This window comes from Ahaetulla prasina, chromosome 1 (genome assembly GCF_028640845.1).
Source record: "Ahaetulla prasina isolate Xishuangbanna chromosome 1, ASM2864084v1, whole genome shotgun sequence".
NCBI lineage: Eukaryota > Metazoa > Chordata > Lepidosauria > Squamata > Colubridae > Ahaetulla > Ahaetulla prasina.
Window position 1 is genome coordinate 292,202,351 of NC_080539.1, and position 250,894 is coordinate 292,453,244.

Below are 250,894 nucleotides of genomic sequence, written 5' to 3' on the forward strand. Positions count from 1 at the left end.
ATGATCTGGATGATGGATGGTTGGATGTTTTGGGTGATGGAGGGTTGAATGTTGGGCGATTGATTGTAGGTTTTTTTTATGCAGTCAGCGCGGTAGTCGATGTATAGGTTAGATTCGCCTTGGTCTTGGAGTTTTTTGAGTTCTGTGCAGAGTTCATGGGAGCGGATCCATGTAGTAAGGATAGGTCAGGCCATGATCAAAGTTTGCTGTAGTTGGAGTTGGATCTGGCAATTTAATTTATAGTATAAATGAACTTTCATTTGCTGGCCTCATTTTTGCAAATGACTCTACAGAATCGTGGGGCCACTGAGCCATCTCTGTTTTTGTATTGAGGTCCATCTCTGGAGACTTCGATGATTTCATAAGGGGACATGGTTGTGTATTATAGCTGCTAATGATGTTACAAACCTTTGTGATATCAGGTTCATTTGTGTCATCCAATCCAAATAAGATAGCATTTTGATGTTTTTGTTCTCGCTCAGTGGTATCTTTGAGGAGCATAGATATGTTGTTTGGTTGGTTGGCAGATATTTGTGATTTTGGTTGTGGTTGTACTCTGTACTAGTCATCAACCTTTGATTTTTTGCTGAGCACATAGGCATACATATAGACACAATACTAAGGCCTGATGGCAAGCATTCTCTTTGGGGTCTCCCTTCCTATGAAACAGCTCCCTACCCCAAACCAAGATAGCCTATATTCTCATGGCCTTATGGAAGCTGATAAAAACTTGGCTCTTCCTGAAGGGCTTTGGGAATTGACTCAAGAGGAATTACCCAAGTCAATATTATTTTAATGATGTATAGTAATGCTGAATGATATTGCTTTGCTTTGAGACATGACAGCCTTCCATTGATAGCAAGTAAAGTATTATTTGTAATGTCAAAATCCACATAGAGAAAAGAGTCTGGCAAGTATTCAAAATGAGACATCTTCAGGAATACTGGTGACCAGAACACCATGTGGGGACTTCAGCTGTAATTGAATCAGGCCGTGACTAAAGAGTTGACATGCAAGGTCTCTTCCATGAGGTTATGATTCATAAGTTGATCTGTTCTTTATTTAATTGATTGATTGATTTCTATGTTGCCCATGTCACTAATACAGTGACTCTGGGCAGTTTACAGAACAACAACAACAACAACAGCAACCAATAGCATGACAAAGTAGCAACAATGATGCATTGGAAGATATGCAAGAAATACCATTTGTCTGCATGTAAGAACTAGTGGGACAATAAAATAAACAAGTAATAGAAAATGAAGAAGCTGAAATGCTCTGGGACTTTAGAATTCAGGCAGACAGGTACCTGCCACATATCACCCCACATGTAACAATTGCTGATAAGAAAGACAAAAAAGTGTGTATAATTTTTTTTTAAATTTACATTTATATCCCGCCCTTCTCCGAAGACTCAGGGCGGCTTACATTGTGTAAGGCAATAGTCTCATTCTATTTGTATATTTATATACAAAGTCAACTTATTGCCCCCCCAACAATCTGGCTCCTCATTTTACCTACCTTATAAAGGATGGAAGGCTGAGTCAACCTTGGGCCTGGTGGGACTCGAGCCTGCTTTGCAGGCAGCTGTGTTTAATAACAGGCTATCTTACAGCCTGAGCCACACCGCGGCTAATGGATGTGGCAGTACCTAAAGGCAGCAGAATAAGAGAGAATAACGAAATACAAAGACCTTCAAATAGAAATAGAATGACTGCTGCAAAAGACAGCAAAGGTAGTACCAACAGATACCTTGGGTGCAATCCTAAAACAACTGGAGCACCGTTGAACACCATCAGTATTGACAAAATTCACCATCAGTCAATGCAAAAGGCAGCTTGACTCGGAACAGTTTATCTCCTGCAATGTTACCTTTAACACCATCAAACATCAGCATCTACCTATCCCAAGTCAATGGGAAGGACTCAATAGATGGACAAAAATGCCAAATCGAGTCTGAACATCTGTCTGATGGTGCAATGAACCACAATAATAATAGGCCCAGACATTTGAACTACAAATGAACTACATCTTCCACAAAACACTATGAACTTATAGTTCAGTTACTAAAATTATAGCCATTGGTTTAAGTAGCTTTAAGTAAAGAGTCATTACATTCAGAGAAAAGTGGTCTATTTGTGAAACTTCCATGCTCAACTGCAGCAGATCTTTGAGAAGCAGATGCCAGGAATAAGAAATAGTTCTTATTTTAATGCTTTGCTTATGAGTTTTGAGTGGCATCTTACCACAATTAGAAATTGAAAACTGAACTATGTGCATCATTGGTCTCATTTGGCAGAACAGTTAATTGGGTCTTACTTTCCTTCCCATTGATTCAACCCTTATCAGCAAAATACCAGTAGGATCTAACTGGAGCCTATTTCATTTCTAAAGTGCCATTATACTGTCATTCTCAAGTGCAATTGCTTGGTCTGGAACCACAAGTATTTACCTATTACAAATGTTTATATACCATCTATTAGTACAAATACTTGTATGCCACCTACTTACATGATCCTAGTAAATGTATGCTCCACAGAATCATACTGTAAGGTTTAGTTCATAACTGCAGAAGTCGTCATCAGATGTTGAAAAGTTCCCTTTTACATTGGTATTTATGGTGTGAGCATATACATCATAATAGCCTTATTATGCCATGCTGATCTAGGAGACAAAAGGGAGGCTATGCTATTAGTTCATGTGGTGATTTTTTTTTAAAGAATGGAAGTGCATGTGAATCTCCATAGGTGAACAGGAGTGCAGATTTGTTTGTTTGGACAATATAATTTTTAATGTGATCCAGTGGATCTAGTTTGACTTTCTTCTTTATGGTAAAGTTTGGTTAATGCAAATTTTGTTACCTCTCCATTCATTCCACTATAATTTCAGGTTTCTCTCTCATTCTCAATCTCTTTTTCTCTCTCTTCCTCTTTTACATTTAGCAGATACATGCACAAAGAGCCCCAAAGGGTATTTAAAAAATATCACCACATCATTTTGGCTTGAGGTCAAGCCAATAAGGAGGGGTTACAGACGTATTCTACAGCTTTTAAACCACTTCTAGTGGGACAAGTAAAAATAATGCTAAATTAGAACACATGCAATACAAAGAGATTCCAGTAATTGAAATAGCTTTTGTAAAAGTAGATTGGGGAAAAATGGGATGACAGAGGAACGATCTCAGACAGGAAAATGGGTTAGCAAGCAGACTAGTCAAACATGAGTGAATAAGACATTACAGTAGATACTGAAACTGTGATTGAGCCTCTTCACATGTTGTGAGATTTCATCATGTCTTCTGATGTTCATGAAGTACTCTGCTAGTCTTCTGCCTGTCTTATACATTCTGGCTCTTAACAGTCCTTGCCTTGCATGTGATTGATGATTCAACCACAGTTTCAACTGGGATACTATTAGCATTTTATACCAAGCCAAATCCAAAAATACTAGGATGTGGAGATGAATAACTGAGTATTATCTACTTTTTGATGATACTTCACTCCAAACCAGAAGATGATTTTCCCCAGAGACGTCAGGTAGAACAAGATACTGAAAAGGTCTGAACCCTGAAGAGCATCATAACATGTACCTATCAATTTGAGCTCTCTTTCCCAACACTCACCTTCTCAACCCACCACTCAGGCAGGACTGGAATCACAGTAACACTTTGTCTCCAACCCCCTTTGTCTCCAAACTGTCCAGAAAGGTATGATGATTGATGGTATTGAAGGTTGCTGAAAGATCTAAGAGGATAAGAATGATCATGCCACTTCCATCTAAGATTTATCATAGATCACCCATGAGGGTGGCCAATGTGCTTTTCATGTCATGCCCAAGTCTGAATCCAGATTCCTATAGGTCCAGATATAAGTCTCATCGTGTTAGAATTATACTAGGATGCTACCTCAAGCAAGGATTATGTTCCCTTAAACTTCACATAGTGAATTTGCATGAAGTGAGGCACTAAACCAGTGGAAAAGAAGGAGATTGAAGAAGAAGTACTATGTGAAATTTTGAAATCCGAAAGCATTGAAATCTGCTCACAAATTTCTGAATTAATATTACCTGTTGTTTTCCTTTATCTCCATATACAGTACAGTCAAGCTAGAAAAAGCCATATTCATTTTAGAATGTTTATCATACACAAAGGTGACTAATATGAGAAATTGTCAGGAAAGACAAGAAAATTTCTTAAAAGTTATTTTTCACAGCCTATATTTATGGATTTATACCCACAGAGTGCAATAAGACTCACAATCTTAAATGGTTTCAAGTCATTCAGTAGCAGGCATCAGTCACTACTATGACTTCCAAGTTCACTTTGGACAAAACTCTGATCCCACCTTTAACCTTCTCTTTTTATTAAACATTATTGAGAAAATGATAGGGCTGCAATGGTAAAAGTTCTGAGGAACACAAATTTGCAAAGGCTTCTGAGGCTCTCCCTATTACCTCTATAGGAATGCGGAATGAAAGGTCGGCAGTTCAGCAGTTCGAATCCCTAGTGCCGCGTAACGGGGTTACTTGTCCCAGCTTCTGCCAACCTAGCAGTTCGAAAGCACGTAAAAAATGCAAATAGAAAAACAGGGACCACCTTTGGTGGGAAGGTAACAGCGATCCATGCGCCTCTGGCATTTAGTCACACCAGCCACATGACCATGGAGATGTCTCTGAACAGCGCTGGCTCTTCAGCTTTGAAACGGAGATGAGCACCACCCCCTAGAGCAGGATTCTCCAACCTTGGCAACTTTCAGACTTGTGAACTTCAATTCCCAGAGTTCCTGGCTTTGCTGGCTAAGAAATTCTGGGAGTTGAAGTCCACAAGCCTGAAAGTTGCCAAGGTTGGAGACCCCTTCCCTAGAGTTGGGAACGACTAGCACATATGTGCGAGAGGGACCTTTACCTTTTATTCCCTCTATACATTTCAACTGTACACAAATTTATTTCAAATGTTTCTTCACCATCTATTTTCCCCCCTTTATTTTTGATGCTGTGAGTTACTGAGTCAAATGTTATTATTTATTAAGTTTAGGATTAGTATATATTAGTATATCTAAGTTGCAAAAGTATAGATGACCACTAAGTGGCAGTAAAGAGATACGGAAACCTCCAGGTCTCCTTTTGGGCTAGTCACAGCCAGTCCTAAAAACCCATGCAAAACCTATCTAAAGATGGGATTTAATTCAAAGAACTGTCAACGTATCTTCATACTGCACTATCTTTGCTTATAATTGCCCATTGCCCCATTTTGAATTGCAGATGTAACAGATGTTTTGTTGTCACATCTATGGATTCATTTATAGGTGTATTCTTGAAATAGGATTGAGTTGGCCTTTGTCTTGTGGTTAGAAAGAGGGGATCCAAATGACATGGAATTTTTAATGTGGCAACTGTATGTGTTGAGGCTATTCTGGGAAGTCCGAAGTCACTCAGGCTCAGCTTCTTCTACCCTAAAATCAAGTTTGCTTCCAGAAATCACAATGACAAAGTTGTCTGTTGGATTCTTCACAAAATTAGCATTCACTTTGTATTCAGTCTATTCAATGAATGCCCCCTACTAATAGCATTGCCAGTCGGAGCAGTCCACTTTGAGTCCAGTAGTGGAAACTTCACAGGACAGTGAAAAACTAGAGACTTCCTCTTGCTACCTCTTCTTATTTCATCCTATAAGAGTTAATTTCCCTCAAGAGATAAGAAGAACAGAAATCCTAATCCCTTTCTAGACCGGGATGCCTTATGCACGGTCACTCATGCCCTCGTCACTTCTCGCCTGGACTACTGCAATGCTATCTACATGGGGCTCCCCTTGAGGTGCACCCGGAGACTTCAGTTAGTTCAGAATGCAGCCGCGCGGGTGATAGAGGGAGCCACTCGTGGCTCCCATATAACACCGATCCTGCGCAGGCTGCACTGGCTACCTGTGGTTTTCCGAGTGCACTTCAAGGTGTTGGTCACCACCTTTAAAGCACTCCATGGCATAGGACCGGGATATCTTCGGGACCGCCTTCTGTTACCACATGCCTCCCACCGACCGGTACGCTCTCATAGAGAGGGCCTCCTCAGGGTGCCGTCAGCCAGACAGTGCAGGCTGGCGACCCCCAGGGGGAGAGCCTTCTCTGTGGGGGCACCTACCCTCTGGAATGAGCTTCCCCCAGGACTTCGACAACTTCCAGATCTCCGGACCTTTCGCCGCGAGCTTAAAACATATCTATTCTTTCGAGCAGGACTGGCTTAATAGGGTTTTAAATATGGATTTTATTGGGGTTTATTTTATATTTCGTATTGTATTTTAAATTTAGGCTATTGGAATAAGTTTTTTAAATATTATTTTTATTGAATGTATTGTTTTTATTTTATCTGCCTGTTCACCGCCCTGAGTCCTTCGGGAGAAGGGCGGTATACAAATTAAATTATTATTATTATTATTATTCAACCGGGGAGGGGGGAATTTTAATATGGTAGGCTTGTCTTGGGGTGAAATGCCGGCTGATCTGGTAGCGATGGTGGCAAGTGGTTCAGAGAACCAGTAGCAAAAATCCCTGCCCCCCCCATGCCCCCCCGGTTGCCCACTGGCCCGCTTGCCCGCTTGCCGCTTCTTTTAAAAAATGCTTTTAAAAAGTTAAAAAAAGGCTCTGACGATCACAGCTGAGCTGCCTGATCATCAGAGCCGTTGTTTTTTTTACTTTTAAAAACATTTTTTACAACCTATTTGGCTGAATAGGTTGTTTAAAAAATGCTTTTAAAAGTTTTTAAAAAAAGATCGCGCGCCACAGCTGATCACCCCCCCTCGCGCTGTTCTACTTACCTCATGCCTCCTTTTGTTGTGTACTGCATGCGTACACACCTTGCATTTGGTGCATGGTGCGCACTGCGCAAGCGCACACGCAGCACACATGCACAGCCAGTGAACCGGTATTAAACAGGTTCAGATTTCACCATTGGCTTGTCTCCTGTAGTGAGTGTAATAAGTAGTCAAGATCTTTCTTCCTGAAGATAAATTAAAAATTCCATGCATTGAAGGTAGATAGATTAGATAGGTCTTGGAGATAAGTTATCCTTAGGTTTTGGTACTTAGGTACCTTACCTTTTCTGAATGGGATAGAATTCATCTTGCAGGAACATATTCTTGAAGACTCACCTTTCTCTCCCGGTTCAACTGGCCAAAAGCACCTACTACCAGGTTTCACCAGTACAGCAGCCCTCAGGTTCTGCAACTCCTTCTCCTACAATGATACCAGTTATACTTGTCAACCTTTAAGTTGACCAAGTGATGCTGTCAAAGTTCTGTCACAGTATCTGGAAGTTATTGGGATCTTGCTTAGATCATCCTTAGTAAAATCAAATGGCTGTGGGTGTATGGGCCATTTATTGCCAGGGAGCTTCCATCTGTAGCCCTGGATGGGATTTACCTGAACAAAATTGATATGCAATTTGATGGCACACTTGGATTCACAGTTGCTGTTTGAAGACCAGATGCTAGCCAAAGAGCAAATGATAGTCTATAGTCATGAGAGTCTTTCCACAGATTCACCTTGTGCACCAATTGTAACTATTCTTGAAACAGGAAATCCTTCTCACAGTCACTCATACCTTTTACAGTACAGCTGGATTAATGCAATGTGCTTTACATGGGACTATTAAGAAGCTACAACTGGTTCAAAATGTTGCAATAGTTATATTTAAAAGCAGGGGTGAAATCCATTTTTTTATTACCGGTTCTATGGGCGTGGCTTGGTGGGCGTGATGTGGCTTGGTGGGTGTGGCTTGGTGGGAATGGCAGGGGAAGGATACTGCAAAATCTCCATTCCCACCCCACTCTGGGGCAGCCAGAGGTGGTATTTGTCGGTTCTCTGAACTACTCAAAATTTCCACTACCGGTTCTCCAAACTGCTCAAAATTTACGCTACCAGTTCTCTGTCAGAACCTGCTGGATATCATCCTTTTAAAAGGCTTAACATTTTCCCTTGTCTAGTTGTGACCAATTCATGGGGTGCAGTGCTCATCTCCGATTCTCAGCTGAGCGAGACTACTGTCAACTCTCAAAATGACTCTAGCTAGCTGGAGCCATATTTTTCTTGCTTCATTTCTTAGTTGTCATGCTTATGGGGGAGGGGAGGGGGACTTATGGAATGTAGAATGTTTTCTTCCAATGTGGCAGATAGAACAACAATAAGGCTCCTGAGAACCAAGGCCAAATCAACGTGCCCTAGCAATGGCAGGAGGGAGTGCTGAGTGGTTCACCACCTGCTTGGTTGGCTAATGTGACCTGTGACACAGGGGTATGGGCAGTATCTATTCTTTAATTATACCAAAGTGTGGGAATTATTCAGTGTTGGTTTCACATTTGACCGTGCCGATATGATATACCCAATAAACAGGATTTTTCAGGAGGCCATGGCCTCGGAATCTTGAATTGATTGGGAGCATTACTCGGAACTATGACATCTACATTGTCTAAAAGATATTTCTGCATCATGTGGCCAGCATGAAAATGCAGAATGCTGTAACTTTGCACCAAAATACCTATTTATCTACTCACCTTTGCATGCTTTCAAACTGCTAGGTTGGCAGGAGCCAGGGTAAGTAATGGGAGTTCACCCGATCAGCCAGCATTTAGTCTCAAACCCAGGCTTTTCAGTTGGCAAGCCCAGATTTTAACCAATGAGCCATCATGCTACTCCTTCGTAAACAGTATACTCATATAACCATAACTTTGTTAGGTGCCATGATTACAGTAGGAGTTCTGATACAATTCAAGGTGCTAGTGATCATCCCTTCATAGCACAGGCCCTAGATATTTATGACACGCTCACTGCCTATAAAATCTGACCAAGCTGGTAGATTCTGAGCTCGTCAATTAAAGAATGCTCCTTTGGGATCAAGGAGTCATATTTTGTTATGGAATATTATTTCTGCTGAGATTCATATACCATAGCTCTGGCCTAGGTGGCCTTCAGGAAAGAGCTTAAGATTTGATTGTTCCAGCAGGTTTTGAGTTATATGTGGGCTCATTGCACCAGAAATGGTGTAAAACATTTGATTTGCTCTTCCCAGCAAATGGTTGGTAAAAAAAATTTAATTGTGTTACCCCTCCATAAGTGGCTCAGTTATGGATGAGCACGTAACCATAAAATGAATTAAATAAATAAATAAATAATAAATGAACAAACAATATATATATTTTAAATATCATTTTTATTTGATTTTTTAAAGCATTTATGGTAACTAAATTTGTGCAGGAAAAAAACCCAACATTTTAAATATAAAATGTTGTAAGATGTAAAAGACCAGGATTGGGGTTACCTAATTTGAAATTAGCTTGCTGTTTAGTTTGGATGAAAGAGTGGATTTGCGGAGAAACAATAGGCAAATGGAGTTAGAAGGATGTGAATTGAGATTTGGATGGCATAGATATTTATGGTATGATAAAACTAAGGTTAGCGTAAATTTAAAAAAATATTTTGTTCAACATGCCATATTAAGAATATGGATATAAATTCAAGCTTGTGTCTGAAAATATCGTAGTGGCTGTCAGCACAAGAAGTATTTTATAGAAAGAAATAATAAGTAAACACAAATGGCTAACTTATTGTGACATACAAAAACAGAATTTTGCAAAAACAATGCAAAATAAAATCAAGAGAAGATCTGCCAACAGAAGAATATTCTTGTGAATTGTTTTCTTATGTGTAATTATTAGAAAGGTTTAATAGATAAAATAAGTCTTGGTTTTCAGCATTACAAGAGTGAGTTTTAAATAAAACTGTGTATAAATGATGAACATGTTATTGATAAAATGTATAAATGTGTATTGAAATTCAAAAGAAATGAATGAGTGATAAAATGGGCTAACAATCTGATTACAATAAGTAAATGAATCAAGTGAGTGAATTTGTGATTAAAAGGATTGAACTTTACATTATGTTATAATCTTAAAGAGAATTTTTTTAAATAAAATGATGTATCTTTGGTATATGTCATCAGATAAATAAAGCTGCAAACCAAAGTAGGAAGCCAATTTAATTTAGCATGTATGGCTGAACTTGGACCTCTTTCAGCCTTATTTTATAGGATTGTTGAAGACTGGACAGTAAATGATATCCATGCAGGGATGAAATCTAAAAAAATTCCTACCGGTTCTGTGGGTGTGGCTTAACTGGTAGGCATGGCTTGGTGGTCAGGTGACTGAATGGGCATGGCCAATAATAATAAATAATAAAAATAATAAAGTATACAAAACTTGGGAGCACACCAGTCTACCTTCTTTAAAAATAGAGGCACCGGTCTACCAATTGCCTTTTTTTGAGAGGCACCGGTCTACCTTCTTTAAAAAAGAGGCACCTGTCTACTAGCCGCCTACAGCGCTATCAGCTGTAATGCGGCCTTTGAAGCAGCAGTCATTTAAGGCCGTTTGCAGCTATATCACCACCAAGAGCTTCAGGGACAGAGAAGAGGAACAGTGAGGCGTGGGCAGTGGGGAGGGGCAGGGATTTTTGCTACTGGTTCTCCGAACTATCCGCCCCCATCGCTACCGGATCACGTAATCTGGTCCAAACCGGGAGAAATATACCCATGGTCAATATTCTGAGCTTAGTTGCAGAAAAGTGGAATACTAGTTAATGTAAAAACAAAGACTAACAACAATCAAACACAATGTGGGAAGGGGGCGGGAAGGTCCTGATAGTCTCTCATTGTTTCTCTCTGTCCAATAAGCATGGAGAATGGCATGTGGTTGGGATATGATGAGCAGTATAATTTCTCTTCATATATTTATTTTGTTTAGGCATTACAAAATAGGTGCATAAGAGCCACTTAGGCCTAGGAGTAGAGACTGGGTTCCAGTCCCTCCATAAAGCCAATTGGGTGACCTTGGGCCAGTCTCCTTGTCTCAGCTCCAGGAAGGAGGCAATGGCAAACCTTTTGTGAAAAAAAAAAAACCTTGCCAAGAAACCTATTCAGGAAGTTTCTGAGAATCAGACATGATAGAATGGAAGAAAAATAAAAACAGGTGCCTAAAAGGGATATTATGATCAAAAGCCATAAAGGCCTATAATTAAGCACTAAGTCTCAGAGGTAATAATACATCAGTATAAGAATTGTTCTAGATCTGGAAGTTAAAAAAGTAGATCTAGGAACTTTAAATTTGAAAGTAAATTTAAATATTAATTTCATCTTCAATTGGAATTAATTCAGAAGTGTGTGGAATTAGGGAAAGAGCACTTCTATATATTAAATATCTTCTTTATTGTACTTTTACACAACAGATAGCTCTACTGTAACATCTACTGTATTCTGTCTATATATTGGAAAAATAAATACATTGCAATTCTTTCATTTCAAATTTTAAAGCTGCAGATTTCACACACACACACAAAATGGATTTGAAAATATTCCACTTAAAAAAAATATTTTTTCTGTAACCCAGATTTATAGATCCAGAATCACAATAGAATTTGAAAACTTCCCTCAAAGAATAACTGATGGAAAGCTAGACAAAAAGCTTTTATATAAAGTCCTTGTGCTTCTATAACAGCCATTTGGCAAGAAAAAACATAAACATATAGCTAAATGTCAGGGCTAATGTGAATATAAACTCAAAGAAAAAATATTCATTTGAAGAACATATCTAGTAAATGAATGAATTAGATTTAGAAATATATGTAATATAGTCAAAGTGATAAATTTTCTATAATATTGAATAATAGGATTTGTATTCAGAGTATATGCTGATCACTCTGTGTGTGTGTGTGTGTGTGTGTGTGTGTGTGTGTGTGTGTGTATTAGATTCACATTTGAGAAGATGCTTGTTTCAGAGGTGGGTTTCAGCAGGTTCTGACCAGTCCTGGAAAACCGGTAGTGGAAATTTTTAGTAGTTCGGTGAACCGATAGTAAAAATTCTGACTGGCCTCGCCCCCATCTATTCTTTGCCTCCAAAGTCCCAGCTGATCAGGAGGAAATGGGGATTTTGCAGTAACCTTCTCCTGGATTGGGTTGGGAATGGAGATTTTACAGTATCCTTCCCCTGCCACGCCCACCAAGCCACGCCCACCAAGCCACACCCACACCAAGCCATTCTATGCCACGCCCACTAAGCCATATCCACAGAACCGGTAGTAAAAAAATTTGAAACCCACCACTGGCTTGTTTTGATTACTTGGGTTTCTTTTCATATTTTGGTAACCTATAGCTACAACATCTCATTATCCATTAATTTAGAAATTAGAAACAGTGGACAAAGGCAGCCATGGGATATACCTTTAATTTACCTGCTGCAGCTCTAAATGTTTGAAAGCCTTGAGGAGTGCAAAAAATGAGAGTACTTTCAAAGCTAAGAAGGTATTACAATTATTTGATTAGACTTCTAAATTCCTAACCGGAACTCTGCCAGGCTAATCTATTGTTATGGAATGTCATTCTGAGCTATGCAAAATGAATTTTATTACAGTATGACAAACTGTATTAATGACATGGCGACCTTACTACCACGACAATCTGAAATAAGACAATTCAGAAAGACTGGCTGTTTCGCACGTATACCTAGTTAGGTCAAATTCACATATCCATCAATTGCAAGAACCTAAGAAGTGCCTTGGATCGTATCAAAGATCCACATAGTGCAGCATTCTGTATCACACAGTGGTCTTCCAAAGGATTCTGGGAATTGAAAAACACAACACATGCACAAAAGTTCTCTTCTGCTCTGGAACCCTGCAACTGGCAATATTTCAGGCCTTTTGCCTATGACTCAAGAGGCAGTGTATGCAACCATCAAAATTAATAGCCACTCGTAGATACGTCCTACCAAATTTCTATAACAGTCTTGTAAAACAATATGAAGGGTCTTCCCCAACTTGGCAGCATCAAATTCCATTATTTAGCTCTATGTACAATTTATCAATCTGAAATCTCTCTGTTTTCATCTTTAGTGGATCATTTTGAAGTTTAACAGGACAAAATGGGAGGGAGGATGAAGAAGAGCAATGGGGGAACACATTACTTTATCTGGATTTTCATTCCAATGTTTTGTATACTTTACCTCTATTGTGACGTCTAATATTTTTTTTTACCCTATGCTCAACCTATTTATTTTATCTGGTCACAATTTTTCCCATAGGAGAAATATTCTAGCACCCTATTAATTTATCCTATTTGGGAAAGTTATTTTTCGTTATCCATCCCTGCTGACAAGTGTTCCAGTTTTATATTTATCTTTGATCTTTTTGAGGATGCCTGTTAAACCTTTGTTAATAAGAGTTGCTTGGACTGAAATTCTTCTAGGTTTAGTTCAAAGTTTCTAGACATTAACAGACTGATAGCACAATCCATAGTCCTATTTGCTTGTTTCTTTTTTCAATATTTAGTTACATTATCTCTGGCATATATGCATATAAACATGCGTGAATGACTGTGAGACATAGCCATTTTAGTAAGAGCAATTGTTGTCATTCATTCAATCCTAGGGAGAGGCAGATATTTCTCTCTCTGGGCACATTGAGAATATATTTGCTGAACAAAATTCCACATTGGTGACAGGAAAGGCATCTGGCCATTAAAACACTCTGCTTGTTGTGACCTAGGACCAAATAGTTATTACCAGACACAATCAGTCCTAAACAAATGTATTTTATTAGAACAGCTGAGAATTACTTCATTCTCATCTTAGTCCCAATTAATTCCAAAATAAATCCTTCAGAAAAAGTCCTTCAGCCTTATCACAAAACTTTTTCCTCTTTGGCACCCTGCCAAAGGCTTTTCTTGGCAAAGCCCCATGAAATTCAGAAACAAAAGACAACGGCTAGAAACAAATGTAGCAACATTGCTTTCCTACAAAGAGCCCAAGAGCCGTTGCTGCTCTTTTAAGCCTTATGGGAGGGGCCAATCATCTCCTGGTTTTACTCCTAAGTCATCCTTTTTGCTTTAGCTGCTCTTGCCTTCTGGCAGCTCTTAGCATAGGTGCACTAAGAACAGGCTCCTCCTGTTCCTCTGCCTCTCGCTGTCTTCCTCTGGAGGCTCCAGAGTCTATGCATCGCTCCCAGATGGCCCTGGCCCCATCTCTGCCTCTGACGCAGAGCCGTCATCTGGGCCTTCCCCAGAATCCAAGACTGGCACATGGTCCTCCCCAGCCTCTTCACTGTCCAATTCCTCTGCTAGCTCTGTGGACTGCTGGCAGACCACAACACTGCTAGCTCCTTTCAGTTGCCCGGACTCCACCCTGCAAGGGATTATGGGGTTGTTAAAAGAAGATGATGATGAATAGTTGCAGTTCATTGAGCTAAATTATGTCAAATTATGACATAAACCCTAATGTAACAACATTCTCTATATCTCTCCAGGTGGGTGGTTGTGTATGAAATACCCTTTTCAAGGGCAACCAGTGGTGGGTTGCTACTGGTTTGCACCAGATTGGGTAAACCGGTAACAGCGGTGGTGGGAGGCTTCTGTGCATGTGCAGAAAGGCCCTGGGCACACGCATGAGCCAACTGGTAGCAACGGGATTTGGAACCCGACCCTGATGGCAACTCTCTAAATGAAGAATGTCATCCTTAGAAATCTTTGTGTTGTCTGATTTAATATCTTTTTGAAGCAGGCAAAAACTTCTTAATATTTCAAGTTTCTAATTTACATGGTAGTTTAGTACTATTTTAGTTTTCTGAATGCTTATTTTTCTGCTTTTGCATTTTATAATGTTGTAGCATGGTGCTGCGTTTTCGGCATTTTCTGCTAAATGGAACCCCCACCCTTACCCTTTACAGTGTTAAACTGGTGTAGGAGAGCTTATTGCAATATATACCAATAATATAGCACATGATGATGAGTTTTCAGCCAAGTATAGAACGGGTGGGTAAACCATTAGTGATTCATTATCAGATGTCACGTTTTGTAGGAATTGTCAGGTTTAAAAGTGTTTGCAGTCCTTTTACAGTTTGATCATGTATTTCACCAAATAATTCTGCCCAGTAATCTGTATTTCCCCTTTTAACTAATTGTGTTCCCTACTGTAAAGTTGTAATTGAATTCTCCAATCATCTATTGAGATTTCAATTTCAATGCTGCTGTATCCCTGATTCTTACCTTACCTTGCTGGATCATACATTGAAAAGACAACCTCAGAGCTTAAAAACGGTTACATTAATACATGTCCATCCCGCTGTTCTCTTTTAGTGTATAGTAGACAATATTTTGCTAAGCAAAAAAAGCAGTTGCTGATGGATTTTAGACTCCATTGCCTATTTGACTTTGATCAATTGAAGTTTTCACATAATGCTTTCTTGTGAAATAAAAGTCATTTTAATTATCAGCCTTGCTTGTACCTGTATCAGATCTGGCCCATGGGGCTGCCCTGGAAACTGCAAAGGGCTGGCCCGCAGTGCCTCTACAGTGAAAATCAGCAAAAACAGGGTCCTCCGGAGCTCCATTTTTGCTGGCAGAGAGTTGCAGGAGGCCGTCCCAGCTGAAGACGGAGTTTGGGAGCCCGTTTTTGCTGGCAGAGCACTCGGGCCACAACAGGCACCCCTGACATGAGTGACATCAAGCTGTCTATGCCCACCCTGGCCCCCGAGGTCAAACACAACTCTGATGCGGCCCTCAATGAAATTGAGTTTGACACCCCTGAGCTTTTCCTACTATAGCATTTCCTACTGATAATGGCGTATTTTCCTACTAGTGGGGAATTACAATGGGGTGTTACAAACAACCACTCCCTAGTTTTATCCCAAATAGTTTCATGCTATTCCATGCAAGAGAGGCTCTCTAATCCTGAGACTATCTTGCACATCAATATAATCTTGCCTACATGCTATTGCCATCAACCGAGGAGCATGTGCCCTATTCTGAGAAATGAAATAGAATTCAGGATTGTATACAAAAGTGCTGGAGTGGATGTACAGTTATTTATTTATTTGCTTATTTATTTATGAGGTTTATCTACTGCCTCAATCTAGTTGGATTATACCTGCATACAAATATTGTGAATACAAAGTTCTATAATAAAAAATAATACAATCAGCACACAATAGCAACACTAAAACTAGTATTGATGCCAATCATTTCACAGTCAATCCCCAGAGGCCTTCCAAAAAAGCCAAACTTTTACTAGTGTCTAGGAAAAAAATAAAATTTTTGAGAGAAATGTCTATGAGGAATGGTCTATTTGAGAGAACTGCCTATGGGGGCAGAGGTAATATTACAAGAGAAGTTCTATCACAAAACTCAGTTCTAATAATGACGAGGGGTTTGGAGGTTTTTTTTGCAAGTAACCAAGAAAAGAAAAAAAACAGTTTGTCAGGTTGTTTTCTTAGTACCTGACATTATTGATAAGGTCTATAGCAGGGGTGAAATCTGACAGGTTCTGGAGAGTCGGTAGCAGAAATTTTGAGTAGTTCGGAGAACCGGCAAATGCTACCTCTGGCTAGTCCCAGAGTGGGGTGGGAATGGAGATTTTTCAATATCCTTCCCCCAGGAGTGGGGAGGGAATGGGGATTTTGCAGTATCCTTCCCCTGCCACGCCTATCAAGCCACAACCACCAAGCCACATCACGCCCACCAGGCCACGCCCACCTAACCAGTAGTAAAAAAAAATAATTTCATCACTGCTTTATAGGTATTTATACCTTTATAGGTATCCACAGAATATGTTCCTCAATGAGTCTTTGACCATTCTTGAACATATTAATATTAAAAGCTATCTGTCAAAACAAGATCTATTGGTGAACATTTACTATAAGCACACGAATATATTGTGAGCAATCCTTTAGAGAAGAAGAGATTACAAGATGGAACCTATTTTAATGCCCATTACATGTTAAGAGATGTAACATCCATCTGATAACTAAGTCCATTCAGCCCAAAGAGGGTGTCTTCTTTCAACATCATTCATTAATGACTTTATAGAACATAGAGGACAAAAACTCATGTCAACTCAGCAGAATGTCACTCAAATGCTTTCTGATAATTCTTTTTATATCAAGAACTCCAGATTCTTCTGGGAAGACTGGAAACAAATAGTCTAGCATACTTTAAGAGTTTTATCTGGGCATAAAAGAGGCATTTATAATTAATTTGGTTTGTATATTTATACTATATATTCTCTATAAGCTTTAGAATGCTTAATCAAAGTGCACATTCAAAATAATTCTGTGGGGAAAATATAAAATATTGCACTTGGGACACAACAATTTGTCACCTATGACACTGTGTGGTTTGAAACAAACTATTGAGGATCCCCAAGGAGACAAGATATCAGTACATAAGATTCTTTTCCACATATTTTTCATATAATATTTTATATATAAGTGTGAACATGTGTGTGTATGTAACAGTTATCTGTATACTCATGCTAGCCCAATATAAAGTAGCTAAATGGGGTAATTACCAAGTAGCAGGTTAGTTTCTTGCTAGAATGTTTAGAACTTCTGTTTGTTTCCCAATATTGTTCTGGGATACCATCTTTCCCATCTGATGCAGTTCACTTTAAATACATGATTTATTTCAGAATCAAAGACTATTATAAATTATCTCCCAATCAAACATAGAAAAGAAATAATTGTTGGAACAGTTTTGTGGCAGTGAAGGCAAGTAAAGAAATATTTCAGAAGGTTTTTTTCAATAGGGCTTTCATCAAAAAGATGTGGTATTGCAAAGAAAAAGAGACAAATTCTATATTTGTCTATAGATATACTCAGAGCATTATCTTATCTTATTTTACTGAACGAACTTTTGATTTGGCCAAAATCTTGGGACAGATGAGTAATACCATGGATAACATTGAGCAGAATAGGGTTGTTTGCCTCCAGAATATAGAGAATAGGTAAAGAAAAGAAAAGATGGATGTGAAAAGTACTCCTTAACAATTCTGCCTTCATTCAGGAAGCCCATAACAATTTTCAGTAGATTGCTAATATCTTCTTTCTGGGAGGTTGTTACTGCTGTATTATTACATGCATTTTTAGAGGCAACAACTATAGACCTCATTTTAGTCTATTTTCAGACCTGATTTTAACATAGAAAACTGGGACAAGTATCCTGATGAATAACAAATGTGGGGGGAAAAAACAGGGAAACTATTCTGCTGAAACTCTTGGTACCCTTCAGTAGCATTGGCCATAATTTTCAGTGGTGTTGATGGTATGGTGTTGCTCAAGATTCTATCTTACCTCACATTCTTAAACAAAGTTCTTGAGTAAAGTAATGTGGAAAAGATGCAGAGTAATCAAAGTGGTGCTAACACCCACTTTTCCTTTTTATAAGACTACTTGTGGCCCTAGGAAGAGAGGAGAATTACAACTAATAGGAGCAGTAATAAAACATAGTAGTTGGTGGAAGGTTTGCTTGTCAGTAGAGGTGATAAATGGAATTATTAGGCCATGTAATGATTATTCATACTGCTTGTTTTTCATCCTGTAATAGTGGTTACTTAAATCTTCTCAAATCTTCTTGCAAACTGATGTCACATAAACCATTTTTAAGTTCTAAGGAGAGTGATAATTGTACACAAATAGTTCTATGATAAAGAAATGGTTCATGAAGTCAGGTCAAATTCTTCCATTTTAATGGCTCATACACAAATACCTTTGTATTTATTATTCTCCTTGAAGTGTCTTGAGATAGATTATTAAGAATAAATTAATAAGGGCATAACAAAATGAATGAATTGGATTTTTTTAAAAAAAATATCAAATCTTCAACAGAAAACTCCAAGGACCAATCTGCTTTCTCAAATGTTCTAACCAATTACTTGTAATTTTGTAATGATTGTTCTGATAAACAATCCTCAAATCAGATAAGGCAAAATGTGTTCAACTCAGTTCACTTGCCTTAGAATAACTATTAGTGAGTAAAGTTTGAACACATCCAAATATTCAACTTCAGCTACTTTGTGGAATATAATCAGTTTCTCATTGAAGTTAATTTTTCCCCCCACTTACTTACTTTCTTTCTTTCTTTCATTTCATTTCATTTCATTTCAATTTATTTATTTATTTATTTATTTATTTATTTATTCGTTCGTATATTTGTTTGTTTGTGTATTTATTTATTTATTTCATCAAGCATGTATTTTATGACAGATTCAGCTGTAAACATAATTATAAATACATGAAAAGGATATGAATAAAAGAAAACTTTAGGACAGGGACGGTAGACACGCTGGTGCGCTTATGCACATTCTTACAGCCATTCTCTTCTGCTTTTGTTGTTTGTGGTATATTAAAGGTATAAGAAAGCAAGATACTCCTGAAGAATTTCAGAAATGATACAAATGATGAGATACACTTTGGTCTAAATTGTGGCGTAAAGAATCATTCCTGCAATGGAAAGAAAGGCATTGAATTAGAGGGTTACATTTGTTGAAAGTAAGGTTTTCTACCATTCTTAGCATATTTTTTATGTTCCTGCTTTATCACAAATTCATTGGATAAGAAAGAAAAAAGAATTCAAAGGCAAAACATAAACCAAGACGGAAAAGTATAGAAGGAAAAAAAAAGGGAGAACAAAAACGAAAAAGAAAAAACAGGTATTCATATGGCAAAATTTTTAATAGCACTGTCATGACTAAACCAGCTGAAGATCAAATTTTTTCAAGTTCACAACAGCTTTCCCAAGAATAGGGGCTAAAGAACAGACTTCATGTGTGAGGCTAAATTGACATTATGCTTTTTTTCATCAAGTGGTACTGTTTCCCAATCCCTTTAAATTAATATTTAATATTAATTACATGTTTCAGAATGCTACATGATGGGTCTCCTGTTCACATTCTGCATTATCGGGTATTATATTGTCATGGAACAAAACTGTATGACTAAATATGATGGAAAGAGATCTTGACGCTGGATTGCCATTTCCTGCAGCAGCTGTGACTCAAGGATTGCTTGATTTTGCCACTTGAAAGCCTTATGAGCTATGATGTCTCATAGGTGAATATTATAGATGGACAGTCAGAAGGGAAAGTATTGGAGGGTCCATTGTTTCTGGCATTCGTTAATGCAGTCAACTTAGTTATTATATTTGAATTGCGAGCACACGAGGAATTAAAAGACAACAACAAGCTAACAAGGTATTATAGTATTGCTATAATATCTTTTAGAAAATAATCTTAAAGTTATGTCTATAACAGAAGAAGAAACAGTAGCCCTTGCCTTTAAAAGTACATTAATTATCTTTGTTAGAAATACATTCTAAAAAGGCATCGTTTTAAAGAATATTTAATGAAAATACTATTTCTGTGATTGTTTAATATAACGTTTTTAAGCACAGTATTTGAAAAATGTACCTGCAAATGTAATGTCAGGAATCTGTGTTATTTCTAATAGATAATAAATTTAAGAAGGGAAGCTCCTCCAGTATTTGGCCACCTTATAACAAATATTGCAATGGGTATTTGCTACAAAGCCTACCTGTCAATGACCTACCTGTCCTACCTGTCATTGACTACTTCAGCTTCAACCACAACAATACACGAGCACACAATAGATACAAACTTAAAGTGAACCGCTCCAAACTCAATTGCAGAAAATATGACTTCAGTAACAGAGTGGTCAATGCCTGGAATACACTACCTGACTCTGTGGTTTCATCCCCAAACCCCCAAAATTTTAACCTTAGGCTGGCTACTGTTGACCTCACCCCATTCCTAAGAGGTCTGTAAGGGGCATTCATAAGAACACCAGCGTGCCTACCATCCCTGTACTAATGTTCCCTTTAATTGTATTCATTTTATGTATTCAATTCATGCTTATACTTCTATATATTACCTAATACGTACTCGGCAAATAAATAAATAAATAAATAAATAAATAAATAAGCCAATCCAAAGGAGGAGTAGAATAGAAACAACAAATGGACACTGGATATATAGCATATTCTTCTTATGGACTTGTGAATGGTGGCAATGCATGACTAGAGGAGAAAGCTATTTTTAAATGGAATAAATATTCTAGCTGATATGAGTTTTAAATTTGGAAAATGAGTGTCACAAGTGGGAACGCAGACTAATGACTCCTTAAAAAGTTAAGTTCTAAAATTTGACTCTGAATTATTGTAGCTTTCAACAAAGGTGTCTTACCTGTTAATTTTAATTTTTAAATATTCCTATAAACCTGAGATCAAAAGGAACAAAAAGTTGTCAAATGGGGGGGAAAATTCATGGAGAAATGGTTTAAAGTATGGTTATGACAGTGAGGTCATTATACCGCATGTACAAAGATGGAAGAATACAGAAATAGCAACAATGGAAGAGTGGGCTGTGAAGATGGTAGAACTTACAGAAATGGCTAAATTGACCTGTTGATTTGGGAAGGAACAACAACTTTTTAAAAAAGACTGGAACCCTTATGGATATTTTGCTGAAAATTGATGAAAATGAACAGGTGATTTCTGTATCTACCAACTAAAAAGAGCTGTATTTGGCAAGAAGGGAACTACGTTGTGTAACTGTGAAGGAGGAAGTGGTATCAAGTATGCACACAGCTGCTGTAAAGGAGATCAGAAGTCATTAAGTACTTTAAGTATCTCTTTGGCTTTTTTATTTGCTTTTGATTGTTTTCAACACTTTTAAAATCATTTTTCTTTCTTAGTTTTCTTCTATGTCATTTCGTGTTTATCATTATCTTTGTAAAAAAAGTATTTAATAAAATTGTATATGTGTGTGTGTGTGTTTGGGGTTATTATATAACTACAAAAGGTATACAAGCATATTCCTGTCAAGAGTGGCATTCCTCAAGGCAGCGTCCTTGGACCAACACTCTTTATACTATACATTAATGATCTTTGTGACCACATCTCAAGTAATTGTGTTCTCTTTGCTGATGATGTCAAACTATTTAACACCACAGACAATACTTCTATCATTCAAAACGACCTTGATCATCTATTCGCTTGGTCTAAAAATTGGCAGCTCCAAATTTCAACCAGCAAATGCTCAGTCTTACATATAGGAAAAAAGAACCCAAAAACTAAGTACATACTAGATGGACATTACCTTACAGACGACCCCCATCCCGTTAAAGACCTTGGAGTTTTCATGTCAAATGATCTAAGTGCCAAAGCCCACTGCAACTACATAGCAAAAAAAGCTCTAAGAGTTGTAAACCTAATTTTGCATAGCTTCTTTTCCAAAAACACCACACTACTAACCAGAGCATATAAAACATTTGCTAGACCAATTCTAGAATACAGCTCACCTGTTTGGAACCCTCACCACATCTCTGACATCAATACAATTGAATGTGTCCAGAAATATTTTACAAGAAGAGTTCTCCATTCCTCTGAAAACAACAAAATACCTTATCCCACCAGACTTGAAACCCTAGGCTTTGAAAACTTGGAACTCCGTCGCCTTCGACAAGACCTAAGTTTAACTCACAGAATCATCTATTGTAATATCCTTCCTGTCAAAGACTACTTCAGCTTTAATTGCAATAATACAAGGGCAACCAATAGATTTAAACTTAATGTCAACCGCTTTAATCTAGATTGCAGAAAATATGACTTCTGTAACAGAATCATCAGTGCTTGGAATACTTTATCTGACTCTGTGGTCTCTTCCCATAATCCTAAAAGCTTTAACCAAAAACTTTCTACTATTGACCTCACCCCATTCCTAAGAGGACCATAAGGGGCGTGCATAAGCACACAAACGTGCCTACCGTTCCTGTCCTATTGTTTTTCTTTTCTTCTTCCTATATATATATATGCTCATACCTCCTAACATTTACTCATATATATGTTTATATGCTATATAATCTTTTTGTATGATGGTGTGACAAAATAAATAAATAAATAAAAATAAATATGCCCTTTTTTAAAAATTCACCTACTTAAGTGTAAATGTCCCAAAGGTGCTTTTTGAAGAGGCAACTGGACTTTCTGGTTTTTCTTTGAAGATGTTTCACGTCACATCCATGAAGACGCTTCTTCAGCTCTTTTTTGAAACGTCTTCAAAGAAAAACCCAAAAAGTCAATTTGCTTCTTGAAAAAGCACCTTTGGGACAACCATGACTTGGATGACTGAAAATCTCCAAAGACATTTTAGTGTGAATGATTTTAAACATACATAGTTTGGGCAGAGTTCTATTTCTCTTTGGGGTAGTACTAAATAAATCAGATTCCTTATAATAAATTCAAATAAATATATTCCCCTTTATTCTCATGTTACATTATTTTACTAGTTAATAATTCATAATTCATAATAAATCAGTGTGCAGTGGCAGCCAAAAAAGTCAATGCAATCCTAAATTGCATTAACAGAGGGATTCAATCAAGATCACATGAGGTACTAATACTAGTCTATAAAGCCTTAGTAAGACCACACCTAGAATACTGCATCCAGTCTTGGTCACCACACTGTAAAAATGATGTTGAGACTCTAGGAAGAGTGCAAAGATCAGCAAAGATGATTAAGGGACCGGAGGCTAAAACATATTAAGAAAGGTTGCAGGAACTGGGCATGGCTAGTCTAGTGAAGAGAAGGACCAGGGTTCCAAAATTTGAGGGGCTGCCACAAATAGGTCAACCTATTTTCCAAAGCACCTGAAGGCCAGATAAGGAATAATGGATGAAAACTGATCAAGGAGAAATTCAACCTAAAAATAAAGATAAATTTTCTGACAGTGAGAACCATCAACCAATGGAACACCTTGCCTTCAGAAGTTGCGGGTGCTTCATTGCTGGAAGTTTTCAAGAACAGACTGGATAGCCAAATGGTATAGGTTTCCTACTGAGCAGGGGATTGGACTAGATCAGGGGTCTCCAACCTTGGCAACTTTAAGACTTGTGGACTTCAACTCCCAGAGTTCCTCAGCCAGCTTTGCTGGCTGAGGGACTCTGGGAGTTGAAGTCCACAAGTCTTAAAGTTGCCAAGGTTGGAGACCCCTGGACTAGATGTCCTACAAGGTCCCTTCTAATGCTCTTATTCTATTGTATTCCATTCCAATCCATTCCATTCCGTTCCATTCTGTTACTTAATATAGCCTGAATAGTTATTTAAAGTTATGAGTTATATTACCTTGATTTCAGTAATAATCCAGTAATTTCATGTTTAGATAAACATTTAATCACAGTATAATTTTTAGGTGATAAGGCATAGTACAATTTTTGTGTGATGAACAAAGTGGGCTTGTCTTTCTCAAACAGTAGCCCTTTGCATGATGAGACTAGGCTATTTTTTTAATTGGCACAATTTCTAAATGCAGGTAGAATTAATTAATTTTAAATCTTGTTTTATATATATATATGAAAGTGTTCCAGAACTGTTTTGAGCCCTCGCACCTAATTTGTGAATTATGGAAATATTTCTTACTATTTTTGTATAAATAACCAAGATGTTTTTGTTTAGAAGAGTGGAGCATATATTTTCTTTCATTTGGATTAATCTGGGAAAATGAAAGATAAAGCATTTTTAAGTAAAACTTTATGTTGAATAGGCAGTATTAATGTTAAACTGTTACCTTTTAACAAATTCATTAGGTTCTCATTTCTGCTCTTAAATCTGTGCTATCCAAATTTGAGAAACTCTTTTTAACTAATATTCTGATTTGTTCAAATGAGCTATAATCAAATCATGATTTATATTTCCATTTTGTTTTCAAATCAAACTTTCAAACAATCAGAATTCTGCCAGTTCAGATGTGAGTTGTGTTCATAGAAGCAGAAGCAGCTGTGTTGATGTTAACTTTATATCTTATATCTCTAACTGAGATTCAGAAATTAACAAGCATCACAGCAAATACTGAGTAGAGATAGCAAATAGTTCAAATAGACACAAACCTGCTTTTTGTCTTAGACTATACAAACTAGGAAAATAGACAATTTTCTTGAAAACAAGAGCAAATCATATGAACTGTATCCTAACCCAGATTAAGCAATTTATGTGATAGAGAATAAACTTTGCAACTCTTTAATTGATAATGTGCTATCAGGTCATTGTCAACTTTTAGGAATCATTTAGATAGATTTTCTCCATGAATGTACTATCTACTGCATTTACTTTCTGTATTATTACTATATATAAAACCCACATACTGAAATTATTTGGAGAAAATGAAAGGTGAATATAAACTGTTGGTAATTCAGTTTGAATTCTGTAGATATCTGCTTAGATGAGCAAAGAATATATTTGTATATTAATAAATTCTATTATTAATTCCTAATTAGAGAACCATTTAATCAGACTTAATATATTTTGCATTTATATCTTATCTTTTTTTCTGAGATCTGAAAGGTCTGAGCTAATCTTATGCCCACAATAATTGTGTCATAGTTTGAGCTAAGTAAACTGGGCAAAATTTATCCAATGGCTTTGTAGACAGATGAGAATGTGAACTAATTTCCAGAATTAAGTCCTACATTTTAACCACTGCATTTTACTAGCTTTCTGATTTGGATCAACCCTGCTTTTTTAGTCAGTTGAATTATTGCTATCCAAGAATATCTGAACATATGCAAGATGCATAGCATTTGGTTTTCCAATTTACATAAAATTCTTTGTTGAATATTTAACAAATGCAGTACTTTGCAGAAGCTGAGATATTTAAGCTCAGATTTGAAAAAAAACAATAACCCAGAAGTTACAAAACTCTTGATTATAGGTTTATGTTTCTCCATCCAAAAAGTTTTCTCTGTGCTACAAGCCCTTACTGTGCATTCATGTTAATACCCGATCTATTCCCAGAAGTGGCTGAGGGATTAGAATGTGACTGGAATGTAAAACAAAAGGAAAACTTTAAAATCAATGTGGGTGGGAAGTAGATAACAGTTTTATCATTGCAATCACAAATAGTACTGCTCCATCTTTCAGGCTCTGGGAAATTTTGGGTTTGGTAATTTAATAATAAAACAGATTATGGGCAGTTTAAAAATGGTTAAAAACATTTAAAGCTAGAGGACAGATCCTGCTGCAGAGAGGTTCTCTTCCAGGCTCTGATAGTATCATTGTTTAATTGATGGAACCCAGACCCAGCCAATCCTGCTCGATCAAATTAACCGGTCAAATATGATGGTCCCTTAAGCAATCAACCCATATGCCATGTAGGGCTTCATAGGTAGTGACCAACACCCTGAATCCTACATAGAAGCAAACTTGGCAACCTGAGCAGCTTGCAAAACAGAGTCTTTACATGGGCATAGTGAAGCATGCCCATTACTGCCTATGCCACTGTATTCTGGATCAACTGAAGATTCCTGTAGTCTTCAAGGGCAGTCTCATGTAAAGCGAATTGCAGAAGTCAAGTCAATTTCTTCCCCATTGGAACAAGTTTTCAAATTGCTTTCTATTAATATATGCAATGTTTATACTGTTTGAAACAATTATTTTAAATTTCCAAATTTAAATGATTTTCTGATCAACTCCATAATCTAATAATAATTATCAAATGTAATTCATCTTAGTGCAAATAAACCACATTTTTCTTCTTCTTCTTAGATAGAAAGTCAGTGCTTTGGGGAATGTAATTTTTGGAATCAAATTTTATTTTCAGCTTGTTGCATCCATATGTTAATTATTCCAAGAGAGCTTCCTACAGATATAGATTAATGTGTTTTGTAACAAATGACTCCAAAAGTATTAGTAACTTTTCTTCTAAATAAAGATCACAGAGGAGCTTTAAAAAAATTATACAGCAGAAGCCTGATTATTTTTATTCCATTCTCTCTCTCTTTTTTGTGTAACAACAACTAAATTCTTCTGTGGAATAAAGTATACAAGGATTTTAGCATGGAAATTGTCAAGCGCCAAGGAAATCAGGAGATTCAGGCAATTCAGATGAATATAAAGATTTATTGTAAGCTTAAGCTCTCTACGAGAATCTGATCTCCTAACGGTCAATGGAAATTAGCAGGCGTTAAGAAAGGCATTCAAGATGGGTTGGACTTAGATCTCTTGTGGGCATGCAGGGACTCATGACTGATGATGTATTTGACCCCTCCCTCAGGCTCAGCCTTGCCATCTCCTACAGAAATTCCATGGCAAAAATATGGCATTGACTAAAAGCACTACATGGAGTAGGAGAGATATGTTTGCTTCCTAGAATGGTCAGAAATTCCAAGTTGGTAGATTTTGTCATTATATATACATTAAAATCAAACACAGACCAAGGAAGGAAGTGTGTGTGTGTATGTGTGTGTGGAGGGAGGGAGGGGAGAGTGAGAGAACAGATGTTATGATTCTAAAATAGCATTAAAGCAACAAAGTCATTCTGTGTAATTAAATATTTACGTAACACCTTAACTCTATCCCCTATATCAATGTTTCTCAATTCTGTAACTCCCAGAATTCCTCAGTCAACAAGCTAGCTAGGGAATTCTGGGAATTGAAGTCTAGAAATCTTAAAAGCTATCAAGGCTAAGAAACACATATTATGATTGTGTACTTAGCTTGTTGTAACGCTTTATGAATATGTTGGAAACAATTTAAGAATTTATGAAAATCTCTTATGAAAATTTAGGGTTCGTAATGGTGGTAAAGTTGAAGCATTTCATGCCTTCTTACTTGAGAATAAATTGTACTGAAATAAGTGAGACTTATTTCTAAGACACATGTAGCCTCCTGAACTACCTAAATGTATAAATATATCTTTAAAAATTCTCATTGCTGTATAATAAGTATATTTAATAAGACCATGCTCAATATTATCAAACAAATGTTAAACAAATGAGACCCCCACCATCACAAGTAAATGTCATCTATTTGTACAGTATCTAGTCTTCTAACCTTAAAATCCTTTTTCTTTTTCTTTTTTACTATAAATCCTTTACATAATTATTCTTCCAATTCATAGGTTTGGGGGGGGGAAAGAAGTTTTTGACTTCTTCTCTGAAAGCAGAAGAAGCAGAAGGCAAGTTTAACTGCTCAGGGATTGCATTTCATAGTTAGGAATAAAACTCTTTCTCAAAGCTGTTATCTTTGTACTATTGTTTTTTTTTATTTTTTTTATTTTTTTACTTTAAAACCATGGTTCTCTGTCCCAGGATTGTGGGGGGTTTTTTTAAACTTTAGTACAGGGGTGTCCAAACTTGGTCCCTTTAAGACTTTTGGACTTCAACTCCCAGAGTCCCTCAGCCAGCAAAGCTGGCTGAGGAACTCTGGGAGTTGAAGTCCAAAAGTCTTAAAGGGACCAAGTTTGGACACCCCTGCTTTAGTAGTAATTATAGAAAGAGAGTCTTAGCACTGTGACTCTGCTTGATCATCACAAGGCCAATTAGTGACCCTGAGCAAATCAGCTTTAGCTCAAAAACAATAACATTAAACAATTCGAGAGGTACTTTGGAACTCCTTTTTCGTAGCCCCTTTCCTAAAGCAATGAATGGGAATGCTTTGGCTGTTGATGTAAGGTTTACTTATAAGAAGCCCTTTTGCTTTCAGTGACAGGATGTTTTTTATTGTTATGTAATAGCTGCAACTCTAATTTGACACTGAAATGTTTTCTCTAACATCAGAACTATAATCACTAAATATAGCTCCCTTCAAAAAGAGCCAAATACCTTAGCTGCATGTGTTAATGACCTAGAGCAAGCAAATATGAATTTTTGGAATAGATTTTACATCTTGGGAGGAGATAACATCTAGTGTTGAAATGTTATGGTGCAAACTAGCCATAACGGCTATTACCCAGACTGGCTGTATTAGCCTAGTACAGATGAGAGTCTATAGCCTAAGTCTATTTTAATGCTAAACTGTAACAACAGTAAAAGCTAGGAAATGTCTTTTCCTTACTATTAGAAAAGAATATAGTTTATAGGAAAATGTTTAGTGAATTTTTGTGAATTTGGTTCTTGCACTGAGAAGTCATGATTGAAATCATGTGTTTCTTGGTTAAAGAAGCAATCTTGATCTGTTTTCTGGTTTTAAAAAAATGATAGATGCCAAAGATTTGAGATGTGCCTCATCTAGATATAAAAACAACTCCCTTCTAAAAATTCAGGACATATCAACCGATTATTAAGTTTAGAATAAAAATATCAAGAACTTTAAATATTAAACCTTCAAGTTTAATGAGACATTTGAACTGGGAATTTTCTATGAACATGGAACAGAAAAAAAAGAAAGAAAAGAAAATGTAATATAATATAAAATGAAGAAAACCTCATTTTCTCCATTATATTCACATAATGCCTAATTTTAAAATCTCCCTATACATTGACTTTTTTTTTTTTGTTTACATTTATACCCCGCCCTTCTCCGAAGACTCAGGGCGGCTTACAGTGTATAAGGCAATAGTCTCATTCTATTTGTATATTTTTACAAAGTCAACTTATTGCCCCCCCAACAATCTGGGTCCTCATTTTACCTACCTTATAAAGGATGGAAGGCTGAGTCAACCTTGGGCCGGGCTCGAACCTGCAGTAATTGCAGGCTACTGTGTTCTTAATAACAGGCTTTACCAGCGTGAGCTAAACCGGCCCCTAAGACTTAGATCTTCCCCCATTTTTAAAAGACCCTAATATGTTGTTTTGTGAAAACAAGAAAGTTTTCCTATTTTAAAAAATATTTTTATTTTGCAATACTTTGACCTTTTCTATTTTCAGGTCTTTTAGATCCTTTTTCTTATTTTTTTTGTAATTAGAAATGTAGAGGGTATTTCAAATAGGTCTGCACCATTTAAGCGTATAAAGACAATACTACTTTACTACTTTATCTTCTTTTCAATAAACCCTACAATAGGATTGGCTTTTTTCACTATTTGCTTAATGTTTAACCAATGTTTTTATTATCTAGCAAAATCAAAATTTGGAGACAATTTACCATAGTCTGGTTCAATTTTTCTTCTGAATCCTTTGATTGGTTGGTTCTGAATTTGACTGGTTGGTTCTTTTAAATACTTTGATATCTTCTGCAAACCTGACCACATAGTATATTGTACCGTTCATAAAGACATAAAGAGAAAGAAAATAAGAAGGAAGGAAAATTTAAAAGAGAAGAAAAAGCAACAAAATACATATGTTCATAATAACTGGTTTTAAACAAAAGGTTAAACATTGAGCACATGAAATCATATTGACCTGTGTTTTCATTATGTTGATAAACAATCAGTTCATCAGCCAAGTGAGGACAGGTCTCAGCATTTCAAGAATGTAAACCTGGTGTGGGTTTTCTTTTCATTATGAAAGAGTAATTCAAATACAATTCAAAATTACATTTACACCTTTAAATCCCATTATTCTGATTTCCCAAAACCAAATAAGTGTTAAAGCAAACTGTGACAAAGGTGAGACATACCCATGTCTCCTGCACAATTTCAAGGATTGATAGACGATCTTTTAAAACATTCTAAATTGTCTAATAAATATTTTTAAAATGAATTAATTTAATATTAAGACCATAAGGGCATACTTAACATTTTTATGACCATTAATAATTGATTTATTAATATTGAGTATTCCAACTGTTTATTCTATGTAACTGATATTCCTTCAGCAAATAACCAATATCTCATTTACGAATAATCTCTAATTATCTATAAAAATATCAGATTTAAAATAATTCAAAACACATTTCAATGTTTTTAGTGGTTCAGAAATTTTAGAAGTTAATGCTTAAGCACCAAAATGCAAAACATCATTTAATTTGATAAGCTGTCATTTTCTGTTTTAGACAATCCAAATTCCTATTGTAGATACTTTTAACCCAAGTATTTTTAAAAAGTGATTGGCAATAATTTTATCTAAGGTAATAATATCCTGATTAGTCTATGAATTCCAAAATAAATAAACCAAATCAACTAATCTTCCCTTCTTATACTGGTCTAATCCCAAAGTGTGAATCTATTGTTTGTGTAAGGATCAAAATTGTATTTCCATCCCAACATCTTCTAAATATGCCAAAAAACATTTCATGCTAAAAACAATTAACAATTATGACTAAGAGGACTACCGCAACCCTACAATGACAAAGTGACCATATAATAGCTTTTTAATCATAGCCATCATGGTTTAATCACTTGGATTCCATAGAGAAAAAGAAATTAAAATATATGCCCAGTGGTAAAGCATAAAGAGAGTAAAGTTAAAATTCTTTATTGTAACTGTAATTTAAATAAAGAAGACAAGAGTTTGCTCTTTCTTCCTCCCATGTCGCAAAAAAATCATTCTTACTTTATCAATTTACTTTGAGTCTCTTACACGTATCAACTTAGGAATTTTTCTAAATACTTATATTACACATATATTCATATATTAACTTTGAAATAATATTAATTTTTCCAACATTTAGCTTTCTCAGTAAACTGTCTACGATTTTTAACCATCTAAAGCAGCATTACTTTGAGACAAACCATTTGAAATATTTGCATTTACAACTATTTTTTTTTCTAAGAATACCTTCGCCAAAGTATCTCAAGTATTCAAATACCCAAGTAAAGCTCCATTTTTTTACAGATTTCCATCAACACATCAAAACTCTCAGAAGAACTGTATATGAAACTTGCTCAAACTGAATTGCCTCAAATTGTTCTTCTATATCAATAGATTTTAATATAGAACATTATAAATTATTTAACATCAGCATATATGAAAAAAAGTTTGGTTACTCCAGCTGTTTTTACATCCAGAATATCCTTTCCATGGCTAGAAAGATAGCCCAGTTTTTCCCATGTCAAATGAAATATAAGACAAGATAACATAACACTATAAGACAAGATAAGATAACACTGATGACAAATGCCATGAGATATCTTGATACATCATAATTCCATTCTAATAAAGGAAATGAGAATACAACATTGTAATCCAATTAATAAAAAGGTAAAAAATTCATATTAGGACCACCCGACCCAGAAAAGTTGAATTGCATCATATCAATGGTCTTATCTGCATTCATTAAAATCATCAGTGCTGACTACCATTACAAATAAGTAGTCTGACATTATATGTCACCCTTTTATAAAACTAGATTGCACAAAGTAAATAATATAAGGTAATCTAAATTGTATACTACTTTCCAGGGTTACTGTTAAAATTTGTGTATTCACAGTTAGGAAATTGAGTGATCATTTGCACAATCTGTAAATTTTTTACTAGCCTTTAAGATTACAGTTCCATTAAAGGAAACTGTAAAATATTCATTAAAAAATTTATGTTAGAAATTTCAAATAGGACTGAAAAAAAGATCAGTGTATGACTTCTACTTCTCAATAGGATAGGCATCACTTATAATAGTAACAATTACTTCTTGGGAAAGTAAACATCTAGATCAGGGGTGTCAAACTCAATTTCACTGAGGGCCACATCAGGATAGTGTTTGACCTTGGGAGGCCTGGGTGGGTGTGGCCAGCTCAACAACACTCGTGTCAGAGGTGCCTATGGTGGCCCGAGCACTCTGCCAGCAAAAACGGGCTACCAAGCTCCATTTATGGCTGCTATAGCTTCCTGCAACCCACTGCCAGTAAAAACGGAGCTCAGGAGGGCTGCATGTGGTCCTCCCGAGCTCCATTTTCACTAGCAGTGGGTTGCAGGAGGCTATGGCAGCCGAAAAGAGAGCTTGGGAGTCCATTTTCGCTGGCAGAAGCATCGCAGGCCAGTCCTTCACTGTTTCTGGGGTGGTCCCATGGGCCAGATCTAAGTACCCCGGGGGCCACATCTGGCCCCCAGGTCTTGAGTTTGACACCTCTGATCTAGATAGATAAACAGCTTGTTCATATATAATCTGTGGAAAAGCCGCATTATTTAAAAATGATTAATGTCTTCCTTAGTAACTTTGAATTCACTATTGTAAAGTCACACAAAATCAGAGTAATTAATATACTCTTTACTCTTCTATAGCATAAACATTACTTTGTTGACTATTGCCGATCACCTTCCTGCTCATCTGTGTTTCCACATTAGTTCTGACTTTCCATCACTACGAAAGCTCCCTACATACCAGATTTCTGCTTTTTGTTTTTTGGTTAGTTACCAATTTAAATTAGTCATAAAAATAATAGTAGTCATGTTAGTCATGGGAAAGAAATCCCAAAGCTGTGAGAGTATTTCTTGACTTAGGCCTATAGTTTTTAAGGTTTGTTTGCAATGCTCACTCAAGAGACATTATTAAAAAGGCTTTTATGAAAGCTGAGTATAAGTCTACCAAATTATCTGTATGTACATAAATCTTGGAAAAAATATTTTGAGATGCAGGTCTTTTCTTTGCAGAAATCTTCCTTATTGTCCTCAATACTTTTTGGCCTTCTAGATTCTTAAATAATTCTAAATCTACTGATAATGATGAATCCTGACTCCTGCTACGAAATTGGAATTGGAATCTAACCTAGCTGGCTTATGAGCCTCTGTATTTTCTTTTTTTAAAACCACTATGTAATTCAGAAATTTCTAATCTGTGTACTTTCTCCTCAAAAGTTTTGCAAAGGCACAGAATTTGAGTTCTTAAATAAATACATCTTAGAGGAATGTCATTCAAACCCAATTCCAATGGACTTTTAATTTGTTGGTATACCCTAACGCAGGGGTGTCCAAACTTGGTCCCTTTAAGACTTGTGGACTTCAACTCCCAGAGTTCCTCAGCCAGCTTTGCTGGCTGAGGGACTCTGGGAGTTGAAGTCCACAAGTCTTAAAGGGACCAAGTTTGGACACCCCTGCCCTAACGCTTTTAATTTTATTCTATTTCATTCAGTAGTATTGCTGATTTAACACTATAAATTTATCTTTATTCAATATAAATATGTATTTACTTATTTGTTCACACCTTCATTATTTTAAAAATAACTCCAGGTGGCAAACATATCCAACACCTTCCTCCTCTTATTTTCCTCACAACAACAACTGTGTGAGGTATGTTGGGCTGAGAGAGAGTGAAGGTTACCCAGCTGCTTTCTTGGCGAAGATGGGACTAGAACTCAATCTCCCACTTCGTAACTGGTACAATAACCACTAGAACAAACTCCCTCTAGGTTCCAAAAAATGTATTCAGTGTCTGTGCAATCTTCCTTCTATATTATTTTAATTTTTCTGCCAAGTTACAATTTTCCACCTCCATTTTGAACTAACAAACTAAATACTTACAGTGAGTATTCATTATTTTTAGCACAATGTTTGAATCATCACGGCCACTGCTGATGTTCATTTAGTTACTATATTTTGCACATTTTATTTCTTTCATAAGCATCAATTTTATTTTTAAAAAATTGAAAATTGATTAACCCACTTACTCGGCTTGTTAATTATAATTTTCTTATTTTCTTGCATTTACTGCATTGCTAGCTCTGTTTCTTTCTTTACTGTTTTTTCCAAAGGGTCATATGCTTGGCAGAGATATTGGCTTGAAAGAAAACTGAGAAGGCCTAACCAATTACCAAGTGAAGGAAAGTTTATTAATGTCTCAAGTGTCAGTTTTATATCCTAGGTTCCAAGTGTAAATCAGTTGATTCCAGTGACTTAGTTCAGATCAGAAGTGGGTTTCAGCAGGTTCTGACCAGTTCTAGAGAACCGGTAGTGGAAATTTTGAGTAGTTCAGAGAACCAGTAGTAAAAATTCTGACTGGCTCCGCCCCCATCTTCCTGCTGAGTCCCAGCTGATTAAGAGGAAATGGGGATTTTGCAGTAACCTTCCCCTGGATTGGGGAGGCAATCGAGATTTTACAATATCCTCCTCCTGAAGTGGGGTGGAAATGGAGATTTTACAGTATCCTTCCCATGCCATGCCATGCCCACCAAACCACACCCACAGAACGGGTAGTAAAAAACTTTGAAACCCACCACTGGTTCAGATTGTAACCTTAGTAAGGAACAACAGTAGCTCCCAAAAAGGTCATTACTCTAAAGGAGCATTTCCTTTCACTGGCATGTCCTGCTGTGGCCGTCTGTCTTGTGGACTAGGAAACTAAGTCCTGATCTGGATTTGAGATATCAGTTCCTTCCTCACCTGCTGCTGGACCCATTAGTCTCCAGAGCTTCTTCAGTCGCTTCTTATTCTCTGAGGGTGGAAGAAACACTGTGACGTGTTTCTTCCAAGTTATAGACGATGACATCCTCCTGGGAAGGGATCTTCTATATTAGGCTCTATAATGGGCCATGCACCAGTGCTGTAGCTGCACAATACATTCACAAATAATAACATTCATTTTTGTAAAAAAAAAACCAACTTAATATGAATTTAGCCACTTGAAATGAAAATAGTAAAAAAAACCTATTATTACAAGGTAGGATGTTTATTTTTTTGCTTTTTTCTACTTACCTGACTTCTTTATCTAATGATGACTATAACATTTTGGTCTAACATTAATCTAATAATTTATTCAGTGTATAAAAAGATCTGGTTTTGTTATCGGAAGCTTTGTGGAACAGTTTGCTCCTTTTATATTTTCTAAATCATTGTACTTGTTGTTCATTTGTTGTTCATATATCCTTGAATATATGCCCTTTTTTTTAGTTTATACCTAGAGATAATTGTGGACTTTCGATTCTGTCCAGTCTACCAATTTTCTGATAAGTGTGCCATCTTGTTCTTATTTCTTATAGAAATAGGCACTCCAGTTTTAATGTCAAGATTGGAACTCTTTAGCTTTATCATATAAAATACTTGAATATTATTAAGGAAGCAGTTTGACTTTTAAGTATATGCTATAGTTTTATTGTAAGATCGCAAGGCAACTGATTAATAAGAGTTTGTTAGGAACACATATAAGAAAACAAATTGCTTTTCAGATCAGAGTACAACTCAGAATCTAATAGATTTTTAAAATCTATTCATATCAATGTGGTTTGGTTGTCTGCAGATGTACTTCAGTAATGTTAATGTCATTTACAATCTAGAAGATTCTTTTCTTCTTTTGCTTCCTTGTACCGTATGTACCTTTAAAGGCTATTACTTGATCTGCTCCTTCTATAATTGATGTTCTGCTGTTTGGAAATTTTATCTATTTTGTTATCCATAATAGGCAACTTACTCTGTAATAAACTCTGAGATAGGAAATGCACCACTTTCTTTTAAGTTTTGCAAGATTTTGCAAGAGTTGTTTTGAAGCAAGAGGGATGGCAAGCAAATCAAATAACTAAATAAATAATCTTACTCTTGGTTGTTTTTTCCCCCTGCTCCATATGCACACTAATGGTTCTTTGCCAGTCAGAAAAGGATTTATGTAAGCTGGCTAACAGGTAACCAGCATCTGTCTATGAGTTACCATGAGTTACTCAGTGTTTTCACTAATGCAACTAACTCCATAAAAGTCACCTCAGGCACTAATTATATTTAAAAAAAAAAAACTCTTAAGAATATTTCTTGCAGAACTCAGATTCACACTGATTCTATGTTTAGTTTCTAAAAATGGTATAATATCTGTTACATCATGATTGTTCCATTATGTAGTTCAAAATGCTTTCCTTACCAAATATTAGATTAAACTTTGTCTTTTGGGACAAATGAAAATTAAGCCAGGAAAATATGGTCAAATTCACTGTTATGGCTTATTTGAGTTGCTTTGTTCTTTCAGCTTCTGCCTTTGCCTTTTTAAGTTTTTCCAACTAAGTAAATCTTCAACTATCTGATTCTAAGTGCCATTACAAATAAGATTCCCCATTGCTACGGAATAATCAAATTACATCTGATTGTGAATATTATCTGAAGTTGCTCCCAATAACTTAACTGAGGATTCAACAGATGATTTCTAGAAGGTACTTTAAGAAAACATGCTTTCCACACTCTGTCCATGTAGAATGGTTTGGAACAATATGTATCCCATTTTCTGTTTTATTGCCTTTTGTTTTCAGATATTCAGTCTAATGAATGGATTGATTTCAAACTGATCTCTTAAGGTTAAGCCAATTGATATCACCTTAGTATTCAGAAAATTGTTAGTTGTTGTTGTTTTTACTTCTCTGAATAGCAGTCAAGCTTCTTGGCAACAAGACGTTTTGTCCTGTCAGCTTTTAAGGTCTAATGTTTTTCATTTCCCCAGTTTAATGAATAAATCAGGATTTATCTAATATGAGTAATTTTTTCTTGTATTCATGTAATCTATATACTTTTTATAACCTATAACAACCCGGAGAAATCCCAGGGCTTTGAGCTAAATTGAGAAATATGGCAAAATAAGGAAGTGGTAAATTACTTGCATATTGTTGTCCAAGAAAACTGCATGGTTGCACAAAGCTCAAATCAAAGCAATTTTTACTTCATGCCAAATAATAAATAGTTGTATTGGTTATACAGTACCAGATCCTGGAATCAATTGGCTAAATTATAAATATTTTAATAAAATAAATAGCCCCACCTTATTTCATCTTTTTATGTAAATCCATATATATGTAAATCCATATAAGAAAAGAATATTGATGCATCAATAAAGGCAAAAGTTATTTAATATATTTATGTTTTGTTACTTTTCTTCTGCAGTTATCTTTTGTACTTTCTCCTGTCCTTTGAGGGAAAGTATCTCTTCTGAAAAGAAGATATCCACTTTAGGTATGTATTTAAATAAGGTACGTATGCATACAATATATATATTTATATGCTGTATTGCAACTGTTCTTTTAGTGAATGTGCCTGTCATAGAAAAAAAATAACCTTATAATTTCATTCAGAAAAACTAAAATAGAAAAACAAGAAAATGGGTAGATACTTAAGTTTGTGTTTGTGGAAGTGGTATACTGAGTTAATGGTGCTTTTTGGCCAGTGATACCCAAACTGTCATATGTAAGAAACAGAAGTGTGCCTAGAAAAAAAGATTTATTTTCTGTTTTCCAATGTTGTTGGTATGTTATAAGAATCCCAAAGTCCAGGGGGCAACTGGACTTTCTTGTTTTTTTCCTTTTGAAGACATTTTGCACCTTGGATGAGAAACTTCTTGGATAAGAAGTGAAACAGAAAAGAAAAAACGAGAAAGCCCAGTTGACTCCTCAGAAAGCACCTTTGGGACAACTATGACCTGGATGACTGAGAATCTCTGCAGACTTATGTTATAAGAAGCATCACTTTCTCTTGTTTCTGTCCATATATGTGCAATTGCATCACTATAAAAAATAAAGATCAGTCTGTCCTACGGTTAACTGAAAAGTAGGAATTTCAAAAGCATTAATTATGTTCAAATAGCATATCTTGTACATATCTTAATAAGTATAGTCTCAACATATTTGACTCTATTTTTGTCTATATGGCTTTAAAACCACCTTTCAACCTTATGTAGAAAGAGAGTAGTAACCAAATATCATTCTGGCAATCCCTAAGCACAAAGGACTAGTCTGACAACTTTTTAAATATTACAGTATAGTAAATATTATGTTATTATTAGTAGTAACAGTGGTGGTATTGTTGAATTTTTAATCTGCCTTCAGATTATACTTGTCTGAATCTGGTAAATATTCTCCATATACCAGACATTTGTGTGTGTGTGTGTGTGTGTGTGTGTATTCACCATCATAATTAAGATATATTATGTATGAAAATGCAGTAGGCATTGTTTATATCTAATGTGATATAACATAAGACAGATACTTTTGCATGTTAAAAAAGAATTTGTAGGTTTATTAGACCTTCATTATTTTCTTGAATGTGTGCGTGTTTTCTTCACTGAATATATCCAAAGCAGTTTACATATAAAAATTATAAAAAAAAATTCAGTAAGGAAACATGTCATCTGAAGCCTCTATAACTAATTTCCTATTTGTAATAGCATTAGTGAACTTAAAGAGTTAGGAACTTGACCTATTAAATCTACACTAGAAGTGTTTATAACTATGACACACACCAACACACCATTATTTTAACATATGTTTTGCTAGATCACTTTTCTACAAATGGATCATTTAGTTTAGCAATCACTGATAAGCTTGTGTTCAACTCACTGAGTTAATTCTGGAAATATAATTACATAATTTCAGGTTGTGACTATACTATACAGTATATTATTAAATCTAATATACAGTATATTATAATAAATCTATTTTAGATAAAACTGCAGTAACATAAACAGTCAGCCAGAGGAAGTTACATTTGATAATATCCAGTCGTAAATTTGTCAAAATTGCTGTTTCTAAGTATAATCAGAAGGGGGCGGCAGCAATCCCATTTGTGCCAGTGAGAAGTTTTTTATTGTGTTTTTTTGGTGTAATTTGTTTTGTAAGATAAGTGTTTTTTTTTATGAAACTGAGTAATGGGGGGGAGGGAGAACTAAATAATGTGGTTGAGTCTATGATTCTGAGTCAAAATAGACTGGTCATCTTTATTGTTATATTGAAGCGCTATTGCTTTGAATGTTACATTTGTTATGTCCAATCATTGGATTGATACAACTCAATTTTCAATTTTGACACAGTATAAAACACTGAGTTTACGGCTGGCTCCTATATGCATGCAAGCTCTTGATAGTTGATGACTCACTACCGAACATATAAACTGACTGCTGAAAAGGAACAGATTTGAGATGGTTTGTCATTTGCCATCGGTTGCCTTTTTTTTTCCTTACATAACTATTTGTGATTATATCTAAGAACATATATTTGCCAACCTCTGGAGGAATGTTGAAAATTAAAGTGGATGATCTAATATTCTCTAATCGTGCATAGCTGGAGGCATTTTTAAAAAAGGGACTCTGGTATTAGGCTCTGCAAAATGTAAGTGGCCATTCAGGAGCTGTGCAACTCTCTCTTGCAGTTTGAGCATCTTATACTCACTTTGTGGGTGTGACTCTCAATGACACTGGACAGTGATTGCCTCCAGCTGTCTCTGTGGCCATTCTAAGTTACTTGGCTTACAATTCTAATCACAACATCAAGGAATAAGCTTTTTTTTCTCCATGGGAGGTTTTCTTTTGCAGAAACAAGTCCTGCTTCTAGTTATTAAATAGGATACTGCAAAATTATCTTCCTAAAACCTTTCCTTGAAGAATTTAAACTGTCAAAAATCACAACAGACATAACCCTCATCTGTTAATTTAGCAGTATGTTTTTGTAAGTTTGTTTTTTTAAGTGTCAGTGTTGCTATATAAAATCTTTGGAGAAGCTTTCATGGCAGTTTGCTGTTGAGAACTATGGGTGGATTCAAATCTTGTTTGTCATTTTCTCCATTCATAATGGCATTAGGAATCATCCGATAATGATAATAGTTAAGTTATAGTAAGTATATTGGAAGGAAAGATAGCAGAATGTGTATGCTAGCGCAAGTCACAAATTATCCTAGTAATATTAGAAAACAGTGTTATGTAATAGGAATATACATTCTTACAGAGGATTTCTATCTTAGGACCCTGAGCCAATTTGGAACTAGCGCTGCGCTTCTGTGAACCCACAAGCTAGACTATGTTTGAGAGTTGAGCTAATGTCTGACACAACTGCATGACATTTGAAATTGCAGTAAAATCAGATTTTGTATTAACACTGGAGGTTTGTGAGACTTGTGGCCAGTTTAAAGATATCTTGTCACCATCTCTGGCCCCTCTTCAGTTCCCTTTTATATGACTGATTCTTTAAAAAAGTTTTATACCACTGTGGGAAGCTACCCCTCTCCTAGAAGAATGAAATATTTTGAGAAATATTTAAAAAGGCAGGATAAAATATTTCCCCTAAAAGAGTAATAAAAATCTTAAGGGAGAAACTCAGAGCCCAGCTCCCTGCCTCCAGCAGTTATTTTGTGCCCATGAAGAAAGACTGGGTTATCTACAAAACAAAACACCTTCAACTCCAGGATGATTGGATTAAGACATGACCCTTCAGGACATAATAGGATTAACCCACTACCATCTAGCGGCAGAGCTCATTACATTGCATAATCTCCTAAGGACATTGCATCATCCTCCAAACTTCAGCCAAACTCAGCTCAGACAATCTATGACCCCCTACATAACCCCTACAACAGTTAATAGAATACATGCTTTTCCACAGGAACAGGAAGCTCAAATGCAAATCCCACAAAAAGGTATAAAAACACCTCATTCTCAACTCCATGTGGTCAGCTATCTAGAACCAAGTGCTTGGTGGTTCTGCTTCATCAATAAATGGACCCTCTTTCCAATCAGCCTCCAGACTCCATTTTGTCTCCAGTGTCTTTCTCCTGGCTTGGAACTGAACCAGATGGATATTTCTTCCAGTACTGCCAAACTCAAAAGCAGTTCCTAGTAGTTTACATCATAATGATGTTGCAAGGGTTTGGATGTTGGGGCAATAGTAAACAATTTATTTCTCTTTTATTTGGATAAAGAGATTTTTTTGCCCTAAAGGACCTGGGGTCAAGCCTGTAATTTTTGTGAAGTTTGTAGTTCAAGAACACCATGCACGATCTTCAAATAGTTTTTGAAGGACTGAGACAAAGTAGTGGTGAGATAGAAGTGTTCAGAGGGTGAGGGTTCTTTTCTCTCCAATTTCTTGATTTACCACCATATAAAAAACCCTAAGAAAATACTTTATCGCAACACACACCTTCTCTAAATAATAGGCTATTGCTCCAGAATTGCACCATCTCGACCCTTGCAAGGTGAGGTTGCCAAGTAAATGTGTCTTTGCTATTCAGTCCTTTCTCTCAGTCTGTTAACACTCAGTTTACACCCATCTTCCCACACTTGTCTTAGCATTTGCTTTTGCAACCTCAAAAGGCTGGCTGGGTGAAGTTGTTTCTGGATATCAGCACCAGGCTAAATTAACAGATAGCTGCAATAGCTATTATCTCTGTGATAAGGGGCACATTACGCAAAAGCAAGATAAGTAAATTACATCATGGCTTTATAAAATGTTTAAACATCAAGAGATCTTGGAGCAGCAATACTGTCAGGTAGTCTACAAAATAACTTAAAGGCCAAAAGTAAAGGACTGAAGAATCACCTTCAGTTGGGTTCTTCCAACCTATTTAGAAGATCTTTTAAAAAATGAGCCTGAGATATATCACTTATTGATTTTAAATGGGGGGAATTTATTTAAAGGAGGCAAAGGTTGCTTTTGCTCTTTACTTGTTTGCCATTTAATCATGGCAACCTGTTTAGAGAAATGATTCAGAAAAGTCCTCCCTGAATGTTCTGCCTCAGAGTGGTATCAGGTGCACAAACAAAAGGTAGCCAGTCAAAGATTCTATTCCTAAGCAAGGTGAAGAAAAACTTCTGTCTCTGGTAACAAGAATTGGAGGTTTTGGCCAGTGTTATTCCATCTATTTTAAAGAAGAGTCCCTTAAAGCAAGAGAGCTCTAGATTTGCTTAATAGAATTTGATGATCATTCTGTACTGTCTGGAAAAAAAACCTGTACCTGATTAAAATAACCGAAGTGAAGCTTGTGTGTATGTGTGTGAGAGAGAGGGAGGGAGGGAGAGAGAGAGATCCAGTTACCAAAGCACCAGAATGGAAAAATCAATTTCTGTTTTAAATCTGAATGTAATTTCTCTTCCATTACCATCCTGGCCCACTCTATCTTCAATAGTCTAATTGAGGACTAATTTATATTTAATAAATTTGAACCGGTGTCTAAAATCTTCAGTTCTTGATATCAACATAATGGTCTATATAGCATCAGTTTTAATAAATTTAGCAGCAATATTGGCTTAATTATAGTCTGAGCATCAATACCATAGCACAAGTGTTGTTATTCTAGAGTTGTAAATTAAGTTCCTCTGAACTGAAAGAATAGGACTTTTTTCAAGTAAATGGTTAGAATTAGAACTCATTGATTGACTTTCAGAAATCCATAGTGTATTAAAACTTAAATGTCTTATAGAAACATGAGCCTTGTAGACTTACAAAATTATTTACTATTTTAATCAAATTGATTCTAATCATTCAGGCAAGTACTTCTACATCAGCAGCAACGTCTGCTTTTCTGACTTCACTCCTGATTTTTCTAAGATGATGAATGTATTTTTCAGTGCTAATGCTGGTATCACGCATAACATATTCTAAGCTACTTGTAAGCACTGCATGAAAAAATCTAGTTTAAGAATTTTAAATTCTTGAGGGGGAAAAAAATCACATCTTTGGGAAGCAATCAAAGCTACGACATCATCTTCTGTGTGTTTAAGCAGGATAAAACCCAATTATGGACAATTGCAGAACAACCAGAATTGCTTAAGTGATGAAACATGTCATGCTGCAAATATTGGACTGACTTACCTATGTGGGAAATTAGGATTCAAATACTGTGTGTATTATCAAGTTTGCATAATTTGATTTTGCAATCACTACAGAAATTTATATACTCATGGCCCAGATGTTTAAGTTTCACAGTTAATAGAGGCCTAATGTAAAGCTTCATTGTGAATTTTTAACATTTTCTATATTGTACTAGATTTCTATATATAGTATATGCTAATGGTTTTTTTTTTGTTTTTTTTAATTTTACATTTATATCCCGCCCTTCTCCAAAGACTCAGGGCGGCTTACAGTGTGTAAGGCAATAGTCTCATTCTATTTGTATATTTACAAAGTCAACTTATTGCCCCCCCAACAATCTGGGTCCTCATTTTACCTACCTTATAAAGGATGTTCACCATGTTTCCATGTTGTTTAGATTATTCCTTTCGCAGGAATATTTAAATATAGATATATACTTTGTCAGTTTTTATGCTGCAAATATGTGATGTAGTTCCAGAAGTATATGTATAGCCACAGCACCTAAGTGAAAAATATATGAATGATATTAAGCTGTTTTTCTTAATGATGTTTTTTAATATTACATTTTCAAAATGCTAATCAAATTGTTAGTCAATTCACACTTAACATATAACCTTAGATTTAAATTGTCCAGTAAAAACCTCAAAATAAAAATGTTGTGGAACAATTTAGAGTTTTTATTTTATACTGTTTCTTGAAATTTTAGAATTAGGATTAATAGCAAACGCAAAATACTGTGAGGAATACCGTACATCAAAATCAACTTTTGGAAGGGGCATTAATAAAGGAACTCACTTATCTATCCCTTTTCAAGCAAGCTTTTCTTCTGTTTTCCAGATTACAGAAAAACAAAACTAGATTAAAGATTAGGAGAGATGAACTGATATATTCTAGCTGCTTTGACAAAAGAAATACTTATTTCAGGGTCTTATAAAAAGTTTATTTATTTATAAATAAAATTTTATGCATAAAACTGATACAATTTGTTGTGTTTTTTTCTCATTTTTACAGAGAATCTACATGGGAAATACAAAGTATACCATATCAAAATATTAAAATAAGACTTACATCAAGGAAAGCGTAAGAAATCATATATTGTTCAACAGCTAAAATGTTATTGTTGGAGATATAGAAGATGAACAATTCTCACTCATAGTGTAAATAAGTCATTTAAGTGAGTTTATCTGGGTACTATCAAGTGTACTTAAATTTGATTGGATGGTGGAAAATGAAGAGTGGGGCACTTAGTAAAGTTCATGAAGGGCAACAAGCAGTGGTGGGATTCAGCCAGTTCGCACCACTTCAGGAGAACCGGTTGTTAACTTTCTGAGCAGTTTGGTGAACTGGTTGTTGGAAGAAATCATTAAGGCACAGAACCGGTTGTTAAATTATTTGAATCCCACCACTGGCAACAAGTAACAACTGCCAACACAAACAGGAGGAATGGATGCACTTTTTGTGATTGTCAACCAATGGCAATAGGAATTTAAGAAGCAAATTGGTAAATAGCATTACTAAATTCACACAAATGGTACACCTGTGTGATCTATAATCATCTGACAGAGGATGGCGACTGGTAACAACATATTTCAATCTTCAGCTTCATTTCCACTGAATAAAAAGATGGTACAAGAATGTAGGACACAATCCAATTTATTTACTTTATTCATTTGTAAAATTTATTGGCCGTCCATTTTATCACAGGGTAACTCAATTCCCACTAAGCCCGACAGCAATTTCTTGTTGCCTTATAACTTTATACACAATTATAATACTGGAATATTCAAATGTGCATTGTTTAATCCTGTCTGCTAAACAAATAATTCCCTCAACACTGTCCAACTATTTACTAAATCTGCACTACTATTAATCTTCTCATCGTTCCCATCACCAATCTCTTTCCACTTATGACTGTATGATTGTAACTTTGTTGCTGGTAATCCTTATGATTTATATTGATATATTTACCATCATTTGTGTTGTAAATGTTGTACCTTGATGAACGTATCTTTTCTTTTATGTACACTGAGAGCATATGCACCAAGACAAATTCCTTGTGTGTCCAATCACACTTGGCCAATAAAAAATTCTATTCTATTCTAGAAGTCAATGTAGTATATTATCCTAAATATAATTACGTTGAGCATAATAGGCTGTGATCACACTTTTGTTTTCTTCCTAGAATTTTCCTACAAGTGCAGGGTTTGCTTTTTTTCAGATCAACTGAGTGTTGATCATTGGCTGTAACCTGAATTGACCAACTGTCTTGTCACCCAAACCTGTGGGCTAAGAGAGGGTGACTGGCCAACAGCTACCTAGCCAAGTTTCATGTCTGAGATGGGACTAGAACTCATGGTTTCTAGCCTGGTGCTTTATCCACTAGACTAGACCAAACTATTTCTCGGGCTGTTATCACACTATTATATCTAGTTATCTTATAATTATATAATATATTATAATATTAAATTGTATAATATATAATTATAATAGCTTTAATTGTAAGATAGCTTTATAATTCTGAATTCAGTTTTGATTTTCTTCAGTCTGAATCTTACTCAGGTTCCATGGTTTTTAATAATGCAAGAATATCACTTTTACAATTAAAAAAAAATAGAGAAAACAAACCAGAAAGAAATAACAATCTCTATATTTTTAAAAAATATTTAGATAGCATAAAAAAGTAAAAGGTCTCTATCAGCTTCATTTCAGAAATTGAAATTCTGCTTCACCTTCAGATCTAACTCACAAACCAGCTGCACTGGAACAGTATGACTGGGAAGACTTGAGGACACAAGCATATTATTTCAATTGATTGACAAAAATAATGTCTATGTGTACAAGTAATCCTCAATTTACAACATTTCATTTAGTAACCGTTCAAAATTACACCACCATTGAAAAAAAATGACTTATGACTGTTTTTCACACTGACAATCATTGTGGCATGTGATCAAAATTCAGAGGCTTAGCAACTGGCTCATATTTATGACAGCTGCAATGTCCCAGAGTCAGGTGATCACATTTTGTGATCTTAAATGGGGAAACCAGATTCACTTAACAACCGGGCAACTAACTTAATACATGCAGTGATTCACTTAACAACTGTGGACAAGAAAGATCATAAAATAGCGCAAAATTCACTTAACACAAGTCTCACTTAACAACAGAAATTTGGGGTTCAATTGTGGTCATAAGTTGAAGATTACCTATATTTATCCATGTAGTATGGCTGCAATATTATTATTTATCCTTCTTATCTTCTTTACCCACCCTCCCTTATTGGTATTATTATGATTATCATTATTCTGTGGCTTTGCATGTACACTGAGAGCTTCTGCACCAGAGACAAACACCTTGTGTGTCTAATCACGTGTGGCCAATAAAGTGTTCGATTCAATTTTTTAAAAAAAAAAAAAAGTATGCTAGCATTAAATTGCCTGCTTGATAGCTAAACCCTATCCTATTTGAGAAACAAAGTTGGTAAAGGATGATGTCTTTGTAACCTTAATGCAGGAATAATTTCAGGAAAGCAACTGGTGGATTCCTCCAATTTTTCCCCTAACAAGCATCATTCGACAATAGGAAAAGCTACCAACAGCTTTTCAGAACCTGTGAATATCAGGAGACTTTCATCCTACTTGTCTGTGATCTGTCATTTGGGATAATGGACACTTAGATGACATGGACTGAAGTAACTAATAATGCCAAACTCTGTCCTTGACTGATGTTAAGAGTCCTAGAATGAGCAAATTCCACCAAAGTAATAAAAAGTAAAAACTCTACCAAAAAAATAAAAAGTAAAAGCAAAGCCATGCATAGCTTCTTGTTGGTAGCAGCAGTGAGGAACTTATTAGTAAGATCAGCAACACAAATTGTCTAAAAAGATGTTGAGAAGTTGAGTGCAGAGAAGAGCAACAAAAATGATTAGGGGTCGCAAGGATAAAACATATACAGAATGGTTGCAGGAACTGGATTTGTCTAGTCTTATGAAAAGAAGGAATGGGCTGACATGATAGCAGTGTTCCAATATCTCAGGGGCTGCCACAAAGAGAGGGAGTCAAGCTATTCTCCAAAGCATCTGAGGGTAGAACAAGAAGCAATTGATGGAAACTAATGAAGGAGAAAAGCAGCTTAGTACTAAGGAGAAATTTCCTGACACTAGAACAATCAGTGGAACAACTTGCCTCCAGAAGTTGTGAATGCTCCAACACTAGAAGTTTTTAAGATGTTGGATAACCTTTTGTCTGAAGTGGTGTAGGGCTTCCTGCTTAAGCAAGGGGTTGGACTAGAAGACCTCCAAGGTCCCTTCCAACTCTGTTATTCTATTCTAACCCTCCTCTGTTTACTGATTTGAATCAACTGTCTCTGTACCACAGATCTACTCCTGTTTTTTAAAGCATAGGTCTAGTGCTTATCCATATAAGAAGTCTGCACAGTACCTGACATGTTTCAAAAAGTGTTAAAGTGTTACTCTTGCATTTCATAAGCAGATGCCTCTATGGAAGCCAGATGTTCACCCACTTCCGATAGCCATGACAAAATGGAACAGTGCCCAGCAACAAGAAGTGAAAGGTTAACACAATTAATAGGGGCTGGGTAGATCCAAACACTTGATACATCAGCAGTTATTATCATTGATGAAGCCTACTAGATCATATACATGGCAAAATTTCTATTGGGAGAAGAAAAAAAACCCTCCAACTTAAAACTAGACTGATCAAAAATAATCTTAAACTGCCTCAGCTCTGGGCTGGAATGAAATGAAGGCAACATCACTAGAATATGTCGTATAAAAATAGTGACCAGGGTATAGTTGGGTGCAAATAGAGAGCTGTGAAAAGGAACTCTAGAAAAGAAACCAAGACTTTCAGACATTATGTCTGTTTCTTTTAATGCCTCATTTCAATTTTAGGACAAGGTTATTTCAAAACACTTTGCTCTTCCAGACAAAATGGCCTTGTTTCTACGCTGTATATTCAAGTAGCAGCTGGACGATTAGTTGAATTGACATCAATACTGTTGACAGAACAGCCTTACCTTAAGTAGCAGGTTATATTAAGGGTCTCAGGAAAAACCACATGGTATACCTAATTCTACCTTCCCACAGAGGAACCAGCTGGAGAGGAACAATCTAAGAAGACATCAGCACTGCTCCTAAGCCATCTGAGGTAACCCTTGCGTTATCTAATAATATGGGTGATTCCAAAATAATCAATTTTAAGCAGATTAAAAATCAAGAGGAACTATAGCTATAATTCTGAAGTACAAAGTTAATTTGATGAGAAAATAAATTGAAAGAAGACAGATACCGTTTTTAAAGCTTTATGTAACAAATATATGTTATTGTAACAAGACTAGAAAGATTGCATTTTTAACTTAGTATTTATGTATAGAGCTATCAAGAAATCTATTTCTTGACGTTATTGAAAGAGAATCTAGCAATCATATAGCAGCCATTCTTGAGAAGCAAATTCTCTGAATTTGAAAAAACAACAACAATGCACTAGCATTTGGAACATATAAGAGTAATTTGCCCCAAAATAAACTTATGGAAACCTTTTTTTTTTTTAATGCACATAATGAACTTCTAAGATGATCTGAGTGGAATTGAAATTCAATAACATTCTCTTAAAAGCAAGTCACTCTGGACCTTGATTGCTTTATATATAAAATGTATAGTTTATTATACGATACAAAAAAGAGAACTAACCTCAGAGTTAACAGATACTTTCCATTTAATAGTATCACAGTACATAACCATGCAAAGGTACATTCTGTTTATTTTTTTAAACTAAAAATAGAATTAAACTGAAATGAAGGCATTTAAGGAGAAAATCATGTGCAAACTTTCCTGAGGAGAAGCTACTTCCTTTGGATAGTCATGAAAGAGATGGCAATATAAAATACCCCAAAGCAAATATCTAATTTATATAAATCAAAGGACCATTAGTAAGGTTTAACTCCTGCATCTAATTATTTGGCAGGATTCAGTGGGGATTGCATCCTGGTACACATAAACAGGATTGCATTCAAATGGACTTACTTCTGAACAGATATGGATTAAATTTCCTGGGAAGATTGCAATTTATCTGCAGGTCTTTCTGAGACTGAGACTGAGACTGAATTAAATGCACTTCAGAGCAAGCATACAGAGAAATATAGCAATAACAATAGCATTTAGACTTATATACTGCTTCATATTGCTTTACAGTCTTCTCTAAGTAGTTTACAGAATCAGCATATTGCCCCCAACAATCTGGATTCTCATTTTACTGACCTCAGAAGTATGGGAGGTTGAGTTAACCTTGAGCTGATCAGAATCAAACTCCTGGAGTGAGCAGTGAGTTAGCATGCAGTATTGTATTCTAACCACTGCGCCACCATGGCTCTGTTAATATCTTGTTAAATAGCTTTTGTTCTGAATAACATTGTAAATATTTCTAAATATAGTATTTTCTGGCATGGGAATTAATTGTCCAAATTCCATACAGTTAAAGCTGTATGAACAATGAATTTTTTTTCTTAAAAAATTACCTAAATAATAACAACTTTTAAAGGATGGGGAAGCTTACCTTTAACAGAATGGTTCTTGTTTTAACATTTTTTATCTTCAGAAATTCCATACTAGTTATTATAATGCTTATGCAGTAATTTGTCTTTAAAGAGATCAAAAATATTTTTTTCCAAAACACCACAAATGTAAGAATATTACGATTACCTGGAAAGAAGTGAAAGGACAATCCACACATTGTTCCTTAAATAATCTTAAAATGTAATCAATTTTTATATCAATTTGCTTAATTTCTTTCTTCTAGTATGCATTTGATAAAAGGATTTAACTAAAGATTACTATGAAAATTTAAATTGCAAAGCACAAAAATATAAAAACATTTTGAAATAGTATTTGATTTTTTTTTCATTAAATATCATTAGCATTTTATATTACATTTGAAGGACTTTAAAGAAAAAACTAAAACCAATATATGACTTGAATAGGAATATCTTTTGTTTCATGTACTGGAATGAAGCAAAAAATTTTTTTTCTGTTTTCAAGTATTTCCTGGGTTTTAAATTCTTTTTTATGTAACTTTTCAGATTTATTTATTTTTTGATAGCAAGAAAATGCAGTATATCCACACCATGTTACAGTCTAAAGAACAAATAAACCTGGTTGTTAAACAGATCTGTATAGATTTTAGATCTCTCTCTCTCTGTCTCTCTGTCTCTGTCTCTCTCTCTCTGTCTCTCTCTCTCTCTCTCTATCATCTATCATCTATATAATATGTATATGATTAGAAAAACATTTTCCTACTGCAGATAATTTAAACTATAACTTTACCTGTCATCCATTTAAAAGTTGGTTTACATAATAGGTAGGTAGGTAGGTAGGTAGGTAGATGGATGGATGGATGGATGGATGGATGGATGGATGGATGGATGATGGATGAGAATTCTTATCATTGAAATCAAAAGCACAAGCCTAAAAACATATAAACTCCATTTTCTTGTCTATTTCTTCCAACATTGTAAATCTCAAAATATAGAGAAATGTTATTTTAATAAATTCATTTGAATCTACAGTGTTACAGCAGCATCAATAATCTATTATTGCATTTTAGCTGAGCCTTAATTATAATTAAAGTCATGTTAAAATAATTGTCTTTCCATGTAAGAAGTACTGCTAGGTACAGAACTATATGCTGGTAGTTCAAAAGCTAGTGCTCCCTTAATTTTACTTATGATGGAAACATTTGTTAATATATCTAAGAAGAACTGCCTGTGTCTTTTCCAAATTAAAGACCTTACAGTTTTCCAAATTAAATGGAGCAGTATAAAAACAGGACAATACTAGTATTTTAGATAGAGATCAAAATTATTAATCAAAGTGTAATCTTCATATTGCATGCTTGCAAATTTTACAAAAGGAATGCATTATCTATTTAAATTGAGTGCAGTAATTAAAATTAAACATACTGAAAGTATTTGTTCAAATGACTGATCATTTCACTAAATATGAAGTATATGGCTTTGAATTAACCAAACTCTTACTTCAGATTATATGATATATCAGATGGTGATATCATCAGATCCTGATTATGGAAATAACATTGTTTATGTTGTAAGGAAAAAAAGAATAAATTTAAGAATATATTTCCCCCCGTTTTTTATGAAATCTACTTCTTTTGCATCCATAAACTAGGATTCTAAGAATAACAGTGAGTTCTTTTTTCTTTCATATCACTTTATATTGAAGTTTGCTTCTGAGAATTCCATTCATTTCAGTAATGATTGCTTGTGGTTCAAAAAAGTATATCCAAAAATAGTAAATTTTTCAAAACCAATAAATTCTAATGCAGAGGAAATAATTTTAATTGGAATCAAATGAATTTACATGTGAGTAATGTATTTATACCAATAAACTGGTATAAAGAAATCTAACACCATGGACTGCATTAGGACCATTATTACCTCTAGCTTGCTGGAAATTTCAGATAGACCATTTTTTAAAAAAAATTAGTGGCATCTTAATAGTAGAACTATCAAAATAATAAAGAATCTCCTATCAATTAAATATTCCACTTGGGAAAATACTAAAAAATTGTCTGGAATCACTGAACTAATTCACATCATATGCCTTCTAATACTTCACATACAATATCAAAGCAATTGCTTTGCATATTTTTGCTCTGATTTATAAACCAGGATTTATGGCTTGGCACATCTTCTGATCCCATCCAAAATGCAGTACAGTTTGCTTCCATGAACTAAATGTTAAAGATACAGGAGGGTCTGCAGTGTACGGTGTTAATGGAACTCAATTTCCTAAACAACATATCATGGTTTAAGGATATTGGATTCATGAGATAATTTGTACTTAATGTTAAACTACTGTTTACTTAATGTCTATGGAGATTCTCAGTAATCCAGCACTTTTGGGACTACTGTGGCTTTATTCATGCACTGTGGTTAATCACATATAAGCAAATTATATTATTGTTCAGATAATGTGTGAATCCAATCAATAATTTCACTGAATGTGATTAGTTTAGTTTCTTATCATATGAAGTGGGACCAACTATACCAGTATATGAGAATCAGGCCCCTACAGTGTATTGATCAATTTATGATTGGAATATATAGTTTAGTATTATATGTTATGCCAGATTCTTTTACAAACTTTGGCAGTAGTAACTCTACCAAAAACAATTTAATTAGTTTTTTAGGTATCACATTTAAGACACTGACATAAAATGGAAGAACTGATCTAAAATTAAATTTAATATTATAGCCCAGTAGATGGTTTAGTTATATATACATTCAGGTTTCCTTAATTTTGGCTTAGAATTATGGCTCCAAAAACCTAGTCTATTATATTTATTCAATAACCAAGGTTAAATAAACTATTATTTTATTTGTAGTGAATATTTCAATGAAGGATCAGTTTGCCGATAGTTAAGGCACTGGACTAGAAACCAGAAAACTCTGAAATCTAGTCCTGCCTCATTGTTTAATTCTTCACTTATTCAGAAAAGGGATGTCTTGCCTTTCTAATGCTAGTCTATCCTTCAGAGATGTTCAGAGTTTAAATTCAAAATAAAATATTGTGCCAATATAAGAAGATAGATGTTTTATTATCTTTCATATCTATGGAACATGTCTTACCAGCACTCTGTGATTCTCAGGCTAACTGGATGGTAAATGTATGGATGACATTTAGATAGCAGAAAAATGTTTATACACACACACACATACACCACATACACACATACATACATACATACATATATACATACTTACATTGGCATATATATAAATTCCATCTAAGGATGTTTTGTTAGACTATTTTTATATATGATAATTCATGCAAGACCATTATATGTGCAAAAATGACAAGACTGAAAAATCCACAACAGAGAATGATTGGTGAAGAAGATAGAAATAATGGAAGTGGCAAAATTAACTTGTTTGATTAGAGAATGATCAACAGCTACATTTATTTGTGACTGGAAAATCTTTATGGACTTTTTGCTAAAAAAAAGAGAGAGAAAAAGAAGCTTGTAATTATGAGTTAGAAGATGGGACGAGAAAATTATGATGTAACTTTAGAGAGAGAGGGAAAAATATAAATGTATGTGTTAACTACTGTCAAGAAGATCAGATACTTTATAATCTTTATTTTCTTTCCCTTTCCCTTTCTTTTTCTTTGTTTTAGTATTTTCTATTTTTCTTGGGGTTTTTTTTATAGTTTTTACTTTGTTAAAAATTTTCTCAATAAAAATTATATTTTAAAAAATCATTTTATCATCATCACTATGAAAGATGTAGTATTTTTCCAGTTAAGATTAAGAAGTGTTCTTGGAAGCCTGTGGTTCCTTAAGGACAAATATTAGTGCTTTAATTCCACCAAGCATTAATAGAGCAAGTCTGCTTTCTTCAGGTGATCTTGGAGCTTGGCCTACAAGCCTGTTTCTGGAGATTTGCACGCAAAAGCTTGTTGGAAAACAAAAAACTTGGGAAAGGATGGTGTTGTTTGATATCCCAGTAGATCTCATCACTTTCTGTTTTTATTTATTTATTAAATTTATATGTCCTCCCCCAAAGTGATTCCTTTTTAGCTTTTTTTTTGTCTGATATTGATTAAGGTATTGAGGAACTTTTGATGCAGTGAATTTAAAATCCCAAAGATGCTTTTTTTCCCCAAGAGGTAACCAGACTTTCTGTTTTTACTTCGAAGATGTTTCACTTCTCATCCAAGAAGCTTCTTCAAAGCTGAAGAGGTTTCTTGGATGAGAAGTGAAACGTCTTCAAAGAAAAACAAGAAAATCCAGTTGCTTCTTGAAAAAAAGCACCTTTGGGATAACCATGACCTGGATGACTGAGAAGCTCCATGGGCAGTGAATTCAAAACTTTGGCTACTATAACTGTGGAATAGCTGATCTGAGACTTTCTCCTAACTCCCATTGCCAAGAAAACTTCTGGCACTAGCTTTGCACTCTTGGAATTAATTGTGGAAAGAGATTTCTCTGGAATCCTGATTCTCTGTGGCCATTGATCTAAGAGTTAGAGCTACTCCTCACTGCATCTTTATTTAGTGACATAAATAGGATTTTTGAAACTAGAACTATTGAGTTTGTTTGCTTTTTTCCCAAATTTTAAAAATAAAACTAAAACAAGCTGAAGCATAAAAATGGTATGGGGAAAACAAACCTGAGGCTCCTAAAAATGTCAAAAGTTTATTTAAATCTGGTAATTATCTATGGCATGTTTTGCCTTTGTGACATGTCACTAGTCTAAAATCATGCCTTTTAAACTTCTGGGCTTCTTATATAATGCATGCACACTGCATGAGAGAGGAACAATATGACCAAAATAGCAATCCTCATTCTGATTTTATTAATTAAGCTCACAATTGTGATTGATTTTGTGCAAGAGGAAGTTTAAATACCGTACATTTTTAAAATGGGTTTCAAAAGATAACCTAACTCACCTTAATTCTAGTATTTTAGAATAGAATTTATTGGCCAAGTGTGATTGGATACACAAGGAATTTGTTTTGGTGCATATGCTCTCAGTCTACATAGACTGAAAAAAAAAGTTAGAAAAAAGGGAATTAGAAATAACCAAATTTGATACATGCTCAAAGCAAGTCTGTTTTAAATAGAGTCAGATAAGTATTAAGATAAAATTTGGGTTCTAGAAATTCATCACACACAATGTTGTGTGGTAACTGGTTTTATTAAGACAAGAATATTTGCATGTGTATAAATGAAGATTTTTTTTTAATAACAGCAATAAAAAGCAAGCATAAGTGTAATTATTAATTTTTAGGAATACACTGAAAGCAATTTAAAAGTAAACAATTAAGACATCCAAAGCTGCTATGGAGCAACAGTAGCAAAAATATATGGTTTAGAAGTAGAATATTCCAACCTTTCTACCTTAAATATCAAACTCCCTGGCAAATAACATTTAAATGTAAATCTGATTTTCAATATCTTCTGTAATATTAGAAAATTAAGAAAATATTTCTCAAGCTCAGGTCAGGTGGGAAAATTTAAACCAGCATAGCTGGCTGCAAAATTCTGGGAGTTGAAGTCCACAAGTCTTAAAGCTGCCAAGTCTGAAGACCTCTGATTTAAACTGTACCTTAGAACTTCAGGCTTTTTGTTAATTATATTTACTCTAAATTGTGAAACTCTGAGCTTCCTCTCTTTTGGGAAAAGTTATAGGAACCCTCAAATTAGTTCTACTATACTGTTGCAACCTATAATAGGTTTGTATGGAGATTTTAAGAAGCCAACATGATCTGGGGAAAATATTTGAGACAGTATTACATTTAATAAATTTTTAAAATTAAAGAGAAATGGGCTTTGTCTCAGGAAAATACAGCTGAACTTCTACAGTAAGGGTAAATATAAAACAACAGTTATATCAACATACTTTTATCAGGATTCAAAAAGGCTATTTCAAATCTGATTTAGTTCTTGTACTGAAATCCCAAATTTTCCCTTTTAAAAAGAGAAAGGTACTGATTATTTATTTTAAATTGAATTTTAAATGGCCCTATATAGGCCTTTATCCTTGGAATAGTGTACATCTATTGCCTAAGTAATATGATATTAAATGGAAAAGAAAAGAAAAAAAAAGAATTATGAAAATAGTAGATATATAGTGATATTGAAAAAATGCCCTTATGGTGAAAAATCAGACTGAATTATTTGAAACTTTTTGCAAGTAGATTCTATAGTAGTATTCATGCAGCATTATTTAAAATGTTATGAGCTGTTTTTGGAAATGAATGAGCATTTCTTCAAAAGGACAATTAGCAACAGGATATTCCACTGGTTTTTTTTTTAAGGAAAAAAAATGATTTTTTCGGCTTTGTAAAAAAATATCCTGTAGACTTTTTATTTCCAAATATGTTTCAGTGATACCCTTTTTAAAAAAAAAAATAGAGAAAATTAAAATCTGCATAATTTAAACAAAAGGTTGTATTGGTTGTGTTGATGAACACCATCTTTCCATGGCCTTGCATAGATGCATAGATACATAGATTCAACAGTCATTGAACTTTTTTAAAAAAAAAAATATTCTTCAAATATCTTCTAAATAGCACTCTGATGGTTTCATTTCCCTCCCTTCCTGGAAATATAATTTTCAAACCTTTTGAAGTCCTGATCATATTTTTAAACATACATAGGTTTCCTGTATTATATCTGATTATCTGGAAAATTTATTGTTACATCTCTTTCAATTTACAGAAGATATTCGAGACAGTATTTCACAGTATGTGATGGAAAAAAATGTAGACAGATTACAGGTAAACTCTGTATTGCTATTATTTAAATATTTCTTGATTTGAAAAAAAAATAGTTGTACGATAATTCTTTAATTTTAAATTCACTGCTTTTATGATATTAAGCTATGCAAATCTGTTTCATTTTTTGTAAAATGTTTCAGCATTTTTCAAACCAGTTAAGGATGATAAAATTGTTATATATGCATCACAAGTAAGTGAAACAATCTAATGTAAGTTAAAAAGAGCTTAGCACCCTGAAACTGTGTTTATGTAAGTCAAATTTATTTCAGAATACAAACATTTAAGTGGAATGTAGCTTTAGATTGTAGAAAAACGAATTATAAACATAATTCTTAACAATAAAGATGTGTTACAATTTTTCAATAGATTACTTCGAGCAGCAACACTATCTACCAGTCGTGTTTCCTATGTAACTTTTAATGACATGGATATATGCAATGTCTCTTTTGCAATTTTTATTAATTTCTATCGGATCTGTGTGTAGAAAATTCCTAGCAAGTTGAATAGTTTTAAAACAAATTCATTGAAAATTGGTTATGATGTAATGATTTCAATTTGCTGTGTTTGATGACAGTACTATTCCATAAAAGCAAATTTTACAATACAGAATTTAGCTTATATAAAAAATTATTGTATTATAAATTTAGCATTCCCAACTTGTTTAATATAACAGATTATTTTGTGCCATATTTAACAGTCTGGGATAAGTAGTTGAGAGTAGAATGCTTTGTTGCACCTGAGTACCGTAGCTGATTATATACTATAGGTTATTTATTCTATTCTGATAATAAAATATTCTGACTACTAGCATTTGAAGTTTATGGATAGTTATATTAGGAAAATAAATCTCAAATAGAAGGCCATATTGTTCCAATACAAAAAAACAGAAAACAAGGCATTTTTAAAAAGATAATGCACGATTTAAAAATAGTTCCTGTAAAATACATTCTAAAATATATTAGAAAGAGTAATTAGTGGTCTCCGTTACATTATTGAAGAAACAAAAAGAATTCTAGCTGAAAATATTGTTGTGAAATCCTATCAATATACCTTACCAAATTTTTCACTCTTCTTTTTCACTTCCATTTTTAAACTATCTTGACAATGAAATTACTTGTACTTTTAAAGTGCATATTATGTTTCTTTCCCCTTTTACATGCAAAAATCATATGAAGTCTTTGCTCTCTTATATGTGAAACTTTGGAAAAAATATAATAGGAGTGTACAGCTGTGTTAAAGCCTTTAATTTTAAACTATTATATTAGTAAGAATAAAATTAACTAAATACTAATATCAAGATATTTTAGTGTTTTTTTAAAAACTCATACTCGTACATGAGAAGTCCATCCATATATTGGACAGATGTATGTCCCAAGAGAGAGAGATATTTTATGGATATATATTGAATATGGTATAACTAAGTCTCTGATGTTTCTGATTTATTTACAGTTCTTGTGTTCTGTGGTCCTGTTCATCACTTCAACCCATATATTAAAATGAAAAAATGTATATTACTCTGTTTAAAAGTAAAAAAACAGAAACAAAAAATGTGCTATACATCTCTAGTTTTTGAAAGGGCTTTTTAAAAAAACAGAGATACTGAAATCTTTCCTGTATATAACCAAAGAACTACTGCCCAAAAAATTATGGTAAATAAATGTACCGCTGTTATTTGACCAAAAACTTGCATTGGCTTTGGAGATTATATTACATATTAACAGTGTGATAAAAAAAGAAATTTGGATTTTTGGGGGATTATGTATTAGTTTGGAAAAAAACACTGCTTTAAAACTGAAAGCATAATAGAAATGTTTTATTTTTCTTAGATGCATGGCAGCACTTTGTGAAAGAAAGAAAGAAGGAAGGAAGGAAGGAAGAAAGGAAGGAAGGAAGGAAGGAAGGAAAGAAAGAAAAAGAAAGAAAGAAAGAGAAAGAAAGAAAGAGAAAGAAAGAAAGAAAAAACTATTCTGCTTTGCTTTGCTTTCATGGACTAAAATAAATGATAAATAGAAGAAAAAGCTACATTGACAGTAAGTAAATATGTTTCAACTTCTAGTACAAAATTAAGTATTGCGTGAAACAGATTGATTTGAAATGTTTGGATTTGTTTTAGAAAGCATTGACCAATCACTTCTTATGTAACTATGATATTAGGCAACTAAAAGTCAAGAAAAACTCTAGACCTATAATAGTGAATATTGCAGCACAAACTATAATAACTGGAATGGCTCTTTTGAAGGTCAATGATATTTTATTGATAATAAAAATAAGAAATATATTTTTCAAAAAAGTAAATGCCCTTTATAGTTACAATTGTTAAGGCCACTCTATAAAGATCTGCTTCATGACCTATTTCATTTCTTTTAAAATACATAGTTTCAGGTTGCACTTTTTGTTGTTTATAAAACTAATTTGTTGGCTTATCTAATACAAAAGTCTGAAAAACAGTAGAAACCCTACAAATATTTGGAATATATAATTCTCTGTTGTACAGAGAAATAATTTCTTTGAGATTATTTTTTTAAAATCTTTATTTTTGCTATATTGGAGGATAAAATATTCTGAATCTGAAAAAGAAAGTTGGCTACTTTAAAAATTGCTATTGTGATCAGCAATTAAGAACTATAAATTCCTTCTATTTCTCCAAGGTGCACAGAAGGATTATGTATAAAAAGTTTCTGATATTTGCAGGAAAAAAATAAGAAAAATACAAACCATTCAGATTAAACTGTTGATGATTGCAGTTCTATTTATTATTTGCTAATATTTATTGCTAATATTATTATTTGTGAGCAATGATATACCTATATTCTTTGCTTAAAATTCTCAGGGATTTCTTTGGAAGTCCTGTTCGGGGGGGGGGAGGAGTGAGAGATGCATGCGCGCGTCTTGGATTCCGGCAGGTGAATGATTTTAAGGTATCTTCCCGTGCCAGCTGCTGGCACTGAGAGGAAAGGACAAAGTACAGTAGATAAAATGGACCGTGGAGTTTGGTGGCAGAAAGTTAGCTGCGGGTAATAAAAGGGTTAACCAGGACGGAGAGCAGGTGCAATATGGGAGTTGTAGGCTGTCAGGATGCTGGGAGATGTCGTAAAATCCTCTCGCTTCCTCTTGCAATGGCTGCCTGCTGACGGGACTGAGAGCGTTATTCTCTCTTAATAAAAGCTCGTTTTTCACAAATCCCAGGGCAGCAAAGTGTGCACAACTAAAATGATACAGGTCTCAGGACAGGTCGCAATTAATTAAGTAGCAAAGTGGGTTGGAAGAAAGACAGACATTTATTTTTGTTTCGTTTACCAGGTTTTCATCCTTGTGGGTATTTCTTCTTCTTCTTCGTGTTGGCTTTGCGCGTTATTTATCGGCGTATAAATATATCGATTAGTCGCGTTCCCCTTTTTCCTTTCCAGTCTGCGCTGCTTGGAATTTCGCGATTGGAGCGAATCAATTGAGTGGGATTATTAATGTGTCTTCTGTATCTTTCCAATGTGGCCTCATTGCGGTGTTTTTGGATGCTGCATTGTACTAATTTGGATTTACAATTTGTTGGTATTTGTTAGTAAATGGGCATTCTCTGTACCGTAGCAATCTTTGAAGCCTGGCTTAGATTTAGAAAAGACATGATCGGCCATACAGCATTAGATAAGATATGAACGACGAATGCTTAAGAGTGGTTAGTTTCACTTGAGATACGAAGCCTCAGAACCTAGAAAAAGCTAGGAAGAAATATTTTCCTTCAGGAGGCTTTTTCCCCTGAAAAACTGGATCTTTTTTAGGTTGTTCTTCTTATTTTACATCATTTGTGAAATGTTTAAGAGGTAAAGAAAATTAGCCTAAATTTAAAAATGCTCAAATCAAAAATTAAATGTAAAAGCGTAGATTCTTAGTCAGTGCAGGAATACCTATTTTCAAATAAAAAATACTAAAATTTAAAATGATTTTTTAAAAAGAAACAAGTACTAGAAGCTGTTTATAGGGTTAATAGTTTAAATTTAGAAAATAAAATTGGCTAGACGAATCTCTTAAAACGGGTGTCAAACTCACATCGTCACGATGTCGTCATGTGACGTATCAAGACTTTTTCCCTTCCGCTAATCCGGACATGGGCATGGCCAGTGCACGACACATCTGGCCCACGGACCTGGAGTTTGACAGCCCTGCCTTAAGATATACCAGTTGGAGCTTACAAAGGCCTTCCTGGTTACATCTGTATAAAGTAGGGAAATGGCTTTGTATCAGAAGAATTAAAACTAATACAACTGTTTCAATTTCCCTGCAAATTTCCAATTTTTTGAAATTCAAGTCCTTTTATTTCAGATGAAGTTCAAAGCATCAAAGTGTGGTTCATGGATGCCTAGGGTGCCTCCTCAAACCCTCTCATGCTCTGCAAGATCAAAATTATTTTCTAGGTTCTTGAAAAATAACACAATATAAAAATGCCATCAAATAATTATGAGAAGCAGTATGGCGGCAAATATGTCAATTTTAATTTTGCACATGGTAAATATCAGTAACTATAACCCATACAAACAAAAACTCTTTGGGGTTCCTACATAATTTTTAAAGGGGGGGAGGCGTTGTGAGAGACAAATGTTTAAGATATTGCTCTAAGTTATTGACACCTGTTGTGATACAAGTAGCTGTCTAAAAAACAGGAGTTTCCCTCTTTTATATTTCCAGTTGTTCCAGTAAGGCCAGTATATCAAATTAGTGGATGTAGAAAGAAAGCAGAATCTGAATTGCAAATAGTCCATCCTGATGGAAGGCATTTAAAATTACATATAACACAATAGCACTAAATTAAGACTTAACTTGAATTCAGGACATACTTACTGACTCGGGACATTTTACTAAGGCATGATGGTCGCTCTAGTGAAGGATATAGGAAGCATTAGCTAGAGCAATTATAAAAGCTAAAAGGCCAAAATATTCAGATAAAAAGCAACTTCACTGGCCTTCCAAAGAAGAAACCTAAATATTTGGCAATGATCATATTCTTAATGTAGGGCCTAAAAATGCTTTCTGTAACTTTTAAGAAGAAAAAAATAGGATAAAGCTATTTTAATCGGAACACGATAAAATAAAGCGGCACCGGATGAGTTTCTTTTGGAAAGATATTCCATACACTTAAAAACCTTCACTAAAAAAAAAAAAGAATTTTATGAGGTTGTTGCCACGTGTCTCCCCTCTGCTGGCAGACATCATTATGTTTGCTTAAATTTATAACAACAGGCAAACCTCCAACTACTAAATGCCAAGTCATAAGTACAGATAGTCCTCGTGATCATGTGATTTACATTTGGATGCTTGAAAATGTTCTTATTTATGACAGTTGCAGTTTCCCAGGGTTATGTGATCCCCTTTTGCAACCTTCTGACAAGCAAAGTGAATGGAGAAGCCAGATTCACTTAACAACCATGTTACTAATTTAACAAGTGCAGTGGTTCACTTAACAACCGTGGTAAGAAAAGTCGTAAAATGGGGCCAAGCTCACTTAACAGATTTCTCAATTAGCACAGCATAAATTTTGGGCTCAATTGTGGTCGTAAATTGAGGACTACCTGTAGATTCATACCTGTGTTTCTGGTATCCCTGCAGTAGGTAAATGCCATGCATAGTTTGCAGTTAAAAAAAAGAATCCTCATTTTTTACAAGAGACAATAATTGTCCTCATATAAGTGCCAGTTCCTACAATTTGAGAAATCACTCAGCTTTATTTCTAACAAGGAGAGAAAGGTCAACGCAAGCATAATTCACTCAGGTTGAGAGTCTGGTATTATTTTCTATTAGCATAAAACCATCCTAAACTCACATCAGCGTGGATATTTTCTCCTTTTCTACAAAGATGTCCGACGCCAGCTGCAGGGATTGAAGCTGTTGCTTTGCTTCCTAAGGAAGCCAATTTGTTCAGTGAAATCATATGCGCTCATTGCCGAATAAAACTCTCTTTCTTCTCATTTGTCTACATCACAGCTGTCCTGTTCGTCCTTTTCCATTCCCCTAGTTGGCAGACTTAAAAATCATAAAGCCATATGGTATCTCAGGACTTAGTCTTGTTTTCTGGCACTAGTTAATTCATTGATGCTTTCAAGTGGTGAAAAATCTTTCTAAGGTGATTAGCAGCTTTACATATTCCTGATGAAAGAAAGATAAAGTTGAGTGCCATCATGATACGCTCTAAATCCTTTGCAAATCAATATCATCTAGTTATTGAAAGAAAGGAAGAGTCAGATAAATTGTTGTAGAACATACAGTACAATATCCAAAAGTATATCTTTACTGCTACTTAATGAAACTGGTTCCTCATAATACGAATAATATATACACTGTAATGATCTAAGCTCTTAAATCACAGAAATTTTTCCAGGGATATCTTGCTCAAGAAATTATGGAGTATTGGTACATTTTCTTTTGTGCGAGATATTCACTTCAAGTAACTCTGCATTATTTTCAGTTATTACATGCAAATTTTTTAATGATTGGCTGTTTCCAAGAAATAATCTCCCAAATTGGTTTAATATACTAGATTATCATCAGTAAGGATGGGCCAAATGTTTTAGCCTGAGAAATGGTTGTTCAAAATCTTCTGCTGAAAGAAAAAATGTGTATTTCAATATGTATTGTTCCAGTTCAAGTTGGATCAAATACTTGTCCTAAGAAATGAAACAAAATTTGACTGTTTCAAGCAGCCTTCTTCCAAATACACTTAGATTAGGCTGTTGTTTAGGGATTTTAACTAAATTTTTGGGGTGGTTTTTTGCTAACTTTTTCTAGTTTAACCAATTAACTAATAAAGCAACAGAGGCCTGCTGGTTTGGAGGTTTTCAATGACAAAAGCAGAATTGTGCATTATGATACAAGTACTAGCATTTTGCTATGTGTGGATAATAGCATGTTTCTCCAAAAATAAGACTCTGTCTTATATTTTTTTGAACTCTGAAATAAGCGCTTGGCCTTATTGCCATGCACTCAAAAGCCCAATTGGGTTTATTATCAGGGGATGTCTTATTTGGGGGGAAACAGGGTATGATAATGTAAGTTTAATAAAAGTGAAACTTTCATCACCCCGCTTCCTTCTTCCTGAGCTGCACTAAACCCAGTTTAGACTGGGTGAAAAATTTTGAGAAGTTTAAATACAAGGCAGGCAGGAGACCACTCACAGTTGCATATGATGAAGATGGAAGGGTTCATGTGGGCAGATGAGTATTTACTTATTTAATTTATTTATCACATTTTAAAACTGCCCATTTCTCTCACAGAGGGAGGTGATATGTGTGTTGTGTTCTTTTTTTGCTTGCAGCTAATGCAGAAATGTATGGATGTAAGTACATCTGTCTTTCACCAACAAGCATTCTAATGCTGCTGAGTTGTCCAAATGTCTATTTCCCTAGTACATTGTTAGTAATCCTCATTTAGTGACGGCCTTGTTTAGTGACTGTCTGCAATAATGAAAAAGTAACTTTGCTAACCATCCTCATATTCACAGTTTTTGCAGGCCTGTAAATCGAAAGAAAGCTGAAGTAAGATCATAAGCACAGTAACAGTTTTGCTTAATACCCAAGTTGCCAGTCCCAGGTTTTTTGGGTTTTTTTGCATTTATATCCCGCCCTGCTCCGAAGACTCAGGGCGGCTTACACTATGTCAAGCAACAGTCTTCATCCATTTGTATATTATATACAAAGTCAATTTATTGCCCCCAACAATCTGGGTCCTCATTTTACCTATCTTATAAAGGATGGAAGGCTGAGTCAACCTTGGGCCTGGTGGGACTTGAACCTGCAGTAAATGCAGGCAGCTGCTGTTAATAACAGGCATTAGCCTGTTGAGCCACTAGAGGCCTCTGTTGTGCTTGCTGAACAAGGACTATCTTGTTAAACTTTGATTTGCACATACACTTTGTACATGCTGTTGTGGCCTATTGATATCAAGCTTCAGGATGCATTTAAAAATACAAAGAAGTTATGTTGTTGTGAAGATGTGTTCTATTATGTCATGATTTGGTAGGGCAGCAGAAATCTGGACACGACTAAGCAGCGTAAAGAGTTTGTGTCTTCTATCTCTTTGAAGCTGCCTGGTGGTCCTCTGGATTTTTGCAGACTAAATGTGGTAGCATCTGAGTGATATTCATATAGTCTTATGGTCTTTTTTATTGTTTCAGCCAGCAGCCTTCTGTATATGCATAGCAAAGGAACAAAGAACAGCAGAGTTGCTTTCTCCTGGGCTTCTGGACTTTTTTCTACAAGGATTAAAGAAGGAAAAGGATACCAACTCTGCTTGACCTTGTTAAGTAGTAAGTGATGAGTCAGTAGACACAGAAAAATTGGTCAAAGAAACTTTTTAAAAGTTAAATCTTACAAAGGATGTATGTGGAGATTCTCAGTCATATAGGTCATGGTTGTTTCAAAGGTGCTTTTTCAAAAGGCAACTGGACTGTTTTTTTCCTTGAGGAAGAAGAAAACGTTTTGCTTCTCATCCAAGTAGTTGCATCAATTTTGGCAGGATGATGGTGATGGTGGTTGGAAGGGTCATATTTCTTAGCAGGCATCTTGGTCTTAGCACTCTCCCTGAGAGCTCTTGGGGTTTATTGATGCTCTCAGGGTCACTTGTATCAGAATGCAAATGGGGTGGAATCTTTTTGGGACTGCTGAAAACAGGACAGGTGGTGTCTTATTCCTTCTCCTCTGTTGAGAGATGGCTGCTCAATGTTAACATAAATGGCCTCTTTTACTCCTCTTTCAAACCAATGGTCCTCTCTATCCAGAATGTGGACTTTGCTGTCCTCAAAAGAGTAACCGTTGTCTTTCACACACAGATGAACTGCTGAATCTTGTCCTAATGGGTTTGGTCTCCTATGTAGTCCCATGTGTTTGTGAAGTGGTTGTCTTGTCTCACCAATGTACAGATCTCATTGCATTGTTCAATTTGTAACTGGATGTTGTATGGGGTAGACTAGCTTGTGCCTTAGCGTATTCTTGGGTTTAAGGTGTGCACGTATGCTGTGTTGGTTGAGAAACAAGCTTTTCAGATATTCCTGCAATGTATGGAATGACAACATTGCTTTGTTTGTTGTCCTTTTTCTTTGTCTGTTGTGGAGGAGCTCCTGCTGGTTCTTTTTCTGTATTTGATGAATGCCCAGTTGGGATAGCCACAAGTTCTGAGGGTTTCCGTGATGTGTTTTAGTTCTTTTTCTTTTCACTCTTAACTGTTGGCAAACTTTCCGCCCTGTGGTGTAGGGTTCTGATCAATTCCATTTGGTGCTCCAGTGGGTGGTGAGAATCAAAATGTAGATACTGATCCCTGTGTGGGGGTTAACATTAACATTTGAAATTAAGGTTGAAATTTATAGAAAATCCCCACAAAGAGATCAATATTTACATAAAAGACAAAAGTCAGTCCTATGAAGACAGCAAAGTCCACATTCTGGCTAGAAAGGACCGCTGGTTTGAAAGAGGGGTAAAAGAGGCCATTTATGTTACCATTGAGCAGCCCTCTCTCAACAGAGAGGGAGGGATAAGACGCCACCTATCTACAACACAGTCCTTTCAGAAGTTCCAAGAAGATTCCACCCTCCATTTGCACTCTGATACAGATGATCTGAGAGCACAGATAAACCCCCAAGTGGCCTCAAGAGCTCTCAGGGCAGGGATGAAATGCTCCCGGTTCGGACTGGATCGGCCGATCTGGAAGTGATGGCAGCAGGTGGTTTGAAGAATCGGTAGCAAAAATTCCTGCCGCCCCCACCCATGCCCAGCTGAGCCACACAATAGTCACAGCCTTTTTTTTTACTTTTAAAAGCATATTTTTACAACCTATTCAGCCAAATAGGTTGTAAAAATGCTTTTAAAAGTAAAAAAAAAAGGTCTAACAATCCCAGCTGAGTTGCCTGATTGTCAGAGGCCTTTTTTTTTACTTTTAAAATATTTTTTTTACAACCTATTCGGCCAAATAGGTTGTAAAAAAAATGCTTTTAAAAGTAAAAAAAAAGATTGCGTGCCACAGCTGATCACCCCCCTGCGCGCTGTTCTACTTACCCCATGCCTCCTTTTGGCATGCACTGCACGCATGTACACCTCGCATTTGGTGCATGGTGCGTATGGGGCATGCACACGCAGCGCACATGCACAGCCAGCGAACCGGTAGTAAACCGGTTCAGATTTCACCACTGTCTCAGGGAGAGTACTAATGACCAGATGATTGCAAAGAAATATAATTCTTCCATTCACACAAACATCCTAATCCCCTCCATAGCCCCCACCATCCAACCAGAATTGATGAAGCTTCTTAGATGAGAAGGAAAAAAAACACAGTCCAGTTGTCTTTTGAAAAAGCATCTTTGAGGCTTATAAAGATATGTGCTAATTGAAAAGAATACCAAACAGATTGTCTATTTTCTTTTTCTGTAACTGAATGCGCCAGAGGTTTATTAAAATTGAAAAGACTTCTATCAGTATTCTTTATTGAGAAAAGGATTCAGTTTTTATAATAATTCTATTATTTATAATTCTACCTTATACCAAGTCTTTAAGAGATGAAATCAGTTGAATTCCAGTGGTTTCCAATGGTTGTTAAAAGGTTTTTTTAAAACGTTAAAGATTTGGCTGAATTTTCTGCAGTTCATGTGATAGATAGCATTCAATATCCCAACTAACTTTGTGGCTTTTGAGTAAGAAAGGAACCAGCAGATGGTCCCGAGATAATACTGTTTCTATTAGCCAGATCTCCTGAAATAATTCCCCTTTCAACAGTACATTCCAAACCATTTCAGGTTTTAGTCTATCAATTTTTCTGCAAGCTTTGCTTCCCTATCTTTGGACATGAAGATTGAAAAACGTCCAAAAAAAACGAGTTCCTGAAGAAAGAGGCCTAGGTGAGAGAAGCTCGCATTCTTGTCAATTCACAATTAAATTACTGGAATGCATTCTATATAGGATTTCCCAGAAGTTGCAGTTGATATAAAAAGCAACAATCTGCTTTTTGGCTGGTAGGAGCTACTATTTGTGTATAGTGTAGTTGCTGTCAGCTCTCCCTGATTAATGTCCCAAAGGTGCTTTTTCAAGAGGCAGCTGAACTTTCTGGTTTTTCTTTGAAGACGTTTCAAAAAAGAGATGAAGAAGCTTCTTGGTTGAGAAGTGAAACGTCTTGAAAGAAAAACCAGAAAGTCCAGTTGCCTCTTGAAAAAGCACCTTTGGGATAGCCATGACCTGGATGACTGAGAATCTCCATTGACTCCCTGGTTACTGATGGTCTTCTAGATACAGTTCAAAATACAGATTTCAACCAACAGAACCTTGTGTGACGATGCAGAAGCATTTACAGAACTGGACTGTCTGCTTTAAGTAGTAACTGGGGTATAAATTCTGTTTCAAAATACAGTATATATAATCTTCTATTTAAACCAAAGTAACAAATGCGAACATGTACTAAAGAAAAGACAAGAATTAGAAAAGGAACATGGGAGATTTGGAGGGTCATGGATCTCAGTTATGATCCCAGTCGTATCAAACAGTCTTCCTCTGGAAATCCAGCAGTACCCTGTCTTCTGACCTTCAGGAAACCAATTACTGAAAAGAACTGTTAATGTTTTAAAGTGTCAAAGTGGAATGCTAAACTTAGCCCATCTGCCCATTTGCAAAAATTCCATCAATCAGGTACAAAAGGCCAAATTGTTTGGATCCAAACATATACTACGCCAATACATTATGACATCCAGTTCTTGGAAAGAACTTGCTGTGAATGAAGGTCCACACCAGCTAAAGAACTGTCAGCTGTGAATTTATTTGTTGTGTAGGTCAGAGGTCTCCAACCTTGGTTCCTTTAAGACTTGTGGACTTCAACTCCCAGAGTTCCTCAGCCAGCTTTGCTGGTGTAGGTAATGCAACGATACCTTTAACAACATCAAACAGCGACATCTGCCTTTCTCAGGTCCTTGGGATGGACTCAATAGGTAGATCAAAATACCAAATCCAGTCTAAACATTCAGCTGACTGCGCAGTAAACTATAATAACCATATTAATTAGATATTTTTAGGGAATTATGTTGTTTTATTTTTGTTGCATATTACTATGAGTCATTTAGGACAGGGGTCCAAGCCGCCAAGCTGCAGACTGGTACCAGTCCGTGGTCTATTAGGAACTGACCTTGAAAATGGCAAGTGAGTGAGCAAAGCTTCATCTGCACTTGCGCAGGATCTAGGTTGCGCACAAAACCCCACCCCATCCCAGTCTGTGGAAGAATTGTCTCCCACAAAACAGGTCCCTAGTGCCAGAAAGGTTGGATCACGGAGTTAGGAAGTATGATAGTTAAAGATACATATTCATTTCAGATTTCATTTGAATCAGAGTTAGACTTTAATTCTGCCACCTCATCCTCTTCGCAATTAATCTGGTGGAATGTGCATTTTCTTTGAAAAAGGCTGAATAAATGAATAACAATTCTTTTCTTTATTACATTTCTTGATATGTATCAGCTGCTGTATATTTTGAAGATGCACAATTAAGCCTTTTTTCTTATCCATCCTTTGCCAGATTAAGTTTATTCTCTACAGTTCTATATGTTATCTATATGTTACTTTAGTGGCTTATCTTTCTTTAACTTACATGTGTCCTTTTATTATTTCAAGCTCTTATGCAAACAGGTTTGGGCCTCTGCTTGTATGTTCTTCCAACATAGCAAAACAGGACCAGTTTTGGTAGAAAGGACCAGGGGAAGAAGCCATAAACTAGAACCAAGTTTGAAAAATGAACCAGATTTGGCTGAGGGAGAAAAAATATCCTCCAATATATCTATTTGGGAGAGGACATTGGAAAAGGATTAAGAGTACTTGTGACTACATGGGCACAGAATCATCTTAAGGCAGAAGAAAGTTTTGAAACACCAAAGAATTAGCCTACCTCTGCAATATTTCTAGGAGACAAAGCGTATTAAACAACAGGTATCATGGATAGTGCACAGTACATCCTGAAAGCAAAAGAACTAATGAATGTCAAGGAAAGCTATGACCTCATAAATTTACAATCTCATAAACTCAATACAGAAATTGGACAATCAATTCAAGATAATCTTCACCAATCTAACCCGAACAGACAAATAACAAAAGAAGAAAGTTGCATATGAAAAGCTATGGACCAGACTTTCTGACTTCTATATAAAGCCTTAAAATTATACATATCTAACATAACTGCATCCCTGTAAGAACCCAACATACAATTTGGTCAACAAATTCAGACATCCCAAAGATGGGACCAAATATTCCATTAATTGACCTTTACGGCGCCTCATGAAAAGTGAAGAATTAATAACTGAAGAAGATGAAATCATTTGATGCCATTGTGTTCTTCATATCCAGCGACTCAAAACAGGCGGAAGAATCTATTGCACCACTCCTATATAGCACACCAACCCCTAACAAGTAATACAAATATTGAAATTCCAAGATTTATTGAACTTATAGGCATGTGCCTTCTCACATGCTTGCAGTTTGACATATAGAATAGAATAGAATAGAATAGAATAGAATAGAATAGAATAGAATAGAATAGAATAGAATTTTATTGGCCAAGTGTGATTGGACACACAAGGAATTTGTCTTGGTGCATATGCTGTCAGTGTACATAAAAGAAAAGATACGTTCATCAAGGTACAACATTTACAACACAATTGATGGTCAATATATCAATATAAATCATAAGGATTGCCAGCAACAAGTTATAGTCATACAGTCATAAGTGGAAAGAGATTGGTGATGGGAACTATGAAACAATTAATAGTAGTGCAGATTCAGTAAATAGTCTGACAGTGTTGAGGGAATTATTTGTTTAGCAGAGTGATGGCCTTCGGGAAAAAACTGTTCTTGTGTCTAGTTGTTCTGGTGTGCAGTGCTCTATAGCGTCGTTTTGAGGGTAGGAGTTGAAACAGTTTATGTCCAGGATGCGAGGGATCTGCAAATATTTTCACGGCCCTCTTCTTGATTCGTGCAGTATACAGGTCCTCAATGGAAGGCAGGTTGGTAGCAATTATTTTTTCTGCAGTTCTAATTATCCTCTGAAGTCTGTGTTTTTCTTGTTGGGTTGCAGAACCGAACCAGACAGTTATAGAGGTGCAAATGACAGACTCAATAATTCCTCTGTAGAATTGGATCAGCAGCTCCTTGGGCAGTTTGAGCTTACTGAGTTGGCGCAGAAAGAACATTGTATATAAGTATACAAACATGGTGAACCATCAGTGGAATCAACCATCTCCAGATTCTTAGTAGAAATAGTGATACAATGTCTAGAAGTAGCAATATTCTTATGCATATCATTGATTTATTATATGGACATTTTGTCATAATCAAGAAAGAACAATTAAACAATACACACAAGACAATCCATTAACATCTTTGATAGAATCAAATTCACAACCATAAAATAGAACAATAACAAACTACCCTTCCTGGAAGTTACCATCAGCAAAGAAAACAATGACAAATTTCCAATCCAGATGCATAAAGCAACACATGCTAATCAAGTATTCAGCTACAACAACAATCAAATGGCACACAGTAAAAACCATATTCAGACAAGCAAAATTGCTAATATTAACTACCCAGGACTACAAAAAATATAAAAAGATTATATAACTTTCCAATGGAGTGGGATCTTCACAATCAACTATTAGCCCTGCAAGGTAGATCAAACCATAAAATCACTTTCATAGGATGTCTACAGTTTTTATTGAGATTGACTATAGTAACAAAAACTTACAAGTCTGATTTTGCTGTACTGCCCTTCTTATAGTTCAGAGAATTAGAAAGTTATTTGTTTCAAATGTTATCTATATGAAATGTTTTAGCCTTTTGTGCCTTAGGAATAAAGTCTGTATATCATTATCTTCTTTATTCTCTACACAACCATAGCAGAACCATCATAATCCACAAAAAAAAAAACCTTCCATACATCAAAATATTTTAAAAACTACCAATGGGTTGGTCAACCCCTCGGTATTACCCATAAAGCAACAAATTCCATCCAAAGATCTTAAGATCCTTTGAGCAAATCCAAAGACCAAGTAATCAAAAAAGGCAAAAAGGACTCCTTTACAATGTACGATATAAAGACAGCAAAAATAAATATGTATGAGAAACATGTCAAAGATTGACAGAACGCATTCATGGAAAGACACTTTATAATGTTAGTTAGTGCCACTTTATAATGCCTTGGTAAGGCCACACTTGGAATACTGCATTCAGTTTTGGTCACCGCGATGTAAAAAAGATGCTGAGACTCTAGAAAGATTGCAGAGAAGAGCAACAACTAAGGGACTGGAGGCTAAAACATATGAAGAACGGTTGCAGGAACTGGGTATGTCTAGTTTAATGAAAAGAAGGACTAGGGGAGACATGATAGCTGTGTTCCAATATCTCAGGGGTTGCCACAAAGAAGAGGGAGTCGGGCTGTTCTCTAAAGCACCTGAGGATAGAACAAGAAGCAATGGGTGGAAACTAATCAAGGAGAGAAGCAACTTAGAACTAAGGAGGAACTTCCTGACAGTTAGAACAATCGATAAGTGGAACATACAGGCCAGCTTAAAAGAATAAAGGAAAGATGCCAAGAGATGTCAACCCATTTCATATTAAATCCTTATATTCTGGCATTATGTCTGAGTCAGAATGTTGCAGAAGGTGCAGAGTGCTCAGTAGTATCTAGATATATAGATATTTATTAATTAGTCTTAAGAACATATAAAAAAATAAAACAAAAATAAAACATAGGATTCTAATTAAAACAGATAAAAAAATACAGTAATAAAGTACATATTGTTGTGGCTCCAGCCACCACCACCCCGGGGCTGGCCCCCTGCCAGAGAGTGACTCAGAGAGTGAGGGGGAAGGGCTGTCAGGGTTCCCCTCCACAGGGCCGGCCTCTCTGGCTCAGCTCCAGGAGCCAGAGGCAGGCCAGGTGGAGGAAGTAACGAGGCTTCTGTCTCCTGTATCTCCCCCCGCCCAGGCAATGCTCCCAGACCCAGCTGTGGACAATCAGTCCTGGTTAGATCCCAGGTTTCATAGACAAGAGAGGCAGGAACAACAGAAGCAGGGGTGGGGCAGGCCTAGAAAATGCTGAGTCACGGAGCCACACCCCAGAGGGTATAAAAGCAGGAGGGGCTGTTATACTACTTCGTGACGAACAAATCAACTGACTGGAGAAAACTTGAGCTGAACTATTTGACTGAGCATTTGGCTTGGAGTGCTGTTTGTTCCTGACTTCCTGGTTGACACGCCAGCATCGAGAAAGATAAAAGAAAACCTTGGCAGATGCTCGCTGGTTTACTGCCAGAGCTGATAGCTGCCGTGGACTAAATTGCCGGCTAATTGAGTCATTTCATGTGCCTCCCGGACTGAGATGGGGGGACAGAACACATATGTAATAAATATAAAGAATCAGCAAACAGATAAATACAGGATATCCCAATCTATTTGATATAACAGGTTCTTATTCAACAGTCTTAATTATAAACTTAATGATTCTGTTCTCAATGTATACAGAGCCCAGGAAGAAATAGGATAATCTATGATTAAGTCTGTGGTGGCACAGTGCGCCATGGTGGTACAGTGGTTAAAATGCAGTACTGCTGGTTACTTCTGCTGGCTGCCAGCAGTCTGGCAGTTTGATTCTCACCAACTTAATCCTTCCATCCTTCCGAGGTCAGTAAAATGAGGACTCAGATTGTTGGGGGCAACATGCTGACACTTAGAGAGGTTTGTAAAGCACTGTGAAGTGGTATATAAGTCTAAGTGCTATTGCTATGATTCGGATCCTAGAGTGCTGCTCTTTCAAGTAGGGATTTTAATTATCTAAACCTAAGGCGGACAATCAAACCAAATATGAACAACGTCTTTGAGGGCTGGGGCACTACATGTACACATCTTCTAAGACAGGGGTGTCCAAACTTGGTCCCTTTAAGACTTGTGGACTTCAACTCCCAGAGTCCCTCAGCCAGCAAAGCTGGCTGAGGAACTCTGGGAGTTGAAGTCCACAAGTCTTAAAGGGACCAAGTTTGGACACCCCTGTTCTAAGATATGGCAGGTGGTGGAAGCTCACATATTTAGTCATGGAATCCAACAATTCAAATATTGCTCCAGAATAGGCCCTTCTCCTCACTTCAGTGGTAGGTCCCTTATAGGCTTTGTCTTCAATAGCCTACCTTTTTGTCTCTTAATTTTTGTGGACAGTTATGTTACATTTTTAATTCTTTCTCTAGTTGTTTTATGCCAATTTCTTTTCCTTTCTATTTTCAGTCTCTCAAATAGTCGGTATAGTTTTTAAAAATTAATTTTACTGTCTACTTGCTCTAGATTGTTTAAGGATCTTAATATTCTTGACTGTTTAAAATCAATTTCCCATTCTTACTAGTCCAATTAAGCACCATAGTGTTGATGCTAAACTTAGAATTTGTATCACTCGGTTTAGAGCCTAGTCTTTCTGTTGTAAATGAAGGTTTATCTCCTGGGATTGCTTCTTAGCTAGAATCATTTTAGGGCTGCTTCTGTTGTTACATTCAATCAGATAAGTCCCAATTAAGGGAATATCACTATTCCAGTTCTTGGTCACATTGTTAATGTTGGCCTCTTAGCTTTTCAATATGTTACAAATTAGAAATAAATTGGATTCTAGTAGTTGTTGATTAGTGGGAAGTAGTAGTACTAAATCATTCTCAGTGGAATTGGTTCAGTTGTTATTGGCTTCCAGGACATTATCTGATGAAATTTTTGGCGTATTATCAAAAGTATGAGAAAGTTATGACAAGTTCACCAAAGTTCAGGACCAGAAAGTTCAACCAAGCTTAGAGGCTAAAGTACACCCAGTTGTCTTTGGTTCTGTGAAATAGCAACACAGAGGCCTATTGTCCATTCTTTTGGTATGGTAGTTCCAAACATCTCATTATATGAGGCTAAAATTGGGCTAGAAAAGAAGTGTATTATAAGTGGCTGGCTCAGGCATTTACCATGGAAGGAGACTATAGACAATGTACACAAATCTGAAAATCATCTTCTTTAATGCTGTTCCTTTGGTTATACAAAGTAGAAAGCAATAATAATGCATTTACTTTCATTTACTAAAACATATTTTCCTGGATTACTTATTGAAAGTGTTAAGTGTTTATGGTATTTCCCTTGTGTCAGACATCAAGTGCGTAAGTATTGTACTTGCATGATGATGTGATCACATATTTGCTGTGATTGCATCCTTTGTGTGATTGCATACTTCCTGTGATTCCATCATTGCATTTTGAGATCACTGCAATTTGTTACAGATGCCACGTCTTGGCTTCTTTCTAGTGTTTTTAAAGTACCCTTCTCTCTTTAATTAATTGCAATTTTTGAAATCATTAGGCTTACTGCACAATCTTTTTTAAAATATATATATACATAACACTGCAACATGACCTTTTAAAGCCTTTTAAATAAATAAATAAATAAATCTCATTTTTTTCATGGTTTTAAAAGGAAAATACTATCAAACTTCCTGGCTGAAACTCAATCTAACAAAGTCCACCCATGTGCTCAACTATACATGGCTACATAAGAATCTTTACTGTATTAAAAAAAAAACCACACGTTTTGAACAGATGATTGCCTTCTGACAACGTATACTTCTTTCATATAACCACTTGTGATGTCTTCCTTTGGCAGCTCCCCAGATTCCTCCTCTGATATCAGCTCAGGGGAAGATGAGCCCATACCTGGCACATCAGAAACTGAGTTGATTGATTGTCTCTGAACAGCCATTCAGAAGAGATTTGGAGGAGGCTTTAGCTGGAGGAAGCTTGCAATGGCAGACGCCCGGTGAAGAGAAGGAAGAAATGCCTTCTGCACCTGATCCAAAAACACATAGGATAGAGAAAAGGCAGGAGCAGCGGAGATCACCTTGATTACTAGAAAAGAGAAAGCCCCGCCTGTCTTGATAAGCTGCACTGGAAAGATTGCTATTTATCACAGCAGACAGAGGGAGGTGTTGCTGGGAACGCGTTTGTTTTCTAGCTCTGTGTTTTTGGTCGTCATGTTTCATGCTTCACTCTGGATTGACACTGTGTTTGGAATTGATTCATACCTTGGAGACTCTGAACTTTTCTTGCTTTGTGAGCTCTCTTGTGTGTGGATTTAAGTTTGTTTGGTGGAATTATTTTGTTTGAGCAACTTTCAATGACTTTGTGGATTATTGGACAATTGCTCTGTGGACTAATCTTGGCCTGATTGTGGCTGGATTTAATTGGGACAGTTCTGAGTTTTGGTGAAGGGAATTACTGAGGAATATTAATAAACTCACTAAATCACAGTTATGTGTGTAAGTGAGAATGAGCGGAGCAGTACACCACTGCATTTTAAATATGACAGTTGTTTTCCTAGCTTTCCACATCTTAATAGACATCTCACTCTGTATTTCTCATGCTTGATGTTAAGATAGCAATTAACTGTTCACATAGTCAGCATTCTTGTCCCCAAAAATCCTAACTACCAACGTAATTCCCATGCATAATAATGCAGACAACTAATTTGTTTGCTGTTTCCTCAGCACAACATAAATCCTTGCTTCATCCTTAAGCAGCTGAACTCCTGCTTGCAAGAAAACAGAGGAAAATGAAGTTGGTGGTGAAATCTGTCAAACCTGCTGCTCAATTTAAAAAAAAAATACATCTATGGGTGAACTGCAAATATATATATGAAGGAAGTGCAAAAATATATATATGAGGGAGATGTACTTATTTATAGTATGTTTTGTACAAGAGAAAAGCCATGGTGGTAATAGTGATTAGAATGCAGTATTGCAGGCTAACTCTGTCCACAGCCACGGATTCAATCCTGACTGGTATGAAGGTTGATTCAGCCTTTCTAGACTGACTTTGCCTCAGAAAATTTATCTTGAGACTGTCCAAAGGGGAGAAAGATTTGAATTTCTTTCTAAATTCTGATTGGACATAGAAACCATAATGCAATTACAGCTAGCATATACGCAAGAGGGGTCTAATACAATCACAATAAAAAAGGGCAAGTTTATTAAAAATCAGGGGGTTGCTTAAAAAGACTGAAAGGGAGAGAACCAAATCTCGTCTTAATGCCAGAGGGTTATTTAAAATCACAATAACCAAGGTTCAGTTAGAAGGTATTCCGCAATGTAAGAAGGGGTCAAGCTGTTTGGTTCTCTATTAGTATCCATTAAAGTATAAAATCAAAGGTTTTCTTAAGAAAATGGAAAGCTTGCATTAAGAAAAAATGTGGTAATGTAAGACAAAACAGAAAATGCATAAGATATAAATAATGTGTGTGTGTATGTATATAATGAATTATGGTACAAACACAATCTATTTTCAATAATGAACACAATAGAAAAGCAAGTCAACAAGCACCACATGTGGTGTGATGGCTCCTGGTCATCAGTTGATAAACAGTCTAGAGGGTTAGCTGGTTCTGCTAGACCAGGGATATCAAGGTCTGGGTGTTAAATCTGGCTCACAGGGTGCTTAGATCTGGCCCGCAAGGGAAACAGCGAAGGACTGGCCCACGGTGCCTCTGCCATCAAAAATGGAGCTTGGGAGAGGCGCATGAACTCTGTTTTCATTGGCAGAGGGCTGTAGGAGGCCGTAGTCACCAAAAATGGAGCTATGGAGTCCATTTTCTCTGGCAGAGCACTTGAGCCACCATAGGTGTCCCTGACATGAGTGACATTAAATTGGCCACACTCACCTGCCACTTCGACCCCCACCCCCCAGGGTCAAACATAACCCTGATGCAGGTTTATGAAATCAAGTTTGACACCCCTTGCTAGACAGTCAGGAAGGCTGCTTAAAGTGACTACAAGAGCCAGCAATGTTAAAGAAATAGTCAGTTGAAAAAAACCAAAAAATCATGAATGCTATTTTAAGTTAAACCCTAAAATGAGATGAATTCAAAACAAAATGTTTAGTATTTGGAAAAAATAAGTACCCAGACTTATTTATGATATAAATGAAATCAATGGATCAATAATGATTTATCTGTAGATCAAAAGCTGTTAGTGATGTTGAATTAAAAACAAACAAACCAGAAAAACTAGCAGAATACTAATAGTATTGATAAAAATATGAATGAAACTGGAGATCATTGCATGAACAGAATATTTGAAGAGCAACATCAGATATTACCAAGAGTGACAACAAAAGGTGATTGAAGACAACAGGTGATTGAAGACATAAAAACATTGAACAAAAATGATGAATGCCAGCTTTTTGGCAAATAGATAGAAATAAAAAAATAAACATATAGTAACTCAAAATCATAAGAAATAATTGAAAAGAACTATTAAAATATGTTAAGTTGGCAGCAGACGATATTTTAACAAACACATTGGCTAAAACCAATCAATTAATTTATACTACAGCAGCATTGGTAACATCATAATAGGGATTTAAAGCAAAAGCTAATTTGACTGGCAAGAAAGATCAATAAGTTATGACTGATACCAGTGACTTGAAAATATTAAAGCAAAATATATTTTTAAAAATAATATGAAAATAATATGAAAAAGACAGTGTAGCAGTTAAAGGTACCAGGCTAGAAACTGGGAGACTGAGTTCTAGTCCTTCTATCAGTACAAAACCAACTGAGTAACTTGGGGCCAGTAATACTATCAGCTCCTAGGAAGCAGGCAATGGTAAACCACTTCAAAAATTTGCCAAGAAAACTGTAGGGACTAATCCAGGTGATCACTAGAAGTCATAACTGATTCAAAGGCAGAAAAACAAAATTTTACAGAAAATACATTACCTTGATATTAAGACAAGTAAGGAAGAACAACTAAAAGAGTCGTGGCTTGCTTCAAAGCAAATTAATCAATACAAAGGTAAGATAATAGAGCCGTGGTGGCACAGTGGTTAGAATGCAGTACTGCAGGCTACTTCTGCTAACTGCTAGCTGCAAGCAGTTCAGCAGTTTGAATCTCACCGACTCAAGGTTGACTCAGGCTTCCATCCTTCCAAGGTAGGCAAAATGAGGACCCAGATTGTTGGGGGCAATATGTTGGCACTGCATAGAGAGGTCTGTAAAGCACTGTGAAGCGGTATATATGTCTAAGTGCTATTGCTGTTGCTCTAAATCAATTTTGACATAATCAGCAGATTCAAACAAACTAACTTTTGTTTGCATTACTGGGAAATACCGCAAATATATCGCTTGCCCTAAAAAAGATGACCTATTAGAATTTTGGAAGGCAAAAGTACATAATAAAGATGCAAAATTGATAAAATATTTCAAAAATTGGTTAGTCAAATGGACAATATGATCATAATATCAGAAATGATTAAAAATAAGGAAAGAAAAGTACCAAAGTGTACCAGCAAAAGGCACACAAAATGGATTTTGACTCAAATATCTGATGACTCCTTATGAAAGACTAGAAACTTGCTTTAATGAATTATTATAAATTTGAAAAACTAAAGAATAGATAACATACTTAGATCATTCAGGGCTGACAGGTCTATTAAGCAATATTCTCTCCTGATTAGCTCCAAATACTAACTGAGAAACCAATGAATTAATAAGTGCCCTGCACAGATCACACAGGACTATTCTTATGTTTCCAATCCAAGAAGATATTACAATATTCATCCATTTTTGCCATATTATTAAAATTTAATGTTTTATCATCAATCTCATATTAATTATAATTTTAACATGGTATTAAAAATTAAAAATGCCAAGTTCCTTTCTTAACAGGCAAGTATTATCAGTAGCTCTATTACTAAAGACAGGTGATTGCTACACAGGTGGCTGGGAAAGAATTTTATTTACTCACCTATTAAAGTATTACAGAATATGCTACTACTTAAAAGATGAAAGATATGAGTAATAGGCGTATGCAAATTACATCTTGCAACCAATATGTTAAAGGGTAATGGCAGATATAATGACTCTGCAACTTTGCTGTTGCATGATATCAAACATGTTGGAAACTCTTTCCAAATTTACAACTTTTTAGGAGGAGAAATGCTAGGTCAAAAAAAAAAGGAAAAAAGGAAAAAAAGTGATTATGAAAGCAGAGAAGACCAAAACTTCTATCGTTCCTTCAGGCCAAATCAGGAAATAGACACTGCTAGAACTACTGGTCTTCTGCTTTATTGCTGGAGATATGATTCTAGGCTCATCCTATGAATCCTATGGATTTTTCAAAGCTTTTATATTTCCCTTTGCCCCCTCTTATACTCTACAGAAATGGTTATCAACCTTTTCTTCCCCACAGACCCCCTTTAAATACCTTTTGTGGCCACGGACCATGGCTACAGACCACCAAGACTTAAGATTTAAATAATAACTTTTCAAGCCTTTGCAAACCCTCTATAATGACATTGTGCCCCGCCCAGGAGTCCGCCAACCAGAGGCCGAGAACCACTGTCCTACAGAATTAAGGTGGGGTAATCTTGAATCTCTTTTTCCCTCCTTTCTCAGGGTTGAGAGATTCTTTTTGTCTTATAGTTCTTTATTTCATTTATTAATCAAATTTCTATGTCTGTTCTGACCTAGGCTTTCCAAGAGCATGAAGCAGACTTCTTGTCCTGACAAAAAACCCTTTTTATTAAGTTACTATGAATTCTTCTCATTCACATCCAGCAAAGTCTTTCAAGGGAGAATTTACAGTCACAGACCTTATCTGGCTTGGAGAGCTGTCAGGCCAATATCTTCAAAACTTGACAAGGAGTTGCCAACCAATTAAGCCAACTAATTGTCTCCTGCAAGCTTTACTCCCCTTTCGCTCCTCTTTTATTCCCTCTGGGAGGGGCCATTCATCGTCCACCTGTGGCCTTACTCCCAAGTCGACCCTTGTTCTTTAACTGTTCCCTTTGTCTGGCAACTCTGTGCATGTGCACATTGGGAACAGCTCCAGCTGTTTGTCTGCCTCACTGATGTCTGACTCCAAAGGCAATTGGCATACGGTCTTGTCCCACTCTCTGTCTCTGATGCAGAGCCCTCATCAGAGCCTTCTCCAGACTCCAGGACTGGCCAATGTTCTTCCCCAACCTCCTCACTGTCCGAAACTGCTGCCAGCTCTGCTGGCCGCTGGCGGGCCACAACAATGTCACTCCCATCTTTCCAAAGAAATTCACAAAACAAATCCCAATGCATTAAAAATGAAATACAAAATCCAAGTTGAGGCCCCTATAAAAATATCATTTCTACCCTACAACCTACATATTCAGCCAGATCTCCGTTGAATTAACATCTTAGCCCTAGTGCCTGAGGAATAGCTAGTTCTTCACAGGTTTCTGTAAGACTAATAGAGTGAGACTGTTTGCATTTCTGGAAATAATTTGTTTCACAGGGCAGTGCTGTTACAGAAAGGGGCCACCGGATTATATGACTTCATTGAGAGAACCTAAAACATGCTTAGTCTGCGATATCTGATGGGGACAGAGAGAACTCATCAAGGATAGGTAGTCTTACAATACCACATAGGGCTTTAAAAGTGACAGCCAGAACTTTGATTTGCAACCAGACGCCTACTGAGAACCAGTGCAGCAGTGTTACACAGGCATACTGTTGTACACTGAAAATTGCATACATTTAAGTCACTGTATTCTGGATCCACTGAAATTTATTAATGTTCTTCATGGGCAACCCTACATATTAGCATGTTACAATAGTCCAAGCAGGAAGTGATAACAATGTGAACTAGGATGATCTAGGAACATTGATGATCTAGAAATGGGAAGAACTAATGCATGAGATATACTATTTGAAAAAGTTCTCCAGGCCACAGCTGCCACCAGCCACTTGAGCATGAGATTCAAGTCCAGGAGAACCCCCAGATTGAGTATGGAGTGGAACCGCATGCAGACTGAATAATGGAAGTTCAGTAGATGCAGGGGATCTTAAAACCCACAGCCATTCACTCTTTTCAGGGTCGAGCTGAAACCGGTTTTTCCACATGAAGACTTGTACAACCTCCATGCATTGGCGGAGCACCTTTTACCTTTGCCAACTCTACTTCTGTTCTCCTCTACACCCCCTCCTTTCAGAACCAGTTTCTTTTCCTATGGGTGAAGCTGTCTCAGGCATGTTGTTGTGGGAAATGAGGACGGATTAATCCCGCCCCTTTGCTTGTTAGTTTCTTAAGGTTAAAGCCAAATCTTGTCCCTCCCAATGCATGTCAACTAGTATTGGAGAGGGTATTGTGGTGGGCAGCACTGAATCTTCTTTGTCCTGTGGTTCCCTATCTGTTGATAATAGTGGTAGGTGAGAAGGACAGGGTTTTTGCCCATGGAGATTCTCAATCGTCCATGGAGATTCTCAATCATCCAAGCCAGCGTTGTCCCCAATGGTGCTTTTCAAAAAGGCAACTGGACTTTCTTAGTTTTTTCTTGAAAATGTTTTGCTTCTCATCCAAGAAATCTTTTTAGTTCTGCAGATGTTCTGCTAACTATCCAGCAATGGATTATACCTTCAGTGAGGAGCATAGACACTCAAAACTCCAAGTCAACCTGGAGCAAATTTCTGCTAGCTGGTCTGGCATAAACAATTTGCACTAAATAATGAAAGTCAAAAACTGAACTTGGGCTACTCAATCTTATCTGGCAAGCTTCCATGAGAGCAAAGTAATATTCATAGACTGTAGGCTGTTGAGTGCTCCTGGCTTAGGCAAGCCTCATCTCAAATGTGGTGTTAATTACATCTTGGCATTGTACAGATTTGTTATTATATATAGCTTAGTATTGATGTTGTAACAATAATTTCAGCAAGCTGTTTTATGAGTACTTTGATGGTGAAGTTTTCATAATTGACATCAGGCCTTTCAGGAAAGTCAGGTCAGGAAAGATGCTACAAGGATTACTAAAATTTCACTTTATTGCTCTAGATAGGTTTTCAAGATTCTAATAACAGAATCTTGAAAACCTGCCAGTTTCACAGATTCTTATACAGAATCAAGATGGATTATCTTGAGTCTCTTTCTCACGCTCCCTCCTTTTCTGCAACTGAGAGATCATTATTATTGTCTCTCTTGTCTACTAATGGCTCTTGCGTCATTTTGCCAACTTTACTGATTGCTCTCTATAAGTTCACCCACTTAATAGAAAGCAAAACTTCAAATTTGTAGAAAATAAATTATTTTCCTACACCAATGCCAATTAATTCACTTCTTCCAAATTACTTTTGTCTAAAGTTAGTTTGAATCTAATTAACTTAAATCAGTTAATTAACTTAAATCAGTTAATGTTTTCTTTCTTCTGCATATTCCTCTAGTTTCCCTTTTTCCTCTCTCCCCCATATTTGATGCAATATTTTATCTCATGCATCCCTCTTCATACCATACCATACCATACCATACCATACCATACCATGTCATGTCATGTCATGTCATGTCATCTTGGACTTTTTTTATTCTCCAGGTCAAATTCACTCATCTTTCCCTAACTTTTCTTTTATTCCGTAGTAGAACTATCCTCGGTTTTTTTTATTCTTTCCAATAACACCTGACCAGGGTGTGATTGGAAATAAAAGGCGTGCATAAGAGCACAAGTGTGCCTGCCGTTCCTGTCCTATTGTTTCCCTTTGTTATATCCAATTAATATAGTTATTATATACTCATGCTTATATATATGCTTATGTATTGTTTAGTTATTTCATGCTTATGCTTATATATACTGTGTGACAAAATAAATAAATAAAAATAAATAAATAAATTTAGCCAACATCAATAGTTCAACAAAAAGACATGCTCAGACTAATAAAGTTAAATGGTGGTCACCATAAAATTTGAAGTCTTACTCTTTGAGAAGAATTTCTGAACTTTTAAAGATAATTTTGGCACAATATGGAAACAGCCTTGAGTTTTCAAATAGTATCTTTAATTCCCATCACATTTTAGAAAAATGTCATTTATCAAAAAAATACTGAACATAAACAAAAATGTTTATAATACACATTAAATACACTGTTAACAGTTAATTATATTGCAGTTTACAACTAAAACAACTCCACACATTAACACATTCTACCATATACAAAGTTGTTGAAATGAACCAAAGCAGCCATATATGTAATTTGTAACAGAATACAGTAGGCATATATGTAATTAATTCATAATCATCCAGAAATGAACAAATAGTTTTAAATCTATTAATCAGATTGAGACATCCTATTCTTATCTTGCTAAATAAAAGTATAAATGCAGAAATTGAATACATGCAGTATCATCTGGGTAGATAAGGTATCCATGCATAATACATTGCAAACCCTAGCAACAAATGACTTTTTAAATATAGAAATCTTGATTCACAGATTTCTTTAATCTCACCTTTCCTGTGAAGATTTACTCTTCTACGTTTATTCCTATGGGAGAAAGGAATTCTGGAAATAACAGTCTCAAGCTCATAAACATCCCAATTACTTTCACATTTGTGTTGTTAAATCTTATCAAATTAATATTATACCTTTAAAAACATTTTAAACTACCAATCAAAACCACATTACGTTTATTTGTAAGAAATCAGATAAGCCAAAAAATATGTATTATCTTTTCAACTCTTGATACTCTAGTTTAAAGAAATAGACCTAGAAAGATTCTGAAAAGATTATGGAAATATGTTGATCATTAGATCTGATGTATTTTCGATTTAAGCAGAAAAACTCATATAACCAGTTGCAGGGATGAAACAATTTGGGTGAGCCTCTGCAAAATATATAATTATTCTGTACAGGTACGAACAGGTTCTCTTCCCCCCACCCACCCAGCAACCATACAATTCTCTGAGAAGTTGCTGTCTTTATTAAATACCTTTTATTGCTACATTAATTAGCTTTTCTAAATAAGACTCAGTCATTGATAAAGGCTGAAATGGAATGGTTTCCTGATATTGCCTAAATGTGCAGTCAGGCTGGAGAAAAATGGACTCTGAATACAATTCCATATTCAAAATACACAAATAATGAATGCTAAACAGGAGTTGTACAGATCAGCTTTATGCCATTGGCAGGAATGTGTGGAAACTAGATGTTTTGCTTTCCATAGGTTTTTAAGTATTATACAAAGAGAAAATTTAATGCATGTTTCTTGATTTAGAAAAAGCTCATGCTAAAATTAGTAAGCTTGAATTGAAAATTGATTCCAAATGTGGTAAGAACAGTATTATCAGGAAAATAAGGCATATGTGAAAATAAATGGAATATTTAACAAATGCCTGATCACTGAGCACAAAACAAGATAAGAATGTACAATGTCCTGTTGGATGTTTAATGTTTATGGAATAAATGTATAAGGAATTCTTGTAATAACATTAGAGGTGTTTGGAAAGACTGCAAGTAGTAGATTTGAAAATTAAAATAACAATAAGTTATGTTTGTCAGGAAAAGTGAATTCTTGCAGTTTACACAAATGGCATAAATTTAAAGCAAGTACATGAATTTATGAACCTTAGTATAATATACATGTACTTATTGATTTACAACCACAAAAGAGCCTATGGTTGTGAGTCACAGGGATCATAAGTCAGTGCACCATGTGACCGGTCTTGATTTTATGACTATTTTTGTGATGGTCATAAAGCTAGTCACTGTGATTATTAAGCGCATCACATGGTCATTAAGCAAAGTATATAATTAAGTGAATTATGTTCTCCTCATTTCTACTAATTGCTGTTATTATGAACTCTAGCTCAGGGGTCTCCAACCTTGGTCCCTTTAAGACTTGTGGACTTCAACTCCCAGAGTCCCTCAGCCAGCAAAGCTGGCTGAGGAACTCTGTGAGTTGAAGTCTACAAGTCTTAAAGGGGCCAAGGTTGGAGACACCTGCTCTAGCTGACCAGATTATGGAGGCTGAAGCCAAATACCCCAATTCACTGGCCATTATTTTGGGAGATCTAAACAAAGCAAACTTAAGGAAAGAGCTACCAAAATACTTTCAGCATGTCAATTGTCCCACTAGAGGCAAGAATACTTTAGATCATTGCTACACAACACTAAGGACATGCTTATCTGTCCTTACCATGAGCAGCTGTGAGACACTCTGATCATTGCATGATTCACCTTGTACCTGCTTATAGGCAAAGACTTAAAACCACAAAACCAACAATTAAATCAGTGAAGACCTGGACTGAGGAGGCAAAATTAAACCTACAGGCCTGCCTTGACTGCACTGATTGGAATGTTTTTGAAAGTATCTCTGCAGACTTAGATGAACTCACAGATACTGTAACATCATATGTCAACTTCTGTGAAGACCTAAATGTACCAACCAGGAACTTGCAAATATACTGTAACAACAAACCTTAGTTCACAGCTAAACTTAAGCAGCTACATCGTTCCAAAGAGGAAGCCTACAGAAAAGGTGATAAAATGCTGTACAATCAGGCCAGAAATGTATTAACAAGAGATATCAGAGCAGCAAAAAGAAGTTCTCTGAAAATCTAAAGAATCAGTTCTCAACAAATGAACCAGCAAACGTGGAAAACTCTTAAAAATATCACCGGTTACAGCAAACCTCCTTCCCAGGCTGAAGGAAATCAACAACTGGCAGATGACCTGAACGTGTTTTACTGCAGGTTTGAAAGGAAACTACAGCCACCTATCTCCATAACCCCCATCTCAGACATACTAACAACAGCCAAGCCTCCTACAACTGACCCCATCCCATTGGGTTCACAACCCCTAGTGATCACAGAAAAGGAAGTGCAAGACCTATTTCACAGATAAAAGCCAGGAAAAGCTCCAGGCCCAAACAAGATAACTCCTTCTTAAAAAGACTTTAAAAGTCTGTGCTGACCGATTGGCCCCCATCTTCACCCATATCTTCAATAAATCGCTAGAGATGTGCTATGTTCCTTCTTGCTTCAAACGTTCTACTATCATCCCAGGGCCAAAGAAGCCCACCATCAAGGAACTGAACGACTACAGACTAGTTGCTCTAACATCTGTAGCTATGAAAACCTTTGAAAGGCTGGTGCTGTCTCACTTGACAACCATCATGGATCCACTGTTAGACCCCCTGCAATTTGCATACTGAGCAAATAGATCAACAGAGGATGCCGTTAATATGGTTCTGCACTACATCCTACAACATCTTGAATCTCCAAAGACCTACGCAAGGGTCCTCTTTATAGACTTTAGTTCAGCATTCAACACCATCATTCCAGACATTCTTCTAACTAAGCTAAACTAGCTAGAGGTACCTGAACACACTTGTAAATGGATCATAAGCTTCCTAACAGACAGGAAGCAGCAAGTGAAGCTAAGCAGAATCACATCAGATACCTGTACAATTAGCACAGGGGCCCCATAAGGCTGTGTGCTCTCTCCACTTCTCTTCTCTCTAAATCCTGAGTCTTTCGGGAGAAGGGCGGTATACAAATTAAAACATTATTATTATTATTATTATTATTATTATTATTATTATTATTATTATTATTATTATTATTATTATTATTATTATTATTATTATTATATACCAATGACTGCATCTCAAATGATCCATCTGTTAAATTACTGAAGTTTGCAGATGACACAACAGTAATCAGTCTCATTTGAGGCAATGATGAATCCGCATACAGACTGGAGGTTGAACAACTAGCCTCATGGTGTGACCAGAACAATCTGGAACTGAACACACTCAAAAGCGTAGACATGGTGGTGGACTTTAGGAGAAACCCTTCCATACTTCCACCTCTCACAATACTAGACAACACAGTATCAACAGTAGAGACCTTCAAATTTCTAGGTTCTACTATATCTCACAACCTAAAACGGACACCCAACATCAAAAATGTCATCAAAAAAGCACAACAAAGAATGTTTTTTGTGTGCCAACTCAGAAAGCTCAAACTGCCCAAGGAGTTGCTGATCCAGTTCTACAGAGGAATTATTGAGTCTGTCATTTGCATCTCTGTAACTGTCTGGTTTGGTTCTGCAACCCAACAAGAAAGACACAGACTTCAGAGGATAATTAGAACTGCAGAAAAAATAATTGCTACCAACCTGCCTGCCTTTGAGGACCTGTATACTGCACGAGTCAAAAAGAGGGCTGGCTGTGAAAATATTTACAGATCCCTCGCATCCTGGACATAAACTGTTTCAACTCCTACCCTCAAAACGACGCTATAGAGCACTTGTTGTGGTCTGTCAGCAGACTGTGGTCTGTCAGACAGCGGTGAGGCCAGGGCCATCGGGAAGTGAGGTGCGGCCTCCAAAGCCTGATAATATTGAGGAAAAGGAACTGAAGGAGCCTGTTCCTAATGCACGCATGAGAAGAGCTGTCAAAAGGCAAGAGCAGCTCAAGCAGAGAGGACAACTGGGGAGTAGGGCCAAGAGATGATTGGCCCCTCCCATAAGGTTTAATAACAAACCAGCACCGGTGTTTCAGCTTGCCGGAAAACAACGTTGTAGCTGCATCCTCTGCTTCATCTTTTTGTGACTTCTGGACATTTATCAGGAAGGTCTTTGGCACTTTGCCTAATTGGACTCAGGTTTGTGATAACTGAAGAATTTATGTTTGGGAGGCCTTTGTTTTACTTTGAGTTGAACAACACTGGGAATGAAGTAATTCCTAGCTATATAATAATAATAATAATAATAATAATAATAATAATAATAATAATAATAATAATAATAATAATAATAATTATTATTATTATTATTATTTAATTTGTATACCGCCCTTCTCCCGAAGGACTCAGGGCGGTGAACAGGCAGATAAAATAAAAACGATACATTTCAATAAAAACAATATTTAAAAAACTTATTCCAATAGCCTAAATTTAAAATACAATACAAAATATAAAATAAACCCCAATAAAATCCATATTTAAAACCCTATTAAGCCAGTCCTGCTCGAAAGAATAGATATGTTTTAAGCTCGCGGCGAAAGGTCCGGAGGTCTGGAAGTTGTCGAAGTCCTGGGGGAAGCTCATTCCAGAGGGTAGGTGCCCCCACAGAGAAGGCTCTCCCCCTGGGGGTCGCCAGCCTGCACTGTTTGGCTGACGGCACCCTGAGGAGGCCCTCTCTATGAGAGCGTACCGGCCGGTGGGAGGCATGTGGTAACAGAAGGCGGTCCCGAAGATATCCCGGTCCTATGCCATGGAGTGCTTTAAAGGTGGTAACCAACACCTTGAAGTGCACTCGGAAAACCACAGGTAGCCAGTGCAGCCTGCGCAGGATCGGTGTTATATGGGAGCCACGAGTGGCTCCCTCTATCACCCGCGCAGCTGCATTCTGAACCAACTGAAGTCTCCGGGTGCACCTCAAGGGGAGCCCCATGTAGAGAGCATTGCAGTAGTCCAGGCGAGAATAAAGTTTATTTTATCATGGACTGAGCTTGTTGCTACCTACTTGGGTCTGGGTCACAACAGCACTGTACACCAGAACAAGAACAGTTCTGGTGTACAAGACACAAGAACAGTTTTTTCCGAAACACAAGCACACTGCTAAACAAATAATTCCCTCAACACTGTCAAACTAGTTACTAAATCTGCATTACTATTAATATTCTCTTCCCACTATCACCCATCTCCTCCCACTTATGACTGTATGATGTATTGTTGCTAGTATCCTTAAGATTTATACTGACTGTTTCCCTATGACTATCATTAAGTGTTGTACCTTATGATTCTTGAGGAATGTATCTTTTTTATGTACTCCGAGAGCGTATGCACCAAGACAAATTCCTTGTGTGTCCAATCACACCTGGCCAATAAAGAATTCTATTCTATTCTAAACTCCAGCATAAAGAAAGTATTATGGTTTTCTACTGGAAAATGGAAAAAATATTGCAAATTCTGGTCACCTGACTGCAGGACTCTAGGATCATATGAACCATAGGCAATAATAAATTTGAAGGGTGTAAATAGCTTTTTTGAAGTTGTAACTGAAAAATTTAATAAAATATTTCAATTCTCAGCCTTTGAGCCAGCCTTTTTTTGCAGCAAGACTGGACAACATAGCTCTGCATTCAAAGATTCATTGTTCTAAAAACTGAGCTGCAGAAATGCCTAGATATATATTGTATTTCTGTTGCAAATAGCTTGTTTTTCTGTTCGTTTGTTCCAATTTTATTTTAATACCTTGTTTTCTCTTATATTTAAATTTACAGTTTTACCCATTTCCTCCTTGTTTATATATGGAGACACTGGGTTACTTGGGTATATGTAGTAAGGCGGTCAGGAATGACGGGAGAATGAACGACAGTGGGTGGAAGCAAGACGCCAATAAGATAACAACACTTTGGCTACATAGGGACCGAACGAGGACAAGATTTAAAAAGAACTGAAGGAAGAAAGAGAAAACCGTCCCCACGCTAGTTCCAACTTTTAACGCCACGCAACGAATTCTCTTTCGCAACCGCCGGTTCCTCACAATTACGCTCTCTAACGGCAACGAGGGCGCCACAAGAATGACATCACTCTCCGCCAATAAGAGCCAGAGAAAGCAAGCTCTGCCGGAAGAGGCGTTCGCCACATGGCAGCGCGAAGCGACTTATGGACCATAAGTGCCGGTCTATTCGGGAATTCTTTTTCTTTCTTTCTTTTTTTTTCCGAAAAGAAAGTACCGCGAGATCAAGAGCCATGTGTTCCACGATAGATATCCAATCGCAAACCTACATTGCATTAATTAGCCAATAGCTGCTCTCTGGGGCGGGGCTATTTTGTGGGCGGGTCCGACCCAAGCTTGGACAGCTCAGTATTGCCGGGCCATCATTACTCCAGTAAGCTGTTGGCGCAACGTTGGGAACGCTATGGAGGCGTCTTCTTTTTTATTATTCCCTGCCGGTTTTTACTATTGGGTCGGAGTGTTGGTAGTCGGCTACCACTCTTACAGTCTGATGTCTAACTTGATGCGTGCCTTCCGCGTGTGGCTGCTGGACAACTCGGCTACACTGGAGCCCTACCTGAACACCTGGGCAGGTGAGCCCATTTATTCTTTCCCCGACGCTTCCTGCCCGGTTTCTGGCAAGCGCTGCTGTTGTGTGCCTTTTCATTATGCAAAGCTGCCCCGAGGATCAACTGGCGCCTTTTCATTTCTCTGATCTTATTTTTTTTAATTCGTTTTTATTAATTGTCGTTTTGTTTTTTTTGTTCTTTTGTTTTGCCCTCGAGCCCAGTTTCTCTGAAATTACACCTAAAAGGTTTCCTAGCTCGGGGCCTTTGGCTTTGTCTGCTGCACCTGCGTGATACTTGGGAGTTCCCAATTTAAAGCCAACGCTTCTTGCCCTTTTGACATAAATCGGGAATGGGGCACATTCAAGGTCACTTGGTTGTGCATTAGGTCTTCCACATATTCCTTTTGATTGATTGCTTTTATACACGAGGAGAAAAAACGCTGAATCTCCCCCCCCCTCCCCTTTTTGTTGTATAGTGTCTGCTTTTGGCAGTAATAATACAGGTTATAGATGGAACTATCGATGTAGTGATAAAAACATAATCTTACAATTCTTTACTATGGTATTGATGGAAAGAAATAGAAATCCTGTAATCTTCTGAACAGCACATCAAAGGGCTATGACGCTGACCATCACTTTTCTTTTAATTTCTTTGCTAAAAGGTCTAGTACATTAAGTAAGGTTCTACATTTAGGCAAAAAACCCCAAAATGCACAGGTACCGTATATGTGGTACCTTGCTCAATACTAGTAACTCTGAGAGGGATCTTGGAGTCCTAGTGGAAAACCATTTAGATATGAGCTAGCAGTGTGCAGCAGCTGCTAAAAAAGCCAACACTGTTCTGGGCTGCATAAACAGGGATAGAATCAAGATCATGTGAAGTGTTAATATACCACTTTATAATGCCTTGGTAAGGCCACACTTGGAATATTGCATTCAGTTATGGTCGCCACGATATAAAAAAAATGTTGAGACTCTAGAAAGAGTGCAGAGAAGAGCAACAAAGATAATTAGGGGACTGGAGGCTAAAACATGAACGGTTGCAGGAACTCAGTATGTCTAGTTTAATGAAAAGAAGGACTAGGGGAGACATGATAGCAGTGTTCCAATATCTCAGGGGTTGCTACAAAGAAGAGGGAGTTGGGCTGTTCTCTAAAGCACCTGAGGATAGAACAAGAAGCAATGGGTGGAAACTAATCAAGGAGAGAAGCAACTTAGAACTAAGGAGGAACTTCCTGACAGTTAGAACAATCGATAAGTGGAACAACTTATGCAGAAGTTGTGAATGCTCCAACACTGGAAATTTTTAAGAAAATGTTGGATAGCCATTTGTCTGAAATGGTGTAGGGTTTCCTGCCTGGGCAGGGGGTTGGACTAGAAGACCTCCAAGGTCCCTTCCAACTCTGTTATTATGTTATGTTATGTTAAGTATTTGTATCTAGTTAAGTATCTAGGTAATAAGTATTAATTAAACATTTGGAGTATTTTATAGGTGGTGTGGAATTCTCAGAGCAAAATCCTTCCTGTTTCTACAGCTCTTCAGTCTGAGAAAGTTAAAGCTGTCCTATACTTTAATGTAACTGGCATGCTTTCAAAATGATATAAATGTTTAATTTAAAAGAATAGGTAATATAAACAAAAAGAAATGCTGAATGTTACATTATCATGGACCCGGGTACAAACTGCATTGTGTAACATTTGCACTTTCCCACAGTTGACTTTTTCTTTAAGGAAATTACCTTACTTCCAATTATTCATAGTGTATGAGTTAAGGTGTAACTCATGCTTACACAAAAGTTAAAATTCTTACATGGCATCTGTTTCATCTTTAAAATAATTTTGCTTTAATAAGAGTATGTGTCATGTCATTTGCTCAAGTCAAATTTGGTAAACTGTGTTGCACAAGTTTAATTTTTTAATATAGTGATAATATATTATAGGGAAACACTACTTGACTGTATTTTAAGAGTCTGAAAGAATACTATTATGTTAATGACAGAAAAAGAGAAACATTTAGTTGCTAGTTTGTTCTCTATCTACATCATTTAGTATACTTTCCCCACTGTTTTTCTTTCTCCGCTGGTTTTTACTCTATAATTCTGTGTTAATTCTTCCAGAATATATCAGAAGTCTTGACCAGTTAAATCAAAGTGGTAATCAGATTCAGAATTTGCTTCCAAGGATTAGTCTAAATTACCTTCAGAAACAATCCCTTGTAATAGTTCTCTGATGTTTGATATTGAGAAGTGTATGCTTTTCAGCCATAGAGATTATATCTAAGTAATTATAAGTCTCTCTCCTACTCTCCCTTTTAAGCCTTCAAATATTTATATTAATTGCTCTTTTCTGTATTTTTCTACCTTTCTAGGTATATCTTGTGGTGGAGATAAGTTACAAGAATTTTAGGCAGTATTTCAATTATGGTTGTATATTAAAGTTATATTTCAGTTATATATTTTGCTTTACTTTCAGTTGGTTTTATAAAATGCTTGCCTCTAACTTCTTTTTGTGTTTTGATATTTTTATATGAATCTTATCAAAAATTCAAATTCAAAAACTGTAGATTATATTTAGTTTTTGTGAAGTAGAATTTATTGATATGTGTGCATTTTAAATTTAAATCCTTTATCTTCTATATTCTTAATAATTTTTAAATATCTTTGTAAGGTACTATGAAGACCAGGGTGGTTTCAACAAAATTAGTGTCATTTATTCCTTATCCTTGCTCTAACCAGATCAGTATAACTACTGGTATTAGTTTCCTTTCCCTCTCAAATTCTATAGTATTCACTTTTCTCTTTGTCCATCACTAGACTTCTCTAAATCTGAGCCTTAATATTTTTCTTTCAGCGTTCATGTCCTCTTTTCCATTTCCTTTTTCACTTTGTCTTCCCCTGTCTTAGCAAGACACATTTTGTAGGAACTACTTGCACCATTTCATATCAACTGATCTCTATTGTAGTAGATCTGCAGAACATAAAGATACATTACAGAAAACAAAACAAATAACTCAGTTTTCTCAATAGTGACTCATTATTTCCATTAAAGTATAGTATTCTTTTTTTTTCAATGAAGCTCATGCATGTCTGAGCCTGTTTGCTAAATTCTGCTTAGAAGTTACATAGTACAGAACCAAAGCGAATGAATTAACTTTATTACTTTGGTTATATGTGACACTTTACATGTTTGGCTTCCAATTAAGGGAATTCGAAGTTGGCAGACCATGTAGTTTTTCAGGCAAAGAATATGAATTGTGTTTAGTGCCTTAAGCTGTGTATGTAATCTCATGATTGCCTCTGGTAGCTGAGCACTACAGAATGAAATCAATCACATATCTGAATTAATTTCTGCTGGCTGGTAAATTAAAATATATCCAGGCTGCTTTTTTTAGGCATTTGTCAGCAGTTTGCTGTGCTTTCAGACAGCACTCTTGGTACAAGTGTCCCAATGATGAAATTTCTTCCTTGGACAGCTTAAAGTATTTCTGTCCATTTGTCTGGATGGGAAACAACAGGTTGCAACTTAAATCCTTATAGGGTTTGGGTTCCTAAGATCCAGATTTCAGGGAGTTGGAGCATTTTTATCTTTGATTTTGGATAAGGTGACATTACTGCAACCAGATTATGCAAACCAGGGATTATTCTGAACTCACAGCTCTTACTTAAAGAGCAGGAGGTAGTTATAGGGAGTAGCAGGAGGGGTGAGTTTGAACAACTCAGATATAACAATATCTGTGCTGCACTCATTCCTAGATTGGACCTCCTCATGGTCACTTCATGCCTCAATCATTTCCCAATTAGACTATTGCAAGATGCTGCCCTTGAAAATCATCTACAACAGAGGTCCTCAAACTTTTTAAACAGGGGGCCAATTCACAGTCCCTCAGACTGTTGGGGCGAGGTGGACTGGCTGGCTGGGCGTGGCTAGGTGGTCATGTGGGTGGGTGTAGATAGGTGGTCATGTGACTGTGGGCGTGGCCAATTTAGCAGTCCATTTTGCCTTTGTCCTTAAACTGCACTTGCTGAACCCTAGGGATCTATTTATTTAATTTACAATCTAGCTGCATAGGTAGTTACTGGCACGACTCATCACACCCATGTAACAGCACTATGCCACGAGTTGCACTGGCTTCCAGTAGAGTTTTCGATGCAATTCAAAGTACTGGTTATCACTTTTAAAACCTACATGATAAAGAATCAGGTTATTTGTTGGGCTGCTTTCTCCCAAGGACACCTGACTGCCACACATGCTGTCATATAGAGAGCATGTTTCAGGTTTTCTATTTAAATCTGGGAAGCATGTGTTTTTGGTGACTTGCAGCATCCCTATGATCAAGTGATCAAAATTAAGACGCTTGCCAAGTGTCTCATATTTATGACGGTTGCAGTGTCTCGGGGGTGATGTGATCCCCTTTTGCTCCCTTTTGAGAACAAAGTCAGTGGAGAAGCCATATTCACTGAACAACAATATTACTAACTTAATAACCAATGATTTACTTAACAACTGTGGCAAGGTCATAAAATGGGGCAAAACTCACTTAACAACTGTCTCACTTAGCAACAGAAATTTTGAGCTCAATTGTGGTTGTAAGTTGAGGACTACCTGTATTACTACTCTTATCTCTAAAGAAAATTAAAATGGCAATCCAGTCCTTGTCAGGGCGGTATACAAATTTCTTGAAATAAACATGCTGATGGGGTGAAATTGTATAAAATGGCCATTAAGATCCAGTATTACAGAACTCTTTGAAGCCCCTTTCCTTAAACCTTTTTGGTGACAACTGCAGATCTTTCTTACATGCAAGGAGGCAAGATACAGATTGACCCTAGAGTTTGAAAATTTAGGAAATGAGTGAGAAAAAAAGTTTGCTGTTTGAAAATGTGGGACACTCCCCACCCCAAAAGGCAGGATAAAATATTTCCCCTAAAGTAGAAAATGAAAAAATCTGAAAGGGAGGCAGAAACCAGGCCCAGTTTCCCTGCCCTAGCAGAAATTGAGAAGGTCAGCTTTGAGAAATGTAGATTTGGTAATGCATTCAGGAAGACTGGGTCAAGACAGAAACTCAGATAAGCAACAAACAAAAGGTCAACAAAATTAGCTCAGACAAGCACCTAGGACAGTGATGGCTAACCTTTTAGACACCGATTGCCCAAAAGGCTCACGTGCATGTCCATACTGAAAGGTGTGTGCACGCGCATGGACTTGAGCGCATGCGCAGCAAAGACTGAACATCAGCTGGCCTGCGGGAGGCAGAACATCCCAACACCGGCAGCATGGTAAGAGGTAAGATCTTTTTCTTTTGTGAGCTTCTTTCTTGGCATTTGCAGGGAAACGGAAGTTCACAAAAGAAACGCCACAGAGATCTGACCTGGGGTGACTGCGCATGTGCCAGCAGAGAGGACTCTGTGTGCCACTGGTTCACCATCAGGGATCTAGGATATGCATTTCCCCTTTTGCCTATAGAGCCAGCCACGACCCCATATGAATCGGACAACAGCCAATAGAATATTAAAGGATATGTTCTTGCACAGGAACAGGAAGCTCAAATACAAAGCTCAAAGAAGGTATAAGACCCACCCACTCTCAACTCCATTTTGTCAGCTGCCCAGAATCATATGTGGTTGGTGGTTCTGCTTCATCAATAGAGAACTTTTCTTTCCAATCAGCCTCCATTTTGTTTCCAGTGCCTTTTTCCCAGTTTGGAACTGAACCAGATGGATTTTCCTTCCAACAATTCCTTGGTTCCTGATCTTTGCTGTGTTTTGTTTTCACTTCTTAGTTTTCATGCTTCTATAGAACTGTGTATGCTCAGAGTTTCTTCGCAAGTTGAATGGGCTTGTAAATAAAAAAGAATAGACCAGAATGGGGAGCACATAACAACTGTATAAACTTTAATTTCTGCAATACTGACCTTGTATCTCAGAGGTATTTAACTCTCCCTCCATATCCCCCTTTTGCATGCCAAAATCCAGTGAACTGTAGTGTGTGCACATTCAACCAGAAAACCTATCTCTAGTCATATATACCGAAGTTAATACTCTTTTAGCAGTAAAATTTTTGTATGCTAATCTAGGGTGAACAAAACTCATAGCTGGTGAGCAAAGACTAAATTATTCTTTTATTGTATAGAGGGAGATACACACTGCTGGTTCAAACACTGACAAAGTGTTATTTCCAAATTAATAGCCTTAATTACAGTAACCACTAAAAAGTATTATACTGTAATTTCTCAAAGGGCAATTCTGTTAGACTTCAGCAATAGCTAACCATCACAGCATCTTGGTGCAGCTTACCTTCCTATATAGTTTTTGCCAACTAGACAGTATTTCCTAATTAATAATAAGTAGGCTTTAAAAATATATGATGGAAAGAATCACCAGTGGCTTTATGGGTATAACTTGTGAAGGTGTCTCTAAAAATTGATGGCTATGATGACTTATTTTTTGAATTTTAAATCCCCAAGGAGGTGTTCAGGCAAGTGCTATTGTCTTTTTTTATCAATCCATCCTATTTCACTGTTTAAGATCTTTTAAAAGAATCCTCGAACAATTTAACTAGAAGCAGACTTGTAGACTTGTAGTGATTTTCTAAAACAGTGAAATACAAATGTGATACTTGTGTAATGTAAATTAAGAAATGCATTTGCTAGTTACCTAGCAGTTCCTCTAAATCCCTTAGGCAGTTTTTTAAAAATAAAGAAACATAAAGAATTACTAATGTAATAAAGATAATACTCGCTTAGTGGCAAAATATTTTGTCTTGAATTTAATTATTCCTGTAAACATTTTTGCTTGGTTCAGCAACCTAGTGCACCTGGGCATTGCTCATAATATTCATATATGGCATCTGTGACATTTCTAATTTTTAAAAATATATTGTGAAATTTCAAGGCTTAAGTTCTGAAATATAATATTAATCAAATTTAAAAGTAAGTTTTTTTTCAGTGAACAAAAATATGATACCATTCTGCATCTGAAAAAGGTGTTAATCCTGTTACAGAAAAATGCTTTTAGAGTATATTGCTACCTCTGCTGGCTAATTTGTGAATGACTTTACAATTTCTATTAACCCAGTAGTAGTGTTCTTTAGAAACTGTTGCCTTCTGTGTAGATTTTCAATCAAACAATACAACAGAAAATTGGTATTTTTATAATTTATCTCTAATTAGAAATTGAATAATTCTTTTTAAAAAAATAAGTGTTAATTTGTAGTTTCCCACTTATTTAGTCCCTATTGCCAACTTGGTTTGATATTTTTTTATTTTTGAAATAGTCAATTTTTTTGACAGGCAACTACTCGATATGGAAGAAAATGCAAGGCAGTTATTTGATTTGCAGATATATCTCATGTCTGCTTTGGTGATGTAGACACATAAGCAAAATTTTCCTGATAGAGGCTTGTAAATAAAAAAGAATAGACCAGAATGGGGAGCACATAACAACTGTATAAACTTTAATTTCTGCAATACTGACCTTGTATCTCAGAGGTATTTAACTCTCCCTCCATATCCCCCTTTTGCATGCCAAAATCCAGTGAACTGTAGTGTGTGCACATTCAACCAGAAAACCTATCTCTAGTCATATATACCGAAGTTAATACTCTTTTAGCAGTAAAATTTTTGTATGCTAATCTAGGGTGAACAAAACTCATAGCTGGTGAGCAAAGACTAAATTATTCTTTTATTGTATAGAGGGAGATACACACTGCTGGTTCAAACACTGACAAAGTGTTATTTCCAAATTAATAGCCTTAATTACAGTAACCACTAAAAAGTATTATACTGTAATTTCTCAAAGGGCAATTCTGTTAGACTTCAGCAATAGCTAACCATCACAGCATCTTGGTGCAGCTTACCTTCCTATATAGTTTTTGCCAACTAGACAGTATTTCCTAATTAATAATAAGTAGGCTTTAAAAATATATGATGGAAAGAATCACCAGTGGCTTTATGGGTATAACTTGTGAAGGTGTCTCTAAAAATTGATGGCTATGATGACTTATTTTTTGAATTTTAAATCCCCAAGGAGGTGTTCAGGCAAGTGCTATTGTCTTTTTTTTTTATCAATCCATCCTATTTCACTGTTTAAGATCCTTTAAAAGAATCCTCGAACAATTTAACTAGAAGCAGACTTGTAGACTTGTAGTGATTTTCTAAAACAGTGAAATACAAATGTGATACTTGTGTAATGTAAATTAAGAAATGCATTTGCTAGTTACCTAGCAGTTCCTCTAAATCCCTTAGGCAGTTTTTTAAAAATAAAGAAACATAAAGAATTACTAATGTAATAAAGATAATACTCGCTTAGTGGCAAAATATTTTGTCTTGAATTTAATTATTCCTGTAAACATTTTTGCTTGGTTCAGCAACCTAGTGCACCTGGGCATTGCTCATAATATTCATATATGGCATCTGTGACATTTCTAATTTTTTTAAAAAATATATTGTGAAATTTCAAGGCTTAAGTTCTGAAATATAATATTAATCAAATTTAAAAGTAAGTTTTTTTTCAGTGAACAAAAATATGATACCATTCTGCATCTGAAAAAGGTGTTAATCCTGTTACAGAAAAATGCTTTTAGAGTATATTGCTACCTCTGCTGGCTAATTTGTGAATGACTTTACAATTTCTATTAACCCAGTAGTAGTGTTCTTTAGAAACTGTTGCCTTCTGTGTAGATTTTCAATCAAACAATACAACAGAAAATTGGTATTTTTATAATTTATCTCTAATTAGAAATTGAATAATTCTTTTTAAAAAAATAAGTGTTAATTTGTAGTTTCCCACTTATTTAGTCCCTATTGCCAACTTGGTTTGATATTTTTTTATTTTTGAAATAGTCAATTTTTTTGACAGGCAACTACTCGATATGGAAGAAAATGCAAGGCAGTTATTTGATTTGCAGATATATCTCATGTCTGCTTTGGTGATGTAGACACATAAGCAAAATTTTCCTGATAGAGGCTTGTAAAATGCTCATCTTAAAGAAGAAATGTTTGTTTAAAGTGCTTTCTGCTTTGCATTTTGGTTTAACACACTTGGGATATTGGGTTTAAATTGCACTTTAATTATAGAGCTTTTGGCTGTTTTTCAGCTTAATTAATCAGCAAAATTGTTGGGAAGGTATGTGCTATTTATTAATTTAATCTAGCAATGATTAGAAACTCTTAACTGTTAAAGCAACCAGCAAGCCCCAGAGATGTAGAACTTACTTTGTGTCTGGACAGCTGAGTTTTAAGGAATATCCCACAATCTCAAAATAACCTACTATCTACCTATATATGTTTATATTGCCATATGTGTCTAAGGTCATTATTTTTCTGTTTACTCCTTTTCACGTGTTGTACTTAGATTTCTTAACAAAACAAGATTTTATTGCATTCAATAATGAATGCACAAAAGCGTAGCATAAGGATAGAAATTTTCCACCTCATCTGAACTCAAATGCAGGTCTGTTAAGTCAAGTATTTATTGCATGGGGAATTACTAAATGCATATACTTGATATGTCTGAGAGATCGGATTGTCTGTACTGTAACGCTCTCTACATGGGGCTCCCCTTGAGGTGTACCCGGAGACTTCAGTTAGTTCAGAATGCAGCCGCGCGGGTGATAGAGGGAGCCACTCGTGGCTCCCATATAACACCGATCCTGCGTAGGCTGCACTGGCTACCTGTGGTTTTCTGGGTGCACTTCAAGGTGTTGGTTACCACCTTTAAAGCGCTCCATGGCATAGGACCGGGATATCTTCGGGACCGCCTTCTGTTACCACATGCCTCCCACCGGCCGGTACCCTCACATAGAGAGGGCCTCCTCAGGGTGCCGTCAGCCAAACAGTGCAGGCTGGCGACCCCCAGGGGGAGAGCCTTCTCTGTGGGGGCACCTACCCTCTGGAATGAGCTTCCCCCAGGACTTCGACAACTTCCAGACCTCCGGACCTTTCGCCGCAAGCTTAAAACATATCTATTCTTTCGAGCAGGACTGGCTTAAATAGGGTTTTAATATGGATTTTATTGGGGTTTATTTTATATTTTGTATTGTATTTTAAATTTAGGCTATTGGAATAAGTTTTTTAAATATTGTTTTTATTGAAATGTATCGTTTTTATTTTATTTGCCTGTTCACCGCCCTGAGTCCTTCGGGAGAAGGGCGGTATACAAATTAAATTATTATTATTATTATTATTATTGTCATGTCTTATGCTGCTTTTCTGCTGATACGTTTAAGAAGCAAAAGCTGGAATAATTCAGTAAAGAACACATTGCTTAATGACCATTTGTTCAGTGGCCATTCAAAGGTGGCCCTGAACAAAGGGACTTATGACTGATCCCAAATCACATCTGCCAGCTCCTTCAGAACCCTGGCATGTAAAAACCATTTGGTCCTGGTGATTTGAACTCAGCTGGAGTGCATAGGAATCCTGTTGCCAATTTCTTGCCTAGTTTGACCTGCATTCCTATTCTTTCTTCCACATTGCTGCTTTTGGTAGGGTAGACTTTTTTTTTCTTTTGCATGAAGACAAAGGTAAAGAAGGCATTAGGCAGTTCCGCTTTTACCCTGCTGCCCGTCCCCTTCTCACCATCTTTGCCCATTAGTGGAAAGATCATTTCCTTGACTTTTTTGTGTTCCTTGCAGATTGAAAGGCACTTTTTTTGTTATATTTTTATTTTATTTTAGTTCTCTTGCAAAATGTAAACTAAACACACGCCTAATATATTGTATATTCTTTCAAATTCTGGCAAATGACAGTATACAATCACCTTTTTTCCTCTCACCTTCACTGTTCAAATATGAGACAAGTGTACTGACAAGAAATTACATTGGTATTCTGGTAGTGTAGCCAAGCCAGACAGGTCTGCAGCACACTAGTCTATTTTTAGACTGTTGCTTGCCATTTTTATCCAGTGAAAATACTCATCAGCGTCTAGGTGACAGGCCATCAGTTTCTGTAAATGTGTCAGAGACCATTCCCCCCCACCTCTTTTTTTCACATCTTTCTAGTTTACTTTGCAATGCTCAGCTCGAGGCAGAGGGGCAGATTACTTTAGACTTCAATTCATGCAGTAAACTCCCCAATTCATAGTTCTCTAACGTCATGCATTTCATTCATCATTTTCTATTCACAGCTGCTTACGCATCTCTGCTTATTGTCTATTATGGTTGAATTGTTCTACTGCTCAAACACTGAAGGCATGGGAGGGGCAAATTAATCAATTCAGATGCCTTTGCTAGAATTTGGAATTCAATTTCTTTCCACACATGTATCAACACATCCACAAAATACGCTGAAGTATAATCTGTTTCAATACAATATTGTGTTTTTCTCTCCCCCCCCCCCAAGCATATTTGAATGATAAAATATCAGTATGTGCAACTTACTAGGTTGACAGTTTGCTCTATATGTGAGATTAGATTTACTATTTCTGCTTGGGAATGATATTTCAAGGTAGCCCTGAGCCATGGTTTCTTACTGATCGTAGTAGTGATAAATTAACTTGAATGCAGTACTTAGTGAAATAATCCTCTGTTATTGCTTTGATGTTTCTGTATATAAAACATAGGCTATGATAATCAAATAATGGAATTAATGTCTAAAGCATTACATATTAACAGGAATTCTTAGATATGTTCATATTAAACTTAATTTGAGAACAAATTAATATTATTGAGCTGTGGCATGGCCACATTTCTGTATTGTATATGTGAATAAGTATAGATGGATTCTTGGGTATAGTAGTTACCCAGTCAGATTTTTAATGTGATCCTCTTGAGACTCTCAGATAGCATGAACATTAACTAGCCCAAGTGTTTTCAATTTTTTTCAGGCTGCAGAATCTGTTAGTTCAATTCTGATACTCCCAAGCAAAGGGCAAAGCTCTGGTGATAGAAAATTGGCAATAAAATGAAAACTCTTTTTAATGCAAAATTAATGTTTCCAATGTACAAAAATAAAATATTAATTTTGCAATTTTTTGAGAAGTTAAAGTTTTAATCAAATAAATACTATGGCCATCTGTCTTGTTACATAAAAATGTACAAAATGCCACTGTTTTCACATGGAGTGCTGTACATTTTGTTTTAGAATATTCAGTACTTTTAATTTACAAGGTTGCAATACATGGTTTCCTGATGCTTTCACAATTTTAAGCATTCAGATTACTGTTATGTAATACTTACTGACATTCAGTCCATTTGGTTTATCTTTTTTGCATTCCACGTAAAACTAAAGTTGTTAAAACTTTTTTTTCGTATTTCCATTTCTTACTTGGGCTTGAGCCTAATTTATCAAAATATGTGTCATAAGACGCAACAGCAACACTAACAGCCCTGGAATTTATTTCACTTTTTTATTTCTACTTTTTCAGTACCATCTTCAATTCTCCCAGTTTGTAGCGAATGATCCATATCTGGAAAAATACATTTTATGTCTAATAAAAAAACAAAGTAAAAATAATATGCACATACTGAGAATATATATCTAGAATAAGTGTTGTATTTTTCCCCCATTGCCTGTCTGAAGCCACTTAAACACTCATTTTTCTCCTTCCTTTTCAACACAATCCTCATTTATATTTACTCCAGAAGAAATCACATTCCAAAGGGATTTGAGACATGACTGAATCTGAGCAGCGCAATCCTAAATTTACTAATTTCCACACAACTCAGTGAAGCTCACGGGGATGCCATTTTGATTATTAAGTGGACTTCTTCATGGCATGTGCATGCGCGGACACACGTAAATATTGCCTGCAATATGGGGAGTAAATGGGAAGGGAAGAACTCACCGTGATCCTGCAGAGTTAGAAATGGATGTCAGAGTTTGGGAGCAGGCAAAGACCTGATGTTATGGATGCATTTATGGTGAAGGAAGACAACCGGCCACCTCCTGCATGGAGCAGCACTTGCAAACACTGGTGACTTAACAGCAAGTGAGGAGTTCAGCCGTTCTGAGCTCTTTGGGTAGCTGAAGGTGTCTGGAATAGGCCTGAGCAGTGGTGGGCAGTCCGGAGGTCTTAGACTTCAGTCTTTTTCACTGGTCATAGTGGTTTGGGCTGGTGAAAATTAGGGTTCAGTATCTAGAAGTTTTATTTGTGATTTGGGGCAGAGGTTTTTAAATTTTTCAGGCAGTGGAACTTGTTAGTCTTTTTTTAAAAAAAAAACGTAGAACCCCTGATTAAGAGGGAAAACTCTTGTGAAAGATAAACTTTTTCCCCATTAGTTTTTTATAGAATCCCATCAAATTATCATAGAATCTTAGGGGACTGCAGAACATAGTTTGAAAATTTAGTGATTTCACGGTTACTGTAACTGGTAACCTGAGAATGAAACGAAAACTTTCAAAACAGGGATGGGGAACTTCTGCCCAACTCGGTGTGAATCTAAAATTCCCAGCATTTAATTAATATGGTTATAATTCAATAAATGTCTGCATGCTTGTTTCCCTTTTCTTTGTACGCTGATTGCATTCATGCCATTTTTCCTATAGCAGTATGTTGCACTGGTTGTCTCCATTTCACCAAGTTCTGTAAAGCCTAATATATGAAAGTATGTGTTTTTAAAAAGTAATCCACTTTTCACCTTGGTTTGTTGACTTGTAGCATCAGTGCTGAAATACCAATAGAAGGTGTTACACATCAGATGACTCTGTCATATACGTTTGAATTTAAACCATATTTTTCTTTAATAGTGGCAGAAGAGCTGACAAAGTGCCTGTTCTGCTACTTCCTTATAAAAAAAATTGGTTTAGTTTTTAAAAAATTAAACAGTAAAATGGTTTACTTGACAATTAGCCAATAACAAGATAATAAGAGATTAGCTCAATTATAGCAGATAAGTGCAAGTGATGCAGATTATATACTGAAAACAGTGAGAAAGGTTTGGCAGTAGTACTATCTGAGTCATTTTTATACAAGCCAACCAGTGATTTTACATATTCTGAACTCCCTGGTGATGGACCAAACAATGCCAGTAGTTAGAGTTAAAATGATTAAGAAGCTAAGTCTCTTAGGAGCTGGAAAAGCAGAATAAAAGAGATATATTTTGTCTCCAGAAATATATCTCCAGAGTAAGGAAGTAAAGTACTTTGTCCATTGTGTGCTACATTATGCTTACATTAAGGATAAGGTCACAGGTTCATAAAAACTTTGAAGAACAAGGATATTATCAACATATACATTTATAATGGCATTACTTTGCTTCATAGATATTTATTGTGTCTCTCTCATAGAGATCATTTAGACCAAAAAAAGAGCAGCTCCTTGACTATATGTTGCCCCATCAGAAACTCAAAGAGTGGACACAGCTTGTTTGATTATTATTTTTGGAGGCAAAAATGGTAATTGGCAATAAAGAAATGTACAATAGAAAATAAACTTCATACTGTCAATCGCTCAGGTTCAAAGGGAAGACAATATACGTGCATTTTGCTTTCTTGGAAGTATTATAATACCAGAAGGTAGGCTATAGGATGATCCAACAGAATTTTAATTGCAGGTAGTCCAGTAATGGTGACTATGACCACAATTGAGCTCAAAATTTCCATTGCTAAGCAGGATAGATGTTAAATGAGTTTTTTCCCATTTTACGACCTTTCTTGCCACAGTTGTTAAGTGAATCACTGCAGTTGTTGAGTTAAGTAACATGGTTAAGTGAATATGACTTTAACTTTGCTTGTTAAAAGGTCACAAAAGGTGATCACATGACTCCAGAACATTGCAACCGTCATAAATATATGCCTGTTGTTAAGTGTTTGATTTTGGATCATGTGACCATGGGGATGCTGCAACAGTCATAAGTGTGAAAAATTGTCATAAATTACCTTTTTCAGTGCTGTTGTAACTTTGAACGGTCATTACATAAATGGTTATAAGTCAAGGACTACCTGAATATTATTAGAGCAAGGAAGTGTGGTGTATTTATATTTTTTTCAAGTATCCTACGGGCATATTTCCATATCGAACTAATGCAGTCATTGCATTATAATTATGAAATCAATACACAAATACAGTCTAAACTAAAGGATGTATCTATTAAAACATTAAAATTACACCATGCATATTTGGAAAAATAAAAAGATAGTGTCCAGGCATGAAAATGACGATAATCTCACACCACTGAAGAGTGATCTATAACTTGGATATTGTCATCAAGAAGGCCCTAACTTTAGTAAGGGGGGAAATTAAGGCAGCCTTTCATGTGGACATTCATTTTTATCCTATAAAATAAAAGCTAAGCAACTTATTTGATTTGGCCTGAAAACTTACTGAAAAATACTGCAAAGCAGAAGTAATAACTAGCAGTTCTGAAGCTCATTGCTTGTATAGTTATGAACATGGAACAGGTCTACTTAAAATTGCTTTTAAAATTTCCAATTAAATTAACCAACTAATTTGCGATTTCCCAATCCTCTAGAAAAAGGGTGTCAAACTGGCGGCTCCACAAATGTCACAATACATCATGTGACGTGATCGAGTTTGACACCCATGCTCTAGAACAGTGATGGCTAACCTTTTTGCCGTTGCGTGCCAAAAGAATGGGGACGTGGGGGGATCACATGTGTGCCCCCACCCATAATTCAATGCCCTCCACACCCCATCCCCTGTGCATATATACGCGCTCTCCCCGCTTTTGGCACGTGATGGCTAAAAGATTACCGGTAGGCTGTTTTTCACCCTCCCCAGGTTCCTGAGGCTTTCTTGGAGTCTGGGGAGGGGAAAAAGGCCTCCCCCAACGCTCTGGAGGCCGAAAACGCCATCCCAGAGTATCCGCGCGAGCCCTGTACTTACCTGGCATCCAAAGCGGGCTGTGTGGAGACTCCTGGAAGGGGAGGGGCAACATGGGCGGGGCCATGTGAAAATCAGCTGGCTGGCGCACAGATGCACTGGAGCTGAGGTAGGGCAGCAGATCGCGTGTCCACAGATATGGCTCCATGTGCCACCTGTGGCATGCGTATCATAGGTTCGCCATCACAGCTCTAGAATATCTGTTGTTTTTAGTTTTGGGTCCAAGGTATTTGGGAGTCTTAAGCTTATTTCAGCCTCTATGGTTCATCCAAAACCTGCATCAATATAGCTTCAAGTAGGAATGGGAAGTCAGGGGACAGCTATGACAAGTATTCCCTTATACAGGCATTTTATTTGCACTTCTTGGTTCAGCTTCCTAAATCTTATTTATTATTTTATTTATTTATTTATTTATTCAAATTTGTATACCGCCCTATCTCCCGAAGGACTCAGGGCGGTTCACAGGCACATAAAACATTTATATACAATTAAAATAACTATTAAAAAACTTATTCTAATGCCAAATATTAAAAATATAAATATAAATCTTAAAACCAAATTTAAACCCCTGTAAATTTAAAAATCTATAAATTTAAAATCTAAATTTAAAATCTAAAATCTAAGCCAGTCCTGCACAGATGAATAAATGCGTCTTAAGCTCGCGACGGAAGGTTCGGAGGTCCGGAAGTTGATGGAGTCCTGGGGAGTTCGTTCCAGAGGTGGGAGCCCCACAGAAGGCCCTTCCTGGGCGTCGCCAGGCGACACTGTCTAGCTGACGGCACCCTGAGGAGTCCCTCTCTGTGAGGCTCACAGGTCGGTGAGAGGTATTCGGTAGCAGTAGGCGGTCCCGTAGATAACCCGGCCCTATGCCATGGAGCGCTTTAAAGGTGGTTACCAACACCTTGAAGCGCACCCGGAAGGCCACAGGTAGCCAGTGCAGTCTGCGCAGGATAGGTGTCATACGGGAGCCACGAGGGGCTCCCTCTATAACCCGCGCAGCCGCATTCTGAACTAACTGCAGCCTCCGGATGCCCTTCAAGGGGAGCCCCATGTAGAGAGCATTGCAGTAATCCAGGCGAGGCGTCACGAGGCGTGGTGACCGTGCATAGGGCATCCCGGTCTAGAAAGGGGCGCAACTGGCGCACCAGGCGAACCTGGTAAAAAGCTCTCCTGGAGACGGCTGTCAAATGATCTTCCAAAGACAGCCGTTCATCCAGGAGGACGCCCAAGTTGCGCACCCCCTCCATCGGGGCCAATGACTCGCCCCCAACAGTCAGCCGAGGACTCAGCTGACTGTACCGGGATGCCGGCATCCACAGCCACTCTGTCTTGGAGGGATTGAGCTTGAGCCTGTTTCTCCCCATCCAGACCCGTACGGCCTCCAAGCACCGGGACAACACTTCGATAGCTTCGTTGGGGTGGCCCGGTGTGGAAAAGTACAGCTGGGTGTCATCAGCGTACAGCTGGTACCTCACACCGAAGCCACTGATGATCTCACCCAGCGGCTTCATATAGATGTTGAACAAAAGGGGCGAGAGGATCGACCCCTGCGGCACCCACAAGTGAGGCGCGCGGGCCGACCTCTGCCCCCGTCAACACCGTCTGCGACCGATCGGAGATAGGAGGAGAACCACCGATAAACAGTGCCTCCCACTCCCAATCCCCCCAATCGGCGCAGCAGGATACCATAGTCGATGGTATCAAAAGCCGCTGAGAGGTCTAACAGGACCAGGGCAGAGGAACATCCCTATCCTGGCCCTCCAGAGATCATCCACCAACGCGACCAAAGCCGTCTCAGTGCTGTAACCGGGCGGAAGCCGGACTGGAGCAGGTCTAGATAGACAGTTTCATCCAGGTGTAGAAACTGATATGCCACCATACTCTCTACAACCTTCGCCGCGGCGGGTTGGAGACCGACGATAATTACCTAAAACAGCGGGTCAGGAAGGCTTCTTGAGGAGGGGTCTCACCACCGCCTCTTTCAAGGCGGCCGGGAAGACTCCCTCCACCAAAGAAGCACTTGTAATTGCCTGGAGCCAGCCTCGTGTCACCTCCTGAGTGGCCAGCACCAACCAGGAGGGGCACGGGTCCAGTAAACACGTGGTGGCATTCAACCTACCCAACAACCTGTCCATGTCCTCGGGAGCCACAGGGTCAAACTCATCCCATAAAATGTCACCAAGACCGCCCTCAGCCGTCTCACCCGCGTCACTACAATTCTGGTCCAGACCATCCCGAAGCTGAGCGATTTTATCGTATAGATAACGTTAAACTCCTCAGCACGTCCCTGCAACGGGTCATCCCGCTCCCCTGATGTAAAGGGAGCGAGTCACCCAAACAGGGCGGCTGGGCGTTATCTGCCGATGCAATGAGGGAGGAGGCGTAGCTACGCCTCGCTTCCCTCAATGCCACTAGGTAAGTCCTAGTATAGGACTTCACTAGTGTCCGATCAGCCTCCGAACGGCTAGACCTCCAGGAACTCTCTAGGCGTCTTCTCTGGCGCTTCATCCCTCGCAGCTCCTCGGAGAACCAAGGAGCCGGTTGGGACCTGCGCCGGGTCAGAGGCCGCAAAGGCACGACTCGGTCTAAGGCCCCCGCCGCGGCCTGTTCCCAGGCCGCAACAAGTTCCTCAGCCGAGCCGTGAGCCAGACCCTCAGGGAATGGCCCAAGCTCCGTCCGGAACCCCTCCGGGTCCATCAGGCGCCTGGGACGGAACCAACGCATCGGCTCCGTCTCCCTGCGGTGGGGAGTAGCGGTCAGAAAGTCCAGGCGAAGAAGAGAGTGATCTGACCATGACAAAGGTTCTTACATGCTTGTGTTCTTTTAATATAAAATTCACAATGTCGTGATTCTTTTGCACAAATTTTATGATGTCGTGAGATCTTTGCATAATTTATGTGTGGGAAGCATAATTAACAAAAGAAAGATAAGGTGCAAAATCTGAAGGTGTTCTGTTACACTGTGAATGAAAAAGACATTTTTAAAAATTCACATTTGTGTCATTTTAGTAACATGTTTTTTTGGGGGGGCTTCTCTTGATGTGGTGTATTGGTACTGACATTAGCTTACAGGGTCTGCACATTTACCTTCTTTCTTCTTACTAAAATATGAGTTAGCATATATTAGACACCATTAGCTTTCACTTCTAGGGATTTCAGTAGCTTCTAAATTTGGCACTGCTAAGCTGATGCTCTGTTGCTTGAATCAATCGGGGCTGCTATTTTTAGCAAGAAAGGAGAATTGAAATAGCAATTTGCTTTCCATGTAATAGATCCCAAGAGGAATATTGATGCAAGCTCTCTGTCATTGCATATATTTCCCCTCCCCAAAAGCACCCAGACAAAAGACAGCTGTCAAAGCTTACTGCAGCATTAATATTTAATCAATCAAATGTTTGTGCATTAAGTGTTCAAGGGGCAAAAAGGCATGAGCTGAACCAGTAACTAAGTAACTAAGCAGTTTGTATAATGCAGGTAGAGGGCAAACTTCAAGTGTTCCTGTAATGCGCTTTTTGATTTTGATTTTTTAAACTCAGTAGGCTAAAACCACACCAGTTCAAGTTAATTTTTCAAAATTCATTTATGACTGCAGAGAACCTTGCAATCATATAGGTCAAGTGCCAGCATTAAGTTACATAAAGGCATTTTCCTTGCGTTCAAGTGAAGGACTTCAGTTTAACTTTAATGGTGATTTGTGGAGGAAATATTGGGATATTTGTTGTTGTTATTACTCAATAATGTTGCCCAATCAACCAGATGTTTAGACTGGATTTGGCATTTTTTAGCCATATGTTAAATTTTTCCTAAGGCAGATGTTGTTTAATGGTATTAAAGGTATTGCAGGATGTAAGCTGTTCTGAGTAAAGCTGCCTTTACGAATTGTGATTTTGTCAGTGCTGATGGTGTTCAAGTGATGCTCCAGATGTTTTGGGATTGCACCCAAGGTGCCTATTACTGTTAGTACGATCTTTGCTTCTTCTGCTACAGTTGTTCTCTTTGCGGGTCTTTGTATTTTGTGATTTTCTCCAGTTCTTTCTCTTCTACTTTGCTGTCTCTAGCTACTGCTACATCCGCTATACATTCTTTTTTGTCATTCTTATCAATAATTGTTAGGTCTATGAGGCAGGTGTTTGAATTCTAAAGTCCCAGACATATCTGGCCTTCAGTTGCCATTATTCTGTTTCTTCGTTCAACAGTGATAGTACTGTTTAATGTTCCGAGGTTTTAAAACATATACTGGAGCCTAACTATCAGCAAAGCTGGTTCTGTTCTGGTTTGTCACATGGTCCAAGGCCCAGTTAAAATAGTATAACAGTGCTCTACATTTTAAACCTCCTAAAAAGAAACAGGCTGGGCATTTCAGATTGCTTTTTCTATTGTGAAATAATGATGACTGGTAATTTGTGTTAGGGATATAGAGGAACTTGTTATTTCATGGACTCATTTACATCTGGATATTGTTGATTCATTCACAATAGTCTCGAATTCTAATTTTTAGGGAGATGATAAAATATTTTTTTATTATTTTTAATTACAGGTAATATTTGTAGTTTATTTGCAACCATAATTGGTACCGAAACTGCCAATGCTAAGCAATGCAGTCATTAAGATAGTGGCACCTGCTTTTACTATCATTTTGTTGTGATTATTAAGTGAATTGCTGTAGTCATCGAACAAATCATGCAGGCACCAAGCAACTTTGGCTTCCCCATTGACTTTGCTTGCTAGAAGCCATCTGGGAAGGTTGCAAATCAGTGGTGGGTTTCAATTTTTTTTACTATCGGTTCTGTGGGTGTGGCTTAGTGGGCGTGGCCTGGCTTGGTGGGCGTGACAGGGGAAGGATACTGTAAAATCTCCATTCCCATCCCACTCCAGGAGAAGGATACTGCAAAATCCCCATTTCCTCCCGATCAGCTGGGACTTGGGAGGCAGAGAATAGATGGGGGCGGGGCCAGTCAGAATTTTTACTACCAGTTCTCTGAACTACTCAAAATTTCCACAACCGGTTCTCCAGAACTGATCAGAACCTACTGAAACCCATCTCTGTTGCAAATGACGGTCACATGACACCAGGATGCTGCAATTATCATAAATAAATGCCAGTTTCCAAGTGTCCAAATTTTGGACACAGGGATGCTGCAATGGTCATAATTGCAAGGACTGATCATAAGTCAGTGCTGTCACAACTTCAGCACAGATGTTAAATGAATGGTTGTAAGTCGAGGACAATCCTTCAATGGCGGGGGGAATTAAGGAGTCTCCTTAAAGGCCCCTTTGTAATGAGAATATTAATATCTAGAGTTTATTTATGAGATTCTGTACTTTGGAAAATTTAATTCGCTCTCATAATGCTATTTCTTCTCTGCCCTTTATTTTATAGTTGTCACAGGAGCCACAGATGGAATTGGAAAGGCTTATGCACAAGCGGTAAGTTTTAAGCCTGTATACCTCAAGCTTATTCAGCCCAAATGCTGAGTCTATGTATTTCTTTAGTCCTGATCTGTTTTGGAATTGTTTGCCTTTATAAAAGTAATTCAAGAATAAATGTTTTCTTCATATATATTAAGGAACCACAAAATACATTTAAAAGTTACAAGTAAATTCATTTTGGATTAGAATGGCAAGGATGAATTCCACTGTGCAAAAGAGGGGAGGCTGTGATTATGGTCATCCTCTGATAGTGTCATTAACGTTAGGTTTTGCTGTTGGAAGATGTGTACATTGTGTTTTTCCCTAGGATGATTGGTTATACTCATAATCAAGTTTATTATTTCATACTGTAGAAGTGAAAGTTTCCTTTTAAAATTCCCTTCATGTATTTTTTTTGTTTTGTTTACATTTATACCCCGCCCTTCTCCGAAGACTCAGGGCGGCTTACAATGTATAAGGCAATAGTCTCATTCTATTTGTATATTTTTTTACAAAGTCAACTTATTGCCCGCCCAACAATCTGGGTCCTCATTTTACCTACCTTATAAAGGGTGGAAGGCTGAGTCAACCTTGGGCCGGGCTCGAACCTGCAGTAATTGCAGGCTCTGTGTTCTAATAACAAGCTTCTCTACTGCCTGAGCTATCTTATAGTGAGTCACTATAAGTTATTGTAATACACCAGTTATTTATGCACTATTTATTTCAAGCTCAGAAATTTCTAGAGCAATTGAAGCATTTTGTTTTGAACATGAGAGAATTCATATTGAAAATATTTTGCATGTCCCTGTTGTATATGGTGATACGTGTACATGTTGATATATCCGCGTAATGTGTGAAAAGAAAATTCTTGGAATGCAAGCTATGTATAAGCAGTCCCCTGATTGTAGAAATATTCAGTTCCAGTAATTCTTATGTATTCTATTTGTTCTGTATGTTACATTGTGTTCTGTGTGCATGTGCAAAAAGCCAGCTGTCATTTTGCATTCCTTGTATTTTATTTATTTATTTTATTTATTTATTTATATTTATATACCGCCCTATCTCCCTAAGGACTCAGGGGGGTTCACAGGCAGTTAAAACACATATAAATACAGATTAAAAACAACAATTAAAAAACTTATTCTATAGCCTAATTTTTAAAACAATATAAATAATAAAAACCCCTTAAAACCAATTTTTTAAAATCTAATCCAGTCCCGCGCAGATGAATAGGTGTGTTTTAAGCTCGCGACGAAAGGTTCGGAGGTCCGGAAATTGACGAAGTCCTGGAGGGAGTTCGTTCCAGAGGGTGGGAGCCCCCACAGAGAAGGCCCTTCCCCAGACGGCACTGCCTAGCTGACGGCACCCTGAGGAGTCCCTCCCTGTGAGAGCGCACGGGTCGGGGAGAGGTATTTGGTAGCAGTAGGCGGTCCCGTAAATAGCCCGGCCCTATGCCATGGAGCGCTTTAAAGATTGTCACCAGCACCTTGAAGTATAAATTTAGGTTACATAAGTCAGGTCTTGTATGAACAGGTGACTGACAGTACACAGGAATTTGTACTCATGGATACACATGAAAGATATGAGTACTGTGTTCTGTATTGCCTTTGGCCCACCTCAAATCTTGACAGAATTGAAATGTTTTTAATTTATTAATATCTTGAATCTGCTTTGCATATACCGGTAAATTTTGAAAATGGTATTCTTAATTATTGTATTCACATCTGCTCAGTATTATTTTTCTTGTAATTGATTCTGTTACCATCAAGTTGGTACAAACCGTTAACAATCATATAGATTTCTCCATGACAGTCTTTTTCTAATTTGGTATCTTGACCTGGACCAGGCACATGTGCACACATGCAGAAGTTTGGCTGCAAGACTTCACTTTAAATAGTGCAAATACAGGCAGTGACAGGCCAGTCGTGTGTCCTCACATGCTTAGTTCCAAATTCCTTTGGAAACTTACCTGTGAAGGATTTCCATTAACCAGAGTCCAAAGTAATGGGAACAGTCCAAGGGTTGTGGGTAGGTCATTAGACAGTCCAGATCCTAAAAAACCATATTCCTGGAACCAACGGCTCCAAAGTGCATTGTACAATTCTAAGCATTAAATTGCTAGCATGTGAAATTGTACCAAGTTTGAGCATCTTTTTCATTTTAAGCATCTTTTTTTTTATTGAAAAAGTTTTAACAAACAAAAACATTTTTCTCCCTTTTTCCCCTCCTCCCCCCCGCAAAACCCCCTCCCCCCACCCCCCCACCCCCGGCTTCCCGGGTCAATCACAAGGTATTGTTATACATAAACCAAACAGAATAAAATTTTCCCTTCTAATCCAATTAACCTCATCCAAGTCTTTTCATTTCCTAACCCCCCCATTATATAAAATAATACATCCTAATTATTCAAAGGCAATCTGATATCTCTTAATCTGATATCTGTTTTGTAAATAATCAATCCATTTTTTCCATTCAATTAAATATCTTTCCTGCGTATTGTCTTTCAAAAAGGCTGAGATTTTAGCCATCTCAGCCAAGTTAGTAACTTTCAATATCCATTCTTCTATTGTAGGTAACTCTTTTTTCTTCCAATATTGACCAATCAACAGCCTTGCTGCTGTTATTAAGTTCAAAATCAATTTAATTTTTTTAAACATCTTTAGAGATGTTATTAAAATAATAACATCTTCTTAAAATAATGCTGCTTCTTGACTCTTTTACCAGCTCTCTGAAAAATGTGTTAAATTCCTTTCTCAGATTTTTAATCTTTCTTGGCTTTGGCTTTTCTACTCTTTACTTCATGGCAATTTCAAGAGTTTATTTCAACATCCAGTTTGCTTTCTTCCTGGTCTTCATTTTTGACAGTTTCTTTTTGCATTCATCCCTAAGACATCTTTACATTCATTCCATAATTCCTCTGGTTCTCTTATCAGTGAGTTTCAGGGCTTCAAAGCAATTCCTGATGTCCTCCTTGAAAGTAGTGGGTATATGTTCAAGATTGTATCATGAAAACTGACCAGCTTTCTTCTTTTTCTTTAGCTTAACTTAGAACTTGCGCACACGCATTTTGTAATCTGTTCCACAGTCCGTACCTAGCCATGACTTTGGTGTTATAATATTGCTAAAATATTGCTTAATTTTGCAAGAATGCAGTTGGTTTGATGTCTATATACTCCATCTGATGATGTCCATGTATTGGAGCATCATTTTGGTTGTTTGAAGATAGTGTTAGCTGTGAAGAATTCATTGGAATAGCAGAGACCGGCTAAACTAGTCTTCTGCTTTGGTTTCCTAAACTATATAATCAAACCACATATTCCCCTTTAATATTTCCAACTTTGGTATTTCAATCTTCAGTCACAAGCACCACATCTTCATTGCTTGATGATTTCAAATGGAATTTGCTCATAAAACTCAACCTCTTCTCCTGCTTTGTGGTCGGAGCATATAAGTGAATGATTGTCATATTAAAGGGTTTTTCACCAAATCTGATCAATATTATTTGGTCATTGATGTGCATCATAGCCAAGTTCTGTTATTACTATACTCTTACAAACGATAAAAACAACATTGTTTCTTCTTTATTTTTATTTTTGCATAGTAAACAGTGTGAACGTCTGAATGAAATGTGCAATCTGGATCCATCATAATTCACTGATGTCTTAGATATCAATTTGTAGTTTTTTCATCTTTCACTGTATGGAACGTATTCATATTCATGCTTCTTATGTTCCGTGTTCCTGATACAATTCTATCTTTGCAGCCATCGATTTTCTTTTCCTCTGTGGCAGCATCAGCAACTGAATGTCCCAAAGACTTAATCTAGCTATGTCATAAACACTATTAGTGCACTCCAAAAGATCTTCAGCATCTCTTCAAGTAGCTTTTTGAATGCCATCTGACCTGAGAGGCTCATTATGTCCTCAGTCATTTGATATTTTCCATCCATGTGGGTTTTTTTGGTAAAAATACAGGAGTGGTTTATGACTGCCTTCTCCCGCATAGTATAAAACAATGTCTTTGCTATCATCACTAAAGTGATTGTGGAGACCGATGTTTTATATATAGCTGCTGTCCAGTATAAATGCTTGCTTTACCTGAGCAGCTGGGACGACCTTCACACCTTAGGTGACCCTGTTGGGAATATATACTCTTGGCGTACACTCCTGATGTTCTCCACTCATCCTTCCAGAACAGTCTCTCCCCCATCCAAATTTGGCACTAAGGATATATCATAAGAGTATTGTAGGTCAGTTACCTACATTCTGAATTACAATGGGGCATTAGAGTTTTTACTTATAATCTTTTTTACTTAAATGAATTTTATATTCCATAATGTGACAGTTTTGAAATTAATTACTAGTATGTCTTAAAGTTTTGTGTTTGTATTAGCATAGTATGCTGCCAAGATGTGCTAATCAGACCACATTTAGAAACTGATACTTGAATGGTAATTCAGTTCTCAATGTCGGGGGAAACAGCGGTCAGGTCTGGGGAAAATCCTCTTGCTTGCCGTAGGACTGAGTCTGCAGAAATTTTAGTAAACCCCACCTCTAGTAGCCTCCCCCAGCTTTTCAACTCAGTCCTTGCCAGGACCAGACGTGTCATTGCTTTCTCCTTCTTACCTGCTACAATTTCAAAATTTGAATATCTCTGCCAGCATGAAGGTCTTTCAAGCCTGAGTCCGCTGAGGGCCGGTTCATTTAGGCAGTAATCTGCCAACCGGCAAGTTCCTGGGTCAGCGACCACGGGCTTGTCCTGACGCGCGCCCAGAAGGCTCGCTGTTCCTTTAAAATTCCAGCGAGCGAACAGCTACAGCCCCTTCAAGCGGCTGGCTGCGGCGTTTGGAGTATTTTCTTTCCACTCCAATCACATCGCGTTTGTAGCCCTTGCGGTGAGCGATCTGCCTACACCTCAGCCTGTTTGGCTTTTGAAGGCTTCCGAGGATAATTTACATCGCGTTGAACCCCCTGCAGCGAGTGATTTGACTGGGTCCTAAAGCTATTCATTTCTGCCTTCCAAACCATTTATGAAGGGGAAGAGCCTAAAGCTTTCCGATCGCGATTGCAGCCTCTTTGGATGAGCAATCCCAGTCCTTTTCAACACATCGACCTAGGATTCGGATCGCCATTAAGACATTGCACTAGCGATCTTAATTCAAAGTGTTTGGCTGTACCTGTTGTGAGTACCTTTTTATTGCGGCTGCTTTTCTCAAACTTGGGCTGTTATTTTTGGTGGGTTCACAAATAAGATGGCGGATGCCAGTCTCGCTGCACCAGCCAAGAGTTCTAAGAGCAAGGGGCGGAGCCGCCATTTTAGCAACCCAGGGGAAGGTTCCTCTGGGGTTTTTACCCCATCTTCCTCACAGGGGACTCAGAAACAACCCAGTAAGCCATCCAAGCCTCAGTCTAGAGCAGAGGAACGTCTCCATAAGGCGATTGAAAAAGCCATCAGCAAATCATTTAAAAAGTCTAGTAAGTCAGTCAGACCAAGCCCAGAGGATATTTCTCCTTAGGGTGTTCAACCCTCTATCAACAATGGTTCAGCCTCCTACGTCTCCTGCCAATGCTGGAGCCTGGTCTCCTGACCAGTCTGGCACAACTGCTTTGCCTACCTGTTCTGAAGCAATGCCATTGTTCCAGTCATTTCCTAACCAATCGGAGGCACTTCCTTTATTTCAAATTTTACCTAGCTCAGACCAACCCAACCCAAGTCAGGCTTCTGCTGTCTCTTTATTTCAGCCTTTGCAAAATCAATCTGAAACAGCAGCATTATTCCAAGCTTGGCCCACTGTAGGCCAACAGGCTTCTCCTGATTATGCAACCACCAATCCAATGCCTCCTTTATCCGTGATAACTCAGACACCAAGGGTAAACGCACCTCAAATATCACAGCAATCCATTATTCAATTACCAGATTCATTTGGCATGATCATCTCAGAGACTATTCACCAAGGGGTTTCTCAGTGTCTTCAGCAGGGTTCCACTGCAGCACAACTGGATTATCATTCCCATAAGCACAGCTCCCATAGCTCAGGCTCTAGATGGGACACTTCTGCACATGATCACTGACAGGATCACTCCCCTGATTCAGCTAGCCAAGGCTCCCTCTCAGAAGAGGAGGACTCGAGAAAGTTGGCCCTTTCTGACCGAGGGTCTGGCCCCGGATCAGCCCTCCTTTGTAGGTTTATTCAAACCTCATCTTTTCTGGTCCCTGCTCTTTAAGGCTGCACTGGCTACCTGTGGTCTTCCGGGTGCACTTCAAGGTGCTGGTTACTACCTTTAAAGCACTCCATGGCTTAGGACCGGGTTACTTACGGGACCGCCTACTGCTACAGATTGCCTCTCACCGACCCGTGCGCTCTCACAGAGAGGGACTCCTCAGGGTGCTGTCCGCCAAACAATGTCGGCTGGTGGCCCCCAGGGGTAGGGCCTTCTCTGTGGGGGCTTCCACCCTCTGGAATGAACTTCCCCCAGGACTTCGCCAACTTCCGGACCTTCGAACCTTTCGCCGTGAGCTGAAGACATATTTATTCATCCGCGCAGGACTGGCATAGGATTTTAGATTTTATCTGGTTTTAATTTTAGTGGGTTTTATTGTTTTAAAGATATTTTAATTTGTGCCAAATTGAATAAGTTTTTTAAATATTATTTTATTCTGTATTTATTTGGTTGTTCTGTTTTTATCTGGCTGTGAACCGCCCTGAGTCCTTCGGGAGAAGGGCAGTATAAAAATTTGATTAAATAAATAAATAAATAAATAAAAACCTCCACCGATCTAGGCGCAGCGACATCAGCTCCTCTGGCCCAGGCCACCCAGGACCTATCAGGCCACTTATTCACGGAACTAACTGTGGTTTCGGAGACCATCCCGGCTCCAAAACTATTCGTCGATGTAGTACAGCGGCAGTGGCAATCTCCAGGTTCTGGGTCCAATCTAAATGCTCAGGACAAAAGATTTTACAATGTGGCCCCAGAGCTAGACAAATTGTTACAGGTGCCCACAGTAGATGAACCCGTAGTAGCCCTAACGGCTTCCTCTCACTTTACGGGTCCAGCGGATGAGTCTTTACATCCTGAAGAGAAACGTGTGGACCGTACCATCGTAAAGGGTCATCAGGCCTCTGCCTGGTCAGTCAGGGCCTCCACAGCAGCCTCGTTTTTCAACCGATCTGCCCTACTATGGATCAGACAACTCCAGAGTAGGATCCCATCAACAGATATCAGGTCCCATCAGGACATAAACAATTCCTTGGAATTCTCGGCTGACGCGTCGCTTAACGCAGCCAGATTCTCGGCAAAAGCCATAGGTTCCGCAGTGTCATCCAGCCAACTCCTCTGGCTCAGGCACTGGCAAGCCGACACCAGAAGCAAATGGTGTCTGGCAACCTCCCCCCGGCTGACCATCACCACGGACGCAAGCCTCTTCAGCTTGGGGGCTCACCTGGGGTCACATCTAGCACAAGGTCAGTGGTCGGCTCACGAGGCCAAACGCAGCATCAATTTTCGGGAATTGCGTGCCATTTTCTTGGCCATCCAGGCATTCTCGACGCAAATCTCCGGCCAAGAAGTTTTGATTCTAACAGACAACATCACGGCAAAGGCCCATGTAAACCGGATGGGCGGAACTCGATCTCACTCCCTCCTTCAGGAGACCTTCCGTCTTGGCCTTTGGGTGGAGTCACACCTCAGATCCTTGAGGGCCGACCACATATCAGGAGTGACCAATATTACGGCAGACTCCCTTAGCCAGGTTACGATCGATCAAGCGGAATGGGTTCTGTCTCCCACATTGTTCAACGACCTATCATCCCGCTTTGGCTGGCCTCTGGTGGACCTGTTCTCTTCAGCCTCCAATCACCAGCTTCCGAGGTACTACACACGATTCCCGTCCCATGGCTCGGAGGCAGTAGATGCTCTACGCAGCAGTTGGCCTCGGGGCCTACTCTATGCCTTCCCCCCTCTTCCGCTGATTCCCAGGGTTATTCGCAAACTCCTGGAAGAGAGAGCCGAATTGATTCTGGTGGCTCCATATTGGACCAGGAGGCCGTGGTTTGTGGATCTCCTTGCCCTATCGGTGCAAGATCCATGGCAATTTCCGGTGGACAAAGTGGTCCTTCATCAAGGACCCATAATTCATCCGGACCCTCAATGCCTTTGCCTAACCGCTTGGAGATTGAGCGGCTCCTCCTAACACGGGCCAACGTTCCCTCCAAGGTCATTCCTACCATTTAGGCTACCCGCTGCGAATCTACATCTCGCATTTACCAGGCCACCTGGCGGACCTTCGTCTCCTAGTGCGAGGCCCATTCCAGATCACCCACCTCAGCCTCTGTGCTTCACGTCTTGGAGTTCCTTCACGACGGCTTTGAGGCCGGACTCACACCAAACACCCTGAGGTGACAACTTGCAGCCATATCTTCCATACTTACCTGCGGGTCCTCTCAGTCCCTCTCCAGGGAACCTCTGCTACATGACTTCCTCCGTGGTGCCTCCAACCTGAGGCCTCCGGTGGTCCATCGTTTTCCATCATGGAGTTTACACAAAGTTCTGTCTGCCTTGACCCGGGCCCCGTTCGAACGGTTGAGGGAAGCTTCACTCTGGTTCCTCTCTTTCAAAGTTTCCTTCCAGATAGCCATTACATCGGCTCGCAGAGTGTGAGAACTTACAGCACTGTCTATTCGATGAGATCTGTGTATATTTCATCGAGACAGGGTGGTCTTATGCTTGGACCCATCTTTCCTCACCAAAGTTAATACGGTTTTCCATCGCATGCAAGAACTCATTCTGCCGAACTTTTGCCCGAACCCTCAGCGCCCACAAGAATTCATTTGGCATACCCTAGACGTCCGCTGTGCCTTAAAGATTTACATACACCGTACACAGTCGATACGAAAGACCAAAGCCCTATTCATATCATTCCAACCTGATCTATGGGGGCGAGGGTTAGCAAATTGGTCCTGCCCAGATGGATCAGATCTACAATAGTCAAGGCCTATAAAGGTCAGTCCCTTCCGACTCCTCGACATATTATGGTGTACTCCACTAGGAGCGCCTCCACATCGGTTGCTTGGGCCACCCAGGCTTCTCTGGAAGAAATTTGTAGGGCTGCAGCCTGGTCCAACCCGACGGCTTTCATTCGACACTACCGGCTGGACACATACGCGTCATCTGATGCAGCCTTTGGAAGAAGGGTCCTTCAGGCGATACTCGAGGATTCGGATTAGTCTTGTCAGCCTTCTCCCACCCGTAAGGACATCAGGCTTTGGTATGTCCCAGACCTGACCGCCGTTTCCCCCGACATTGAGAATGGGCATTGGCTTACCTGATACACCCCTTCTAGGAGAGGGGGAAACGGCAGTCAGCCCCACCCTTTCATGACCGGCCGACATGGGGGGGCCTTCGGGGTGGGAGAGCACTAATTCTTTCTCATTTCAACATGACACGTCAGTCTGCATCCATGTCCTCGCCGAAAAGCTGGAAGAGGCTACTAGAGGCGGGGCTTGCTAAAATTTCTGCGGTCCTACGGCAAGCAAGAGGATTTCCTCCAGACCCGACCGCCGTTTCCCCCTCTCCTAGAAGGGGCATATTAGGTAAGCCAACGCCCATTTTAATAGTAGTAACTTATTTTATACTTGTAACTAAGCTCATTATAGAATACAGAGAGTAAATTCTCATAGGGCAAGTGAAGTTTTCCATAGTTGCAAGATAAAAATCTCCAATTATACCAATTCCTATAGTGCTTTAAAAAGTCCAGTCTGCTTATGTCTTCTTTCTCACCTGATAATGCATCAGTTCCAGTGGCCTTCAGACATTTCTGCCATACATAGATTTGAAAAAATCCCAACTAAAGAAAAACAAAAAATATAGCACTATCAAACTCTAGTTACTGGATTTTTCTTGGCACCAAATGTTTCATTTAACTTCTCAATTAAGCTAATTGTTTGAAGAAGGTAAGGTCTGAAATGAGAATATTCCATACCGTGGATGGATGGCTTGTAACTTCTCCATTGCCCTTTACAAAAAAGTAATTGCTATATCTATCATGATTCCAACAGCTATCCTATCCTGGCAAACAACTCAATCAAGACTTGATTTACCACTTTGCATTAATCCAGATTAACCTCCACCCATTCATCAATTTAATCTAAAAGCTTGCCTAACTCCAAATGAGTCCAGGATGTGTAGAACTTTCAAATCAATAAAACCAAAAAATGGGTAGTGAGGGAAGCAGTGTGTGTTCTGGAAGAAAATGTTCTGCTAACATATACAATTATGAAAAGTGCTTCCCAACGACCTGAGGAAACATTGGGCTTTCAGATTTTTTTTCAAAAAAATAGGGTGATGGCGTAGTCCACAGTACATATTGCTTTCTCCAGAGTGGTTGAAGTTGACAAACCCTCCTGGATGTCTACTGCCACTCTCTAGACTGGCAAGCTGCAAAGGTGCCTTTATTCCATCCTTGCTGTTTCCCATTCTCTGGTAAACGTTAGAGGTTTTTATTCATATCACATCCCAGCAATATCAAGTCCAGTAAAAAAATTGCTTATTCTCTGTCTGCCCACTCCATGTGTCCATTTGAATGTGGTTATGAAACTTATTAAGCATTGCTAACTGTCTCTAGGGCTTGCGCCCCTTCCAATATCCTTATAGACATATTCCTGACATAGCAGTTTTCTTTTGATGAATCTGGAGTTCTGAACTTTGCTGAGGGGTTGAAAGTTATGTTTAGATTTTGTATCATAAACCTGAATAAACGGATAAGATGAAACTCCATTTTCTAGATTGTGTAGAGAAGAACCCTAGGTTTGTTTCAGCTGCATTCAGTGTAAAAAGAAATTAAAAACATTGACACAATTTTCTAGCTAAACTTTTACCTACTTCTATAAAAAATAACAATCTCCAAAACAGAAATTCCTGTGTTTCATATACCTAAACCTCTTTCAATTTTTTAAAATAGGAGAATCCATTTCAGTAAGGTGTTGCTTAGCATGCGGCCCTCCCGAGCTCCGTTTTTGCTGGCAGAGGGGTTGCAGGAGGCCATCCCAGCCGAAAACGGAGATTGGGAGCCCGTTTTTGCTGGCAGAGGCACCGCAGGCTGGTCCTTCGTTGTTTTGCCTAAGCCCCTTTTTGCGGGTATGTCATAATTTTAAACGGTTGCTAAGCAATTCGTTATAAGTCAAAGACTATTTGTGTATAAAATGCCTTTTTTTAATTTGAGACACTTATTTGGAATTAGGTGGGTACTAAAGTTTTCTTCTGGCAGAATCTTTGGATTCAACCCCACACTTGCAATTTTTAATAATGATTCTTAGCTTGTACAGAATTGTAATTAATCTTTTTGTTTTTGTTTTTTATTTTCTCAGTTAGCAAAAAGAGGAATGAAAGTGGTTCTTATCAGCAGATCTCAAGAAAAACTGGATAAAACTGCCAGTGAAATAGGTGAGTATTTTTCTTGGTTTTTCTTGATCAATTAAAAAAAAAACCTTCTGAATTTGACTCCTAGTGATTTCAAGAGAATGTTCATATAGTTTTCCTAAAAACAGAATTATTTTGCTATTGCTTTATTTCAGCATTCCTTTGTTTCAGACACTGGATTTTCTTGTGGTCTTCTGTCCAAGTACTAATCATGCATCACAGTGGTGGGTTTCAAATTTTTTTACTACCAGTTCTGTGGGTGTGGTTTGGTGGGCGTGGCATGGCTTGGTGGGTATGGCAGGGGAAGGATACTGTAAAATCTCCATTCCCACCCCACTCCAGGAGAAGGATACTGCAAAATTCCCATTTCCTCCCAATCAGCTGAGACTTGGGAGGCAGAGAATAGATGGGGGTGGGGCCAGTCAGAATGTTTACTACCGGTTCTCTGAACTACTCAAAATTCCCTCTACTGGTTCTCCAGAACTGGTCAGAACCTGCTGAAACCCACCTCTGATGCATGACCATATTTAGCTTTTATGAAATCAATTCTTTGTCACCACAAGATGGAGCTGACAAGAAAGAGCTACCTCTATCTCTTTTGGCTAAAAGGCAGGAGTTAGTTATTTACCAGTCATAGGCAGGAAGGGTGGGGCAAGAGAGCAAAGGTGCAGTCTGGGTTAGGTAGTTCTTTTGTGGTAGCTTCCTCCCTGCTGGTCACATCACAGAGGTTCCTCCCTCAGATGATGGTGATATTGTGGTCTGTCAGCAGCCTATGGAGCTGGCAACAGAATTGGTCAGTGATGAGGCTGCGGTACGGACTCTAGAGCCTCCAGAGTCTGAGATTAGTGAGGAAGAGGAACTGGAGGAGCCTGTTCCTAATGCTCGCATGAGAAGAGCTGCCAAAAGGCAAGGGCAGCTCAAGCAGAGAGGGCAACTCAGGAGTAGGGCCAAGAGATAATTGGCCTCTCCCATAAGGCTTAAAATAAGACCAGCACCGGTGTTTCAGTTTGCCGGAAAACAACATTGCATCTGTGTTCTTTGCTCTGTTCTCTGCTCTGATTTCTGGACACTTATCAGAAAGGGCCTTGGCAGTTTGCCTAATTGGACTCAGGTTCGTGATAACCAAAGAATGTGTGTTTGTGAGGCCTTTGTTTTATTTTGAGTTATTCGACGCTGGGAATGGAGTAATTCCCAGCTGTTCGAATAAAGTTTATTTTATCACAGACTGTGTTTGTTGCTACCTACTTGGGTCTGGGTCACAACAGGTGATGGCTAAGTTAAGGGCATCAGAGACAGAAATATATTGTACCCCAGTAGTCTTTTTTCTCCTACAGTGAAGTGGTCCCAAGCAGACTGTGCCATGATTCAGGCAGTCTGGGTGATGTTTACATTTATTTAAGATTTCTTTTGTTTTGCCTTTATCATCTTTATAGATAACTCAAGGTGGCAAATATACCTAATACAGATAGTTCTTGACTGAACAACAATAATTGACCTTGGAATTATGATTGGCAGTCAAGGTATCACATGGCCAGATTAATTTCTTTACATTTCGTGTGCCAGTCGTTAAGCAAATCCATTTTCCCTATTGGACACTTTTTGCCAACAACCAGAAGTAAATGCCAGAAACCTGTAAAAAAAGTTGAAAATCATGGTCATGTGACACCACAAACAGCTGTAAAGTTCTGCCAAGTACTCTGAATGCGATCACATGAACATGGGTGGCCATCGTAACTTTGAAAATGAGTTGTAAGTACTTCTGAGGAGATTTGTCATAACTTCTAATGGTCGTTCAGTGTCCAGCTATAAGTTTAGGATTACCTGTAGTATGTTCCATTTTTATTTACCAATTTTTATTTACATGTAGTCCTCAACTTACGACCACAATTGAGCCCAAAATTTATGTTGTTAAGTGAGAAATTTGTTAAGTGAGTTTTGCCCCATTTTATGACTTTTCTTGCCACGTTTGTTAGTGAATCACTGCAGTTAGTTAAATTAGTAACACAATTGTTAAATTAATCTGGCTTCCCCCTTGACTTTGCTTGTCAAAGGGTTGCAAAAGATGATCACATGACTCTGGAACACTGAGACTGTCATAAATGTGAGTCAGTTGTCAAGTATCCAAATGTAAATCATGTGATATGTACAATGGTCATAAGTGTGAAAAACTGTCATAAATCCATTTTTTCAGTGATGTTGTAACTTTGAACAGTCACTAAAGGAAGTGTTGTAGGTAGGTAGGTAGTCTAGGACTACCTGTATTTGAATTGAAGTGATTGTCTAAATTTTGTTTTTTTACAGTGATATTTCTGTGCTGTCTTAAATTCTGTATGGAGGAGAAGAAGTAAAGTGTAAATAAAATGGTATTTGGTATTTGGTTACATTTGTCACAGGCAGAGGTGGGTTTCAGCAGGTTCTGACCAGTTCTGGAGAACCGGTAGCAGAAATTTTGAGAAGTTCGGAGAACCAGTCAAAAATTCTGACTGGCCCCACTCCATCTATTCTCTGCCTCCCTATTCCTAGCTGATCGGGAGGAAATGGGGATTTTTGCAGTAACCTTCCCCTGGAGTGGGGAGGGAATGGAGATTTTACAGTATCCTCCCCCTGCCACGCCCACTAAGCCATGCCACACCTACCACGCCACACAGAACCGTTAGTAAAAAATTTTGAAACCCACCACTGCTCACAGGTAGCCCCACATAAAGCTTTTTATAGTTAGCTAGTTTGGATTCCGCTTCATTCTTCTCATGGCAATATCAGTTAAAGCTAGAGGAGTTAAAGTCCAACACATTTGGGAAATATAGGTTTGCACAAGTATATGGATAAGAAGCAAGATCGCTTTTCTGACAAAGACAGAATCAGCCTAAAATGATTTCAAAAACAATGAGATACTTTTCGACATGATTATCTGGACGTCCATAGAATCTGGAAGAACTGCAAAATAGTGCATTTACAGCTGAAAGAGCTATATAACACTATTTGTACTTGATTTAGAGTAGTTGGCTTTCCTGTGCACAATATCTCTGAATTATCAGAGTTTTTATGTCAAAACTCTTTCTAGATGCAACTTCATAAATTAGCTATTACTAAAAAAAGTTAAACAGATTACTAAAATCACCATATGCATCCAAGGTTCAAAACAAAGCTTAGCTATCCACAAGAGTGTGTATGCGGTACAATTCATACAGGAACCTCTGGGCAGGTGTCTGCCTTTCAACAAGGCTAAAAATAGCCCTCATTATCATAAGCATGAGGAACACACTCAGACATGAGCAGCATCATGACAACCTTGTGGAAGAAGTTTAAAATGAATATAATCTTCCTCGTGCTAGATCATTCAAGTGTATGAAAGGTTCTTTAATAAGATTCATGTTTCCTGCAGCTCTTTTGCAATAGTTGAAAAGATAGGGGATTTACCCCCTTCCCCTCCTTATATTGATAAAACATTGATTATAAAAACATCTTCTGTTTTCCAAGCAGAAGGCTCCCTTACTACCAGATCATCTTGGGTGTCATTGAACATATTTTATGTCATTTTAGTGGCAGAACAAAATTCCCCAGCCTTCTCATTACCACCGGTGATTTCAAAGGGTAGGTGTCAGGCGCAAGCAACCAGAGCCACTCATAAATAGCTTAAGTGAGCAAATATATTGTCTTTTACCTATGTTATAAGAATCCCCCCAGATTGATTGTGTTCCCCTGAGAAAGACCAGATAAAGCTCCATGGATCTTGGGGGAGGTCAAGCTTATGCTGGTTGCAGCTGTACAGCTATTCCAGGGTGGGCCCCCGCTTGACTCTTGCTTCGAGCCTAGCTGGCAGTTTGCCAACAGTAGAACAATACTGTACAAACCACAATCTAGTGGTATAAATTAAACATATTGTAATATCAATAATTAAAAAATGGTTCCCTACTTTTCAATTCCATCATATCCTGGGCATTATGTTTTCTGTGTATTTTTAAACAATTCCTGGAATCCAATTTTTGCTTACAGAAGAAAAATATGCCAATGGTATAAAAGGCTAGGAGGAAAAATACTTCAAGGCAGTATAAGGTTAACTAAGCTTGATATTTCCACAAGGAAAGACAAATACTTCACATGGAAGAAGTTGGTTTAAAAACCCCAAACAGATCTGTTTTTCCAGTGCAGTAAAGTCTAAGGCGATGCCTCCTAAACTTTTTCTTTTATTACCCAAACTGCTTACCAGAAAGTCCTTTTCCCCCACTTATCAGAAAATCCTTACTTGAATGTCCCCTTTGTGTTTGGATAATGGGTTTGTGTGTCATTACCCAAAGAAAAACCATTTTTATGCAATTTTGGGTAGCTTATCTATGTTTGGGAATCACTGGTCTAAGATATTCGTAAGACATTCCAGTTGTTTTGCTCCAAGATACGTTCCGTAAATTTTGTGCAGTTGTAATGCAGAATTTGGATAGAGTATACCTGTGGAAATTGGAGTGGGTTTTTTTATATTTAGAGCCAGAAATCAAATGTGTTGTATTGATATTGTAATGTGACTCATATGGGTATGCAGACAAGGCAGTAAGGTATGTGTATATGTAGGAAGGGTATGTGGTTATTAAAGACTGTTCAACAAAGTTTTTTATAAAGATAAATTCAAATAGGTAAATCACTCAGATAAATTACTCTTAATAGAAGAACACTGAAGAAGTAAAAAGAAGTAAAAAGTAAAAAGTTCAAGTTGCCAGTGATTTTGTTTGCTAAAAGACAAGTGGTTTGTTTGATTCCACATTACTTTATGGCTTTGCTTTTGTGTTGATTTATCTGCCACCATCTGCCTAGAGTTGCCTTTATGATCAAGACACTAAGACTACCTAAAAGTAAGGTAGTATTCCATACTGCAGTAATTTGGTGCAAAATATTGTCCACAGAAAATATAGAGTAGCTTTTGCTTTGCTGATTTAAACAAATGCTGAAACATAAGTAAATAGATGATTGAATACAACTTACACATATTTGATCGTATTGGGGTTTACCCATCCATGAACTTGTTTTCATTTGTAGAAGAAATCAGGGTCCTGTAAATGTTCCCTATAGGAGGAAATAGGTAATGAGTTTTTCTGAACTCCCTCCAGTCTGTTCCTAAAGTCACAGGTGGGGACTTGATGGGAACCAGAGGGGGTGGGAAAATGATAAGAAAAAACTACTATAGGAATTCTATTGAGCACACTTCTGGATTCAGCTAATTCTAATGTGTCACAGAAGTTTCCCCTTGGATAGTCTCTGTGACCTTAATCTTGAATTATAGAACTATCTTCAAACTACAAATATAAACTATTATGTAGTGCTTTCTTTTTTAATTTTTATTAGTTGTGATCCAAATGATCTGTTCATACATTGTGATTTTTTAAAAATCAGATTTCAATGTTGAATTGTTAATTGTGGTTTTAAGATTATAAATATTGTTTTATTGGCTGTAGGCCATCTGGAGGTGGTTTTAGATTGGCAGTTATACAAATGTTAGAAGGCAGGCTTCTCCAGGCAGACTGCTTTCTGGGTTTTATAGTGATATTTAACAACAAAGATGTAGACAGAAAGGAGATTCTTCTTATAATATAATATAACAACAGAGTTGGAAGGGACCTTGGAGGCCTTCTAGTCCAACCCCCTGCCCAGGCAGGAAACCCTACACCATCTCAGTCAGATGGTTATCCAACATTTTCTTAAAAATTTCCAGTGTTGGAGCATTCTTAATGATTAAAAATCTACCTACAAACCTTGCTGTGAATGAAAAGCTAGTAAGGCAGTACATCAATACTTTGCTGGTATTAATAGAACATTTAGAAATACATATGTACACATATACATCATGTAAAATATCTGATTGGTGGTAGTTTGGCCATTTAATTGCAGATAACATGAGAAATACAAAAATAGTTTATAGTCCTTAACTAAGAATAATTAGTCAGTCATAGTCACATATTACTGCTGCTCTCCTCAGAGTTTGCTCTATGAAGAGAAGAATAATCAAACTGTCATCATTACTGTTCTTCAATTTTGCTATTTAATGACTTGCTAACCTGGCATGATCAGGTTATTTGCAGGACTTTCCATAGCAGTCCCAACTCTGTGGGGAATCCCTTTCTTGAGATCCAGCTGGCCCCTGCCTTTGTAGCTTTCCAGAAGACCATAAGAACTGACTCTTCCCACAACTGCAATTTTTAGGGTATGCTTCAGGCTCAGCGATGGTTTTGCTGAATATATTAGAAAAAATTTTGGTTGTGTTGTCTTTTGGCTTTTCTTGTTATAAGTAACATAGAGGTGTGTTTTTTTAAGATTGGTGACCATGTTAGTAAAATACATTCATAAATCATCACCCATCAACCAGAGTAGATGATTTTTGTCTGAAGAGTGAGCTAAAAATGTTAGTTACATGATTTGGAAAGTTTTAATTGTATTTGCACAATATTATAGCATGACTTTTAGATCAGAACCTTGCACATCCCTAATTACAATAAATTGGTGAGATGTTTGTCTTGCTATAGGATTACTAAACTAAGGAATCATCACCTTCCTAGCAGTATTCCTGCAGATGCAGGGTCTGTTTTTCAAATCAACGAACGCCATCTTGCAAAATCAAATGCAGCATCTGGGTCAAACTGGGCAATGTTCATGTCTGCATTCATTGTGTCTTGCCATCTTTGCTTTGGCCATCCCCACATGCACTTTGCCATCTGTGTTAAAATGGAAGGTGACGTAGGCAATGATATAGGGTGCTACTCGGGTGAAATCCAGCAGGTTCTGGAGAACCGGTAGCAGAAATTTTGAGCAGTTCAGAGAACCGCCAAATACCACCTCTGGCTGGCCCCAGAGTGGGGTGGGAATGGAGATTTTGCAGTATCCTTCCCCTGCCATGCCCACCAAGCCACACCATGCCCATCAAGCCATGCCCACAGAACCGGTAGTAAAAAAAAATTGGATTTCACCACTGGTGCTACTCATAGGACATGGCCATACTGCTAATAATAGAGCTATTAATAAGGCTACATAATAGAGCTTCTAAACTAGGGGAATAATATTGTTAAATATCTAAATACAGCTTGTTGATTTCTTAATAAAAATACAGACTCACTTGGTTTCCTAGATTAGATTTTAAATTTTAAAAACATGTCTGTACTAGGTTTAACAGGTCTTTAATTTTTTGTTTTAAGTTTGTTCTTTATTTGTTGTAATCCATCTTATAGGACAAATTGAGCAGAAAGGCTAGAAACAAGTTAGTATTAATATAAGTAATACATGAAATATTTAGTCTTCATTTATGTTCCATAAATAGCACATAAAGTGCATTCTGCTGATAGCCTTTAACACACTGAATCATAGTTAGGCACCAAATTGTATCTCTGTAATTAAAACCATCTTCTGTGTTCATTTATTTAAAAGAAATATGTCAAGTGGCAAGCAGATCTATATATCTTGATTGTGTTCTTGTTAGATTGGTAAATACTGTATTTGAGGAGGCCAGAGCTTAGTCTTTCCCTTCCCTTCTGTCTTTACAAATGTTTGCAGATTTCCACATTTGCCCAATTAGTCACCTTGTACCTTGGGGCCAAACCACATGGTGCACACTTATTTTGCTTGTCCATTGTTTATCTAATCATGGGAAATTATCAATTGTTTTCAGTTACTTTTTTCTCCATCTCTACCCCTTAAATAAATAGCCCTTACAGCAAGATACAAACGTTCATTTTGTATTTCATCTTTTGGAAACAAGTGCATTATTTTCAAGTCCCCAGGGACATGCTGCTATGCAAAATAATGACGTAAATAGTTCCTACTGCAGTAGCAATCTTGTGATCACATCAGGAAAAAAAATACAACAGGTTGAACATCTCTAGAGTGAGGTGGAGTGCTGCTATTTTTAGCTACATCTGCTCTGCTTTGAAATCCTGTGGTCAGAGTTTTAGCAGAGACATCTTATCAATGAGCATTATTTCTAGATCACATCTCTTTATTATAAAAGCTCGGTGGATTTTCATTGCTGGTGAAAATAATCCAAGATTTTAAGGGATATTGACAAAGATGAACTGCCATAAATACTTATACTCTTTATTAATCCATATGTTATCAGTAGAATATTAATAAAATATCACACATTGTAGAACCCAGTGCAATACTGGTGAATGCCTAGTAAGGAGATTCATTGAATCTTCTTGCTGAAGGTTGCAGTGATTAGGAGAAAACTAAAACAAATCACTTGATAAGGTATGGTCTGCCCACAAAAGAGCTTGTTAACTTACTAGGATAGCAGGGACAAACAAAATAGAGCACAGAAAATCTTAATATCCAAATTCAACTAGAATATGAAATATTTGATCAATCTATGCAATAGTGATGATGATGATGAACCATGAAATTGACTCTTAACAACCCCATAGATGAATTTTCTCTGGGGTGATCTGTCCCCAACTTGGTATTCCATTGCCACTATCATTGAGTCAGCCATATGTTTTTCTAGTGCTTGTAACTAGGCATGGCATTCAGCTTTGTAACAGAACAAAATATAAAAGTCAAGTAAGTTAACCACAGCTGTCCAGGTTCCTTAGCTCCAATTATTAAAATATATAAGGCCAAAGTTGCCCCCATTCTCTTATATGGAGCAAAGGTTTGGGACTTAAAATATATATGACCACTAGAATAAGCACAGCATCTAAGAAGTATTTTGGTGTGAATAAAAGAACTTTAGTTGCTGCAATCAAAGCTAAATGGAGGGATTTATACAATTCATTCTTTGTCTAATGAGGGCATAAAATTATTGGTGCAAAAATAATACTATAGAAACTTCCAAAATTGTGTCTGTTAGAACAGGCAAAATTTCATTTCACGATCTCTTGGATTGTACAACTGACAAATTATGATAAGAGCTATGGTCTCCCTAGCTCTTGTATAATTGGAAAACTAGCTAAAATGATTGTTACACAAAGAATCTTGGCTATAGACATACATAAAGATATACCCACCTTCAATATTGGCACATTGAAATTGATGAGACACAACAAACTTTACCTTCCAAATTGCCAAGTTATTTAAACCCAGAAATGTGCAAATATCTTTGGATGGTATTTATTCAAGTAAGATTTGTGCAACTGGACACATCCCTATTGGATCCTTAAGTAAAAAGAACATATTTCATATGTAGTCAGAATTCAAAAATTACATATCATATGGCCCTTTATTTGAACAAATCAGTTCAGTTGAGATCTACATATCTGATTTTTAGGGGTTTTAGGGATATTACAGAAATACTGTGTTTCTCCAAAAAGAAGGCTGGGTCTTATTCTCTTGTGACCCCCGAAAAAATGGCTAGGCCTTCTTTTTGGAAAATTCTAATTATTGACTCCTGGCAGTGGCACCGACAGCCCTGCCCAGCAGTAACCTGCTGCTGACCCACTTCTGTGGCCGCTTGCCACCACTTGCATGCATTGCTCTGGCCTCCATTTCGCCTTTAGATTCCTGCAGGAAGGCATCTGCAGCCAAAAACAGAGTTGTTATTGGCTGCAGATGCCTTCTTCCAGAAAGCCCTCTGCAGCTGATAATAGAGCTCCAGACCGATCCGGAGCTCAGTTAGGGGCTGCAGATAACAGATGCCGGCAGGCATCTGAAGGCGAAACGGAGGCCATGGTGATGTGTGTGAGTGGCGGCAAGCAACTGCAGAAAGCGGCGAGGCAGGTGTCTGGGTGTGCGAGGCCTAGTAAGAAGGGCAGCTCCACCCCCATCCCCACCCTAGCTTATTTTTTCCCTGTGTGCCTCACCCCATCCCTTGCACCCCGGGGTGGGTGGGATCTTAATTAGGGCTAATTTTGTAGGTGGGGCTTAATTTGATTGTATGCATTCAAAAACATGATAGAGCTTCTTTTCAAGGTGGGTCGTCTTTTTGGGGAAACAGTATAATTTGCATTCTTTATTCTTATTCTTATTCTTTATTTAATTTGTTTTATTCTGTTATCTATGGTCTTATTAATATTACGTGTTTTATATTCTATATTTGATATTGCCTAATGGCTAGTCCACAATAATATTTCTATTACTATTTTGTATGATGTGTAGTGTTATTGCTATTGCTTTTGATAAAAAGTATCAGGAAGCAACTTTTAACTGTCAGATAATTATTTTGCTCCCAGGTTGTCGTTAGTGCTTTATTATTATTAAGTAAGGAATAAAACTATGAAATACTTTTGTCGATTTATACTTACTTATCCTGGAAAATATCTGATCCAGTATTTAAGGTAGGTTTCTTTAAACTAGTCAGTGATGAATGCCTAGACAAGAATAATTGTAAATGACTATTAAATAAGTAACTTGTTAGACCTTCAAGAAAAGAGGCTTGGTGTACTTTAGAATAATAACTAATTTTTTTGAAAAATCTTTTCTTTATTGCAAAATAAGAAACTTAAAATTCTTGAAAGCCTTTAAATTTAAATGAGCAAACAATCTGATAAAAGGTTCATTGCAATGATATATTTCAAAACCTTGGCTGTTTTACCATTTCACCTTATTGTATAATAGTAATGAGACAGAGTGCTCCATGGTTACTTGTTATGTATGCGTTCTTTATTTCAGAGGACAAATTCAAGGTGGAAACAAAAACAATTGCTGCTGACTTTGAAAACCGAGATACAATTTACAACAAAATAAAAGCAGGCTTGGAAGGCCTTGAAATTGGTATCTTAGGTTTGTATCTTAAATTCAGTTTCTTTGGGTTTTTTTGGAGAGGGTGGGAGGAAATCATAACCTCGCAATGGGCTGATAAAATGCACTTTTTAATTGTATTTGTTCTCTTTGGAACAAAGCTTGATATCTTGAACGCACACAAAAAAAATAGAGCATTCCTTCCAGAGATGATGATGATGATGGTGTTATCCATTCAGCCGTGTCCAACTCTTGCGATTCTCTGCACCAGGTCTCTCCATATTTTCTGATCTTGCACTACTTCTTTGACTTGTTCTATGTTCTAGCTGGTGTTAGCTTTGATGGTGTGTAACCACCTTGTTCTTTGGTGGTCAGGTTTCCCTTTATCACTAACTCTTCCAAGCATAATTGCTTTCTCCAGCAAATTCCCCTGCACAACATGGCCAAAGTTTAATGTAATGTCAATTACCCTGTATTTTTCTTACTTTACAGGTTGTTCTTGACTTACAATCACAATTGAACCCGGAATTTTGCTTGTAAGCCATTGTGGTTGTTAAGTGGGTCACCATGTGACTTGAAATAACTTTATGATGGCATCTTGTCTCCCCCAGATGCAATTAAGTGGAACTGAGGGCCTTGGGGGTTGGGGGAGTAACTAGGAGGCCTGGCACTGACTCTGTAAAAATTATGGGGGGCGGGGGCGACTGTAGTGTGATTTGAGTGCAATGAGGCCAGGGAAAGAAGCCATAAGCACCCCAGCTTGGCCCAGCAGTACAGCAAAAAGGGACCACACCCATCAGCTGACCTCTGGGACATGCCAAATGCCTGGGAGACTCCAATTTTTTCCAGTCATTAATAATAGCTCTTATGAAGACATTCAAATAATATCTGTCCCATTCATCTTGTTGTATTCGTTTTACCTCAGAATTTTTCAAACTATGTTCCATGGAACCCTAGGCTTTCATGACAATTTGATGTGGTTCCATGTGAGACAAGGGACAACAAAAAAAAGTTCCCTCAAATGCAACCAATTTTCTATCATTAGATCTTTGTCTTTTGACCAGAAACTCTGGGATATTTATTTATTTATTATTTTTATTAAAATTTTTGATTATAATCGTGAAAAATAATACAAAGTAAACTTAAAGGAAAGAGAATAGAGTTAAAAAGTACAAGGGAAAAGAAAAGGTAAGACTATAACAAAAAAGAGGAAACAAATGTATAAAGAAGTGAGTTGTAAGCTTCATCATAAAAGTATAAACAAATTTAGTAACTCTTCATCCTCTCTAAAGGTACAAACATTTTTCTCTTCATACCGTACCCCATCTCTTATCTATAAACAAATTCATAAAACATTACATTATTATTTATCAAACAAGTTTCATGCACTGAAAAAAATTGTACAGTGTTTCATTCCTTTTCAAGGAATGAAAAGTTGAGAAACATAATCATTTTTCCAATCTACCATCTACTCACATCACATGTCCAAAGGATGTACACTTTTGCTTGCTGGCCATCTGCTCAAGGGTGCAGCCTTTATTTAATCTATGACTGGTTGATTTCTTCTTCTTGAGCTTCATGGTACTTTTAGCAATCATCGCTAAGTCCATAATTTATGGGCCTCTATTTTTCTTTTTATCAGTGACCAGTTTTCTCATCCATATATTGCTATCATAAAGTATTTTTGTCAAAGAAAATAAGCCTCATTCTTCATGATATTGTTGAATTTTGTCACTGGCGCCTTCTAGAGGAGTAATCTATTTACTGCTTCAACATACTGTCTATCTCTGTTCTTGAGCCCAAGAAAACATAACCATTTACCACCCACATAGTGATACCAGAGGTTTTCCTTTTTTTTTTTTTTTTTTTTGGGAAAAGGACTCATTTAAAGTGAGTGGTAATTCCAATAACCAGAAATACCATGAAAAACCTAGATTGAAATTATGTTTTATTTAATTGGTTGGTGATGATTAGAACATCACAGATTTGAATTGTGTGTGGGGGGGGGAATTGAAAAGTGTGAAAAAATGTTCAAAACACTTATATTTTATTAATCTGTAAAAAATTGACTTTTTAGAAGCATGGAAACATGTTTTAGAAAACATCTTAAAAACAAAAAATTGTGGCCAAAAGAAAATGTGTAAAATTGCTCTTTAGGATACTATTTTGCATTATTCTTATATTTCTGTCTTTTTTTGTTTTTCTCATTCCACTCAAATATTCTTTAAGATTTCAAAGACTATGTACAGCATGTGTGGGATTATACTGCCATCTAATGTTCTACAGTCTAATTCAGTCTCAGTTGAAGAGTAACATTTATTCTTAGACATCGTGAACAAATACTCTTAATAGGGCTATAAATGATATTGATGTGCAGTTCATGATAGCAATTTGGCATATTAGAGCAAATAAACCATACAGTAGTTTTACAGTATCAGCTGTGAAATAATCCAACTGATTAGAGAGAGAAATTCAAGAAAATCTTGACTCCTGATGACCACCTGGAGAAATTCATGTAGCTTTTTTGAAATGATTTTCTGAAGAATGTTGCCATTACTTTCTTCCTAGAAGTGAGAGAGAATGAATGGCCAAAATTACCCAGCTGGCTTCAGGCCTAAGGCAGGACTAGACTCATAGTCTCCTAGTTACTAGCCAGGTGCCTTTACTTATTACACCAAACTGGTTCTCTAGGTACAATTAAAGAATGTCACATCACATGTGTCAGTGCTAAGCCGGTTTAGCTCACGCTGGTAAAAGCCTGTTATTAAGGCTTATTAAGAACACAGCCTGCAATTACTGCAGGTTCGAGCCCGGCCCAAGGTTGACTCAGTCTTCCATCCTTTATAAGGTAGGTAAAATGAGGACCCAGATTGTTGGGGGGGCAATAAGTTGACTTTGTAAAAATATACAAATAGAATGAGACTATTGCCTTATACACTGTAAGCCGCCCTGAGTCTTCGGAGAAGGGCGGGGTATAAATGTAAACAAAAACAAAAAAAAATGTTATTTGAAGTAGAAAGTAAGTACAGTAGTTAACATTTGTAACTGAATGAAACAAAGAAGGCTGATATGATAATTAATAAACTTTACTCATTTATTTTTGGGAGCCAATTTTGAAAAGGCATGTTCAGTTCTGTGCAAAGGTATTTCCCTCCTTTTGGTTATTTTGAATTTCTGCATGTCTTAGTTACTGAATGTTACTAAGCTTCATGTAGGCTTATGTAAAATTATGCAAGTTTTCTGTTCCATTATGCAGATTCACTGGACTAAGTTAAATTTGGACCAAGTCAATGAAAAGCATGATTTTAAAAGAATGCAAATTCTAAGTTATATAACTGTTTATGATTGGTACATATAGCTAAGAAAATGTTACCAGCTAAACAATTTAAAATACAACAGTTCTTACTATGAAGTACTTTATATTTCAATGCAATCTACTTACTGTAGTTTAAGTGACATAAAGCAGTCCAAGAGATTAAACTTTAAAACAATGAAAATAACAACATTCTAGCAAACATTTTAGTTAATATATAGTTGAACATTCAACATAATTACATGACATTATATAACTGAATTTGTATTTTTCAGGCAACTCATAAAATTATGAGTCTGGATCCAACCAATTTAGCTTTTCTGGTGCTTTATGACTTTAATAGAAGTGACACTATTGACAGTCTTTTTGTGTTCATTCTTGTTCTGTGCTTTGATTAATAACATGTTAAGAAACTTCAATATATGCATAATCTCAGCCATTGATGCCTATAGGGAATAGGGATGTCAGTGACATGCTACTTAACTATTTGCTAAACACAGTGCTCTCAAATCTTAATTTTAGAACATCATACATTAAAGGTATATATTTAAAAATTATGTATGTTTCAGTGAACAACGTGGGTGCTTCATATGATTATCCTGAATATTTCCTTGAGATTCCAGATTTAGATAGAGTAAGTATTCTTTTCCTCCCATACCTGTCGTTTACATTTAATATTTAATATTAAATTTAAATATTTGTAAGTGTGATACTGGTTTCATTTGATTTGCTAATAGGATCATAATTGCAAAAGTATAAATAAGAACTTATTAGCACCTCCCCTCCCCAGATTTAGAAACAGTCCTATGAACAGTTCATTAACTTCAAATTAAAATGTATAATGACTAATCCTAATCCAAGGAGTCAGGATACTTCACATCTTCATACCTTCAATACATTCATTAAAATCCCCAATATTAAGTGCATTAGTCTTGTTTGAATTAATGTTGCATTTACATCTTTGTCTCTCAGTTTTGTAGGTCTTTATGTTGGTTTTGTTTCACATGCAAGAAAAATAATAATTGAAGCTTACTATACTGGCCATAAAAAACAAGAATTGCTGTGTGTTTAACATATCTTGATTGTCTCAGCTGCATTTTAACTTGGTAAAATGCATACAAGATGCATTATAAACAAAGTTAAGCAATAGCACATAAAACATATTAAAATGAGGTCTTAAATTAATTACAATATACTTTATATTAACTATATAACAATAGCAATTACACTTATATACCACTTCACAGTGCTTTACAGCCCTCTCTAAGTAGTTTACAGAATCAGCGTATTGCCTCCAACAATCTGGGTCCTTATTTTACCAACCTTGGAAAGATGGAAGGCTGAGTCAACCTTGAGCCACATAGAATCGAGCTCCTTGAGTGAGCAGTGAGTTAATTTGCAGTACTGCTTTCTAACCATTGTGCCACCACCGCTATGTGGAAATCTATGATGATAAAAATTCTACCCCAGCTCCCAAAACAACACCTAAAGAAAATACTGATTTATTGCCAACATGTTCAATTGATTTATGTCACACCTTATACAAGGATTCAAGATGAGAAAGTAGTTTATTATGAAGGAGTTGCAATGAAAAGCAAGATGGAAGAAACAATAGATAGTTGTACTTGCTCCTTGATGGCAGAAGTATGTAATTTGGACCCAAAAAAGTATTAGAGATATTCATTGTTTCAAATTGTGATACTGCTTTACTTTCAGTCTTTACCTTACCTACCTTTTATGTCTTCTTTTGCTCTACTGCTTCCTCAGCCAATAGATTCTGTCCCTCAGTACAGTCGGAACTTGCATTTGCAACTTCTCTTCCATCAAGATTCATTCTTGACTCTTCAACAAATGAGTGAATGTATTCCTTTAAAACATTTTATAGAGGCCCATCTTGACTGAAACTCTGGACAGCTTACAACCCAGAAATAAAACAATATTTGCAATAAAATAAAAACATTTAAAACAAATATTACCAGATTTTCAGTTCAAAATGTGCACATCTGAGATGATTATAATTTGGGGAAATGCCAAGGGGTAAGGGTATCATTTGAACCACATTTTTATTCCCAATGTTGAGTGGGTAAGCCTGAACCCAGTGCTTTCTAATGCTGGGTATCAATGAAATCCAGTCGTAAATATCTTTTTCTGGTACTTTATGATACTGTAGAAAAGGAAGAGAAGCATCAATAATTTATATACAGTATATGTCATGTATAGGTTTATAATTTATACACATGTATTTGTTATCAAAACACAACAATCTGCAATTAGATTCAATCCAGTCACAGCATCTTGCAGGGTGAAGAGATCATGAAGTGGGAAAGTCTTAATTTTAACATTTGCTCCACATGGCTGTGCTCCATTTTTTCATAATAACTCATCCTGAAGTATTTTTTCACTTCAGTCTGTCATCTGGTCTGAACATTAGTTTAATTCAGCGATTCTAGAGCCATAATCTGTAGTTTTCAAAACACTATATTTAGCAAAGTTAAAGAAGTGAATTAATGCTTTATATTTCCATATTGGTCTCAATAATCATATCTTCTGCATTCAAAAGGGGATATCAAAAACCCCTCTGACTGTAGTTATCATAGATTATATCCATGAAATTTTCAGGACAGTTTGACCTAAAACGATAATTTTAAGGCATATTTTAAATTAAATATAAAAAAAGTTTGAGACAATACATTGATGTAGCATGGTTGTATGAACTCTGTCAAGAAAAGTGTATTATATTTCTGATTCTCGAGTATTATAACTTTTAATTCTGGATCCAGAAATCAAATCAGATCAATAAATTACAAGATCCCAATTGGGCTCCAAAGGTTGATCAGATAATTTCTACATAGTATATACTCAAGTCATCTTCACTACTGCAAACTTTTAAATCAAGAGTTCATAATATGCTGTTACATTTTTTCTCCATTACAGCAAATTGACAAGATTATAAATATTAATGTCCTAGCTATGTGCAAGGTAAGTGTCATTTTTGGGAAATTGTACTAATGCAGGAGAATTGACTATTTTGCATATAGAGTAATAAAAGTATTTGTCTAAAACACTTTGTGTGCAATTTCATCTCTGTAAAGTAGGTGCAATTATAGAGGTTTCTCTGTTGAATTTTTCCATAAGTTGTCATTTTTGTCTAGACCCTAGCAGCCTCACTAAAGAAGACTCCAAGGCTAAAAATTCCTCAAGGTTCCATTTTATCATATTGGCACATCTGGGAAAACTTGAATCTGAAAGGTTCCAGTTTTTCCCACCCATAGGAAAGTCCAAGTCCCTACCCAGCACCCACATGTCCATCATATGGCCCAATCAATGTATCATCCCAACTGGAGATGCCTCCCAGTCACACCACTTCAGGTGCAGGGCAAGATGTCCTTGATGCTCAGAAAAAGGAATGTTATTATGAATATATATCTCCCCTGCTCCATATAGAATAGAATAGAATTTTTATTTAGAATAGAATAGAATTTTATTGGCCAAGTGTGATTGGACACACAAGGAATTTGTCTTGGTGCATATGCTCTCAGTGTACATAAAAGAAAAGATACCTTCATCAAGGTTTACAACACAATTACATTTACAACACAATTGATGGTCAATATATCAATATAAATCATAAGGATTGCCAGCAACAAGTTATAGTCATGCAGTCATAAGTTGAAAGAGATTGGTGATGGGAACTATGAGACGATTAATAGTAGTGCAGATTCAGTAAATAGTCTGACAGTGTTGATGGAATTATTTGTTTAGCAGAGTGATGGCCTTCGGGAAAAAACTGTTCTTGTGTCTAGTTGTTCTGGTGTACAGTGCTCTATAGCGTCGTTTTGAGGGTAGGAGTTGATAATATAATATAATAATATAATCCCCCCTCCCAGTTTCCCACAGCACCATTGCATTGCGCCATTTCATCTTGTATACACCCAGTATCTTGTACACTTCTGCCTTGCAGGCACAGTCTCTTAATTCTTCTATCATCATTTACTGTTGTGCACCTTTTCCTGCCTTTATCAGTGTGGTTTTGAATCTCCTTATACCTGTTCAAAAACTTAGAAATGCCACCTTTGGTTAAGTTTCCACCAATTTTTCTTTTAATTTCTTTATAACCGTAGCCTTGTTCACTTAATAATATTATTTTACTTTGCTTTCTGGGTGACCAGTCAACTCTTTGCACCATTCCTTTGATTTTATTACGTTTTACAAGCTCACTAAATGAAAGAACACAAAAAAACCCCAACCAACTTGATAGCGATCACATAACACACTGACAAATGTCCTTCTCTCAGCTTCAATACATGACATCAATAACTGAATCCTACTGTGATCTGATTGGCTCATTGCCAAAACAGGATGACACCTGACTGGGTCTCTAAACACTCATGCTCATTGGCTACAATCAGATGAAGGAAAGCTACCTGATATCAACCTAAGCAAGTTGTGCTTCCTTTTTCTGGTTATTTGGCTGTAACTTTGCATTATAGATAATTGAACAAACTTCAAAATTGAACAAATGCATTACATTCTTGATTAAATTATCTTTTCATTGATATATAATGTTATGGTACTACAAAAAAAAGTGGTGTTATTAGCTATCAAACCTCAAAAATAGTTTCCCCAAAAGGTTTCCACAATTTTGACCACTACTGTAGACTTATATACTGCTTCACAGTGTTTTACAGCATGCTCTTAAGTGGTTTTACAGAGTCAGCATATAAGTTCCAGCATTTGTTTTGAATTTGTTTCAGTTCTTTAGAATGCTGAGTTCTCTTACTAAATTGGTCCCTAATATACTGTATTATATTTTGCATCTGAAATATAATCATCTGAAATTAGTATGGCCTTTTAATTTATCTAATTCAAGTAATTGCATGGCAATTTATCATAAACAACCAATATGATTTTTTAAATTGTTAATAATGAAATGTCACAGAAAATTTTGCATCGTTATCTTTTCCGGAGTTCGTCAGACTGTTAGGGGAACAGGTGTTAAAAGAAGCCCAATGTTAGGGCAGATGTTGTGGCCATAAAACTTGCAATGTGAATTAGATTATGTTCTCATAATGGTGATTATACTGTAAAAAACAGCAGCTTATTTTTTTTATAAAATACATTCGTTTTTAATGGTAACTGCTATAGTACAGTTGATATATTAAGTTTCTCATGGCTTTGGCTGGAGAACCATTTTTTCTGATATTATAATAATTTATTTCAAAAGTAAGAAAACTATTTTTTTTTATTTTCAGAATCATTTTTTAATGTTAAAAGCTGGCTAACACAAATTGTTGCATAAGATAAAAAGCAGCACTAGGTGATCTGTGGCAAAGTAAAATAATTGTAGCCCTTTCAGTGGCTTGCTTTTCTAGATTACTTATTTATCTAGGAACATTTACATGGCCGCCCAACTTACTCAGTGATTACAAAATAATGGAAATTTTTACTTTTAAAAATCACAAAGCAAAAGCTTTTGATTTCTTTGTGTGATCAACAGCTTGGAAAATATTGTTCATCTTTTTTGCCTATTTATGCTGTGCCTTCTTTTCCTCTTAAAACGGAATGGATTATGAGAAGTGCTTCATACAACCTCCCACTTAATCAAGCTGTCTGAGACGTATGGAATTGTAAACCATGATCAGTTGAGTTTTGTTTCATATTTTGATAAATCAGAAGTGTCAAACTCGTGGCCCACGGGCTAGATGCGTCACATGCTGGCCACACCGACCCCTGTTTTATTTATTTATTTATTTATTTATTTATTTATTTATTTATTTATTTATTTATTTATTTATTTATTTATTTATTTATTTATTTATTTATTTATTTATTAAATTTTTATACCGCCCTTCTCCCGAAGGACTCAGGGCGGTGTACAGCCAGAGTAAAAACAAAGATGTATACAATTTAAAACAACATTTAAAAAGAGCAAAGGGGTGGGGAAGTCGCGATATGTCATGTGATGACGTGACTTTGAAACCCCTGTTATAAGTGATCTAGACTGATCATACAATTGCATTGTTCAACCACTTTTGCTTTCCTTGCTGTGATATTAATTAAATTTGATTTCTTGCACTGTCTAGCATCGGCACTAGATATTTGAGGAAATTCACCTGTGTAGCATACAGAAGTTCTGAAACCATTCTGTAATAATGAAAAATCAGACAGACTGATTACATTGTTTGTAAGTGCAGCTTATCTGAGTTGCTCAACATGTTTTATCAAAGAACCAAACTGCATAAGTAGAATAAAAATACACTGCCTTACAAATGACGGCCTTCAAATTCTTCTATAATTCTTTGAGGTGAACAGAGGTCAGCTGTTTTGTGAGAGGGCTTTCCTCAGTCTGTTTTCTGCATATTACTCAATCGTTTTCTTATTTTTTTTTTCAGATGACACAATTGGTGCTTCCTCGCATGGTGGAAAGGTGAGTCACATAAACACATCCAGACAGCCATTATTATTTATAGGGGAAAATCCTTTCTTTGAAAAATTCATTACTGTGACTAATCAGTCAGGCCTCCATGTTTTATTGGCAGTGTAATGCTGTGTGAGTCATGGGATTGGGTACATGAATCATCAGACTGTGAAAGCCTATCTTTACTTTATTCGCTTTTTTATTTTATTTTCACTGTTTAGTGATTTCTTTTTAAAATGGAATTTAAAAACCTGAATGACTCATCAGTGAGAACTGAACAACAAGCTACTCTGTGGGGGTGGCTATGTTTCTGGGATGTTCCTGGGAATAACCTTAAAGCCATTCCTGAGTATCACTGGAAGGAAAACAGACAGAATAGAGAGAACAAGCTTTGCTTATATGGCAGGCACAGAAAATTCATGCACAAAAGCAAAAGACTCTGGAATAATAAGGCGTTAAGAGATGGCAACCTTTCAAGATTAGTGTAGATTGTACTTTTGGCATTTTTCCATTTGTGCCGTTGTTACATGAGGTAGATAATTTTTCTGAAAATTAAAAATTATTGCTTGCTTAGTTTTTTTCAGTTATATTTTCCCAAAATGGATACAGAAAACCATTCTATCACAAGTATCTCATCTTCATCCAGCTTGATAAACTTCTTTTTGAACCATGGTATTTGGTTCTAAATTAAAAAAAATTCTGCTGCCTGCAGATTCTTTCTTCCTTGCCTAAGTAGTCCATTTTTCTATCCAGGCTCATTTGTTCAGGTCTCTTCATGATTGGAGAAAGCCAAAAAACTTAAAAAGATTTTGGCTATTAAAAAGTTTACCTTCTTGACGGTTTAAAGGATTGATTGATTGAGCAAAGATCTTCCTTGGTTTCACATAAGCTCTTGAAATTAAAGTTGGTGCTGTAGTCGTCTGTTTTGGTACAGCCTCCTGTGGATTTGATAAGTGAGACAAAGAATATGTCTTCCCCATATCAGTTTCACACTTTTGGAATTCTTCTGAGTTGAACTTTGTCACGTTCTCAGGACTAAGCTTCCCATTTAGCTTTTCATATTTACTATTTAACACATTTATAGTTTTGCATAATGTATAATCCATTCAGCTGTACAAGAATCATTATCAGAAACTTCCAGTGGCTCAGATTTTGGTGAAAAGCATTTTCCATTCTGCTTGTTGCAAGCTGGTTGGGAAGAATTCAAATAACAATTACGTGACCCATGTGATACTGTGATAGTTGTACATTAAGTGCTTGTTAGTTGTGAAGTGCCTGAATGATAACCTTCATTATCAACAGGATACTGCGATAGTCATAAATGCAAGGATTGGCCACAAATAGGTTTTTTTCCCTGAACTGTTATAACTTTTAACAGTCATTAAACAAGGCAGTCAGTAAGTGAGGAGTATTGTATGTATATGAGAAACCATCAAGAAATCTCAGGTTTGTACCCTGGACTGGGAATTTATTATTGTTGTTTTTTTAAATAATTTTTTTTAAAAAGAACAGCCAGGAAGACGGTAATAGCAGACCATATCTACATTGTCACCCTGAAAACTACATGGCTATTCTAGACAGTCACTAGGCGTCAAGTGTAAGGTTTTTTTATGCAAATACTTATAGATGTTATAGTTAACATTTGTATATTTTAGGCTTCTGTTTTGTTTCAACAAATTTATAATTTATATTCTGTTTGTCTTTCAGGTCCAAGGGAATCATAATTAATGTCACCTCTATGTCTGCAATAGCAAACGTTCCGTTTTTAACTCTTTATTCAGCAAGCAAGGTACATATATGGGGAAAACATAGTGTGTGTAATTATCATCATTCTTCAACTGAACTGCTTATTGGCAAATGCAATATTTGCAATGGTCTTTTTAAAAAGAATAATGTTTTCCTTATTACATGAAAGTGAATATAGAGACCTTGGAATTAGTCTCTTTAATTCAGATTTTAAAATGAAATGTACCTATAACTTTGTTGGTGTGGGACAGCCTTCTATTTAAAAATATAGTTTGCCTCCTTTAGCTTTGTGTCAAGGAGTCTGAATATAGGTTAGTTCAAATGCCACTGTTTGAAGGAAGTGTTTTCATGTGAGCACAATTCTTAAAACCTTCCAATTGTTTTTATGAATGTATACATTTTGATTTACATTAAGTACATACATAACTTTTACTATTTGTAACCAATTATGGTTCCCAAAGCCTAGTTTCTTTCAAGTAATCATAGCAAAAGTTAATAATAAATTACACTTCAGACAATACCCTAAACTGCAGTTATTCTCAAACCAACATCCCTGCTATTCTGGCAGCCACATTAGAGGAAGGAGGAGGGAGCATGTGAGCATAGTATACTAATTATATAAACATTCTCAGCCATGGAAGCTTAGTGGCTAATGCTGTCTCAGTCATATTGTGTCTGTCAAAACTACTATTCCCAGGATTATTGCAAGAAAAATATCAGAGGAGAGAATGCTTTTTTTTAACTGATATTATTGCTTAAAAATATAAATTAAAGGTATAGAATGCTTAAGTAGCATTAAACAATAAAATAAATGTAACTAACAAATGTGGAAAAAAAACCACAAAAACACTTCACACTAAACTTACAAAATATAATAAAATATATTTTATATATTTCATTTCTGGCTTTGTGGACTGGTGGAGGGGCGGGGGTGAAGGTTCCATGCAAGCGGGCATGCGCGCCTGCTGCATGCGCAAACGGAGCATGCATACATGCGCTCACCCATTGCTCCTACAAGTGGGGATGTGTGCACTCACCCACCATTTCTGCAGCCTGATTCCGAACCGCTCAAGGTGTTGGAGACTCTTGCTTTATAATAAAAAGATAGCCAACCAACCCTTGTTAACCGCTGAGGTGATAAGAAAGCTTGAAAAAAGTTCCTAAGAGACATATTTAATACTTTGCAGAAATCTGAGGTTTTATGCAAAATTGGTCTCGATAAGTACCTAGAGTTTGAGGATTGCTATATTGATGTAAGAACTGAGGAAAAAAAAGAAATGAGCAGCAAGTTCAAATGTACAAAGTAAAGCAAGGTTACTGCTAAAATGTGAGTTCCACACCCAAAAAACTCCTTGTGACTGGACGGTTGAACACTCCAACCAGTTCCTCATAATCTAAGGTAATGTAGCACGAATACAATCTTGAGTTCTCATTGTCGGGGGAAACGACGGTCAGGTCTGGGAAAATCCTCTTGTATGCCTCTGGACCGAGTCTGCAAAAGGAACCATTTTCCATAAGCCCCGCCTCCTTTAGCCGTTCCCCAGCTTTTCGACTCGGTCCCTGCCAGGACCACATGTGTCGTCAAGTGCTCTCTATAATTCAGGCAACACAAGCCAAATTTCCATTATTTTATTTTTATTTTTATTTTTATTATTATTTTTAATTTTTTTTTTATTATTCCTCATTGAGTCTCAGTGTGAAAGGCTTTTCTGGAATATATCTTCCTGTTCTGTTTATGGTATATGAACAATATACTATAGATTATGAATGTGTTTAGCTGATCATACAATAAAAGTTAGATATACAACTTATATTACCACTTTAATAATTTAATACCACTTTATAATGGTAAGGCCACACTTGGAATACTGCATTCAGTTTTGGTCACCACGATGTAAAAAAGATGTTGAGACTCTAAGAAGAGTGCAGAGAACAGCAACAAAGATGATTAGGGGACTGGAGGCTAAAACATATAAAGAACGGTTGCAGGAACTGAGTATGTCTAGTTTAATGAAAAGAAGGACTAGGAGTGACATGATAGCAGTGTCCCAATATCTCAGTGGTTGCCACAAAGAAGAAGGAGTCAAGCTATTCTCCAAAGCACCTGAGGGTAGGACAAGAAGCAATGGGTGGAAACTAAGCAAGGACAGAACCAACTTGGAACTAAGGAGAAATTTCCTGATAGTTAGCTCCAACACTTTAAGAAGAGATAGGACAACTATGTTTCTGAAGTGGTATAGGGTTTCCTGCCTAAGCAGGGGGTTGGACTTGAAGACCTCCATGGTCCCTTCCAACTTATTCTATTACAAGTATTACTCACATTTCCTTACAATGTACAAAATTCATAGTTTGGAATGCTATTTTCCATACTACATGGTTTACAATTAATGGTAAGGTATGTAAAATTTACAGTATATGATTTATTTGCAATTTCATATTGTGCATTCCTACCACTATATTTCTTTACATGTATTTAGGTTTTTGGAGATTTCTTTTCTCAAGCCCTCAGCGAGGAATACAAAAGCAAAGGTGTCCTCGTGCAGGTTAGTGTGATTGATCTGTTTTGATACTGCATGTGTAATTAACCTGATAGTATGGGACGAAAGAGAGTAAAATACACTCAAATTATTCTTTATCTGAAAGACAGTTGTAGGTACCACTGCCAAAAATAAATTAGTAGGCAGTTCCTTGAACAAAGTATTTTCATTATAGTGCTGACTTTATGAAATACCATCTTTAAAGCTTTATTCTGCTAATCGTCCAGCTGATAGAGAGCTTTTAGTTAATTTGGAGGGGTTTTTTTATTTGCTTGCTTTTCCTGCAAGAGTTCTGTGACCAGTTTTGAATTCTATTTTTTAGCATTAGCATAATACCCTCACATGTTATGTAGCATATTGGGTCTTGGATGAGAACTTCAGCATCTTTCCATGTGAAGTTAAAATCTAGTCTCCTCCTTCATCAGCCTCTGTGGTATTTCCATTTACAGCATTTACAACAAACTCAGTTTCATGAGGGCTGCATCAGGGTTTGACCTTGGGGAGCCGGAATGGACGTGGCCAGGGTAAACGTGGCCAGCTCGATGTCACTTTTGTCAGGGGTGCCTGAGGCGGCCCAAACGCTCTGCCAGTGAAAATGGGCTCCCAAGCTCCGTTTCAGTTGTGACGGTCTCCTGCAACCTTCTGCCAGTGAAAACAGAGCTTGGGAGTGTTGCCTGTGGCCCTCGCTACCTCCGTCTTCAGCTGTGATCGTCTCCTGCAACCCTCTGCCAGTGAAAATGGAGCTTGCGAGAGCTCCATTTTCGCTGGCAGAGGGACCACAGGTCGGATCTTTGCTGTTTCCAGCGCAGCCTTGAACCCTGCGGGTGGGATCCGGTCCTCTGGCCTTGAGTTTGACACCCCTGATTTACAGCATTTTCTAATATCAGGAACATCCAAAAGAGAGTATACTGAAAATATACTGATATTTAGAAATATCAAAAGAGCATGGGAAGCAAAGGCTGAAGACATGCCACATCCCCCCAAATGACAACATTTTAGAGCAATTATTTAACTCTTTTAAATAATTTATTTTCCACTGCATGTGAGCAGATTTAAAAAAAAAAAAAAATAGAAGAGGCTCGCTGGAGCTGGGATGCAAGCTAGTGTATACCACCCTGACTGCAGGGAAGCTACAGCTATTAGATTGGTCTGCCCCAAGTAAATAATGGATCAAACTAAGTTTCAGAAGGAGCTTGGGGTTGTTCATGCTGCATGTCTGACTGAGGTCCTGACAGCATTGGTTGCACTTTTAGATGACTTCTTGTGAGAACAAGATGAGAAGTACACTCTTGACCTTTCAGGCCTTTCAATCATCATATCTGGAGTAGTGTTGGGAGTGGGTGGCACAGTGTGGTGCTCGTTTTTCCTTCTTCCAGGAAGAATGAGGAAAAACGAGTATAACACTATGCCAAACTATTAAAAAAATAATTACTCAGGTAAGTATTAGTAAACAGCAAAAAAACAGGTTTTTTTTAACCTTAGGAAAACATGATGATCTGAAAAAATGAAACTAGATTAATCAAACTTTAAAACTCTTATTAAATTGAAAAGGGGTAATTTTGGCAACTCCAAATTTCAACCAGCAAATGCTCAGTCTTACATATTGGGAAAAAGAACCCTAACACTAAGTACAAGCTTGATGGACATTACCTTACAGATGACCCTCACCCTGTTAAAGATCTTGGAGTTTTCATATCAAATGACCTAAGTGCCAAAGCCCACTGCAACTACATAGGAAAAAAGGCTCTGAGTTGTAACCTAATTTTACGCAGCTTCTTTTCCAAAAACTCTACACTACACTACTAACCAGAGCATACAAAACATTTGCTAGACCTATTCTTGAATACAGCTCACCTGTCTGGAACCCATACCACATCTCTGACATTAATACAATTGAACGCATCCAGAAATATTTTACAAGAAGAGTTCTCCGCTCCTCTGAAAACAACAAAATACCTTATACCACCAGATTTGAAATCCTGGGATTAGAAAACTTAGAACTCCACCGACTCCGACAAGACCTGTGTTTAACACACAGAATCATCTATTGCAATGTCCTTCTTGTAAAAGACTACTTCAGCTTCAATCGCAATAATACAAGAGCAAACAATAGATTCAAACTTAATGTTAACCGCTTCAATCTTGATTGCAGAAAGTATGACTTCAGTAACAGAGTTGTTAACGCTTGGAACTCACTACCTGACTCTGTGGTCTCTTCTCAAAATCCCAAAAACTTCAACCAAAAACTGTCTACTATTGACCTCACCCCATTTCTAAGAGGACTATAAGGGGAGTGCATAAGAGCACAAAAGTGCCTACCATTCCTGTCCTATTGTTCCCTTTCATTATATCAAATTAATATAGTTGTTGCATACTTTTGCTTATATATATGTTTATATGAAGTGTTGTTGTTTTATGTCAATGTTTACGTATACTGTTGTGACAAAATAAAATAAATTTTTTAAAAAATTAGGAATAAGAGCCAGTTTAGTGTAGTGGTAGGTATTAGGCTAGAAACGGGAAGACTTTGAGTTCTAATCCTTCCTTAAGCACAAAGTCAGCTGGTTGACCTTGTAGCATCGCTCTCTCAACCCTAGGAAGGAGGGCGTGGCAAACCTTTTATGAAATGCCATGCCAAGAAAGCTGCAGGGACTTGTCTAGGCAATTTCCGAGAATCAGACACAATTGAATGGAGGAAAAAAATTAGGAATATCTGCTAATATGGAATCTTTTTTTAAAGTAACATCCTGAAGACTAGTTTTTAAATGAAAAACTGCAAAATGATACCTCTTTTAACAGTATTACAATATTTATTATTTTATCCTTTGGTGCTACCCAGTGCAATAATTGAACAATGCAGTTTGAAGATTTAATTTCCATTTCAAAATACCTCAGTACAATGTTCCTAATGAATTAATCCATGATACATAAGCTACGTACACTTAATATCAGATAAATTGATCTTTAACTCAGTCATGTATGAACAAAGGAGATCATTTAATGTTGCTTCTAAATCAATGATTTATTGTAGCCAACCACAGTTGGGACTAGCAGCTGTATTATTTAATGAAGCTGTTGCTAAGTGGGAAATCACATCTCATGCCCCCCTCACTTTGGAATGCTTACCCTGGTGTTGGGATAGCTAACTCAAAATTTGCAAGAATAATTAGTTTCGTGCCTTCCTCTTTTGTTTGTCTCCTAACTAATTCCCCACTCTTTTCAATGCTCATTCCGGCTGGGTGCTGGAATGCTTTCAAAGCGTAGAAGTAATCCTTAACTTAAAACCATGGTTGGGACCAGAATTTTCATTGCTAAGCAAGGCAGTTGTTAAAGAACCTGCCTGGGCCCAAAACGTAACTGAACGTAGGCTGCCACTTCAGAGCTCTTTAATCTACCATTTCACCATTGGAAGTTTATAATCGTGTTCATGCAGTGACATGAATGACACAGTGAATATCACACATTTGGGCCTAAAGTTATTTTTTCAGCACTGTCATAATTTCAAATGGTCACTGAATGAAGCGCTTGGTAAGTGAGGATTACCTATATTAACCGTATGATTCTTATCATAATATGTTGTCACTATAACAGTTTCTATGTTTAAATTGTTTTGTAGCAAATGTCTGTTGTAGATATTAAATAAGACTTTAAGACAATATACAGGTACAAACCGCTAGATATAAATTTAAAAAAAAGAATGTTCTTTCCTTTTCAGACTGTTCAACCATATTTTGTCGTGACAAAAATGTCTAAACTTCGTAGAGCAAATATATATAGACCCACTCCTGAACAATATGTAAAATATTCCCTCAATACACTTGGTCGGGAAATGGTAACTTGTGGATATCCATCTCATGCTTTTTTGGTAGGTATATTTAAAGAGGAATTTGAATTTCAGAGTGTGTCTATAACTTGCTTTCATTTATCAATCCATTGATACCTTGGTCTTTAACAACTTGGTAACACATCTTTTTCTGTCTGTTTCTTAGAAATGGTTTGCATCAAAACTGATGCCTGAGTGGTATGTCAAAAAAACTGTCACAGAAACAGCCTTAAAATCAAGAGCTTACCATTTAAAGAAACTAAAGGAAAACTAAGCTACATTGCCTTGGCAAGAACCCTGGTATTTTTAAAATCTACTTTGAAGCATCAAATACTTTGTCCTATGTTATAATTTTTTATGGGATACCTCGGTGGTGAAATCCAAATTTTTTTACTACCAGTTCTGTGGGCATGCCTTGGTAGGCGTGGTGTGGCTTGGTGAGTGTGGCAGGGGAAGGATACTGCAAAATCTCCATTCCCACCCAACTCCAGGAGAAGGGTACTGCAAAATCCCCATTCCCTCCCCACTCCTGGAGGAAGGATATTGCAAAATCCCCATTCCCTCCCCACTCTGGGGCCAGCCAGAGGTAGCATTTGCCAGTTCTCTGAACTACTCAAAATTTCTACTACCGGTTCTCCAGAACCTGTCAGAACCTGCTGGATTTCACCCCTGATGAGAGGTATAGAAAAATTAGTTAACAATGTCTACATTATATACTGCTCTGGAAACATTCTATTAAAATGTTTTGTGTTATATAATTATTAAACAATGTTTTCAATTAATAGTTTTACTGAAGTGCATTAGTAGTGTTTCGGATAGGTTCATTTTGAGAAATGTGATTGAAATTGAACAATTTGGAATTTGTAACGTTGCTACCAATAATAGAGTCACATTACTTCTGTATTTTAAACTAAAAATCTCCTGTTATTTCCTTAATTTTGATATTTCAAGAAATATCCCTTATTGAAATTTTAAAAATTACAAGATTGGCTATAGGATCTATCTCATTAACATGAATGTGAATGTTCATTATGTGATAGTCAGCTTCAGGCATCACAATAATGCTTTATTCCTTACAAAGCTTAGAATTACAGCTAAATATAATGCTTGCACTGACTTCATATGTTCACAATGTTTTTTACTAATCACAATACTGTAAGTAAAATTTTACTTTGTGTGAACTGTCATATCAAATATTTTAAAATATTTGCAACAGCAGACAGTACTTTGATTACCTGCATGTTTTCTTAATATAAACATTTATAGGTTGGGATCAGGAAGTGCATGTGAGATTCCATCTCTATATAACGAGGTGGGGGAGCTCTTTGAGTGATATGAGATGTATTATAGAAGGCTGCAAGGCAAAGGATAATGAGATAAAGAAGATAAGCATGTCTGGACAGCCTGTCTTTTTGCGTAAGAATTCTTGTCTCCAGAATTAAAAGAAGTCATTCCAAATGTTGAGAATATATTTAACAAGGATTTGTTATTCCTTCATTGTAATTTGTTGAAATGAAAAATCGCCTTCTTAAGACTTGTAGGTTTATCTATCCTTACATGAAAATTAAGATTTGACTTTTTATTTCCTTAAATCTTATTATTTGTACCTTTGGAACAAATAAAATTAAAATACTTTAACATGTTATGGGCTTCCTTCCTTTATTGAAAACTCATTTGTATTCTGAGCCTGGCAAGTATATTCAGTTGAGATTCCTGATGGCTCAACCTTTGCCTGAGTAGGGAAAGGAAAAAGTGCACACTATCATTCCATTTGCTTTGCTTTATTGGAGGCAGTGTTCTTTATCTGTAGGCATAAAAATAATCATTTCTGCAAATTAATTTCAGCATATTTTATAGATGCTAGAGATCCTATAACTGAATTCTGAATACTGTTCTTTGATGAATAACTTAGAATTGATATGAAAGTAAATATGTGTTTAAACATTATTGTACGTAGAAAATAATCAAAAACCAATGCAATGGTGCTGATTGGGAATCAGAAACTGATTTTGTCCAGAATGGCTGTATTTTTTACTGGAGAATTATTGAAGGACACATGGCAATTTATAGAATATTTGGAAGTATGCAAAGTATCTGCTGGCATATAATAATATATATTTAGAATAAAATCTGTAACATAGCTCTTTTTCACCATTGTAAAGCAGGATATACAATTGTTATTTACCATTTGCCTATTCACTAACGTATTTGCAATCACAAAATGAATACTGAGAATACTCAGGGGAGATGGGCGGCATAAATATTTAATAAATAAAATAAATACAGCACTTTTTGATCACTTGCGGATACACAAAGCGGTGAAAATTTTAAGTTATCCAATCGGGCACATTCTCATCTATTTTGGTATTTGCTAACTCAATTACAGAACATAACTACCATGAACACTGAGAATCTTCTATATATGAAAAATAAACAACCTTACTGAATAAACAAAAAAACAGTCCCAACTTTATATCACACAAAAGGCTGGCCTAGCTCCTGTGAGAAGCACAGCACATCAGTGCAAAGAGGATTTACTGAGAATGCCATTGACTGCAATTATGGGAACCAGAAAAAGACACGTGCTGTTAACTAGTGTGTGTCTTAACACACAAGGAATACTTTCTACATTTCCCTCCCAGAATTCACTGAAGGGCTGCTTCAATAAGAAATTACATAATACTAGTGCTTAGATATAAAGCAGTGTATAACATGGCTGGCTTCATTTGGTTTTGGCTTAGCGCAGGTATTCTCAAGCTGTTGGTTTCACCCTCCCAAGAGGGTACAAGGAACTTAAAATTTATTTAAAAAACAAGTCAGACTTGCTCATGGAAAATAGAAACATTTATCAACACTTATTCAGGATTTGTTTCCTACTTTGCTTACAGAAGCCAATTATGGGTTTGTCCAAGGAAGTTGAGGTATTCCACCGTAACACTACCACAGGCAAAGTTTAGGTATCTTAATTCCAGCTCTCGGCTTTACCTGCAGTGGGCAGTTACAATACTACAGTTATAATACAACCCTTTGACATAAATGATTTAGTTTACAATAACATCACAAATACTTAGGATTCTTTCCTTATACTGGCAAATGCCAACTTCCATATTTCTGTGGGCTCTTTATGTGAAGCAGGGTGGGGAGTGCTGGCGGAGGGGACTTCCATCGTTCCAGGTGTGGAACTTTTCAGCTTTGCAGTAAACATTAAGGCTCACAGTGCTGTCAGCTGTTGTGCAATTTTAATACATCACAGGCATTGTGTTGCTGTCTTTGGAGGAACTGCATGGTGGCCAGTGAAGCTGGAACCTAGAACCAGAGATTTCTCCGTATCATTTTTAAATAGTCCACAAGTGTTGATCCTAGCTATATTGGTAAACTGAGTTCACTTCCAGTCTAATGGCTTGGCAAAATGTAGCAGATTATTATTATTATTATTATTATTATTATTATTATTATTATTATTATTATTATTATTATTATTATTATTATTATTTATTAAATTTTTATACCGCCCTTCTCCCGAAGGACTTAGGGCGGTGTACAGCCAACGATAAAACAAAATATATACAATTAAAACAACATTTAAAACAGCAAATTATAAAGGCTGATAAATTAAAATTTAGATTTTAAAATTTTAAAATATTAATAAACCCCAAATTTAAAATTCTACACTATTATGCCAGTCCCGCTTGAATAAATAGGTGTGTTTTAAGCTCATGACGGAAGGTCCGAAGATCAGGCACTTGACGTAGGCCAGGGGGAAGTTCATTCCAGAGCGTCGCTGCCCCCACAGAGAAGGCCCTACTCCTGGGGGCCGCCAGCCGACACTGTTTGGCGGACGGCACCCTGAGGAGACCCTCTCTGTGAGTGTGTACGGGTCGGTGGGAGGCAAAGGGTAACAGCAGGCGGTCCCGCAAGTACCCGGGTCCTAAGCCATGGAGCGCTTTAAAGGTGGTAACCAAAATCTTGAAGCCCACCCAAAAAACCACAGGAAGCCAGTGCAGACTACGGAGTAGTGATGTCACGTGGGAGCCACGAGCGGCTCCCGTTACTACTCGCGCAGCTGCATCCTGGACTAACTGTAGCCTCCGGGTGCACCTCAAGGACAGCCCCATGTAGAGAGCGTTGCAGTAATTGAATCAACCCTGCTTAGGACAACTGAAGTCTAACTCCTTTAGTGAGTTTGAAATGAAGGCAGATTCACAGATGTGGCAAAAGGATGTTTTCAGGATGTGTCTTCACGCAGCAGTCTACAACAAAGAGCACTTAGATCAGGGGTCTCCAACCTTGGCAACTTTAAGACTTGTGGACTTCGCTGGCTGAGGAACCCTGGGAGTTGAAGTCCACAAGTCTTAAAGTTGCCAAGGTTGGAGACCCCTGACTTAGATAATGTCCCAGGTGTTCACACCATTTATCCCTTTAGCGTCTGGGCTGGTTGTTAGGTTTTGGTTGATCACTAGCAGACTGCAAAACGTTAAGCTTTTCTCTGCTTCTGAATGTGCATCAAAATATTTTTTTTAAAAAGTGAACACATGATGGAAGAAATATCCATCTGGGTTCTGTTCCAAGTGGGGAAAAAGACACTGGAAACATGGAGACTGCTTGGAAAGATGGTTTAATGGTGGACAGGATCACATGGTTTGCGTTCCTGAACAGAAAAGGGGAGGGAAGCTGTGCACTCCCTAGCTTTCTGCTCTCTCTAAGCTTAGAACTTCCTGGGGCACAGGAAGAGTATCCTGATTGGTTGTCAGACTCCCAGGGGGTGGGGGTCTTAGCTAGCCTTCCTGGCTGATGTAATCTTCCCCGGTGCCATGTGGCGAGTTTCTGTTGCTAGATGGGTCCTATTGTGTTGCAGATGATGGACCATTGACAAAGGTGGGGGAGAATGAGTTTCTGCCTCTGGCCTGTTGACAAAGATGGGGGGAGGCAGGAAGTTGCAGGGAGCTGCTTTGTCCTTAAAACATGTTTCTCCATTTCTCATCCAGGGAAATATATTCTGCCTTTTTAATATTTTCTAAAATATTTCATTCTTCTAGGAGGGGAGAGGCTGCTAACTTCCTACACACAAACATAGCAAAAGATGTAAGTCACAATCTGACTAAAAGCCTTTAGGTCTATCCAATTTCCTTCTCCAGTAAGCATCACAGCCTTGCTTTTGAGTAAGCAAGTCAGGTCAAGTCATAAATCAGGAGATCCAGGCACACTTAAATTTCTCAAGAGAACTGTAAAGGCGGCGAAAAGTTAATTCTCATTTTAAAGGCTAAAATGTTTAACTGCTAACACCGTTGATGAAAACTTGGGGGGAGGGGGGTAAAGTGCATAGAGCTGTAGGAATCTAGCACCCACCCCCCTCCTAGAAGAATGAAATATTTTAGAAAATATTTAAAAGGCAGAATATATTTCCCTGAATGAGAAAGGGAGAGACATGTTTTTAAAGACAAAGCAGCTCCTGCCCCCACCCACTTTAATTCCAGGATGATGGGATTAAGACATGGCCCTCAGGACATGATAGGATTAGCCCCTACCCATCTAGCAACAGAATCTTACCACATGGCAAGGCTCAAGCAAGCTTGAGAGACAACCTACAATGTTAGCTAAGACCCCCACTCCCTGGGAGTCTGACAACCAATCAAGATACTCTTCCTGTGCCCCAGAAAGTTCAAAGCTCAGAAAAAGCATAAAACCAGGGAGCACACAGGATCTCAGCCCTTTTCTGTTCAGGATCTCAAGCCATGTGATCCTGTCCACCATTAAACCATCTTTCCAAGCAGCCTCCATGTTTCCAGTGTCTTTGTCCCCACTTGGAACTGAACCCAGATGGATATTTCTTCCAACAGAGCATATGCACCAAAACAAACTCCTTGTGTGTCCAATCACACTTGGCCAATAAATTCTATTCTATTCTATTTTATTCTATTCTATTCTATTCTAAAGCTCTGCAGCCTGCCATTAAGCATCTCGTCTCAGAATGCCAGTTGCTAAGGAACAGCAGCCGGCGGAGACTCTCCCGCTCAGATCCTGCCGTAAACATCCTATTCATCTCTTGAAAAAGAAAAAGGGGAAAAAAACGGGGTATCGTGTCGACCCCGAAAGTTTTCCAACGAGCATCGCAAGGTTACTCTGCAGAAGGCCGATTGCAAGACAATGAGCTCAACCCCGCCTCGCGCTCCTTGACGTTTGCGACCCGCGGATAGGAGCGGAGACGGCACGGTGGGCGGGGCGAAGGACGTCTTACCGCCCAACGATAACGCGCGCGAGGAAGTCGCCTATTCTGCTCAGTAAATGCCGTAGAGAAAAGGGCGGGTCCTCCGGAAAGTGCGCGCGCAGGTGGGCTTGGAGGGCTTTCATTTGTTTATTTATTTTTTCTCCCCCTTGGTTGGAGGTCGCCTGCGGCGCGGAAGGTGTAGTTGTTGGTGGCGCGCTTGTGTGAGTAGTTCTGTTGCCCGCAAGCGCTTAATTAAAGGGAGGGGGGGCGGAAAAGTGGGAAAGGTGAACAGAAGGAAAAGAGGCAGCGGAGAAACCTTCATAATTGAGGTTAAAAGCCCTGCGGTACTGTAGTAGCTGGGGGAATTTTAGAGCTCGTGCTTCGGGTCTGGCGGGTGGGGGAGTGGGAGTGGGGGGGGGAGAACAAAAAGATATTCCTTAATAAGCCTCTTTTATTATTCCCTCTCCCCGCTCCCGTCCCCCCCCCAAAAAAAAAATAAGTGACATCAGGATTTATTGAATCCCAGGGCCCATAATCCTTGGCTGGAGTTGGTTCTGCACACATGGACCATAGTGTACAGCAGTTCAAACTGCAATGTTACTCTGCGTGTTGCTTCCAGTTATAGAAAGGAGGCTGCTTCCTTACAGGGTGTCCTTGGGCCTGTTAGGGTCTCTTGAAATCTGGTTAGGAAAAACTAATAAGAAAATAATGATAATAATAATAAAGGCTTTTGATCTTAACAAGGCCTATTCCTGTAAAACAGTGCAAGGTTGTTGAACTTGGGTGCTGCTCCGTTTTAGGGAGAAGGCAGTTTCTTACCTACCTTTCTATTGTTAACAATGATGCGATGTTAGAGATTTTGTTTCCTAGTAATGAATAGAGAGGCTGTCTTCTGTGTTTTCTGTTCATGCATTAATACTCTGCTACACCCTTCTTCAAAAGCAGTAGGAACTAAGATCTAAGCAGTTTTAGCCGTGTGTTAATATATGTATTTTGATTTAGGAATGATAAACTCCTTACAAGAAGACTGGTAAAGAAGAGTTATGGAAAATAAAAGGCAGAGAGCCAGAGTCCAGGGTGGCTGGGCTAGCCAGGGTAATAGCAGAATGACTTCATGTTCAGGTAAATGCTGTCTTGTTCTAATGCATATAAATCAACTAAATTAAACTTGTTGCCTAGCAGGAACACTACTACCAATTCACAAAGATCTTCTCCCTACTATTACAGAATGGGTTCCTCTATGCAGCCCCTTTGGGCTGTGAACTAGTTTACTAGGTTGATTTCTTATATCCAATGCTACTCATAGTTTATTTTATTTTCAAGTTAGCTATCTTTTGACTACTGACCCGATCTTGGGGTCAGCTATTTAGATCAAACATCTTTTGGCCTGTTGGGCCGCTAAAGGTCTTAAGTCTTTTTGTACATGTGTACTAGTGGCACAAGGCATTTTGCTTTAATGAAATATTTTAAATGAAAAACATCAAATTTAGCGGCTAGTGGAAACATTCGGAATCTTGATGGCCACTCTCAGACAATGGTCACTTATGAGAAAACCTCCAAGGTAGATTGATATGTGTCTCCCTCTACTTCTCATCCTGCTCTTTACCACCTTGTTTTATTGTGCTTCTATATAAAGAGGTATACTTCCTGATTTCTCCCCCTCCTCCAACCTTTAAGGTAGTTAGAAATGCAATTTTTGGCTGAGGATGGTGGTTGGTTTGAAATATGCTAGCTTTTCATTTCTGGAAATAAAATATTATTTAAAACGATTACATCTTTACAGTTGAAGGGAAATTGTCAAAACAAGGGCTTTAATTGCTTCCCTAAGATCTTTAGAATAGAGGCTCTAGAAACAGTTTCCTAACTTCAGTGATTATTGATCTGGGTTCTTAGAAACCTTTGACCTAATTTTGACTGTCATAAATAGGAGATTTAATCTAGGACTTTACAAATGTTTGTTCACTAAATTATGACACATTAATATTATATTTTCCCCATGACCCAAATAATTGAACAGTTAAGTAAAGGTCACTTCAGTCTAATTGTATGCATGGTCCCTCAGAAATAAATCCTATTTAATGTTGAAGCTTACTGCTAGTTAAATATAGGATTATAATATAAGCTTTTTAAGTGTCATTAAAAAACCCATAGAGCTTGCTATAATAGATTTTACTAGAACTATAAAAAAGGTATAGATTTTTTCAATAATAGCATGAAGCAAATGAAACCATGAGAAATGATTCATATGCTTGTTTGAGTCTCAAAGCCTCCACGCATACCTTCATAAGAGCATTAGAAAATAACAAACCTGATTTTAGATTGTATTATTTTTACTATCAGATTCTCAAAGTACTTCCCACATGGGGGCTCTACATGAAAGAAATAAGTGCTCTCAAAATTTTGAGCCCTCTCACAAAAAACACAGTTCCTGAAGTAGAGATAGTAAAAGGTAAAGGACTCCCTGTGGATTTTACTCTGCTAGTCATTGCTGACTGTAGGGGTTAATTTCAAGGCCATTGAGCTAGCGCTGTTCACGTTCATGAAAATGAAAACAGCATGATATGGAGCGCTGTTACCTATATTGAAGTGGTACCTATTTATCTACTCACATTTGCATGCTTTTGAACTGCTGGTTGGCAGGAGCTGGGGCAAGGATGGGAACTCACCCCATCACATGGCGCTCAGATCTCAAACCTGGATTGCTGGCTCTTCAGCTGACAAGCCCAGCATCTTAACCACACTGCCCTTTGAAGTAGAAATATCAAAGAATAAAATGTTACCTGTATGTGTGTGAATGTACTCTTAATCTGAAAATATGATTACTAAATAATATTGAAAATATGAAAGTTCTTGTTATCTAGTTTGATATTGTTCCTTCTTGTGTTAGCCTCTAGAAAGTCCAATGCTAGAAATCCAACATTTACCAATTCAGCACCATCCACATTCCAAGGAGAGGCAGAGCTTTCATCTAAAAGACAGTTTGTTTTTAAAGCACCTGAAGAGGTAAAAATATTGTATATATTGTTATTGCTTTGTTTATATGTATATAAAAATGCCTGAACACATAGAAAGTACATTTTCATGATTTCTTGTGTGCATTTTCTTAAAAAAATAGTCTCCCAACTCATGCATTATCAGCATCATAGAGCAGCATAACTAAACAATTATTATTGGAATCTTCAGCAATATTTGTCACTTTGATTTTGATTGCAAAATATATGATTTCTAATTATTTTTTACACTCCCTCCCCCATAAAGTAAACAAAATATACATACTTTATAAAAATGTAAGGTTTTTTTTAATCCTTAGGTTGTATGCAAAGTCCCAGAACCCAGAGTAATAGAGTAAGTATTTTCAATTTTAGTTCATTTTAATACCAGAATCTCTTGATCATTTGGCTTTGTTGCTCTTATGGGAAGTCCATACAAGTGCAATTGGGGCCAGAACTTTGTCACTAAGCCAGTGTTGGCAAACCTATGGCACACGTGCTGAAAGCGGCACACAAAACCAACTCACGAAGAATGCACGGCCTCCCTGGCTCCTACTCTGTTTTCCTGTGATTACACACGTGCCGGTCAGCTGGCCGTTGCAGGAGCAGTGGAACCCAGAAGAGCGGCGTTCCGGCACACATGCGCAGGCCGGCACCCAACCTTCCAGGTTGATGTTGCACGCATGCGTGATGGCCAGCTGTTCGTCGGGCGTGCTTCCATGCCGGTATCCAGGTGTTTGGGTGCCGGCTCGCACATGCGCACAATGGACCGCCACTCTTCCAGGTATTGGCACTCCCACATGCGTGAAGGCCAGTGGGCTGCGCATATCTCACGGGATGGTTTTGAGTGCCACTTCCAGCATGCAGGCCGGCACGCGGACATGTCAAAGGTTCGTCATCACAGCACTAAGCGATGCAGTCATTAAGCAAATTTGGCTTCCCCAATGACTTTGCTTGCTGAAAGCTTCTTGGAAAGGTTACAGGTTACAGGTGATCACATGTTCCCAAGATGCTGCAATTGTTGTAAATGCATTCCAGTGGCCAAGCACCCAAATGCAATCACATGATTATGAGGACAGTGCATCAGTCATAAGTACAAGGACAGGTCATAAATCAGTGACTTCTGTCAAAAGTTTGAACTGTCACTAAATGAATGATCATAAGTCAAGGACTACCTGTAATGTGTTTTTACTCCTATATATCCCTTGGATTAGTGAATTTTCTTTCTCTAACCCTAATTAATAGTTTGAACCTTTTACGTCTACCCAAACATGATGGATTTTTTTTTCCTCCCCTACTACAGAAAACAGGGTCTATATGAGATCAGCACATTGCCCTCAGGAATATCAAAGTAAGTATCTAACATTGTGTGTGTGTTCTTGCAGAATAATTCTGTTAGGATTATGTTTCAGTATTTGAATTAGTATTACCATATTTTTTGGAGTATAAGACACACTTTTTTCCCTCCTGAAAATTTGGGTGCGTTTTATACTACAAATGTAACCCCACACGGTGCCCAAAATGGCTACCCGGAACAGCTGCTGCCTTCTCTTACCCCTTCCGCGCTCTGCCTGCTTTAGTCACTGGAGTTCCATCTGAGGATCAGCTGTGCTTTTGAAGCTGTTTTTCAGCCCCAAGGTGAGCGAAGTGATCTTCCGTGCTTTGCCTGCTTTTCTAATTGCTGCTCCCTCTGACTATCAGCTGTGCTTTAGAAGCACAGCCCCAGCCAGCCCCCACCTCAAAACTAGCGAGCAAACTAATGTGCTGAAGTTGATGCCCCAACCAGCCCCAACCTCAAAACCAGCAAGTGAACTAATGTGCTGAGACTATCCAGATGAATACCTGATAGGCAGAATTCCCCACCCCCATTTTCCTTCCCAAAAACTAAGGTGCATCTTACACTCCAGTGTGTTTTATACTGAGAAAAGTACGGTAAGTCATTATAGCAAAGATGTTACAAAGGACCACAGACATGGAGGACCGTGGTATTGTACAGAAATTTATTAATAAAATTTATTAATAAATGACTTTTCACCTGTTAAGAACATCCTTTTATCTTTAATCAGTTTATTCTAATAACACTGTCCATGTTGGCTTTCTTTTCTGACAGATACCTTAAAAGTCTACAATGTAGTTGAAGCTGAACTGTTTTTAAGGCTGTTTTTACTAAATCTTCAGGTGAAAAGAATCATTGGATCAAGACCGTTCCTATTAGTTACCTTTCAACAATGTTATATATTTATTTGCTAGATTTAAAATTCTGAGTTGTTCTGAGCAGAACAACATACTTGGGGATCTCCCTTTATTGTACACCCACAATAAGAATAGACTAACAATTATTTTGTGTATTTCTCCTTCCATGTTAAGTAAATCTTGTATTTTGTTTATTTAATTTTTTTTTTGCTGGATCCAAAGAATGCTACTAGAGGAAGAAATATTTGCTTGCAGGGCTTGGGAACTTACCCATAGACATTTTGTTAGGAGAACATTGAACTTCATTCCTTTTCCAAATCTCATTTTCTCCATGATGCACAAAAAATATCTGTGCTAACAAAAGGACATGATTGAACTTAATTTTTCCTTTCTAATGAAGAAAAGCTTACAGGGAGTCGCTTACAGAAGAGGACTTGTGTTCAGAAAAAGTGATCTCTGTCTTCTTTTTATTGGCTTTGTCGTGCTATTTATACGAGAGGCAAAATGATTCAAAATTGTGTTACGTGGGATTCCAGATCTGTTTGAGAAATAAAGTTAACAATAAATGAATTGGTGCTATAACTAGATCCAAATTACATGTCTGTGTGCATATTTTAACTTCTGTATTGTCACTGACCTCTTATCTGCTTCAAAGAATCTATAGTTTCCAAGCGTCCCTCCTGAATGACCTGGAGCCCTATATTATTATGCCTGCATTGGCCTATCATTGGCTCAAAGTAATATAATGGGCAATGGTATTGAAGGTTACTGAGAAGTCTAGAAGAATTAACAATATTTTCCCAATCACCTTTTCAGCATAAATCATCTATTTTACTTTTCCTTACATCTACTTCTCTGTTCTTATTTCCCAAATGGATGCCATGAGACTATTCTCTTTGTCCTCCAGGCAAGGTACAAGAAGAAAATGTGAGCTTAAAAAGTTATCCAACAAAACTATAAACATAAGCAAGTGGGGAGTGGAAGAGCTTGATAACTCCTAAGCAACTCACAATATTTAAGTAGTGGTGGTGGGTACTCTTCTTAGCAAGCCACTTGTTTTCTTTGCTTGATGGAAAGAAATGACACAGAACCTGCCTGGAATGTCTTAGTTTGAAATAAATCAGAAAATATCGACATGTAATGTCACTTTTCTTTATTCTAGGATTCACTTGATTCCTGGCTTCATTTCCTTGAGTGAAGCAGATTGGATGTTTGATCAGCTGTTCCACGAAATTCCATGGAGGCAAAGAACACACGTTAGACAGGGTAGCTTTGCTATCAGTCTCCTTTAACTGTTGACTCCTGTTTTTGCAAGGTCCAGCAGTAAATCTTGAAATATTCACTCTAGTAGAATCTGTTGCACCCAGAAAAATACTTGGCCCTCAGAGAGCCACTAATTCTAATCTCCACTTAACACACAGATGTAGGGCTAACCTGTGTTTTGTTTAGTATAAGGAGATAGCCAAAACAATTACTTGTGTTTTTTTTTTCCTGTTCTAAAGGTTCAGAAAGGTTCTGTGCGCCTACTAGTGATTTTTCTTTATTTGTACTGATTGATTGTTTTGCTGGTGATTTTTTTTAATTTTTTTTTTAATTTTTTTTGAGAAGGCAGAGAGGCTGAAGATTCAGTGTTATCTTTTCAGCTCTGAACTGGTCTGCCTGTTCCTGAGTTGGGACTACACCTTCTGTGGTAGAACAGATTCTTACAATGGGATGTTTTGGGTTGGTCATTGTTTTCATTGTTCTGTTGATTTTTTTTATCTGTTAGATTTGGGTATAAGTACCATGACATCCAAACCATAAGCTGTGTGAGCTTGGTTCACTTGAGGCCATTTGTGTTACTTCTCACATTTCCCTCCAGAAATTGGTATTTCAAGCAGAACGACTTCATTGATGTATAAATAGCCTAGAATAATTTTCTCTTGGTCGTATAATTTATGAATTGCTAGTTTAAAGTCTCATTTGCTTAGCTTTTTTATCTACAGAAGGCAAAACATTGCTAAATGAGTTATTATTGTCATTTATTTCCCCAAATGTCAAAAAACTTTCTAGCCATTTATTACTGGTGTCCATAGTAGCCCTAAATATTGCATCGGATTTTCTTTCTGTAGATCGATCTTATGATGAACCCAGACTCACAGCATGGTATGGAAAACTACCTTACAGCTATTCCAGACTTGAAATGCCAGCAAACCCTGATGTACGTATTCATCTTGAGTTTTCTAAAGTTGAAAAATAAAATTAAAAAGCCATAATAACAATGATGATATGAATTTCAGACATTCCTCCTTCACTGTGGTTTCTTTTCAAGCAAGGGGAAAAAAACTCCACTGGATACAGGGGGGGGTAAGAATGAGAGAGCAGCAAAGCCACTTCTTGATGCAACTGTGGAGAATTGTGAATGGGATAAATCCCCTAAGTCAGGATAAAGCGCATTTTCCTTTAGTGGAAAATCCCTCAATCACAGCTGAATTATCTTTACAGCATTACCTTTGAAACAGAAACTGAGCTGTTCCTTAAAATTTGTCATGATCTCATAAAGGATGTGATCCTTTCACGGTAGATCAGACTAGGAATCCAATATTGTGTAGGTAGTACTACTTTTATTGAAAAACTATAGGAACAGAACCTTGCAAGTCTGAATGTGCCCGTCCCCCCTTCCTTTATCGTTGTGACTACTAAAGGAGGATCTTGTCCGAGTTGTTTACTCAGGTTACATTTCTGCCCTAGACTTAGCCCTCTTTTTCTGACCATTGTCGTAACAAGTCTTCCTCCTATCTCTCAAGGCCATTCATTCTTCTTTCTCCTGAACAGAGGTATGTTAAAAAGTAAGCAGTTGAAGTAATATTTAATACACGGTATTCATACCGTGCCTTCCGGAGGAGGTTACGGAATGCATTTATTGAGCTTTCAAGGCACTACAGCATTGGACGTTCAGCCTGGTTTATTCTGTCTGCGGTGCTGTTTTCATAGTTAAAGCCTTTTGAACGTGCATTCTTCTTCCTCAGTTACTGGAGAATTGAGAATGAAAATGGAATATTTTTTACAGCTCTTCTTTTAATGCCTGCATACTTCGGGTAATGGTTTGCGCTCACAGATTATCTCTTTATGATTCGTTTGAGTCTCAATTTCAATTTTCAGCCTGTCCTCTTGCTCCTTTGCTTAATTAAGATTTATTCCCAACCCTTGACTTACAGGTATAGTCCATGAGTTTTCTGTAGGACATAAACCTAATTAATATATAATTTAAAATATTGTGATCTTACCTGAATTTATGTTGGATGGATGAGGGAAAATTCTTTCTTGGGGAAAAAAAGAACCTTGCATTTATCAAACACTGGAGGGCAGTATTGGAAAAGAACAGAGTAAAAATTGCTATCACTCTTCATGCCACATAATGAATTCATACAATATTTTTCCTTACTTCAGTTAAAATTGAGAGAGGAACTTAACACTGTTTTTTCCTGTCAAATAGCAGTGCTGATTCTGACTTTAAATCTGATTTATGTCATGGTTTGCTAAGGGAAACCCCCCCCCCAACTACCTTGAGTATTAAATCATTGAGGAAATTCTAGAAATTTTCTTAGAAACATTGAACTATAACTCCCATGGAGAATTATTTAGGCAGCTTGCTAGTTGAACAACTTTGTAACTGGTTTAATTTTTGTAATTCAAATATGCATCAGCAACAAGATGAATATATAACAAATTATAAGTAATCCTCTCAGCAACTGCCTTGTACAGCAACCGTTCTCAGTTATGACAATAATGAAAAAATTGGGACCTATCCTCACATATGCAAACATCGGTCTGTACAGGTAGTCCTTGACTTATAACCATTCATTTAATGACCATTTGAAGTTAGAAAGGCACTGAAAAACATGACTTATGACCATTTTTCAAACTTATGACTATTGCACCATCCCCATGATCACTTGATTGTAATTTTGATGCTTGGCAATTAATTTGTATTTGTGATGGTTGTAGTGTCCAAGGTCATGTAATCACCTTTTGTGACCTTCTGACAAGCAAAGTCAATGAGGAAGCCAGATTCACCTGACAATCATGTTAGCAACACGAGTAGTGATTCATTAAATAACTGTGGCCATGGAAATTTTGGACTCAGTTGTGGTCGTAAATTGAGGAGTACCTGTGAAGCAAAGAAAGGAAAGGTGAAGTAAGATCACCTGGTGGTTTCATTCAGTGATCCGTTTCTCTTTTAACGACTTGAGTTGCTAGTTCCAGTTGTCCCTAAAGAAGGACTACCTGTAGCCCTTATATAGTTCAGGCATAAAGTACAAAATGCTATAGGCAAGCACCAATTAATCATGATATTGCAAAACATGCAAGCTTTGGTGAACCTCTATGAAAGGACTTTGCTAGTCATCAAGCTCATACATGATTTGATCAGATGTTAATGAACTTTCTGGCACTTAAGCTGTGAAAGATTTCATAAGCTATCACTACCTTTCTAGAATATGAGAAACTAAGGGTCTAGCTAGCACATCAGATGCAAAAATGTGTATTTGTATGGATGTAAAGATACAGTTGTATAAAAGTAAAGGCTTATTTATTAAGAAATATTGCTTCAATCATTTGACTTACAGCAATACAATTCATGTCACAATGACACATTGTCGAAGTTATCATTAAATATAGTCCACTTAAAACCCAATAGAGTCATTGTAAGTCATGACATCAAAAGAACAGGATCCATCAGGTACATCTCCCTTTCTCACCTCAGTTCTCTAAATGTACAGTAGGAAAGGGATGTTACCAAGACCTTCCTAAATGTTAAAACTGAGGATGCAGTTCTTCTACAAATGCAAGGGCATTCTGCAGGAGGGAGCTCCTGAAGAGAATGCTTGCCTCTGAGTCCTCTCTCATCCACTTTGCAAATGGTGGAGATTGCCAGGACATATTGGAAAGACAAAATGTAAATGGTCCTGATATTGCCTGGCTCCAGTCCATATAGGATTTGAATGTGTTCATCACAGCACCTTGAGTTGCACCCAGAATCATTCTTGTCAGTTACATGCATACGTCCATTTTCTTGGCAGTAATATAGGCATGGATTACTGTTAACTTTCTTCTGGGTTGTTGGGTTTTTTTTAACTTCCTACTCTAGATTATAAGAAATATTGACAAACTGCCCACTTTCTTAAAAGTGCAACCACTTAACTGCTATATGTTCCTACATATATAAAATGAGAGATTTTTATTTCATTATGCTTAAATTGTGAACAGTATTTTTCCTTATGTTTCAAATTAATGGAAACAGACTTCTTAGTAATATAGCTAATCTTATTTCCTGGGCGCTGAGCTTGCTTCTAGTTGTGATGTTTACCTCCTTTTTTTCTCCTCTGATTTCAGTGGCACCCATTACTGGCCATGTTGAAGGATCTTGTAGAAGATTTCACCAAGAATACTTTCAACTCCTTACTCTGTAACCTTTACCAAAATGAAAAGAACAGTGTTGACTGGCATAGCGATGATGAACCTACACTGGGGAAAAACCCCATAATTGCATCGCTTAGCTTTGGTGCTACCCGGATGTTTGAGATGAGGAAGAAGCCTCTGCCTGTGAGTTTATAAAGCTGGAATGTAATCCAGTTGAAAAACATATTTTAAAGACTTTAAATGCATAATACAATATAGTTCTTTCTGTCCCACGTATCTAAAAATAAGTGGATAGCACATAAACCCAGTGCTCAAGCCATTACTAACCAGTTCATAGCTCTTAAATAGCATTTGATGTGCTATTTGGTGATGGGAGGGTAGGATGCTTTGGTAGTAGGTTAGTGTTTGAATGCAGGGTTTTTTGCTGCCATTTCTGGATGAGGCTGGAAAATGTCCTAATCTGCTAAGCAATATTTCCTTTCTTATTGCAGAATTTCAGTTCAATTCTCATTTGCCCTAATCATATACTGTACCTGATTGGTAAATCCAAAAACTGTATGTTCCCATTTTAAAATGGAAGAACCCAATCTTTTATTTTAAACCTGTTCAGATAAGTAGGTAGAGAAGTACAACAAATGTTCAATAAGATTTAGACAAATGGAATAATGATTTGAAACTGATCAGCTTCCACTGGTGTTAAGACAATTTTTTTATTTGTTTTTTCTTGAACAAAAACTTTATGTACAAACTTTATCTATTGACATTCTTTGCTCCCTGGATAACTGACAATTTTTTAAAGCCAACTCCAAGGTTCATTTTTCTTTGCTGAGGAATAGGATAGCTTAGTAGTGAAGATAATGATTAGAAATGAAGACAGTTTTTTCCACATTGAATTAAAACAACCCATTACAAGAACCTTTTTATACATTAGTTGATCAATAATTTGAAATAATGTGAGATGCAGAATTTATGAGCAGACTTTCACTTATATAAAAATACGTTCCATCTTGTCTTGAAATACCTTCCAATATTTAATCTATTTAATCAGTATATATTCCTGACTAAAAGAAAGAATAAAATTCAGTGATAAACTGCAATATTCAAATTTTGTTATGATTTGAATCAAAATTAACAGCAAAATATACCTTAGAAGTTCTTTCTAGTAGCAGAAAAAATAAAATGATTTATTGGCCCAGTGAGGATTTAGCTTTAGAATTTTTTTAAAGGCAAAAGGGTCAGAGAAGCTTATCTGAGGAAGCCAAGAGATTCACTGCTGTTCTTCCAATATTTGAGGGGCTGCCACAAGGAAGGGGGAGGGGGGGTCAACCTATTTTTCAAAGCACCTGATTGAAACTAATCAAGCTCCCACAGGGAGGGTCTCCTTAGGGTGCCGTCAGCCAAACAATGTCGGCTGGCGACCCCCAGGGGGAGAGCTTTCTCTGTGGGGGCTCCTACCCTCTGGAATGACCTTCCTCCGGGGTTACGATCACTGCCCGACCTCCAGACCTTCCGACGCAAGCTCGTCTTGTTCCATCGCGCAGGGTTGGCCTAATTTTGCTATGGTTTTTAATTGGGATTTTATTATCGTTTTAACTGTTTTAATGGGAGCCAAAATTCAATTAGATTTTTATAGCATTTTAATTGTATTATGAACACTGTTTTATATTTGGCTGTAAACCGCCCTGAGTCCTTCGGGAGAAGGGCGGTATAGAAATTGAAAGAAAGAAAGAAAGAAAGAAAGAAAGAAAGAAAGAAAGAAAGAAAGAAAGAAAGAAAGAAAGAAAGAAAGAAAGAAAGAAAGAAAGAAAGAAAGAAAGAAAGAGAGCAACAACCTAGAACTAAGGGGAAATTTCCTGACAATGAGAGCAATTAGCCAGTGGAATGACTTGCCTCCAGAAGTTGTGGGTGGTCCATCACTGGAGATTTTTAAGAAGAGACTAGGCAGCCATTTGTCTGAAATAGTATAGGGTCTCTTGTTTGATCAGAGGGTTGGACTAGAAGACCTCCAAGGTCCCTCTGTTATTCTATCTCCTCATGTGGTCTTAGCATGGATGCATGGAATTGGAACTCTGAAGAATATCCTAAGATCTGAATAGGTATAAAGGAAGATGATATTTCAGACAATTTAGTCCCAAGATTTACTTAAAAACTGTATTAAAGAAAGGTGGACTAGGAGCCATTTGAGCTGACAATGTACTTTGCCTACTGTCTCTAGAAGAACTGGTGAAAGTGGCAGGAACAGAGCAAGTGCCATTTCTGTAATCAGAAAGGGGAGAATGAGGACCAGCCCAGTCAGTTTGGTATCAGTGCCTGGGATGATTCTAGAACAGATTACAAAGAAGTGGATACTTCTAAGCAACTTTAAAAGTACTAGGGCAGTGATGGCTAACCTTTTTGCCATTTAGTGCCAGGGGAGGAGGGGTTTGCACGCACGCGTGCCCACACCCATAATTTTGTGCACCTTGCGCATGCGCGCGCAACCCCCACCCCCGCTCCTGGCACGTGATGGCCCGGTAGGCCCGTTTTTCTCTCTCCCCAGGCTCCAGAGCCTTTCTAGGAACCTGGGGAAGGTGAAAATGGCCTTCCCCACCCCCGGCCCTCCGGAGGCTGGAAATGGCCCGTTTGCCAACTTCCAGTGGCGCCATAGGTTCGCCATCACGGTAGTAGGATAATAATAAAAAGTCAAGGTGGATTTGCCAAGAACAAATCTTGCCAACTAATATTATTGCATATATTGATCAGATAAATTTCCTTAATACATTGCCAAAATGCTGCAAGCATATTATGTCTTGTTTTCAGGAAAACAACTGAAAAATGCCCTGTGATCATCATAATGATCACACTAGTTACATGCTGGCTGGATGTTATGAGAAGTACAAAACACGATATTTGAAAATAGCACTCCAGGAGTGTTCAATAATGGTTCATCATCAAGTTGGGGGGGGGAAATTGAATAGAATGGCACTAGGTTCCATTCTGAGTACTCTAATCTTCAATATTTTTATTAATAGTGATGATGAAGTAGAAAAAAATTGGTTATCAGATTTGCAGATGACAGATTTGCATGAGGTAGCTAATACTCTAGAAAATTAAAAACATTTTTATTTATAGTAAAACCTTGACTATTGACAAGGATACATGAGATGTGTTTAATAATAGGACCCTTTTTTCTCAATATACTCAGTACCTCTTTTTGTGAACTTCGACTTCTGATTTCTTGCAAAAAGGATACGTGCATAAATATAATATACATAGGGTTGGAAACATGACATGTAAGGTGACTAATTTTTCAGGATGCAATTTGGCTTTTCATTTTTTCAGGATGGAATTTGGCTTTTCATATCTTAGTTTTTATTTATTTATCCATTTATTTATCCATTCATTCATTGAATTTCTGTAGCCACTGGTTTCAACCAGTGACTTTGGGCGACTTATAGTTCTAAAACTATAAAAACAGTTGAGACAATAAAAGCATTTTAAAAATAAAAGGATCCCAAGAATAAATATATACAGCAGCCAAGATAAATGGTAAGTGTTCTGGTCTGCAAAATTTACCTATGCTGCCTTTTTTGCTGCAGAGCCTTGAATTTGCTTGAAGAATTAGTTCACTGCAGTTAACTTCCCAGCTTATACTGCAATGTAAATTTTAAAGCTCTGAAGCCAAACTGTAATAGTAGGCAGGCAGCAGCTCTGCCACTAAGATTGTAACCAAGGAAACAGGTAGCTCAGAGCAGGAGGAGGAGTTAGGGTGTATATGTTAGATAATAGTGGATATCCGTGATTAGCCTCTAAATAATTTTGTTTTTTTCCAGTCAGATATTGAACAAAGTCTGATCCCCTCCATTGAAGAATACTAAGTGTTTTAATTATTTGCACAAACACACACAAAAACAACAGAAAAGAACTGCAGGGAAGGTCTTTTGTTTTATTGATAAGAAGGTAATAATGGTTTATGCATATGAGTTGTTACTCAGAAGTTTTTCTATGTCTATTGGGTGAATGTTAAATGTGCATAGCCCAAACCAAGACAGGATAGATTCTCCATAAATTAGATAGAATACTTTATTTGGCCAAGTTTGATTAGATACACAAGGAATTTGTCTCTAGTGCAGAAGCTTTCAGTGTACTTGCCAAACAACAGAGTAATAATCATAATAATGATGAGTAAGAGGAAGTGGTAGAGAAAATGAGAAAAAGAATACAGCCATACCACATGGTAAATATACTTAGATATAGAACAGTACTGTGAGAACTAGGTGTTCAGCAGAGTGACGGCACAAGGAAAAAAACTTTCTCTGTATCTAGTTGTTTTGGCATGTGATGCCCTGTAGTGGCTTTCTAAGGGGAGGAGTTGAAATAGTTTGTATCCAGGATGTGAGAGGTCTGTAGATATTTTCTCAGCCGTCCTGACCAGTGCAATATACAGGTCCTCTATGGAAGGCAAGTTGCTTTTTCTGAAGCCCTATCTATCTATTGGAGTCTGTATTTGAACAGTTGGGTTGCTGTACCAAATTGGGAGTGACACACCCATGAATCTCCATTCAATTACTCCAGGTGAGGCTGATGGTAGTCCAGTATCTGGAAGGCTGCAGGTTCCCTTATCTCATGCTATAAATGAGACATAAATGTCTACATTTCTAACAGGAAATTATGTAACGATTGGAGTATTCATCTTGGTCATAATGTCTGAAAAAAATCTCTGTAAGAAACCAACATAAGAGGCTGATTTTAAAAGCAAAACATTGAAATAAATAGGATGCTGGTGTGTTTTGTAAGGCTGGAGGAGACATGAATTCAAAAATTAGTGGGTCCTTGAGGAAATAAAAATAGCTTCAATAATCATTGTGATAACTACCAGAGCAGAGAGATTCTTTGGGTCTTGCTACAGAAGCAATAACTCTGTTAACTTTAAAAGAAAGGAACTTATAGGTGCAGAGATTCACAGATGGATAATAGTTAAGGTGATAGTTCTTGACAGTGATCTGTTTTTGCCAAGGATTTCAGATATGTAGAATGTCAGTGTTGTGTTAAATATTAATAAAAGTCAGAACCTTACATTAATTATACCATAGATTTGAAAAATTTGGTGGCATGCTAGCAGCATCCCAGATCTCCAATGAGAATACTTTCCTATTAGATCAGTTTTGGTTCCTGTGTTGGTAAATTTGCTATCTCAAATTACTGCTACTTCATCTCCCTCCCACTCTTTGACTGATGCATGACAAAATATTCAGTCATTACTATCTGGGTGTTTACTTGTTCAGGCCAATTATCCTGCCAAGTCAGTCCTACACAGAAGCTTGATAGCCACCTCCAGGGCAATATCTTGCATTATGCATCATTGTTGGCTTTTGTGTTAATCGGAAGCCCAAATAATAGTGTCTGTTGACCTGAAATTTTGTAGCCTTATTTTCTCTCCACTTCAGTATTTCTTCAAAGTCATATCTCCCACGATTGATCGTTTCTGCTACTCCATTATTCTTGAACTAGCAACAATGGAATTGTAAATCAGATTTATTGTGGTATCTTGAACATCAATAACTACTATAATAAAACTGCTAGCATTTTCTTTCTGAAGTCTGATACACTGTGTGGATGGATCCTATAGAATAGTACATAGAAACTTCCTCAGAGTATTTTTTTAATCAATTGCCTAATATCCTGTCAACATTTCAGACCTGAAAAAGTTCTCCCCTTAATTGTGAGAGATCTAATTATTATTGTATTGCAATGGATTTGCAAGAACTTTTTTTTAAAAGGGAATTTATAGGAACAAAATTTATGAACACATTCACCAAACTCAAGGATAGATGCTTTTTTTAGATGATATAGTAGCTGAATTTTAAACTCTGGAAGCGTCTTGAGTTCAATATGGATCTGGGAAGAGCTTGGATACTTCTTGATTGAGAGCATACATAATGCCACTTAGTAAATGGAAGCTACATGTCGTTGCAGATGATTCTAGCTGTAGAAAAATAATTCTTTCAGGAAAATATTTTCTGGATGTTTTCTTGACAGTAGGAATACTGCTTGCAGAAATCCATCATTCCTTGTACTTGTTTCTGGTTCTACCAATTACATTGTGTAGCTGTTCCATCTTTTCCTACTAACTGAATTACTTTTGTAATCTATAAGGACTGCATGTAATGGAACTATCTGGGACAGAAAGTGGCAATATCTTGAACTCCTCTGGTAATACAATATAAACCTCATCTGGAGATATTCCAAGAGTTGCTGGATATCTGATTATTTAGAATTAGACATCTGACTCCCAAGTTGTTTTCTTATTTAATAAGCATGGTGTGCTCAGCTTAGGCCAATTGCTATGTCATTACCTAATGCTTACGGGAGTATTATTAGAATTACAGTGGAAATGGAAGAACAGTTTATAATGCTTGAGCTCCTTAGAGGAAAGATGGGATATAAATATCAGAGAAGGGCAGCTAAGATCACCAAGAGGATGGGAAATTCAACAGGAACTATACAGATACACTGAGAGGTGATGCACTTTGGGTTTCCTTTCCATCTTTTTTGGAAGCCAGCAGCTGCCGGAAGTCACACCCACTCTTGCTTGCTGTTGTTCTGCCTGCTCAAGCCAGCATGTGGTGTTCAGCATAGATTGGTGAAAGAGCTCATGGCAACCATGAATCTATCCCAGATTTTTTAGAGGTTAACACATAGTGGTGATCACATGTTAGACCTGGATTTTATTTTGGCGTAGTTGTTGTGTGATCTGAAGGTGGATGATGATATTAGTACTCCATCATTATGGTTAGATCACTTTCTGGTTCGTCTTTAGCTTACTGGCCCTTTCTCCACCCCTGCTGGGAGCTTGGACCTATCAGATCAAGCTGATCCATACTAATAAACCTTGATAGATTTCACAGAAAACTTAGGGATATGATGGGCAATCCAGCTAAGACTTTAGTTGCCCTTGAGAATAGGCAGGTATCAAGGGCCTTGGATCAGTTTGCATTGGCTTCTTTTTCCTTGGTCCTGAAAAGCTTTCTTGTTTTCTGAGGAGCTCCTGGAGATGAAATGACAAAAGAGAAACTTAGTATGCTATTGAGGATAGAAGAAGAATGAATCTACCAAACACATAAGAGTTTGAATTAGACATTGCATTGTAGCATAAATGATTATTGGCCAGCAGCCCTGTTTAATCATGTTCTCTGCCTGGGCTGCATCATAAAGCTATCTACATTATCATGGACCCCTCTTGAATAAAATCTAAAAATTAGACTCTGACTGGGCCATTCTATATGATTTGACAGAAGCACTAACTTGTTTTGTTCCCTGGAAAGTATTTGACTCTGTGCCCTATGAGAAAGGAGAAGATCCATTACCTGCTTTTTAGATCCATGCCCCTCATATCTCTTGTTGAGTGATAATATATGGTTGGGTCCATATGGTGGTGAATGGAACTTTTAATGTAGGTGTGGTTCTGCCTACCTTGAAGGAGGTGGCAATGTGCCGTCTCCTCAAGAAGCCATTAGTGGATCCAACAATTCTGAATATTTTTCTCAGTCTCTAACCTTCCCTTCTTTGTTATTGAGAAGGTACTTGAGTTGGCACTTGCAGAGGGCTCTGAAGAAAGTAGGTTATCTAGGCCCGTTTCAACTGAGGCCAGTACAGAGATGGCATAACTTGTTAAATATGGTACTGGTATCTTTCCAAATGCACTGTGTGGATTAAGAATGAGGGGAACAGTGTTGTGTACTTCTCCTTCCTCACATGGCCAGCTGGTTCTTGCCTCACCTGTTTAACATCTGTATTAAGCCTGTGATTGAGGTCATTTGCAGAAACAGAGGTGTTTTTTTTTATTTACATTTATATCCCGCCCTTCTCCGAAGACTCAGGGCGGCTTACAGTGTGTAAGGCAATAGTCTCATTCTATTTGTATATTTACAAAGTCAACTTATTGCCCCCCCAACAATCTGGGTCCTCATTTTACCTACCTTATAAAGGATGGAAGGCTGAGTCAACCTTGGACCTGGTGGGACTAGAACCTGCAGTAATTGCAGGCTGCTGTTTTTTAATAACAGGCTTCTTACAGCCTGAGCCACACCGCGACTCTGTTTGCAACAGAGTTTGCATTATCTGGATGATACTCAACTATATCTCAATTCCAAGCTGACCAAGTTGTTGAGGTCTTTTTTCAGTGACTGTTTATAACCTGGAGATGGGATTGGGAGGGTGTGCTTCCCTGCTGAATCTGAATGTTTCCAATGCTTCCACTACCATAGATTTTATTTATTTATTTGTATCCTGCCTTTATTATTTTTACAAATAACTCAAGGTGATACATACACCCAACACAACCTCCTCTTCCTATTTTCCCCACAACAACCCCCAGTGAGGTGAGTTGGGCTGAGAGAGTGCTCAGCTGCTTTCATGGCTGAGGTGGACTGAAGCTCATAGATTCCTGCTTTCTAGCTGAGTGCCTTAACCACTAGATCAAACTGGCTCCCATTTTTTTAGCCTGAATGGGATCACAGTTCCCCAGGCAGATCTAATGTGCAATTTGGGGATCCTCCTGGACGATGTGGCAGCTGTGACCAGCAGGGCTTTTACCCAAATTTCTGTGATATTCTCCTTCAATGATGCATATTGTAGTCTACTTGCATGTAGACTGCTGCTTTACATGATGCTTCTTTTCATGCATCACCACATTGTGGACTAGCTGCAGTTTCTGAGTTATTTTATATTTATAAAATTGCAAAATGTATCATTGTTTTATCTGATTAAACTTTAATTACTAAAAGGCTGGGGGTTGTCCATACCTAACCCTAATGATATTATTAGATTCAGTAATCAGAGGGATTGCACAAATTTATTATTTTTTTTTAGAAAGTCATGAGAATACTTGGCTTAAGGATGTTTTGTTTCCCTCTATTCATTGTATTCAAGCAGAAGCTAAGACATCTACTTAGGCAGAGGTTGAATAAAATAGCCTAAGTAGCTGCTTCCACTTCTAGAATTTTATGACTATAGATTAATGATACTTAATACATCTTTTTTAGGAGGATAACAATGACTATACTTACGTGCAAAGAGTTCACATACCATTGGATCATGGTACTTTGCTAATGATGGAAGGAGCTACTCAAGAAGACTGGCAGGTGAGGAGCCTAGACAAAAGTTATACAAATGCTGTTTTCTTCCTTACAGATCTATATTTAGGTAGTCCTCAACTTATGACAGCAATTGGGACCAGAATTTCCTTTGGTAAGCAAGGTGGTTGTTAAATGAGTCACATCCAATTTTATCATGGTTGTTAAGTGAATCATGCTGCCATTTCCCCATTGACTTGGCTTGATAGAAGTTCATGGGAAATGGCGATCGTGTGATACTGGGATGCTGCAACTGTTGTAGATACCGGTTGCCAAGCGTCCAGATTCTGATTATGTGACCATGGAGATGCTGTGATGGTCACAGCATGAGCATCTTGTGTATAGGATTGGAACCCGAGGCTGAGGAGAAATGAAAAGTTGTTTGCTGTGACGGGTCCCCAACCCCCAAGCCGCAGCCCACTACTGGGCTGCAGGCTATTTGGAACCGGGCCATGCAAGAGGCAGGTTGGCACACATGCGCGCACTCAGCTCCACTCACACATGCGGCAGGTTGAGTGGAGCTGTGTACATACATAGCTGTGTACGGCCTGCTGCTCACACAGCCTGGTTCCCCTCTCCCCCCCGCCCCCCCCGGGTCACCAAGCCATAAAGTTTGGGGAACACTACGCTTTGAGATTGGGCTGCTTGTCTTTCATAGGTCACAAAAATCTTACAAGTTTCCTGGACAACCAGAGGGCATGAGATTACCACTTGTGAAATAATGCAGTAAGCAAATAATATATTATTAACCACAAAATAACAACAGAACAAAAGGAAGATGGGATTTAGCCTCTTCTTTATTTTTTACTAAGTATAGCAGTTATAAGGAAACTCATTTTAAGTACAATGTGATATCTTTCATGCCAAAAGACAAAATATTTCTATTTCCTTAATATATATTATGTAATTGAAGAGCTGTTTTGGATCTTTTTCAGCACCGTGTTCCCAAGGAGTATCATTCTAGGGGACCACGTATAAATTTGACATTCAGGACAATATATCCAGAACCAGAGGCAACGCATACATGACTGAAAGAAATGCAGAACTGTGCTTTTTCTGCTGAGCTCAGAGTTTAATGCTGACTTGGATGTGATGACCTAGCCAGATTCACCATTTGATTGCCATCATCTCAGGAGAGAAGAAAGACTGCTTGCAAAGAGAACGTACAACTTTTGCATATTTCCATTGAGCAACGTATTATTTTCTTAGGCTGCTTGCTAATATGTAATCCTGATGATAAAATTATTTGTTTATTGTTTGAAACCAATTGAAATGCTGTATGAATTCAGAGTGCAAATGTTATCTGTAATGGAGAACGGAAAGGATTTTTCTTGAGGAGAAGGACTAATAATGGACTTCAGAAACCATTCCAATTTCAGAACTTATAGCTGTAGTTGCCATGTCCATGACTATTTCCTGCAGTGCTGAAGCAATTTTGGAGAAAGGGGAAGCAGGGGAGAAAATATCTAATATAATTAGCTATAATCCTTGTAATTAGCTGTAATGATTTCAATAGAATCTTCTACCTATACCAGTAAGAGAATTGTAACTGAAGATAGCACAAAGCGGTTTTAAATAACTCAGTGCTATTTAGTCCAGCATTCTGTTGTGTTAGATGAACTTCAGTAATATTTCAAAATATATATCTAGGAACCTTGGCCTCATTTTTCAAGAGTCAGGGGCATATTTCTTCTCAAGAGTAGTTATTCCTAAGATAAGACAGGGAAGGAATGACTACATTCCTAGTTATGATTGCTCAGGATCTTCAGCTGAAAAGCACTCCACCAGGATATATGTAGCAAGATCTCTGGATATATTTGCATCAGCATATTTTTTTTAAAAAAACAAATACAGATAGTCCTTGACTTACAAACACAATTGGGGCCAGAATTAACAGTTTCTAAATTGTTGCTGTTAACCAAGTCATATGAGTGGAACAATTTTACAATCATTTTTACTGAAGTCATTAAGAGAACTACCATGGTTGTTAAGTGAATCCACATGGTTGTTAAGTGATTTGCACAGCTGTAGAGTAAATCTATATCCCGTCCGGTGTCCCCATTGACTTTGCTTATGGGAAGCCAGCTGGGAAGATTGCAATTGTGAACACGTGATAGCAGGATGCTGCAACCCTCATAAATACGAGCCATTTGCCAAGCCCCAAATTAAGAACATGTGACTGCGGGGTTGCAATTCCAAGGATGGATTGTAAGTCACTTTTTTTTGACACTGCTGTAACTTCCCTCCACTATTAAAAGAGCAGTCTTATATCCAGGACTACTTTTATCAAGAGTAATTTTGCCCATTTTACTGTCAAAGCAGTCAGTGAAAGTCACAAAATGGTGGTCATAATGAAAAGGTATCTTTTCAAATAATTCTAATTGTATGACTTTTGCAGAAAAGCTGGTAAGATCATAAGCACATCATTTCTCTTAGCAACTGCTTTGTTTAATAACGAAGTTGCTGGTACTAGTGGTAGTAGCTAAATGAGGACTCCCTGTATTCCTCTAGTAGCAGAGTTGGCAGAAATATATGATGACATAATTGATGCTCCCAGTAGTTGTAATCTGTCCCATTAAGGGGGCTTTGAGTGATCCTGTCACTCAAATACATATACTATGGGCCAATTTGAGAGCAGTAATTGATGGATTTTTCTCTTTTGTTTCCTTCCCATTTGCTGAAAAGAAACACCACCAGTCACTCTCTTCTCAGTCTGGTAGGTTAGGCTTGCTTGAGTATGGTCTGAGATGGAGGCTTTAGGTACTTCTCCATTTTCTGGAAAGAGAGTGCTGATGAAGAAGTGCACTCACTGGGGATATTTCTGAATGCAATTGTTTTCTGGAAGATTTGTAAACCTTTTGTGTCTTAAAATAGTCCAGCCAGGTCAGTTGATTAGAGAGAAATGAGGTGAAGCATTGGCTGTCCACCTGCCTACCAACTTGTTTGTGGCAGAGATTTATTAGTCTTTTGGAACATGTGACCACATTAGCACTGTTGCTATAACTTCCACTAGAAGAGGAAAGTTGTAGAAATCTCTGCACATTTCTGCTTTAGCAGTAGCTGTAAAGCACGAGGGCTCAAATTATTTAAGTAAATTAGATAGGTTTTACTTCATGGACTGTAAAGGCAATATATCTTGATACTTATATAAAGAATCTTGCAATTTCCTCAGTTGGATTTTGAATATTACGTGCTACCATTAATTGTTCCAAGCTAATTTGAACATTTCATCAGCCAATCTGTAATGACCTTGAAATGGCTTGTGTATAATTATAAGGTAAGATCTAGCAGCATGCATTATATTTTTGCACATGCATTTAAAAAGGAGAGGAAAGGGTGGATCTCATGGAAACAAGTTTTCCTTACAATGCCGCATATTTTTGAAGTTTGAGCTTCTTCCAAAAGCTTGCCTAGAGTAATTGATAATTTGTTGTTTTGTGAATGACTGAACAACTGCAAAATACTGAAGGAGGATAGCAATCAGGATCTGCACTCCAATTATTTTTACTTATATTTTCTAACTGAAACCATGAGAGAAACTAGCTTGTCAATACCTACAGCATCTGCCTTCAATATAACTTTTATGTATAGGAGCCTGTGGGCTTCCTTAGGCCTTATTAAGTAAAGGTGTTGTCCCAAAGGTACATTTTCACGAGGCAACTGGACTTTCTTGTTTTTCTTTGAAGACATTTTGCTTGTCATCCAAGAAGCTTCTTCAGCTGTCACTGGACATCCTACAGCCAAGAAGGCTATACCCCATTTGCACTACTCAGGTGTCCCTGAGGACACAAATAAATCCCCAAGTGGCCTCAACGACTCTCCAAAACATTAGTGTTAATCTCACGGCATTATATTGCTATCCCGTGACGTTTTGTGACGTTTCCCCCTTTCTGCAGCTGCAGTGGGCGTGGCCTGTGCGTGACACATCCAGGCCAGAGGCTGCCAGTTTGACACCCCTGCTCTAAAAGAATGCAAATGATCAGCTGTCTGCAAGGAGTATAAATCCTTCCATTCCCCATCATTCAGTCAAAGCTGAAGTAGCTTCTTGGATGAAAAGTGGAACATCCAAGGAAAAACAAGAAAATCCAGTTGCCTTCTAAAAAAGCACCTATAGCAATAGCACTTAGACTTATATACCGCTTCATAGTGCTTTTACAGCCCTCTTTAAGCGGTTTGGGACAACCATGACCTGAATGACTGAGAATTTCCATAGACATGGTAAGGAGTTGCACCTGAGTGCTTGGTCTGGAAGTGGGCTTCATGTCCCCAGACAAGTCAAACTAACTGATGGTATAGAAAAGAGAGAAGAATATAGCTGGGTAGCAGACAGCAGTCTCAATGAGTTTATCTTTTGATAAATGGGTGTTTTTGTGATTAGCTGTGCCACCATGCCAAATGCTTAATGAAAAGGTAAACTTAAATGGCAATAAATGTCATGCGAATGCCCACAGGATGGTCTTCAAATTCCACCCCTTTCCCAAGTTATTAGCTACTAGTAGGTTAATGTTTCATACTTGAATTAGGTAGATGTGAGTGGCAATGCTTTTAGAGGGGCTGCTGCATTGCTGTAAATGGTTCTCTTCCTCCTTCTCCCTTACTTGGAGCTTGTTCATTGCCTGCTTTGATTGTGAATGTGTGATTCAGCCTTTTCTGCACATTAAAAACTGAATAACTGGACAATAAATATGAATCCCCCTCTCCTTTTTTCTGTGCTGGTATCTTTAACTGGATCAAAAAGAATTGCTGTTCAGTAATGCCTGTGGCCTGTGATGGTGGAAGCTATGCAACCAATAGATAGTTCTGTTTTGTCATAATTGAAAAATCTAACTTGCGTAACCCCAGGGCAAATGGCAGCAATTTGTTTCAAATGCAGTTTACAGCTGTGTCCATGGCAAGCTTTCATTGAAAGTGAAAATTATGGAACTGGAAGGTAGGTTCTTTCTGCAGAATTATTTTTGGAGGATGGGCCTTTCAAAAATTCTGACTGCTGTTATAGAAGAGGTAGCAGGCAAATATTTGTCAAGCTCTATGAGCAAACCTTACAAAATGTATTACTCTTGCTAACTTAGTTTAACCATGATTATTTAATAAGCCATGATTAGTTAACATGGCAGGTTAAATCATAAACTATACACAAATTGCAACACCCAATCTTGTTCATCTCACTATTACTTTTTGAACAAACAACAAAGAATAAAGCTACAATACAAGGCAAGATAGCTTTAGATATGCTAAGACAAAACAGGTCATGTTATGGCTTAATATATGCATGAACCTGATGATATGTGGAGCAATAAACAACCTTAATTGGAAGACAGTATTTTTCCTAGAAACAAAGCAAAATTTCATGTTCTGGATATTCTATCAAACCATTTTGAATCAGTTGAATCAGTTACAATTCAGCAAAGCTAAAACTTGGGGCTTCTTAGGGTGCTCTGGTTGGACAAGATAACATCAAGATCAAGCATGGTGATATATTGCCTCTGATTTCCACCCTCATTTAACCCAGATCTCCCTTCCCTGAGCAGCTTCTGACATTGTAAGAGGAGGCCCTTATTAGTCTATAATATCAAAATGGCAAAAATTGGTTCCTGCATATACACATCACAGGCCCCAACAAATATACACAAATTAGAGACACCTTCACATATTATTCTTCCAACTGATATATCTCATCATCTGCAAGCTATCTCCTCTGGATTGTACATAGGGACAAAAAAATAGTGGAGAAAAGTTTGACATAAAGACTCAAATCAAGGCTAACAACATGAAAGCATTTAAACCTCTCAGATGTTCTACAGCAAACCTCTAAGTAACTATTTTGGAAAAGAGACTTTTAACAGCACTTTCAAACAGTTGTTGAACTTGCATATATCAAAAAGTTGTAGGCAATTTCAGAAGGTCTGAACAAATACAAGGAGTTTTGACACTTTACAGTTGTTGATTTATTGTAATGTTTTACACATAACATGCATAGCAGTGGTGGATTTCAACCAGTATTACCACTGGTTCACTTTACGCACATGCTTTGCTTGCACGCACTTTGCTCAAGCGCATTGTATTTCACAACAGCTGAGGCACAGCAATCTGCTCTGCTGTGCCTATCAGATGAATGAATGAATATAGGTAGGCGCAGGGGTGGACGGGAGAGCCCAGCTGACGGTCACAGCAAACCGGTTCGCTATCAACTCAACATCGCCACTACCGGATCGCCTGAACCGGTAGCAACCCACCATTGCTGCATAGCCAACCTGACTTCTCTCCTTCCACTTTTTTCACTCCCGACTCAACCTGATTTAAATCCTGCATCAGTCTAACCACTCTATGCATCCTATGAAATGAGCTTCAGTTTACAAAACTTTATGCCTTTTAATAATATTTGTTGGTCAGGAAAGGTGCAGCTAGATTCCTAATTCTTAGCAGCTCCTGTTTATAAAAAGTTTACCAGCTTATTTCCCATGTCGGCGGCTCCTCTCCTCTCTGCCATGTCACTCCCATGTTGATTAGGGGTGATGGCACGTCCCATCAACTAATCTGGCTCTCCAATCTTCTCAGCCTCTTCTTAAACAAAAATACAGAATGAAAGAAACAATGTAATCTACAAAATCAACTGTAACCAATTGCAACCAATTCTACATGGAACAAACCTCAAGTCTATTAAAAACCAGGATCCACAAAAAACCAGCTGGCAGTCAAATACCACAATCCCAAACCCACACCAACAACAAACAGCACCAGTTTGATTGGAGCAACATAAAAATCATCAGCCACATTACCACCCGCCACACTCGTGAGTTCATCAAAGCCTGGCACTCCACAAGCAATTCCATCAACAGACACATTGACCTACAACCAGACTATGAACCCAAATCAATCCTACAGCCAATCAGAGACAGCACCAACCAACCCTCAATCAACACCCCCCCCAAGCAGTTCACCTCCCAATGACCCTGACCTTATGTAATCTTATCACAAGACCCATCTTCAACTCACAGATGACCCATCACAAGATCCTTACTTGACACATCTATACCTGAAGCCCTTAGAAACAAAAAGCAGACACTCCCTAAACTCTGCTGAAGATGTTACCTAGCCTGGTAACAAAACGTTTGGAAACCAACCCATAAGCTCAGAACAAACTTTTGCCCTCATCTTATTGCAATATACTGGCCGGTACATCCGTTTCTTCTTTACTGGTGTTAGCAATTAGGAAGATTTCCAGTGGAGACAATTAATTGGCCTACTGCTGTTCTTCTCAACACCTTTGCTTCCCTCTCTTCCTTTGCCTTTCTGCCATTCACCCACTTTTCTCCTCAACCACTTCTGTCAGGATTTGCTAACATGCATGACTCCAGACAGATGAAATGTATCCATTTCAGGTTGTATAGGAACTATCCAAAACCAGCTGTTCTGAGCATGGAATGGTTCATGCATTGAATATTGCATATCTATACTCCCACCTTCTGGAATCTTCTAATTACTATTTACCTCTGGCCTAAAACAAAAATAGGGTGTTGGGTCAACAGTATTTTTGTCCATCTATAAAGAGAGATGTTTTGTACCTCTTCCTCATTATTTGATAGAGTTTCTGGATAGCAAAATGAAAGCAAATGCCACCAGGAAGAAAGAAGCCTTTTAAAAAAAAAAAACCTGAAAAGAAAATAGCCAATCCACTGCTACTTCTTTACCTTCTCTTTCTTTTGCTTAAGCACTTCTTTTATAATCTGTCTTCCCTTGAAATCATTCATGCATTTTTATTGAACTGACAAGTTGGCCCCATTCTATCCATTATGTTAGGATTGCTTGAATGATCAGTGGCTAAGTCACCCAATACCTTTTCATTGCTGCAGATAGCTGATGACAGGAAAATGCTTAAGGACCCAGGAAACCAAAAGAAACAAATCTTGGGTGGCCTGGGACAACATTTTTTTCATCAAGTGGCAATATAAAGCAGGTCGTGATGGATGCCTGTGAAGCCCAAAATATCTCAGCATCCAGTGCTGGCACCTTTTTCTTAACTAAACACAGTTTTCCAAATTGCCTTTTCTGGGCAGATACTGTTTCCATTTGAAAGCAGAAGTCCTATTAATGAATTTGTAGGGATGTGTGTGCTGTGTGTTCAAATTTTAAATATCTCGTTTCTACAGCAACCCTCTTTTATTTATTTGAATTAGGAATCACCGCCCCTTCTAAGACCAAATCTTTTCTATAAATGTCAATGTGTTCCAGATTTCTTTATCAGAGCTGGTCTATTGCTGCTTCAGTAAAGACCTTGTTCCTCAGACTTGACCTCTTCTTCTGGGAAGTACAAAATATGTGACTGTTTCTTTTCATATCTTTTTTCATAGTACAGAAATCCCCAATTTGAATTAAAGCAATAACATTAGAAAGGAGGTGTTCAACTTTCGAATGTTTTTGGGGAAAAGGCCTCTTTAATGGAAGTGTATCATATATAGGCTGGAAAAAACCAAATAAATCCAGGCTGATAGCAAAGATAATTGCCATTTAGCAGTCATCTAGATATAATATGTCTACTTCAAGTTGAGGTTTGTCTCCTGGTACAAAAATGTATGCACAATATATATATTTCTTCAGCATCACCCCTAAATTAACCCATTCTTTGTTATTCTGTTTATTCTCATAAGGGGAAGTTGTTTTCTATACAAGAAAGAAACACTGAGAAGTTAAATCATAATGTGTCATGATCTTTTCAAGATTAGGCAATCTGGGGCCCTTCGTGTTTTGCACTCAACTACATTAGCATTGGTCGGTGACAAGGGATGATCACAGCTTTCTTTTCATGTCACTGTTTCAGCATATATTAATAAACGCCCAAACCATGATTTAGGTTCAGTTTGGACTGATGTTTTTTGCAGAACTTTTTCAATATTGTATTTGGAGGGATAAGGACAAACATTGTGCCCACCATCGAGATGGCTGGCACTATATAATCGGAATGAACTGCCTGCTCACCTACAGAGTGGGTGGAAGAGGCAGCCCTAGTGAATACAGAGAGGCACTTGGCTTATGTATGTATGCCTGAATTAAGGAAGAACTGTGTTTTCCCCCAAATCAACAAGAGCTGGCCTCCTCTGCCTGAATCCTAGCTTCCTTTTTGGAAAAAGTTGACAAGCCTGCAGGGCAGTTTAAAAAAAGGGTTCAGTGCAGGGGGAATCTACCATTCTGTAGGATAGTTTCTGTTTTGCAAGTGACTAGAATAGAATAGAATAGAATAGAATAGAATAGAATAGAATAGAATAGAATAGAATAGAATAGAATAGAATAGAATAGAATTTTATTGGCTAAGTGTGATTGGATACACAAGGAATTTGTCTTAGTGCATATGTTCTCAGTGTACATAAAAGAAAAGATACCTTCATCAAGGTACAACATTTACAACACAAATGATGGTCCCAGGGTACAATTTAACACTTAATGATACAACACTTAATGAAAATCATAGGATACAAATAAGCAATCTAAGTAAGTAAACAATCTAAGTAAATAAGTGCAATCTAAGCATACTGCCTCTTGATGACAACTTGATTAATATGTGTTTTTTCCCCTCGTGTGTGCTGCTTAAAAAGAGCCTCAATCTTTCTGTATTTATCTGCAGCCAGTACCAGGCTATGCTGAGTCTTGCCAATCAGGTGGGAATCAATAGCTCTTTGATTGGTTACAGGCATCACTGGAAGAGCAAGGGTTTTGTTTTGTTTCTTTGCAATGTGGCCTTTATGTTTGCTTTTGTCTCTCCTGCTTCTGGTATCGGCTTTGCCTTGACACTTTCTAGAGGGCAGTGCTAGGCTTAGTTAAAATATTTGGCACATTTTAAAGGTAATATTTCAGGAAATCTTCATAGTGCTCAATCTCTGAACTTTATTTTGTTGTGTTAGCCTTTGCCTTTCTTCCTTGTTTTTATAATTTTCTAAATATTTATAGAAGCTAAAGTAGTAACACTGCTGGGATGATTCAGCACAACTGGAATCTTAATATCATGGGGCTGGGAGGGACCTTGGAGGTCTTCTAATCCCCTGCCCATCTTAGACAAATGATTGTCAATCTTTTTTCAAAAATTCCAGCGATGGAGCACCCAAACCTGGGTGCTAAAAGGTAAACAGTTCCATTACTTAATAGTTCTCCCTATCAGGAAATTCTTCCTTATTTCCAAGATGGTTTGATGCATTACCCATTCTTGCTCAAGGCCTGTGATCTTCATAATTACCGTTGACTCACTTATGAAAGTGGATTTTTCTGGAACTCTTAATGTGGCATGTAAAATGTGTGATGATTAAAACTGAAATACAGTTTGTGTGGTACTTCTCTTCGTGTCTATTTTCACACTGTTGATTGAAGGATTCTGATAAAATTCCACAAAATTCACCGAAAAGATCTTTTATTGTTCACATAAGAGCAATAATTCTGTGGCTATCCAATTGTTTTAAAGTTGTTTCCAAAGTATAAAGCTACGTGGACTCATACAACATCTTTGGGGAATTGGATTGACCCTGACAAAGGTTGATTCTGGAAATTATAGAGAGAGAATCATTTGTGAAGCTTCATGTAAGTAGAGCAAGTATTAAAAATAATCCTGATAAAAGTGCTGCATTTTGTCCACAGCCGCACAGAGGATGGAAACAAAGTTTAAAAGCCTTTATTGTCATTGTACATCATGTATAAAACAAAATTGGTTTAGCCTCTACTGGTGCAGTCCATGCAAGAAACAAGTGGACTATGGCTTGTCAACAGCTCTTTCAGGTAGCCATTCAGTTTTAATTCCATGTTTTAAAATATATGCATGCAAATACCATTCTTGCAAATATTCCAGTTTTATACATTTGGCAGAAAACCATTTGTACTCTACTTGCTGAATTAATGAGAGTGTAACTTGGCATTGATGATTTAGAAGACAAGCTGTTATTCAGTCTGACATCTGTCAGCAAAATTAACTGAAACTACCTCAGCCACTTGCTGCATCAGAATCCATATTGGAACATCTCATTTTTCTCATTCAGAATCAGCTATCTCTGCTTTGTCTCTGCATTAAGCTGTACTAAACTGAAATGTTTATATCCTCTGATATATCCCCTTTTCATACTTGTGCACTTCCTTCCTTTTTACTTTACTTTTTTTTTTGTAAGAGCTTAGGCTTTTAAAAATTGTGATTAAACAGAGAATTAAACCTGGTGGAATTTTTGACCAGTAAAATAAAGTTTTCTTCCATTCCCTCCCTCCAGGAAAGTTGGGAAATTCTGTGGAATAGATTTGCAGATAAAGAAGAGGGAGGGCAGTAAGAGAAAGCACCATCGCACACCAGGCTGTAACAATGGGTGTGACCCATTAATACCATCCAGAGGCAGGAGAATTTATTAGTAATGGGACCATATGGTTGGAAAGTAGCCATTGCTCTGACTTTGATGTATATTACCAGGCCTCAAATAAACCTCAGTCTATAATTCTGGATGATGCTGAAATCCAGTTGAAGTCTGAATTAGGCTAAAAGTAAGAGAGAATGAGATAGTGGCCATATTAAGTCTTAATAGACTTGAGATGCAAAAATATTTTCCTTGTGTGCATTCCACAATCATATACATAGTACATGAAATTGCATATAGATATGTTTTTAAAATGAAACAGCCCTAATACTAGTAGTTGTGGACAATTTCCAAGTTCAAAGATAAGCTTTAGACCTAAACCAAAATCATTTAGGTAAACTGGTAGTGTCTACAGAAATGAGATAATCATGAGGACTACAACTTTGAATTATGTGCTACATACTTTACCACATCCAGATTCATTTATTTGTTCCCAGTTAAATTTGATAAAGGATCTATGGTATGTTTACAAAGTACTTAAAAATAAAATCTCTAATAAGTGATTATTGGGAGCAGTGCACATTAATTACAGTATAATGAAATAAGCCTTCAAGATTTTTAATTTTATAAATACCTGTATTCTACAGATGTACTATGGCAAACCATCAGATAAAGGATTTTATTTTTTGAAAAACATGATAAATCTAGTAATTTCAGATTTTCATTCAGAGGGTCTTGGTGCACTTTCACTTTCTAGGAAATGATGATCTATACTGAAATAATGGTACAGGATTGAGAAAAAGATGAATATTTACTCTATTAAGGGTAATTTTGAATTCAGAAAATTCCCATTTGAAAGCAAAACATCTGGCACATTCCTGTCTCCTAGCAGTAGGAGGGAACAGTTCTACATATAGTTTCATATCTCTTTTCTCTGGGGCTTCTCCAGTTAAAGACACTGAGCTTATCAACTAGAAAGCTGACAGTCCGGGTTCAAGACCCAAGTGCAGCATGACAGGGCGAGCTCCAATGAGCTCCATTGCCACACCTAGCAGTTCAAAAGCATGCAAATGCAACAGAGGAGGGTTTCGGCAGGTTCTGACCAGTTCTGGAGAACCAGTAGCGGACATTTTGAGTAGTTTGGAGAACCGGTAGTAAAAATTCTGACTGACCCCGCCCCCATCTATTCTTTGCCTCCCAAGTCCCAGCTAATCAGGAGGAAATGGGGGTTTTGCAGTAACCTTCCCCTGGATTGGGGTGGGAATGGAGATTTTATAATATCCTTCCCCTGCCATGCCCACCAAGCCTCGCCCACCAAGCCACACCCACAGAACCGGTAGTAAAAATATTTGAAATCTACCACTGAAATGCGAGTAGATAAATAGGTACCAATTTGGCAGGAAGGTAATGATGTTATGTGTGCCTCGGCATATTGTTTTGCTGGCCACATGACCACAGTAATGTCTTCAGACAATGCTGGCTTCCTCTGCTAAGAAATATAGATGAGCACCGCCCCCTATTGCCAAATATTACTGGACAGGGGAAACCTTACCTTTTTTTAATCTTTTCTCCATTCACAGCTTTATTCCTTGGTGTTTGATGCTGCTTTAATAAATCACTAACAACTGTTCCACTAACACTAAAAAAGTTAAGTCGAAAAGGCTTAGAGGTTCATCTTCTGCAATTTTATCCAAAATTAAGTCCTTGAGCTAAATGGGGCTTGCAGTCTTTGGACTTGTAGCTTTTGAACCAAACAGAACCATGCCAAAATTGCAGCAGAATGTATAATTCTCATCTAGTCAGCTGGTGATGGTGATAAATAGTGAAAATAATACATACTTCAGAATGACCGTCAGTCACAATATTATTAATGTTCTTTCTGCACCAACTCAGTAAGCTCAAACTGCCCAAGGAGCTGCTGATCCAATTCTACAGAGGAATTATTGAGTCTGTCATTTGCACCTCTATAACTGTCTGGTTCGGTTCTGCAACCCAACAAGAAAAACACAGACTTCAGAGGATAATTAGAACTGCAGAAAAAATAATTGCTACCAACTTGCCTTCCATTGAGGACCTGTATACTGCACGAATCAAGAAGAGGGCCGTGAAAATATTTGCAGATCCCTCGCATCCTGGACATAAACTGTTTCAACTCCTACCCTCAAAACGACGCTATAGAGCACTGCACACCAGAACAACTAGACACAAGAACAGAGTGTTAGCCATCACTCTGCTAAACAAATAATTCCCTCAACACTGTCAGACTATTTACTGAATCTGCACTACTATTAATCGTTTCATAGTTCCCATCGCCAATCTCTTTCCACTTATGACTGTATGACTATAACTTGTTGCTGGCAATCCTTATGATTTATATTGATATATTGATCATCAATTGTGTTGTAAATGTTGTACCTTAATGAACGTATCTTTTCTTTTATGTACACTGAGAGCATATGCACCAAGACAAATTCCTTGTGTGTCCAATCACACTTGGCCAATAAAAAATTCTATTCTATTCTATTCTATTCTATTCTATTCTATTCTATTCTATTCTATTCTATTCTATTCTATTATTGCTTTTCCTTTATCTAGTGTTGGTTTAAATAACATATAGTGGTTCAAATGTTACCAGATATAGTCAGAATGCCTTATGTATATGCTATATTGAATTTGCTGTATGCAAGGAATATACTTACTTAGAGCAACTGCATGACATGAAGTATCAGTCATCTTTATGTCAGTGTCACATTTCAGATACCAGGAGATTAAAGCAATGACTTAAGCCACTGGAACAAATATAGACATTAGGGCAGTTTGCAAGCCAAAACCCAAGTTAGAAAATTACATCAGTGAATATTTCCACTTAAAATTTTAGGCTTGCTTGAGCAAAAACTACTCTCCCCACCTGTTATGCATCTTATATTCTTTTTTCAGTATGGTTAAGAAAGAATTTCTGCACGGATCATATTAACAAAAAAAGGGGGCTATGCAGCCCCAATGCCTTAGCAAATAGCAGTCTCAGCTACATGGAGCATGCTCAGCAGAAAATCATCCAAACCCATTTATGTTCATAATGGTATGGCGTAAACGCTCTTTCCAGATGGAGAGAAAATAGTTGTTCTGATGCTGAACTCTGTTCATAAAACAAGGGAGAAGAGAGGATGGGAAAGAATAAGCATGATTAGTATTTAATTACAGGTTAGCGATCAAATATACTTTGTTCTGAGTCTTTGATTCTTTCCTGATAGGTTGTTGCTAAGGCAGGTCAAACATCTGTTTATGTAAAAGGGTTTTCTCTGTGTCGGCAGCCTATTTCAAATGTGGAAATTCTAAGCAGAATTAAGTAGCAAAATAAAATGAAAAAAATGGGGAAAAATTCAGAAAAGTATGCAAATACCATATATTACCTTGAAATAAAATATACCGGTATAACATGTGAATAATGATTTGTTTATTAATGATGATTCCACAAGAAGAATAAGGGACATTTTGGCTTATTAATATAATCAAATTCACATCATTTGAGAAGATAGCTACTAATTTTGATTGCAAAACAAGCTATGTTCTTTTTTTTAAAGAGATACTTGAGTTTCAGAAGAGAGCAAGGGGGAGATGCAATATAGAATGGATACAAGACTATTCTGTTTATGAATTTTTGGGAAAATATACTTAATTGCATCACAGGATTATTTTATGTCTTTGTAATGACTTTGCATGGATAACATTTTTTTCTTATTGTACAGAGGTATTTTTTGAAGCTGTAAGAGGTAATAGAGGCAGTGGATTTCAAAGTCCCATTGATTGGCACTGCCAAAGCCATACTGTAAACTCTAGAAGAGATCTAACACTTTAAAGAGCATGGGAAATCACCCAAAAGTTCAGAATATATTTTTCGTAAAAGCATAAAATCATATTTAATGTATTTTGCATTGTCCTGCATGCTGTGGCCCTTTGCACTTCTTTCACATCCCTGAGCAGATAATAATAATAATAATAATAATAATAATAATAATAATAATAATAATAATAATAATAATAATAATAATAATAATAATAATAATAATAATATCAGAGTTGGAAGGAACCTTGGAGGTCTTCTAGTCCAACCCCCTGCCCAGGCAGGAAACCCTGAACCATTTCAGACAAATGGCTATCCAACATTTTCTTAAAAATTTCCAGTATTGGAGCATTTACAACTTCTGCAGGCAAGTTGTTCCACTGATTAATTGTTCTAACTGTCAGGAAATTTCTCCTTAGTTCTAAGTTGCTTCTCTCCTTGATTAGTTTCCACCCATTGCTTCTTGTTCTATCCTCAGGTGCATTGGAGAATAGTTTGACTCCCTCTTCTTTGTGGCAACCCCTGAGATATTGGAACACTGCTATCATATCTCCCCTAGTCCTTCTTTTCATTAAACTAGGCATACCCAGTTCCTGCAACCGTTCTAATAATAATAAATAATAATAATAATTTAATTTTTATACCGCCCTTCTCCCGAAGGACTCAGGGCGGTGAACAGGCAGATAAAACAATACAATACATCAATAAAAACACTATTTAAAAAACTTATTCCAAAAGCCTAAATTTAAAATACAATACAAAATATAAAACAAACCCCAATAAAATCCATGTTTAAAAACCCTATTAAGCCAGTCCTGTTCGGAAGAATAGATATGTTTTAAGCTCGCGGCGAAAGGTCCGGAAGTCAGGAAGTTGTCGAAGTCCTGGGGGAAGCTCATTCCAGAGGGTAGGTGCCTCCACAGAGAAGGCTCTCCCCCTGGGGGTCGCCAGCCTACACTGTTTGGCTGATGGCACCCTGAGGAGGCCCTCTCTATGGGAGCGTACCGGCCGGTGGGAGGCATGTGGTAACAGAAGGCGATCCCGAATGCCATGGAGCGCTTTAAACATTCTTCATATGTTTTAGCCTCCAGTCCCCTAATATTTGTTGCTCTTCTCTGCAGTCTTTCTAGAGTCTCAACATCCTTTTTACATCGTGGCAACTAAAACTGAATGCAATATTCCAAGTGTGGCCTTACCAAGGCATTATGAAGTGGTATTAACACTTCACGTGATCTTGATTCTATCCCTCTGTTTATGCAGCCCAGAACTGTGTTGTGTTTTTTGGCAGCTGCTGCACACTGCTGGCTCATATCTAAATGGTTGTCCACTAGGACTCCTAGATCCCTCTCACAGTTACTAATATTGAGCAAGGTACCACATATCAGGTACCTGTCCATTTTGTATTTTTTGCCTAAATGTAGAATCTTACTTTTTTCACTGTTGAATTTCATTTTGTTAGATAGTGCCCAATGTTCTAGTCTGTCAAGATCTTTCTGTATCTTGAGCCTATCTTCTGGAGTGTTGGCTATTCCTGCCAGCTTGGTGTCATCTACAAATTTGATGAGTTCCGCATTTATCCCCTTGTCCAAGTCATTGATGAAGATGTTGAAGAGTACTGGGCCTAAAACAGAGCCTTGGGATACTCCACTGCATACCTCCCTCCATATGGATGTAGTTCCATTGAGGACTACACATTGAGTGCGGTTGGTCAGCCAGTTATGAATCCATCTGGTGGTGGTGCTGCTTAACCCACATTTTTCTGCTTTATCTAGTAGTAGGTTATGGTCTACTTTATCAAATGCTTTACTGAAGTCCAAGTAAATTATATTGATAGCATTCCTCTGGTCTACTAATTTTGTCATTTTGTCAAAGAATGCGATAAGATTAGTCTGGCATGATCTGTTTTTGACAAACCCATGTTGGCTTTTGGTTATTACTTTGTTTGCTTCTAGGTGTTCGGTGATTCGTTGCTTGATTATCTTTTCCAGAATCTTCCCCGGTATTGAGGTCAGGCTGATAGGTCTGTAGTTTCCTGGATCTGTTTTTTTTTCCTATTTGAAGATGGGAACTACATCAGCTCTTTTCCAGTCCTCTGGCAGCTCCCCTGTGCTCCAGGATCTTTGAAAGATATAGTTCAGTGGTTCTGAGATCTCGTCTGCCAGCTCCTTTAGAACCTTGGGGTGTAATCTATCCGGTCCTGGTGATTTGAACTCGTCTAGGGTAGACAGGTGTTCACTTACCATTTTCTTCCCTATTTTAACTTGTGTTCCTAATCTGTTTTTTGTGATGCTGTTTTTGATAGGTTGGATTGTTTTTTCCTTTTGTGTAAAGACAGATGCAAAAAATGATTTAAGTAGGTCTGCTTTCTCCCTGTTGCTTGTCACCTTCTTGCCACTTTCTCCCAGCAATGGGCCAATTGTTTCCTTGACTTTTTACTTGTTTTTAACATGTTGGAAGAAGCTTTTTTGGTTATTTTTTACTTTTGTCACTAGCCTTTGTTCATTGTGAGCCTTAGCTTTCTTCACTTCATCTTTACAGGCTCGGGCTATTTGCTGATATTCTGCCTTAGTTATTTGCCCCTCTTTCCACTTTTTATACGTGTCCTTTTGTCTTTCAATTTGTCAGATAGTTCTTTATGCATCCATGCTGGTTTCTTTTGAGATCTGTTAGTTTTCTTCCTCATTGGTATTGTGCTAGGCTGGGCTTTTATAATCTCACTTTTCAAAATTTCCCAAGCTTTTTGAGTTGTTTCTTGAGAATCTTGAAGATTCTCATCTATGGAATCCTTCTCAAGCTCTCTCTGAGTTTATTGAAATTAGCTCTCTTGAAGTCCAAGACTCTAGTTTGACTTTGTTCTACTACTTGTGTTTGCATAATGTTGAATTCCAATATTGCATGATCACTTGCCCCCAAGATTCCTATAGCTTCAACACCTTCTATCATTTCATCTCTGTTAGTGAAAATTAAGTCCAATATGGCTGATCCCCTTGTTCCCTTCTCAACTTTTTGGGAAACAAAGTTGTCTGCTAGGTTTGTTAGGAACCTGTTGGATTTTCCAATTGGTGCAGAGTTTGTCTCCCAGTTGATGTCAGGGTAATTAAAATCCCCCATTACTACTGTAATGTGCTTCCTACATACATTAGTTAGCTGACTAGCAAAAAGTTCATCTACTTCCTCTGGTTGGTTGGGTGGCTTATAGTATATGCCTATGGCAACATCATTTCCCCTCCCTTTAATATTGACCCAAATGCATTCAAGATAATTTTTATCATTGTTGTGCTCTATTTCTGTGGAGATGTAGTTATTTCTTATATATAGTGCAACTCCACCTCCTCTTTTATTTGGTCTATTTCTTTTAAATAATTTATATCCCTCTAGCTGTATGTTCCATTTGTCAGTTTCATCCCATCAAGTTTCCGTAAGGGCAACAATATCATATCTGCCCTCATTTACTTGAATTTCTAATTCACCCTGTTTATTCCTCATACTCTGTGCATTGGTGTATAGACATTTGAGTCCATTTTGATTGACCTTGTGTTTACTGTCTACATAACCTGTGTTGTGCATGACTGCCCCTACTTTCTTGTCACCTGTTTGATTAGTGCACATGGTATGGCACTCACTATTAAATGCTTGGTTTTGCTTGATAGCAGGGCTGATAATCTTATCCACACAGACATCTATGTTACATGCACTGATAACCCTATTGATTTTGGATTGCTGGGGACAGAAAGGTTCTGTATCAATTAATTCTCTGTCCCCACTGTTCAGTTTAAATGTTTATTTGCTGATAAGTAATGCAATCTGTCTGACTAATTTATTATGAGAATAATCACCTGCCTCAAATATATTTGCATCATAGGATGAGCGCTGGGGAGTATTAATCTTGATTAAAAGAAGTAGAAAACTACTCTCTTGATAGGAGAGCTGATCCAGTATATTGAATGGCTGATGCTTTACTTCTCATCCTATACTTTACTAAAGAGATGACAAAGGTATCTACTTTTATTTAAAATAGGAGGCATATGAATCTTCGCAAAGATTTAAAAAAAAAAACACCATAAGCTCTGCTCTGCGCATATATGCCCTATCAACATAATAGTCGGCAGACGGCCAACAATGAAATGAGCCATTGTGGATAACAAACCAAAATGCTTCACATTACATAAGATGCTAAAGCTAATGCCAAAACTCCAAAGTCAGTGTGGTTTACTGATTAAGAGGTTGGTCCAGGGTCACGGACACTCAGGTTCATTCAAGTACATTACCAGGGAAACTCCCTGGATGACGTTGGATAGGCATTTGTTTCTCTAAGCTTAGCCATAATTCTCACAGGGTGTTATTGGAGGTACAAAGATGTACAGTACATTGAGCTCTGGTATGAAACCAGGATAGAAATTTAACAAGTTAATAAATAATATACTTGGATTTAGTATTATGATTAATAATTTAATTAATAATTAAGTAAATAAATATACATGCCTCCCAGCTTAAGTACTCATTTTATATTTGGTTACTGTCTGTGAATCCAGTTACTTCCCATTCCCACTTTCCATTGTATTTATAGAACAGAATGATATCCCAGGCAAGAAATATTCATTGATCTTATTTGTAGCTTTCCAGCAAATAGCAAAACCGTCTTTGTCTCTTCAAAGCTGGCATTGGATTAATGCATAATTTTATATTATGCTGTCATATTTTATCCAAGGATTAAAAAAGTAGGAAACATGTTAAATAAAATAAAAAAGAATAAAATGTAAAATGATTTAAATAAAATAAAATAATCATTACATATTATTAATAGCTTGGTTTCCAAAGTGTAAGTCAAGTCTCTTAAGAACCTCATGATAATTTCCTGAGTTCTCAGATGGCATTTGGTACTCTTTTAATCAAAGATAACAGTGAGCCAATGTGTAAATTTACCTGTTCACATAAAACAGTAGCAGCTTGTAAGAATCTGTAGAGATTCTCAGTCATCCAGGTCATGGTTGACCGAAAGGTGCTTTTTCAGGAGGTAACTAGACTTTCTTGTTTTTTCTTTTGAAGACATTTCGCTTCTCATCCAAGAAGCTCTGACACTATCACTATTCCCCACTCTCCTGTCAGAGCTAAGAAGCTTCTTGGATGAGAAGCGAAACATCTTCAAAAGAAAAAAACAAGAAAGTCCAGTTGCCTCCTGAAAAAGGACCTTTTGGACAGCTTATAAAAAAATTGCAAAAAATAAAAATACTGATTTAAGTAGCTTGGACCTGCTTCTTCTTAAATCCATAAGCATTTCCCTATTTTGTTCCTCCTTGTTTGCTCCCTGCCCACAGGGCTAAACAAAGCTTGACTCATTTGTTAAAAATTATATACTGTATGCATATTGTATATGTAATTACCATTGAGGGGAAATTGAGGGATTTTTTTTTTGTTAGTTTAATAGATCTTGGAAATACTTCTGATTTACTTTGGGCTTACAATAGAAGTAAAGATTATGTTAATGTTTTATTGGAGTATCTGATTATTGAGGTCAGCAACATTCTTCCTGGTTTTCTATTTCATGTACTTGATGGAAATGTTTTGTTTTGCACCTGCAGCTCAAACCTTTCATGCCCAACAAATATTTTTAAATGTTTCCTCAATTTCTCAGGTAAGATGACCAAGGCTTTGGGGGGAAAAAAAACAGGAGGCCCTGAAGTCTCAAATATTGGTGTGTATCTCAACTTTGATTTTTACTTGCAATAGTTTTCAGTAGACATAGATGGTACTTAAGAGTGAGCCAAAGGGCAGCTGATTATGTGTTTGAAGCTATATAATAATAATGTAGTGAGCTCAGTGTTAGTAAAGGTTCCATCATATAATAATATACTATTCATGCCATGAGTCTAAAAAAAATCCTTCTATAGTAGTCCTAAAATACTGGTAAAGTTTCACTTATTTTTTTTTATTTTATTTACATTTATATCCCGCCCTTCTCCGAAGACTCAGGGCGGCTTACATTGCGTAAGGCAATAGTCTCATTCTATTTGTATATTTATATACAAAGTCAACTTATTGCCCCCCCAACAATCTGGGTCCTCATTTTACCTACCTGATAAAGGATGGAAGGCTGAGTCAACCTTGGGCCTGGTGGGACTAGAACCTGCAGTAATTGCAGGCAGCTGTGTTTAATAACAGGCTTCTTACAGCCTGAGCCATACCGTGGCGGTAAGGTGGTAAGGTTTACCATTGCCAAATTAGTATCATTCTTTTCTTTCCTTTTTTCCCTTTCAAACATAATTCCATATACTCCTCACAAAGATCTAGGAAGCGAGCCAGATGATGCATTAACCTCAGTCCCAGGTTAATGCAGAGGCTTTGCTTTTGAGAAAGGATGATCAGGGAAATGTTTTGTAGATTCTGGACAAGACACCAAGATGCTGCTTCCATTGTTTTATATTGTAGCAAATTTAAATAACAAAATACTTATATTTTAGTTGATTAGCCAAAACTTCACTCTCGTTCTACTGATGTTGTAAAATAATGCTTTATTGTTTCTTTTTACATGTAGAAACTCCATAAATTATGAATAAATCTGTTAGTAAATTGTCTTTACCATAAAACTTTTGAAGGTAACTAGAATCCTGGTCCTAGTACACAGTGTACTTCAGACATTATATGCAAAACATATGCTTCTTACCCTGCTCCCCATGAGATACTTAATATTTCCTGTTTGTGCACAAGAAAATTATAGAAAAATAGCTTTAGTATGCTGCTTCCCTGCTGTTCTCAACCATAAAATATGAGGAAAAAAATAACTAAAAAACAGTCAGATACTTAGAATTTTGTGATATTTTATCTGATTCCCATTAAACGGAGTTTTCTAACCTGAAGACTGGAAATTCAGCTCCCTTACTCCAGTGACCGAAACAGTAGTGGGTTTCAATTTTGGCCGTTACTGGTTCTCTCATGGGTGCACGCGCATGCACAATGCTTGTGCGCATGCGCAGAGACGTCCAGGGGGGTGGGCAGAGCCTCCCACCGCCGCCACTACTGATTCGCCTGATCTGAGGAGAACCGGTAGCAACCCACCACTGGACCGAAGGCAATACTAATGAAGTAACTATAAGAAGCATCATGATGAGTAGTGAAGGCATTTGCAAAATTGGGACTTGGAATGTAAGTGGTAAAAATCATAGCTTAACAAATGATTTTTTTAAAACAAGAAACCAAGAACAACTTATTTCAGATTTGATAAATCTGAATGAATATGGTTAGATCTTGTAGAGCTGATGAATATATGGCTTGAATTGAAGATGCTGGCTTAGTTATGAATGAAAGGACTAAAATGTGTCAAAAAGTTGGAATAAGAGTTTGTAGTGAGTTGCATGAAAGTAATTGTTCAAAGAATGGTCATGGAGACAGGTTACATTCCACTGGTAGAACAGAAAAAACAGAAGTGAGTTTTGGGGGAAATTATGTAATTTTCTCCAACTTGTCTAATGGATTGGAGTTCAACTCCAATAATCCTTAAATCAGAGAGAGAACAGAAAAATTGGTGGGCTATTGAGAGATTCAAAAGTGAATTAACAACTGGTAACTGTTTACAGAAAAATATATATTAGTTTCCAATACACTATTTAAACATAAACATATTCATATGCAATAAAATAAATCAATGAAAATAATTTATAAATAAAAAAGCACAATTGATTTCATTGTTTATTATAAGACACTGAGATAATTAATGAAGGAAGCAAGAAGGTTCTGGGAGGTTCTGAATGTGAAACAAATGTTTGGTTTTGGATCTTGGAGAGAAAATGGACATATGGATTAAATAACAGCTAAGTTACCAGTATGAAATACAATGCAATGGTTTGATCATGTAGAGAGAATTAGTGAGAAGCAAATAGCAAAATAAATGTAGGAAGAAAGAACCAATGGGACCAGAAGGAAGAGAAGAAGGAGAAAGTTTTGGTTGGATGAAACTGAGGATTTCTTCAAAAAGAGACTCCTGAGAAATTTAAAGAATAAAAAAACCTCATCTAAAGAGGTATGTTGTGGATCATAGCAATAGCAATAGCACTTAAGACTTATATATTGCTTCATAGTTCTTTACAGCCCTCTCTAAGCAGTTAACAGAGTCAGCATATTGCCCCCAATGATCTGGGTCCTCATTTTACCAGCCTCAGAAAGATGGAAGGCTGACCCAGTCAGGATTGAACCCTTGGCAATGAGCAGAGCCAACCTGCAAAAGTGCATTCTAACCACAAGCAATGGTGGTTTGCAAGGATGGAAAGCTATGGTGGTATTTTGTTGCTATAGCATATTATAAATCTAGCTATATTTTCTTCTCTTTACCTCGTGATTTGTCTTTTTATTTTTACTCATTTTCTGTCTTTTGCAAAATGTTTTTGAAAGGGAATCATACGGTGCATATATAGGTATGTACTTAGTGCCTTGCACCATTGCTGAACTGATTCCTGAGCAGAAAATTGTTGCAGCATGTGAAATTTGCTGTCTCCAGTGCCAAATCTCATCCTGTCTGATATTACCTGTTGCAGATAATCTGATTTCCCGCCAAGTCAATGGAAGACAAAGGCCATTCTTCACCTGGGATTTTCGGATCAACATCATAGCGTCATTTGTCTGCCATTGCCGGGTCACTATATTAATAATGAAAACAAGATTTCACCGATATGGCGGGATAAAGTTATAATTCACTAATGAGGAATGTATACCCCTTGAGGCTCCCTTTGAATGGCAATGGGCTAAGGTGGTAAATATTTATAGAACACAATTATAGTTAAGGACAATTTACACCCTTCTCACTCCTGGGTTTATTTATTATTTATTTAAATAAATAAATAAATAACCCCTGGGCTGAGAACAAGATGAAAACAACATCATGAGACATGGCCTAAAAATGTTGCCAGCAGTTTGTATGGTTTTTAACATACAAATATGACAGCATTGCCTGTGGGCCTGAGATTTGTGGAATACAATAGGAAACAACATGCACAACATGTACACTTCTGAAACCAGCTTATTATAGTCAAGATATGGTTGTATTTATTTTTACTTGAGTGCTTTTTAGTCATTTGAAATGTTTATAACTAACCCAATTTATCTAGCTTTTCTATGATGTACCTATAAAACAAGTACTGTTATGGATGCTCCTTTTCTTGCACATTGTAACGATTTATCCAAATCCCTTCTCCCACAACTTGCTATTCTTCCACAGAATGATTATGAAGAAACCGTGGCCATCAACATAGACTAGAGGGGCTGGATGGGACCTCTTGCGGTCTTGTAGATGCCAGCAAAACAAAACCAGAGATGGGACTGACATGGGAGTGTGAGGCCAAAGAAACCAACACCACCTTCCTACCTTTAGACAAGGCTTTAAACTTCGCTTTTTCAGTGACCATGAGCAACAATGAGAAAGATGAAGAAAAGTTGGACCATAAGAAAGGCTGAGTGCCAAAGAATTGAGGCCTTTGAACTCTGGTGCTGGAGAAGATTCCTGCGAACAAACAAGTCAGCCCTAGAGGAGATCAACCCTGACTGCTCTTTAGAAGGCCAGCTCCTGAAGATGAAACTGAAATACTTTGGCCACCTAATGAGAAGGAAGGACTCACTGGAGAAGAGCCTAATGCTGGGAAAGATTGAGGGCAAAAGAAGAAGGGGACGACAAGAGAATGAGGTGGCTGGATGGAGTCACTGAAGCAGTAGACGTGAACTTAAATGGACTCCAGAGGATGATAGCGGATAGGAAGGCCAGGAGGAACGTTGTCCATGGGGTCGCGGTGGGTCGGACACGACTTCGCAACTAACAACAACAAAAGTTTCTCTTTCACACATGCCGTAGGCTTAAATAAACCGTCTCCGTTCTTGATTGCAATCGGGATAACGACGTGCCTAGATGTAAGGGGACGAGCAAGACATAGATCAGAAATTTGGGGTCCGGAAATATATATATATATATACACACATACGTCCCCGCCACCGATCCAGGTTTTAAAAAGTCCTGTCCAGTCGAGAGCGGCTACCAGGTGCAAAAACAAATCGCCGCCCCTGGGGCTTCGTCGAAGTTGTTTAAATCGGCGTTAAAAGTTGGGGATCCCATCGCGCAGCTTCCCAGTTGATGCGCCCGCCTAGATTTCGGCACGAGCGTCTCCGAAGCTGCGTTTCTGGGTGCGGGAGAGGGCACCCCCCCCATCTCCCCCTCCCCGTCTCTCTCTGCCGTCTGAGAAACGCGTGTGCGTATATGTGGGCGATGCAGAAGCGCGCCCTCCTCTTCCTCTGACTCCGCAGTGGGGGATCGCGGGGGTTGTCCCCGTTACTTTGTTATTGTTGCTTGCTTCTTCTTTTTTTTTTAAGAGAGAGAGCGAGCCGTGGAGACCTCAGGCGGAAGGAAAGCAGCCTCATCGCCTTTAAATGGCATTGCGTGTCATCTGAGCATGCTCCTGAGTGGGCCGGCGAGGGGTATAAAAAAGGCTGGGACACAGCGCCGAGCTCTCAAGCTAAGAGCCGGCGCGAGTCGGTGGGAGCGTTCAGGAGCCTCGCACGCGCCGCGCTCTTTTTCGGCGGAGTCCTCGGCTTTACCAAAAAGAAAAAAACAAAAACAAAGAGGCGGCTGAATCCTGGGCGGCTTTCCCGCGTAATTTCTGCTCCTTCCCGGGGAGTATACTTTCAAGCGGCACGGAGCAGCGGAGCCAGAATCCCCTCAGGGGGAGCAGCCACAACCGGCCGGTGCCAAACGCGAGCGGGAGTTTCGCGCCTCGACCCTGCGCGGAAGGGGGGATCGAAGGCAGCAGGATGGCAGCCGCCGCCGCCGCCAAGCCCGCCGAGTTAATGGGCATCTGCTCGAGCTACCAGGCGGTGATGCCGCACTTCTTGTGCATCGCCGAGGAATTCCCTCAACCGATCCGGCCCGCCAAGCTGGCCAAAGGCAAGTTGCGCAGACCCCGCCAGTCCCGCTTCAAGACGCAACCGGTGACCTTCGACGAGATCCAAGAGGTGGAGGAAGAAGGGGTCTCCCCCATGGAGGAGGAGAAAGCCAAAAAGTCTTTCCTGCAGTCCCTCGAGTGCCTCCGCCGCAGCACGCAGAACCTCAGCTTGCAGAAGGAGAAGAAGCTGAGCAGCTGCAGCCGCCTGAGAAACAGCCTGGACTCCTCCGACTCCGACTCGGCCCTCTGAAGACGGGAGTTGCTCCTCGGCTGGGCTCGGGCGCGCCTCACCCACCAACAGGGGAGAGAAGCGGATCTGCCGCCTGGACCGCACCCCCGGCTCTCTGCTTCATACTTAAGTTGGCGGAGGAACTCTGTGGAAGGGCATCCTAAAGTGGGGGGGGGGGAGAGAAATAAAAGGGACAATTTCTGAAAAAGACTTGGTTAGAAATAAACCTTCATTTCGGCTTTCCCTCCTGGCACAGAAATCGCCTTTGGGGCGCTCCGGTTTATTTTGTATGATAAATCTATATCCTTGCAAGGAGACTTGACAGGAGGGAATCCCATTCCCTCCTCCACTTGTTATTTTCTTTTTTCTTTTCTTTTTCTTTATCGACAGTAAGATCCAGTGTGAATGAGGTAGATTCGAAGAGAAGTCTGAAAATCTGCGCAGTCTTGAGAGAAAAATATTTTGTTTGGGGGAAAAAGTGCTTGTATGTTTTGTAGCCTGGCTGTTTGAGGTTTTTTTTCCTTACTTTCTTTGCAATATGAAGAAAATATTTAAAAAATTGCACATCTTTTTCTATAAACGTTGAAGGAGAAAATGAAGTTTTATGAATGCAATCAGCTGCTGGACTTTATATTTATTTTTGCATTTAAACTCTAGACTGCATTAATTTAATATGTTTCTACCTGAATGCCTGTAATTATTTCCACAAAAGAGAAATAAAGCTGATATATTTGCACAATGCATTTGGACTGGTTGATGTGGACGATGCTCCTTGGTGGTTTTCAATCATGGTATTGCATGGAAAAAGTGATCTGGAGTGGAGCCAGGACACTATAGAGTTTGTCATAAACAATTGCTATAAACATGAAAGTATGTTAAAAGCAGAAATGTTTCTGTGTTAACAATTAGTTGACTACCTATTCCATCAACTCTTAAGTTATTGTGTTTCTAAATCAACCATTTGTATATGGAAGGCTTTGGATATATTAATTGCTTTTTTTTCAAAATAGTCTCTTAAGGCTTGGCATATTCTCTCTCCCCTCCCCCAACACACAGACACTTCTGGCAATCAAATAGTTTGTCAAGTTTCAGAGTAGATATAGTGATGCTGTTTATGATGCAGGGCACACAAGAATTTTGATGAGAAATCAGCAATATTTTAGAAGAAGGGCATTGCATTTGGATCTTTTCCCCTTTCCCTCTACATAGTTTTCTACTTTTAATTTTAAATTACAGTATTTTATAACATGTTCAGAACTGAGGAAACACTGTTGCTAGTTTCTAGTAAGCATCAGAATATTAATAATTTTTTTGCTTATGTATTATTTCATCTGCCACATAAACATCCTTGCAATAATGTATATCTACAGTATAATTCTACTTTATTCTGCCAGTTTTGATCATCTAATTGCAAGAGGTAGTACATTTGGGGAAATTTCTGGAAAGGCCTTGGCCAATCTGGATGCTTACTGAAATATCAGGGCAGATTCTTCGGGGAACAAATATAAATTAAAAAGACTTGCTGAAGCTATAAAGTCAGCAAAACCAAATGCACTAAGACTTGAACACTAAATGTGGTAAATTTGGGTTGTTTATACCTTTTTTCTGCTCCAGTGTCCCTGTGTAAGAAGGACTGATAGGCAACATTGAAAAGCACCACTGAAACGACATTTGAACTACAGCTGTGCCAATATATATATTTTTCTAATGGAATTTTTTTTAAAAAAATCTATTGATTTAACATACAGGAGGATGAGCCAGGAAAGTACTATTTCATGATCAATATTAAAAACCTTCAATATCCAGAAAAAAAGTTTACTTAAGAGAGCACGCCAAGCTGGAAGCTACTAATCCAAGCTGAAATCGAACAATCTTATGTCTTAAGATCTTTTGTATTATTTAGTAGTTAACCTAGTTAGCAGACTTTCTCCATAATTTGTACTGTAAGAAATCAGTAGAGATTATTTATTGTTTTGGAGATTCAAAGATGGCCCTTTTAGCCACAATTTTATATACAGTAATGTAATATAACTGCAGCTGCGTAATGACTGGGTAATGGGTAATATTCATAACAATGGATAATATTCACAACAAGGAATACTGTAGGTTTGAAATGCTTCCATCCTAGTGCTTTGTGAAATTTGGCTTTGCAGGGTTACTCTGAGAATATAAATGAAGCATTTATAAAGAGTTGGGAATTATCTCAGTTTGTTATAATCATAATCCTTAGTTTTCCAGTGTGCTCTGTGCACTGGCATTGACTTTTTGCTACTGATATAAATTATTCTTGGCTTATAAATGCCATCGTGAACTGATTATAAAAGTCTGCACAGTGTCAGGGAGCTGTTAGAAACCAAGTAACATCCTGTACAGGAATAAGATTTACTAAATATATGCTTCAAAGTTCCAGTTTGGGAATTTGGTCAGGAATGATAGATAATTTCAGCTCTTGAGATAATGCAACTTATTCCAATAAATTGTTCCATTTTATTTAAATAAAACATTTCCCAACAGAAGGCCTACATTGAAAGCAGCTAAGCTGATTTAATTTTTTTAGGAATATGCTACGTATCCTTCTATTTTAGACTTCAAATAGCAAGGATATAGCACTATAAAATAATTCCAACAACATGTAAATATTTATCCAGGATGCAGAGAACATGGCCATTGTTGAAATATATCATGAAAGTTCTACATCTGGAGCAGTGGTGGGTTGCCCCCGGTTCGGACTGGTTCTATAGTAACACCAGTGGATGCTCCGCCCACTGGCCCAAATGTCATCAAAAGTGATCTGCGCACGGGCATGATGCAAACCGGTAGTAAAGGTAAGTAGAACCAACCCCTGATCTGGAGGATTATATATTCCCAGTGCTTGATTTAAGTGTCAATAATACAGATGAGGATTTTCAATTACAACTGAGACTTAATCCAAACCAGGGAATTTAACTGATTTGTACAGACATGAAAATCCCAGCAAGCTCCATTTCACAATATTGCCAGAAATGACTGATTCTTAAATGTGAAATAATACTCAAAATGTAACTTGAAAATGTCAGTCTACAACCAAGTTGTTCAGTAATATCTGGCAATTGTATCCAGTTGCCTTCATTTTCTGTATTCCAAAGAGTTCACTTGAGTGTTTAAAAGATGCCATTAAACAATTTATGTAATTGTTTAAATACAGTCTACATTGTAATGTTACTAGCTAGGGTATATTATTCACAGATAATTCTAGTGATGTTTCAGAAATAAGGTGCCAGTACTAGAAGCCACTAAAGGATAGTATCTAAATGACAAATCTGTGTTACCAAGCAGCTGAGATCTAATTTGGCAGAAATGTCTAACATAAAAAGTAGCAGAAAACTTTAGACCATTTGGGAAAGTCCCCAATAGCAGATCACAAGATGACTAGATCATTGTTCAGGCATGATCTAAATTGGAGTGTGTTACAATGAAAGTTCTGGTACAGCCTCCCCCACTCCCTCCACCCAATTCCACTTAAGTGATATTAGTTTCCTTGTAATGTTTGTGCATACTCAGCATAACTGTCAGAAAAAGAGAATCCACATACAGTGTACATGGCCATGTGCCCATTGGCATCTATCTTTCAGTCTTTGTACTAAATAATTCAGGGATTCAGAGCCCTCACATGGAGAGTATGCTGATTGATTGATTGATTGATTAGATTTATATACCGCCCTTCTCCCGAAGGACTCAGGGAAATAAATACAGCCAAATAAAAATAAGATTACAAAAATTAAGAAATAATTTAAAATCTAAATTCAATTAGGCCGAAAAATAAAAGAGTAATAAAACCATATTAAAACCAAACTTTAAAATATGTTAGGCTGGCCCTGCACGATAGAACAAGAAGGTTTTCAGCTCGCGTCGAACGGTCCGGAGGTCGGGGAGTTGACGAATCCCCGGAGGCAGCTCATTCCAGAGGGCAGGAGCTCCCAAGGAGAAGGCCCTTCCCCTGGGCGTAGCCAGTCGACATTGTTTGACTGGCGGTACCCTGAGGAGGCCCTCCCTATGGGAGCGCACAGGTCGTTGGGAGGCTATTGGTGGCAGCAGGCAGTCCCGTAAATAATGGTAAGCATTCCGAGTCAAATTCTGGATAATTTTTTTTTTAAGTATAGCAAGGGAAGGACAGAAAAAGCCTGAAACTATAGTTTTGCCACAATGGCCTGCAACAGGGTTCTAGACAATAGAAATCTTTCATATGAAGAGGACAGCCATTGGCTAGGAAGGATGGGATTTGCTTTATTAAAAGTGTCTTTATTAAAAGAACCCAATCTTCATGTAATTTATCACTGTAGCCAATATGAAAAATAGGTTAAGAATATGATTTGGCTTTCATATAGGAATTTAATGGAATATTCCATACAAAGTTAGGGAGGAAATTTGGCTTGTACTTAGGTCAAAAATGCTATATTCTCAGCCAACCCACTGTCCCAACTCTTGTGCAGTTTTTGTTAGTCATTAGGCAAAATTATACAAATATCATTTGAAATTATTATCTTGATGTTGTGGTTTTGCTACTTATATATTTTTAAAAAAATTTAAATTAGTCTATTATACCAACGTTCGCTAACTTCTTGTCCAGAATTTAAGGAGTTTTGATTTTCAATTTCTTCTCTCCTAAGGGAAAAATGGGAATAGTAAATATTTGAAAATAAATTAAAGCATATCTTGAGTGCCTCAAAGCAGTGGTGGGTTTCTACCAGTTCGCTCCGGATCGTGGCAACCGGTAGTAGGAGGCTCCGCCCACCTGCCCAGATATCATCACAGATGCTGTGTGCATGCGCAGAAGGGCCGTGCGCGAGCTCTCCTGGTTGCGAACTGGTAACAAAGGTAAGTGGAACCCACCACTGCCTCAAAGGGGTAGAAGTTCCATATCCTTGACCTCAAATGTAAAATCTTTGATCTTCTAAAAAAAAATTGCAATGTATACTTAAGATCAGTCTCTGTACCAAAGTCCTGTAAATGAATTCTCACAAAGGTACCAAAAGGGAATTCAGGAAAAGAGAAGTCAGGGAATAATACTAATAATATATAATAACAATAATTATATTGGAATTATAATATATTATTTTATAATTATAATTATATATTTAAGTATTATAATTAGATTATGTATTGTATACTATATAATATTTAAAAAAAAGAATAGACAAGAAATTCATCTGTTATACTGATCATGAATAGAATCCTCGGAGTGATATCTAAAGAACACTCTCAGTATCTGAAAATCTTAAATTTATCAGATCTGAATAGTTCTGGGTTCATGGTAGATGATATGATGAATGAATCGATACAATGGGTAGCTGTAAAAAAAGGAGGCAATATTGAGAATCATTAGGAAGAGAAAACAAAAAAAATTGTCAATATTAGAGTGTTACAATGGCAACAAGCCATGTTGATGTCAGCAACCATGGGAAGAAGTTGCTAAGAAACCCAAATTTGGAAGCCCTTGTATTGTAATTTCTGCTTGATCTTTTCTTGGACAGCTGGTTTTTAATTTTGAGAGCACAATAGGCCTGATCAAGATGTCATTTCTTATTTGCTTACAAATTGCCATTTTCACAGTTGAAAATGATTATAGTATTTTAAAATTATCATTTAACCTGTCGTGTCCCACTCCTCCTCTGACGGCTGGGTATGGGAAGTCTGTATCCAGCGTGGCCACAAAGCCTCTGCAGCTTTGCCAAATTCCTGTCAGAGTTCTCAGGGCAGGCAGGAATCCAAGGTGTGACTTCAGCAACCAGATGAGACTTTGCCTGACTCAAGAAATGCCAAAAAGCAGATCCTTTATAGAGGCCATGGGGTGTGGCTCCATGACTCAGCACTTATCCAGGCCTGCCCCTCCCTTCCTTTTGCTGACGTCGCCTCTCCATTCTCCGGAAATGGGGATCTGTCCACGTTTTGTCCTCCTGCTCAGCTGCCGGCAATTCTAGCTCCTGGCTGGCTTCTTGCTCACACTCTGTAGAAGGGAGGTTTGTTTGCTCAGTCTGTCAGGGCATAGTGCCAGGGCTGGGGGCTGGAGGCATGCCAGGCCATTCTTCTTCACTATCAGTCTCTGGCTCGGATAGCAGGAAATGGGAAGGCCCGGCTGAGCAGAGGAGGGTGGGCGAGGCACAACATAACCATTGCTGTGGCAATATGAAGCTGGTCTTAGTAGTATATCATCACAGTGATAATTGGATAACTATATATTTTATAACTGATGGCAACTCCTACTCTACCTAAATAAGCTGCCCCAGCTCCTGCCTACCTAGCAGTTTGAAGGTATGCAAATGTGAGTAGATTAATATGACCTCTTTGGTGAGAAGGTAACAGTGTTCTGTGCATGTTTGGCATATCACCATGCTATCCACATGACCGCAGAAAATATCTTCAGACGTTGAAGACCAAGAAATGGAGATGAGCACTGCCCCTTAGAGTTGGACACAACTGGACAGAAAATCCTTTACATTTACCTTATGGGTCCTAAAGATCTGAGCTCCAGACTGAACCCACAATCAGGATGCCACTTGCTTCAAGTTCCAAGTGGTTTATTAAGCCAGATTCTTGGCACACAGTGAGTTCCGAAAAAATAAGGATTAAAAATAAGGACTAAAGTTTGTGCTGGGAGCCTCCGCCTCCCAGCACTTTTGAAGGCTGGAGCTGCACCCTTTCACCTCTGGAGCAGCCGACCACCTAGCAGACCCAATCAGATGATCATCAGGTTGCCGGCAGAGTCAATCAACAGGCTGTTGGCCAACTTGCAGGCAACCATGATCAGCCGATCATCAGCCAGCTTGCCTTTGGTCTGGATTAGCTGTTTGTCGGCTCTGCATTGCTTGCCACTTTGCTTGCAGCTTTAGGTTTGGGATGCCGCTAGCAGCTTCGGGGTTTGACAGATGGTCTTCCCACCACTCACCTCCTGTGCTGGGGTCCCTCCCCCCCAGGTATGGTAAACCCCAAGCCGGGGTTTGACAATGGAAGCCATGATGGCGCAGTGGTTAGAATGCAGTATTGCAGGCTAATTCATCTCACAGCCAGGAGTTCGATCCTGATGGGCTCAAGGTTGACTCAGGCTTCCATTCCTCTGAGGTCAGTAAAATGAGAACCCAGATTGTTGGGGGCAATATGGTGACTCTGTAAACCACTTAAAGAGTGCTGTAAAGCACTTTGAAGCAGTATATAAGTCTAAATGCTATTGCTATTGCTACCTTTACTTATATAAGATGTAGAAACTCAGATATAGAAGCACCAACTTTTGGTGCCATCTACTAGTTCACTATACTTTTGCATATCAGGTATGATATGGTAACTTTGACTGATCCTCCAAAAGCTAATCATGACTAGTCTTTCCTGGTTAGTGTGGGAAACCATTAGGAGAGCCCAGGACTCTACGCTAGATAAGAATATTGGGGAAAAATATTCCAGAAGAAAAAGCAGTGGTAAATCACTTGTATACTGCTGCAAAAAAAAAAAAAAAAGCTACATGGGGGCACTGGTTAAATCACCAAGAATCAACTCAAGGGAACCTTCATATGGTTATCTGGTGCCTATGGTATCAGCTATGATCCAGTTCAGAGGTGGGATTCAGCAGGTTCTTACCAGTTCTGGAGAACCAGTAGCGGAAATTCTGAGTAGTTTGGAGAACCGGTAAATGCTACCTCTGACTGGCCCCGCCCCCAGCTGATCGGGAGGAAGTGGGGATTTTGCAGTATCCTTCCACTGACACGCCCACCAAGCCATGTCATGCCACGCCCACCAAGCCACACCCACAGAGCTGGTAGTAAAAATTTTTGAAACCCACCACTGATCCAGTTCCATTACTCTCTCAACAACTAAGCTGGATCTCTTGCTGAGAAAGAACTTACCCAGGAATTTTTAGACTCCTGTACTGAATATATGAGGCCAACTTTTCTGAGTTCATATGCTGGTTACCCAACTTTTTCTTTTTTAAAGAAAAATGGAACAGATCACCTATCTTCCCTTTGTATCTATTTCTTTCATAGGTCTATCTTTCAAAAGCTAAAATGCAGAAGATACCCATACAGATAATCCAGACAAATGTTTTAGAGGTGAATGCTAAAATGAATCAAGAGTCATAAGGAGAAGTTTAATATTTTTCTGGCTTATTACCATAATTCATACATATTTAAAAAGAAGGGTTGTGGGGTTTTTTTTGCCTTTTCTTTCTCCTCTGCAAGCCCAGATAAATTAAGCTGGATCCTGAATGCAAAAAAAAAAAAAAGATGATTTCCTTTAGTAATGCATGGCTTTCCCTCAACAGAGATAGCTTTTGCCCTCCCACCCCTTAACATTAACAAAAAATGTCCATGGGGAGACTGAAGATTTGCTGAAATTTGGCTGAAAAGGATTTTTTTTTCAGTGATGGTAAACCTTGTTCATACTTAAGTGAGAGTGAAAACAGATGTGAGAGAAAAACAGAGATAAGATTTGAGTGCTTCAACTGTCTCCCAACCTTCAGAAGTTGCCAGACAAGGAAAGGCAGATCCATAATAAGGTTATGCAGAAACTTTTTTATGTTAAGCACTATCATTTTTCAGCTGAAAGTCTTAAAGTATGCAAAATAAGAAAGCACCTTTCCTTAAAAGATAAGCAAGATAGTTATTTTATTTTAAAGAGCCTTTTATTCTCATCAGGGTTAGACAGTAACTTATCTTCTTTTCCAACTTGAACTCCAAAGATCTGATGTGTGAGTCAAAATTATCAAACAGAGGAAATAACCCTGTGCATATTTGCAGGGGACAAAATCATCCTGAAATGAAGACCTGCTACATTTAGATAAATGTCGCCAAGATCATGTATCATAGGAAGCCATTTTGTGATTTGCTTGGTTTATTAGCCATGATTTTAGGTTTGGCATGTGGCACAGATCCATCTAACTGTGATTTAATCAATAATTAAGGCATGGTTTTATACAACGTTTGAATAAAGTTTGTTTGTCAAGATATTTTATCTACCAGAAAAAGTTCACAACTTTTAGCAATGGTCATTATAAGACTGCCAGAAGAGCTAAGTAGGAAAGAGATGAAGATAAATGGCTTGATAAACTCTTGTACCTAAAGGTAATTTAATATTCATAACACAGGAAGTAAATGGTGATTGAATGATCTCTTTAACAACTGGTGCTGGATTTGTACAATACAGCACACATAATTTAATTATTTTTGGGTCCACCAAATACATTAGATCATAAAATAACTAGAAATGAATTCTCAGAACATATTAAGTCACATACACACACACACACACACACACACACGAAAACACCTAAACAAAATTGAAAATAACATAGCATAGCCTGTTGTTCAAAGGCATTTATTTTTATTTTTTTAAATTGACCTCATTATGTCTATTACACGAAGCAAACTATTGTAAGGAGCTGAGATAGCAAGACAAACTCCTTCTCCTGTTTCAGTGCATTGTGAGAAGAAAGGATTGTAACCCTTTAATAATCAAATGTTGCACATCACAATAACATTAAGAAAGAGCTGTAGAATCTGGCTGAAATGTTGTCTAAGAATTTGGAGTAAGCAGTTACTCTACGTTATAATTAACTGAGAACCAATAAGCCTTATTTCAGAAAATAAATAAATAAAACTAATTCCAAGGAACCCAGGCAATAATCTGGTCTGAATTCAAAAAAGCTGTTGATATTCAATATTTTCAGGAGGATGGGAAGAAAAGAAAAACAAGATAAATGGATTTTTAAAATACTAAGTACCTGAATAAAATTATAAATTATATATAATGAGTGATGTATGTTTATACCTGGAACTGAATTTAACTTTCCTTATCTCTTGTGGAATATATTAACTCTTCAGCTATAGACAAGCAACACACAAAATCAGAACCATGGTTCATCTCATTAACCAAATTGCTTGGACTCACACATGTTAAATGACAAACTAACCATATTTTGCCTGCCTTGCAGGGGTGGGTTCTACTTACCTTTACTACTGGTTCACATTGTGCCCATGCACGCGCCCTTCTGTGCATGCGCAGATCACCTTTGATGATGTTTGGGTCAGCGGGCGGAGACTCCCGCTGGTTTTACTACCAGTTCTATTGAACCGGTCTGAACTGGGGGCAACCCACCACTGCTGCCTTGATACCACATACACCAAGTCACATTTTAATCTAGACCATCATTTGAACACAAATGCTTATACTGTGCAAGCCCAGTCTTGGTAGTACAGTCCTCTAATGGCCCTAATCCTAGCCAATAAAAATGAGGTGCACTCTGTTGACACAGCCTGTATAGTTAATTTAGTTATTGGGTTTAGTGAATTGCAGGAAGTCATAATTTTGTGTTAGATAATGATAAGTGAGCATGATCGACACACTGCCAGACCAAATCAATCTCCTGCCATTTTGCCCTTCTTCTGTCGTCTCTGCCAATGGGATTGCTGTTTCTCAGGACCAACCATCCTTTGTAGGAAGGAGAATGATTTGGTCAAGAAAAGGCACATCCAATCTTGTACTTTTAACAGCACCTTGTTACATAGGAAATGGGGCTATTTTGAACTATAGCTTCTTCAACAAATTGCAGTGATGCAAATCATCTATATTTATTGCAGTGTAAAAAAGCATGATGAAAAGACTACTGTGCACTCAGTTAGTCCAACTGCCTGAATTCACACAACACATTGGACTATAAACTAACAACAGTGGTTGAATTGGCATAATCTTGAGCCCCCAACTTGCCAACTACTTTTTACCAAATCCAATGTTCCTTTTCTCTGGCACTCTTGGAAAAAGATGACATGTATGTATCCCATTATATTGTATTTCCTATTTTTTTCTCCTGTCCACTGGAGTTTTTTTTTCTTTGCAGTTCTACTGTTATGTAATGTAACTCAGTTCTTAGGAAATGCGTATAATCTATCCTTTTGACAGTCTGCAAGGAAGCACAAACAATGTACTTTATTCCAGCCGGTTGTTAAAATCAGGGTGATTATTCAATCCCATATTTTATCATCATGTTGTTACTTTTTCCCATTTTGTGATTTGCTTGGTTTATTAGCCATGATTTTAAGTTTGGCATGTGGCACAGATCCATCTAATTGTGATTTAATCAATAATTAAGGCATGGTTTTATACAACGTTTGAATAAAGTTTGTTTGTCAAGATATTTTATCTACCAGAAAAAGTTCACAACTTTTAGCAATGGTCATTATAAGACTGCCAGAAGAGCTAAGTAGGAAAGAGATGAAGATAAATGGCTTGATAAACTCTTGTACCTAAAGGTAATTTAATATTCATAACACAGGAAGTAAATGGTGATTGAATGATCTCTTTAACAACTGGTGCTGGATTTGTACAATACAGCACACATAATTTAATTATTTTTGGGTCCACCAAATACATTAGATCATAAAATAACTAGAAATGAATTCTCAGAACATATTAAGTCACACACACACACACACACACACACACACACACACACACGAAAACACCTAAACAAAATTGAAAATAACATAGCATAGCCTGTTGTTCAAAGGCATTTATTTTTATTTTTTTAAATTGACCTCATTATGTCTATTACACGAAGCAAACTATTGTAAGGAGCTGAGATAGCAAGACAAACTCCTTCTCCTGTTTCAGTGCATTGTGAGAAGAAAGGATTGTAACCCTTTAATAATCAAATGTTGCACATCACAATAACATTAAGAAAGAGCTGCAGAACCTGGCTGAAATGTTGTTAACCTTGTCTAAGAATTTGGAGTAAGCAGTTACTCTACGTTATGATTAACGTCGGGAATTAAAAACTTATTTATTCATCCAAGCGGGACTGGACTGATTTTTTAGAAAATAAATTTTCTGTAATTTTATATGGGGTATTTTAGGTTGGTCAATTTGACGGTTTTAATTCACTATTGAATAGGTATTTTAAATTGATTTTTAACTTTGTATACTTATTGCTTTTTATCTTATTCAAGGAGTCCTTCGGGAGAAGGGCGGTATAAAAGTTTAATTAATAAATAAATAAATAAATAAATTAACTGAGAACCAAGAAGCCTTATTCCAGAAAATAAATACATAAATTAACTGAGAACCAATAAGCCTTATTTCAGAAAATAAATAAAACTAATTCCAAGGAACCCAGGCAATAATCTGGTCTGAATTCAAAAGCTGTTGATATTCAATATTTTCAGGAGGATGGGAAGAAAAAAAGAAAAACAAGATAAATGGATTTTTAAAATACTAAGTACCTGAATAAAATTATAAATTATATATAATGAGTGATGTATGTTTATACCTGGAACTGAATTTAACTTTCCTTATCTCTTGTGGAATATATTAACTCTTCAGCTATAGACAAGCAACACACAAAATCAGAACCATGGTTCATCTCATTAACCAAATTGCTTGGACTCACACATGTTAAATGATAAACTAACCATATTTTGCCTGCCTTGCAGGGGTGGGTTCTACTTACCTTTACTACTGGTTCACATTGTGCCCATGCATGCGCCCTTCTGTGCATGCGCAGATCACCTTTGATGATGTTTGGGTCAGCGGGTGGAGACTCCCGCTGGTTTTACTACCAGTTCTATTGAACCGGTCTGAACTGGGGGCAACCCACCACTGCTGCCTTGGTACCACATACACCAAGTCACATTTTAATCTAGACCATCATTTGAACACAATATGCTTATACTGTGCAAGCCCAGTCTTGGTAGTACAGTTCTCTAATGGCCCTAATCCTAGCCAATAAAAATGAGGTGCACTCTGTTGACACAGCCTGTATAGTTAATTTAGTTATTGGGTTTAGTGAATTGCAGGAAGTCATAATTTTGTGTTAGATAATGATAAGTGAGCATGATCGACACACTGCCAGACCAAATCAATATCCTGCCATTTTGCCCTTCTTCTGTCGTCTCTGCCAATGGGATTGCTGTTTCTCAGGACCAACCATCCTTTGTAGGAAGGAGAATGATTTGGTCAAGAAAAGGCACATCCAATCTTGTACTTTTAACAGCACCTTGTTACATAGGAAATGGGGCTATTTTGAACTATAGCTTCTTCAACAAATTGCAGTGATGCAAATCATCTATATTTATTGCAGTGTAAAAAAGCATGATGAAAAGACTACTGTGCACTCAGTTAGTCCAACTGCCTGAATTCACACAACACATTGGACTATAAACTAACAACAGTGGTTGAATTGGCATAATCTTGAGCCCCCAACTTGCCAACTACTTTTTACCAAATCCAATGTTCCTTTTCTCTGGCACTCTTGGAAAAAGATGACATGTATGTATCCCATTATATTGTATTTCCTATTTTTTTCTCCTGTCCACTGGAGTTTTTTTTTCTTTGCAGTTCTACTGTTATGTAATGTAACTCAGTTCTTAGGAAATGCGTATAATCTATCCTTTTGACAGTCTGCAAGGAAGCACAAACAATGTACTTTATTCCAGCCGGTTGTTAAAATCAGGGTGATTATTCAATCCCATATTTTATCATCATGTTGTTACTTTTTCCCATTTTGTGAGCAGAGAGATTTCATTCTTACTAAGTGTTGTTTATCCCTGCACATCACATTTGTAAATCTCTATGATGTAGTTTATGTAATGCAGTAAGTAAACATCTTAAATATTTAGAATCAGTCTAGGTTTCCACTGTCAGGATAAAGATTATAGCAGCTAACGTCCATACTGAACTGCTAATAGCATAGAGCTGCTTAGTTGAGAAGCTGGCAAGATTTATCTTGTATAATGCAGGAATCTGCTGTCCTATGATTCAAAAATTAGACCTATATCTACAACCCTTGCATATATGCAGTCTGGAAAGATGATCCAAATATTATTTAAATATATTGATTAAATAGAATTCAAGGCTTCTCTTGTGTAGTTTTCCATCTAAGTACTCACTAAACTAACACAAGATGTTTTTTTTTTAATCACATGCTTTGTACCATGCAATGGAAAATGGATATTTATCACGTGGTTAAATAAGCAGATGCCCTCTTCTATTACCAAACATGGAAGATCTTGTTTTATAAACTGATTATATTCAAAGAAAAGAGTACTCTGTAATATGGACCCTCTTGAAGAATAATCCTGCTTAGCAGTACATTGAAAAAATTGCCTTTTAACTCATAAAAGGCTTAGAAAAGTAAACTGTCTTGCTACTAAAGTTATGAGAAGATATATTCCCTTATTAGCAGCTATGATTCTGGTAAAAACATAAAGAAGGCCCCTTTTGCGCCCAATTTTCTTTCAAAACCTCTGTATCTATTTTTTCCCTTATCCCTTTTAGGTAATGGAAATATGCCATCCATCTCTCCATTGAACTATTCTTAGCTTGTATTACAGGGTTTCTCTGCCTTGATATTACTATAATTTTTAAAGTCTTTAGTGGGTCAGTGAACTGGAATGTCCTTAATGTAATAAACAAAACAAAATCCTCTCCATGAAGTGAATTTGAAGCAAGGCTAACCAGAATGTTATTTTGTGAATTGTTTGACATACATTCCATGAGAGTCCTTTTATTTTCTTAAGATATCCCCAAGTCCTCCTGTTTTCAGTCATTGTTTTCTCCTAATGCCTGCCTAGATTAGTCTCTGCAGTTTCCTTGGCAAATTTTCTTCAGAAGTGGTTTGCCATTGCCTTCTTCCCAGGGTTGAAAGCGAATGAGTGGCCCACATCACCCAGCTAATTTTATGCCTAAGGTGGAAGTGGAACTCGTGGTCTCTTAGTTAGTAGCCTGATGTCTTTATCGCTACAGCATAATGGCTCTTCCAGCCCAATCATACATTCTTAGGCTCAGTCTTTGTTAACAGTAACGGCTTATACCCGACATTCCCCAATCGTACCAACAATGAGTACAACGACCTAACACATATAGATTTCACAGAAGATAATGTTGAAAAAGCTTTTCGCAAACTGAAACCATTCCTATCTATTGGACCTGATGGACTATGTGCATACTTCTTAAAAAAACTTTCCACTAATATAGCAGAACCCCTAAGCATAATCTTTGAAAAAGCTTTTACGACCAGTTCCCTTCCCAAACTTTGGTCACTAGCCACGGTCATCCCTGTCTTCAAAAAAGAAGACCCCAGCCTAGTTGAAAATTACAGACCAATCTCTCTATGCTGTGTCACCTGCGAAGTAATGGAATCTATCATCAACCAATCCATTATCCTCCACCCAGAAACAAACAACCTACTCTCTAATAAACAATTTGGTTTCAGGAAAAAAAATTATCATGTAATTTTCAACTTCTTCACTGCAAAAACATATGGACTACAAATCTTGATCAGGGCAAAGCAATAGATGCAATCTACATAGACTTCTGTAAAGCTTTTACGACCAGTTCCCTTCCCAAACTTTGGTCACTAGCCACGGTCATCCCTGTCTTCAAAAAAGAAGACCCCAGCCTAGTTGAAAATTACAGACCAATCTCTCTATGCTGTGTCACCTGCGAAGTAATGGAATCTATCATCAACCAATCCATTATCCTCCACCCAGAAACAAACAACCTACTCTCTAATAAACAATTTGGTTTCAGGAAAAAAAATTATCATGTAATTTTCAACTTCTTCACTGCAAAAACATATGGACTACAAATCTTGATCAGGGCAAAGCAATAGATGCAATCTACATAGACTTCTGTAAAGCTTTCGACTCAGTAGTACATGATAAACTTCTCCTAAAACTAAAATCCTATTGCATCTCAGGACCCCTCCACAATTGGATAACAGCTTTCCTGTCAAACAGACAACAAGTGGTCAAAATTGGCAATGCTCTATCAAATCCTGTTCCTGTCAGAAGTGGCGTTCCCCAAGGCAGCGTTCTTGGACCAACACTCTTCATATTATACATTAATGATCTCTGTGACCCTATTACAAGTACCGTATATACTCGAGTATAAGCCGAGTTTTTCAGCACGTTTTTTGTGCTGAAAAACTTCCCCTCGGCTTATACTCGGGTCTATACGGCTTATACTCGAGTTTTTTTTTTTTTAAAGCCCCTCGGCTTATACTCGAGTATATACGGCTTATACCCGACATTCCCCAATCGTACCAACAATGAGTACAACGACCTAACACATATAGATTTCACAGAAGATAATGTTGAAAAAGCTTTTGACTCAGTAGTACATGATGAACCTCTCCTAAAACTAAAATCCTATTGCATCTCAGGACCCCTCCACAATTGGATAACAGCTTTCCTGTCAAACAGACAACAAGTGTTCAAAATAGGCAATGCTCTATCAAATCCTGTTCCTGTCAAAAATGGTGTTCCCCAAGGCAGCGTTCTTGGACCAACACTCATCATATTATACATTAATGATCTCTGTGACCATATCACAAGTACCGTATATACTCGAGTATAAGCCGAGTTTTTCAGCACGTTTTTTGTGCTGAAAAACGTCCCCTCGGCTTATACTCGGGTCTATACGGCTTATACTCGAGTTTTTTTTTTAAATTGACCTCATTATGTCTATTACACGAAGCAAACTATTGTAAGGAGCTGAGATAGCAAGACAAACTCCTTCTCCTGTTTCAGTGCATTGTGAGAAGAAAGGATTGTAACCCTTTAATAATCAAATGTTGCACATCACAATAACATTAAGAAAGAGCTGCAGAACCTGGCTGAAATGTTGTTAACCTTGTCTAAGAATTTGGAGTAAGCAGTTACTCTACGTTATGATTAACGTCGGGAATTAAAAACTTATTTATTCATCCAAGCGGGACTGGACTGATTTTTTAGATTTTTTAAATTTCTAAATTTTCTGTAATTTTATATGGGGTATTTTAGGTTGGTCAATTTGACGGTTTTAATTCGGCCACTATTGAATAGGTATTTTAAATTGATTTTTAACTTTGTATACTTATTGCTTTTTATCTTGGCTGTACACCGCCCTGAGTCCTTCGGGAGAAGGGCGGTATAAAAGTTTAATTAATAAATAAATAAATAAATAAATTAACTGAGAACCAAGAAGCCTTATTCCAGAAAATAAATACATAAATTAGCAGATAATGCTGTTTTAAAACTAATTCCAAGGAACCCAGGCAATAATCTGGTCTGAACTCAAAAAAGCTGTTGATATTCAATATTTTCAGGAGGATGGGAAGAAAAAAAGAAAAACAAGATAAATGGATTTTTAAAATACTAAGTACCTGAATAAAATTATAAATTATATATAATGAGTGATGTATGTTTATACCTGGAACTGAATTTAACTTTCCTTATCTCTTGTGGAATATATTAACTCTTCAGCTATAGACAAGCAACACACAAAATCAGAACCATGGTTCATCTCATTAACCAAATTGCTTGGACTCACACATGTTAAATGATAAACTAACCATATTTTGCCTGCCTTGCAGGGGTGGGTTCTACTTACCTTTACTACTGGTTCACATTGTGCCCATGCATGCGCCCTTCTGTGCATGCGCAGATCACCTTTGATGATGTTTGGGTCAGCGGGTGGAGACTCGCTGGTTTTACTACCAGTTCTATTGAACCGGTCTGAACTGGGGGCAACCCACCACTGCTGCCTTGTTACCACATACACCAAGTCACATTTTAATCTAGACCATCATTTGAACACAAATGGTTATACTGTGCAAGCCCAGTCTTGGTAGTACAGTCCTCTAATGGCCCTAATCCTAGCCAATAAAAATGAGGTGCACTCTGTTGACACAGCCTGTATAGTTAATTTAGTTATTGGGTTTAGTGAATTGCAGGAAGTCATAATTTTGTGTTAGATAATGATAAGTGAGCATGATCGACACACTGCCAGACCAAATCAATCTCCTGCCATTTTGCCCTTCTTCTGTCGTCTCTGCCAATGGGATTGCTGTTTCTCAGGACCAACCATCCTTTGTAGGAAGGAGAATGATTTGGTCAAGAAAAGGCACATCCAATCTTGTACTTTTAACAGCACCTTGTTACATAGGAAATGGGGCTATTTTGAACTATAGCTTCTTCAACAAATTGCAGTGATGCAAATCATCTATATTTATTGCAGTGTAAAAAAGCATGATGAAAAGACTACTGTGCACTCAGTTAGTCCAACTGCCTGAATTCACACAACACATTGGACTATAAACTAACAACAGTGGTTGAATTGGCATAATCTTGAGCCCCAACTTGCCAACTACTTTTTACCAAATCCAATGTTCCTTTTCTCTGGCACTCTTGGAAAAAGATGACATGTATGTATCCCATTATATTGTATTTCCTATTTTTTTCTCCTGTCCACTGGAGTTTTTTTTTCTTTGCAGTTCTACTGTTATGTAATGTAACTCAGTTCTTAGGAAATGCGTATAATCTATCCTTTTGACAGTCTGCAAGGAAGCACAAACAATGCACTTTATTCCAGCCGGTTGTTAAAATCAGGGTGATTATTCAATCCCATATTTTATCATCATGTTGTTACTTTTTCCCATTTTGTGAGCAGAGAGATTTCATTCTTACTAAGTGTTGTTTATCCCTGCACATCACATTTGTAAATCTCTATGATGTAGTTTATGTAATGCAGTAAGTAAACATCTTAAATATTTAGAATTGGTCTAGGTTTCCACTGTCAGGATAAAGATTATAGCAGCTAACGTCCATACTGAACTGCTAATAGCATAGAGCTGCTTAGTTGAAAAGCTGGCAAGATTTATCTTGTATAACGCAGGAATCTGCTGTCCTATGATTCAAAAATTAGACCTATATCTACAACCCTTGCATATATGCAGTCTGGAAAGATGATCCAAATATTATTTAAATATATTGATTAAATAGAATTCAAGGCTTCTCTTGTGTAGTTTTCCATCTAAGTACTCACTAAACTAACACAAGATGTTTTTTTTTGAATCACATGCTTTGTACCATGCAATGGAAAATGGATATTTATCACGTGGTTAAATAAGCAGATGCCCTCTTCTATTACCAAACATGGAAGATCTTGTTTTATAAACTGATTATATTCAAAGAAAAGAGTACTCTGTAATATGGACCCTCTTGAAGAATAATCCTGCCTAGCAGTACATTGAAAAAATTGCCTTTTAACTCATAAAAGGCTTAGAAAAGTAAACTGTCTTGCTACTAAAGTTATGAGAAGATATATTCCCTTATTAGCAGCTATGATTCTGGTAAAAACATAAAGAAGGCCCCTTTGGCGCCCAATTTTCTTTCAAAACCTCTGTATCTATTTTTTCCCTTATCCCTTTTAGGTAATGGAAATATGCCATCCATCTCTCCATTGAACTATTCTTAGCTTGTATTACAGGGTTTCTCTGCCTTGATATTACTATAATTTTTAAAGTCTTTAGTGGGTCAATGAACTGGAATGTCCTTAATGTAATAAACAAAACAAAATCCTCTCCATGAAGTGAATTTGAAGCAAGGCTAACCAGAATGTTATTTTGTGAATTGTTTGACATACATTCCATGAGAGTCCTTTTATTTTCTTAAGACATCCCCAAGTCCTCCTGTTTTCAGTCATTGTTTTCTCCTAATGCCTGCCTAGATTAGTCTCTGCAGTTTCCTTGGCAAAGTTTCTTCAGAAGTGGTTTTCCATTGCCTTCTTCCCAGGGTTGAAAGCGAATGAGTGGCCCACATCACCCAGCTAATTTTATGCCTAAGGTGGAAGTGGAACTCGTGGTCTCTTAGTTAGTAGCCTGATGTCTTTATCGCTACAGCATAATGGCTCTTCCAGCCCAATCATACATTCTTTGGCTCAGTCTTTGTTAACAGTAACGGCTTATACCCGACATTCCCCAATCGTACCAACAATGAGTACAACGACCTAACACATATAGATTTCACAGAAGATAATATTGAAAAAGCTCTTTGCAAACTGAAACCATTCCTATCTATTGGACCTGATGGACTATGTGCATACTTCTTAAAAAAACTTTCCACTAATATAGCAGAACCCCTAAGCATAATCTTTGAAAAAGCTTTTACGACCAGTTCCCTTCCCAAACTTTGGTCACTAGCCACGGTCATCCCTGTCTTCAAAAAAGAAGACCCCAGCCTAGTTGAAAATTACAGACCAATCTCTCTATGCTGTGTCACCTGCGAAGTAATGGAATCTATCATCAACCAATCCATTATCCTCCACCCAGAAACAAACAACCTACTCTCTAATAAACAATTTGGTTTCAGGAAAAAAAATTATCATGTAATTTTCAACTTCTTCACTGCAAAAACATATGGACTACAAATCTTGATCAGGGCAAAGCAATAGATGCAATCTACATAGACTTCTGTAAAGCTTTCGACTCAGTAGTACATGATAAACTTCTCCTAAAACTAAAATCCTATTGCATCTCAGGACCCCTCCACAATTGGATAACAGCTTTCCTGTCAAACAGACAACAAGTGGTCAAAATTGGCAATGCTCTATCAAATCCTGTTCCTGTCAGAAGTGGCGTTCCCCAAGGCAGCGTTCTTGGACCAACACTCTTCATATTATACATTAATGATCTCTGTGACCATATTACAAGTAATTGTGTTCTCTTTGCTGATGATGTCAAACTATTTAACACCACCAACAATACAGCTACCCTTCAAAAAGACCTTGACTTTGTATCTGAATGGTCTAAAACTTGGCACCTCCAAATCTCTACCAGCAAATGTTCAGTCTTACATATTGGAAAAAAGAACCTAAACACTAAGTACAAACTTGATGGACATTACCTTACAGATGACCCCCACCTTGTTGAAGACCTTGGAGTTTTCATATCAAATGATCTAAGTGCCAAAGTCCACTGCAACTACATCGCAAAAAAGGCTTTAAGAGTTGTAAACCTAATCTTGCGTAGCTTCTTCTCAAAGACACTACACTACTAACCAGAGCATATAAAACATTTGCTAGACCAATTCTTGAATACAGCTCGACTGTCTGGAACCTATACCACATTTCTGACATCAACACAATTGAACGTGTCCAGAAATATTTTACAAGAAGAGTTCTCCACTCCTCTGAATACAACAAAATACCTTATGCCACCAGACTTGAAATCCTGGGTTTAGAAAATTTAGAACTACGCCACCTTCGACATGACCTGAGTTTAACTCATAGAATCATCTATTACAATGTCCTTCCTGTCGAAGATTACTTCAGCTTCAATTGCAACAATACACGAGCACACAATAGATTTAAGCTTAACGTTAACCACTCCAATCTTGATTGCAGAAAATATGACTTCAGTAACAGAGTTGTTAATGCTTGGAATACACTACCTGACTCTGGGGTCTCTTCCCAAAATCCCCAAAGCTTCAACCAAAAACTGTCTACTATTGACCTCACCCCATTCCTAAGAGGTCTATAAGGGGCGTGCATAAGAGCACAAGCATGCCTACCATTCCTGTCCTATTGTTTCCTTTCATTATATCCAATTAATATAGTTATTACATACTCATACTTATATATATGCTTATATATTGTATAGTTATTTCATGCTTATGCTTATATATACTGTGTGACAAAATAAACAAATTAAATAAATAAATAAAAAACTTGCCTTTTCCTATATTAAATATTCAAATATCCACTATAACACAGGAGTTAAACTCGCTGTGTCATGTTTCGCAATGTTTTTCCCCTTAACAGAGTTGGGCTGGGTGTAGCCTGCGTATGACGCATCCGGCCTATAGGCCACCAGTTTGACACCCGAGCACTAGAAGAATGGAATTATATCAAACTACTTCTGTTCAAAGATCTGATCCTTAGGACTTCAGTTAAAACAGCCATGAAAAATTGGAAATGTCCATCTCTGATTTAAATCCTAAATTGCTACTTCCCGTCAAAATGGGCAGAAACTGTATTTTTTAATTGTGCTTGTTTGACTTTAACCTAACCAGCCCATAAGCCCTGTCCCTTGTAAATTGTACTCTATAATTAATGGTTTGGTATTATATATAAAGAAAGCCACAATGGCTTCTTCAACAAGCTGTGATTAGCCTGGTGACATAGTGTTAGTTCCAGGGTGATCTCGGTTATGAGAGCTTCTCTTATTCTTAAAAGATAATTATACCCACCTTTTTCTTCACCTCTATTAGGAGAAAGTTTGCCTTTAGGCAAGCAGTGTGATGATCTATACAATGTGTATGCAGCAGGTGTGTTTTGTTATTTATTTATTTATTTATTTATTAAATATATATGCTACCCATCTCATTTCCAAGCAACTTTGTCAATACTATTGAAAGGCGGCTGGGAAGGGTGGGATCATGTACTGTCTGTTGAAGTCAACATGTAGCTCTAACTTAATGAATAACATTCTGAGGTTATAGCAGCTGAGCCAGGGAAGAAAAAAGAGTCAACACCCCTTTTCCTTGGAAGAAAATGTTGTTGAAAGACGATCTACTAACTGCTTTGCCATCAACTTTCAGAGTCTGTGTAACATACAGGGAAAAAAAGGAAGGGAAAATCCTCCTTTCTCAAGCAAGATTCCTAATGACTGTAGGAATGTATTCATGCAAGTTGTAAAAGTACAGAAGAGTTTTCCTAATGCATTTTTCTGAATTGTTTTCAAGTTCCCAGCCTAGCATACAGCCTTGGGATTTTTTTTTTATATCTCTCATCCAAGTACTACCAGATCTTTCTATTTTTAGTATTTTCAAGCTAAATCCACGTTTTGTTAAATTTCAGAGATCATCTATATGGAATTGAAGAAAGGTAAATATCCATGTTACAGTCCCAAAATATATACAGCAAAAAAGGGGGTTTGGTTGCATGTCACAGGTTTTGTCAGAGTTTGCAGCAGCAATCACATCCAGAAAGCACACACGGTAACTGATTCAGCAGGATTCATTAACTTCTCTTTATATACACATAAGTAAATACACAATACCTGTCGTGTCCCACTCCTCTGCTGACGGCCGGGTCAGGGAAATCCGAATCAGGCTTGCCTCTGCAGCTCTGCCCAAAGTCCTAGCAAAGTCCTCAGAGCAGGCAGGAGACCAGAAAGTGACTTCAGCAAGATAAGTTCAACTTTGCCTGACTCAGAGACTGCCAGAAAGCAGATCCTTTATAAAAGCCATGGGGTGTGGCTCCATGACTCAGCACTCATTAAGGCCTGCCCCTCCCTTCCTTCTGTTGCCTCCGCCTATCCAGTCTTCTGATGCGAGGGTCACTCCAATCAGCAGCTGTTGGAAATAAACTTTCCTCAGGCTCACATGCTGTGGAGGAGGGGGAAGGGTCTAGCTGCTCCGTTTGCCTGGGCATGGAGCCAGGGCTGGGGCCGGGGGGTGCTCCCTCCTCTGCAGCCTCCTTGGGCATGGAGCCAGGGCTGGGACCGGGAGGTGCCCCCTCCTCTTCAGCTTGTCTGGGCATGGAGCCAGGACTGGGGCCGGGAGGCATACATTCCTCCATGTTCGGGAGCAGATAAGAAGGCCCCGGCTGCTGTGAGAGCGGGCAAGACACAACACTACCAAAGGCAGAGGAAAGAACAGTTTTCAGTTTTAGTTTAGAGAGCAGACTAGTTTCAGTTTTAGAACTGAGCACAGAGCTACAGAGACACACCCAGGCTCCTTCCTGTCTCAGCTCCCATTGGCTGACCTTGTTGCTATGCCCTATTCCAGTTCATGAATATTCTGACAGGTTTGTAGGTAGAAAACAACTCTTTCAGGAGCTTTTTCAAAAGGCAGATGAATTTTCTTTGTTTTGCTTGAAGACTTCTCATCCAAGAAACCTCTTCAGTTCCCAAAACAAAGAAAGTCCAGTTGTCTTTTGAAAAAGCACTTTTGGGACAACCATGACCTGGATCAGTGGTGGATTGCCCCCAGTTTGGACCGGTTCTATAGAACCGGTAGTAAAACCTGCAGGAGGTTCCGCCCGCTGACCCAAACGTCATAAGCACAGTGCAAAATGGTGCAAAATGGTAGTAAAGGTAAGTAGAATCCTCCCCTGATGTGGATGACTGAGAATCTCCTTAGACAACAAATTCTTTCATGGTGTCTGGCCTCTGTCTCATGCTGTTTAAAGTGATGTTGGCTTCTTGCTCTAGCAGGAGATAAGTTGATGAACCTAGTGACTGGGATATGCAATGTGTTTATGGATTAATTAGGATATCAGAGTTGTAATCAGTACAGGAGGAGAGCTGTGTTAGTCAACAGTGGCAAAAAATCAAGACTCTGGTAGCATCTTTCCTGAATAACACACTTTATTAAAAGGCATAACTTTTCCCAATTTCATAAAAGCTTATGCCTTTTAATAAAACGTATTAGGAAAGATGCTACCGGATTGCTGATAGGTTTACAGTCTTAATTATAGAAATCTGAATAGAAATAAATTCCATTGAAATTGCATGGAAAACTATTATCTGGTCAACATTTCAAAACTACTAACGCTAGTAGTATTAATAATGCTGGATTTTGTTTTCCATTATGATCATCACCCCTTCAGTATATTGGCAAATTATCATTTCTCTCTCTCTCTCTCTCTCTCTCTCTCTGTGTGTGTCTCTCTCTCTAACACACATACACAGAGCATGTTGGTATGTCAGGCTGTGAGAAGCCCATCTCTCTCAGAAGTCAGTTGGAAGCCAAACAGAGGAATTTCCTTGCTCCAAAAAGGGTAGATAGTGGTGAAAGAAATTATTGTGTAACAAGAATCTAAACCAAGGCAGGTGAGATCTAAAGGTCTTTCTTTGACTGTACTCTATAGTGTCTTACAAAATTAGCAATAAGAAGAGATTGTGCTCCTATCAATTTCTGATCTCATCTTGTGTCATCTTGTGTCAGAAATGTAGGAACTGGAAAGGGAAAAAATATTAATTAAAATTTTAAAAGATTAAACACTTTAATCAAAACCCAAATTTTTGATCTCGTTGATGATGCTATGTTCCCATACAGATGTAGTTAGACTCTTGCCCCAGTGTTCTCAAGTCTTCTAAGTTTTAATTAAGGTTGATGAGATCTAGTCACAAATCTTCACTTAAGTACACAGCCACCGAATAATCTTTTGCCAGTCACACGCTCTGAGATCAACATTCTTTTAAGGGCTGTTGTGAGGGCAAGATGGAGAGGATATATATGTAAGATCCTTTGACGAAAGGCAGCGCTGATCTCTTTCTAAATTCACTGAGCTCCACTGTCATAGTTGATCAAGCTCAGCCCCATATTACTGTTCTGAAGCAAAGCCGTCCTGTGTTTTGTAGAGAGAAGTTACAGTATAATGCAAATTATTGCCCCAATGAAGTGGTAGATTTTATAATTCTGTGTTTATTTCTAGAATTGGTCAAAGTTTAAAGCTTCGACAAGGTAAGACCAGTCCTCTTAATCCAGCAAGATCCAGAAGTGTTAGAACCAGTAGTGGGTTTCAAAATATTTTACTACTGGTTCTGTGGGTGTGGCTTGGTGGGCATGGCATAGCTTGATGGGCGTGGCTTGGTGGGCATGGCAGGGGAAGGATATTGTAAAATCTCCATTCCCTTCTCAATCCAGGGGAAGGTTACTGCAAAATCCCCATTTCCTTCCGATCAGCTGGGACTTGAGAGGCAGAGAATAGATGGGGGTGGGACCAATCAGAATTTTTACTACTGGTTCTCCAAACTACTCAAAATTTCTGCTACTGGTTCTCCAGAACTGGTCAGAACCTGCTCAAACCCACCTCTGGTTAGAACTTGTTGACTGGAATACTGGAATCTACACACTTGGTAACATCTGCACAGTTATCAGACTGGAGAAGTTAGCGCCATTCTTTCTTATTAGCATTAGAATTTTAATCTATCTGACAGAATTAATATTACTGAGCTTTTCCGAAGAAAACTCTGCATTAGTACAATTGCAATTGTTCTGATGAATGGGAATAGGAAGGCACAGATCATTTCACAGCAGAGGGGCAAATAGTATTAATATCATTATTCAATAAATATGGGTATAGTTTTTACAAAGATGTTTATCACTTTGTACTTCATTTAAGTTACACTGCCTTAGCTTTTCTCTTCTCACTGAGCATTTACTATAGAAATTTTGTAGGTGTCTTTCATACAATTTGTGATCTTGTGAGGAGACAGTACTGAAGTCTTACATCTTCATGGCATATGTTTATTTCCAGACTGCAGCAGCTTTAAACAGTACAAATTCCTTAAAAGCAACAGCATCTGTTATGGTTATTCCTTGCCAGCAATTTACTTAACAAGCATTAATTGGTTAAAATGTTTCTTTCCTATCTTTCTGGTATCATTCTGTTAGCAAAAGATGGGTTCCAATATCCACCACAGGTATGGCTCAGCCCCAATCCAGGAGCCTTTGCAGGCAGTTGCTTTTGCTTTTGCAACAAACTATTTTTGTGTTGAATTTATATTTACCGACAAAAAAATAAAGGGAGACTGGTCTAGATCTATTTCAAGCTATTTAGTTCTCATCAGCTAGCCATACCCTTTTGGGTTTCGAACCCAAAATATAAAATTAGGATTAAGACTTTTCTACTTACCTATAAGATTCATGTAGTAATGAAGAGTGATTATAATAATAATAATAATATCAGAGTTGGAAGGGACCTTGGAGGTCTTCTAGTCCAACCCCCTGCCCAGGCAGGAAACCCTACACCATTTCAGACAAATGGCTATCCAACATTTTCTTTAAAATTTCCAGTGTTGGAGCATTTACAACTTCTGCAGGCAAGTTGTTCCACTTATTAATTGTTCTAACTGTCAGGAAATTTCTCCTTAGTTCTAGGTTGCTTCTCTCCTTGATTAGTTTCCACCCATTGCTTCTTGTTCTATCCTCAGGTGCTTTGGAGAATAGTTTGACTCCCTCTTCTTTGTGGCAACCCCTGAGATATTGGAACAGTGCTATCATGTCTCCCCTAGTCCTTCTTTTCATTAAACTAGGCATACCGAGTTCCTGCAACCATTCTTCATATGTTTTAGCCTCCAGTCCCCTAATCATCTTTGTTGCTCTTCTCTGCACTCTTCCTAGATTCTCAACATCTTTTTTACATCGTAGCGACCAAAACTGAACGCAATATTCCAAGTGTGGCCTTACCAAGGCATTATAAAGTGGTATTAACACTTCATGTGATCTTGATTCTATCCCTCTGTTTATGCAGCCCAGAACTGTGTTGGCTTTTTTGGCAGCTGCTGCACACTGCTGGCTCATATCTAAATGGTTGTCCACTAGGACTCCAAGATCCCTCTCACAGTTACTACTATTGAGCAAGGTACCACATATCCGGTACCTGTGCATTTTGGTTTTTTGGCCTAAATGTAGAACCTTACTTTTTTCACTGATGAATTTCATTTTGTTAGATAGTGCCCAATGTTCAAGATCTATTTCAAGCTATTTAGTTCTCATCAGCTAGCCATACCCTTTTGGGTTTCGAACCCAAAATATAAAATTAGGATTAAGACTTTTCTACTTACCTATAAGATTCATGTAGTAATGAAGAGTGATTATAATAATAATAATAATAATAATAATAATAATAATAATAATAATAATAATAATAATAATAATAATAATAATAATAATAATAATAATAATAATAATAATAATAATAATAATAATAATAATAATAATAATAATAATAATAATAATAATAATAATAATAATAATAATAATAATAATAATAATAATAATAATAATAATAATAATAATAATAATAATAATAATAATAATAATAATAATAATAATAATAATAATAATAATAATAATAATAATAATAATAATAATAATAATAATAATAATAATAATAATAATAATAATAATAATAATAATAATAATAATAATAATAATAATAATAATAATAATAATAATAATAATAATAATAATAATAATAATAATAATAATAATAATAATAATAATAATAATAATAATAATAATAATAATAATAATAATAATAATAATAATAATAATAATAATAATAATAATAATAATAATAATAATAATAATAATAATAATAATAATAATAATAATAATAATAATAATAATAATAATAATAATAATAATAATAATAATAATAATAATAATAATAATAATAATAATAATAATAATAATAATAATAATAATAATAATAATAATAATAATAATAATAATAATAATAATAATAATAATAATAATAATAATAATAATAATAATAATAATAATAATAATAATAATAATAATAATAATAATAATAATAATAATAATAATAATAATAATAATAATAATAATAATAATAATAATAATAATAATAATAATAATAATAATAATAATAATAATAATAATAATAATAATAATAATAATAATAATAATAATAATAATAATAATAATAATAATAATAATAATAATAATAATAATAATAATAATAATAATAATAATAATAATAATAATAATAATAATAATAATAATAATAATAATAATAATAATAATAATAATAATAATAATAATAATAATAATAATAATAATAATAATAATAATAATAATAATAATAATAATAATAATAATAATAATAATAATAATAATAATAATAATAATAATAATAATAATAATAATAACAACAACAACAACAACAACAACAACAACAACCACTTATTTATGTAAAACATAAATGTAAAACATAAATAAGTGGTTCAACACATCCATTCCCGAATTGGGTGAAGAGGTAGAAAGAATGCTTATCAAATGTACAAATAATACATGATAACAGAGATAATTACAAAGTGAAGTTCAAAATAATCTTGATAGGCTAAAATTTAATAAATAAAATTTACTACAAAAAAATAGACGTGATTAAATTGAGAATAATCAGTATTCCTCCTTTAGGAAAAGATTGCAAATATACAGGTATAGAATGAAGGATTCTTGGCTTGTGAATAGCAGGTATTAAAAAAGGTTCTTGAAACTATAGTTAATTCCACATGGAATATTAGTGTATGGTGTGATTGAAAGTCATCAAACTATCCTAAAACTATTTTAGGATAGTTTATCAGCACTATAATCTTCATTGGTCAGATCACTTATTTTGATTAAGTCCAATTCAGCACCCTTTTAAGAAAAAAAAATATTGGATAGATGTTGAGAAGTGCAACAAAAGTAAAAAAAGGGGACTAGAAATGAAGTTTTACCAAGAAGGACTGAGAAGAATATATCAGTATTTTTGAGAAAAAATGTCTGACGTGAAATAAGAGCAATTTTCGAGTACTAGAAAGCATCTCTCATAGAGGAAGATCAAGACTCGATCTGTCTCATCTTGGAACATATAGGATGGTTCCATGGGAACTATTGACCAATGATAGGTTTTATCATTGGGACAACATAGACATTCTATAAATAAACAAGCTAAGTTAACTAACAACAAAAGACAGATTCTGGTTGAATGTTAAGAAAACTTCTTTACACTAAAAGCAGTTTGACAGTGGAACCCAGAGAGTTAATGGGTTCTCCTTCACTGAATGTGTCCAAATAGAGGTTGGTCAATCATCCATTGTAGATGCTTTAATTTGGATTTTGCAGTGGTGCTGAACAGGTAGGTGAGTCTAAATGACTCTTTCCAACTCTGTCATTATGTGAAATTAGAACTTGCATCATATAGTTCAGGAGTGTCAAACCTGCATTGTCACAAAGGTGTCACATGATGTATTGCAACTTTTTTCCTCTTTGGTAAACCGGGAATGGGTGTGGCCAGTGTGTAATGCATCCAGCCTGTGGGGCGCGAGTTTGACAACCCTGATATACAGTAGTTGGTAAGAAAGTGTCTTGTGAAACATCATACCCTGTTTCAGTTTTCCTCAATCAGGAGTCCAATACTGTCAGGAGTCCAATACTGTCAGGGGTGTCAAACTGGCAGCCCATGGGCCAGATGCATCAAGCACAGGCCACACCCATCCCAGCTCCACAAAGGGGAAAAACATCACAAAACATCACATGATGGCAACCTGATGTGGTGAGTTGACACCCGTGCTGCAGAGGTGGGTTTCAACAGGTTCTGACCAGTTCTAGAGAACCGGTAGCGGAAATTTTGAGTAGTTTGGAGAACCGGTAGTAAAAATTCTGACTGGCCCCGCCCCCATCTATTCTCTGCCTCCCAAGTCCCAGCTGATTGGGAGGAAATGGGGATTTTTGCAGTAACCTTCCTCTGGAGTAAGGTGGGAATGGGGATTTTACGGTATTCTTCCCCTGGAGTGGGGTGGGAATGGAGATTTTATAGTATCCTTCCCCTGCCATGCCCACCAAGCCATGCCCACCAAGCTATACCACACCCACCAAGCCACACCCACAGAACTGGTAATAACATTTTTTGAAACCCATCACTGCTGTGCTGTAATTCTTCTACAGTATGTGCTTTATGGCATCATCACCATCACCATTCCTTCCATCCTTACTATTCAGCTGGTATAAATGTGAAGCACATTTGAGCATCCTAGAGCATAAGTTTAAGTTTATATCTTGGCACTGTTATTCAGAAAGAAAAAGAAGCTACCTGTGGTTACAAATTAATAAATTGGTCTCCGTTTAGTCATTGCGGAGCATGAACAATGTGAGAGACAGCTTGAGTAGGAAGGATATATGTAGATCAGGATAGAAGCACATTTTCAAGGTTGAGTCATAATTGAAGGAATATGGAAGAAATAATTTGGTGTGGGATCTCACAGGTCCATAACCACTTCATATGGAACTAAACTTTAAAACATTATGCTCATTTGTCTGTAAATGCAGAGGTGAAAATGATGTTGGGGTAATTTCTCCAGCCCAATGCATCTCTGACAGTTGGCTATTCAACCTCTGATTATAAATTACTAGTGGAGAACCCACCACTTCCTGAGGCTTCTGCATTTAGGAGGTTTCCTAATGTGTTTACTTGAAACCTGCCTCCTATGAGTAGTTATAGTCTAATTTATAAAAGTAACATTGACTTAGTCTGTTACACTTTTTTCAATAATCTCTGCTCCAGAATAAACAAGCGTAACCTTGAATGACTTAGTTTGGACCTTTTTTTATCCTCCTAGCCAGTCTCCAATTGTTATGCAATACTATGTCCTTCTTAAATTGTGGCACACAAGACAATGCAGAATATGCTTCAGTGGTTAAGGCATCAGGCTAGAAAACAGGAGGCTTGTGAGTTCAAGTCCTGTCTTAACCACAAAAGCCAACTGGGTGACTTTCTCTCAGTCCAACTAACCTCACAGGATTGTTGTGAGGGAAAATAGGAGGAGGAAGGAGCATTAGGTATGTTTGCCACGTTGTGTTATTTGTAAAAATATTAATAATAATGATAATGATAATAATAATAATAATAATAATAACAACAACAACAACAACAACAACAACAACAACCACTTATTTATGTAAAACATAAATGTAAAACATAAATAAGTGGTTCAACACATCCATTCCCGAATTGGGTGAAGAGGTAGAAAGAATGCTTATCAAATGTACAAATAATACATGATAACAGAGATAATTACAAAGTGAAGTTCAAAATAATCTTGATAGGCTAAAATTTAATAAATAAATAAATAAATAAATAAATAAATGTGACTTATATTAAGTGTTTTACTGAAATCAAGATACTGTATATGGAACAGATTTCTGTTTTTGTGGAAGAAGTGTTAACTAATATGCTAATTGAGTGATTCTCTTAATCATATGTTAACATTTCCTCCAAGCACTGGAACTGCCTTATTTTTCTTCTTTGCCTTCCTTGTACCTTAACCTTAATATTTCTTTTTCATTTAATTTTAGCCATCTTTTGCAAGCCTTTGCACATTCTGGGCTGCAATGTTCCTGATATCATCCTTTCTATATATGAGTTAGAGCATTTTTTTCAGCATTTCAAATGCTCCTTGTTCCTATCTCCTATGCTTACCCTTTTAAAAGCTCAGCTCACCAAAATGTTCCTTGTGCAAGTACATTCATTTCCTTAGATGCCTCTCAAGTTTTCTTTCATTTAATTTTAGCCATCTTTTGCAAGCCTTTGCACATTCTGGGCTGCAATGTTCCTGATATCATCCTTTCTATATATGAGTTAGAGCATTTTTTTCAGCATTTCAAATGCTCCTTGTTCCTATCTCCTATGCTTACCCTTTTAAAAGCTCAGCTCACCAAAATGTTCCTTGTGCAAGTACATTCATTTCCTTAGATGCCTCTCAAGTTTTCTTTCATTTGTGCCTCTAAATGTTATTTTTTCCTTCTTCTTCTTCTTCTTCTTCTTCTTCTTCTTCTTCTTCTTCTTCTTCTTCTTCTTCTTCTTCTTCTTCTTCTTCTTCTTCTTCTTCTTCTTCTTCTCTTTTTCAGCATGCAGCTAGTTCATTTTCAGTTTTCAATCAGCTGTCCCAAAGCTGTCACTTGAGGGAGCAGACAGGTCTAGAAATTTAAATGAATGAATGAATCAATAAATAAATGTGACTTATATTAAGTGTTTTACTGAAATCAAGATACTGTATAATATTCAATATCCATGACTTCCCCTGGATTTTCCCCAAGTCAATTATGTATACATTTAGAAAGATACATATTCATTCTAAAAAGCTGGAGGGTTTTCCAGTCATTTTCTACAAATTTATCCCGACAGTTTTTTTTTTGGGGTAATACTGTATATGGAACAGATTTCTGTTTTTGTGGAAGAAGTGTTAACTAATATGCTAATTGAGTGATTCTCTTAATCATATGTTAACATTTCCTCCAAGCACTGGAACTGCCTTATTTTTCTTCTTTGCCTTCCTTGTACCTTAACCTTAATATTTCTTTTTCATTTAATTTTAGCCATCTTTTGCAAGCCTTTGCACATTCTGGGCTGCAATGTTCCTGATATCATCCTTTCTATATATGAGTTAGAGCATTTTTTTCAGCATTTCAAATGCTCCTTGTTCCTATCTCCTATGCTTACCCTTTTAAAAAGCTCAGCTCACCAAAATGTTCCTTGTGCAAGTACATTCATTTCCTTAGATGCCTCTCAAGTTTTCTTTCATTTGTGCCCTCTAAATGTTATTTTTTTCCCCTTCTTCCTCTTTGAAAAAAAAGACCCTTTTCTCTGAGTTCTTTGAAACAACTTCGTGAAGGATCCATATGAAGGTTTTACAAAAATTTTAGAACGATACCATGGCTTTTCCTCCTCCCCACCGGATAACTACTCTGTTTCCCTGAAAATAAGGCCCAACTAGAAAATAAGCTCTAGCATGGTTTTTCAGGATGCTTGTAATATAAGCCCTACCCCCAAAATAAGCCCCAGTTAAGATTGTCAGCCAGATGGGTGCATTTAGTACCATATTTCCCCCCAAATAAGACCTAACTAGAAAATAAGCCCTAATGCCTCTTTTGGAGCAAAAATTAATATAAGACCCAGTCTTATTTTCAGGGAAATACGGTATTTCTTTCATTTAATCAGTCAGCTATTTCTAGTAAAGTCAGGACTGACGCCGGGATATCATTTAGTTTCTCCATCTTCTCCAGAATTATGAGCATCTTTCAGCTATGGGCTAGAATTATAAACAATCTGAATTAATGAATACTCCTTGAAATTTCCTCCATGTTAGCCAACTATTCACCGGACCAATAGTCTTTTAAAAAGGATTGCTTGATGGTCTTAATAAAAGATATGAATGCTGCTTTTTCATGCCATTCTGTAATATGAAGTATAAGCATTTCAGTTGCCCTACAGATGATTGTACTTGCCCTGACCATTCTGGAATACCTACATTCTGAGGTTCTGTGCTTGAATTCCAAATGAAGTCCCAGACCTTTTGCTGCCCTGATATGAAAGACAGGAAGGTGCTTCCTTCCCTAGTTTCACAAACAAAAGTTGACTAAACAGGCATATTTCAACATGGGCTACTTCTGTTCCATTGGAAGATATCAGACTATCTTAGGGCCACAATATATCCTGCAGATGTGGTACATCAGCTGAGCTAAGCAGCAATGTTTGGCTTATTGAATAAACCATTGTTGATTGGATATTGATGGACACACTAAACTATCAATAAGTATGGATGCGTGGCAACCAGCATGTACTTACAATGTTTGTAGTATCCTGGGGTCATGTGATCACCATTTGTAACCTTCCCAGCCAGATTCCAACAAACAAAGTCAATGAGAGAAGCTGAATTCGGTTAACTGCAATGATTTGCTTATCAACCGTGGCAAAAAAAGTTTGTAAAATCGGGTGTGACTCATTTTAACCATCTTGTTTAGCAATGGAAATTCTGATCTTGCTTGTCATCATAAGTCAAAGGCTACCTATATATTTATTTATTTATTATTTATTTATTTTTATTTATTTATTTTGTCACAACAATATATGTAGGTATCATACAAAAAGATTATATAGTATATAAACACATATATGAGTAAATATAAGGAGGTATAAACATATATATAGGAAGAAGAAAAGAAAAACAATAGGACACGGTAGGCACGTTTGTGCGCTTATGCACGCCCCTTATGGTCCTCTTAGGAATGGGGTGAGGTCAATAGTAGAAAGTTTTTGGATAAAACTTTTAGGATTATGGGAAGAGACCACAGAGTCAGGTAAAGTATTCCAAGCACTGATGATTCTGTTGCAGAAGTCATATTTTCTGCAATCTAGATCAAAGCGGTTGACATTAAGTTTAAATCTATTAGTTGCTCTAGTATTATTGCAATTAAAGCTGAAGTAGTCTTTAACAGGAAGGATATTATAATAGATGATTCTGTGAGTTAAGCTTAGGTCTTGTCGAAGGCGACGGAGTTCCAAGTTTTCTAAGCCTAGGATTTCAAGTCTGGTAGGATAGGGTATTTTATTTTTTCTTCTTGTAAAATATTTCCGGACACGTTCAATTGTATTGATGTCAAAGATGTGGTTCCAAATAGGCGAGCTGCATTCTAGACTTGGTCTAGCAAATGTTTTATATGCTCTGGTTAGTAGTAATGTGGTGTTTTTGGAAAAGAAGCTACGCAAAATTAGGTTTACAACTCTTAGAGCTTTTTTTGCTATGTAGTTGCAGTGGGCTTTGGCACTTAGATCATTTGACATGAAAACTCCAAGGTCTTTAACGGGATGGGGGTCGTCTGTAAGGTAATGTCCATCTAGTATGTACTTAGTTTTTGGGTTCTTTTTTCCTATATGTAAGACTGAGCATTTGCTGGTTGAAATTTGGAGCTGCCAATTTTTAGACCAAGCGGTTAGATGATCAAGGTCATTTTGAATGATAGAAGTATTGTCTGTGGTGTTAAATAGTTTGACATCATCAGCAAAGAGAACACAGTTACCTGAGATATGGTCACAAAGATCATTAATGTATAGTATAAAGAGTGTTGGTCCAAGGACGCTGCCTTGAAGAACGCCACTCTTGACAGGAACAGGATTTGATAAAGCATTGCCAATTTTGACCACTTGTTGTCTGTTAGACAGAAAAGCAGATATCCATTTGTGGAGGGGTCCTGAGATGCCATAGGATATTAGTTTTAGGAGAAGTTTATCGTGTACTACTGAGTCAAAAGCTTTTTTATTTTATTTTATTATTCATATTTATATACCGCCCTATCTCCCGAAGGACTCAGGGTGGTTCACAGGCACATAAAACATTTATATACAAAATTAAGATAATCATTAAAAAACTTATTCTAATGCCTAATTATTAAAAAATATAAATATAAGTATTAAAACCAATTTAAAACCCCTATAAATTTAAAATCTAAGCCAGTCCTGCACAGATGAATAAATGTGTCTTGAGCTCGCGACGGAAGGTTCGGAGGTCCGGAAGTTGACGGAGTCCTGGGGGGAGTTCGTTCCAGAGGGTCTATTGCAGAAGTCTATGTAGATTGCATCTATTGATTTGCCTTGATCGAGATTTGAAGTCCATATGTTTTTGCAGTGGAGAAGTTGTAAGTTACATGATAATTTTTTCCTGAAACCAAATTGATTGTTGGAGAGTAGGTTGTTAGTTTCTAAGTGTGAGGTAATGGATTGGTTGATGATAGATTCCATGACTTTGCAGGTGACGCAGCAAAGGGAGATCGGTCTGTAGTTTTCGACTAAGCTGGGGTCTCCTTTTTTGAAGATAGGGATGACTGTGGCTAGTGATCAAAGTTTGGGAAGAGAACTGGTAGTGAAAGCTTTATCAAAGATAATACTTAGGGGTTCTGCTATATTAATGGAAAGTTTTTTTAAGTATGCACATAGTCCGTCGGGTCCAATAGATAGCGATGGTTTTAAGTTGTGAAGAGCTGTTCCAACATTGTCTTCTGTGAAATCTATATGAGTTAAATCATCATAATCATTGCTGGTTCATTTGTGGAATGTCGGATATGTGTTATCGGAGTTAACAAAAACTGAGCCAAAGAAAAGGTTGAAAAGGTTTGCTTTAACTGTTTCGTGATTGCATTCTTTGTTGTTAGAATCTTTTAGTGGTGGGATGGATCTTGAGTCTTTAAGTTTATTGTTGACAAAATTATAAAAGGCACGATTGGAATTTGTGCGCAGAAGGTTCTCTTCTTGCTTGGTGTATATTATATTATATTATATTATATTATATTATATTATATTATATTATATTATATTATATTATATTATATTATATTATATTATATTATATTATATAATATAATATTATATTATATTATATTATATAATTACAGTCAATTGTGATGTCTTCAGTCGATCATGGTTAAGTAGTGATGTATAAATCTCGTCAATCTCTATGGAGATTCTCAATCACCCAGGTCATGATTCTCCCAAAGGTGCTTTTCCAACAGGACTTTCTTGGTTGTTTTTTTACTTTTCTTGGGACATATGAATCAGGTCATGCAGCTCATTCTTCCACCTTCTCTCCATTTGTTGTCCAAGTTGTGTATTTTACTAAGCCTAACAGTAGAGTTATCACAGGAATGTAGGCTCAACCAGGATAATAAGTGGATCAATGTAGGCCAGGGGTGTCAGACACGTGGCCTGTTTACCGGATCTGATTTGTGATAGTCCCAGAGTTGTCTTGCGGAGCTGTCCTGGAGACGGTGAAGGACCGGCCTGTGCTGCCCCTGCCCCACCCACCCAGTTGGCCATGATGACCAGGCTACACCCACCCCGCCCCCACCAGGCAAACAAAATCCTTATACGGCCCCTGGGATCGAGTTTGACACTCATGAAGTAGACAATAATGTAAAGTCCAGGAGTAATTGTAAAATGCTGTATCATTACTTCAGTTCTTAACTGACATTTAGATTGAGAAACTATGGAAAGGACAGATTTCAGTACTTTCAGTTTGCAACTTTGTTAGATGGGGTTTTTTTTTTGGTAATTGTATTTAATAGCAAATGGGGGGAAGATGTTCATTGTTTTATGCTTATGTACACCAACATCCCTTGGTGTACAGAAAACTCTGATTTTCTTCAGGGTTGCTTCTGAGCAGTTAGGTTTCTCAAACACACACACAAAAATAATAATCCTAAAATAGAAAATTAAAATTGAGTTGAACAGGGCTATTTTTGTCCTGTTCAACCTTCGTATCCTTTCTGAACACTTTGCTCCTTACCACAGTTTTTCCCAAACTTGCCAGCATGTTGGCTACAGAATTCTGGGAGTTGAAGTCTACGAGTCTTAAAGTTGCCAAATTTGAGAAACGCTGTCATACTCTAGCTCTGCCTAAAGCTCATGCCAATAGCTCACTCTCTGCTGTACCCTGTACACTATTTGATTTACAACTTAAAAACAAAATAAATTCCCACTTCATAATCCTAGATAATTCACATTTTCCACTTGCCTACTGCTCTTTAACTGGACACAGACAGGACTGGATATCCAGAATGGTTGGACTCCAGCTCTAAAGCGATAGTTCTTAAAGCATTTCTCATTGCAGAGATTGCTATATTACTCTAAATTTAAAGAGGGGCCTCTGTGGCTCAGACTGGTAAGACAGTCTGTTATTAACACAGCTGCTTGCAATTACTGCAGGTTCTAGTCCCACCAGGCCCAAGGTTGACTCAGCCTTCCATCCTTTATAAGGTAGGTAAAATGAGGACCCAGATTGTTGTGGGCAATAAGTTGACTTTGTATATAAATATACAAATAGGATGAAGACTATTGCTAACATAGTGTAAGCCGCCCTGAGTCTTCAGAGAAGGGCGGGATATAAATGCAAATAAAAAAAATGAACTAAGTTTAAATTATGTAGCTGCCTTTGGGAGATCCTAAATATAAACAAGTGTTCAGCAGATGATTCTATTTAATCTTGACACCATTGGTACCTGGCTGATTAAATCAAAATATTCTGGACAACAGAATCAGGAAAGACATTTTCCATGCTCCCTTCCAAATGGATTTCTTTGTGTCTGATTTTGATGATATTCCATTAGTACAGATGCTGTCTGGCACTCTTTCTCGGCACATTCCATAAGCTCTGAAATCTCAGTGAAATGCAAACTTTTTTTTTTAATTTCTATTCTAGCCATGTAGTGGTACATTTATGAACAAATGGGGATATAGCATCAGCACCCAGTATGACCTGCAATAAGCAGGCCTTTCCTACAGATTGTTCTCAAATTTTTTTCTCCTTTAAAACAGAGCCCAGCTATATAGACAGTACTTAACTTTTCCAAAAATACAAGCCTCAGTATAGGCAAAACTATTATTTGAGTAACCTATTGAGTATAAAGCCCTAGTAAGACCACACCTGGAATACTGCAACCAATTATGGTCACCACACGACAAAAAAAGATATTGAGGCTTTGAAAAAAATCCAGAGAAGAGCAACTAAGATGATCAAAGGCCTAGAGATTAAAACATATGAAGAACGGTTGCAGGATCTGGGTTTGGCTAGTCTAGAGAAAAGAAGAATTAGGGGTGACATGATATTAGTATTTCAATGTATGAGAGGCTGCCACAAAGAAGAGGGGGCCAATTTATTGTCCAATGCACCAGAGCATGACAAAAAACAATGGTTGGAAACTGATCAAAGAGAGAAGCAACCTGGAATTGAGGAGAAACTTCCTAACAGTGAGGACAATTAACCAACTTGCTCTCAGAAATCGTGGGCGCTTCATTACTGGAAGTTTTTAAGAAGAGACTAGACAGCCACTTGTCTGAAATGGTATAGGGTCTCCTGCCAGAGCAGGGGGCCAGACTAGAAGACCTTCAAGGTCCCTTCCAGCTCTATTCTATTTTAACAGCTGAAAAAAATCAAATGACTAAAAAGAGCGTTGAGAAGAGAGTTCAAGTTCCACTTTTTGCCGCAAAGGGTCTGTATCGCAGTCTCAGTTTCACATCTATCTATCACTAAACTGAATTATCTAGTTGTTTAAATTATAATGAAATTTATCCATCACATCAGGAATAGTATTGTACAGGGATAGCAGGTGTTTTGAAATCAGGGCACTATGGCACAAGCACTTATTATCAGTCATATAAGTCATATAATATATATATGATATATATACTGTATATATCATATATATATCATATATATAATATATATAAATATATATAATATATAATATAATATATATAATTATAATATAAGTCATATAAGATTTATATTGATTGTTTCCTGATTGCTTATTTGTAGCCTATGACTATCATTAAGTGTTGTATCATTAAGTGTTAAATTTGTACCCTATGACCATCATTAAGTGTTGTAAGTGTTGTACCTTGATGAAGGTATCTTTTCTTTTACGTACACTGAGAGCATATGCACCAAGATAAATTCCTTGTGTGTCCAATCACATTTGGCCAATAAAAAATTCTATTTTATTCTATATCAAATATCGAGCTGACAGTATTATTGATTGGTTTTCTGAAGAGTTAAGATTTTGATGTAGGATCAGGCATAGAACAAGATCTGTCAAATTTGACTTGATTTTTGTGTGGTGCAGAATTCAGCAGTCTATAAATATACATTTTAGGGGGAGTTGTGTTTGCATGTGTGCATTTGTGCCTTTGAGTCAATGATGACTCCTGAATGATTGCCTGGGGAAGCCCTGCATTTAACACATTCTAGATATATACAATTTCATTTTTTAAAAAAATGAGAAATCTAAGATCTACTAATATAAATCTAGGGTAAAATGGAAAAGTAAAGAATTTTGTTTAGCATCAGAACTAACCACAAACTTTCTACACAAACATCTGTTTCCAATTATCCTAAGGATTTCTAAAACTGCATAAATAATTAGGGCAGGATTCATTTTTGATTACTGATTGATTACTGATAACTGATTGATGGGAAGAATTTATTTTTGATTCATAGCAGATTAGCCAGATTAACTACTAGATGAGAGCCTGTTTCAACCCAGCCTTGTCTGAATTATTTTCAACTTGCCTGAATCTGATTGTCTGTAAAGAATGACTATCAACAACCTCAGTGGGCCAACTAAATGGAGTGGATTGAACGCATAGCTACCACACTCATGAATTGTGAACAGCCCTGGATGGCCAAATGCAAATAGGATGCAACTTAATCACAAAAGGACACTTAAGTGGTTTAGTTCCATGACAATTCTTCTCTACCTATATAGGTATAAGAGACTTTTCTTCTTGTGTAACTTTGCTAGCAAACTCTATCTACAGGTTTTATTTTTTAACATTTCCCAGCTGAGTGGTAAGCAACTCTGATAATATAGCTAGGAGAGCAACTTATAAAGATGCTCTCTAAATAGTGGAGTGGACCAAACAACACAGCAGTAATTCATTCTCAAATAAGCAATGCTTCTTCTACTGATAGTCCCCTTTCCATCTCCCTCTATCTTCAACTCTTTCCAATCATACCAATTTAATGTAAGATCTAGAGTTAAGCTGCCCCCACCCCTCTTCCCAGTAATACTTGGGTGGTAATGGAATAAAGAATAAAATATAAAGACAAATGGTTTGTGTAAGCCATATTTTTAGGTTCTGGAAGGAGAATTTTATACCTGTTATTTTATTTAAGAGCTGATAGTTCTCTGTCTGCACAGTGTCTCCCAGAGATAAACTTATAAATCATTAGTTTAGCATACAGTTCCTAATAAAGACAATCCAAAAAGGATAATAGGCATGAGATTTCTGCTCTATAACAGTACATTTAGTGAGAAAAGAAAAGAAATAACCATTTATGCAGAGCTATTCTGCACCTAGCATTCCTCCAGGGTGGAGTGGGGTTGTCCCACACACTGCTTCCAATCCCTGGATAAAAGAAGAAATCCAAGGAGAAGCAGCATGGAAGATTAGAGAATCCCGTTGGTTAAATCAGAGGTTAAAAACTCTGCAGGCCCCCAAACTTACACTAGGTTAAAGCTCCCTGGATCACAATTCTGACTGGTTCCAGCAAGAATGGCAGGTGCCCGGATGTTTATAAACTGGTACATGTAGAGCAGGGGGTCTCCAACCTCGGTCCTTTTAAGACTTGTGGACTTCAACTCCCAGAGTCAACTCTCTCTGGGAGTTGAAGTCCACAAGTCTTAAAGGGACCGAGGTTGGAGACCCCTGAAGAACCCCCGTCTCTTAAGAAGGGTTGTTTCAGAGTATTTAGAAAAGCAAAGTATTTGATGATACTGCTGCTGGACCACAATTAATCTTAGATTTTTGAGATGTCCTTCCCCTCTTCTCCAGTTGTCAGACTGCTGCTTCTGAAGATGGAATATCTTCCTCTTGACCCTTTTCCCCTTGGCCAGTATTATCAGATTCCATGGCTTTGTAAGATCAGCTTGCATTGAATCAGCAACAAGGGCAAGCTGTTTCAAGGGCAAGAGACTCTGTGCGTAGGTCTATATTATTACAGCTTTTTTGGTAAAGCACGTGGAGAAGAATCCTAAATCAAATTTTCCTACTGCTAGTCTGCAGAGAGAAACCAGATAATGCTTCATAACTTTGAGAGAGAATAGAATAAGGATGGTAGACTTGTGGCTTAGAGAAGCAACACTGTGCCACCCTGACTGAATTCAAGATATGACATCCTCTTACATTTCTGCAAGCAAGTTTTGCAAGGGAAATTATCCATGCTGAATTCCTCAATTGAAAGCTATCATTTCCCATGCTGGCAGGTTGTTTTCATCTGATGGAGACAAATTTGTGAAAACAAGTAATCTTCTATAGGATAATCTCAGAATAAAGTTCCCTGTAAAATATAAAGCCTGGGTTTAATGATATCAATTTATGTGGTGAATCATCACTGACCAATTGAGATTACTGTCTCAAAATGGGAGTTCCATGAATGGAACTAATGTGTAGTGGTTGGTGATTCAGTACTTGATCACCTTGTATGGTGACAGATGTTACCATTCAATGTGTGTGAACTCATCCTTGGGATGTTTGTTCCCAGTAATAAACCATTAATCCATAATGAGTCACTATGTTGCGGCTGAGACCTAATTCACATTGTTATGTTTTGAGGATGAAGTCAGTTTACAAAGTACTCAGAGCTTGTACTTCATTTGTTTTGATTTAAATGTGTATTCATGTGTGTGCACAAATGTCCATGTACACTGTGGAACTCCATGAATGCAAAATGCCTCTAAAACAGAATGTGAGAATTTAAACATATGAACCAGCATATGTTGCAATATGAAATTAAATTCATAATGGCAATGCATTAGATACAAAATCTGAGCAAGACATGCTGTTCAGGAATAATTATCCATATATTCAATTGATAACAGATGCCTCTATTTAGTGATGGAGAGGAGGAAGCTATAAAATTCAATTAGTCAGGCAGTTACATTAGAGAGCTGAGAATGGCATAGGAATCATGGAGATATGAAAATGCACTTGATCTATAGGTGACAGAAACTTGGAGGCAACATGGAGAAGCTTTGATGGGCTGAAAGTTCTACAATAATTCATCTACGGTCTAATTAGTTTCAACAAACACAACTGTTCTAAAGCAGTGTTGTTCAAACTTGACAACACTAAGATGGGTGGACTTCAACTCCCAGCATGCTGGCTGGGGAATTCTGAGAGTTGAAGCCCATACATCTTCAAGCTACCAAGTTTGAAAAAAAACATAACTCTAGAACAGTGGTGAAATCTGAACCGGTTTACTACTGGTTCGCTGGCTGCGCATGTGCGCTGTGTGCACGCATGCGCAGTGTGCACCACACACCAAATGTGAGGTGCGTGTGTGTGCACAGTGCACACCAAAAAGAGGCATGGGGTAAGTAGAACAGCGCATGGGGGGGTGATCAGCTGTGGTGCGCAATCGTTTTTTTACTTTTAAAAGCATTTTTTACAGCCTATTCGGCCGAATAGGTTGTACAAAAATGCTTTTGAAAGTTTTTAAAAAAAGGCTCTGACGATCAGGCAGCTCAGCTGTGATCGTCAGAGCCTTTTTTTAACCTTTTAAAAGCATTTTTTAAAAGAAGTGGCAAGCGAGCAAGCAGGCGATTGAGTGGGCATGGGCGAGGGAGAGGGCAGGGATTTTTGCTACCGGTTCTCAGAACCATCCGCTGCCATTGCTATCGGATCGGCTGATCTGGTTTGAACCAGGAACATTTCACCCCTGCTCTAGAATCTTGATAAAACTATGTTGAAAAAAATTCAGGTCAGAGCAGGTTAGCATGCAGGGATCAGTGGTGGGTTGCTACCGATTTGCCCCAGATTGGGCGAACTTGTAACAGCAGCAGCGGGAGGCTCTGCCCACCTGCCTGGATGCTTCTGCACATGCACAGAAGTGTTGTATGTATGCACAAGCGCATAGACACCTACAAGTTAAATAGTAGCGACTGGTTTTGAAACCCGCCCCTGGCAGGGATGATATACTATAAGTTCCTGAATTGCCCAAAACTATCCTTTCAAGATGCAGATTCTCTCCGGCATTTAAGCATTTAGTTGATGTTTAATTTAGTTAATATATGTCAATTGGTCTGGCAACTTTGGCTAATTAATTTTTTTTTGTTTGCATCTTTAAGTGCATCTTGATTCCTGATGACTGCCTGGACAAGTTCGTGCAGGTTTTTCGACAACATTTTCAGACATGGTTTACCATTCTTTATCCCTAGGACTGACAGAGAGTGTGACTGGTCTAAAGCCACTCGCTGATTTACAGTCCAGTGCCTTTGACCATTACACCAAACTGGCTCTCAATTAAACTTTAGTTTACTCATTATTTTCGTAGGTTGATTCTCAATGTCCAATCAACCAAAGCACAATCCTAGAAGTCTCTTTTTTTTCCTGCCATGTCTTTATATCGCTCTCTGGTTGGTTGATATGATTTACATGTCTGTCCAGCCTGCTGATAGCAACTCTGGGTGGCTAATATAGGGTTTAAAACATAAAACACCAGTTCAGTACAGACAACTGGGGTCAAGCTGCAAATATATTACAAATCGTCAAACTATTGCAGAATGGACACATCCAACACCCTGGCCCAATGCTCTGGGGAAAAGAATAGTTTTTTAAAACTGCCTTATTGAAGATCAGCAAAGTTGGAGCCATGCAAATGTACGGGATATGCTGTTACAAAGGACAGAGTTTAATACAGAGAAGAGAGACTCCTTTTCCCAGAATGGACTCAAAGCACGCTTATTTAGACAGATTTATGGGATGGGCAGAAACAGCCAAGATAAGCAGTCCCACAAATAACCTGGCCTTCTGCATGGTCATGGTCATGGTCATGAGCACCTTGAATTGCACCCAGCAGCTTATAGGGAGCCGATATGCTTGCAAAGGAATGGTGTTACAGAGATATGCCACTGTGTATGCATCACTGGTCATGCCACTGCAATCTGTAACAGTTGTAGCTTCCACATGATTTTCAAGGGAAGATCCATGTGGATGCACTGCAATGTTCCAAAGAAGAAAATGACCAAGGCATGACTGACTTGAGCAGGACACCTATCTCATTCCAGTTATACTTTCCTGTTTCAGTAGGCAACCAGCCATTTCTGCTGGGGTGCAATCTGACATGTGTTATTGAAACAAATCATCTGGCATTATCATCATCATCAGAGTTGGAAGGGACCTTGGAGGTCTTGTAGCTTAACCCCCTGCTCAATCAGGAGGCTCTATGCCATTTCAGACAAATGGCTTCCCAGGCTTTTCTTAAAAGTCTTCAGTGCTGGAACATCCACAACTTCTGAAAACAAGCTGTTCCACTGTCCACTGATTGTTCTCACTGTAAGGAAATGTCTTAGTTCTAGGTTGCTTCTCTCCTTGGTTAGTTTCCATCTGTTTTTTCCATTTGTCTTGCCTTCTGGTGCTCTGAAACATACGTTGACCCACTCTTCTTTGTGGCAGCCCTTTAAATATCGGAATCACTGATATCATGTCACCCCTAGTCCTTCTTTTCACTAGATTAGACATACCCAATTCCTGCAACCGTTCTTTATATGTTTTAGCCTCCAGCCCAGGGGTGAAATGTTCCCAGTTCGGACCGGATCACCTGATCCAGTAGCGATGGTGGTGGTTGGTTCGGAGAACCAGTACCAAAAATCCCTGCCCCGCCATGCCCAGCTGAGCCGCGCGATCATCATAGGGTTTTTTTTTTTTTACTTTTAAAAGCATTTTTTCTTCGGCCGAAAAAATGCTTTTAAAAGTTAAAAAAAAGCCTTTGATGATCACGCAGCTTAGCTGAGATCATCAGAGGAGCCTTTTAAAAGCACTTTTTAAAACCTCTTGGGCCGAAGAGGTTGTAGAAAACATGCTTTTAAAAGTAAAAAAAAAAAGTTGGCCACGCCCACCCAGTCACATTACCACCACCACCAAGCCACGCCCACAGAACCGATAGTAACGAATTTTAACGAATAGTAACGAATAGTAACGAATAGTAACGATACAACACAGTATCAACAGTAGAAACCTTCAAACCTTCAGTGGCTTCGGTGTGAGGTACCAGCTGTACGCTGATGACACCCAGCTGTACTTTTCCACACCGGGCCACCCCAATGAAGCTATCGAAGTGCTGTCCCGGTGTCTGGAAGCCGTACGGGTCTGGATGGGGAGAAACAGGCTCAAGCTCAATCCCTCCAAGACGGAGTGGCTGTGGATGCCGGCATCCCGGTACAGTCAGCTGAGTCCACGGCTGACTGTTGGGAGCGAGTCATTGGCCCCGATGGAGAGGGTGCGCAACTTGGGCGTTCTCCTGGATGAACGGCTGTCTTTTGAAGACCACCTGGCGGCCGTCTCCAGGAGAGCTTTCCACCAGGTTCGCCTGGTGCGCCAGCTGCGCCCCTTTCTAGGATGCCTTATGCACAGTCACTCACGCCCTTGTGACATCTCGTCTGGATTACTGCAATGCTCTCTACATGGGGCTCCCCTTGAGGGGCATCCGGAGGCTTCAGTTAGTCCAGAATGCAGCTGCGCGGGTGATAGAGGGAGCCCCTCGTGGCTCCCACGTGACACCTATCCTGCGCAGGCTGCACTGGCTACCTGTGGCCTTCCAGGTGCGCTTCAAGGTGTTGGTGAACGTCTTCAAAGCGCTCCATGGCATAGGGCCGGGCTATCTACGGGACCGCCTGCTGCTACCGAATACCTCTCACCGACCCGTGCGCTCTCACAGAGAGGGACTCCTCAGGGTGCCGTCGGCGCGACAGTGTCGTCTGGCGACGCCCAGGGGAAGGGCCTTCTCTGTGGGGGCTCCCGCCCTCTGGAACGAACTCCCCCCAGGACTCCGTCAACTTCCGGACCTCCGAACCTTTCGTCGCGAGCTTAAAACTCACCTATTCATCTGCGCTGGACTGGGTTAGTTTTTAAACTTATGGGTTTTTAATGGGTTTTATTCTAAATTTTTAACCATGGCCAATTCAATAAGTTTTTTAATTATATTTTAATCGTATGTATATTGTATTATTTTGTATTTTTACCAGGCTGTGAACCGCCCTGAGTCCTTCGGGAGAAGGGCGGTATAAAAGTTTAAATAATAAATAATAAATAAATAAATAAATTTCTAGGTTCTATCATATTGCAAGATCTAAAATGGACAGCTAACATAAAAAACATCATTAAAAAAGGACAGCAAAGAATGTTCTTTCTGCGCCAACTCAGTAAGCTCAAACTGCCCAAGGAGCTGCTGATTCAGTTCTACAGAGGAATTATTGAGTCTGTCATTTGCACCTCTATAACTGTCTGGTTCAGTTCTGCAACCCAACAAGAAAAACACAGACTTCAGAGGATAATTAGAACTGCAGAAAAAATAATTGCTACCAACCTGCCTTCCATTGAGGACCTGTATACTGCACGAATCAAGAAGAGGGCCGTGAAAATATTTACAGACCCCTCGCATCCTGGACATAAACTGTTTCAACTCCTATCCTCAAAACGACACTATAGAGCACTGCACACCAGAACAACTAGACACAAGAACAGTTTTTTCCCGAAGGCCATCACTCTGCTAAAAAAATAATTCCATCAACACTGTCAAACTATTTACTGAATCTGCACTACTATTAATCCTCTCATAGTTCCCATCACCAATCTCTTTCCATTTATGACTGTATGACTATAACTTGTTGCTGGCAATCCTTATGATTTATATTGATATATTGACCATCAATTGCGTTGTAAATGTTGTACCTTGATGAACGTATCTTTTCTTTTATGTACACTGAGAGCATATGCACCAAGACAAATTCCTTGTGTGTCCAATCACACTTG

At 37.5% G+C, this 250,894-nt stretch overlaps 3 protein-coding genes and 1 long non-coding RNA gene across 5 annotated transcripts; 3 read left to right on the plus strand and 1 right to left on the minus strand.

Moving 5' to 3' along the window:
- Window positions 1-19,201: 19,201 nt before the first annotated feature.
- On the minus strand, window positions 19,202-78,156 carry LOC131187430 (uncharacterized). The gene is made up of 5 exons (XR_009152548.1): window positions 78,090-78,156; window positions 43,355-43,496; window positions 34,840-35,005; window positions 29,732-29,827; window positions 19,202-19,301 (listed from the first exon to the last, which is right to left on the minus strand). It is a non-coding gene; the product is annotated as an uncharacterized LOC131187430 (long non-coding RNA).
- An 11,799-nt stretch (window positions 78,157-89,955) lies between these two features.
- HSD17B12 (hydroxysteroid 17-beta dehydrogenase 12) lies at window positions 89,956-152,908 on the plus strand. Its single transcript, XM_058161701.1, has 11 exons — window positions 89,956-90,202; window positions 111,336-111,382; window positions 122,730-122,805; window positions 133,360-133,470; window positions 137,311-137,375; window positions 139,676-139,720; window positions 143,134-143,168; window positions 144,867-144,948; window positions 147,383-147,448; window positions 151,158-151,307; window positions 151,432-152,908. Exons 1-11 carry the CDS (start codon window positions 90,034-90,036, stop codon window positions 151,537-151,539), a joined length of 954 nt encoding a protein of 317 aa, XP_058017684.1. The 5' UTR covers window positions 89,956-90,033; the 3' UTR covers window positions 151,540-152,908.
- A 4,608-nt stretch (window positions 152,909-157,516) lies between these two features.
- On the plus strand, window positions 157,517-179,001 carry ALKBH3 (alkB homolog 3, alpha-ketoglutarate dependent dioxygenase). 2 transcript variants are annotated; one of them, XM_058161703.1, is made up of 10 exons: window positions 157,517-157,592; window positions 158,473-158,592; window positions 160,358-160,473; window positions 160,781-160,815; window positions 161,764-161,811; window positions 163,816-163,919; window positions 164,765-164,853; window positions 168,027-168,236; window positions 177,077-177,175; window positions 178,102-179,001. In XM_058161703.1, the coding sequence occupies exons 2-10, from the start codon at window positions 158,514-158,516 to the stop codon at window positions 178,192-178,194; spliced, it is 873 nt and encodes a 290-aa protein (XP_058017686.1). In that variant the 5' UTR covers window positions 157,517-157,592; window positions 158,473-158,513; the 3' UTR covers window positions 178,195-179,001. The 2 variants fall into 2 exon arrangements, with proteins under 2 accessions (XP_058017686.1, XP_058017685.1); XM_058161702.1 differs by having other exon boundaries at window positions 157,556-157,691.
- A 23,658-nt stretch (window positions 179,002-202,659) lies between these two features.
- Window positions 202,660-204,202, plus strand: C1H11orf96 (chromosome 1 C11orf96 homolog). The gene has a single exon (XM_058161704.1). It carries the CDS (start codon window positions 203,102-203,104, stop codon window positions 203,480-203,482), a length of 381 nt encoding a protein of 126 aa, XP_058017687.1. The 5' UTR covers window positions 202,660-203,101; the 3' UTR covers window positions 203,483-204,202.
- Window positions 204,203-250,894: the final 46,692 nt, after the last annotated feature.

What these genes read in the sequence shown, in the direction of transcription:
- HSD17B12 (XM_058161701.1), top strand. Translation starts at nt 90,034, where the DNA reads ATGGAGGCGTCTTCTTTTTTATTATTCCCTGCCGGTTTTTACTATTGG. An exon ending in CCTTGAAATTGGTATCTTAG is followed by an intron (nt 133,471 to 137,310) that starts GTTTGTATCTTA and finishes TGTATGTTTCAG; the next exon opens with TGAACAACGTGGGTGCTTCA. An exon ending in CTTCCTCGCATGGTGGAAAG is followed by an intron (nt 143,169 to 144,866) that starts GTGAGTCACATA and finishes TTTGTCTTTCAG; the next exon opens with GTCCAAGGGAATCATAATTA.
- ALKBH3 (XM_058161703.1), top strand. Translation starts at nt 158,514, where the DNA reads ATGGAAAATAAAAGGCAGAGAGCCAGAGTCCAGGGTGGCTGGGCTAGC. An exon ending in TTTTTAAAGCACCTGAAGAG is followed by an intron (nt 160,474 to 160,780) that starts GTAAAAATATTG and finishes TTTAATCCTTAG; the next exon opens with GTTGTATGCAAAGTCCCAGA. An exon ending in TGAGGAAGAAGCCTCTGCCT is followed by an intron (nt 168,237 to 177,076) that starts GTGAGTTTATAA and finishes CATCTTTTTTAG; the next exon opens with GAGGATAACAATGACTATAC.
- C1H11orf96 (XM_058161704.1), top strand. Translation starts at nt 203,102, where the DNA reads ATGGCAGCCGCCGCCGCCGCCAAGCCCGCCGAGTTAATGGGCATCTGC.